Source organism: Amphiprion ocellaris, chromosome 9, assembly GCF_022539595.1.
Source record: "Amphiprion ocellaris isolate individual 3 ecotype Okinawa chromosome 9, ASM2253959v1, whole genome shotgun sequence".
NCBI classification, from domain to species: Eukaryota; Metazoa; Chordata; class Actinopteri; family Pomacentridae; genus Amphiprion; species Amphiprion ocellaris.
In genome coordinates, this window is record NC_072774.1 from 8,099,711 (window position 1) to 8,385,652 (window position 285,942).

Below are 285,942 nucleotides of genomic sequence, written 5' to 3' on the forward strand. Positions count from 1 at the left end.
TCACAGCATCACCCGTGTGATCCTTCACGTATCGATCAAGGGAAAGCAAGGACATTAATTCTTCATATGAACACTTTATCTATTATCGTTATATCTTTTTCCCCTCTGTCAGCACTGTGATGCTTGACTGGGTCCTTGCAAAGCCATTCAATTGTGCTGCCGCTCCAAACTGCTGACACAGCAAACTGCAGAATGAGAAAAGGTCCCCCATCTCTAGGTGGTGTTTCTCTTTCATGTGAGGTTGAGTCCCATCATTCCACTGTGCTCTTTTGTTCTTTTGACTTAACTGATTGGGGAGATGGCCCTCACAAAGAGTACATGTTGGATTTAATGAAATAACCAGTTCTCCTAACATCATTTTAAGATTATCAGGTTAGCAAAATAGATTTTCACCAACTGAGAAAGGACCTCATTTGACCACATTCTTGATTTTAACCTCCTCTGTGCTGCATGTTGCTTCCTTTGCGCACACTATTTCACTCTGGGAAGAAAGCGTTCCTTAGTGAGACAGAGCCAGGAGGACAAATCGAGCTTTAATGTGGTACCACTGACCCAGTTTCACAAGTAAATGAATTACAAAGTGAGAACGCCTAAAGCCACACTTGTTAGTGAGCTTGCTTTATTGCCGTCTTTAAACTAGGGACTACCATGACAACCACGGGAGCTCCTCTGTTACTGTAGGCCCGCAGCGCTGCAAAAGAATAAAAAAGTGATGAAACCAGAGACGACGTGAGGGACCTTGATGAAACTCTGTTGAGCTTGTTGCAGAATCCTACTCAAGCACTAAAATTTTACAGCTGCATGGTCTTAGCTGTTAGATATTTAACAACAGAAACAATGGCATTGTTGTGCGAAACTTCTGCATGACATCAAAAATACATACAAGCGAAATAGGGGACTTAACAGCATCCTCCCAAACATGGGGGCTGATATAAATAGGGTAAACTGTAATTTTACTTAAAAAGGGGATGTTGGGATGATGACAGCACAGAACCACTGCTGTTTCTAGACTCCCTGGGGACTTTTCTGACTGTCTGGACTGAAAACCACTGATCTCCTACACAATTAAAATATTTTTACCTGTTTTCTACACATGGATGACTGTTTGAGAAGTGACATAGCATTGACAGTTTGTAGCTAATGCTGTCTGATATAAGACATCAGCAGTAAATCCTTTTTTCTTTGAGGTAATAATGCTCCGTCTGTGTTGGAAACTAACTTTGTGGTCATGCAGATGCTTTTGCAGCATTGTAGCTTTTGAACTGTATTGTATTAGTGCTTCTGTTGGAAACACAAGGAGAAATATGGCAAGACTTGAATAATATATACATTAAGGTATTTCACATCTAGTAGTCATGGCTACTGCAACCTGATCTTGGCTGTCCTTGCTGATGGCAATCTAAGTGCTTATAGGCGAGTCTCTATACTTTGGAGATATCTTGGCAACACCTCTGTTTTACATTGGGACCAGCTGCCAATGTAAAATAATAAAGAGAGAGTCAATACTGCAATTCCAGTGGTCACCAGGGAATAGAAAGGTATGCATAGAATCACCAGTGAAATCTGATTTTAAAAAAAAGGTTTAAATAGTTGCCAAAAAAATATGTATTTAAAAGCATGCTTCCTCACAGGTTAAACTTCTACTATAGATTTACATAGTTTCACAACACTGTGCTTGAATCAGTGCAGCAACATGATTGGCTAGATGGTTTCACAGGTTCAGCTGTTTCAAAGTAGATGATTGGTTTTTGGAGGTAATGGTGGAACATGTTTCATACGACCAAGACCTTTGGTGAATTTCTATTCAGGATTCTTTAAGTGGTGAGTATCTCCATCATAATGATTATTTGGTAATTCACCTAAAATGATCTGTAGCTGCCAATAAAATCCAAAGAAGAGTTCTGACTGTAATGTTTGTTTGATCCATATGGTTTGAAGAAAGGGGCTGCAAACTGGAGACTGAAGTCATTAAAAATCTAATATACTGTTCAATTAATTTCCCACATGGACAGATGAGAACATGTAAATGTATTAAAACAATAGTAAGTGTTGCCAAGGTGTCTTCTTTTCAACATTGGCTTGTGAGAAATCATTAACTCTGTGCCCCCAAATGCATAGACTGTTTCTAAAAGATGTATGTAGCAACAGCACCCACTGGTTTCTGGACTACCGTTTTGAAGCCTCGAGTTTGACATTTTGCCGTTGCCGCGGAACCAGATACTACACACAGTTACATAGTAATGACCTTTTAATCACAATGTAGTCTTGCTTTAAACATACCTTACTTTATTATCTACTAGACTATGAATAGGCTCATTATTTACACAATGAACATCATGCTATATTCAAAGAGCCTTGAATCTAGAAATTGAGGCCACGAACTCATTAGGAAAATGTTAACAAATGTAGCAAATGAAGGGAGAAGTAGGGTTATTTTCTCATTGATTTCTGTACAATCTGACTTCTTTTTGCAATCAAAAGAGTCACCCTCTGCTGGCTGTTAGATAGAATGCAGGTTTAAGGCACATTCATGTTGGCTTCACTCTTCAGATCTGGAGTCTACATCCATCTTTTGTTTTTGAAGCTGACATACTTTTTGCTTGCTCTAAATTCTTTCAGTTTCCATTGTGTGTTCCTACTTCTACCCAGAGATAGAGCCATTTAACATGGGTTGAGTTAAAGCTGTGAAACCCTAATATGTTGCCTTTGGGATTTTTTTCAAATATTGTGGAGATACTGAAATAATGAAAGCTTGTTGTCTTGATGATTATTTCATAGTGCAGCTGCAATAGCGGTAGTTGCATTGTCTCTGCATGTTTGGGTCACCTTAGTTTACCACAGTTGAATTTAAATGCACTCAGCACATCGTTTTTCTGCCAATCTAAGAAGCTCACTCCATTGTCAAATTCATTAAGACTATGGGCCGTTGTAGAATACCTTTATTTTTGTCGTTTTTCTTGGACCGACACAACTTCTGCCAATGGGAGCCATTAAAAATTGTTCATTAGGGTTTTTGTTGTTGTTGTTGAGATTCACTTTTCCTTAATGTTTGTGTCCTGCAAATACATAAAAAAAGCAGGGTAAGACAAAAATGTAGCATGTAGCTTCAGCTTTCAGCTTAATGGGCTTCTTGCAGGCAGCCCTGCACAGAGCCTGCACAGATGAACAGGACAAGAATGAGCTACTGATTCATTCTCCAGCTGAAAATTTATCACGTCTGCAGTGGATTGTACTGCTTCCAGTAAAACAGCCTCCCACTCTGAGTTCAACAGTAACTCTTCTTGGCTAGTTGCCTTCACTAACCTGTCCACGGCTTCTGTACATTACCAAAGCAACTACACATTGGCACAGATTGCAATGGAAGCCTTACAACCTTAATTTAGTGTAACATGATGGCGGTTTGTAATGGTTGCAGAAGCTGGTGCTCATTACCATCATCATGGAATGGAAATTATGTACAAAATAAAGGTTTCCAATAGCCAAATAAACTCAAATGTACTGTTCTGCTGGAACTAATGGTGGTCATACTGGAAACCTGACTTGCATGGTGGCAATTTTGCAGATACCAGTCATATCTTGGCCTTCTGTTTATATTTCTGCACTGTATGATTATTCAGTTCTACTTGCATCATGGTGATATTGGACTTTGCAGATAATCTTGAGTGCTGACTGGATTTCAATTTTTTTCAATCCTGGATGCTTATCCCTCTTGAAAACTCCGGACTTTAGATGGCTGTTATGAAACATCACTCTTGTATGTTTTCATTATCTCTTCACGCTAATGCCCTTATTGTTATCCTCTAAATGATAGTCATATCATCATCAGCTACGTTAGGGTTGTGTCGTGTGTGTATTGTCTCATTTCTACTGGATAGCAGCTTGGTGATGAGCATTTAATGTGACATTGACCTCTTCTGGCCACCAAATGTCATTGCATTTGCATATAGCTGTTGTATTAGCCATGGTTGTGACATGTTTGTCCTCAACATGGAGCTGCACGATACTGGACAAAAACTGACATTGCAATGTTTCGTTTTTCTGTGATATGATAGAATACGGGGAATTTCAACAGATGACTGGAATAGCTATTTGGAAAAAGCTACTAGAATTGTGGTGGTGATTTTGCAGGGGAGCAGATCTCTAACAAAACTGTTTATAAAGCTGAAAAGAGCAGTTTAGAATCTCCCATATGGCATAACACTGGCAAAAGCATTCAGAAGAATGTTTCACTTTGGATGGCATTCAGATCTGGCTTTGCGCTCATTATACACAGCTCTGTAGTGCTGATTTAGACAATGAAATAAAGTAGTTCTGTTGTCTCGTGTAGTGGCAACAGATGCTGCCCTGTTTTTGGTCAGCATTCTCCTCTTATGTTAAATTTCCAGGAAGCGAGGAAGCTTAATTTTGCAACTAAATTCTTCTTTTTAGTGTTTTTATCTTGTTCTTTGCTCATTTTGCTGTGCACACGTGGGACTTGCATGTCAGTAAACTCCACATCTTGTAAAAATTCTATTTTTTTTTAGAGTCACTGTAACGAAGAATCCTTAAATCTGAGGAAATTATAACAGACAGACTTGTCATGGAGATATGTCATGGAAAACTAGAATTTGAGTGGATTTGCCTGATGTGAATGCTGAAACAATATATTGTGCAGTGATACCACAGTATTCATGTGGAAATGCTTTATATCTTTTTTTTACATATTCCCTCTTCGTCTTTCCCTTTTACAATTTTGTTGGTGCTACATCTTGATTCCGACTCATAATGAATTAACTCTGCATATGACAACCTGCTACAGCCCAAGCTATATAAGCTCTTAAGCAGTTGGACTGTCTGTTGAAGGTTTTTTTGAAGGATCCTGTTATCAAAATCTGGAGTAACTGCTTGGAAACTACATGGCAGGATTCTATAAATGCACATTGAATATGCAGACTCCATAAGGGACAGCTAGCGAACCATGTGGCTGTCCATTTCATTGGAATGAATCCAGTACTAATGTGAACTTGTCAAGGTTGAATTAGTGGCTTTATTTAAGTATCTGGCTATGACTGAATATGGCCAAATGCATTTTAAGTATCACTAATGACATTTTGCACTGTATTTATACACATGACTTTCAAATGAAACCCATCTCATGTAAGATGCAAGGCTCTTTATTTTGCATTACACATATTTATTTGTCTAATACTTGAGGCCAAAATTCCTCTTCAGTCTTCTTTATTATCATAAATATCAGTCTTAAAAATGAGGACAACATACAATATAGAAATTTCACAGGAAAATGATACAAATATATTGAGATGTGATGCTGGTTGTATGACAAAAGGTTCAACTTTGATGTTATTTCCACTGTACATAACTGAGATATGAAAACATACAGTAGTTGAGAGTAATTCCCAGGTTGTATTCAGTGTTTCTGTTCTTTGTTGAGGTAAGGTAATGTTTAGTTCATCAGAACTACAAAAGAATGAAGCAAAGTGTTAAACAACACTGCCAGTAGCGTAGATCAACATGTAGCTATCACTGATTTCAAACATGTCACAAAATAAAGATTGGTTTCCACTTGGATTTCTATAAAACTATTAATATCACTCTTTATATAGGAAAGTTTGTAAACTTTTTTAAGCTAACTACACAAGCAATAAGAATAAAATAGTTTGTATTAAAGTCTGACTAAAGTACATGACACGATGTGATGATATTTTCGTTGTTATAATCCATAAGCTATAAGGTTTACATGCATTAAAGAAAGGCAAATGTTTGCTTGATTCATCCACACAGAAACAAACCAGGGGAAGGAAATACTTTCACTTCTGTCCATTAAAAGGGGGGCTGCCTTTCAGATTTTTTTAATCAAACAATCTTACATCTAGTTCCCTTTATGTTCCTTTCTGGACATCCTGGAATATTTCCAAGTGGACGGATCAGTAACATCAATGCCACTTGTCAAAGCCTCATCTGTATGTGCATGTATCATCTGAGTGAAGGTTAGAAAAATCTCTCCATCCATCCACCCTCCTACCTAAAAAGCTATGTAAGTTGAAAATTATGCAGTGATTCTGCAGAGCTTGCAAAGGCATGTGCTGGTGCCTTAGCCATTACCTTTGTGTCCTGTTGCATCTAGATAAGGACATTTCCCCTGGAGGTATCATTGCTGCATTTATTGTAGCCACCTCAACTTACGTACATGAAGGGAGAGCTTGTCTCCCACTCTACTTCACCTGAGTTCTTGTTTGCTGCTGTAGGCTAGTGGCCCTGCAGGGAGAAAGCAACCGAGGTGGGGCAGGCACTTGCTGTGTTGTGCTGAAATGAATGGCTAAGTCAGGAGCAGAGTGTTGCAATAAGATTGCTGGAGGAACAGGAGGGAGACATTCATTTCAGAGGTGCAGAGTGGATTCAGTGCTGGTGAGCATCTCATGCATGGTTGTGGCAGTTGTATCTGCTCCTTATGTGTCGAGGCGGCGTTTTCTCTTGGCTTTATGTGCATAGAGAAAGTACATTGTGTGTCCAGTGGTGATGAATAACACAGAGATGATGACTAGGATGCCAAAGTGTTGCGGCTGTGGAGCGGAGATCACCATGATGAAGTGAAGCAGGTCCATCAGGTAATTCATGGAGCTCTGGACTCCATTAACCACTCCTCTCTCTGACTCACAGATGTTCTCCTGGAGCAGCTGGGTCACGGTCAGGTCGAAGGACCAAAGACCTAAAACACAGATGTCACAGGAGTTTAAGAGTTAACCTGGCCGTTTAATCAACCAGGACTTAAAACAAATGGTCATTCATTCATCTGGTTAAACTAGAATTGATGGGAACAGTTAACTAGAGCAAAGTGTGACTCCCTGGATGCAGACTGCAGTTATAAGCTTGCCATTTAAGTGACCTTTTCCTCCCCTGCTATCTACGCGTTACTATTTTCAAAATCCCTTTCACTACAGGAAACAACAACAACCTCTGGGCAGCAACCCATATGATGAACATTTCAAGTTTTGACAAAGGTACAGTAAAGCAGCCCTGCCTGCAAGTTTTCCATGTAAATGATTGCCTCTCGGCATGCAAGTATTGCACCAAAACAATTCCCTCTACTAATCTGAGTGAACGCTGTCAGTGTAGGCTCGTCTTAGGTCCACCCTTGTGATTGGTTTAAAGAAATACAAACATGCCAGAACTTTTTTTTTCATCATATGGCACAATGATAATGAGGTGTAGCCAGACCATTCTGCACAGCACTGTCTCAGCACTAGAGAATGGTCTGGCTATGAGTAATAGTCTGACTCACCAGAAGCAAGTATTCTACTATCTACAAGTAACCTTTAAAAAATCCATTTCATTACAGAGAACAACAACAACAAGCTCCAAGTAGCAACCTATATGCTCAAAATTTCAAGCTTTGCAGATGACGGGGATCGTGCAGTCCTGGTATGTTTGATTTCTTTAATGGAATATCCATTTTAATGACAGTGTTCACTGCACCACATGCAAACACTAAACCAAAACACTTCCTCTGGCACTATTTTGAGTGAACACGGTTAGTGTATTCTCTTCTTAGCCTTTCCCAAGATGATTGTGATTGTTTTAAAGATATATTAACATGCCAGAGCTTTTATCATACTAATGAGGTGCAGCCAGACCATTCTACATAGTGCTATGTCAACACTAGAGAATAGTCTGGTTATGCGAGACTAACTAGAGCCTCACTTTAACACTATTACTCGATACTAACATTGATTACCCTAAAAAAATTATTTAATAGTGCTATTGTAAGGCCCCCTGATAGCCAAATGGTTACCAAATGGTTAGGATGCATACTATAATGGATACTGAAATCTAAACTCTACTGTGGCCAATTATTGAGAGGATATAATGCCAAAATTGCTGTATTCATGAGTATTGAGCAGTGCTCTGGTAGATATGTTTAAAGCAGCTACATTTTTGAAATGGTCTTAAAAAGTGTTAAGGTCTCTTTGAATAACATAGTTAGAAATTTATTCTTAACAAACTATGCCACCCTAATGCAATGGTCAGGCTCTACAGCTGACAGTACCCCATAGTTTGTATATCAACACATGTATGATTTAGGCTTTAGTGTCCACTGAGTCTGTCTACTCACCAATGCGTGCTGTGATGACCCCCAAGAACAGCAGGATAATGGAGATGTAGGACTCTGGTGCTGTGCCAGACGGCACATTGTCAAAAAGCACAGTGTTGTTGGTCCAGTGGATGGAGGAGCGGTCGGGCAGCAGTGGCTGATTGCTGCCTCCCATCAGAGGATAAGTGTGTTTTTGCCTTTGGCCTGCCATCCCACCGAGCTCAGCAGAGGAATTGGAGGTAATGTAGGGCATCAGCAAGCTAAGATCCATAGGGCTGCCAGGGGCAAACACCGAGCACACACACAGCAGCAAGCAGCCCAAGTGGAGGCAGCTGGAGATGATGCCTGTGTTAACCAGGCCATAGGTCTTCCTGAGTCTGGTGAACATCACGGTGCCCATCAACCCTGTGATAGCTGATACGCCCATCAGCAGACTGAGGAGGGATCCGCTTATGCCCTGAGTGTAGGCATAGCCGGTGGTGATGCAATCGAATCCCAGGACTGTGGTGTAGAGGAAAGCCAGGCCCATTCCTGCCAGGAAGACAGGCTGGCGATAGTAGGCCCTCCAGCCGTCTTTACAGGTGCTCACCAGCCAGCGAAACCTCCGGAAACACAGTGGCAAATTGGTGATTTCTTTCAGGTGCGCTCCGGAGTTGCAGTTTCCCTCTGTCAGAGGCTGAGGTGGTGCAACACTGCTTTCCCCTAATGAGAAAGAGGAATGACATCCATCACTTCTGTTCATTAATTCCACAGACCGAATCCTCAGTTGGTTTTCTGCAGCCTGCCTGTTCCAAGTCATGTCAGACTGCACATCATCTGTCAGATACAGTCCTTCTGCACTAATCTACACAAGCTGTAAATGGAATGTCGACCATGTGGACTTTAAAATAACGTATGCTTTAGGGAAGCTTTAGGGCTTGATTTTTTCTATTTTGCTGGTAGTGCTTTTAATTTGATTGTCCAGCATTGTATATTGTAGTATTAATACTTGCAGCGCTTATTAATCCTAGTGCAAAAGATGGCTTCAGGCTAATTGCAGCATTTTAAAACTCAACAAATGCTTCTTATGTTGCCATATTATTTTGTGCAAATTCACCACGATAACTTTTAATCTACATGAAAATCTTTTGGTTCAAATCTCACCGTGTGATTATCCATAACCCACTGAAGCCTGACAGGTTTGAAAGGCATGTTATCTGTTTTAAAAATGACAAAATTGCATCATTTATTAGAGCCAACTGGATTTTCAACTTTCTGACAGTCAGACGTTTCTGATAGAAATGGATTAATTATTCATTTGAGATCAGCTGTTCCATTGGGAAAATTATATTTGTTCAAAAATCCTCAATTCTCTGGCATCATTTAAAATGTTTACAAAAATAAACCATTTGCACTAAACAGTTTCTATTACGCACACGCACACACACACACACACACACACACACACACACACACACACACACACACACAAAGGTTATGCTGTGTTCCTCAGCACTATTACAGAAAAAATACCAAAAGATTCTTGGGACTTTTTGACCCAACTGGGCTGAACTGCAGGCTGTATTAGACCACTTTGCCGCTAAAATCTAGACCATAAAATCTGACAAAACTCAGTCTGGATTTTTTGTACGTTAGACCACTCTGCTTCTAACCCCCTCATATTTGGGCTTAGTATGAAACTATATATTATCATATACTATATATATATAGGTAACACCTGCGGTCACTGAAAAAAATGCAAATTTTGTAAATTTTTTTTCATTTTTTCTAAAAAATTTAAAACAATTTAACTTTATTTTTTATGATTTATGGCATTATAACTGTGCCATATTGCTTAAAAGACATTTCTGACTTCTCTCTACTTCCAGCAATGGTTTTTCTGTTTTCATAAAGGTGCAGGACTTTATATTGCAGTGAAAAATGAACCCACAGTGAGTAAAAATCTGATAACAGCAGCAAAAGCTCAGAAACTGCTTGAGGTTCAGAAGGTTAATAATGCTTTCTGCTGAAACCTACCAGTAGCACTGAGCATCTGTTAGTGCACTGTATACAGATTCTTTACATTATTGCATAATTACCAGCTGTTAAATGTAGCAGCTGCTGTATATCTTCTCTGCCAACTATGTGCAAGAGTTGTTAGCATTTGACCTTACTGTTAAAATAACGGATTAAACACATTTTCTGTAAATGTCATAGCTTTCTAATGTAAAAATCTTGCCTTATACAGGACAGTGAGAAACTGTGAACAACAAACCTAGTGATCGGCCCATACCTTGTGACCTTCTCTCTATCCTCTGCAGGTACGTCTGATCCACGTCCACCACTGGGGGTTTGACTGACAGAGCAGGGACAATGCGATAAACCCGGGACAAGAAGAAGAACTCCACAATGAGGGACACCAGGTTCCAGCCCAGGATGAAGCCACAGCCAACTACATTGGAGGCCAGGGTCATGACCTGTCCCACTGCTAGTGGGGCCAGGATGTTAGTCACCTGATCTATCCGCCTCATGGTTGCATTCATTCCTTTTGTTTGGATCAAACGCACAAAGGTTAGTGTGTGTCCACTCTGGGACTTTAAGCAAAAGCACAGATGAATATAAATGTCTTGTATTTGCTGTAATTCAAGTATTTTTTCTTGCAGTCCTATGATAAACATCCTACCACCACATCGGCTAACAAAAACATATTATTATTCTAATGTTTAAAGAACCCTTCAAGGATATTTCTGATTTCACATAATGTTCCCATGAGGTTAAATGTTTATGTGGAACATTCAGAGGATATTCGGAAGATGATGTCAGTTTGTATGATAAAAAATGCTAAATGATTTTAAACCAATATTCAAAAAAATGTTTTCAAGATGTTGTCAAGGCCTCAGATGACAGAATGTTTGTTTTTTTTTTTTTTGTTTTTATAAAACATTCCTGTAATGTGACAGATTAACAAAAGTTTAACAGTTTGATTGCAATGTTCTGAAGATGTTTTTGGGTTGGAACATTCTTCCATAAAACATTCCCAAAATGTAACATGATAGCAAAGGAAGGGCGTTCCCAGTGCAACATTCGACAAATATTTTCAAACCTTTTTTGGATGAGAAGTTCATCCTGTCTTTAAAAAGAGCATTAGGCAACTGAAGGAAAAACTTTAGATGAAGTCATTACGAGAGATTTGGAGAATTTTCTCAGAACGTTTTTAGACCTAAAAAAAGTCCTCTATGTTCATTAACAGAGAGTGGATGTCCTCACCAGCCAGGTGACCTCTGTTGTAGCCTGTGATAACCACAATCCAGTCCCTCTGAATGGCGATGGTCAGTGCTGTGCTTGCAAGGTTTGCCACATCTGCCAGGACGATCACCACCGTATAACAAACCACCTTGTGTGAGTTTTGCGATGCAACATGTTACTATGACAGCACAGAGTAAGCCACGAACTCAGAAGCAGAGAGAAGCAGGGACACGTGACAGTAGGGAACCACAACAGCAGTAACTCCTCAGTGGGATAATGGTGATCAACATGGTACCAAGTCACGAAATGTGATTAGCATGTTTTAGCAAACCTGTAGTGTCTACTCACAGTAAGCCATCCATCCCAGATCTGTTCAATCCTTTGCTTATATGAGAACACCAACATGAGCACGATGCTACACACTGTCACTGAGATGTTCTGAATGAAAAGAGACGCATGTGCAACTAAAACAGAAGATGGAGAAAACAGTGTCAGACTTTAAGAAATACACTCCATATTCTATAAAAATGACTGCTAGCTGTGACAGATATGAGTCAGTGGCTGTGAACCTTGTGCCTTGAGTTCTGCTGGTTGAATCTAACTATGAGATCAGGGACCGATTTACACTTGAGACATCGAGTGAATGCAATTCACCACCTAGCGGGATAGGAAACCAGCAAATTTCTTGGCCCGAGGTTGAAATCCACTGATCTATATCGCTGCTCTGTGATGTCCTGCATGCTGAAATTTCCAAATGGGTGTGAAATTGTTGTGCATACCTTTATTCCTGGGATTGCGATCAACCCAGTCTCCAATCAAAGCTCCAAGCAGGAGCACTGACCCAGCCACTACCAGTCCAAACACTGCAGTCAGCAGCAGGTTGTGACCGTACAGCTCAATCAGGAACACAGAGATTGCAAAGTGCCACATGCGGTCGCCCTGATTAATACAAGACAGAAAGCCGTCACTATGTGCTGCTTTGAAAAGTGCTGCCAGCATGCTGTTACACAGTTTGCACTAAGCAGTCTACCTTGCTGTTTTTTTTAAAGTTTCGATGTCTTATCTGTTTCTTCAGAAAATGATTCTTACCCACATTGACAACGCTCCACTGACATAGATGAGAAACTTAGGACCCTTGAGGTAGATAAGAGCTGAACCTTACAAGGAAATGCATGAGAATCAAATAATAAGCACAAGTAATACATGCTGCTAACACATTTCAAAGCTTCCAGTTGGATTTAAAGTCGACTTCACCTGGTATACTCCTATTTTTATCAGCTCTTGCATCCCTGATATCATCAGACTCAAACTCGACCACGACCCCGCCACACTGGGAGGCATCTGCTCGCTGGGACATTGCCTGGAGAAGGGTTGAAGGTCAAAAAACAGTTGAACTTTGCTCATATATTCTGTGCTTAATCCATTGCTGTAGGTAACAGCATCATTTAGATGCTTTGGAAGACAGCTTAAGTTGTATTTCTGCTTTCTTCTGGGTGACCACAAGAATGTGAGGACCTCTTTAGAAATTACAGGTTATTAAAGCATTAACACACTGGAAAGTAATTCCCAAACCAAAAATCAGTGCAACAATATTGTAACAAGTTGTTAAATACACTTGTTTTTCTCTCCTACAGTTGCCCCCAACTTGAACTTGACCTTGAACTCAACAAATTATTGGTGCCTCTCTGGCATATTTGCAAGACTATATTATTAAGTGTGCCACATCTAATTTCCTTCACATCACTCACTCACAGCGGATTTTTTTCTTGAATTTAGAAGAACCATAAAAAATCAAGTCAGATTACCAAGCTGAGAGTTACAGGAAAACATATGCTGCTGTAGATATACTAAAACTGAAAATAGCATTAGGTAGTTGCCTTGCAAAGCTCTATAAATGCAGTCTGTCAGTAATTAAAGTGCTCATAGGTCAGTGCAGGGTCAGCAGTCACCTTGGTTCGGATGTTGCACTCAGTCCTCGCTGTTGTTCCTCGACGGTGTATCTTGTGCCATGTATCCTACATTGGGATGCTAGTCTTTCCTGAGAGCTGGAATTCAAGCTGTAGTAGTTTGAAAGGCTTAATAACATCACAGTGTTCAAGTGCACCATTGTATGAAAGTGCCAGAAAAGCAGAACAGGCAGAGAGGCAACAAAGGCAGCCAGCATATTCCAAAGCACGTGACCCTCTGGGGGACAATATCAGCGTCCACCCACACCACAAAAAGGACAACTGCGTAACGGACTCAAATGACTCAAAAATACACACATGCACACTTGGTCAGCGAGCACGCACACACACATACACACACACACACACACACACACACACACAAGCACAGTCTGACTACTCTCACACACCCACATGCACTGTTGATGTGCAAAAAAAAAAGTGACATAAAGGACACCTCATGCATCCAGTCTTTACATTTACATTTGCAGGTAACAGAAAGCAGATTAATATCAGGTAGCAAAAGCTGTGCTGAGGCAGATGTGATTGTCACTTACAGGATAATATTGATAAATTACTGTAATGAATACAGCTTTCCTTGCGTGGTGTTGCTTCTACAAATATCTTTATTAATGTGTTTTACTGAAAAATCAAAATTAATAATTTGCTTATCACAAACCATTCGGACAGGTTATCCATCACGCTCCACTTGTTTCCATTCAAAACATCAACACCGGAAATTAACTGTTGTCTTCTTTTAATCAAATAACAACACAAATGAGACATTCAGTTCCAGCCGGTGGTGATCGGTATTTTTCTCAGGGATATTGTCCTGCACTGATTTGATCCGGCTGACAGTGTCTGCATTTTTCATACCAGTATAAACACACTAAATTAAGACCAAATTAATGATTTCATTTAGGAAGTAACCGAAATTACAGCTGCAACTGCCAGAATGCTGTACTAGTGATACTGTAATTTATAATAAATGTCAGTTTAATACAAAAGATGGGGAAAACAATATTAAAACACCTGGTAAAACTTTTTTGTTTTCTCATGAATATACACAGTAAGAAGTTATTAAATGACAGCTGGCACCACTGGTGATCATGATCAGATAAAGCAGCTTAAAATTTCCATTTACAAGTCCCCACTGGAAACGTCATTTGCATATGGATTTGGATTGTGCCTCGTCTTGATGTAATTCTTCAAGAAGCATATGAATCTGTAGAGAGCCACAAGAGGGATGGAGATGACAGGAATGGCAGACAAAAGCCCACAGATAGCAACAACCCATCCAGGATAGGGCAAAACTTCAGCAAGGGGGAAATACACCTATGGAGGGTAATAAAATGGAAAGTCAATGTTTTGACTATGTGCCAGGTTTAATAGACTCTAGACAGGGATGTGAAAATATGGCTCTTACGTAATCTGGGTTCCAGGCGCTGTACGTTGGAGATTTCTCGGCCTGCATCACAACATAAGCCACAAAAACCACCAATAGCATGAGGGGGCTGATAAAACGCCATGTCGCCTGCCAGTAGATGTTCGGTCTCCGTCCTGTCATCCACTCAATGTCATCGTTAAACCTGCGGGCCAGTGGAAACACTTAGTGAAATATTAAACATATGCTGTATATTAGTGTATCGATGACATGAATTACAGTATCACCTGTTTATTCCATAGATGTACACCACAGTGATGATCTCAAAGAAGGCTACAATGAGCAGAGGCATGGAGCCTATGTAGTTGTTAAAAATCTCCAGCCAGTAGTTTCCAGAGCCCAATGTGAAGATGAGGGAGATGGTGAAGGCAGCGAGGCAGATTAAGCCTGTCAACACAGTACGGTAAATAAAGGAAGTGCTGATTGAAGGGATCAAATCACTGTAATGAATCTTCCACAAAAATAATTCATAAGCCCATCTGAAAGTAAAGTGTGCTGTGAGTATCCAGTGACAACATGGATTCTGGAGATGGAGATAGAACTACAGTCTTACTTTATTTTTTTGCTAGATATTGTTAGGAATTCCAAAGAGATCTCACTGTTTAATAGGCTAGTGTATGGTGATATAATCCTAAAACAAAGATCAGTAAACCACTAAAGTCTTGTACTTGTTGACCTTATAGTATTTGCAGTAAATATTGGTTTGAATTATGTTTTTGTGTTTGCTCTTTACTTGCTCTAAAGATAGTTTAACACAACGTTCTTTCTAAAATAAAACTGGTTTAAAAAGCAATAGAAAAGATCACTAATTTTGTAATTTTTTGTACCAAATTACAAACTAGTCTTGTCGATGTTATGATTGCAAATACTAAATGAAGTCACTGAATCTACCTGTGAAAATTTCCTTCGGCATCCAGGTTGGAATCAGGTGCAGGTCCATCAGAGGAGTCAGAACTCCCTGAAGATTCCCAAACATGGAGGACAGACCCAGGCAGAAGAGCATGATGAAGAAGAGCACCGCCCAGACCTGTGATCCCGGCATGTTTATCACAGCTTCAGTGAACACGATAAAGGCCAATCCGGTTCCTGAGGCGCTCTGAAGGTAGGATTCATGATTATAAACGCGAGATCAAAAAACATTATTTAGAAGACTCTTAAAAGTTGAAGTCATTTTAATGCACTGCACCTGTTCCAGGAAAGTATGTAGATCACAGGTCTTCAAATCGAGGCTTTCGACCTCTGATGGATCAGTTGCATTGAGTTGGTTAAACCAATCTTGATAGTTTTCAACCGTGATGTTTTCATCCCCAATGTTGAATGCATTTGTCAACTGTAATATGTTCCTAAAACCAGCAGGAAAGTAATCACTTAGTTAAAATTAATATGAAACACAATACTTATTAATAATATTAATAATTAACCAATTAAGTCCCACAAATAACAATGTAAAATGTTTGTTTTAATAATATTTTGTCTCATATTATGAATGTTTATACTGAAACAGTATATGACAGAGTCACAGCAATCACATTGCTTTTGTATCTAGAAACTTTAGGGTAAATATTCTCAATTTGCATATGTAAGTAATAAAAATGTACTGTGGGACACCAAAATCTCCTCAGTTCTACATACCAGTTTTGGCAGGTGTTGTAGTTTTCATTAGCTTTAAATCCAAGAATGGCAAAAATAGGAATTGATGCATATATTGACGTGAAACTGTTCACACATCCAACGATTAGGGCATCTCTCTCACAATTATTCCTGCAAGGATAAAATAATTTGTTATATTTTGTACATTATACAGTCTTCATTTCTTCATTAATGAAAAAAAGATCCAACTTTTCTCACTTCTGAGCATTATAGCTAGAAAAAGCAATAAGTCCCCCAAAGGCTAACGACAAGGAGAAGAAGATCTGAGTGGCTGCATCCAACCACACCTCAGGATTTTTCAAGGTGTCCCACTGTGATGAACATTATAGTTAGATGTTAGATTTTACTCATTAGGTCTGGTCATTAAATTATTTTAGTAAAAAAAAAAAAAAAAAGCTACCAACAGACTTACATTTGGAGTGAAGAGATAAACTAAGCCGTCAGCTGCTCCAGGCAGAGTCAAGGCTCTGATCAGGAAGATGGTCAAAACAAGATATGGGAAGGTGACAGTGGCGTAAATAGCCTGTTGAAAAAGTTTTGATGATGATAAAATGTTTCACATAGACAGAAAATGCAAATAGGTAGGAATGTGAAACTAGTTACACATTCTCTTCAAAGAGGCCATATGATGCACATTTACAAGTTCTGTGTTTTGTTTTAGCGGTACACAAGAAAATTTTTACATGCCTTTATGTTCAAAAACCACATTGCTGTTCTGTACATTCCTACAATTCTAACTGAAACCCTCTCTGTTTTAGCTACTGTGTCTGTAAGACCCTCCACCTGAATACCCGCCCTGCTCTGATTGGTCAGCTGATCCGACAAAAGCGAAGAAAGGTTGGTTTTATATCATAACCTCAGATCTATCAGTACAAGCAGATGTAGTTCTTGCAGTAGCAGCTCTTGTGAGGAAATAATGGTGGACTGTGAGGAAGCAGCTAGGCAGGTGATTTCATTGGTGTAGTGTCACATTGGAACAATGCTTTTCCACTTTTTTTTCTCCAATTGAGGAAATAGAGTATTTTCATTCTTCACTATCCGGTTGAAATTAACATTCATTTTTTAGGCAGTAGATGATCCAATCATCACTAATGCAAGATTTAAGGTGTGTTGATTGATTCACAGTCAGCTTAGGCATTGAGGAACATACAAGGAAACATTCCACCTTAAAAGTTGCTTATAGATGCTGCTTACATTGTGAATTCAATTTTAGTCATATATAGTTTTTTTCTGTAGTCTAGTAGAGACAAAAAAACAGAATTTTTTATTTTTTTATTTTTATTTTTTAGCTTTTGGAGCAACTACTAAGGGTAACAATGATACAATAAAACAATTTTAACCTTACTGTATGCCTCATTCACCGCATATAATGTAATGTAAATAAGAGTAAATCCATGTTGTGGTCCAAAGTCTGGTATTTGAATGAATACCCAACATGCAAATGCATTACATGATGATGTAAATAAGTAACAGAAGAAAGCCTGGAATTTAATGAGGCGTTGCAAGCAGTAGGTAAGTTACAGAAAAGGAACAAGCACCTCAAAAGTGGCCTTTTGGGCAGATGAAGAGGAGTGTTTTCTGTTGAATAGAATAATTTATTTTGGCTGGATTTTTAGCTTCAGAAGTCTGCAGACCTTTGGCATGCACAAAAAGCTGTACCACACTTAAGGAAAGGGAAAATACCCAAAAAGCATAACATGGGCCCTTTAACTTAAGCTTTGTCAGTGTGCAGATTGTTTCATCAGGGTGTTGTTAAGAGCACAAGGTCAAATAGGTTTTGACAGCTTTAAACAGTCTTGAGTTATTGTTATTTGATTAAGCAGTAAAAGCAAGCAAAGTTAATGTTCCATTCTTTTTCACCCTTCCCCATTATTGCCTTTCATGCAAATTTAACCAGAGTGCATGGGGTGAAAACATGTATCACATTCTTGATGTGCCCTACTTTAGCAGAACTTCCTGTCTGTTTGTTTTTGAGACATCGTATTTTTCTAGCTATTAAATTTATTTTTGTAACTTGCCGATGCATAAAAGTCTGCAGTGGGGGATGCACTTCTTACTTTCTACCTCAAATATCTAAGGCTGGTAAGGCAGCGATACTTCTACTTTGACTTTTAGATTTCATATTTGTATGTTTTTTTTAGCCCATGTGAACCCATATGAGGAAATTCAGTGTTGATGATACCAACAATTTGCAATTCATTGCCAGTGTCTGGGCCAAAGATTGTATATAAAATCTGCAAGTATTCATCATGACGTAGGCAGTTGCGCACAAAAGCATAACTTTTTTTTATCATCTATTTTCCAGTAAATCAAACAATAATTTACTAAATTAACACCATGCTGTATTCAAAAGTCTTGAAACTAACAACTGAGGCCATAAACTTATTGGGAACATGTTACATGAGGTAGCAAATGGAGCGAGAAGTAGGGTCATTTCTAATAAACTTGTCGTCCTTTTGCAAACAGAGGAGCCGCCACAGCTGTTCATTAGAAGAAATGCAGGTTTAAGTCATTTCTGTGACCCAGATGCTACCTTCATCTTTTACATGTAATCAGTTATCTGGGCTAAGTGATAACAGACCAGAAAATAAAATCATTTTTAGCATCGGATTGCACAAATGAATTACCTTTCCAATAGTCTCAATTCCACGAACGAAGCCAATGTACACGAAACACCAAGCAGATGCAAGACATAACACCAGCCACCACTCCAAGGATCCGCTGGTCTGGATGTTTGGCGTTATGTTCAGGGTCTCACGATACCAAAAGTAATTCACCGATGAGCTCTTCTCACATTCACTTATATAAGCTGCAGCAAGGACATTAATATCATGATTCACTGATGGGACTTTCTGTCTTTCTATTTTGGTTGTTATTCATAAATTATGTGACTATGATAAAAAAAATTTACCAGTATGATTCAGGTTTACTGGGCAGTCCCTCCAGGGAAGTGGATTCTGAAAGGAGTGGAAGAAGTACCAGAGGATCCAGGCCAAGATCATGTTGTAGAACATACCAACTAGGAAGGATACCATCATGGAAGCCACACCTGTGTAGACAAAGATTATAAAATGCATTAACGTCCAGATGTAGATGTTTACATGGTATTACCCTTTCTGGCTTTCTTGAATGAAGTTCATTGTTCCTAAACCCTCTTACCTACACCTCCCATGTATGGTGAGATTGAATTCCACACTCCAACACTTCCCAGACGGAGTCGCTGTCCGATGGCCAGTTCCATGTGCAGCAGAGGAAGTCCCTCCAGCACCAAGGCAATGAGGTAAGGAATCAGAAATGCACCTAGAATTGATCATAAATACCAAAATAACTGACAAGTAAACAAACACAGCTGGCGTCACCTTAAAAATAAACACTTTCATTGCCTTTTGAAGGTCATTAACTTACTGGGCGTTTTATTATCGCCAGGCAAGGCTTTGTCAACACTCACTCTGACCAAACACTAGACATAGTGGAACTGTTTTCGCTTGATATTTGACTAACACACTCTATATTGTGCATGGCACTGTATTAAGGAGTGAAAACTTGTCTCAGCTTTTAAACAGATCAAGTATCCATTATGTATGGTGAGTTTTCCAAGCAGGAATTGTCTTAAGTACATCAAGCACAACTATGAAAAAATTACAGAAGAAACAAAGAGTGCAGCAAATACTGATCACTTAAAGGCTGCTTAAATCATCAATGAGATTTATGTGACACATTATAATCCCTCTGTTCCAATATGTTACTAGATTGACGTAAACATACAAACTAAAATGATTAATGCAATGGTGGAAACATTTGTACTCGATTTGGATTTAATGCTTGGATACATTTTATTTTGTTTGGCTGTGTGAAAAAAAACTAAGCACCCATATCATCATTTATTTGCATGTTATCTATCTATATCATCTGTTCATAACAAATTATAAACCACATATTTTTTGGTCACACCTGACCAACGTTTTCAGTAATGTCATGTGTCTGTTGCATAAGCGGGTCAAAAATAGAGCTCTCAGGCCCTTGTTAGGAACAGGATACTTAAAATTTCTTAAAGGTTTGAGAAAAAATCCAGTTTGAACTTGTAGAATCGTTCAAAACAATTAAATAGGAAAATAATTGTGTTGACTGTCTTGTTTCTGCTATAATTAAGCTGTAACTCTTGCACTTCTCTTTGAGAGAGATGCAGCACAAATTTGGCCTCTTCATCAGTTGCAAAAGATTAACATTTACTACCAATGAGCAGAGCATTTCTTGTGTTCTCTGAGGTCATAAGAATCGTAGCAGTTGTTCCGCAACAGCTGTTCTCATTATTCTTTTTAATGTGGCCACTGTGAACTGAGTACAGACCTGAACTGACCTGCAAAACACAGGCAATCATTAACAAAGACATCACCCACAGCACACTGTCATACAGAAGGAAGTGAAAATAGTGACCATTGTAGTCAGCGTTTACAGTTTCACAATTTCATTTGTATGTTTCTGTGCAATACAAACCAGTAAATTTGTCACCCAAATGTTACGTTGATGTATATATGTATTTAGAGAGTGATGAGAGCCCCACCCCGTACCCCACCCCTTCAATTTCAAATTTATGACAAATGCTGATTGAAAGTGACACATAAGTTGCATTACTTCCAATATGATTATTCAGACTGAGGACCACATATAAAAATGGATCAAATCAGAATTGAAAAGATCAACAGTGTGCTGTTCACAGAGTTATGGAAAAGCAAGATCTTATTCACATATGAGCCAAAAACTAAATCTGATACGGGCCATTTTTATCTGCATCTTGATTGTAGCCTTAGGTGAAGAAGCAAGGAAAAGAAAGTTAAGGAAAAAAGAGATTCATTCAGACATGTTGACATTCACATATAAAGTTTTTAAAGTGTATGTGGAAGTGATGTTTAATACGTAATTACTCAAAAGTGGCGGCTGTATGCACTGAGATGTATTTGGCAGTAGGTTTTAAGTATTAATGAAGAGTCTTTGCAACGCTGATTTTGACAAGTTGCATCGTCAAAAAGTCACATTTCCTCATTTTCAGAAACATTAATGATTCTACCTTGGAAAATTAAGATGGTTGCATCACAAAAATCTAAGTAAAGTCATATTTGCATCATATCTGAAACCTTGTTTCACTCAGTCAGTCAGGAATAGGAATATATTAATAATATAGTTACCCTGGATAGGAGAGTTTTAGTTTAGATAAATCATTTTAAAGGATTGATTAGTGTAGTTCTTTAAATTAAATGAGTTAAAAGAGTTAAAAAAGGAAGAATTATGTTGCTATTTAAGTTCAGTTTTAACACTTTTTTTTAAAGGAAATACTGAAAACATTGGAAATCCCAAATGAAAAGCCAACTTCACCTTTTGTGTTTTACAAATGGCACTGTAAATGAAATCTTCTTACCTCCACCATAGGTTTGACACAAATATGGAAATCTCCACACATTTCCAAGTCCCACTGCAAAACCAATGCAGGTGAGCAGATATTGGACTTTATTGTCCCATTTTGGCCTTTCACTGATCTCTTTCTCCTCGCCATCCTCTTTCTCCATCATTTCTTTATCTCCTGCCATTTCGTTCTAATTTCTCTGGCAAGCACAAATCTTTTGGTCTAACTTGCATTCAGCATGAAGAGAAAAGGGAGGACCTGGCAACTTGTTTGTATCAGGAGACGAAGGGACGACGTTTGCTTTATCAGCCTCTTATTTCTTGTTGGCTCTTGAAGCTGTGGGAACGGTGTTTAATAAAAAGCCTTTGTCTAAAGCAGCGAGATATGATGTTGATAACAGAGGCAATAACAGTTGATTGTAACACGGCGCAGGGTGAATAAAGGAACCCAGGAAATAAAGCTGTGTTGGTGCACATGCATTTTTTATTTGTCACTTGATGTAGTTTACATTACAGTTATTGCCGCCGGCCGTTATTTTCATTTGCCAGTGAACACACTTGAAAAAAAAAAAAAACACGTAGTGTATAAAGTTCTTCATTAAATTTATACTCTCCATCATGTTCATACAAAATATTGCCAACTGCATGTATTATTCCTACCAGAAAAACAGAGAGCACAGAGTGAAGTTAAAAAGCGACTTTAAACCCAGAGGAAAACAGAGATAGATTGCTGAAGGATAGGTTTCCACAAGAATTTGTAATACTTGCATTTGGACTCCTAAATATAAATAAGAGAGAAGCTCAAACTGCTGCACATTGACTCATAGATAGATGTAGAAAAGCCTCTAATATGAATGATATATTCCAAAATTACACATAAGTTTTAATCAAAAGCTAATTTCTTTCTTACACACATATCAGCTAATAAGGTCCAGAGATCTACATATCAATTAAAATACATCAGTTCATCATTGATGCAAACAGGTGGCACAAGTTCATTTAAAGAGTAAACAAAAGGCTCAAAAGAGGAGGGGAGAGTAAATTTTCCCTACATCCATCTGTTGTCTCATTAGAGATAATATTAAATTACAAAAGTTGATCTATAGGATACCATGTATTTCATCATAATATGGAATACCTGTAAGCTTTATCACATCATATTCCTTTATTTTTCTTTTTTGAATTGCCACCTGGTATTTGGCCCAGATTGTGCATTTTCCATCCATAAATAAAGACATCTCTACCACAAATTGATGCATAAAAGGCACAAATTGATACATAAAAATTCACCAGAATGCAGGAAATGAAGTATTCCATGCTCAGAATTGTCTGGGAAGAGAATCCATTTACACCCGTGACAATGTGCATCTGATTTAATAAATATTTAATTCACTTCTGATCAAACGCTCTGTTGACACGTCACAACAGTGACCCCAGCTGGACAGATGCGTGTATCTTTACTACATGATTTCTCTCTTTGACATCACCTCGTCTCAGCCTGAGAATCTAATTACTTAATCACATGAAAATATTTAACTCCACTGAAACATCAACCTGAGAAATCTGTCATAGACTTAAACTGCGGTGTTCTAAAACATTTGATCAGTGGTGTTGGGCTGGAGATTTTCTGGGCTTATTGTTCATTTAAATTTGACTGTGATATAATTGCTAGATTTGATTTTTCCTCCTCTTTTTCTGTAGACATTTCCAGATAGCAGCGAAAGGTATAGCAAGACTGGGAATCCCAGCCAATATAAAGATGATCACATAGATCCAGTGCGGGTACAGCTTTACTTCCAGTGTTGGAAATTTCTCCTGCAAAGATGGGGAAAAATCCAGTAGTTTGAGTTTTTCATGGTACATAAAGCTCAATATACATGATTTTAGAGAGTGAATCTTAACATAAGTTTCTATTTACCAATTCAGGATCCCAGGCTTTGTAGAGGAGCTTTTCTGAAACTTTAGTGACCAAGTAAAACACCAAGATTAAAAACACTATGAGTGGGCTGATGACTCTCCATGATGCCTTCCAAAAGAAATTAGGTCTGTGTCCAATCATGAACTTTATGTCATTGTTGAATCTGGGAAGACAGGGACACACATATAGTGTTGTCAAGAGTGTACATAACAGAGCAAAATTCTCTTCATTGATATTAAGTGTATCTATAGGCATTCTGATGGACATTATTTATCATAGAAGTAGTTCAGATAAATTGTAAGTGACTGTAATCTAAAAATTAGCAACAGTGCACAACTTCTTTTATTATTATGCCACCATCATGCATGTTATAAATCATGACAAGATCTCTCTGCAAGGCTTAACAGACAGCAAAGAAATAAAATATAATGCATTTTAAATCACCTGTCTATCCCATATATGTAAACCACTGAGATCATCTCGCAGAATGCAACAACCAGCAGAGCGATGGATGCTCCATAGGTGTCAAAGAGTGAAAGCCAGTAGTTCCCTGAGCCGAGCACGAATATCAGACCCACCAGGCAGCAGAGTGCACATATTACACCTGAAGAAGAGGAAATAACTGATGAAATAGGGCTGTATGCTTACATTTATTTTCAAATTCATATATATTTTTTAACCACTTAACATCAGTCATAGGTTGCTAAGTGTGACAGATTCAGTTAAGGCTATCTAGTGCCACTGTGACTAAACTGCATGTGGCTTTGTTGGTAGAACTTGCAGCTGAGATGTTTTACAGTAGGTTCAATTAGATCAGCGATCTCGACTATTTGTAAGATTATTGTTTACTCTCAAATGTACTGTTCTTCTTCAATAAAAGTAAAATTACTGGAGATTTTCAAATCTGGCTCTTGCCTGGTGATGGAGACAAGGACTCATTTTATTTCAGAACTCTCCCAAGTGTCTCTTATCACCATTTTCTTGTTAATTTTGGCTCCACAATTTTACCGCTGTTTACTGACTAAACTTACGTAGGTTTTAGAAATAAAAAAATAACAATAATAACATAAACAGCCCAGTGTTTATGGCAATAACTATACGTGTTTAAAGTAAGTGTGTCTACCCTTGAAATTTTAACTGTGGTCCAAATATATGGCAACTTAATGTAACATTGCATCACGATTCATACTGCCAAATAAGCACACATGCCATTCGTTGCAGTAATTCTTGCTTTGGTTTGTTTTCCATTTCGACTGACAAACTGAAGAAACTTGACACCTTCTGACAACATAACAATCATAAATATCAGGTTTACCAAGTCTATATAAAGTTTGCAATTGCTCATTTTGCAGTGTTTTAAGAGCACCATTCAAATATTATTTGCTAAACTTTCTATCAATGTAACATGCTATTGTGAAGAAAGGGTTTGTAACATGAAATTCTAAGGTGATGCACTTTCTTTGAAAACCAGTAGAACCTTACTAAAGAACTGTGAAACCCAAAATGTATGTGGGGCCTAAAATAGGAGAGAAAGGAATTGTACATGATTAATGTATCCCTTTTCATCCAATGTAGCACCTGAATGCTGTTAGATTTTTGAAATTAGAGTAGGGATACAAACATTTGAATCCACCAATCAGGAAGAGGCTATACAAGACACCTGTTGGACTGTTCAGCCTATTTGTGTGGCTGCTGCTTCTGTTGTATCTGGAGTTTGATGTTACAGGTAGTCAAAGTGATCACTTGTGCACAAGTCAGCCTTTTTTATTGTCTCTGTAATGATTGCATTTTGTTGTAGCTTCAATTTGATACGTTTGATGAGCGTTGGATTATTGTGCCTTATATAACTCTTGTTTATTAACCGGTGTGCCTTTATTGCAGAAGTTTGGAATACTTCATATACATATACCAGTAGCTGTAACTTAGAGTATTATGCTGTAGTGGAAAAGCACTGAGTGTCTGGGGCCATGTGAACTTCTGTGTTTCAGAGATCAACAAGGGCAGTATCATGTTGAAGACTACACAACCTGGACCCGCCCAACAGTTCAGGGGAAGGGTTGCCTCCACCCTGAGGTGAGAAGGAGAACAAGGAGCGCAGTCACGAGCTGTGCATGAGTGGACACAGGATGAGATAGGAAGCCAATCAGAGGGAGAAGACACCAAAAAAGCTTGCATGATTTTGTGTAGTATATAAGTCTGGGTCAGGATGGAACTAGGCGTAGTCAGACTTCATGAACTGACAGTGTCTCTGTTGCTGTTAGGAAAGAAGTCTGGACCCAGAATTCTGTTCTGTTATAGTCAGTCTTCTATTGAATAAATATTCATAGTGAGATCTAATTATCTTGTCCTACTGCTTCATCCAGCGAACGTGCAAGAGCTATCTCACACATGGTCTATTTTGCTGGTAGATTGGGATCGAGCTCCAGCATGAGCCTGTTGATGTCCTACTCACTTTTTTAAGTTAACCTGTGTGTCAATACCCCAAACCCGAGGTAATTCTCCTGCAGTGGTTTTGCTTGGTAGTTTGCTGTGCTTGAGCTGTGATTCTTTTAATATCTAACCAACTGGATTGTCATTGTTTTTCTTTGTGATTCATTTCTCATTAGTTTTACCTCTTTTCCAGTGAAGAATGCTGCCATACCGTGGGAAAGCTGGGAACCACTGAAGTCTCTACATTGTATGCATGTAAGTGAAACACACTGGGACATGACTGTGGTTTGCACCGTTTTGTTTGATTTGAGGATTGCAGTGGCACCTTAAGGGTTTTATTTTTCCATTTACTAATTTCAATAATTTTAGAATGATCATTAATGCCTCTATATTTTTAAGACTTTCAGAATTTTCAAAACTCAAGAGTCCCCAAGGCAACAAAACTTTCAAGCACTATGAAATTTACTCACAAATGCTCAAAATTGTAGCACTGTAAAATCCTGTGAAAATACTTTAAGTCTTTCAGTAATGGAAAATGAAAGAATGCATGTGAGGTTACCAGTTATTGCTTCTTTTGGCAATGTCTTGGGGAAGACCTTGAGGTCTTGCACTGATACTAGAATTCCCTCAATGCTGCCGAACATAGAAGACAGGCCGAGACAGAAGAGCATTATGAAGAACAGGACAGACCATAATGGAGAGAGGGGCATCTTGGTGATGGCCTCAGTGAACACAATGAAGGCCAGACCAGTCCCTTCAACTCCCTATAGACCCAAACACAGCACAGAGTTGTAGTAAAACAAGAGGATATTTGAGAAAAAAAGTAATAATTCTGCTGTCTTGATCTGACAAACTTATTGAAATCTTACTTCACTGAGAAAAGTTGTCAAGTCGCAGGTTTTCAGATCGATCCCTTGAATAACCTCGGGGTGGGTTTCATTAAGGCGTTGAACAACCTGATTGTAGTGGTTGTCAGTGATGCTGCCCTCAGCCATGTCAAAGGCATTTAGTAATGCTAGGATGTTTCTGAAACCCAAAGTTCATGAGAGTAAAAAAGCTTTGATGTAAATGCATTCCTGTATGAGAAAGGTGTGATCAGATACAATACATAGTTGGACAAAAAGACATAATTGTACCCAGAAAGACAGTTGTCAAATCTCTCTGTTGCTCTGAAGCCAATGATGGTGTAAATGACGGTTGCAGCATAGACAGCCGTGAGGCCGTTGATGATGGAGATGATCACTGCATCCTGTTCACAGTTGTTACTAAAGGGGAAAAAATGAACTTTACCTTTGCTTACAGTACTGTCTCACTATTTTTTAAGTTAAATTGCACATTCTAAATGTAAATACCCAACTTACTGCACTGAGTTGTAGCTGGAGAAGGAAATGAGGCCACCAAAGAAGGAATAGAAAACCTGAGCACCAGCATCCAGCCATGTTGTTGGTTTGGCCAGCTCTGTTAACTGGAAGAATGCGTATAGTAGACGATTATGACTTAACTGGTTATTGTTATGCATGGGCTTTATAATACAGAAAAACAAATTAAAGCTAAAACCTGAACCATTAGCCCCTTACATTGAAGCTTTTCTATCCTGATGGAGATGATAAAAATACACTATGGCAGTTAGCAGTTACCAGATTTTGACCATTTCAATAACTATTGGAGATTTTTGGACTAACATGTTCAACTTCGTTTTCCATCATTATCATCAAAACACCAAAACAGAGAATATCTTCTGGAGAAATGATCCTCATTTCCTCCAGTAAAGTTCTCAGGACTTAGGTGCAATAAAACTGTTCTGGTGGAATGAGTTGGTCCAGCACCTTACAAAGGCACTTAATGTTTGTTTTTCCTTTCAGTTATTCACCTCTTTGTACCTCTTCAGATGGAATTATAATTACAGATTAAAAAATAGTTAGACATTTAGTACAAGATTAGATGTAATATATTAACTAAGCCATGTTAGCTTAAGTAAACCCAGTGTGATTGCTTAAATTTAAATTTTAAAATAGTGACTTACATCTGGTGTGAAGAGAAACTTAATTCCATTTAAAGAGCCCTTCAGGGTCAATCCTCTGATCAGAAATATAGTCAGCACCACATAGGGGAGGGTTGAAGTCACATACACAGCCTTGGAAAAAAACAGAATATTAACAGAATCATTGTTTAGATGAATGAAAATCTTCTTATTTACTGTGGTAAACACTGTGTTGTACCTTCCCGGTGGTCTCAATCCCACGAATTGTGCAGATATAGAGCACCGACCAGGCACAAATGTGACATAGCAAAATCCACCACTGCAGCCCACCGTCCTCTTCAATAGTTGGAGGTGTGTTCAGAGTTTTCCTGTACCAGAAATAATCCACCGGGGAGCTCCTCTCACACTCTGAGACAAATCCTGACAGAATTTACACTATGTGTCACTAAAAAAAGCTTCTAGCATCACTTTCTATCGTGGAGAAGTACATTACTGATTGTAGCACTACCTGTTAAACTGGCATCCATGGGACATTGGCTCCAAGGCAGTGGATCTTGAAATGAGTTGAAGAAGTACCACATAATCCAGGCGATGATGGTGTTGTAATAGAGGCTGACTGTCAGAGATATACACATGGATGCGATTCCTGCCAAGTGAAAGGTTTCATTTAATTTCCACTAGTTTGTTTTGTAAATATCGTGCAAACCTTTTTCTTACTGATGCCAGCTAAGTAAGGATGAATTTCAGACCACACTCCCATGCTGCCTGCTCTTAAACGCTGACCAATAGCAAACTCCAGATGGAGAAGCGGGATTCCCTCAAGGACCAGCAGGATGAGAAATGGTATCATAAATGCACCTGCAGAAAAACAACAGAATGGCTGTGGTGACGATTAATCTGAGAATTTTCTGTAACACTGAGGATTTTATAGACTGTAAAAATACAACAGGTTGTTGTTAATCATTCAGGAAACGTGAGCACACAGAGAGACAGTGGATGAGGCTGGGTTAATAATGCAGTGCATGCATGCCTCTACAGTAAGCACTTTACAAGAATCTGCTGTTCATCAGCAGGTATGAAATTCTTATCTCAACCTTGTCTATACAGCTAGATGTGCTTTAACCTGTCGTTTTAAAGGATATTGTTTAATATTTCATTGTTGGTGTTGTGACTCAGTCTGCCTGCTAAGGGCCAGTGACGGTCAGGCAGCTTTGTCAAACACATAGTCACAAATCAATTCTGGATCAAAACTTGGAGTCTTCAGAAAGTTTTCAAGAAAGAGTCTTCAAGCAGTCTTCAGAGTCTGATGCGAATAATGTTTGTTCAATACAGAGGCTGTAGGAACAAACATGAGCACAATCTTGAGATTTTAACTGTCTACACAAAGCATTACATCGTCTATTATACCTATGCAAATTCCTTTTAAACACACCTCTTCCGTTCTGGAAAGCCACAACCCATCCTCCTAAGATCCAATCAGGATGCCCATAAAGTGATCATATCAAAAGTTAGACCACCTCCTCTTTTTTATTTCTGCTAGGCTGGCATTATTTCTGCTTGGCTCAGCGTGCCTTAGGTTTCAACTCACGAGAGCAGATGAAGAGAGGGCATGAACTTCCTGTCTTATGCCTTATATGGGCTCCATAGGCTTCGGTCGGGTCGCTGGTTTCCACAGGATTATTCAGTGTACTCATAACTTGACATGCTAGATCTCCTAATCTTATCTTTGTCAGCTCTTAAATTTGATTCACACATCAGATTTGTTTAATTTTAACATTTGTTCAGTCATAAAATGGCACAACAATGGTTGCAATTTTGGTCATTAACTTCTTAACATGGACACAGATATAGACTATCATCACCACCTAGTGACCTCCAGGAAACAAATTAACAGCAAGCAGTATTGCATTAATTTTTATTTTGCTCCTCTCCATTTTTACTCACTGTGGCAATTTTTTTTACTGTAATATACAGTTTTGCACCTCTATAGAAACCATGGCTAGAAGTAGAGAGAACTGAAAAATGTCTTTTGTACAATATGGCACAGTTAGAGTGCTGTAAAGAAGCCATGTTTTCCAAAAACTGAAAAAAGGAATTAATATAAACAACATTTTGTGTCCACGTGTAATACTGTTGAAAAATGCAATATTACATGACATTTCTTCCTACTCCTCTGTATCCCAGTTTTTGAACCATGCTGCATTTATTTCATTGATCAGTCATGCTTAATTTTTCTCTTAGTCTGGTTTGTTCCTATATTCCAAGTCATATTATGTTCCATATCATGGTTTTAAGCTTAGATCAGATACATTTTTCAGAGTTAACCAAACATTTGACACATGCTTCATTCAAAGACCAGCTGAAGTTTGAAAATTTGATGACTTTTTCTGTTTTACAGTGTCTGGTCCTGAAAAATGGTGTAATTTGGGGGATTTTTTAAATACAGGATCAGATGCCTTTTGGTGTTCAGTTTGTTCAGGCAGCTGGTTTGCAAAAACATCATGTAAAACCTGAGCAACTGATTCACCATATAAATACGCTACCAGTCAAAAGTTTGGACACACCTACTCATTCAATGCTTGTTTTTTATTTGTGTTATTTTCTATATTGTAGATCAATGCTGAATATTTACCGTTTGATGCAAAACATCAGTCAAAAGTGACCCATATCCAGTGGAAAATGGGTATCTCCTGACTCACACTGCTTATCAAAGGATTAACACTTTTTGTTTACAACATAACTCCATATGTGTTCTTTCATAGTTTTGATGTCTTCAGTATTCATCTACAGTGTACAATATAATTAAATAAAAAACACCGAATAAGAAGGTGTATTCAAAATTTTGACTGGTCGTGTATAAACTATGTAAAAATTGAAAATATGCTTATGTAAAAAAAATGATATATTTCTAAAATATAGTCCTGTTAGCATTAGAAGGCAGAAAAATCTAATAGAGAACTTTTAAGTTATCACATAACTGATGATGGAAAAAGATAAATAAATTATTAGCACGGACGAATTGGAATAATCTCCTGTATTCTTCTAGTAGGGTTGGATTGGATATAATGAGATTTCAAGAAGCATTATTGAAAGCAGTCAAACGATGAATGTCTCACTTGCCTCCTCCGTGACTCTGACACAGATAAGGGAAACGCCACACGTTTCCAAGTCCCACACAAAAGCCCACACAGCTCAGCATGTACTGGGCCTTGTTGTCCCACTTTGGTCTGTCTCCAGCCTCGTCTTCTTCCAGCTTGTCCAGCTGCTGATGGGACAATATCCTGTCATCCAGGCCTGGGTTGGAAAGTCTCAGCTTCATGATCTATCAGACACTGTACTGTTGTGGTGATACAGTGGTTCACTGTAAAGCTCTGGAGTGTAAATCGCTGCTCGCACTGTGAGATCCCGTGTGCTGGGTGTCTGTAATAGATTGACTAGGCCGTGGTGTCAGAGAGCATCAATCGGAGGTGTGCAGCCTTTAAAGCTGCAGCTGAGCAAGAGCACAGTGAACTGGTCTTATCTGATGGGAACTGTCAGTGCACACAAGTCACTGTTCTTGTGGGACTTACTGGAGAAAAACTATTTTTATAGGATTCATTGTATGGTCTATCTTAAAATACAGAAAGCTATGTTCTCACTCGCTCTAAGTATTATGTAGCTTAGGGTTGGGCATCGAACCTGAGTGTTTGATGAAGAAATCATTTTGGCTTTATTGCAGAATCTCTTACAGTGTGAAATAATACCCAAAACAAAACGTAAAACCTGTTCCTCTACTTGTACAGATCATTTACAGGTTGGTTTAAAACTGTTTTTAACAAATGTCATGTCAACATGTTGAAGTTAATTGTTGACCTTGGAAAAAGCAGCAGAAGCTTCAACTCAGGATATCAGGAGGAATTTGCAAAAACTTTTACATTTTCAGGCATAATGTTTACTGATACATCACAGAATGAGGTTTTGATGAATACACCTGTAAACACTGCATCCAGTTACATGGTGCTGTGTTAGAATCTTTTAAACTACAAATGTTTTTTATTTTTTTTATTGTGTTCTCACAATATAGTTGTGAAAGTCAGGAATGTTAGTGTAAAAAGTGACAGTGAACCGAATAAAAAAACCCAGAACACTGTTTAGAAAAATCGCAAAATATTATTTAACTTTACCCTTTTGACATAAGAGAGGGCATTTTTACTTTTTTTTTTTTTTAACATTAAGTAAAATTATTTTTTATTAGATACGAAAATAGATTTTAAAAACTAGATTTTGGCATACATTACTGCCTTTGAATAAATGTTCCCACCCATAAAAATATAACTTAAAAATTCCCAAAAATCCAAATTGGGCATGTGCATGGATCACTTTGCGCACAGCTGTATCTACTCTCTAGTGTCTCTGTACGGTTTGTTTCTCAGCACTTGAGTTGTAACCAAAGATCATTGAACTGTTGCCCTTCACTTCCAGCATCAGTGCAGATAGTTTTGTGTGTTTTGCCCTCTGTCTGTAAATCACTTTGTAAACTCAGTTTTTTAAAGGTGCTACATGAATCAAGTTACTATAAATAGTCAAAAGTCATCTCTTACATCTCTAAAACAAAGTTTTACGGTCTTTTGTCACTTGTTTATATCATTTGTAGATATAAGAAACGTATTGCTCAAGTAGAAAATCACTGTAAATCAAAACTGGGCATGTGCATCGATCATTTTACGCACAACTGTATCTACTATCTACAGTCTCTGTGCCGCGTGTTTGTCAACACTTGAGTTGTAACCAAAACTCATTGAACCGTCACACTTCACTTCCAGCATCAGTGCAGATGCTTCCCTGTGTGTTTTCCTTTCCCCCCCACTGGAGGCCGCAGTCGCGCCTCTAATCCGAGCTGCGTCGGGCCGGCTGAGGTCTGGCTCCGGTGTCCCCTGGCAGAGTTTCTGCATGAGGAGGGAGCCCGCTTCCCATCGCTCTCACAGACCAGGCGCCAAGTGTAGCAGTGCCCCGTCCGCAGTCTGCCTCAGCACCTCAACAGCCCGCAATGCCCTTGGATACTGCCGCCCCTGCGCTCGCTTAGCCGCGCCTTCTCCGCCTTTTGGGTCTGCCGCTTCTGGACTGTTGTGCGCACTGTCCCGACTCATCCGCGCTGCGTGAAAACAAATGGAGAAGCTCCAAGGATAACAGGCTGCAGGATTGAGCTACTGCAGAAGACCTGCCGGTAGTTTGGCTGGCCGGAGGAGGAAGAGGGGTGGGAGGGCTGCGCTGTCTGTCTGTCAGAGGCTTTGGTGTCGCATCCACTATTTTGATGCTCTAAAGAAAACAACATCGCCTTTTTGCATGGATGCACCATGGCTACTTTTATATGCAGGGTGCAGTTCTTAGATGATACTGATCCATTTAACAGCACCAATTTCCCCGAACCCACCAGACCACCTCTGTACACTTTCCGGGAGGATATTCCTCTGATCAATCAGATTGCTGGAGTCCACAGGCTGCTGAAAGCTCCACAGAAGGTATGAAATGCACTTTTTAATGTCTCAGTGGTGTTTTTTTTTTTTTTTTAGACATGTTTGTTTTAAATAGGTAAAAGTTAGAACACACCTTAATTAATAATTACCTTGTTGATGGGGTAACCACCAACAAAACTAATGGACCAATGAGCAAGGGCTGGAGCATCAACATGTGTTTAAACAGTTATTGCGTGCACTATAACATTATGGGATATTTGGTTACTCCAGGTGACGTTGGGTTGAAACAGACACCCATTATTTGACTAAAGGGGGAAGGAATCAGTTAATGTTTACATCAACTGCCACTCTCAGTTCTATCTGATTTTCTAACTATTCGTTAACTAGACTGGAGGAGATATTTTTTCAAAATTTGGTTGAGTTTTGTGCCATTTATTTTGTGTAAGAGTGAAGACTCAAACTTTTTCTCAAAGGAAAAATCATTTGTGGAAAAGAGGGCATACTTTGCATTTGTGGCATCGTGAATGGGCACGCTTACGGTCATGCAGGAAACCACTACTGCTCCAATTAGAGGAGGTGGGGTCAAATGCTCAGTTGGTCAGTTCTTGAAGGATGGAAGAAGATTTGTTTCCCCCTACTTGGATTGATGAGATCTGTAGGTTTGGATTAGATCTCAATAGCTCTTCTGAATCAAACATGCTTTTATTGTTTCTGCATTTTGCTGTAAGTGCACTCTGTGTTTGGTCAACTTCATCACGTCAGTCTTTATTTATTCCCAGCTGTTTTACAGGGTTGTTTTGGTTGCAAAAGTTCCCAAGATCCACAATTTAAATGGCCCAAAATAACTGCTTGGTGCCTTTTTTGTACATTGGAATTGCCCAGTGACAAATAATGCAAACCTGACACCCGTTTACAGTTTTTTTCTTCTCTTCTGAAGGCCATATCTCTTGAGAAATGTCTGTCAGCCTTCTGATGAGACTGTATGCATCCAAACACATTTTCAGAAAGCCCCATGTCACTGACCTTTGAATTTAAACAAAGCAGCAGAGGCCACAGCAGCTGAGGTTGAGTCTTTTTATTGAGCATTTATCTCAGTCTGGCCGGGAAGTCGCGTAAATAGAAAGTTAATTTGGGCCTTCTTCATTCTGTCAGATGAGTGGTGCTCCGTCTTGTTTGAGTGGAGCTGGTAAGATAAGTCACAGCAGCCTCAGGATGCTGTGGATCACCACAAGCCTGGCTCTCATTCTGCAGCCCACTCAGTCTGACCAGCAGGACGGGACGGGGATGCTTTCCACTGTTCGAGAAAGGAAGGAGAGAGGGAGGATTAAAAACACAAACAAAGAGCTGATGCACAGTCAACTGGTTTGAGTTTAGCTGCAGGCCAGCTGGAGCGCAGAGAGGGAGCAGCGGGGCTTGATTAGTGAGGTTTGGTGGTTATTAAACAAAAACCAGTCAGGTGGATGACAACTCTATCGTCACCTTTGCGCGAGGGCTTCTCTAAATTCACACCCTCCAAAGTTTGAAGAGGTGACTCCAGTGTGACCCTGTGAATCCCTTCAAACAACAAACCTGTTGTCTCTGAGCTGCATCTCTCCAGCGGAGGTCAACCTGATATAAATAGTACGCTGCTAACACATGGTGCCGAGGGAGTCAGAACAGCAAGCATATGCTGTTTCTGGGCTGTTGCTGTCAGTTTCAGTCTGCAGTCTCAAGAGGGGGAAAATCTCTACATGCATGTGTGTGTGATTGTTGTTTATAGTGCGTGTTGGATTGGGTTGTGCATGAGATGGCACCTTGGCTTCGCTACTGTGCAGATTCAAACATCAATAAGAGAGAGAAATTTTAAACATCAAAGCCTTTTGTTAAGGTTTTTCTTTTATTTTTATAGCAACAAGAAGTCACACCATAAATAATTGTTGCGTAGCAAGAGCTTTGTCAGGGCAGCAGAACCACTTTGAAGTCAGTTTTCCACCCTGTGGCCTTTTGGAAAATGCCAAACCAACCATGTATCATAACTCAGTATGCAGCGTACTGTGGTACCGAAGTAGCACTGCTGAGTCTTCTCAAGGCTTTAATGGTAATTGAACATTCATTTGAAGACAGCTTGTGGTGAAAAAAGAACAAAATGCATCCACACAATGTGCATGTGGAGCATCTTATCTAAACTTTTCTGTTGCTTGTGTATATGGAAACTATGACTACCTGACTCAGCCTCTCAGTTTTCTAATGCATTGCAAGTGTGCATGCTGGTCAAAATCTGCTGGGTTTATTCCAAATATGCAGCTTTGCCAACGCAAATCAATAGATCAGTACTCCTTCATAGACTTTCTTCTTTCAGTGCTTTGTAGTTTGTGGCTCAGTGGCCTCGCATCAGAGAACGGACTCTCACTTTACTGATTCCAAATTTTTGGGACAGTTGTTTTTCTGCATTTTTTTCGTCCCATAATGAGAAGCTACGGTAAATGAGAAGTTATGCTAAATGCTGTAAAGTACAGGTTCCTCCTTCATGCCTGTCAAAGCTCCTTTGAATTCTTTTACACATTGTCATGCAGAGTTGAGGTTTTGCCGGTCTATGCGTTTTGGAGGGTTGTCTCAGCAGAGGACTCCTTTCAGAAGAATGCACCCGTGGACAGACTCATCCTCTGCATGCTTGACGGGAACTTAAGATTGCTGTTGTGGTTTCTCTTTCATGCATCAGGTGTGTTTTAATGTGTTTTAAATCTGGAGTACTAATGGCATCCTCGCCTTGATCAAACAAGAGGAATCAGTCAGCCACTTCAAAAGCTTTTCACTTGTTTGATAAAGTCCATTACAGCTAATGTTTGCACAGAACTATGTGCCAAACAGTGTTGTTATTGGGGTTATCATGAGTTTCAAAAATGCAAGTTTCACACAGCATTTGCTGTCTCACTCCAATTGTCTTCCCCTTGTGGAAGACAAAGACATTTGGAGTGAGATAGCAGTTTTAAATTGGAAATTGCATGGTGTTTATTTTTAGTCCTTTTTGCCTTAACTGCCTCCCTGGTCAGTGGACCACAGTATGGTGGTTGAAGGGAGAGGCCAGACCTCAGTGTGTGAGCAGAGCGCTTGTGGTTACATCTCTGGACTTGGCCATTGCAGGGCCACTGTGGGTTCACGTCCTGGGCAGGGGACAGCTAAAGAAGCCTCTGCTGCTGATAATCTGGTCGCACTATTCCTGGATTAAGGGGAATTGAAGTGTACCAACCTGGCCTGGTTATGCATTGCAATACCTGTAATTAGTAATCCAGGTCGATTATATAATGAGCACCTGAAGTGACACAGATTAGAGGACGAATGTGTGGATACATGGAAGAATAGATACACATGGGGATTGTTAATAGTATACTTGCGTAATTCACTTCGACTTTTCTGCTTGTGTTGCTTTTGGTCTGCTAGTCAAAACCTTGTGTGGGGAAATGCATTTCTTGCTTCCATGGTTGGCTAATTACTGGTTACAGCTGCAAATACAGCCCAATGTTTTGTCTATTTCAGGTTGTGATACAGAGTAAAAATCTGAAAGAGAACAAACCTTTTTTCCCCTTTGTTTTTCCAATCTGTACATTTAAGTAGTAAAAGTATAATTAAATCTACATTGAGTTAAATACTAGTGTCTTACTGATGCTGGATTTTTTGGGGGCTGAGACACATTTTTAAGGAGTAAACATCAGATATCCTTTTTATATATGTATGCTGTGTATGTACATACATACATGCAATGCGTTAGAGTAATATTGCAAAGGAAAAATGTTGTTGATCATTGTTTAACTCCACAGCAGTGTATTTCAGAAACTAGTAAGCAACTTACTGTGAACACACCACTTGACGCCACACCACTGTCTGCTCAGTTTTGATATGAACTCATACACTGTATATGTTGATTGAAAAACACTCTGTGATGTCACCCATGCATTTCTTCAGTTTTAAAGCTTAGTGTGGTGGCTTCAGCCATTGTCATCTTGTAGTGCCAGACTGCTTCTAGCTCCCAGATATGCCAGAAGTGAGGTGAAAAGGATGGAGCTGGGGTGGGCCTTACAAACGTCCTGTGACAGTCCCAACCTGTCACTCAACCACACCCCTTCATCATAAATACTCAAGAGTGTATAGGATAAAATACAAAAATGTAAAAATTCACCTCTTGTGCAGTTGTCACGAATGGCGACATTAGCTATGGAGACCAAAATGGTTTTTTTGTACCAGGCTCTAAACATATTTATTTCTGTTGTTAAATTGGATATTTTAACATGTGGGTCGATGGAGATAGACTCACTTTTGAAGCCAGCCTCTAGTGGCCATTCGAGGAACTGTAAATTGTGACATTTTTTTTCTTTGTTGGCTTTATTTTTCAGCATTAGTGTTTTCCACGTGTGCACACTCTGCTACATGTGCTGCAGACAGTACTGAGAGTGTTGTAAAGAATAGCTGCTTCCTAGACAAATTATGTAATGACACCATTTGTCAACTTGAACATCCCTTTCTACTTTAATACTCTTTAAAAACACTTTTTATATTGCTTCAGACCATAAACCATATGCACCAATTCTGATCGATCAATATATGTGACAGTTCAATATTGGCCTATAGTTTTAGCCAATCAATGTATCAGTTGGGCTTTAGTATATACTACATAAATAAAGAACTGAACTCTGAAAATATATCAGATTATAACAGATTTTAGTTTTTTTAGCTGGTGGCATTTATGCTTGGGGTATAATTTTTATAATGTAATGTTGGTTCCAGATATAGTTAAACTGACAATAAATCGACTAACTGTGACTAACACCAAAGATACAATCAAGTAAAGGCAGATAAATCGACACTGGGGGTAACTATTTCCTGACTTACAAGCATGCAGTGCAGATTTTGTGATTCAAACATTAGTGAGACTAATCTTTTTTTGGGAAAAATCCAGACATTCAATAAAATTTTCCTGGGATAGTGCGGGGGTTATGTAGGGCCCAGCCACTGGTCAGAATATATGATTTAGTGTGTCTTCTCCTTCATGCTACATTTCATATTACTGTCCCACATTTCGTTTCAAAAGCATGTCAGTCCATAGGCATTAAAATAGTGGGCTTTACTTGGTCCCTCATGCCTGGATTTCCTGTGAGTCCATGTAATCTGGAGAATCACTTGTTTCTCTCCCGACTATGCACAGTATATATGTGCTTGTCTTCCCTGTTACTGTCTACCTATCTTCCTTTCTCGCTCTATCTGCCTTTTTCTATCTCTGTGTGCATAAAACTCGCAACCGTTCTAGGATTTCCTCTGCAGATTTGGTGTAGCATCGGCCTTGTGCTTCGCCTCGTCTCTGGTGTCCTCTCAAAGAAGATGATGTTCAGCCCTATTATCTCTTCGGCTTTTGTATTAACTGTAATCTTTTGGTTTACCGAGCATGGAAAACAACGCAGAGAGACGAAAAGAAGCTAGAGGGGGAGTGCGAGTTATCCTAACCATCCACATGTTTTGTTTCAGTTCTCAAATATGACACAGTCCTTGAGTGCAGTAATCCAAACAGAGTGGCTGGACAGATTAAAGTCATGATGTCTTTCCCAGCGTTCTTCCTTCACGTTTAATTACGTTACTGTCGTTATGTGGAAGGAAATTGAACTGCATCAGACCTGGCAATAGCTGGTTTGATTTAAAAAACACATGGTTTTGCATGTTACATATATGTTTACATGTGTTGCTCATTAGGAGGGGAAATCTTGCTGGGCTGCCTGTGTGGGGATGTGTAAGTAGAGTAGTATTTATGCAAGTGGATCATAGTCCTTGCTACTTTATAAAGCCTCGGAGGGCTGACATGAGAAGACAGATTCATTGAGTTCAGTGTATTTGTACCGTATGTTGTTGGTTGAGATACTCCAAGCGTTGATGGAGCAAAGCAGTGCCATTCTCCACTGTGTTTGCCCTTTTCTTAATGGTATTTGTTTTCTTGTCCTCTTCCTGGCTCTCAGAGCCGCTGCTCCATGGAGCTGACAGACTTGGAATATAAATAGGTTAATATCTCCAATTTGGAGGTCAACCAGACAAGTGAACAGACACCCTCATTCTTCATCTCCTTGACCACAGTCAGGTGATGACAACATTCAGGACCAGACAAATCATACCTCCTCTCCAAAATCATCTCGTGTGATGATAGTTTATCAGACGGGGAGAGCAGAGATAAGAGGCACCAGACTGCCAAGATGCTCCAAATGCGCATGACTTCTCTGCAACCTTGTGCAGCTTGTCATTGTAGAGCACTGACAGGAGCTGATAAAAGAAGTTTCTTTGGTCCACTACAGACTAGACAGAAACTTGGAATGCACTGAACATTTGGCCATTGACCCATAAAAATAAGATATGATTTATGGAACATGTTTTTCATCTACAAAACCAAAAAGGCATCCATATTTAGAAGTAGTGATTTAAAGAGCGAAAGTGTCCAATCAGTGGAATTACAATGCACCATAGAACTGAGGAAGATAATTGATCTTGTGTACAATTAAAGACTAACATTTTAGATTTACTGTATTACAAATACAGGCCCCATAGTGGGATCTCAATGCAACAGATTTAAATCTTTTATTTTTTCAATACTTCTCATGTCCACCCTTATTTTCAATGACACACTCAATCCACCTTGGCATGGAGAATACTGTCGAGATGCTCTGCTATTCTTTAGAGACATTTTATTTCCAGCTGCTCGTTGCTGGAAGGGTTGTTTTGCACTACCCTTGTCCTTAAACTACCCAAACGGTGTTCTGTTGGATTCAAGTCAGACGACTTACTTGGCCAGGTCGCAGCTTTCATTTTTTTTTCTTCTTTACAAACTCTTGTGTAATTTTGTGCTTTGGATGGTTATCATGCTGGAATATTCCTCTTCTGCCAAGTTTCTGCAGACTGGGAGTCATCTTGTCGGCCAGTAATTTGGTATATATCGACAGACGTTCTCGGTACATGTACAAATGTTATCTCCCCAACACGTTTTGCACTAATAGCACGTTAAAGCATCACACACCCACATCCGTGCTTCACTGTCGGGACTATGCATTCACTGTGGTTGTCCTAGCTAGGTTCACACCAAACATGCTAGATCTCATCTGAGCTCAACAAATTTATTATGGTCTCATTTGACCAAAGAATGTGCTCTCAATATTCATAAGGTTTCTTTTCACCTTATTTAGCAAAGTTTCGTCTTACAGCTTTGTGCTGAAGAGCAAGCAAGGGTTCTTTTTCTTGGATACATACGTATATTTACTTTTGTTGCATTGAATTTCTGCTTTTGGCCATGTATTTTCAATAAATTGTTCCTAAAGTGTCTGTTTTGAATTGTTTATAAGACAAAATACTGTACTTGTCAAGTTAGAAATAACACATTTATTGAAAGGTGATGCAATCTGAAATCATTCAACATTTATGTGATTTCGCACAGGGGCCTAGTCACTTCTGCTGTATACTGTAATTTCCGTGTGGTTAGAAACATTTAAATAACTGTATACTGTGCTTGAAGCAAAGGCACAGTCATTTTTCTGCCTCACAGAAACCGGAGTTCAGTCTCTCTGGATGTCAGTGCCAATTGTTCAGCCGACATGTGGTTTCTGATCTGATCAGACTGGAGTGGAATTTAGTTGAGGAGCCCACAAATGGATTTCCAGCATCAAATGCTCATAAATGTCTCACATTTATGTTACTGTTAAGCATTATTTATAAATACATTCAGTGACCGTGTTTTCTTCTGTTTAGGCTGATGACTGCGCCCTTCAGCTGTCCCATAATGGAAGCTACTTGGACCTGGAGTCTACCCTGGCAGAGCAGAGAGATGAACTGGAGGGATTTCAGGAAGATGGAGGGTAAGATAACAATCACCTCTGTCTCTCTCGTAGCTTTTCCTTCACTATCGCCAAGCTTCAAAAGCCGCGCAAAAAATGCATGTACAGAACAAGATTAAAACAAATCTGTTCCTGCACTGAAGTTAAAAACTGAAACTCATGCTGTTATAAAAAAGTTGCTCATGTATTCCTTGCACTTCAAAAGGTGCAGCTGGGAGTGTTGCCAGTGCAGCTCAGGCTGAAAACACAGAAGGGACTGGCACTGCCTATCAGGTGGATACAGTAATGTGCATCGCTTGCCAGGCTCTTGATTGTCCAGGAATAGATTGTTCATGCTGCTGTGGTCAAATTAGCTGTCATCCACCAGAAATAAAAATGAGTGATTTAAGAGTAAGTGACCTAAGAGTTTTTGATTACAACAATCTGGCTTTTAAAAACACCCCAACTATTTCTCTGCTTTTACAGTCAGTCATAATCAGTACAATATGATTACTGTTTGCTGAGAAAGAGACTTCAAAATTCAGGCAAGATAAGAGGGAACAGATACAGTATTTAAATCCTTGGCTGTGGAGATACATATTAATATCCTACTTGCTATATTCCTTTGCCTAATTTGATACTATTATAGCGATTTAAATAGTAATGATACCTATTTGGCTCCAGGATGAATTAGTGAAATAATCCCTTTTTCTGGGCCTCAGCTTGTTGAGCTTTGCTGCCCAAAAGCTCGTCTCAGGAAGGAGTTGGATCTGTTGAAGAACTGAGGGGACAGGCGTTACACCACCTGAGGCTTTCTAAAGTTTCAAACATCTTTGAGCAGAGGATTTTAAAGGAAAAAGTCTGTCTTGGGCCATTTTAGGTCAGACACACAAGAACTGCCACTTTGGAACCGCTGTTAGGGCTGTTTTGGGCGGAGAAACCCAAGCGTACGTACCCAGAAAAAACTCCTATATGGGGCTCTATCTTGTGTGGTAAGCTCTGAGAAGACAATGCTTATTGGTTAAATTCGTAAAGGACAGGTGCCATTTTTCTGCCCTCGCTATATGGTTGTTGAGTTGCAGTCTTCTTGCTGTATAGACGAACATAACAAACCCACCATCATTCTATTCCTGGTGTCCTCATAGAACTGGAGCCATATCCAATAACTGCTATTTATTCTTGTTTTTGGCGCACACAGAGTTAACGTTGCCATCAAAGCTGTCAGATCCTACACTGCAGTTGAGACTGAAAACCCGAATGGGCTGATTTTCAATAAATATGTGCATCCACTTACACTTGCAAGAGTTCCTGCAATAATCCACGTATAGACTCAGTTGGTTGAATGGTCATACTCTTTCCTGCTTCGCAGTAATTTCACCATAAGTGTAGTTGAGGAATTGTTAACTTCAACGCCAGCTTGACCCTCTACGTTTCAGTCTCTATTGTTTGAAGTTGATGAAAAAACTCAACACATAGAATAGAAACGCCAACAGCAGCTAGCGTTTTGGAGGTGTGATTGAAGAATATAAAGTATAAATGCTTACAGTGAACTAGAAGTAGATACGTTAAAGTATAAGTTGGCCTCAAATATCTCACACTTTATGTGGCATTCATCCACTCCTGTCTTTGGCCTCTTTGGTTGAATGGCAGAAATGATGCAATCTAAACCATTTGTGTTATCGACATGTCTACTGAGAAATCACCCTCATCTCTATTGAACGCTACTTTGGTGTTCTCATTAGAACACTGAGGAAACTACATCTGTTCTCTCTCCACCAACACAGCTCTCAGCTAATAATTTAGCTGTATTGTTTCCCTGTAATATGTAACTAGATGACACTTTGCCTTGACATAACCTGTGGATCTACATGAAGAAAAGAAAGGTTTAAATTTGTTGGTATAATTTCAGTTTCATACACTTTCCTTGGCCATTGCCTTTATTGACTCCATATGTATTTTCCTGTACTCTGGAGTGTGTTGATATATCATTCATGTACCGCCCTCTTTAGATGATCACAAACCAAAGGTTGGCATAAGAGTTCCTGGTCAGCTGGACCACAAACATGTATGGATTTATTTGTCTAACTTGGAATTCATAAGCTGCTCTCTGGCTTGGTGTTTCTATTGGACGTTGCGAGTGCTGTCCTTTCCCGGTTCCAGCTGAAATTGTTAAGAGCTTATGGGAGGCTATTGAGAGCTGTGAGGTTAAAGTGGTCCACTTCTTCTCTCGTCAAAGACCGAGCCTGCCAGGGCCCGTGTCGTGCCAGCTGGCAGAGACAGGTATGGATGTGTGTCATTAAACCCACACAGTGTTGTCTGAGGAGGCTGGGGGTGAAGGTGGTTAGCCAATTATTTTGTAAAAATAGGGCAGTTCTGCTCTCTGGCTTTTTATGGTGCTGATGTGCCCAGGATTACATCCCCCACTGCTCAGTGTTGTTGATTTGATGATTATTGAGCTAATAAAAGGTCTGATGAGGCATTTCACCTTTACTTGTTCCATTTTATTTTTGTTTTCACTCCCTTTTTACTGCAAGCGATCTGTCAACAGCAGCGAGAGCTCCAAGACTTACAGAAAATAGCTGATTTGAGTGTTGATCTCAGGGTACCAACTCCAAGCAAATCCCTGCTTTCATTCTGCTTTCACTACTCCTGCTTTGAACTAAGTCACCTAACTTTTTTTTTTTGGAAAGTAACATATTCACGTGCAGCCCAAGTTCCTGAACTCTCCTGATCACTGGTAATTGAATCCATGTGTAATTGATATTAATGACAGGTTACATTCCTGCGGCGCCTGTGTCATACCTAGTGTCTTTACAATCAGATTAAAGTATGATCCTGTGACAGAGTGCTGCAGAGCCAGGAGATATCCATGTCACAGGAGCTTAAGGGCCATAATCACTTCCACACCGTGTTATGAAGCTCGGCTATGAGAGATTGCGACTCGTAAATCCCCATGTCCCATCACTGACGCTGCCTCGCTTCAGGTTGTAAACTGACCATGAGGCCGAGACACGTGCTCAGACGTATCTGCACAGTTTTAGGTAGTCGTAGTGTCATTGCGATGATAGATTGATGCATATATTTCCTGCATTCAAAGCCCTGAGCTGAGGTGGAGTTTGGGTGACATTTTTGGGATTGGACGGCTTTAAGACATTTACAGTATTTGTATGGATTATATGGACTGAAGAGCTGGTTTTGATGTTTTTGTGAAAATGTTTTTTGATGGGCAGATGATTAGTATAGTCCTCAAGGACATATTCCCTTGGCTTTAGAAGATAACATGAAGTGTTATTGACTGCATAAATGATTCGGCATGTGATTTTCTTATTGAGCCTTTTGTCTTTATAGCAATTCACTGCCCTGCTCCATATAATTTATATTAGAAAGCCAGCAATTTTATGCTGAAAATGCTCTTCCTAGTTTTATTGAGTGTTTTAGATGTGTTTGACAACCATTTAGAAGTCGGGCATATTAAAAATCCAACATGGTCTTGCTCTGTAGGCCTCAACTATTCCGAGCTTCTCATCATATCCTTTCATCTCTCTTAGGGCAGCTCTGCTTTCATTATTTTCATTTTTTTCTGACCCACTTGGACATTGTTTCGTAGACGCTCACAGCAGCACACAAGATTTTCATTTGAAGAGGGAAAAAAGTGCATTTGAGAAGAACCAGAGGAATTGTCAAACACAGTACAAGTTAAAACTTCATGGAGGGAAATCAAACACCAGTTGTCCCCTCTGTGTTTGCAGTTAAAGGGTATTATTAACAGAACGGAGCGGATTGGTGATTGTTTGGTGTTTATGTGTGTGTGGTTGTGAATGTTTGACCTGGTCAGCGGTTAGTTAAACAGCTCTTTCTGCAAGAAATGACCTTGTATACAATCTGAGCCTCATTCTTGAGCCTCTTTACCCGACCTGGCTGACTGAGGCGCTGGAGGTCCCTCCATCGACGCCGTTGCTTTCCAGCTAGGGTGTCCAAGAAAGTGCTGAGTCAGTGGGGCCTTCTTGTCTGGCATTAATTGGTCTTCGAAGGGAAGTACTGGCTTTACTGTATCCCAAGTATGTGTATTCACTTTCTGTGGGTACACATTTTGTGTTGTTTTATAAACAGGGCCAGTAATGCCTCTGTTAGATAAAGCCAGAGAGCACGGAGCTGGCAGGTGTCCACTGGTCCAGTTGTTGCTGCTCTGGGTTTGAGGATTAAGGCAGCGCTTTATGAGGGCGCTGCACAACACGGCAGCGAGGGTGATGAACAGAAAAGAAAATAATGTCGGCATGTAATTGCCAGGTACATTTTTGTTAAGTTTGTCCAGCTGTAGCCTTTGATACGCAAAGTGATGATGATGGATATCAGATTTATGCTACTGACAAAAGTTCCACTGCGCCCTTCTTTTGTTAACGTACAGTCGTAATGAAAATGTTCGTATGTTTTCATTTAATGTTTTATAACGCAGTCTACTTTTGACCATTTGCCTTCAGTAATGGTGAGGAAGTTTGACGTGAGTAGGAGGTAATTGTTGAAGGTCTTGGTCGTGTTCATTCATTTCATGACGTTGTTGAAATGGTCGCCGGCAGCATTTCCAGCACCAAAACAAATGAACACAACTATTTGCATCAGTCTTTGTGAGTAATGACAACTTTTAATCAAGGTAGGGGAATTGGCTTTTTCATTATCACCCACTCAATGATTGGTAGCATAAACACAAGGTTTAAGTCGATTCCTTATAAAAATTAAGTTGTTCCAATTAGTATTTCCATGTTATTTAAAAGTTTTTTTTTAATGTTATGTACTTAATTGTGGTAATTAGGCCATTTCCATAGAGGTCACTTAAAACCAAACGACTTCTCAATAAGGGAGGCCTATTGACTGCTTGTAAAAATTCACACATTTTGGTTTAGCAACTTACTTAAATGGCTTCACATAGAATTTGATGGTTCCTGGTTACTTGAATAAGAAAAAACTGAATCAAGCTTTTCCTCATCCATAGATTTGTAAAATGAAGCTTTAACATTCTTAAACATAACCAGCCTCAGCTACCTGATGTAGTATAACATATTCCATCCACCATATTAGCATGCGTAGCCTAACCTCCATACATAAGTTCAGTACTGGTCATATCAGAATTAAAATATTCCTAAGTTAATTGCTTTAGAGGAATTTATTTGTAAGACAATATGCTCACCTTGACATGTCCTTTGTGTCATTTTTGTTCAGCTTACGGTACTGCAGTCTTAAATTATCCAGATATGTTAAATAATACAGGAGGGGACTTGAACTAAAAGAAATTTCAAAAGTGTCAAGTCAATTTCATTAAGTTGCCTCAACTTGAATTAAGTTTCAAATCAACTAAAGCAGAAATTTGTTTGCATTGCACAGAATTTTAAATCAACATTATTATTGCAACTCAACCATCAAAAAACTGTTTGCAGATGGAAAGACTGCAACCTTACATTTAATGAAGTCATGGTAATAGGTCTCTTGAAATATTTTTTTGAGTGCATCAGGTGTTTTTTTTTTTTACCCATATTTTGAAATTTTGCTCTAAAAATGTTAATGGAAAGTGTAAATTTTTTAAGACATTACCCAATTTCCCAAATGTTCTTAGGCTCACTTCAGGTGGTTTTTGACTTATTGCCTTATAAAGAATGATGGAAACACTTTTGTCGAATAAATTCTGACATTTAACCCACATGACCAAATCTTTTGCTGTCTTTGCCTGCAGACAACTCGAACCATTGCTGATACCAATAATTTAAAACACTTCATAATGACTGTTCTTAGTTTTTCTCTTGTAAAATGCAAAACAACTGATTCCATCTGAACCTTCTGAAGACAATATGCAGCCTTTACATAAGTTCCCTTCAAATTTGCTTGATAATTACATGGAAACATGACTACAGTTATTCAAAATGTGTCAGCAAGTATTAGAGAAACATGATGAATCATGTTTAATTTGACCAGTGGCTTAGGTTCATTATACAGTCCCACCACCACTGGAGGAAACCAGAACATTCTGGCACAGAGGAGGACCAAAGAACTTAGTGCACTGACTTGTAGTCAATTTGTTATTGGGCTGACATACCTTATACTTATGATTATTTCTAACTTTGGACTCCACCCGTTACAGGCCTGCAGCACTGTCTGTGGGAGTGACCAATTTTCATGTTTAATTGGTGAGCGGGGTCTGAAAACCTCACTTATATTCCATGCACGTTTGTTTAATTTGATAATGAGCACGTTGGCCTGCGTAGCCTCAGGTCTCGGTTAAGCACAGGGATACTATTGCAGCTCAGCGGAGAGAAAGCAGACGTTCGTGACAAAATGGCTCTAGTTACCCATTTGCCCTCAACAGCATCACAGGGGATTAACTTCCCGTTCGGCTTCTCATCTCGCCAGCGAAGGTCCATGTTGACAGATGTTGCTCCTGTGTCGCCTCTGCTTGTTGCTGGATATTATATTTGATAAACAGTGAGCGTAAACAGACTTCCCCCTGCCATGTAATCTCCCCGTGTGCATATCAACGCCGTCTCCAGCTGACAGGAAAGATGTCAGTATGTCTGTCTGGGTGTGTGTGGTGCAGTTGTGCAGTTGTTGGCCTTTCTGTGCTGATAGGCTTTTTCTTTTTCTGTCAGACCCACTCCTGCATGATGGTCGCTCACAGGGACGGTCCACTGCAGGCCGGTACTGCGCCTGTCGGAACAATCGCGCAACCTTTGTGCAGGCGGCATAAAAGCCCATTTGTCAATGAACCAGATTAGAAAGGAGGGGGTGTTTTGCAACTCTACCTGCTGTGCTCTTGTCTACATTTGTGTCTGCTGGGTTTGTTTGTATGTTTCTTTAGGTGCTTGGGAGGTTAATGATACAATCTGTGATCCAAAAGGGTCAGCAAACCACCCACAACATAGGATTGGAATGAGCCAAATTATAGCGTCCAACTCTAAAGTAAAGAAAATGTCTTAACTTTTTGAAAAATGAAAGTATTTAAATGTAACCCATTTAAAAAGTGGGCTTGAAGGTGCCGCAAACAAAGTAGGGGAACTGGAAAGTATTGAGTGATGTACTAATGCAGTATTGGATTTGTCGACAAAGATGAATCTACATTAAAGCCAGCTTTATGCTTCAAAATACCAAATTTTACAGGCTTCAGTTCTTATAAACACATTAGAAACTGAGCTTCTAAGCAGGCAAATTGTCTTTTGTAGGACTACAAAGTGCACCGCTCTCACATTCGCTTTCACCGACTGAATAGAATCAGGCTGCATTGTTGTCGTCTTTGTTTTCGGTTGTCATTCAGACATTGTAAGCAGTTGACAGGATGGTGATAGGGTCTTGGCATATCTCCATTAACACAGAAGGCGGAGCTGACCTCTGAGTTGCTCCCATCCTTCATTTTCACCTATGAAGACCTGTTCAAGCCGCAAATGTCAAAGGATTTAAGTAACACCGAACGGAATAACTTACAGAAGAAGAATTCACTTTGAAGATCATTTTGCACCTTTGAACAGTAGCTACTCAGTTTTATTGTCATGTCAGCACTTGCTTATATCTGGCCTATTGGTGTTTGCTTTAGATGAAGAAAATCATTCAATTCTTTTTCTGTCTTGGCACAGCTGTGTTTGCGTATCACCCCTATACACAAGAAAAAGGACATATACCAATCATCCAAAATATTAAAATCATTTGTTTGTTGTTATTTAGGCTCCCCTTGTGTATCCTTTGGGTCCTGTGGATTGAGTCTGAGCTTAGGCTGCTCAAATGGCTTGAGATAAAGGGAGTTTAAAGTGTTGGTCAACACCTTGAACTCTTGGTCAAGTTCCTCGAGCCATTTAGAGTCATTTTTGTGGTTTGCTGGGGTGCATTGTCTTGCCATCTGGGTTGCTATTGTATGAAGTGTGTATTTGGTCTGCAACTATGTATAGGTGGGTAATAGGGATGAACATCCAGCTATCATTGGGGTTGCGGTTGGGCTGAAGCCTATCCCAGCTGACTTAGGGTGAAGGAAGGGGACAACCTGGACAGATCACCAGTCTATCACAGGGCTACAAATACAGACAAACAGACTAACAATCACACTCGCATTTGCACCTACGGACAATTTAGAGTTACCAATTAACCTGAGCATGTTTTTGGACTGTGGGAGGAAGCTGGCATACCCGGAGTTCATCGAAATTTTATGAAAATTGCAAGTGTAATATGCAATTATATGCAAATGTACTATTATATATGAAGCATGTGATGACCTTGGTTACAATGGTTATTCTTCAGATGTAAGGGAACATACTTGTTTGGTGCAGATTGCAGCAAAAGTCTCACATCATCATTTTTCAATTTGTTTTAGGGGGAAAGAAATACAAAAATGACCGCTACTGCTGAAATTTTGAGCAATATCTGTCACAATAATTGCATTACAATTTTTGCATGCCATTTAGCTGTACTAGGTAGTGCAAGTGAAAGTGTTGACCCAATGTGTCCCAGCAAAACACTGCATTGTAAGGAGGTCATCAGTGTCATTCACTTCATTTGGCTTTAATGATGTGGCTAAACAGTGCATAGCCCCTACAAATGTAAATAATAATGATAATGGTACTAATTTTCTTCTAACATGCTGCTTTCTGTCTATTTTTCTTCCCAGGAGAGGCAAGAAACACAGCATTGTTCTACGAACACAGCTTTCAGTCAGAGTTCACGCCTGCATCGGTGAGTAATAAACTGTCTTCTGCTCTGAACTGCACATTCATCACTTCTCAGTCTGTGATGGTCAATTTGTATTCCTGAGTCTGTATCAGAAGTGAGGTAAGAGCTTTAATCAGCTCTGTCACCAGTGGATTGTTTCATTTAGGTGCTTGTTAAACTTGCACAGTGGCAGTTTGCGGGAAATAACCAAGAATCTTAATTTGAGTGACAATTAGCAGCATTTCAGCAACACGCTGAGAAAAAACGCTGATGTTGGGCGAAGACTGAAAGGATTTTATGTTTTCAGAGTTACTGTGTTCTGTCACTTTGTTTAATTGGGCCTCCTGGTGTCTTTGAGTAATGTGAGGGAACTAGCACAAAGAGCTGAGTGAAAACATATGCATCCACATGGCGTGAGCGTGCAGACATACAAGCGCGCCTCAGAAGTTGGCTTTTGATTAAACCAAGGATGCCTTCGCTTTTACTGACTGCAATGTGCTCCGTCAGATTATGGTTTAAGTAATTAGGCTCGCTTTTTCTGGAAAGATGCAACTGAAAAGTAGGTGTTATCAGATTTGCTGCCTTGTTTAAAGCGCCTTTATTAGTGCAAGAAATTAATACACAAGCTTTTAAAATGCTATTAAGCAGTAGGGGTTGTTAGCAGCAGAACGTGGAGCAGATATTCTCTCATAAAGACAAACACACACTCGGTCCCTCCTACAGGCTTCAAGTGCAAAAATAACCCAAAGTCTGCAAAGGCTATTAAGCTGTAAATTGTCAGATTTTGAATTTGGTTGTTTTTCTCCGGCGCAAGTAGAAGTAAACCGAAGGCACAGACATTTTTCATTTGAATGAGGTCAGTATGATCCGAGAGCTATCTTTGATTCTCTGGTTATTTATCGTACGTACTGACATGTAGTGGAAAAGTTTGGAATCTCCAGTGGATCTTTTTGCTCACATTGTTCTGTCCTGACAGCTCATTAAACTACTGGTGAGACACACGAGAAATGAGAAAGACAGCTTCTGCTTGAACCTGCTGAGGTCAAGTTTTCACATGCGGATGATTCCTCTTTGATGCTTTTGACACCATAATTATGTAATTGATATAGTAAACCTATCATATATTAGATTAGACATTACCAAATTCCTATTGTTAATAATATTGCTGGGCGATGCTCCCCGATTGTATAACAGCGTATCACCAAAACACATTTCTAGTAAGTGCCTGATGTAACGGGTCACGTGTTTAGCGTGGCTGTACTTGTGACTTTTTGGCTGAACGCTACCCTGAACTGGCTTTACCTTATTCTCTCCTCCTGTTGGTGCTTGGCTCGGCTTAACGGAGCCTGGGGAGCAACAGACAGACTTGCCGCTCCTCTCTAAGTGGATGATGACCCTCTTTCTCTCTAAGTTGACAGCCACCTGTTGCCCTTCTCTAGTCTCCCTCGGTGACTGTCTGTGTGGCTGGCTGATTTATTTTCCTCGAGCTGAGGTGGTCACTGTTCCTCTAACTTGCGCAGACATTTGAGCCTAATTTTATCTGACTAGTGGGCTTACCTCGTAGCCCCACGAGCGCAGAATTACTGGGTGATTTTCCTGCTCCGCATACGAGATAATTCGTTAGACGTATGGCGCGGTTTTCTTTAGGTCATGCGTTTGCTCTGCATTTGGAGCATTTCTCTAAGTCCAAAGTGACTGTCAGTGACCTCGCTGGCCTTACTCTTCTGTCTTTGTACAAAGAGAGTTGGTTGTTATGTATTAAATAAAACCTCCCCTCTTCTACAAAGTGTACATCAGAATGGCTCACATTGATTTTCTGAAACTCTGGTAATCTTTTTTATTCTAAGTGTCTCCCTACTTAAGACTGTGTGGTGGATTAGCACACACACGCTGTTAAGATATTTTGTTTATCCCAGTGGCCCCCTCCCTGAACATGAGTGATGAGCTGGTTACAACTGTGTGTATCGTAATCTGTGTCATTTAGCACTATTTTGTGGAAAACCCCATCGCGTGTATTTCAAGTTTAATTAAGTAGTACATCTCTTTGTTTATGTTGTTTGGTTTTTTTGGTTTTCTCCAGATTTACACATCACAGAGCCAGATTTCTGTGTGTACGTGTGTCATGAACCACAGCAGGACCTAATCCAGGCTGCCTTAATCATAGTCATTAGTGCACACATACATATGTCTCTGCAGAGACGAGGCAGAAATCTGTGCAGCAAAGAGGAGGAAGGAAATGTCTCACACAAAGAGCTAATGATTTATTAAACTGCTTTTTACCGATCCTGCTCTGGCACAGTGATTGGTTGTAATCACAAAGTGAATGAGTCCAGCCTCTTTGTGTACCAAAAGTATCCGCCTGGAAATGCAAAGTGTTTTATCTAAATGTGGGTTAATTATCTTGACCTGTTTTATAACCACTGACCTTCAGTGCAAATTAAGCCCTGATGGCATGTACTTGCATTTAAGGTGTTCAGGTGGCTGTTTTGTTTTGACTGGTTTCCATTATGAGCCTTTCTGAAGCTCAAAGGCCAAAGTCAATGCTTCCAGATAATATACGTATAAGGTTTGAAAATGTAATAGACATTGCACGGGAGGAGATCTTTGCCAGTGCAGAGCTCCAGAGTGTGACCATTTTGATGACAAAAATGTGCAAATAAAAAGAAGTTCATTGGTCGTATCGGGGCGTATGACATTTTGCAAGTCTGTCTGTGTCTCGCCCACCAGGTTCAACATTCAAGATTTTTATTTGCCATTTGTGCTCAAACAGACAGTCGTGGCACATTGGAGTTCTGGTACAGGGCTCTCTTGGAGAGGAGTTACAAACAAAAAACAAAACAAAAAAAAAAACAACACACCAGTCAAAATAGGAAGTACCCAATCAAAAGAGGAAGTACAAAAATTTCCAAAACAAAATACTCTATGAGAGTAGTAAAAGATGAAAGACAAAAATCTGATAAATAAATCTGAATGCTACAAGGAATTAGTAATGTACTGACAATTGTCCAGGAATATGTAGGGGATATTGCACATGCATCACGTCATATTGCACGAGAGGTGGCTTGAGGTAGGTGAAATTGCTGGGTTTTCTTTTTAAATCAGCGCTTCAACATTTTTCGTTGCACTTCTGCCCTAGTAGAGTCCCTGTAGTAACAGAGTGGGGACTAGAGGCTTCTCTGTGCAATGCTGCCTAATAGCATCTACAAATACATGTGAAGTGTTTATGGAAAAATGAAAAATTGAAGTGTTTGCTTATGTATGTGAGGTGTTTATGGAACATCTATAAATTGCGATGTTTACCGATGCATATGAGGCATTTCAGGAACGTGTAAATTGTAGCTTCAAACAACAACTGAAGTTGCACTCTCGTCTACATTCTAAACTACATAAGTCTTTGTATGTAAATCGGCTACACCAAAGCATGTACAACCACAAATAGATTCTCAGTGGTTTTGAAACTCTTATATATTATTCGGTGGGCAACATTTTGTATTGCATTTATTTTGAATACTGCAGCTAAAGCATGCCTTGGGACAGTACTTTTGCTGTTGGAGCACCAGTGTGCTGAACAGAACAGTTGAGAATGCACAATGTGACAAGAAAGTGAATTTATCTGCACCTATATCCCTGTTCACGGTCATTTACAAAGTGTGTTGAGACATTACCAATGTGTCTGGAAACTGACAAATAATCTAACACTTAAAAGGCACTCAATTGATGTGCTGGTGTGTCTAACTAAAGTTAGAAACCAGTGTAAAAAGCTAGTCTGGGGCCTTGTTCTGTATGCATGCAAAGTATTACTTACTGTGAACATTAGTTCTTGAAGAAGAACAAAAAAAAAAAAAAAAAAAAAACCTTTGTGTTTTTGCCATTAGATAACCAGCAGTGCTGATCTTTTGTTTGTATTTGTACGACCACAACAACATCTTGGGATTTAGAAAACAAACACAACTTATCCGTCTTTGCGTGTTAACACTGGCCGCAGCCTGTTTAAATTGCCGGGCTGTTATTGTTGTCGGTGGACTAGATGTGGTATCGAGGTCCTGATTAAAGCAGTCTTGTGCTTATTTTGGTATTGTCTGCAAGTACAGTAGGTCCTCTTCTTATGCGCAGTTTTGTTTCTGAAGCTGCTGGAGTTTGCCGTGATGTGACGGTATGGAGAGGCTGCAGACAGACTGACTGTCGTCGCAGGATGTTTAAATGGGGAGTTAGGAATTAACGAATGTCACATGTGTTCTGTAATCATAAGCGTTTTTTTTTTTCTCAGAAGCTGCTCTTCTGGCAATTAATGACATTTATGCAATGCTTATTTGATGTGGTAAATATGTCATCTGCTATCTAGAAAATTCTCTTCTATCTCCAGAAAATGATGCGTTCAAAGTCACATATGTGCATGTCATTCTATATGGAGCCATCTGTACATGTAAGATTAGTGTGGGTGGTGCAAACTTTTTATTTATTTGTTGGCAAGTGCTTATTATTCCCACAGGTGAAAATCATAAGCGGGAATTTGTCGGTATTCCCCTTTAAGAGCAGGTTCATCTGTCGGCACGCTGATCCCAGCCGAGGAGTGACAGCTGTAATCAGAGGCGACACATTCTCAGTGGATTATCTGCCTTGTCTTTTACAACTTCTTATAATCCGGGCTCATGGCTATGATTCATTGTGACCGCTGTTGACTTGTGTTTCTCTTTCATGCTATAATTTTGTCAGATTGGTAGTTTTGATCTTCAGGTTGACAACTGCAAACTCTGTGGTTGTTCAAATGGAAGAGCAGTGAATTCTGCTGCAATTATGCCTCTGTGGACCATGTTGGAAGATTCAGAGCGACAAACAAACAGCGTAACTGCATGGAAACATACGCTGTTAAAGTGTGGGCTTTTCAGTGTTTATGTATCTGATTACTGCATTATTATGTGTGAGGGTGTGGATGTGCGGGATGTCAGCACCAGATAAGATCAGCTGCGGGTGATCGTGGTGTTCCCGACCACAGTGCCTGTCTTTTCCACGCACTCTGCCAGATCTCTCCTAAGCCATCTGCACTTTTGTCCAAACACATAAAAGCAATTCCAGCAGTTAACCTGCCCATTAAAAAGCTTGAGATCACCTTGAAATGTCTTTCTTTCATTTTACGAAGAGCCAAAGGATTTAATTACGCCTAAGGTTATAGGTTGTATCCAGCTCTCTGCAGTGGTGAAGATTATTTTTAGAAAATCAGAACTTATTCTGCTTTTTTTTTTACTTTATTTTCCATTAACCCTCAGAACCTTAAGCGGTTTCTGGACAGTTTTGACCACTGTCGCATTTTCACTCACTGTGGGCTCATTTTCCACTGAACTGTGAAGTCCTGCAGCACAACAATGGCTAGAATTCTAAAAGTGAGAACTCAGCCTTGCCTTTTGTGCAGTGTAACTGTTAAAATGCTGTAAATCACAAAAAGAGAAAACTCAAAAGTTGCATTTATTCAATTATTTATCCCACGAAAATATTTTTTAAAAGGAACAGACATGTATAATATGTATCCAATACTGAAATTATTGGCAGTTCTGCAACTTACCTACTTACATTTTGAAATCTGTTTTTCCATACTTGTCTTTCCATCCTGTTTAAACACAGCTTGCAGTTCACCTGAAAAGTCCTGAAATTTTTTTCTCGTGACTGTTGGACGCAGCTGAGTCACTGAAGCCCTCCTGGTTGTGCCAACATGTGTAGAATTTTTTTTATTTTTTTTTTAATTGAGTCTGATAATGGTTTATTTTTGGCAGATTTATAAATGAGACATAGAATAAAATGATTTTGATGAAATATAATGATCTTAAGCTTGCATTTGGTTACATTTCCTGATGAAATAGCACATTTAAAGTGGAAATTCCAATTATTCTGTCTGATTTCATAGATTCTGGCTTTGATAAATGATATAAATTTGGTGTTTTGTTTATTTTTTTAAAGAAAATGTGACTTTAAATCTGATTTATTGGGGTTTAGAGGGTTTATCTGTATTGTAGCTCTGTCACGATGCACCTTTGGATTGTCAGAGTGTGCGCATAGAGAACATCCTCAGACTTGCACCAGACATTGGAGTCACATTAAAGCAATAAAATCAAATATCCAGTCACGGCTTGTGTGACTGGGTAGTGCCAAACCAGAGGGGAATAGTTAAAAACATGTATATCACATGGCACCCATGAAGCACAGAGGGAGATCAAATGGCCTGGACTCTCATCTCTTCAACTTGCCTCAAAGAGACCCTCAAAATAGGATCATGGGCTTCGAGTCACCCTGGGAGGCCAACCTAAACAACGCTCCGCCAAAGAAGAGAAATCTCAGGCAGCGAACAAGAGAGGATGAGTTTCGCTCTTCACATCGCAGCTGACAGCAGAACTAGACCATCAGAAGGTTCATGGTATCCCTCCACCTACACTTTAGCTCACTCTGCTATTTTATATACTTTCTGTTTGGCCATGAGCCCAACAACCACATGCAGAGAGATAACAACACAGCTTGGGTTAGTGTGTCATTTATGTGCAGCAGTGCAGCGATGTATGTTTTCCTTCAGTTTCACTACTAAAGCACAACTTTCTTCCTTTTTTTTTTGGTGGATTACACCTAATGTCTGGCTCTTTTGCAGATTTGCTTCACATACTGTACAAAGTGGGAGAACATTAATTCCTATAAGCACCCTCGTAGGCTCGCACACACTCATCCAGAGGCATGCACACATTAAGAAGCCATCTGTTTCCAGTTGGAAGGCCCCTCAGCGCTGCTCCTCACCCATCCAGAAAAGAAGAACGCTGTTTTCATCCATGAGGGGAGCTTTTTTGTTTTTTTTCTTGCTGTGTTTACAGGACTGAGGCAGAAGGGCGAGCGTGCCGCCTGACCAGCAGACAATATACCCCTGTGGATTACAAGGGATGCCTCATTATAGAGTTTCAATGCAGTAAATTATCTCCCATCCCTTTTATTCCTCTGATTTCACTTCTAAAGACGAGCCAAGCCCTTGTCAGAAAATCAGATGACAGATAGGTCAGAATTGGTATAACTAATACCAGAATGTAGTTTTTCAAAGCGGCACATTGTGACGTATGAGCGAAGAGTCATGCGAACTAAACGGCTCTGGGTTTTCCCGCCGCAGTGAGACCGGAGCAGGCCTGGTTGAAGTGGACAGGTGTGTAACCTCAGCAACCACACACTCCAAACAGCTGACTGCTGGCAGGAAGGAACATTTGGAATGAATCTGAGTTTGTTTTTTTTCCCTTTTGCATAAACCAGTATTTGTTTGTTGTCTGCGCAGAGGTGTTTACTTATTCTTTCACAGGCGTCTGTAGTGGTTTACAGCTGAGGTTTGTGGTGCCTTTGCTTGTGTTTGCCGTTTTTGTGTGTCCTCAGCAGATGCAGGACAAAAAAACAGCAGATGGAGGAAACACATAGTTACTGGGCATTTATCTGGATGAATTTACTGACATGACTAAGTTGACTGTTTTTTTTTTTTAAGTTTTTTTTTGGCCTTTTATTGGGTAGGCATAGTGAGAGACAGACAGGAAACGGGGGAGAAGACATGCAGCAAAAGGTCGCGAGCGGGAATCGAACCCGGGCCACTGTGCCAGAGACCATCTCCTGTACATGGGTCACCCTGCTTAGCCCGCTGAGCTATACGGACACCCTGAGTTCACTGTTTTAATTGAACTCATTTGCTCTAATTGAGCCCATATATACTACCGTTCGAAAGTTTGGGGTCTTAGAAATATCCTTATTTTTGAAAAAAAAAAGTATTTTTTTCAATGAAGGTAACATTAAATTAGTCCGAAATCCAGTGTAGACATTGTTAATATGGTAAATGACTATTCTAGCTGGAAACAGCTGATTTTTAATGGAATATCTACATAGTTGTACAGAGGCCCATTTCCAGCAACCATCACTCCTGGGGTCTAATGCTACATTGTGTTAGCTAATGGCGTTGAAAGCCTAGAAAACCCTTGTGCAATTATGTCAGCACATAAATAAGTGTGACTTCATTTTCATTTTATGGAAAGCATGAAATTGTATGGGTGACCCCAAACTTTTGAACAGTACTGTAGTTATTTTCTTGGTTAATCGATGAATTGGTATATAAAGTCAGCAAATGTTGAAAAATGCCCCCTACAATTTTAACAATTTCATAAAGGTCAGATTACATGTTTTTGTCTCACTGACAGTCCAGACATATTCAGCTGCTATATTCAGAAGAGGAGCAAATCCTCACATGCTTGGCAGTTTTTGCCCCGAAACTGGCTTAACCTTCTGAGCCCCAAATCCCACTGGCAGCTTTGAAAGGCATGTTTTCTGTAAGAAAGTGCCAAAATTACACCATTTATCAGAGCCAGAAGAACACAAAGAGTCATCTTGATTTCCAACTTTCTGAATGTTCTTTCTCTGTTCATCTATGGTGTGCTGTTTTGTAAAAAAACAAAAAAAACAAAAACATGAAATCTAAGCTTAAAATTGACATATTCAATCAAAATTACTTAATTATGCATGTCTTATTTAAGTAATCGTCAAAAATAAATTGTTTGCATTATACCGCTTCTAAAAAAACTAAAATTCGAAACAACCATGAAGCCATCAGTAGCTACAAACAGTCGTGACAAAAATTTAGGAACTTTTTTGCTGAACTTGGATAAACTGCAGGCTGTGTTTACACTGAGCAGATTGGAGGCAAGCATGGAAACAATCAAAAACATGACTAATTAAATATTTACAGTATGTAGAACCACGATTTATTCCCAGTATTGGTAACATTTAGCAAAAATGCTCTTTGTGTTGACTTCAGGTTTTTAATTTTTTTGGTAAAATAATCAAAAAAAAAATTAAATTTTTGTTTTTTGTAATTTCTGGTTTTGTGACTGTACCAAAGTGCACAAAAGACATGTTTAAAGTCCTTCTACTGCTAGCCAGAGTTGTACTGTTTATACAGAGGTCGAAAACTTTATATTATAGTGAAAAATTAGCCCACATTAAGTAAAAATATGACAGGAGCCAAAAATGGCCAAACTGCATAGTGTTCAGAGGTTTCAACTGGTAAACAGCTATCAAAATAGATAAATTTGCACTTTTCTGTTAATCTAATACTATATTTTTTCAAAAATGTGAACTAATTTAGCCTGTTACTGTACCTTTTTGCCCGCTACACTGAAAAATGTCTTTTTTAATGCCCCGTATGCTCTACCAAATGGGCCTCTATATAGTATGTCTGCACATGACACCATATATCATCTATCTCTGCACTTTTAGCAGAGTTTCAGACTGCTTAATTTATCATCTTTGTCATATTTGAGATTTGAGTTTGGGGTAATGGTTATACTATATGGGCAGGAAGACTCTGAGTGCCAGAATTGACGAGAAAAAAAACCTGACCTTTAACTGAGTACCCCACTGGCCCTCAGCCAGAGCCTAGTGTGCCATGGAATTCATCTCACATCCTCCCTCACATGTCATGCTGGCTCCTTTTCTTTCCCTCGGCTTTGATGTCAACTTCTTTGTAAGGAAACGTCTCTTTCCCCTCGCTGCATCTATCAGGAGAATATGAGAAATGCTGAAGAGAAGCGAAACACTTAAGGTTTCCTCTGTTTGTCGTTACAGTAACTGTCACTCATCTGGTGTTGTATGAATCAGGCTTGTTTTTTCTTCTCTCACCTTGGATCAAGTCGTGTTGCCACAGCTGGCTAGCTCTGAATCATTTACCATTGCCGTTTTGCTTTGAAGGGGGATTTATTGGATTTTCGTCACATTTCATGTGCTGAGATTGATTTAGGCTTTAAGCTGACATCAGCTGGGAAAATAAAGATTGATACGACTTGTTTAGGAATGAGTTTAGAGGGACATGACAGTCGTTTTTGCACAGAAAATGACCGCACACAAAAGGCCACTCATGAAACTGGTTCAGATTTATTGTTCTAGTGTGGGGAGAACGGAACAGTTGTAAATATTTGAGTGTCATATACTTTCAAAATTCTGCCCAAGATGTCTGAATCTAGAGCTGCTGTGATTAGTCGATCGATGCTGAACATTTTTAACTGACATGTTTCTTTCTTTTTAACTTTAAGTTCATTATAACATTTTTCACTATATCTACATTGTTGCACCATAACATCAGCTGATTTGATTTTGGCAGTCTTAAAGGTCTGACTCGGTTCAGTGTAAAAGATTCCAAAACCCAAATATTTGAAAGACTGAAAGGGCTTTAAATGTAAATCATAGAACAAAAAGCTAGTTTGTATTTTGTGGTGAGTTTTGGTGAAATGAAATAGCAGCATTAGCACACGAGAAAAAAACCTGGTCACCAATGTTCCCTCTAGTTTTTCCTGAGTCTGAGCAAACACACAAACTCCCTGAGCGTCCCTTGGACCACTGTGAGCAACATCAGACGTGTGCACTGTGGTCACACCAGCATCACATCCATTCAAGTTACATGGTTCATTAAAAGAATCAAATTACAGCATTTACATTTCTGTTAAAACACTTTGTCAGCAGGAGCCAGTTGAAGGCTGCAGTGATTTTAGTGACACTACAATGTATAAGAGGGAAGTTATTGAATATTTGTCTCTCTTTACTGTCGCAGCGGTTTTGCAAATTACAGACGGACCCTGTTCACTCCATAGACACCAATGTTATTCCTGTAGCTTGAAAGACAGCTACTTTTGATAAAACTGGGCTTGTAGCACATTGTCTGCCTTGTAACAATGGGAAAGAGGCATCGTTTATGTTTTGACAACCTATATCTAATGAGTTATTGATGCTGGAAGTCTGAATCTGTGAATATCTTTCCAACTTTACTGAACTTGGGGCCACTACCACCTAAGGAGTGATATATTTAATTTTGAAAAAAGCATTTAGCCATACTTAAAGCTTTAAGTGCTTTATTAACACGGAACTAAAAATTTTGTATTGTTTTATTATCACAGGTTCTGTCTGAAAAGAGGTGGCATCATTTTAAACAGTGAAATCAAACTAATAAAATGTAATGACCAACCAGTGAGCAATACTGGATTCTGCAAAAACATAACTTTAAAAAAAAAAAAAAAAAAAAACAACAACTAAATCTTATCTTAATACAGTTAATGTGTTAACTTATTTATGTGTGTATGCATGTATTTATTGATTTATTTAGTACTGTTAACATATCAGAGTTCTGAGTGAATTTTTCTTAAGATAGGCAAAGGCCATTTATTGATTACATATAGGCTGTTAAATGTTTATTAAAAACCAAAAAGCATTTTAAAAAAACAACTTAGGTATTTATTGAGTCACTAAAATACTGTAGAGTACAGACCACATCAGCATGATTATAAGCATCCTCTGGTAAATGAACAACCAGATACTGATGTCTCTCACCATATGGACTTCAGGAGATGACTGGGGGATGATAAACTGTGACCTACTGGTTGGGTTCTCTCTGTTCTCATGTTTCTTACATGTTTGTCCCCTGACAGCCGGGTTGTAATGTTTTCTGAGCAACACACCATACTATGACGTTTTTACAATGATGGTTCTACTATGAAGCCAGTTTGACATGTTCAGGTGTTCTTTGTGTGAAAACTCAGAGATTTCAGGGATCAGAAGGTGGTTTTCAACTTTCTTTGTTAACTTTCTGCTTCAACTTTAAACTAAATTTCCTTCACTAACCCAGCCCTCTGGACTTCCAGGAAGCTGTGTTCCTATTGGCTGTCCAGGTGGCTGCTTGGTGTTATCAGGAACACCTGAGCAGCTCAGTGTCTTCCTGCTTTATTTAGCTGCAGACAAACATTTCCTCTGCTTCTCTTCACCAGTGAACCGGGTTTGGCTCCGTTGCTTCAGTTTGTTCTTTAGGCGTTGGCTTGCAGCTTCCAGCAGTAAAATCATCTTTAATGTGTTTCTTGGTGTGTTTTAGGGCTTTGTACTGGATAGTTGTCTTGGTAAAGGTGGTTCTTTAGCCACAGTTAGCACATGGTGCTAATGTGTGCAGTGATTAGTGGATTTGGTGCAGCTGAGTTGTGTCTTTATCTTGGCTGTAGTGAGTCTTCAGAGGTTTCTGGTCAGACACATTCTGTATTCTTGTTTGTGAACCAACGTTGGTTGTCCAGAAGGTAAGAGTTCCTGTCCTGATTGTCTGTTCTCAGAGGTTCTCTGGTAGGCTGCAGGAGACTTTAGCATTTGGGTTGTGCTAGTTTGGTTTTTGTAAGGTTTCATTTGGACGACTATCTTGAGGCCCCTCCATGTGGTTTAGTGAGGTTTTCTGGAACAGTTCAACAAAGCAACCTGCAGCAGAAGAGACTCTGAGAGTTTTTAGGAAGTTCTGGAGACCAGACTTTAGAGCAGCAGAAACATTTGTCAGCAGTTTGAGCAGGAGAAGGTGATCTTCAGAGTAGAAATGAGACAGAAACCTTCTTGACCCGTGTGGTGAGGTCCTGTACCAAGAGTTTGAGCAGGTTGTGAAGAGTCTGTAGTTCTTTGGTCTGAAAGCACAAGAAGAGTCGACTCATTAAAGGAGAAAACAGGAGATATTGTTGGTTCTTCTGTTGCTCTGCAGTTTCCTTACACTGAATATCAAGTTTATATTTTAAATGATTTCCCATGTGAGCCCAAGAAGACTTCAATAAACTCCCTCCATCCCCTGGACACAACATATTTTATTACCATGTTGAATCATTTTTTTGAAATGTTTTTGAGTTTTAATCATAGCTTTAGCATAGTTTTTTCTCTTTGCTTGTTTAGTTTTGTCATCTGTGTAAAAGGTGCTAAACAAATAAAGTTGAATTGATAAACTGAATAATTGACTAACTCATGATTGTGACAACAGAAGTATTTTCATTGTGATTTAAGGGTTTAATTCATTTTTAAGGTTAAAGGTAAGGTTAAACATTAAATACAATTAAATTATATTAAACAGACAAAATATTGAATTAGATAATTCAACAAGATACAATACATGTCATTATGAAATTAAACAAAATTTTTAAAATACAAATATTAAAAACTACAGATAAAATATTTTCCATAATTAAACATTTAAAAAATACAATTCAACAAGAAGAATATTAAACATTTTAAAAAATGCGAAACATTTAATTAGAATATTACACCTTTAAAAAGACAAAACATTTAATTAAAAAATGTAATGTTTAATTAGAAAATTACATCTTAGAGACAATAAAACTTCAAATAGGAATTAAACAGAAAATACAATGAAGCATTTAAAAAGAAGATGAAACATTAAAAGGTGGTAAAACATTTACAAAGAAAAACCTTATCAAAGATTTAATCCAAAAATTAAACATTGGGAAAGAAAAAGGAATTTTTCAAACAAGCCAATAAAACATTTGAAAAAACAACAATTAAACATTAAAAAGACAAAACATTTCAAAATCAAATCAGACATCAGAAAAGAATAAAAGGTGAGAAAAGAGAAAAACTAAACATTTAAGAAGAATCAAACTAAAGACAAAACATTTGAAAAGACACCAGTTAAACTTTAGAAGATCAAATTAAACAGAAGAGACAATAAAAGGATGAAAAAGAGCAAAACATCAAGTTGTTTCTTCAAACATTTCCTCTTTCTATGTTCTTGGTTTGATTGTGGACAGATTTACTAAGAACTCATTTCAGAAAACTGCTTTCCAGATAAAGTCTACTAGTAGTTGAAGGCATCGATCAAACTAATGTTACCTTCTGATCTCCACAAACTTTACTGCTCAGTGAAGAGAATCAAAGTTTGTTAAGGATTTCTAAAAAACCCACAGGTGAAGGTCTGAGAAGAACTCAGATGGATGGTCTAAATGTGAAATCAAGACTCATGGTCACAAGTTTTAAGGCTTCTATTAACCAGAAAGTTCAAACTAACAGAGAAGTACTGAGAAACTTTTAAAACTTCAGTCCTCAGAGTGTCTGAAGGTTCAAACTAACAGAGAAGTACTGAGAAACTTTTAAAACTTCAGTCCTCAGACTGTCTGAAGGTTCAAACTAACAGAGAAGTACTCAGGAACTTAGAGGATTTCAGTCCTTGGACTGTCTAAAGGTTCAAACTAACAGAGAACTACTCAGGAACTTAGAGGATTTCAGTCCTTGGACTGTCTGAAGGTTCAAACTAACAGAGAACTACTCAGGAACTTACAAGATTTCAGTCCTCAGACTGTCTGAAGGTTCAAACTAACAGAGAACTACTGTGGGACTTAGAAAATTTCAGCCCTCAGACTGTGTGAAAGCTCAGGTCCTGAGGACTCGGGAGGTCTGGAGGCTTTGGAAAGTCTTGGAACTGAGGGTTCCACCCTCCAGCACACAGGCTGAAGTCCAACCTCCTGAGAAAAACGGTCGAGTCGAGACTCGAGTTAAAAAAAAAATCGAAAACGACAAAAAATAGATGATAAATGCGCAAAAAAAAGAAGAATTTGTATCTGAGCGAGTAGCTCAGGGGGATAAGAGGAGAGACTACAGAGCGGAGGGTCGCAGGTTCAAGACCCACCACCGGCATTTTTCTTTCTTTGTCTTTGTCAGAATTTTGAGAAAACTTAAGACGTGTCTGGTCTTGAACCAGCGACCTGCAGCTCCATAGGCAAATCCTTAACTCACTGAGCTACAGATCAGATAAAAAGAAATAAATTCGTCGTCCCTTTGGCATCGTAGTTCCTGCAGTGACCACATGGGTGGAGCCAAGGCGGAGTCTGGGTGGAGTCAGGGCGGAGAGTAGGCGGGGAGGTGGGTGGCGGCCTCCCCCCTCTACTCCCCCACCTCCCTCCACCACCCACCACACCTTCCCCCGCCCGACGAGTTTTTCGAGTCTCCACGAGTTCCTCGAGTCTCGACAGGTTTTCCCGAGTTTCTGGAGTTTCCACCAGGTCGGAGGCAGAACAAGTTGTCATGAAGAGGTGTTGAAGTCGGCCAGGATGGACTGACTTTTTACAGCGACTAGAAGGAAGACCACTAGAAGAGCAGGTCTTTGACCACCATCCATAAAATCCATGGAGTCGGCTCCAGAGAAATGAAGGGAGGTTAACTTTTATCAACCTCCATCCACATGTTCAACTTCATATCTTTACTTGGACATTTTTAGCACCACAAACCTTTAGTGTCACACTTTATTATCATTTATTAGGACTTTAATGGAATCCACCAGCAGATTTACTTTTTGTTGACAAACTTTATTCTTATCGTCGTGGGACTGCAGTATTTAAAACTGTTCCTTCTATCTGACCTCATGTTTATTAGTTTTAGTGGAGAAAGTTATTTTAATTGTCGATTAATCTCTTAAAAACCAAATAATAAATTGGGTTAGTCAAGAGCTTTAAATTTCTTACTTTGTTATATTTTAAGTATGACAAAAAAAAATAAAAATAAAGCGTCTTGAGACAATTTGACCTGTAACTGGTGTTATATAAATAAAATAGAATTTAAATTGTATGTATCTTGTAATGTTGGAGTAATTCAGCCATATATGCTGGAAAACACATTTTCTTTGTCCATTAATCTGTTGATTGTTTTCTCCAGTAATTCATTTCTTGTTTTGGTTTATAAAATGTCAAACCCAAATATATTCAGTTTACTGTCATAAAAACCAAAAAGATTTACATTCATGATGCAGGAACCAGGCAGTTTTTCACTTTTTATCTTAGTTTAGTCAGAAAGATAGTTGATAATGTGTGAATTGTTGCAGCTCGTGAGCCGTAGAAGGTTTTAATCTTTGGGGCAGAGTGTCAAAAAACATTGAGAAACCAACATCAACAAAGCACTCAACAAAGATTTGAACATCATTAAAGGGAAATCCAACTTTTGCATGACAGTGTCTAATTAAAGGACATTTATTTCCAACGTAAATGTGTGATATTCATCCTCTGGAGCTTTCTCTTCACATCGTCTTCCACCTGGACTGGCTTGGTCGGGAGCATGTGCAACAAACATTTGAAAAACTGCACTTTAACATCAATGAATGACACTGAAGTTTAATCTCCACATAAATGAGACTGAGTCTGGATGTGCTGCTCTGTCATTAACTCTTAAGTTTAGGGAAAGTTCAAACAAAAGAGGACAGTTCAGAGAAGACTTGAGAATGAGCTTATTTTGAACAAACATCTCAGACTTTCTGAGCTTCAGCACCTCTAGCAAGATATTTTAACAAGTAACTCAAGAGATCCAGAAGCTGGAGAGAGTTAGCTTTAGCTGAGCCAAAGAACATGTGGGATGCTAACCTAGCAAACATTTCAGACTTTTCTCTGTGAATTCAGAGAAATACTTTACTATTTAATGACAGAGCTACACATCTTAACTCAGTCTCATTAAAACAGACTCTAATTCAGTGTCATCCATCCATATTAAAGTGCAGTTACCCAAAATGTTTGTTGCATGAGCTCCAACAAAACCTGTCCAGGTAGAAGGCCACTTTGACAAACAGGAAGTGGAAGATTCCAAGCAGATTTATAGAAGGGGAAACCGGACTGTACTAAGTGTGGTCGAGTATAGAGGGGTGTTTTGTGGGTTTTTAAGGCGGATAATGATTATTAGTGAGACATTTGGAGTAGATATTAATTTGCAGTAAATGAAAGTATTTAAAATCTTGAGTTAAACTTAGAAGAACACAAACTAACAGAAAACTTTGTTGATACGTTTTTGTTTTGTTTACAGATGTTAAGTTAAAGGAGTTTTATTCGTTACGTATAACCAATCAAATCACTCCAGAAGACAGAGCGACCACAGGTAGATAAAGGTTCAGAGCCAAAGTAGCACCATTTTTAAATGTATTTATTACTGTAAATCAGTAAAAAATAAAATACTGATAATCAGTAAATCAGTCAGCCCACAATTACTACAATTCTACAATGTATGCCTCTTTCCTTTGACTTGTTATTTGTACAATATACAATGTATATGATGGCGTTGTTTCATACCAAAGGCTATACTATGACGTTTTCTAAGAGACATACAATGCTACTCTGGTTGTTCTGGCTGCTGCACTCTTCCTCTGTTGTTTTCTGGATTGTACTCAGCTGCATGCCTTCGTCCACCCGGCCTCCGTTGACTCGTCCCGCCTGCCGTCTCTGGAGCTGAAGCTGGATTGGAACAGACCAAAGTACAGTCCAATCACGATGCCAGCTGCCTCTCAAAAGGCTCCTCCATCTGGCAGGTGGCAGCACTTCTTCTGAGGGGAAGCTGAGCTGGCCCAGCAGAACTTTGGAGATGTGGTCCAGTGGTTGATGGATGTGTGGGGAGATAGAGAGGGACCTTTGAACTGTTCAGAAAGGAAAACAGGGAACCCATTGGTAGTTTTAGTTTAGGGTGCTACTGCAGTGTGTTTTTGGGCTTGAAGAGGGGAACAGGAAGAGTTTTTTTTTTCCTATTGATTATCTTTTACTTTGTTCCTGGTTGGAATGCCCATCAATGTCAACATGAAGTTCACTTTTAGTTCTGTTTATTTATTTTTATTTTACTAACACTCATTTGTTTTTAACCCCCTCACATGTTGTGTTGTAAACTTACTCTTTCAAATAAATTCTCGTCTAACCCTCTGGAAACCAGTGTTTGGACTGTTTTTGTGTTGCTCCTCACCTACTGACAGCTGTGGACTAAAGGCTATACTCTGACGTTTTTAGAGCGACATGCTATACTATGATGTTTGTTGGGCGACACGCTATACTATAGACTTCTTTAACTGACATATTACTGACGTTTTTTTTGTTTTAGTTTTTTTTGTTTTTTTTAGCAACATATAAGAATTCGAACAGTTTTAAAAGTTACTATACTTTTACTTGTGCAATGAAATTATTATTCTATGGCATTTTTTAGATGACATATTATACTCTGATGTTTTCTTGAATTACATACTATTTTGACAATATACTGCACTATGACATTTTTTGAACCACATATCATACATGACAATTTTAGGCAACATCCTATCATTTTGCACTTTTTGAACCACATAATAATCTATGTTTTGTTTTTTTTTTCTTGCCAACATGCTGTACTATGAACTACAGGCCATACTATGTCATTCTTGAGTAAAGTATACCATACTTTGACATTTTCTGAACTACATCCTATACTATGGCGTTATACACAGAGTGCTTTGGTTACATGTTGATTTATAATCTAGATTTTTTTCTGTTTTGTTTTTTGACGGGATTACCACAGACCTGACCGTGAACACCGTCGACACCCACCTGAGGGAGACGCTGTCTAAGATCTCAAGGCTGCTTGGTCATGGTCTTTCTGGCACGTAGTCTTCCAAGATGAGCCGGGAAGTTAAACACTGATGGAATAACACCAGGTCTAAGCCGACAAACTTCCAATTCCTCCTCAACCCATAGTCTCTGGGAAACCTACATGGAGTAAGAAAAGTAGACAGAGAAGTAATTAAGTCTGTACATAACATATTAAAAAGAAATCATGCTAATAAATTAAGTACAAAGAACCAAATTCGCCAATATACTGGAGACCAGAGCTATTTAATTTGATAAGTATAACCTTGTTTAGTAACATTTCAATTATTTGAGAGCAGTCCTAAAGAACTGCCTGTAATCCCAATCATAAAATGGGTTTGGAGGAAGAACATAGATGGTAATCTGGATATACATGAGTTAGGCTTTATAACTACTGTACTATTACAAATGCTGATACTACTTCTACGACTCTAACAGCTGTTTATACTACTACTGCTTGTACTTTTAGTATTACTACTACTGCTTGTACAACTATACTACAGCTACTATTAATCGTCCGGTATTTGGTTGTCAAGCTGCTAGCTCGCCTTAGCGTTTTGCTAGTGGCTAACTAGTTAGCTCTCATAGACTGGAAACTCTCAACAAGATTTCATAATGAAAACAGAGCCAAAAACTATTCTTACCTATGAAAAGTCATTCCAAGTTTCCTTGTCTCAGTCGTACGACGTAGTGTGTAATTGTATGCAGCACAGTGAGCCGGCATACTTGTTGTTTCCGATTTCACGCCGTCTACATCAACGGAATGCACAAACTTTGCCCCCACTAGCTTAGCCTCGCTGTAGCACGCAGCTCAAAGGGGCGTGTCCTATCTGCTCATTCACATCTATGAGAACAACGTAGCTGCACATAAGGACGCCTGTCAATGACGTTGATTAGCTGCGTAAATACCATTATATACAGTCTGTGGTAAATACGTATGTGAATCGTATCATTGGCTGCAGCAGCCAGTCACCGGTCACTCACTGACTCACACTGAAAAATAGCACAGAATGAATTGTTACGTGTTTATTTTATTTACAATTTAGGTTGGATTTTTTTTTTGTGCGCGCAGATTTTGTGTGCGCGGAGACCGTGTCAGCAGTGCGCAATTGCGCACGCGCGCAGCTTAGAGGGAACAGTGCTGGTCACTTAACGTGTTTACTTCTCTTCTGTTCCCTGTGCTCACTTATACTGGATTATAATACATTCCCAAAAAAGCTGTTCTCTTTTGCTTATTTATCTGTTTCTGTAGTCAGGCAATGAAACAAGTATCAAAGAGAGACTGAAATGTGGCATATTGACTACATGTTAAACAACAGTGACTTCCAAATCTGATTTTATTGCATAGTTTTTTCCTGACAAAGTCACTGTACACACACACAAGCTGAAGACGACTGTGCTGTGAATAAGCGTGTATTTTCAAAAGATTTGAAGCTGCTGCCAAAGTTAAACAAAAATATACATAATAAGGACAAAAAAGAGTTGATTTAGCTGCTTTGAACTTGTCAGACATCCACCGTGTCGATTTTGTGCTTTGTTTAATATACAGTTGGATTTTTTTGCATCAGGGTTTAATAGAAACTTGGATTTTTGTCATAGCTGCACTACTGATTTAATTAATAAGCCCTCTTTTTAAATTTTTTTGGTCATGTTTCCAATTCAATCCTTCAGTTTCCCACTTTAATTTGAAACATTTTGTTTGCATCTCATATTGTACAGTGACATACAGTTTGTCAGAATTAAACTAACTTTAATGAAATTGTCACTTTGGTTTTTGAAGAAAAATTGTTTAGAATTATCTATAAAACAGAGTTTTTACGTTGTATTTAGCAGGCATTGTCCCTGTGATACTTGTATCTTCTTTTACCTCATAGTGCCTCTGCATAACCCTGACTTGTCAGCTTCTTAAACCCTGTGATGATCTAGGCAGAGGAACTTCACACATTCCATGTTTCTCTTTTAAAATGCAAACAGTAGCCATTTCATTTCATAGCGTAAGGGAGATTAACAATGTCCTTTTTTATCTCTCCATGACTCCTCACTGCGCTGTAGCTCTGGAACACCTGCAGCTTTCAGTGTTTCACCTTGTGTTGTGGTAACTGGCTGCAGGCCAACAGAAACTTCAGGCATATTCATCCCGAGTTATTTGGCAACAGCAGAAAGTATGTGGCGTTCTGTGGTGATGTGTTTATGCTCTGAAAGCTGTCCACTCATCTTCTGGTTCACAACAGCACAGCCACCCAGAGTGCAACTACGATCCACAGCTGTGGAATGACTCTGGATATTGTAGACCATATATTGATCCACTGTAAATATTAGCTGTCAGGTATCGGTTTCCCTTTATCATCTTCAAACATGTTCAAGGCCAAGTAACAACTGCAGTTGTTATTTTTAGAGCTGATGTAAGCTCAAGTGCAGGCCAAAGGAGGGATAAGTTATATTTGTATTGTAGAGTCTCTAATGAAACATAATATCCCTTTTCAGCGTGAAGCCCACAACAAGTCGTTTTCTGTTCAGTTTACACTGAACAAAGCAGGGAGGAAGGGAGTCAGGAGTGCTGTAAAATGTAAAAAATCTACAATGCAGTCACAGCATTCACAATGTAATTTGATACAAATAAAGCAGGAGCAAGAAGGTAAAGTTCCTCCCCAGGCATTGCTTTCGCCAATAAAAACTAATTGCAGATTTAGAAGGATTCTCTATTAAAATGATCACATCATGCCTTAAAATGGCTTAGATAGCTGGCATTATTGATCAATTAGTTGTCAACTGTTACATCAATGTATTAAGTCACTATCCAACCTGACCTGACCTGACCATGTCTGTTGTATCAGTGGCTTTACAAAGTCATGCCTTCCTCAATGTGACAGTCAAGCTTTTGATGGTGTCTCATTATAATGCTTCATTATGTTTTTAATCTATTGGAAGTATAATGCAAAATCATAATTTCAGTTGGCAAAATCGCCCTTGTTGGTCTGCCATACCCTGCTACTCGATGGGATTGGTTGCTGAAGTTTGTTACATAGGAAACCCTGGCTGTCTGAATTCCTGTTATTAAGATTGTTATCTGCAGTTTCAAGCCAGAAATGTCCATCCATTATGTTTTTCCTCATGATATGTCTTCTAGTATATAAAAATCCCCTACAGGCATGTTAACAAGGTAAAAATCTTGGTTTTCACCACAGGGGATCTTTAATAAATAAAGATTTTACAAATATTTCTCTTATCTAAAGAATCACTGAAGAGGATCTCATCAAGAGTATGGGTATTCAACCATGTTTTATCAAGCTTGAAGTAACTGCAGCTTTCTCACTTGGCCTTTGGTTAAGGCCACAACTGAAGCTGAAACACTCGGCATTCTCACTTCCATTCCACAAGTGCGAGAGTGCAGTTGAAATAAAGAGCTCAAGCACCAGGAGAATCTCCTTTTGCCGGCCCACCCATAGCTCTCAAGGGGACCACTCAGACTGGCCTTAGCATGAGAAGACTGGACAACCTTTGTTACATTCTTCAAAAGCAGAAGAAAAGAACCGTAGATAACAAAAAAAAGGAGAGAAAGGCCTCAATGCCTTGTGTGAATTTGAGCCAAAAGCCTGCTTAATCGGTTCAGGCATGTTGGGCAGTTGGGATCTGAACTGCAGGTTACAAGAGGATTCAAAGTGTCTGTCTGAAAGATGAGAAGGTGTGACTCAGAAAAGCTAGTAAGAACAATGGAGCTTGGGAAATTTGCAACTGAAGAGAATTCTTGAATTTAACAATAAATTGTCAAATTTTGTGGCCAAAAAAATCTGCTCTAATTACATTTGAACAAACCGCTTACCCAATCTGCCTCTGTGGTGAGAGTAAAAGAAACATTGTATGCTTTTGCTTAGTCTGGGGTATAAAGAGGAGTGAAAATCTCGATTGGTATAAACCATAAGTGATGCCTCCTGAAGCTGTGAGGAAAGCGAGCCATGTTTACATCATTGTTGTGGTTAAAGCTGTGTAAAGTTAAGTCTCGTCTTTCAGCAGATATGTCAGACTTTGTTGTGATCCATTCAGATCTATTCACATGCGTTGCATGGTGGTTTTCTCAGTGGTCACTTAAGGATCATTGAACACACAAAGCGCTAAAATGTTTTGCTTAGATGTCTTGTTTATAAGATAAAAGCTTGAATATAAGCCTTTAATCTCTTTGTTTGGAAATGTGAAAAATGTTTGAATCTCTCCCAGTGTCTGGACCTCAGAATTTAATGACATCAGTGACTGCTTGTTCTCTGCTTGTTCTTTTTATGAATGCCTTTTGTATTAGAGAGGTTCAACACAAAGCTAAGGGAGGTCGTGTAGGGTTTCATTCAGAAATTGCTGCTCCCAGACGTACAACATAGAGAGAGTGGACACAAAATACTGACATTTGTTTGTTAAACACAATACATAGCATTATCCTCATTTAGAGTATGCCTCAATCAACAGCTTTCTGGCACATACTCATTGAAAACACACAAGTTATGTATAAAAGCATGCATGAAAATGGCTTTAACGTTAAAGTATCAAATTACTAACGCGACTACCGTGCATGGTCAACTCAAATTGAATGTCAACTAATGGTCCAGAAGCTCCTAAAGAGCTCTGACACTCACCACTTCTGCTTTAAAAATTGCACCAGGCAAGTAACTTTTTTCCCGCTCGGCCAGATAATCTGTCTCCAATTCTGTTGCATTTTGGCAGAACAGTGTTCACAAGTTGAAGCTCAGTGAGAGACGGGCGGGTAGCAAGATTTAAGGTCAGCACACAAAGTCAAAACATAAAGCAACACAGCTGAAGAATGTACCAGTGGAACGAAAGGGAAGATCTGTTTCTTTTATTTTATTTCTGTATCCAGTTTACATAAAACGAAAGGATCAGTATCAAATCCAGAATATTTGCTGGCAAACATCAAACATGATGCTCATATAACCACCATCATATCATTGTAGGAATGGGCAACATTATGTAACTCTGCAAAGGCTCCAGCAAATATTTCACTTGTGCTCTGCAGATATTTTTCAGTCAATTAAAATACAATCAGTACGGTTGTATTCTCAAGTATGCGAAGGTTGGACTGACATAAATTCCATTATCACAGGGTGTACATGAGGTTCTGTGTGGATATCTGTGTACCTGTGTGACAGTCATTTTTTTGATGTAATCTCGTGGTAATGCTCCATCTGGTGCACTTCATGATTTCAGTCATTTGAGTTTAAGTTGGATTTGCTGTGCAAAGAGTGCAGCAACTGCACATCTTATGTGTCATCACGAACCACATATTAGCCCCAGACTCCCTCCTAACTTTCCACTCCTGCAGCTGAGCAAAGACTACTGTGGCAGGCAGCAGGAGCAGCTCTGTTGGACTGGAGTCATGAATGAAGAAAAATATGGTTTCTTCTGTTTATCTGTTTTCTGCTCTAGATACATCAGATCTCTAGGATGACTACATATCTCAAAACTGAGGGTAAAATGACTTTTGTCATCAATTGCATTGTGTGAATGATAAGCACTGCAAAACAGCTAAAACCTGCAGTGTTTGATTTATACAATTAAAGTTGCAGCTGTTTTTGTCTACATTTACCGCAAATAAACCAGCAAAGCCTCTGTCACTGAAATGTTATCATTGCATGATTGTACACAAAATGTTACTTTTTCATACCTATTTAGGCTTTATGCTATGCTCGCAAATAACTGATGGCTCATTAGACATGTCAACTTCAGAAAAATGTCCTGTTCCCATTGTTGCATAGGGGATGGTGTGCTCCATCTAGCCCAGAATTTACTAGCACTCACAGAGCTTTCTCTGACTTATCGCCAAAAGCCTGCATATGCTAGTCTCCACACACACCTGCTTACTTTGACAACTGCTGTCTGCTCCACTTTTTCGTCCCACAAACACTTTCATCTCATTCTGATCAGGCCAGCGAAATTCCAGCCACATGAGTGACTAATAAAAATGTTTATAGTGCTTGGAAGCTATTTGATTCCAATCCCACATTTACTGCAAATGGTCACATTTAAAGCTCAAACATTACGTTTAGAAGAAAGCATAGCAGACTTAGTCTCATGTGTTTTGCACTAGACTGACTTTTCTGACAGCTTTTTCATTGTTTGTCATTTTTCAAGGAGAAGATGCGAATAATTTGACACTTTCACACGTTTCAACTTGTGAAATGACAGAATTGTCTGCTTTGTCTTGTGTCATAGTAACTGAATATCTCTAGGTTTTGGACTTTTTTCAGGCAGAACAAAACAAAAAAAGACATTCCTGTGGAGTCTGCAAAGTTGTAATTAGCATATGTTATGGAAAATAGTATTTAGATGCAGGCCTACAGTAGACAACACCTGAGCGAGTTTACAAAACCTTAAACACAAGTGATTTGATTGTTAGTACGTGTTCAGTTCAATTCTGTTTTATGAATAGAGCACCAATTTACAACATACGCCATCTCAGTACACTTCATACACTACAGTTAGGACTTCACAATATCATATTATACAAAAAACCCCCAGCAAGTCTAAACAATTCCCTCTGAGAAAGCTTTGTGGTGACAGTGGGAAGAAAAAAGCTTGCTTTTCGCAGCAAGAAACCTCCGACAGAACCAGACTTTGGAAGGGCAGCCGTCTGCCTTGACCAGTTGGGGTTAGGGTGAAAGACAAAATGATAGCAGAGAGAAATGAACAATTTCTAAGAGAAGAATAGGCACTGGGGAGGTGGGTTAAACCAGTAACCACAGATCAGAAATGTGCAGCTCCAGAGCCAGACATACCTGCAGACAGGACACAAAGTACAGGAGAGAAAAGACACAATGTAACGTGACATGTAATTGCTGAACAAATGTTCAGTGCCTATTAAGGGGGTGTTTTGTAAGATAGCATGTTAACAAAAAAGTCCTGTGTTGAATGTTATCAGTACATTAAAAGGCCGTTATCACTGGATAATATTTCTGTATAAGTGGGTCAGTAGGGACTTCCTCCTCCTTGTATCACCTCATTTAATGGCAGGGAAGCCATGATTTTGCACTCACAGAGTACCAAAACATGACACAAAATGTCATGCAGGAGACTAGAGTTTGAGTCCCATCTCTGGCTGGCCAGATTTATGATTTTATTATTTTTTTATTTTTGACTTTTGTTTTCACCTGCTGTTGGTCATTCAGTGTTTATTTGCATTTTCATTTGGTTTTTGGTTAGGTTTAGGTACTTGAACTGCTTTGTTAGATTCAGAAAAGGGTTTGGTTTATTTAAAAACAAACAACCAGTCATCACATTAACCAGTATGATGACTTTATTAGGCCTGCTTTCTGTTCATCAGTGATCAGAATGGATGGTAATGTGCCTACAGGGCTTGCTAGAAGGTTCCTACTGGCCCAGATAAATGGAAATGATATGCAGTGATTTAATGGGCAATATCAGTGAAAAGAATTACACTGCAGTAATTTATTTTTTCTTCTCATAGCTTCATGGTATTGTTTACTAGTCTGTGTACAGTCTCCCGTTTCGACATCCTCCTCAGAACAAATGTAACACTTTTCTATTTCTGGACGCTTTCCCAGATGACACTAACTGTAATTCATTGTCACACCTGTCTTTTGCCCCACCTGGATGTCTGAACGTAACAAGGGATTAATGTACATCTAGTCTCAAGATTTTTCAGCTGTAGCCCAGTCAGCTGTTTCAGGCTGCAGACATGCCTAGACTACCTAAAGTGACACAAGAGGAGACCCCCGCCCCGCCATGTGTTGTCATCCGAGACCTTTGTGTCTCAGCATTTAGAGGAAGTGTTTAACCCCAACCTGCCAACCAGCCATGTGTTTCTGCCGAGGCTTGTTCTGAGATTGACACTCTCATTTCGCTTTACTGGAACATATACGACTGCTATCTTCTTCAGACTTGGCATACAATGAAAAGAATTATATTGAAGAAAAAAAGTTTGGCTACATGTTGCTATTGTGACATGAATACGTAGACTAAAGACCAATGGGTATGTATTTGTCAGGGTTGATACCAGTTATTAGTAATCAAGAATACAAATAGTGGATATTTACAGCAAAAATGACACAAATCAACAAAACAAAACTGCTTGGAAATGTTTAATTTAAAAAGAACATTTCAATGTTTACTTTTTAGTACTAATAGGCTATTGTATGTGATGCATAACCAATCAGATAAGAGCGCAGTGGTGACTACACCTTTTAAATTAGTTTATTTGATAAGATATTAGTTTTAAAAATATTGCTACGGATAATTTGAAAAATTAGATAAACTGATATTCAGTTGACTGCTGACATATGGACAAAAGGGTGTAATTTGAACACAGGTTTGATTAGATAAAGAAACATGAAGGAATTGAGGTCGCTTGCACAAGAAAAACAAGCATAAAAGACTATTTGAACTCTATTCAGTGGTTGTCTTACAAGATGGACATGCCACATTGTTCTGATTTCCCTGACAAGCTATGGGTAGATCTCCGTCTTCTGACAGCAGAGAATCAGGATCAACTGGGGTTAACCCCGTCTAACCCCGTGGGCCACCTGTAGACCCCCACTCCACAGCTCGGCCGGATTATCCCACACCCTCCTACACATTAGCGGCACACATATTAAGGGTCGTGGAGGCCATTTCTGTCTCTATTTCTCTCTCACACACACAGTTTCCCCCTTCTCTCCCTTTCTTTGATGCCTGTTGTAGGGTGCTGATCGTGTAAATGCTATAGGATGAAAGGGCTGGTTTGGCACAGGCCTATGTGACCTCTATAGTTCCAGCTATGGGAGCTGGCTGCACCCCTTTTTGTTTGGGTTGACGCTTGAGGGAAGCTGTGGCCCCAGAGGTCAGCCGGCGGGGGTAGGCTGACTGACTAGAGGACCACCTCCTGTCACCATGAAGTGATTTATGTAGAAAAGACACAATCCCAGCTCCTGTAAGCTGCACTGAGCGCTGAAGCCGTAACACCATTTCAGTCCGCCTTCCCCCGTGGTGTTTAGTAGCGCAAAGTTGGAAAGAAAATATTTTAAAGAGACCGTTTGGCTTGACTTGTATTGACTTCCTTCCAAGACATTACCTTGTGGACATACTGTAGATACCTGCTCCCCCCAGAGAGAGTCTGTTAGGTAATGGTAATGTTTGGTGAAGGCAAAACTTTCAGCCATTTCTTTAGGTGGTTTTTTTTTTTTTTTTTGTTCGCTGGCACACAGGAGAAAGAGGTTAAGTGGAATTCAGTCTCATGTATTTCTTCCTGTGGAAAGTTCCCGAATAGGAGAAATGATTTTTCATTCCCAGTCTGGGACATTTCACATATGTCAGGTTTTTTATGGCTTAATTTTGCATTAATCTGCTGCCCCATATTTTCTGCGCAAAACCGCTTTTCGTGCCCCCCGTTTCTAAATCGAGAAAGATGGTTTTAGAGGGAGAGAAAAAGACTTGGAGGAATGTTCCCCTACTAAGACGTCATGTGGTGTATGACTGTGCACACCGCCAGGCTGGGCTTTCCAGGCCCTCGCTCAGGGACAAGTCCTTTCCTGGAAATCTCAATTTACCGCTGAATAATAGAAAGGGACAATATATCACAGACATATACATCTACATGAAACAGGGAGTTAATAGAGCACAGGAGCTATTACTGAAGAGTTAGAGTAAGGTCAGGAAATTCACTTATAAATGCACTTGATTTGTTTGACTTTTTTGTACTTGATGACATCCTTTATTATTCTATCTTTGGTATCGTGTTATCAAACCGGCCGAGCCTCATGTGTCTGGTTCTTTATCCTCCGAGTGTGTTTAAAGCACACACTCTTCTCACACTGTCGGTCCCTGTTTCTCTCATCTGTAGTTACTGACTATAAACCTTGAAGGCATATCAGATGGTACGGCGCAATGCATCTTAGGAGATGTGCCTGCTCCTTTTTGGTCTGTTCCCCATCAGGCAGTTTGCCTCGGCGGGGCCTCAGTCTGCCCGTGAGTGGAAATCTTTGGCCCGTGTTATCTTTGGAAAGTGTCGAGTCCACAGAAACCCGGGAGCATGGAGTCCAGTGTCAGCTAGACGTCCTGGGCTCAGTATTACTAAGGAAAGATGGGGAAATTATGCTGCACCAGAATGAAGATGAGTTGAAGAAGACTGGAGAAAATAAAACTCCATTAATGAAGTATCAAAGGACTGTCTGTCCAATTGGAGAAGTGTTTTTTTCCCCTTTAGAACAACACAATAAACAGCCATGTTTGAGATGAAGTGACATGATGAGCTGTCTGATATTGAGAGCAACAAAATGGTCCAAGATCGGACGTTGCTTTTAGCTGACACAGCTGGGGGGTTTACAGTCATGAAAAAGCTGAGGGAATGTGGGACAAAGAAGTCCATATGTGTACTAGACTGTAGTGTAACCCAAGTCCTGTAGTGAGGAGGGCCTCATCCACTTAATGCAGGAATCCATCTCATTCTGTCTGTCTATATTGCTGTGATTTTTTTTTCCCTTCATAATGACCTCCCAGAGCCAGCAGGGGATTGGATGGCCTCCTATACGTTCTGCATGTTGTGGTGGGGCATGACAAATTAGCACCCTACTGAAATGCTGAATTTCTATGGATGTTTGTCTCATCAAAACAGCATGGCCATTTCCTGACTTGGCAAACAGAAGGTTCTTGTATAATGGAACATTCATAAGACTTTGAGGCAGGGACAGTTTCTCATCAGATCAACTGTTTTTCTGTTGAGTGCATTTCATTAGTGTTATACAGTTGTATACTTTTCAAACAGCTGCTCATGCAGCCTATTTGGAACTACATCAGAGTATGCCTGATAATTAAATAAACCACATTACACTGTGTATTACAGTATATTTTATGTTTTACTCTCAAGTGACTGGTATCAGTTTCTACCTCAGGCACTGCAAACCTTAGTATGTTTTTGTGATGTTAATGTTCTTTATCTTCATTGTTATATACGAGGTGCAATCAAGAAGTTTGAACCGTATCTGATTCAAATTTGGACACCATTCCTTTTAAAGTAACCATCTTGTTCAATGATACAATTTTGAAACACTCCCTGGAAGTTCAGGTCTGTATGCTGGATTTTGTCAAACTCCTCAAAAAACACTTGAATTGTTGGACACCTCAGGATGCGACAGTAGAAATGGGTGTTGACAGTGATCCTGAAGGACAAGTTCATGGTGCACAACCCTGTGAATGTCAACTGAAACAGCAAGCATGCTCTCAGTTGTTACTGACCTGATGCACCTTTTTTTAGTGACTCTTACACTATGAAGACTCCTGTTGGGTTGGTGTGATCCTCAGCATGAAGGTTGGATCAGTTTGAAATAGAATTTGATGTTTGCTCTGTGTGTAAGTTTGAGCTCCACGGTGAAATCAAAAATGTGCAACTGCCAATAGGAGCTTTTGAGAACACTTCAAATGTGGCAGGAGCACTAGAAGTGGGGCATCACTGCACAGACTAATACTTAGGTGAAGTGTCTGAACTTCTTGATCGCACCTCATTTTCTCTTAAATGTTTTCCTGTCATATAACTACAGATTCACAACTGTAGAAAAATACAGCACCTTTGCTATCTATTGTTTACAGTCGAAGTATTGTTTCTAGTAATCATTACCATTCATTTTGTGATCAATAAAATGGCAATTTCAATTTGATCAAAACCTGGAAGGTATTGGGCTCAGCTAACTTGTGTTTTATTGATCCATTTGAAAGACAGCCCTGAATCTATTTCTAGCATCAAATTCTAATGCGGCAAAGGTTTCCCTTTTTCCTGGAGGAATTATTTGAAATGGTAGACGCAAGCAATTAAATGTGACTATTATTCGTATCATCACCAGATTAAGCACTCACTGTGTCACTTGATCTGCTTGCATGACTAAAATATCGCATCAGCTGTGCTCATAATACAGTAGATATTCAGATAAAGACCGGTAGTGAAAGAGTGACCTGAATATTAACAGAGAGGGGCTTTGTCGCTTGTTATTTGCCTTTCAGAGAAGAGCTGAGCATCAGTAGGGGGATATTGCTGTTTAGGGACTTCACCACATGTCATGTACCACATAGGCCGTTCCAACCTGCTGTATTTTTATCTCAGGGTTTTACACGTGTTTTTATTTAGCGTAACCCCTCGTCTGGTTTAGATGCTGAGCTGGTGACTCATTAAGAGTGTTTGGAATGGTGCTAATTTATTTTTTGATCTAACCCACATATATTCTAGGTGTAGACAGGTCTCGCTTTCCTCTTGCATACATAAAGCATGCTCCAGCTGTATCAGCTCTCTGCAGCTGATCAGTTTAGCTGCTTGCTCTATGTTTAGCGAGTCATTTGGCCAATAATAGGTCGGGGAGAGATGTGCAATCCAAAGCATAATATATGAAATTTTACACAGATACAGGTGGGAATATATGCTTAGAAATTTTCTTTGACCTCATATTAACACAAGCAAAAAGTCTGTCTCTTCAGTCATTCCCAGTATTACGTAACATAGCATCAGGCTCCAGTATTACCTTAGCTAGGAGAGTAGTGCAAAGTTGCTTACACTGCTGTTCGTGCTGTGAGCGAGGCAGTGTTTTCTCAGGATCCGAATGTGCTAAGCTCCCACCACCCATTAACTTGTGACATGAGGGGAAACCAGGTTGATGGCTTTTGCAGGATGTCTGAGGAATTTGTGTCCAACTCAGTAAAGCTCAGAAAAAGAGAAGAGGAGGACAAAGTGGTGAAGACACAAGTTAATTTTGCATTATGTCTACATATGGCAAATTGGTAGACAGTGCATCTCAAACTCTTGATTTTGTTTCACTTTGTTGCTCACTTAGCCTATCCAAAGGATTTTTGTTTTGTTTTTTTTTACCAGGATAATTGAGAAAATATGGTTCTTTCTCCAATACATGTTTTGATAGTTTTCTGGATTGATACCTCACAAAAATACCCCTACTAATATGTATTACCTAAGATGGACTGAGACCATTTTCAGTCTCTCTAACAGCTTCCATTCCCCAAAGAATGCTGTAATACAAATACTGAGGAGATTTGACCGTGAAGGTGTTGGAATTCCTCCTGGTGTTTTGTAAAACTGCACTCAAATTTGGTGAGCGTGGAGGCTTTGTCATCTCTTAACGTACAGACGGAACAATGCATCAAAAGGTGCACCTGGTCCTGTAAAAACGCTTGATATTTCTTGGCGGTTACACTGCTATGCAGCGCTAACTTTTAGGTCTAATGCCTGGCATGAGATGTCTACAGATCCACCGTGTAGGGAAAAGGGTGAAAACTTCTCACACTATATTACTTTTTCCAGCATTCTGGGGTGCCAGATTGTACGTCATAGCATGTTAACCTTGGACACAGGCCTAGAGTCAGTGATTTTCAAATTGCAGTACAGCTGTAAATATCATCTTTGTGAAGTTGATGATATTTTTTTGTTTGGAAACTGCAAATTGTAGGCTACTGTGTATTTTTAAGCAGCTATCCTATTAAATTTTCGTCTTCACCTCTTTAACTGAGACTGTTTGGCTCATGATGTCAGTATTTATTTTTTTTTAAGAACATTCTTCTCTCCACATTAAATAACCTGGGAAGTTCGCTGTCTGATGTAAATTTTGGACGCATGTCTTGGGGTTTCGTTAAATTGCTTTGAAAATCTGACAAATTAAAACAGCGATTGTCAGTCCTCTTATTCGCAACACTGGTAATTAGTACTCGACATGTGACTACGTTTTGTACTTATTACTGTAATTGTTACTAAACTGTAATTTAGTTACTTCAAGGGTAGCATGCTTTAATTATGGTAATTTAAGTTTTGTGTACCTCCTTCGTAAGGCCATCACCTTGACAACGACAGAAACACAAGGTAAAAGTGAACATGTCATCACCAAATAGTGTATGAAGTCCACCGCTGGGCCAGACGCTCACAAATATGCCACTTTAATTTGACCTGCAGTTTTAGCGCTGCGGTGATTTGGACTTGCGATGCACAGATGGACAGATGTGGATGTATAAATGGAATGAAAGTAATTCCCCTCCCACCCCTGCATTTCACTTTAGCAACAAAACAATGCAACAACAGAAAAATATGGGTCAGCAGAATCAGATGATTATGTCCCACGGCTCATATTTTTATAAGAGACCTTTATCTTGCTTTAGTCATATGAACGAATGCAGCTGTTTGGAAAAGTAAGCTGTGTCCACAGGGGAGATAATGGGACACAAACCTTAAATCCACACCCTGCATTGCTACTAAAAATCAGATTTCAAATATGTTAGTGCTAAAATATTCAAAATCAGCAAATATATATGACTGATTTTCTTAGATTTTAGGTGGCAAGGATACTCTAAAGCTTCACACTGTGAGATGCAAAAGCATTTTTGGCAACTTGTTCAGACTCCACCAACTGTGTCCACACAAAGTGAATTCACATGTCCATTTGCTTGGCTCCATGGGAGTTTATTGCTCTTGTTGGGGTTTTGAGGATGCCAGTAAGATGTAATGAATATGATGACAGTTTTTTTCTTTTCTTCTCTTTTTTTTTTTTTAAGCTTGTTTTATTGTTTCTTTGTTCTACTGTTGTGGTCACAAAATACTGGGGTGGACATATTTGGAATGTTTCCATCCACTGAAGAATACTGTCATTCTCTCTTGATCTCTGTTGGATGTTCTTTTAAAACAATATACTCTGGTCAAACAAGTACATCTCTCAATTCTGTAATAATTTTAGTCATAGTTTCCCTGTCATTGTCTAATTTTCTGATGTTTTGCAACACTTGTGTTCAAACCAGTGTGACAGGACAGACAAATAGACTGGACTTTTTGACTCTCTCCCACTTTAGAACATGTGACCCTAATCTTGTGTCAGATTCACATTGGGTTGAATAGAATGCATCATTATATTGATTTATATGTTTACAATTTGCAAATGTTCAAGCAACGCCAGACAGTTATTGGTATCCACAGGATAACTTTGTGATCAAAAGTGCATTACAGTTGGGCTTAGATACATAAATAATGAACTTTTAGTGGATATAATGCTTGTCAGATAAGTTCAAGTCATGTAGAAATTTCTGAATAACTCCAAATTCACAGCTGAGTGCTTACCTTTGCTTACAATTGGAAGCTTCTTGGGATTAGTGTTAAGTAGCTTCGGGGGTTGTCTGAGTGGTGCCGCCTTCTGTAGAGTTTGCTTGTTTTATTTGTGTGAATATGATCTAGGAGCAAAAATATGGGTCAGATGAATGACATGCTGTGAACAGTAACAGGCATCATTGTGGGTGTAACCGGCCCTGGGTGGTTAAATGATAAGCAATATCTACTGGCAGTAGACTCCTAACCAATAGCAAGAAAACTGTCTGGAAGTTTCACTTAAATGCAGTGCTGTGAAAGTACATAACAAAAAGGCAGTGTTTCATGAACAAACCTGTTATTGCTACTCCATTGCTGGCTTGCATGGCTTGCCTACAGGTCTCCCAAGGTATGCTAGTCCATGATCACGACAGGCTTTATGGTCAAAAAACACAAACTCTGCATCCCCCTGCCACCTTTGCCTAATCAATGTACACCCGGCAGCCTGCTCCAAGGGCTGACGGATTTGGCATTGGATTGGCGGTTCTCCATCCAGTGATACCTTGTCCTGGCCAGTCACTCAGACCCTGAACCAAAACATGATTTGGCGTCTTTGCCCTAGTCGCAGTCTTTGCACTTCCAGATTTTACTTTGCTCTATTTAATGTGTATCAAGGTGAGGTCATTCTTTCATTTGTGTCTGTTTTGCATTGTTAACATTACCTGTGCACCTTCTAAAACAAGTAAAAGTTGCTCCATTCAACGTTAGATGGTTAAATTCAATAGGTCATTAATAATGATTGAGAATTATTGATTTTGACTGAAATTAGACTTTTTACTGTGATAATTTTTTTTAGCTATATGCTAAGTTTAAGTCTGTCTTTGTTCATAATGTACTAATAACCTGTCCTGGTTGTTTTACTGTGGCTCACACGTACATGGTTCAAGCTCACTTGCATTAGATGAGCAAATTTCCATAGAAGTACATGAACATAGGTTCAACAAAGATAATTTGAGTAAAAATACTCTTTGTTAGTTAATTCTACCAAAGCTTGCAGATGTATCCTCCTGTATCAGTAAACAGAGGAGCAGGTGGCAGCTGGCAAGTGAAGCGTTGAAGATCCAGGATAGAAAGGAAAGAAAATTCTCCTGCATCAGCTCTCTGCTTGACAGTTTAAGCAAACGGTGGAGGACTCAGTCTCACCTTGCTGTCAGAAAGACTGATCAGATCACCTCAAACTTCACTGAACACTTCCATCTTAGCTTGTCTACACTACATCGACCACACTTTATTCCGACTTGTGTTTTCAGTATTACGTCCTTTCAAAAACAGCATTTGTAATTGTCAAATGGTCATTTTCTGCCACTTGCTGCACATTGGATATGAAAAGTTCGCTAAATACATATACAAGACTAAGGCACAAACACAGACAAGTTAAGGGAAAATTTCCCCCCTAAATATGCTAATTACAGTTGAGGGTTTGTTGGCTGGTGTGACAGAGCGGCCCACAGTGGCTCTGTGAACCAGGCCTGCAGCTGTCACACGCATCACACACATGCAGACTTCACTTTTCTCCGCTGTGTTCCCCACTGATGTGGCCCAGTCAGCCCAGAGACAAATGGGCCCAGACATGGAAGACATTAAGAGCAGCTAAAAACAACATGCTAAGTACAGACTTGCTCTCCCGCAATGCAAACATAAAGTGTTCGCTCTGCTGCAGTCGTACATATTTTGACATGGACAGCAGGGGAGACAGTTGGCTTTATATTTATGTAAGCACTTCTTTGAGGGGGAAGTCTAAGATGCTCAGACTGTTCTTCTGTTCTGCTTCAAGTAGCTGTGTTAACATTAGGATAAAAGGGACAAGAAAACAACAACAAATTATCCGGGCCAAGGGTTAACTGTGGAGATATGAGTGGCTGTTCAATGCACACGATGTTAGAATTAAAGTTTTAATTCAGCACATGCTCCACAGTCTTCCTGTATATTGCAAATATGGAAAGAGTCAGAATGAGTCTTTGAAGACCCAGCAGTCAAAGGGAATGCCCTTGGCTCTTCTCCAGTTTCAGATCAAATTTTAAGTCTGTGACCTTTGTAAATACGGCTATTCTTAACACCTGAATTGTTTCTAAATTAAAAGAGACCAGTCTGCTGACATGATGTTGACTCAGTGGGCTGCAGAACACATTTTGCAGGTATTAGATTAACTAGATGGTGCATCAAATCAAAAAAAGTAAACCTGCCTAAGCAAAGTCCTGACAGTCTCTGGATTTAACATTTGTGGACATTTCTCCTGAGGAAATGCCCTCACTGTCTGAAGCAGTCAAAGCTGCTTCAGACAGTGCTTTATAATGTTGAGAATAAGGTGTGGAGGGCAAGAGCTCAGTAGCATGGCCAGGTTTTCCCCCTGTGGATCCTCAACCATACTGTATTTTCTTAAAATTTTGGTCATACACCTGTCTGAGTGACTGCACTGCAATACCTCAGTGGGCTCTAGAGGCTTCTCTGTGCTCAGCTACCCCAAAGCATCTACAGATGCATTTGAGGCTTTTATGGAACTTTTGGAAATTGTAGCATCTCCCAATAACTGTGTTGCATTTAGGGAACTTTATGACATTCTGGCATCTACCAATGCACCAGAGGCTTTTAGGAAACATCAGGTCATTGTAGCATCAGTCTGTTTGTATATGAGGTGTTTAGGGGACAACTGTACAGTGTAGCTTCAAAAAAAGAAGCTAGGTTGCACTTTTCCTCTTTCACTTGCTTGAATCTACAATCACATTGGTCACATTGCACCACCCACCATCACAAATACATTCTCAAGCCTGTTGAAAACACTAAGACGTGATAAAATGGTCCACATTTTCCATGATTTTGCCTTTGTAGCATCAAAGCTTCAAATTGAAATGTTAAAAGATCTTGTCCGGTGTAATAACAGGTATGGGGCCGGCAGACTTGCCACCCTACCTGCAGCATTTCAGTGTCACACCATGAAAAACCAAAGCAGTGAGGATTCAAAAGTTGACATTTATCAATCCTTGTAGCCAAAGGAGAGTTATCTTTTACTACCTTTAAGTCTCAGATCATCCCCATGGGAAAAATGGGTTAATCACCAACTACCAGTATACATACCAAGTACCATAAATACCAATGTATTAACTATTTAATGTGTAACAGACAAAAAATGGGAAACTTTAAGTATCCCATGCGGGGGAAGAGGGATGGTGAAACATTGTTGGTAGACCAGTGCAACAAGTGTAAAAAGTTAGCATAGAACTCTCCAACATGAGTAAAACTGAGTTGGTAATAAAGTCATAACACCACAGCAATGAGTCCTTGAAACCAAAAATATTGGATTCAGAAATCTTTCAGGTCTGTTTGTAAGTATGTCAAGCACAAATAGATATAGTATTGTATAGTATGCAACTTCTTTTCACTGGTAATTGTGGTATATACTTGTACTGTTGTCTGAAATTAGAACAGCAATAATAGAACAAAAAAACCTTAATCCTCCCCGCCCCATGATTTAACATATCAGCAACAGTCCACTAAAAGGAAACCAAATGAAATAGTGCAGCCTTTAGCCCGACACTGTAAACAAACATGTCTGTTTCTCCCTCTGGATGCCATTAAGAGTTTTTCGGTGTTTGTTTTAGTCATTGAGCAAAATGTGTTCCTTCTTCCTCTTCGGACTTCAATAGTATGCAAATCATAGCGTTCATTCACAAGCTGCCATTGTTCTCAGTCCAAACACAGCTTGTGTTTGTAAGTCTGTAATTGTGTGGTATATTCTGCTCTGCTTATCTAACCTTTCCTCTTTCTAATCATGTAATATTTACAGTGTTGAGAAGTTACATTGTCTGCTGGTTAAATGCTATGGCTTTTTACGAAGTGCAAAGGCCGTTTTGAGGCCTTTATGGAATCCAGCTGGTCTGGTCCGGCATTTCCAAAGTCCTGAATTTATCTGAACCAGATCAGAGCATCGTCCACTCAGACACCCACTGCAGCCTTGGGAACAGCGAAGTTTTCATTTTTTTTTAAATAACATAGACACATTTGTAGAGATTAAATACTGGGATCATGAAGTTGTTTTCATTCCAGTATCTATTGTACTGTCTGATACTACATGGTGGAGGAGGGTCCTAGAATCAGCAATAAAAAGTATGTCAGATCTCCTGAACTGTGAAATTTGATGTAAGTCTGTGAAATTACAACATCCATTAAGCCTGCGATCAAGCAGCTGTGAATGTGAAAATGTAACCACGGACAATGTGATCCCAGCTCCACCTACAGTGCAGTGAAGCGCCTTAACTCTCCTCAGCAGGTGTGGTCGAATACTGGAGCCTCATCGCAGCTCAACAATGAGCTCCTACTGTTCATTGTTGTCACAAAGTACTACTCTCTGAATGTGGATCGAACCTATTTTCAGAACCACGGTTTATAAAAATAGATGTGCATTCCTGCGGTGCATGACACTTTCAGTCTATACAAAAAAACACGCTGCCAAAGAAAGGTTAGACACTGAGAAAAGCTTTGGGTGTCAAGTGCATCCATTTACACACATCTAACTCCACTATGAAATGCAGCGTAAAGCGTAGATGTGTTAATACGAGTACCTTTTCTGTCAAGTTCTTCCTTTTCTTCTGCTGCAGCGCTCAGGAGCTTTTTGCTGCGATTGAGTCTAACCACTACCAGGTGTGCTTGAAAAAGTTTTGGTGAAACTGGCACAGAGTCAAGACAGGGTGGAAGCTAGAGGGGGGTGAGATGGAGGAGGTAGGGGGCATGGAGTTGCTTAATGTGAAGACATCAAACGGGCCTGAATCTGGTACCAGAGTTGTTAGGCTAAGGTGTCTGAACTTGTTACAGTGTGATCGTGCAGAGCCTGCTGAAATCTCGTCTGATGCAGACCCAGAAACCCCCCCTCCAAACACTGCCTTATTGCATGTTTTCTTTGCCTCTTTTAGGAGGTGGAGGGTAGATGAAACAGGCATATATGTGGGTCATGCGAAGTCAGAAATATTATTTTCGAGATTTTGGCTCTAAAATCTGGCTGATTTTATGGGTAGATTGTGGTCGATGAAGATGAAAGACAAATGAGGTGAGTTCTGAGATTTATGAGCCGTCATGGCCTCTGTACAACAAGCCCAGTGGGGCCAAAATATAATCTCCCAACTGTGAGGCATAAGACAGCGGGGTGGTACACCCGCAGCTTCATGCAAACCATACCTCAAAGGTATGTGTGGTCGTGTATTGTGTAAGAGAATCCAAAAGCAGGCAGTCTTTCTTGGTTATCCCGATTATTTCTTTGCTAAACAGTTGTTGTTAAAGGGGAAACATGATAGCAGAGTGGCTGGGCACAAACCGCATGGGTGCCAAAGCCCTCAGGAAGTGAGTCGATGGTTCGATTCCTGGCTGGTCCAGACTTTTATTGCATGTTGTTCTGGGAAGAATCTTGCCTCTATGTTGAACAATACTCAGCCGCCTGTTTGGGGAATTTGGAGACTTATGGTGTAGCTCAAAAAGTATCTTGAACACAATCTTAGACTTAAGTGGCTGAACGATATGCAAAAGAAAATCAGATCAGGCCATTGTTTTGACAGATATCGTGATTGCAATGTGAATCACGAGTGGGCATGGTCATGTTTGCATTTCTTTTCCACTGAAACGAAGATAAAAAATGACTAAGTGATTTTTGCTGCAGCTTGCACCAAATGAGTGTGTTTCCCTACACCTGGACAATCAGATTTTCAGGCCAGGACATCCCTATAGCATAACTAGCTTAATTTATAATGCTGTGGTGTGACACATTTTACCTTTGTCAACTTGATTTGGATAAAATATATAAGAAATTATTTCTAGCTTGCACTGAGAAAATAAGAGTCAAGGTTATAGGGTAAGAATGCATCCTGTGAAACATATGTACTCAATGTAGACAACAGTGCACTTACTCTGTGACACACCAATATTAACAACGACCTTGGGCTTTGGGGACATGAGAATTGCATACCGAAACCACAAGGTCATCATGCTTACTGAAATTATGGGAGGCCTTTTCTTCATTTTTTGTCTCCATGGATTTGATGCAGTCATGCGTAAGTCTCACCCCCTACTGTGCAGGGAGCAAAGTCGTTCTCTTTTTTTTTTTTTTTTTTGTCCTCTGGCTTTATTACACCAGCCTCTAGTCTGGTTGGGATACTTAAACCTGTTAACTATACCTCTCATGCAAACATAGTAAAGCTTGCTATAAAAAAACATTAGACAGAGACCTCTAGGGGTTAGGATGGTAAAGACACCCACAGATGACGCATCAAAGGTGCCTTTTAAAGTATGCAGATGCTTTAAAAGGTAGAATAAATCTCCTTTGCAGTTTCTGTTAAGGGTTTCTTTTTATTTGCTATAACACGTTTAGTTCCCAGTCCCATATGTCAATACTTTTCCTTTTAAAGACTGCCAGGAATCTCTTATCTCTGCCATCTTGGAGGACACAAAACACCTAGTCATTGCGTGCAAACACACACGTATACAAGTAAAGGTCCAGTTTTATTGGGAGATAATGAGGATTTGGCACCACTAGACAAAGTACACTAAAAAAATAAAATAAAAAATGTATTTCAGAGAGTGTCAGTAGTATGATCAAGTCTGTTTTACCTATTAGTGTTGGAATCTAATGGTTCATTAATTGGGAAATAAGTTGCAGCAAAGCCGGGCCACTCAAATCTTGGTCTTGTCTTGTTTGACAATGTCAAATTCGTACAATTAGTAGCAGATTAGGGTAATCTGGCATTAATCTTTGGGTATCTCTCCCACTTTTAAAACAACAGGAGGTGCCGTATATCCACCCAATCCTTTTACTTCAAAATAAATGTTATGAAGACTCTTATCCTTTGGCATGTTGTTCCTCCCTAAATAAAGTGAGTGTTTGGCTGTGCACACCTCCAGTCATCCTCATACCAAGAATATCTTTACATTACTTTAAGGTATGTGTTGTTGACATTGTTTTTTATAGCTCTGGATCACAATCTTGGCTGTATCTCTCCCTTTTTCTTCCCCTCTCTGCACGCTCTGTGATATGATGGCTGGCTTTGGCTAAATAAGGTAAGAGAACACTTCACATTCTTTCTTGCCAAAAGGCGGCTGATCCTCTGTAGTGCTGCGAGCCAGAACGCCTTTTTATCCTATCAGAAATTGAGGGTGCTTTAGTAGTGCCAGCCAATCTCTCTCCACCTTGACACTGTCATGCTATGGAGATGCATGACTGGCTCCTAATGGTGGTTTTCCAGAAATCTCTTGAATGTGATTTATATTGCTAGGGCATGTTTGCTGAAAGCCAGGTATGTCTCACTTCAAAGTGGGCAGCACTTGTTGGTAAAGTTCTCCAATCTCATTTTCATTGAAGCAGTATTTTTCCCCCTCTGTCTCTTGGTTTTGACTCGATCAGCACAACCGGCTTCTTTGCAGTTTTTCGGTTTGTGTTTTGCTTTTCTAAATAAGAAAAAATATATATTTGTAAATTGTAAATATTCAAAGCGAACTATTTTTCATCAACATTACTACAAAGTGAAGCCAGCAATGCAGGTTAATTAAGGTTCTGTGTGGTGGAAGGGCCTTATTTTGCTCCGTGTTTGAGCAGTGCTTTTTGGAAAGTGTAGTAGGTGCCCTCTCATGTGACAGATAAATGATGAGGAAGAGGCCCAGCACATTGCTAAAAAATGTAGGCGAGGAGCCCACCGCAGTATACTGGACCATCTCTTGTTGATTTTTGCTGGGTAAAGTGAGATCACATAGGGCACTCATGCAGCATCCATCAGTGGGGTATTTTGCATTTTATCTCAAATTTGCAGAGTCCTTCTGTATCTCATTTCATCGTAATGTGGATTAATGTCTGCAGGGTGGACTCGTGTGCCAGAGTTTGATGGATTTGAGCTGCAGTTTCCTTTTTTTTTGCCCTGAGACAAGCCTGGTGTGGTACAGTGATCTAGGGCCACTGTATCACCATATTTATTCAGACCGGTCCAAACATGTCAGAGGTGCTATGAGGCCCGTTGACCCTAGAGAAAAATAACAATTGACCCTCCCCAACAAGGTGAACATTTGAAATATTGCTGAATGTTTTGTAGCACTCTAAAATGTGCCTCTGATAGCATTAGAGCTTTATATTGCAGAGCTATATCACTAAATCAAACTACATAAACGCTACATTATTTACATGCCAACAATGCATGTTGAGAAAAAGTGCAACAGATGGCCAGCAAAAAGACCTTTAATCTAAGTCCACGAGAACAAAAAAGCAAAGGAAAAATCATTTATCATGCCACCAGGCCGTCGTTCATCGTACTTATTTGGCTTACCAGGCAAATATTTAATCCATAACCGCCAGCGCTAACATGAGTGGGAAATTTCTAATGTGATCCACGAGGAGTAGAACAGCGAACACATCAATCATTTGGCACTGTCGAGTAGGATTTTGAAGTGAAAAGCGGTCCGACGTGTTGATTGTGAATTTGTTCCAGTTGGGCAAACAGGTTGGCCCCAGAGGACAAAACAGGTCTTTGAGTCCTTTGACTGCCTATGCCAAGCATGGATTATATTCATTTCAGTGACACTTGAAAATAAAGCAGTATCAATCCAAACAAAACACCTTCTTGACAACAGAGATAATTAACGGTTCAGCATGAAGCTGATTCATCGGAGCCCAGTTTTGCACAAACAGTTTGGATTTGACTGTAATTACGACTCATTTTTAAAACTCAAAATGTCTGATTTGACTGGCACACACAACATGCCTCTGTAATTAGAGTATGCTTTTCAAATAAGTCCTTTGTATCTGGTCTCTGGGTGTTAGTAATAGTGCTGACTTGACCCTTTCCCTATGCTCTAGCACCTGTCAGCAGTCAGATCACACTTCACACCCAGCTTGGCATTGCAAAGCCGGTGCCAAGGTGCAACAATCTGACATGACAGGGCACTCATGCAAGGCCAGGATAGTCATGGTAGCTATTTGTAATCCCTTCAGAATATCATATGTGCACCGTTTATGTCCAGCGTTTTCATAAAGCTCTTTTCTCGTCACACATCCTCCATGGATTCATTAGAAATCCTTTTACTGTGAAGACTTTGAAGGCCTAGATCCAAAAGGGGAAGATTACACACACTGTAAGAACAATCTCATGCATTAGCGTGCTTGATGATTGCACTGTAGCTGGTGTGGTTGCGGATATAGATGAAAGGTAATGGCATGAACCTCACACAGCCAAGAAATGTGTCGTATTTGGAGCTTGGTATTTCTGTTGTTTCTGTCTGGGTAACTGTCAGAAGTGTCAACAACTTGAGTTTTCTCTCATACTTACATTAATTCTTTAAAACATGGAGCCCTGCTTTTCTCAGTCAAGGCTTTTTTAAAATTTAGTAGTCAAAAAATTAAGCTCCAATGTGATTTCAGATGCAGCAAATATGTCTAAGTTTATTTTGGCATGATTGGTGCAACACATTTTATTTTCTGTGAGGTATTTATATATTAGTTTTAGTCGCTGTTTTGTGGAAACCATATATCTCAAAAAAAGGTCCGTTCAGGTCATCTCATAAAGGCAGCACTTTTATCAGCTATTTATTCAGTAGGTTTTTAGATCATTTATTTGACATAATAGGTAGGAAAAAGTTGGCAAATTGTAAATCCGTCCATTCATCCATCCATCGATCCATTTTATTCTCCAGTGTCAGGTTGTGGTGGCAGCAGGCTAAATGGGGCATTCCAGACATCCCTACACCCAGCAACCTTTTTTAGTTCCTCCTGGGGGATCTCAAGGTGTTCCCTGACAAGATGAGATATGTAATCCCTCCAGTGAATTTTGGGTTTAGCCCAGGTTCTCTTTCTAGGTCTAGTGCCCGGAAAACTTCCATAAGAAGCCACACAGGAATCAGATCTCTCTGATCAGATACCCAGACCACCTGAGATTGCTGCTCTAATCTCTCAAGGCCAGTATTATACTTTCTACAGTCTGTGAGAATGCAAGAGTGCACAAACGTCCACATGACGCAGATTTTGTCCTCTGAGTTAACTGTGGTGGACTAGAAATGTAATATACTAGCAACAACTTAGCAACCATGGTGTTAATCAAGGGTTAATGCTGATGTGCTTGTGTCCACGTTTCCATTCTTTCACTACCCAGAGCTCATGTCGATTGGTGCGAGTTAGATCGACCAGTAAATCGACAGTTTCAGCTGCCAGCTCAGTTCATTCTTCATCACAACAGAAAAATACAATTCCCATGTTGCTGCTGATGGTGCACCCTTCTGTCTGTCCTTCTCATGCTGCGTTTTCTTGGCACATATGAACAAGTGCCCAAGACACTTAAAACCCCTTTGCTTGGACAGCAGCTTAGCCATAACTCAGAGGAAGACATTTACGGTTTCTAAACTAAAACCCAAGAAGACACTTTTACGTTGAATGTGCCTTTCTGTATTTTTTTGTGTTCTTGCATTGTGTATAGTAAGTTAATCCATAGGCTTTAATCACTGCAGGTTTAGAAAAAACCTGCTGCAGTATATTTTCCAGATCTGGAAGAAACATGGGTTTATGAATCAAGCTAATTCCTGGGTAGGTTTTCTGAGGCACACACAAGGAAGAATCGGGGTTGGCAATGAAATCACAATGTGAGGGATAACCTCCTTAACAGTATTCATTTTTGACAGTTTGGTCAATGTTTTTGCAGTACTTCTGTCACTGAAATAGTAAACGCTCTTTTAAGATGCATTTTTAGATTGAATTTTTTTGCACAAAGTTACTTTTGTAATGTTGAATGCATTTTTTTTAAATTAAGTTTCGATCCCCAATTCTTCCCAACAGTTGTTGTCTTCGACTTTCCGTAGTCTTATTCAGCATTAACACAAAACCCTGCAATAAAACAAAATGAGGTAAAGATATACCGTTTGCTTCATGTTTCCACCAGGTGAGACACAACATACTGACAGCAGAATTAGCAGAAAACACTCCCTCAAAATGACAATGAATCTCATCAAACCCCAGTAATGTTGCAAATATTCACTAAAGACGTCTTCATTGCGACAGAAAATTACAGTTCCCATGTTACTGCTGATGCTGCACCCATCTGTCTGTCCATCTCATGCTGCATTTTCTTGTCACTCATGAACAAGATCCCAAGATAATTAAAACCCCTTTTGCTTGGGCAACAACTTAGCCCCAACCCAGAGGAAGACAGCTACGGTTTCTAGCAGACAGCTATGAACTCAACCTTGACAGTGCTGACTCTTGGAAGTAAAGGAAAACTTATTTGTTTAATTTAACAAAAAATAGTTTGGAGATGCAAATTTTTCCCTGCATAGAGGCGCATAATACATTTTAAAGATCAAATTCCTCTCTCTTTCCTGTCAAACGTTTGAGTTTCCATCTGTCTCTGACTAGTGGAAGTCATTACTCAGAGTCATTAGGACTGGAAACAACACTGATGACAAGGAGCTGCTGTCATTAGACTGGATGTCAAGTTAACCAGATTGTGTCTATACCCAAGCTGCTGACAGACAGGTGCGAGAAATCCTCCTCGTCCTCACTGAGAAGACAAGAGGAACCACATTTCGCCCTGGCAGGAATAGAGAAGAAAGAAAAGGAATTGGAGGGAAACCGCAATGGATCCCGTTTGTGCAGAAACCAGGTGCTTTGACATCTCCTTTCCATTAAGTTCAGTCAGTCATGGGGTGGCCAGTATGGAAATGAGATGGTGTACTGTGACACATGTGTTTGCCTGCACATCGCTTCGCTTCCTATTCCTAGAGCAGGGTCTGAAATAGATGTGGTCTCAGCACAACTGTGTTTATTGGACAGAGTTTGCACTGGTGTATTTCCCCACGTGTCAGGTTGTTAAGAATAGGAGGGAGCAGAGAAAGTCAGGGGCGGCGAGGCCAAGAGGAAGAGGGGAGTAAAGTAGGTTAGGGGAGAGTCACTGAGGTCATTGCTGAGAATATTTTCCAACTTGACTTTTGGAAGAAAAGAAAAAACTTCTTAAATTTTCATTTAATTGCACTACATGAAATGAAACGTTTTTGATTTTAAGGATCATAAAGTCTAAATTGAGAAAAGCACTTGGCTTTGTGGACCTGTCTTTTATGGATAAAAAGATAAAAATCCCAAGATAAAAAAAAGAACTACAGCATATGTGCACACATGCGATAGAAGGAGAATATATGGACTGAGATTTTAAATGTTACTCTTTTAGCATCTGGTCCTGCATCTATATGCACATTTTACTGCAGTAAGAAAAGCTGTTTGGCTGCAGCAGCTGCCAAGCAACACATGGGGAACGGCCTTGATCCAACTTCCTTCCAACTTTCTACACAGAGATCATTAGAGGAACATTCAGTCACAGAAATCATGCTAATGAACAGCTACACTGTCATTGTCGGTTAGCGTAACTTTAGGGTAACTTATTTTAACTGTTCCACAGCCTGGCCTTGTCACCAGCCCCTAAGCAGGCTCTCCAATTGTTGATCCCCTAGTTTATATCTGTGTCAGGCTTTTGTCTGGTCTCCTGAATGGATGCATGTTTTTCCTCTGCTCTCCGCTCCACTACATATCTGTGTCAGTGGTGGTGAGTGAGGGAAACCCTGCTGAGGAGGTGAAAGGGTGGGCTACAAAAAAAAGAGGGCAGAAAAGGGGGGTATTTACTAGGGGGTGTTGTGAGGGTCACTCCACCTGGTAGCTAAGGAATGATTCATTAAACAGGCAGGCACTAATGAAAGATTTGTCTGTCCACACATTGGCCTTGCTGTCATGTCTCTCTCCTCGTCTGGAATTCTGCAGATTCCATCCTCACTTTCCTCCTCTGTTTCTCTTTGACAGCGTCGGATAGTATCTTGATGGGTAGTTAGCATACAGTTTATTGAAGAGACTTACCCAGAGACAATTAGCCTGCCTTTAAGTGCTCTGAAGAATAATGAAAGGGTATATATATATTGGGCTAAACAGTGGTATTTTTTTTGCTTCAAGCTAGACAAACGCCACTGCCGCCTTCCAGAAGAATTACTGTGACTGATGAAAATATAAACTTTCACTCAAAGCCTTATGTAAACACATCAATAAACACAACAATCCAATTTCCCCATTTCCATTGAGGGACAATGAGTGCCGTTGAGTTTCGAGGGCCAGGTTTTGTGTTTATTGGAACTTGGCTGTGGTATGCCTTGGTATCAGATGCCTCCGTCAGGATCGAGTGTCGCAGCCCAGAAACCTGATCTCCCTCCTGCTCCCTTGAGACTGTAGGTACTGTGCCCTTTGCACAATGTGCATAGGAAGCCCAGGTACAACGTCTGTGAAGAATGAATTAGCGTGGTTTATTTAACACTGACATTAACGTCCCTAAAAGAACACATCTCCAGACTCCAAACATAATTCATTGTGGACCTGTTTTTTGAATAAACTTTTTATATAGCAATTGGCTTTCCACTGCAGGAAAGTGGGACAAGTGCAAGTTTACGTGTTGAAATGTTTACAAGATTGTAGGACTTGGCAATATGTATCTTTTTCTTTAATCATTTGAATTTTTTTTTTTTAAATTAAAGACAAAGGCTTATTTGTTAATTTGAATTTAACCACAAAAAAGGATTGACCTCACACTTGATATGTGTTAAATTATAAAAAGAAACAAGTTATACCTGGAGATGTAGGGAGGACAACCAGAGGGAAGCTGCCATACCGCGTTGAGCTTATTGTTCAGAGTGGCTGGTCAGTACTGGATATCACTGGATGGGGATCCCACACCAGGCTCCGTGTACACCCCGACGTCAAGCCGTCAGTGCTCAGAACAGACTGCCGGGAAGTGCATCACTTAGGGCAGGTGGACGCAGGGTTGTGAGGGATTTTAGACCACAAAGCCCATCCCATAGGACAAACACAGGTCCTTGTGGGTCCCCAGGATCCACTAGTGGAGGTCTGCAGTTGGGGAAGGGAGTGACGCTCTGGCTCATATGGTAGAACAGGTTGTCCACTAATCACGAGGTTGACGAGCTGATCTGAAGCCTAACTGCCAAAGTGTCCTTGGGCAAGACACGTTGCTCTTGATGGAGCATGTGTGTGAATGGGTGAATAAGAAACATTGTAAAGCACTTTGACTACCGCAATGCTAGAAGAGTGCTATATAAGTGCAGCCCTTTACCATTCACAAGACGCTTGTCTTAGGAGACCAGCACAGAAGCCAACAGAGAACATTGGAGATATTAAAGGACATGATAGACAGTGCATGAGCCAGTGAGGGAACATGCTTGGCATTTATTCATACAAACTTTCCATTCTTATTGGCAGTTTGCATCTGATGCATTGAAGTTAAATTATGGAAGATTCTATCAAACATTTTTAAAATTCTGTTGGCAAGATGTCTATTGTTGCTATTGTTTTATCACCAAGGCCTACAGGAATAGCCCCCGAAATCAGGTGTTTTAGCCTTCCTGTTTATCACTAAGTTGTAGGATCCAACAGCTTTGATTGTGACGCCAGCGACAAAAATTCTATGAGAATGTCAGAAGAAAGGAGACTGCTACTTGACGAGGACATCGAGAGAGCAGATAAAATGGTGCATGCTGTCCTCTTTAAATTTAATCAGTCAACATCATCGTAGAGTTCAAAACATCAGGCAGTAAAAGAGGTTCTAAAGGCATGGTTCTTGTGATGAGAACATGAGCAAAGGTTCAAGCTGCCCTAAAACAGCCCACAAGTTCCTGCAGTGGAAAACAGCCTATTGACAGCAAACCATAAACAAGAACAGCACACATTCGACTTCCAGTCCTGCACTGCATGTCAGCTCTTTTCTCGGCAGTAGATTAAGCCCATACTTATAGGATAGTTTGATGATTTTGATTTTGTTCCATGCCTAACCCGTTTGGCTGCTCATAGACTTTCACACCCCGTGGGTCCATGCCTGCCTTCCTGTGAGGCTCGCTGCCAGTGACACAGGCTTCTTCAGTCTGTGTGGCCCGACTTGGTTTTCTCTAATCAAAACCATCATCTCCATATGTCTTCTATCACAACTTCCAAAGCATTTGAATAAACTCCGGGAAACAGGAACAAATTAATTAATGTCTTTACTCCTCTGCACACTTTGTAAACTGCCAGTGTGTTCAGATTCGTACACCGCCACAAAAGCGCAGACATTTTCCATTTCATTTTCTTGATCCACTGTTCGGTTGCACTCAAAATCCAAACATGTTGAAATTGATTTGATTTTTACCTGCATTCTTCCTTAATGAATTCCACCTGAGTGCTATAATCTGCTTTTATTGACCCATCATTCACCTTATGTTTTCGTTCAGAGGGAAGTGGATAAAAAAAAAGAAGAGAGAAACAACCCCAGTGCACAAAGTAGCACATGCTGGGAGGTCTTCCACCTTAATTACTTGTGTTTTCTCTTCATAAATGTTGGAACACAAGGGTTCCCTTACAGAGCGAGAAAGGAAAAAATGAGTAGGAAGCGGTGTTGATGTTGTTGTTCTGTTGTCTGTCGTGACTGCAGAGGGCCATTACTGTAAACTCAAGGGTTTCTCATGAAAATACCAGGGGATAAACATGAAAGATGGGTCTCTTTATGCTTATACATGACAGGCAGTGATGTGGCAATTCTGGCACACATGAGACCGTGCTCTCCCAGATGGCTACAGTTTGTCTGACCTCAGCTTTCACCTCTCACAGAGTCTGTGGCCTTTACTGACCAGTGGAACCGGCTCCTAGCTCTCTGGGACGAGGCTAAATCCGGACTTGGGCAGGGCACTGTCTTGTGACTGAGAATCCAGCTTTGACCAGACCAGAATTTTGAAGCACAAACTGACCTTTACTCCTGCAAGACTGCACATAAGCACAGCACATCTTCTGGCATTTGGATATTAGAGATCATAGCTTATTAGTTGCTTATCTTTACCAGGATACTCCTATGTATACAGACAAATTTCCTTTTTCTTACTACCATGCACATTAACTCTAGAAAGGTATTTCACCATGCTGAATATATCTTCCAATTTTCAGATTTTTCCAGCATCTGGCGGTTTCTTTTTGGTGATTTTTTTAAATGAAACATGTAATATGAAGTGATTTCGGTGATGACTTTAAGCTTAGATATCCCAACAAAACTGTCATCACAAGTTATTACTTCAAGGACCATCAGAGGTTTGGGGATTGTTTTGGTAGTTGTCTGCTGCTTAGAAACACTGCTACAACACCGCTGCTTCTTTCACTCCTGCTGTGCATTTAGGTTTTGTCAGCCCCACATTCAACCCAGAATTTACTGAATCTGAACTTTCCTCTAGAGAGGGAACTTTATTGTCATCACCCCCCATTATTTTCTATTTAAAGCCTCCTCCGCTATGCTTGAGTCAGAGAAAACTGGTTTATTGGAGGTATCATGACTTTTAGTGAAGCTTAAACTCTAACCAGGTGCTTTTCTGCTCCCTACCTCCACTCAAACGCAATGTTTTTTGTTTTTACTGATGTCAACTTCGTAATTGTAACCACAATTGCAACACAGAACACATAAAATCTGGCGGAGGAAGTGGATGACGACAGACTGATGACCTTGCATACTGATGACCTACTTTAGTTGAAAATAAGTATTTTGTTGTCGTGGGTGTTGCAGACAGTGATGAAAAAAGATTTCCAGCTTGTTCAGGGTAAAATTTTCTATACACATACCATTACAATGCTAAGAATCCTCCTCCTCAAATTCTAGTCTGACACATCCACTCCTGAAAGCAAACATAGTTTAATTTACACCAGTGTTTGCGGGGTTGTCCTGCCCAGTGGGGTCTTTGTGGCTTTCCTGGCTGCGCGTTGGATGTGGTTTATGTGTTCCGCCTGCTGCACGATGCATGAGCAGTGGTAGTCATCCCTCTCATTTTATAGCACTTTCTGGAAATAATGACATGTGAACACATGAGTAAAACTGAACATGTTAGAGGTTACTACTGTAGACGGAAAATGAGCGACGTTAATGGCTTTGTTGGCAAACAAATCTGTTCGCTGTCCAGCAATAAGTGGTGGGGACTGGTTTTAAGTTGAGATTGGCGTACGGAGATAAATACAAAAAGTGACCCATGGCTCATACAAAACAGAGTTACAGGAATGTGCTGGCACTGACAGAGAATCAGAGGAGGTTTGAAGGAGCACAGGACAGATTGGCTTTTTTTAAAGTTGTCTTCTCAGCAGTAGCATGACTTTCTATGAAGTCCTGGCCTGTCTGAATATATCAGCCCACCACAGCAGTTTTTTTGTTTCTCTACTCGTCTGCTTCGGATAGTTGAGCGCATTCCTGGTGATTATAGAAGTTCCGCCATTACTTTTATGATTGTCATAATTACGAATCCATTACAACCCTGTAGCTATTTCAGCTGAGAAAATGTGACTGTGTGTTGCAATTTAAGAGAGGAAAACAGCTGCCCTCTGCCGTAAATCCAAGTGAGGCATCAAAGAAAAACTTTCACTCCATTGAGTCATTTCACTGTCAGGTGCTTGTCAGTAAAACCCTAAGGTGAGTGTTAAAAGGACAGAAAGAATGTGTTGCTTGTCCTCAGATGCACTCATACATTGTTGTAATTTTATGGTTGTCTTGTTTTGCGGTGCATGGAGTAATACGCAACAGAATCGGATTTAGTACAAACACCAGTTGACATTGATTTGATGCGTTAAAATCTCCCACCATGGACTAGATCTTCCAAAGCCTGAAAATGGATTGACAAGGAGGTGCAGAAGTCTAGCTTTCAACCTGAACTGCAATATGCTGAAAGGTTGCTATTAAATTTTTGCTCAATGGTGACCAAAAATAATGTCTACCTCAGCTTTATTCTACAGGTCAGGAAATGCAAAGGCTACTTGGTTGCTGTAATTTGTTTGTGTTGTCATTGTAGCTGTCCTGTAGCTAAAATGAAATCAAAATTGAAAAGGGCATCTCAGGGAATAGTTTGGAATAGTTTGTTGTCAGATAACCAACAGCCACTTTGAATGAATAGGTAAAATCAAATTCACTCAACAAACATTATTTCATGTCCTGAGATTGCTGATTTTAAATAAGTCATATGACATAAATAGCTTTTACAGGTTATAGCACATGATATGAACTTCTTCAGTGGTGCAGAATATCAGCCACAGAGTCACAGTTAAGCTGTTGTAGCACGTTCAACTCAACTTCAGACTGAGATTTCCGGACAGTAGGCATTAAGTCCCACTTTACAAGCTAAACTCCCACAATACTCACTGTTTGCATACATAGAACATCTTGCAGTACAAGTGACCACCTCATTGGGTCGCTACAGTGCTAAACAGTGAGAGGTTCCCCCTGGTGGCATAACCAGGCACTACAGCTAATGTGCAGTACATTTTCAGACATGGAAGTCCTTTATCGTGTGCTGTATTGGTTAAAATGTTTTTATTCTATTAAATTCATAAACGCAGTTAAGCTTCAGTAAAAGGCGAAAGGCAATTGTGCCCAGTAGAGCTGCAATGATTATTTTATTTATGCTTTTTTTTTTTTCTTTAAAAGAAAAAGAGTCAAAACTCTCTGTTTTCTAGTTCCTTTGTTCCTGTAAACAAAACAAGACAATGAAGATGCTATCTCAGGCTTTGGGAAACACTGATTGGCATTTTTCACAATTTTCTGACATTTGGTAGACCTGACAGCTAATCCATGATTCAAGTAAATTAATCGATAGATTAAACGACAGTGAAAATAATTTTGTTGTAGCCCAAGTGTCCACACTACATCTTCCTTTGTTCTTTTAGTACTACAATTACTTTGACCCAATAACAAATCATTGGCAAGTGTAGTGACCTACAGACTTTGAAGTTTCAGGTTGGTTCAGGTTTTATGTGGACTTGAGTTGAGTTGAGGCTCACAAACATTTCCTGTGAATAAATGAAATCCCAGGTTCTTGCCTGAATGGGGGAAAATGCAGAGGGCCCAAACTTTTGAGTGCATATCTGTGCCAAATGGTATGGAACTAATCTCCACTGAGCTATTTCTCATTAGAGATGGGCCTCTGGGAGGTGCATCGGTGTGTGGACCGCGGACAGGGACAGCGAAGGAACTGTCTGTTCCTGCAGAGGGGCTTCATTTAGTGTTGGGTAGGAATAACTTTCTGACAGTTTTATTGCCGTCTAAACTACAGGGCTAAGTAGATGAGCACAAGCCCTTTGAGCAAATTGCCGTAGAGCTATGCGTGGAAGAATTTCTCTGCCTTACTAATGCTGATCGACACATACAACATCCCGCTGGGATTTATTCAAGCCCAGTGCTGATGCATCACTGTTGTAATGCTGTGCTGTGATCTGGACAGAACATCGCCGGCTGTTCAGCAGTACTGGGTGTAATTCATCTGTTGACTGATTAACGTTCAGTGTCCATGTGTAAGTGCAGTTAAGACTAAAGCGCAGTGATTCAGGAAGACCACAAATCAAACGTGCTTTGTATGGTAAAGGTGTGATGAGTAACCCAGAGCTATCTCCCTCTGTCCTTCCGCTCCACTGATCAGAGAGTTTGTCTGTTTATAGATTGCGAATCTAAACTCTGAGTCATCTCCCTGAGATACAAGGCAATGGATGTGACTCTACCTTGACCTGCAGAGGAGAGAGCAGCAGTTACAAGCTAGTAGTTAAAAAAGCATTGGTACTTCTTTTACGTGACGTGGACTCAACCGCAGACTTAATGGCAAAATGAGTGGCAAAAAGCTCAAGCTATTATTATCTATATGGTGCGATTTTGTTTTGATACATTTTACAGCCATAAAACTGTGCCCCTAATGATATGTAATTATTATAAAAGGCTCCCTCTGGTGAATATCTCGAGTTTTTTCTACCCTCTTGACATGTCTATATGGTGTTTTTTATATGCTGGAAGGCATATCATGAGCAATAAAAGAAGACAGCACCATGGTTGAGCTCCTTGAAAGGGCATGCAAATCAGTGTTCAGGTCAAAAACATGGCTTCAGATTTCCAGTAACACAACTTGCTATTGTGTAGGATAGAGTAGTTTTACAGTGTTTGAGTGGAATTATAGGTGAGTTGGTATGCCCAGACTGCAGCAAGTGGGGAGGAATGAGTGAAAAGACATGAAGGCATTGTTTTTATTGAATGAAATTCTGAATATGTGTCACTGATACAACAAGATGAGTTTTTAGAGGTTTGATCAATGGTTTAATTGCTTATTTATATATCCCTATTATACACAACAACAGGAGTTTTCCTGGTTTAAAATGCATCTGTGTGTGGTGACTATGCACAACAATAACAAAAATCTTCATTTTGTATATGTGGATTAAATTACAATCAACAAAACTGATCACCAAAATGTTATTGCCATTTTTATTTTTAATTTTTAGCTTTTTGTTTCCTTTGGTGTTGGCTGAAACCTCTTTAGAGAAGGCCCAAAATTCATGTATGCAGGAAAAGACCCTCCACAGTGACGGCAGTGTTTTTAAAGAAGTAAATAAAACAAAGATACAACTACAGAACTACATCAGCTTTGAGAAAAGATCTAAAATATTATGCCGATTTGGCAACCCTGACTTGTTTAGGCTGGAGTTCCACTCCTGGAGCGTCCAAACTGAAAAGACCCAGTCGCATTTCCTTCCTGTTATTTATAAAGACATAAATTGCCAACATCACACAGCTTCCCCTCTTAATACCTCTGGAATTGTAGCTATTTATTGCTTGTGGATGTTGTTGCCAGACACTTGCTCGGGACTCTTCCGTAAAAGACCAATACGAACCTACCCATCAGGCATCAGAGCCATGTATGGCGTTGAATGCACAAAACATTTCAGGCTCAACTCTGCTCTACTCATACCAAATACCATCAAAGGCATAAATTAGAGACAAGACATTTTCTTAAGAAATTAAAGTCCGCCGGGACTGGATTGTTAGGTGTATGATTTCAGTGTACGGCGTCATCAAGTGGGAGTATTTTAACCACTGGTCGTCTTCTTTACAACTGCATATCCAGTTTCATGTCTGTCTGTAGAAGAGTCCATTACACCACGAATATAAAGTGTGTAGAGTAACAGCAGACAATCTTTTCCTATAATAACGTGTCCTGGAACATGGCAGCAAGTTTCAAACAAGGAATGCAATTTAAACCAAAGCTTGATTTATATTTACCACTTTCGAAACACATGTACCAATTGAGGTATATCTGTAATTTATTTAATTTCCATATAAACTATTTGTTTGCATGTTTTCTCAGTTCAGTTAGATTATATGATGTTGCATGTTTGTTGACTCTGTGGGCATGCTAGCTGTCACTGCGTGTGAACTTTTACGTGTGTTGTGAAAATGTTGTGTGTCACCAAAAAGCCACCCAGAGACTTCAGACGTCGACTGCTCGCTCTGTCTGGTCCAGAGTCTCGAAGTGGCCTTTGTGTGCCCACAGAACTGGCAGGCAAAACACACACCCTGTTTCTGTCTCAGTTCGTCAGCTGAAGGGATTTACTCTCCAGCTGAGGAGGCCAACAACAACAACACTGAATAGGAGCCTCTCGCTCTGTATCCCACGTGTATACAGTCATCAGTGTGTGTTTCGCACACAGTTGATTCAGAGGCAACTGTTTGTAAAGCCTTGGAGCTTGTGAGCATAAGGATGCATTCAAGACAGTATATACAATGTACAACAAATGTGCAATTTCACTTAAATGCCAAATGATTCAAAACAATTGCATTATTTCTAAGTTAAACAGTTGAGCACAGATTTTATTTGTTATACTAAGAATACAGGCCCCACAGTGGGAACCTTTGATGACAGATTCAGTCCTTCTCAGTATAGAGCACACTAAATTTCTGATTTATGACAGGGGTTCTGCCGTTCCTCAGAGACAGTTTTTTCCAGCTGCACTATGCCGATGGGATTGTGTTGCTCTACCTTTCTCTTTAAAATACTCAAAAGCTATTCTACAGGATTCAAGTCAGATATAATACTCATGGTTTCCCCTTTTTTTTCTTCTTCAGAAACTAGTTTGATTTTGGCAGTGTGCTTTTGATTGTTATCACGCTGAAATGTTCCTCTTCTGCCAGGCTTCTGCAGAGTAGAGGTTATCTTTTCAGTCAGTATTCTGGTATATATACAGGCATGCATGATACCATCTGTAAATTCCATCTCCCCAACACTTTTTGCACTTATGTAGCCTCATAAAATCACACTACCAACTCTGTGCTTCACTGTTGGGACTATGCATTTACTGTGGTAGTCCCAGTCAGATTCACACCAAAAATGCAGGACCCCATCTGTGCTGAACAAATTCTACTTGGTCTTATCTGATCAAAAGATGTGCTCTCGATATTCATCAGGCTTCTTTGAATATTCTTTAGCAAAACTTTCATCTTGTGCATTTTTGCTACACAGCAAGTATTGGTATTTTTCTTGAACACCATCTATAGCGATTGATGATATGCAATGTCCACACACTCTGATTTCCATTTATAAACCCTGTGCCAGGTCCGAAGCACTTGCCTATCTGTTTTTCAGAGCTAGATTGCCCAAGTAGTTCACTGTACATGGCATCATTTTAGGAGGACAGCTACTGCAGCACTGATTAGTGGTACTATGGCTTGTTCTATACTCTCTGACTACTGCTACAAATGTGTTTCTGTTGATTTTGTAGGTGGTCTCCAGTCTTCTTGTGTCAATTTCCATCTTTGTGTCACAAACATATTTTTTCAATTCCTCTGGGATTTCTTTTCCATTTAGAACAATGATGCAGACATGCAGGTAGACACAGAACATAGGTGAAAAACTAAGAAGGTTCTGGTGTTCACAGCTCATTTTATAATCATGTTCATGCAATTAGGCTTTCAGTATTGTCTTTGATGTATTTTTTCAGTGTTCATACGGCTCTATGACTCTGCTGGAGATATGAACTTGGTTAATTTGACATTTAAATGATATTGCATGATTATATTCACTTCTGTTGTGCACTGTAAATATGTTGAGTCTGCTCATTTTTTTTCTCACGGTTTCATGTTTGGGAATGTGCTCATGTCTTTGTGTAAGGGGTGTGTGTGTGTGTGTGTGTGTGTGTGAGAAGAGAAACAATTTGCCTTCTTGTGTACATGCCAATCTTCTGTTAGATCTTTGATGACTAAAACATACCACCATGCCTTCAAGCTAGAAAGTATCCGTCAAAAACTGGAGAAAGTGTCATTGCAAATCGCAGTGGATCAAAGGAAAAAGGCTGTGAAAGTGAGTCCTGAACCGCACTGCCCTGTTCTGCATTGTACTGTCCTGTGCTGCTGTGTTGCTGTATCTGCAGCAGCACAGGCAGGTTTTGCTGAGTCAGAGAGAGTTCACACAGCAGTGATGAGTGAGCGACCAGGTTTGCGCTCAACGCTGCCACTCCCTGGCAGACTGTACAGACTGCACACACGGGGTGAAGGACTGTTGCAGGAAATGTATGCCTTCATCATGAGCATGTGTCATCCATCATTCCTCTCCTTTACTACTCTGCTGAGATTCCATAGCTGATTAATGCGTGCATTGTTTCTCGGACGTCGTGGTGGCATTGTTGGCTTTCTACCATAACTTGGTATTATGCGAACTACAGATTAGGCTTTGTTAGCAGGAAACATCCTCTGTCCCTTAACTCTCCACAGATGTCCACAGAAGTTGCTCTGACTTTTCTTTTGCTCTCACTCTTCCTCTTGTAGGGTAGTTTTCATATTTAGCCACTTGGGGTACTTGCTTTAAAATGACATGTGCATGATGCAGACACAAGGAAGTGATTTTACTAGACATTTGGTAACATCATATATGATGCAAGTCATACACTAAACGCATGTTATTTTCAAGAGAAGTCATCCCGAAACTTTAGTAACATCAGATACCACATGTGTCAATGTAAGCTGATTTATTTTTTCCACTCACTCCTGTTCTCTTTCCTTACAGAAAAACTCTACAACTCAACAGGACGGGAGCTTCGGAGAGCCCTCTTTTCCCTCAAGCAGATTTTTCAGGTAATTATTTATCGATTTTCGCACATGCTGGCCTTTGAAGAAGGTCTCTCTTAAACTGTAATGTGCTTTGTGATCTTATAATGATGTGTCCCTTTGCCTTGCTTTTTTTTCTGGGCTGTGAGTGTGCAGAAACATGCAAGAAAACTATGTGTCGCGTGCACACGTTCAACCGTGCATAGTCCCACTCGGACACAGCAGTGTTTTCCTGAGGCAGACTTGTGCTGCTGAGAGTCTGCCTTCGTGGCAGCTGTGCAGTGTTCGGGTCTGGTCATACTTCACACACTGGGCCGGGCTAGCGGGCAGTCGGTCGCAGAGGGGGAGGGTTAACTGACAGTTAAATGGAAAAGAGAGCAGCAGACACTGATGCAGGCCCAGAACACATTAGAATACCCCACTTTTTACACCATGAACGGCTCTGTAAAGTGTCAGTTATAGAGAATATGGCTTGATATCAGTATGGATATTTCACTACTGTAGTGCAAGACTTCCAGAACTCCTGTTCATTTTGTTTAGTTCACTCCTGTATGTTTAGACTCATTGCCAAGTAGCTGGAGTCTCCATCACAGATCTATGGTAAAGATGTTCTGGAAGCACTTAGACTTCCTCCTGGGAGAGAAGAAGCCCTGACCACCCCACGGTGTTTATTACTGCCTTCCTTCCCATCCCATCTGAACAGTAGAGTGTATCAGAAAATAGTAAATCCTGCAGAAAGCTCTCATGCTCGGCCTTAAATTACAGAGTCAGCGACAGGTGTGAGAGACGCAGGTGGTTTTGTCATCAAGGGCGGAATGTGGGGTGAAGCTGAAGCAACGGGACTCCAGTTGAACAAGCTGCAGATGGACTGTGCTGTTCGTTGCGTTTTGCAGCGGCATTGAATATGACAAATATAAGATGGGTTTTGTTCAGCTGAGGATCTTGTAGAAGGGAGTTGTAAAGAAATTGGAGGATGTTCCCTTTACAGCTAATTGTTTCTTATGTCTTTATAATATAGTAAAGTGTAACAGGTGTTGTTTAGCAAAATTAAAGAACAACCAATATTTCCCTCTGTGTGCAAAAGACATAAATGCATTCATGTCCATTCAGAATTTTAATATACAGTGAATTTGTCCAAAAAGTGTCTTTTTGGATGAAAATGTCATAAAAAAAATGGCAAAAGAAAATAAGACATTGCATTACAGATATTAATGTATTAATGTAAAATAATGTTATTTTTGCTGGATTGATGTTTTTTTCTACCCTGATACTAAAAATGCCATGTCTGAAATTGTTCATACCCAATGAAACTGTCACCAGTGGAGCTTCTTTACCATTTAAAATGGTTCTGGTATTTTCTGCCATGTGCTTAAACGTTCTCATACACTATAAATGGATCACAGCTGGTGCAATAGTTCTCTATCAGTAACTAGTCAAATGGGAGTCATTGCTAAAACCAAAGAGCTGAGAAAGACTTGCACATTGCGGCTGCTCACAAGATGGGAGAAGACTGTAAAGTCATATCCAAGCGTTTTTTTTTTTTTTTTTGAAGTGCCAGTGGCCACAGTGCAAAGCTTCATCAGAAAGTACAAGGAGTTCCACATAATGAAAAAATCTCACATGGTACCATAGGAAGCCAAAAGTGACCTCTGCAACGGCAAGAATGATAGTGTAGTGGTAGAGGATCACCACCAAAAGCAACCCTAATCAACTGGACTAATTCTCGAGCCAACCACCTAAGCAGACAATGAACAAGGCTGGTCTCAATGGACGTCAACCAAGGAGGACTCCACTTCTCCAAGACAGACATAGATGGACTCACCTGGACAGAGAAGAAAGCTTTTGGTCATCAGTTCTGTGGTCGAACGAGATGAATATGCAGCTATTTGCTGACAGGGATATGGTTTCCATTTGGTATAAGAAAAGAGAAGAATTAAACCCCAAGAACAGCATTCCTAAAGTTAAACATGGGGGGAATGTGATGCCTTGGGGGTGTTTTTTCAGCTTATGAGCCTAGTAAGCCTTTACAGTCAATGGCATTGTGAGAAGAGAGGACGACATTAAGATTCTACAGTCTGCAGAAGAACTTTGGATAACGGAAAAGGATTAATAATATCACCCCTTTGGAGCGGCCCAGTCAGAATCCAAACCTGAATCCCATAGAGAATCTGTGAAAGAACTGAAGACCAGAGTGATGGAGAGAAACCTATTCTTCTACAGTAAAATCACTATAAATCAAAATATGACATTAATATGAATAATTTGGGGCTCGACTCCATATATTTTGCTCATAGGAAGACTACGTTTTTGGTGCTTTCTGCAACTGATTTGATTATTTATCACATAAAGCTTCATTAAATAGTGGAAAGAGTTGTGTAAGCTATTCCACAGCTGGTTCCAGATTATTATTTCTCAGCATGATATGTAGCGTTCATGCACCCAAAGGTTTAAGCAAGAAGCCAAACAAAATGTCTAATTTAAATAAAAAAAATAAGCACAGTGGAGTCTTTGGCTCTGTATGATATGTATATATATATATATATATATATATATAGATAGATAGATAGATAGATAGATAGATAGATAGATAGATAGATAGATAGATAGATAGATAGATAGATAGATAGATAGATAGATAGATAGATAGATAGATAGATAGATAGAGATATATATATATATATATACCCATATTAACGACTTGTAATAGAATTTGAATGCTTTCCTCTTTCCAGGATGACAAGGACCTGGTGCATGAGTTTGTGGTGGCCGAAGGGCTGACGTGTTTGATAAAAGTGGGAGCTGAAGCCGACCAGAACTACCAGAACTACATCCTCAGGGGTACGTGAGCTGCAGAACAGCACCGCTTTGCGCCAATAAGCCGACAGCATTCTTTCCTCATTCCACAATTTACAACACGAGGATGTTATTAATCAATCGTGTAACACTTTTCTTTCCATGAACCTATCTACGGCCACATGTGTTTATATAAACTATGTAAATTAATGATTCTGCTTGATGACCTCCTCACACTCACACACTTAAAGCTTATAAACAAACTCAAATGTGTGCCACGGTTAATGTGGAAGCTGGGCCAAGTTTAGCAGCTGCTTAATTTATCTGTCCCATGTCGGAGAGGTGAAGGATCATGTGTGTTGGGGTTGAAGAAGGGCAAGGGCTGCATGTTTCTGGGGATATCAGAGGTCACTAGCATTTAACAGCCTGCTGTGAGAGGGCAGGTCACTCATGCTTAAGCATCTAATAAAAGTTCTGGCAGGATGTTACAAATCATAAAACTAATTTCCTCTTCTCTTTATTTCTTTTTTTTTGTCGATTTTATTATCCTCTCTGTGTTCCCTCATAGTTTGTTGCACTTCTCTAGATTAAATTGAGCTACAACATCAAAGCTTTATCTGGTTTACTACGTATTATACGCATCATAAATGCTGGCACAAAAGTAAAACGCTTGAAACCAACTTTATGGATTTTAATTCAAAAGTCCAACTGCGTAGGTCAAACACCTCTCTTGGTTTCTTCATCTACTCTCTGAACTCCAAGCAGTTTTTTTTTCCACTCCTGTCACATTTTTAATCACCGTGGGCTCATTTTTCAGAGCATTTTAAAGTCCTGCACCTCTGTGGAAACAACACAACAGTGAATAGAGGAAGAGTGGGCATAAAAATGTCTTCAATTATAATGGCATAAATCATAAAAAAGAAAAATTGAGCTTCTTTGATTTTTAATTTTACAACAACTGAAAAACCTGGAATCAACATATTTTTCCTTATGTCCACAGTTGTCACCAATTCTGGGGGGGAAAGGTGATTCTACATAGTATAAATATTGTTGTTTCCATCTGAAAACACAGCCTGCAGTTCAACCGACTTCAGCTGAAAAGTCCCCAAATTTATGTGACGTAACTGTTGGTCACAGCCAAGTCACTAATGGCTTCAATACTGTACCAAGGAGTGCAATTTATTTTCTTTTTATTTGATCTGATTACTGTAAACCATACAGTCTCAGTGCATTATTAAATAAAGCATGTAGACGAAATTGGTTGTGATGAAATATCTTGATTTTTAGATTTGACTCGGTTGTTTTTGTCCTAGAAAAGTAAAAGTTCAACATCATTACTTCAAACTCATGATTTTGGATCCAAAGTTACAGACTTCAGTGTAAAACTTCTTTTGTGTAATTCTGAAGCTTCTCTTCATCTTTTTTCTTGCTAACATACTGAAGTCACAGTGTAGTTGACCCTTGTAATTTTGTTGCACATTTCAAATAGATGCTACCCGACATGTTTATTCATTCGATGCATCACGTTCCCAAAATGCTTCCTCGGTAATTTCCCAACCTGCTCATGGTTGACCTTTTGTATTCCTGGAAAAAAAAAAAAATCAAAGTGTAAAGGGCGGATGTCTGTGACAAAGTCCTGATGATGCCCCCTGGACAGGTTATAAACATGCATGGACTACCTCCGCACGCTCGGATCTGACTGAAATGCTTCATCTAAACTTGGTCTGGTCTCTGACTCAGACAGATAAATCACGAGGGTTAAATAGCCACAACATGACAGAGGAGAAGAACAACTGGCTTTTTTGGAATCTTCAGAGCTGACCACATGCAAGAGCTGTTAGTGTCATTCCGCCGTGAGCGATGAGACCACTTCTCATATCTGTTCACTCCTACTCACTGTGCCATCCCCTCTTTTTTTCTCTCCCCTTCACACTCTAGAGAATTCAGATAAAACATGTGTGTCAGTGCATTTCTGAAGGGCTCTTTTTATTCTTTCATGTGCTAATTTATTGCTTCATCTTTGCAGACTTCAATTTCCACCCCCGAACTCCTCCTCCTTTCACCCCTCCACGTATCTCTCTGCAATCACCATGAGAATCTAAAACCAAACTACCGCTCTCCCAAAAGCCCCTTTCACCCATTTCAACTCCTGACCTAATTTTCTCCTGACCAGCTGAGGAAATGTGGAGCGTAGTAGATCACCCTCCCTCGTGAGCCATGTGTTGGAGAACGCAAGCCGAGCATGTGCTGGAACGCAGATGCACAGGTCAGAAATGTATCTGGCTGTTTTACTGTTGATCACTTCCAAGAGGAGCTATGTCACGAGGAATCCCGAGAGGGGAGTAAATTAGTTGCCTGAAATTTTCACACACAGAGAGAGAAAAAGAGGAACAGAGACGGAAAGCGAACCCACTGTGGTAATTGTTTGGTATCAAACACTGATCACTTCTAATGTGGGTTTTTCTTTTTTTTTCCTTCTTTTTTTATGCGGTAATGTCTTTCAAGTTGAGCCCATAATAAAAAAAGTAGGAGGAATGCAGCCTTGAACCCATCTGTCTGGTGTGCATTAAAAATCTCCCGACAAAACAATCTCTTTCATGAATAAAAATCAATCTTTTGTGCAGTCACACGTGCACACCAGTCTCCATGCGTTCTGCAACAACAGGTTCCCAGCTTTAGCTCGGTGGAACATAGCCTTCATTGTAAATGGTTGTTCAGGCTGCTCTCTTAGCAATCTACACCATCTCACACTCATTTTTTTTCCCCCTTCTCAAAGCCGTGGAGGTGTCTGTGGCCAGTTAGAGCTCCCTCAGAGATGTAGGTAGTTTTTGGGTCTGCCTGGTTGGGGTTTCGTTTGGTCCCCCTTTGTGGCCCCTCACACCTGGCTCAGAGAGCTTCCAGACCTGGGCTTAGCTCCTTAGAGACCTGCGCTTTTTTTTTATTTTGCTTTTTTTTCGCCCCAGGGGAAAGCTTGTACACCTTTATCACCCCATCAGAGGAAAAGGGTGTGAGGTCACATTTTCAGAGGTGCCTATGCCATCTGGTCCTTCTGTAAACCTCACAGCTAGCTGCAAACACACAGGAGCCAAAAGGCTGATGAAGAATTCATTAGAACCATCCGTTCCTCGTGCACAGCAGAATATCTCTGCTCATTTATAATCTCTATGAAATCATAAGTCTTTCAATGATGAAGTGATAATCTCAGGGAAAACTCAGAATGTATGTTTCCATAGTTAAGAATGTTGTCTCCTTGTCACGGCGTGGGGGTGAACCCGAGCAGAGAGCACACAGACGAGGGACTGAGGCAAGAACAAAGGTGGATTTTATTTAACAAAACAAAGGGGAGTGCTGGACGGGGTGGGAAACCTGGTGACTAGAATAACTGAACTAAAGGGGAGGTTGGGGGGGTGACTGTACCAGGAACCGGCGGCCCGGTTGGCGTTCTCCGTGGGGTGGGTCGGCGGTGGAGAGCCTCGTTCCAGGGGGGTGACAGGCGGGGTGTTTTCCGGAGCCGAGGGGGGCACACGGCAGGCAGAGACCCTCCACGACGAGCAGGGGATCCAGGAGCAGGAAGCAGGTCCAAGGTGAGGGAGGCAGGGGGAAGGTCTGGTCAGGGCTGGATCTAGAGTGCAGGAGATAGGAGGACAGAACAGGTGGAACCGGGCAGCTGGGTCAGTGGAGCTAGGCAAGAGAAACAGGGTTTAGTCAAGGTAAAGCTTTTCAATGGAAAAATCTCAGTAAAGGTGAAGGCTAGACGACTGACTGCGTGAGCAGAGTTTACCATCTGGCAAGGTGTGGAGTGTGAGGCCGGCTTTTATGGTGGAGATGATCATCAGGTGCTGCACCGCAGCTGTCCGGAGTTCCGTTAATGAGTGATTGGTGATGAGCAGCAGCTGGACAGAGCATCTCTGCTGAGCTGCAGCAGGAAGGTGGAGAGAGGAATAGGAGTGAGGAGGGGGAGGATGAGGGAGGTCAGGTGGGGGCTGAAGCTGGGACAGAGGAGGGAGCCCTGACACTCCCAGGGTTTTAAAGTGTTAGTTCTCTTTGAAAATATACTGAAAACCATTTATCTTTACATTTTTAGCTGCTTTCAAAGGCTTTGGCTCGACAGCTGAAACGTGAAAAATGGATGCTGCCTTTTCTTTGAGTCAAAATATTTTATCACAGATAAAGAAAACTGTTTTTCTGTTTTGTTTAACATATGCATAAAGGAGAAAAACCTGTAGCTGGAATATGTCACAATGAAATTAATCTAGTTAATAATTATGTCAAACACTGCATTTAGTGTTTGCAACAGCTTCAAATGGATTTGTGCTATTTTGATATATTAAGTATATAAACGTTTTCCTCATTTACATAGCCTTAGCCCTTATGTGTCCTCAATACTTGTCAGCAAGACATATCATTTAAGTGTTACAGACAAATAGAAGCAACAAATCACTGTAGAATTAAATAAATGATTAAGGAAAGGGAAGACAAAAAATCTTAAAGTCTTATTAATACCATATCTTACATGTCTTCTAGAAAAAAACATTACTGATTGCCATTGAGAGTAGAATTTAATAATAATAATAATAATAAATTTTATTTATAAAGCGCTTTTCCAAAAGCTCAAAGACGCTGTACATAAAATACAATAAGATAGAACAAAACAGATAATTAAAATCAGTAGATAGTAAACAAGTTCAAGATAAAATACAGAATCACTTAAGGAAAGCAGATCTAAAAAGGTGAGTCTTTAAAAGGGATTTAAATGTGGTGAGGTTGGTGCAGTCACGGAGGGCATGGGGGAGTGAGTTCCAGAGAGTGGGGGCGGCAATGGCGAAGGCTCTGTCCCCCCAATGTCGCCGGCTGGTCCTGTGCGGGATGGAAAGGAGGTTTGTGTGGGAGGAACGGAGATTCCTGGGGGGGGTGTAGGGGAGGAGCAAATCGGTAAGGTAAGAGGGGGCTAGATTATGGATGGACTTGAAGGTGAGGAGAAGCAGTTTGTACTGGATGCGGTGTGAAATGGGGAGCCAATGGAGGTTCCGCAGGACGGGTGTGATATGGTCGTGAGAACAGGTTCGGGTGAGGAGTCGGGCAGCAGAGTTTTGAATGAGTTGAAGTTTATTGAGAACTTTGGAGGTGGAGCCGAAGAGAACGCTATTGCAGTAGTCAAGGCGGGAAGTGACGAAGGCATGAATGAGGGTTTCAGCGGCTGAGAAGGAGAGGAAGGGGCGGAGACGGGCGACGTTGCGGAGATGGAAATAGGCAGTTTTGGTGATCTGATTAATGTGGGGTTCAAAAGTGAGGTTGCTGTCAAATATCACACCGAGGTTGCGGATGTGAGCAGAAGGAGATAGGGTGGTGTTATCAATGGTAATGGGGGGGGTGGGGAAATGGTGTGAGTGATTTAGGTCCAATAAGGATGAGATCAGTCTTGTCACAGTTTAGCAGGAGAAAATTTTTCCTCATCCAGGATTTAATGTCGGCCAGGCAGCTGGAGAGAGAGGGGAGGGTGGTGGTGGCGGTGGTGTTGGTGGAGATGTAGAGTTGGATATCATCGGCGTAGCAATGGAAGTGTAGGTTGTGGCGGCGGATGATGTTGCCGAGGGGGAGGAGGTACAGGATAAAGAGGAGGGGGCCAAGTACTGATCCTTGAGGGACACCATGGGACAGGGGGGCGGTGGGTGATGTGCAGTTGTTGACCTTGATGAATTGTTGTCGATTAGTGAGATATGATGTGAACCAGGTGAGGGCGGTGCCGGTGATGTTAATGGAGGATTGAAGGCGGGACAGGAGGATGGAGTGATTGATTGTGTCAAATGCTGCAGAGAGGTCGAGAAGAATGAGGATGGTGACTTGTCCAGAGTCTGAGGAGAGGAGGAGATCATTGGTGACCTTGAGGAGAGCAGTTTCAGTGCTGTGATGAGAGCGGAATCCGGATTGAAAGGTTTCATACAGGTTGTTGGAGGTGAGGTGAGTTTTCAACTGGGCAGCGACGACACGTTCTAATGTTTTGGATATGAAGGGGAGATTGGAGATGGGCCGGAAGTTGTGAGGGGAGGTTGGATCCAAACCAGGTTTTTTGAGGATGGGGGAGACAGAGGCGAGCTTGAGGGGTGAGGGGACACAGCCAGTACTGAGGGAAGTGTTGATGATGTTAGAGATGAGGGGGGCGATAACAGGGAGGCAGTTTTTGAGGAGGGCAGTGGGGATGGGGTCCAGGCAGGATGTGGAGTTTTTAGTTCCAGTGATGAATTTGGGCAGGTCCAGGGGGGAAACGGGCGAGAAGTGGGCCAGGGGGGGAAAGTTCAGAGGGTTTGGTGGAGGAGAGGGGGGATCAAGTGAAGTGGGAGAGGTGACAAGGCTGCTGTGGATGGAGATGATTTTGTTATGAAAAAAAGAGAGGAACAGGTTGCATTTGTCAGTGGTGAACGAGTTTGAGACGGTGTCCGGGGGGGCAAGGAGTTTATTGACAGTTGAGAAGAGGGATTTGGGGTTGTTGGAGCTGGTATTGATCAGGTCAGAGTAGAAAGTGGACCGTGCAGATTTCAGGGCGTCTTTGTATTGTTGGAGGAAGTCGGAGTAGGCTTGGCGGTGAACCGTCAGGTTTGTTTTCTTGACAAGACGTTCTAGCTGTCGTTTATGGGCTTTCATGAGGTGGAGTTCAGGGGTGTACCATGGAGCAGAGTGGGAGAAAGTAACTAATTTGGATTTGAGGGGAGCAAGCTGATCAAGACAGGAAGAGAGAGTATGATTGTAGTGGTTGATGAGGTCAGTGGGGTTATTGATTGACGGGGGAGGGGAGACGGACAATGCAGTGGTCAGTGAGGCGGAGAATACAGAGGGGGAGAGTGATCTGGTGTTTCTAAAAAAGATTGTCCGTTTTTCCTTGGGCAGGGGGGTGGGGAGGCTGATGTCCATAGTTATTGCTAGGTGGTCAGAGATGGAGAGATGACAGCTGGAGATATTTAGGACTGTAAGACCAGAGGAGCAAACCAGATCGAGGATGTGTCCATGGTTGTGGGTGGGGAAATTGACATGCTGGGTGAGGTTGAGTGATTGTAGGAGATCTAGGAAGTCAGAGGCAGATTTACTGTGAAGGTTGTCCATGTGAAAGTTGAAGTCACCAAGGATGAGGACTGACGGAGATGTAGCTAATAGCTGGGTGGCAAAGTGGGAAAAGTCAGGGAGAAATGAGGGGTTTGGTTTAGGTGGGCGGTAAATGATAGCAGTGACCATTGGGGTGGGACCGGGTGATTTAAAAACAAGGTGTTCAAAGGAGGGGGAGGCAGGGATGGAAAGTGGGATGGTTGTGAAGACCTGTTTGTGGATGACTGCGATGCCGCCTCCTCGACCTTCTGGGCGGGGTGAGTTGAGGTACGTGTATCCGGAGGGGGTGGCTTGGTTGAGTGGGTAGAAGTCCAGTGGTTTGTGCCATGTTTCGGTTAGACAGAGGAAGTCCAGTTTATTGTCCAGGATGAATAATTGTAGAGTGGGGCCTTTGCTGGTGACGGAGCGGGTGTTGAAGAGGGCAAAGTTCAGGTGAAGTGTGGATGTGTGATTAGGGGAGGGCTTCTGGGGACAAGGCTGTGAGGTCCGTGGAAGTGGGCGAAGGTTAGCAAAATGGCAGTTTCTGAGGGAGGGCTGCCGAGGTTGTCTGAAGCTGATGATGGTGGGGATTTGGCAGCTTGTTGAATTCTGGTACTGCGGGGGTGACGGGCAAGGGGAGCCAGAGGGGGGAGGCAGTGGGTGTGCTGGAGGGGAAGATGGGGGGAGTTCCAGGTGGGGACAGAGGGGGGCGCTGTAGCTGGGAGGCGGTTCAGTGAAGCGTGAAGAAGAGATGGATGTAAACACTGGCACTAGTCAGTCTGAAGTGTGGACGGTGTATTGGATATTTGAGATTAAAAGTGATCTGCCGGACCTGTTTGGATGGATGCCATCACTGTTAAAATATTCTGGCCTGTTCCAGAAACAGTTAAAATTGTCAATAAAGTTAATTCTGCTGGCACGGCAGAACGAGCTAATCCAGGTGTTCAGGCTGAGCAGTCTGCTGAAGCGCTCAGAGTTGTTGTTTACCGTTGGTAGGGGCCCGCTAATAAAAATAGACTTTCCGCAGTCTTTCAGTAAGTCCGTCAGATTTTGAAAATCACGTTTTGTCTGCTCAGACTGGGGGCGCGCTGTGTCGTTGCAGCCGACGTGAAGGATAATGCGGTGTACAGAGGAGGGGAGTGAGCGGAGAACGGAAGGAATTTTAACAGCGATGTCTGCAGCTGTAGCACCGGGGAATGACAGTGTGATAGCGTTAAAGAACCTGATGCCTCTCATGATACTGTCGCCAATGATGAGCGTAGAGGGGGCGAAGAGTGGGGCAAGTGGTGGACGGGAGGTTGTGAACTTACGGGAGAGGTGGCGTGGAGGGCTTCCGGCTGAGGCTGCGTCGGGGCTGGTGTGCAGAGGAGCCGCTGCGGGTGCCAGCTGTCCCTGTGGCTCGGTGTCGGTAAGGGTGGAGGTGATGGTGGAGCGATGGAAACGCGGCGATGAGGAGTCTACAAACTCGGGTTGTAGACAGCTGCCATGATGGTCCAAGTCTTTGCCGACGGACCCGGCGGAGTGGCGGCGAACCGCGTCCCGCAGCAGACGTCGTCGGGAGGTTGCGGAGGATATCCGGGTTTGGGACCGCTGGGTTTGTTGCTCTCCGGAGGAGGACCGAGTGCTGCCGGTCGCCCGCGGAGGGGAGACCCTGCCGGTGGAGCCAGGCTGAGCCCGGGGGCCACCGCACGTTTGCGCGGAGGTGGTCTTTGCGCCGGCGTCCAGCGGCGACCGGGAAGTAGCCGCCCCCGATGAGGAGGCCGGCCGATCCGCAGCGTTGGACGTCGGGGGGTCCAGAGCCTTTGGCGGTCCGTCGTCTGTTCGGATGGGAGCCGCAGAGGCTCCGGCAGCTGGCAGGTTGGAGGAAGAGGAGGCGTCGCCGCCGATCAGCCTCGCCGCCGGGTTGGCGGGCCGGGGCTTGGCCGGTAGGGACAGAGCCGCAAAGCTGATGAGATTTGGTCGGGCCGGGGAGACGGTGTGGTCGTTGCGGCTGCTTTTGCCACGAATGACGACCTCGGACCAGGATGGATGTCGGTTCGGGGTTGAACAGGACGAGGGCCGGGGGCTGACGGGGACCCACGGGAGGGTGTCATGGAGGGAGGACTGGACTGAAGCGAGGTAGCGGGACTGCTTGCAGGCGACGTTCATGTAGGAGGTGAGTATATCTGATTTGATTTTTAGCTCCTCAGTTAGACGACGGATGTCAGCCTTCAGGCGGATGATGGTTGTGTTGGCTGCATCTAGTTCAGAGGTGTGGGGGGGGGCAGACAAGGAAGTGGTGTCCGGTGAAGAGTCCCTGGCTGTGTCCGCCATGTCCCTGGCTTCCGAAAACTAAACAGTGAACTAGGATTGTTACTGTGGTGCTATAAAGCCCTTATCTGCTGCTGTTTGCATCCAAACACTGTAACACTGTAACACACCGACGTGTTGAGCCACCGCAGCTAGTTAGCCGCTGCTGATAGCACTGTCCGTTAGCAGTTAGCTGCGGTTAGCCTCTGACCGGCGAAGTCTGAAAGTTCTTTACAAGGTGGTTTACGCTCAAAGTCTTTTCATCAGAAGGTGTAGCTTTGTACAAAAATAAAAATCTGTCAAAAGTCTGTCACGGCAGGACAAGGAGTTTGTCTCGCTGCGACTAATAATAATGTGGGAGCGGGAGCCCGACAAAACACGTCCTTCAGTCAGCCGTCATCACGTGACTCTAGAATTTAGTTTTAGGAATGATAGGTCTTTGAGATCCATGCAGGTGGAGGCAGTGATTTCCATTAAATCATTAATTAAAGGTGGAGTCCGTAGCCATGTTTTTATATCGAGTTTTATATGCATTTTGTAGTAACAGAAATTGAAACTGCCAATTGAAAAACGCTTCCACATTTTTACCAAAAACAAGTTTATACTCACCTGAGGTGATTTTTGACTTTTTTCATAAAGAATTAATGCACATAATGTGGAATGGAAACACTTCTTTCGAATAGATTCTAATGTAGCTTCTCTCATTACACTGCATCCAGCGCTAACAATGGACTTTCTTGCTTTTTATGCTCTCACTTAATGTCGATGAAAAGCTTGAAAACAAAGGAAGCGGTGCAGAAGTCTAATTTCTTCCATGAACATTTAAATTGCAACAAGCTGAATGGTTATTTTGGAATTTTCCCCAATGGCGTCACCAAAATACTGCATACCCCAGCTTTAAAGACTTACTTGGATAACAGTGAAGTCTTTTTGTAACATGTTTGCATTCTCATATGATGTTTTTTTATATGCTGGATGATGTCTAATAAACAAAAGCAGTCAACACCATTGCTGAGAATTTCCACCTTAAAACTGCACTAATTCTACTTCCACAGTGGGGCAGGACAATTAACTGAAAGGTTATTATGGAATTTTTGCCCAATGGCGCCAACAAAATACTGCCTACATCACCTTTAAGTCATACAATTCAACCTTAGTAGAGGTTTAAGAATTAAACTACATGTATTGGAGACTCTCATTTAAAGTAAAGTACTGCTGATACATCAGGCACACACTCGGCAAAATATAGACTTTTTTGGAATTGTGTGCCCCCTAAATTTGCTTTTGTGCCATTTGCTTTTACAAGACTTTCTGTTCCATTTATGTATAACCTACCAAATAACACGGGTTGACATAGAAACACACCACTGTTGACAGCACTGTAAGTGCTTCCACAGCCCCTAAAATAAAAGCAGCTTGTGCTAAAAGGTCAGAGAAGTTCCAGCAGTAAGCTCAAACTTTTTCATTGTGGTAAGAGAGCGATCCCCATGGTACTAATTATCATGAGCAAAACAGGGAGATGAGTTGGAAGAACAAATCACAAGGTTTCCTCCTGGATCTCCGTTCCAGTTGCAGAATTCATAATAAGAGCACTAACAAAAGCAGCGACCGTGTTTAATTGGTAACTGTAAAAAATGGGAGCGTCAGACGGAGAGAGCAGATTAAAGACAAACCAATTACAGTCGACTTGAAGCAATTATTCTCCGCTTTGAAATGTCCACTGTTGACATTCCTCGCCATAAGCCATGTTTTTAGCTACACTTTCCCTGTGTGCGCTTCTTAAAGGCCGTGCCATTTCTGTCTGCACACTACTGTTGGCACAACACTTGCCATCTCTAAGCCACGGTGGAAAGAAATTGGAAGTGAAGCTTTAGTTTTTGATCTGTTTTTTTTTTATACACCTTTCAGGTACATTTTTGGAAAACACTAAACACTGCATGGATTATCTTCATAGCCAGAGGGCCATATCTCACCACACGCTGTATTATGATACACAGGTTTACGTGCCATAACTTGCAAATTTATGTTTTTTAACAGATACGCAGTAGGACTTGTTGTGAACAGTCGAGAAGTATTGCTGTACGGAATAAGTCATGCCTGTATTTCATTTTTCTGCTTTTATCTCACCTTCTCTCTTGTGTGTCTCTCTCCTGCTACCGTTTTAAGATCTCCTGCTTTTAATGACACGGCTGTTATAATGCCATAAGTTGAAGCACCTTGACTTCCCCATTTCCAGAGGGAAGTGCTCAGACGGCCTCAGTGGGGAAAAGGGAGATGTGTTCTAGTCAAGTGTTTCATTGCCTCTTAAACTGTCTGGGACCTGGAACATTGCTCCCAATGCAGCGCTCAGTGCAGCTTTTAGTGTCACACAGCAGTAACTTTAGAGGGCAGCACAAAGCTGCAAGTGCACCTGAAACACAAGACCCTTTTGTTGGAACTGTTTTCAGTCCTTGTGGCGTTTTCTGGCTGTAAAGGCATTAAGTTTTATCTGTGTGCAGATCAGCAGGACGGAGAGTCAAGTGACACATCTGTGCAGTGGTTTTCATCTGTGTACCATCATGAGGGTGTGTGATCCAAAGACAACAGTGAACAATTTTCACATATTCACTCCTACTTTGTAGCTGTAGCAGCTGCTGTGGGGATCGGTTGGATTAAAATCCTGCAAACTCCTTTTTGAGAAGAACCGCTGTAGGAATAGTTAAAGTCTATATAGTTTAACTGGCTGAACAAAAAAAACAACCAGTGTGTTTGAAAGAAAAAATTCAAAAATATCCAAAATTCTGTATTTCTCAGAGCTAGAAACTGAAAAAACTGCGACGAATCTGTGAATTTTCCTCTTTCCAAAAGTCCTTAAACATATCATGTGTGACATGTGGTTACTTTAGGGACGAGTCTATGCTTAAAATTGTGATATTTCATCAAACTCACCTTATTCTCCATGTCTCACTACACACTTCAAGCTTTTGCAGTAACCAGATATTGTATAAAATAAAAAAGCAAAAAAAAAAAGAAAAGGAAATAAACTCTGCACTCCTCAGCGCAACCGTGAAGCTATAAATGACTCACCTGCGACAAATAGCGACTTGATAAAAAATCAGGGACTTTTAAGCTAAACTGGGCTGAACTGCAGGCTGTGTACACAAAACATAACCATGCTTCTAGCAATGATTGTGTTGTTCGCAAAGAAGAGCAGGACTTTGTATTGCAGTGAAAAAATCTTTAATAATCAGTCACAAAGTCCGTATAGTTTCATAAGGACAGCCTGCTGCATATCAAAATAAACAGTAGAACTGTCCAGTGATATATTTTTCTCTTTGCACCAATGAATGATCTGGTTTCGAAACATGTCTGTGAACATTTTAGTGAAAAAGTTAACAGAATTTAGTTTCATCATACACTAAGCACATTTTTTCCCAAACTGTAAATCACACAGTGTCCCATCATCACGGTTCTGATATAACCAGATTCTGTACTACTTCACCAACGCAATTATGAAAAGTTAGCTTTACTGCCAGCATTTTAGATTAAGATACATGTGAAAACTGGTAATACAAAAAAAGCTGCATCTGTTATGAAATGATGGAAGATCTGGATAGTGTAGACTTTTGGAAGTAAAGAAAGATACAGCTTGTATATGGCTAGCGTTTAAAATTACCAAAATAAAAGCCTAAATTTAAAGGTAGCAAAATGACCCTTAAAATAGCTCAGGGCTCTAAGGGTTAATTTAGATTCTGGACCATTGTTGTGACTATTGTGCTGAGCTCAGAGTGAAAAAGCAGCCATGGTTGGGTTAACAGCAGCACTGGAAGCTCCTCTTGGAAACAGTGTGTATTGTGTTGTCTGGCTGTGTTACAGGTCGTCTGCTCTGGAGAGGGAGACCTTTACGATGGCCCGTCGTCTGGATAAACATTTCCACTCTGTCTGTGCTGAGCCGTGTGACTTCGGTATCAATACGCAGTGCGGTTCTGCTTATTACTGGTGTAATCGCTTCCTTGTTTTTGTGATCGTGCAGGTTTAGGAGGAGATAAGGCGGTGCTTTGTTAATTCCTCCAGGATAAAGGGGAATATGAGAGGGGAAACACAGGAACTGCTGACACACATATGTGTTTGGAGGGACAAGGAGCTCTCCAGGAATGCCCCCGTCGTACCAACAGAAACTTGAACTCCTGGTTTGTAATGAGATCCCTCGGGAACACGAGCATGTTTTCCACCCAGTCTCCTGAAAGTTTCTGAACCAGCCACCGCTGCTGGCCCTTTGTGCACATTTTTTCAATCTGAAAAACACTCACTCACGATACCTGCTCTTTGTGGTGACATGGATTCAATTAGTCACATTTTAATGCAGGTTGTGATCTAGAGGTTGCAGTTTTAAGGTTGTTTCTTCGTGTTACCCACCAAAAACTGCATGTAAGGTTTTGTCTTCTTGAGGACAACCTGTGATATTTTCATACATAATGTGGCTTTTGTACCTGTCTAAGACTTTCCTCTTTAAGATAAATTCATTTGGTCAGAGGAAATTTAGGAAATGAGCATTAGGCATGGTTTCAGCCAACAACCTTCCAACTCTCAGGCAACATTTTGCTTTTCTGCTTCCAGCATGGCCTCTCTTTGTAGATTAAATCACCAGCTTTCAGACATCAACCCCATAGACTGCTTCATACTCACTTCAAAAAAGCAACACAACCTGTCATTTTAACATCCTTCACCAGCACAAACGCAACCTGTTGTCATGTTTTCAGTTAAACTTCAAGCCAAATATGTCCCACTCGCTCTGTGTCGGACCCCTCCGGCCCTCACATGAGCAGACAGCCTGCATCTGAACCCAATTCAACCCCACCTGCCTGACCTATATTCCGCCTCCCCTTGTTCTTCGCCCTACATCTGTAGAAGTTTTTAACCTAAGCAAACACACGGGCAGTGGAATTACAACCCTTGTCCCGGAGCCTGTTTTACTGTAACAGAATTCAGTACACAAGCCAATTATGCTTTAAGAATGTTTGATTTGGTTCATTTCTCGAGCTCTTATTTTATCATCTCTGACCTTGCCGTCTAAGATACATAAACTATCATTTGGAAAAAAAATAAATCTTTTGCAGTAATGTAGCACTCAGGGCAAATAGGCTGAAATCCTCGACATTTTAGAGGTGGGGGGTTTTACGAGCGATTTTTCTTTTTTTTTTTGTAAGCTGACTGTTTTTTGGGACTGAATTCAGTGTGTGACTGGCCAGAAGCAGAGCGAATCACACCACCGCTCTCTTAAGAGCACTAAGAATTTACCGCAGCTCATCTTTCAGCTCGCTTTACAAGTGGGTGGATGTCATGGAGCAGCTTTTATGCCAAAGTCTTTCCCACTTGGATGGGATGCAAAAACCTCATCTGCTGGACATCATCCAGTTCTTCATTGTTCTCGAGTAGTTTTCCCAAATTTCTTTAGCACCTCTTCTAGAAGAAGTAGAGAAAATGTCGCATATTTTAGCCTTTTTATTCTCCTCATATTATTGTAGTCCACTCAGCTGTGCCCGACTCAGCACTGCAGAGCCTGTGGAGCTTGCTCAGCCAAATACCGAAGAGCCTCCCCTGCCTTACTTCATGCTGTTGTTCCATTAGGTGCGTTTGTTTGTCTACGGGGAATTCGTTTGGGCTCCGGCCCCACAGTAAATTGTGTCGAATGCTGGCAGACATGTATCCAGGTCTGAAAATGGAAGCATCCCCCTGTTGTTTTACTGTACGGGGCTCAATGTAAGTCTGGCAGTCGGCTCAGTGGCTGGAATAGTTCTGGCAGAGGCAGTTTGTCTGGCTCTAATGGTCTGGGTGATTAGCTGACTAGCAAATAGAACAGAACCCATGAACATGTCTTAATCCAGTTCATATACAGTAATAGCTGACTAATAAACTTGTCTTTTTATGGCAGACAGACTCTAAATCAGGACCCCGCTAGGAGGCATGGATGCAGTAATGAGAAATGTCAGTAGCAAAAAGAAAATCAGTCAGCTTTTAGCCTAATCATTAAATACGGTTTCATTACTTTTTCTTACTGACACTAAATTCTGCAAAATAAAACTGGTATGAGGACAGCTACATTTTTAGTCATGCTAGCAGATTGACTGAGCTGGAGGAGAGAAGTTGATCAGTCTCGTGTCACTGTTACCATGGCTGTACATATTTAAACCACAGACTGGTAGATCGGGTATAACCTCTATTTGTCATGAATGACATTGTTCATATTGTTACAAATCAATGTTTGCTGGGAAATCTTGGGTTCTGGCCTTTATGTGGATGTTACTATGACCTTCACAGTATTAGACAAGTGGCCACTAAGTGTACACAGTGCATCTGTAGCATTTATTTGGAGTATAAGTCCAATTTTTGCTCACCTTTTACTGATGTGTTTCTTCTAAGGGGGATAGCTGTATCTTTTTGTACTAAGCTGGTAGTGTTCATGGGGGATTTAGTGCTTTTTTTTTGCTGTAAACAGTGCTGATGAGAGCGAACCAAAACCGTGAAGTAGCAAGTCGTTAAAAAGGAGAGTTTAAAAAGACACCATAAAGGTCCTTAGAGCGAAAAGGAACCAAGACTTTTTCCATGGGTTCATCACTACAAATGACCCTTTTCACGAACAAATAGTCATGCAGTCCACCGTTAATATAAAACTACTGATTATAGCCACTTTAAATATTTACTTAACTGAGGTAGGGAAGGATGTGGGCAGAATCTACTGTATATTTAACATTATGTTACATGAAAAACACATGTCTTAGAGTAAATGTTTGATGAAAATATGTTATTGATGACTCATTATCAGTAATGATCGCCAGTATAGAGAACATGAAACAAAGTGAGTCCACAGGTGAGTCTGGGTCACTTTCCAGAAACCAGTGTGAACACTAAAATAAACGTTTGAGATTTTTATAATTTACTAAAAATATAGTGACATAATGGAGCAAGAATGTACATAAAAAGTCTTTGCCAGACCTTGCAGTGAAACACAGCCAGCTCATGTGGGTAAAGGGAGGCACACTTCAGCGCTGTGAGTGCAGCTTCTGGCTAATGCAGAGCATAACAAGATAAGAGGGCTCTAAGTTGCGCTATTCAGGGATGGAGATTTGGCTCCATCCCAGAGTCGTGGTAAAATAAATGTTGTGCGCTGACAGACAGTTTGGCTGACCCAGTTTAGATAAATTCCAAAATGTAAATGAAACCAAAGGGGGCAAGATTGGTAAGTGAGAGGCGTGGGGAGAATGGACAGGTTTGTAGAAAGTAGCTGATTTCTCGCATCTTTGTCGATGAGCTTTTTTTTTTTTAAACATCCACATATGAGTCAGCTGGCCGGCGTTGGTGCTACCTCCCAGACCTCAGAGTGCTTCTCACCTCCGTAGTGGTCACGGAGCAGCCCTTCCTGCACATTCCTGGGGCTGTGGAAGATAATTGCTGTGGTTTATGAGAGGGAGAGGCCCTGAAGAAACACTTCCACCAGACCTGAGTTGTTTAAGTTCTCTGAGAATTCTCGTTCAGACTGAAGGAATCGGGGTCTGTCTCCTCCGGTCTGTAGGTCTGTGGTTCCCCTTCTGCAGCTTTACATCAATCAAATGCTACTATTCGCTCTTAAGGCCGGTGGGTGTTACATATTGAAAGAAATTGAGTGTGAGAGTGCTGTGCAGATGGCAGGCTGCTCATTGAACACTTCCAAGTTTCTTTTTTAAGCTAAATCTTTCCTCCTTGACTATCCTCCCCCCCCATAATGGCGAGCATCTAAATTCTAATCACAGAGCTTTGAGGGCAGCTCATTGTCTGCCAGCATCTTATTACGTGATATACATGCAAAGGGACCCGGCGATGTTATTGTTGTACTTTCTGTGAGGTATTGTAAAGCTGCTCATGATTATTTAAATGGAGGCCCACATTTTTGGCTCCAGATCAGTGCAGACTCTGGACTCACATGCTCCTCTTATTAACCCTCTTCCAAACTTATTGATGACTATCTGTTGGAGAGTTTAAAAATAAATCCAGAGTTCAGGACCCCGAGTCTTGGCTATTCACAAATGTAAAACAGTGGGAAAGTATTCCACAGTTTAACCCTCTGAAACATAGAACTTCTTATTTAAAAAAGGCATGTTGTCTTGTACAGAAATCACCAGAATTACTACATTTTTAGCTTAAAATCATAATGTTTCATCAAAATGACTTCATTCTCCATGTTTCATGTAAACATTTGCAAAAAAAAAATGCTCCATTGGCACTAACCATTTTCTTTAAAAATCTAAAAATTCTGCGCTTCTTGGTGCAACTGTGAAGCCATGAATCACTCAGCTGCAACCAAGAGTCACATAGCAAAAATTCAGGGACCTTTTAGCTAAACTCGGCTGAACTGCAACCTATGCTCACTCAGCAGATAAGAGAAAAGTATGGAAATAAATAATCAGATGATGAGATTCAGTAAAAGCTAAAAATTCCGGTGCAACAGTGAAGCCTTTAGTGACTCAGCTTTCAAGTTGTGTGACAAAAATTCTGAAGTAGGTTGAGCTGTAGACTGTGTTTTCACAGGAGACAAACATGGAAACAAATGATAAATGTAAGTAGAAAAATATCTATATTATGTAAAGTCACAATGTTTTCAAATTTTGGTGCTTGGAAAAATGTTCTTTTTTGCAATTTTTGTAAAATAAATAATCCAAAAAAATGAACTTTTATTTTGGTTTTGGAATGATTTATGGCATTATAACTGTGTCATTCTACACAGAAGATGTTTTAATTTCCTACATCTTCTAGCCATGCTTTTACTGTTTCCATAGAGGTACAGGACTTTATATTGCAGTGAAAAATGAGCCCACGGTGTGTAAAAATGAGCCAACAATGGCCAGAAACTGTGTTCTTAGTTTTAATGATTTCATCACACTTTTAAAGCAAACTGCAACACACAAGTAACTTAATTTTTTAGAGGCAGTTCATGACTAAGTTAATCAAAATGCACCTAAAATAGCTTCATTTGCAGTCCACATAGGTGATCATAGTGAGAATAAGTAGATCTTTCCTTCAAACCGTTTCAAACCAGACTGACGGCTGCCCATAATGAAAGGAAATTAAATTTTTTAAAAAAACGTTACGGTATCATTTTACCTAACTGTTAAGTACGTGTGGTTTCTGTTCCTTTAAGTGGAATTGTACATAAGTGGCCACTGGTAGTGAATAACTTCATGAAGCAGCACTTTCAATGACTGTGAGAAGAAAAGGTAATGATTGCGTGGTTTCCGGTGCGGTGCATAACTGAGTATCATTGCTGTTTCTTAACTTCTCGCTGGATTAAATTCACATATGATAGAGACATCCTGATTTGGAGTTCTGTATCGGTACAGTTTTTGAAAGAATGCCTTGTGATAACACGTCACATTGATCTAAAAGTCATTTAATTTTGCGGGAAGGTGATAACGTCTCGTCTGTCAGCAGCTGAACATTCATGTTGTGTAATGACACTTTTAAAAAAGCCTCATTAAGGCCATCTATTTTGGTCTGTTTTCAGTGGGCATTCCTTAAAAGCGCGTTGCACAGGTGCACACAAGAGATAAAAGTGTGCAGTGATGATATTGCAGGTCCAATTTGAAACCAAGCATCGTTACTCATCCAGCTAAACTTGCAGCTGTTTGTGGAGCGAATTACTGTAATGCGTTATTTCAGACGTGCTAGTCGCTCTTTATTCCCAGCAGCACGCTCCAGGAATCCATTGTGGGCTCATTAAACCAGCTGTACATCATGTCAGTACTGCTGTCTCCCGTCTGTCTGCAGTCGTCCCGCACAAAGTAATGCAGTTGCTGCTGGGTGGCATTTGGAAGGAGTTAATCATGTTTTCGTAACATTCTGTTGTGGCCTGCTGTCCGTGCTGCTGACTGCTGTGACACACGGCCTCAGAGCTCGCAGCAGGAAAGGACTGTTAGGAATGCTTCTGGCCTGACATGTTGTGAGTAATTAACCCTGATTGATAAAAGATGAACTGTCGCTGCAGCAGCAAACACACACTCCTGCGTCCGCATGCACGAATCGCGTACACGCAGCAGCTGCACCTGGGAATTTTGGCTTATCTACAGCATATTCACGATTTTCATGCCCCTAGAGAGGCGGAGAGGGAAAATGTATGACAGAAACCGCAGGCTCTCATCACAACATGTCATAAGAAACGCAGCAACAAGAGATTAAGTGGTTTTCTACTGAGGAGAATCTAATAAGTCTGTTTATTGAGTTGTCAGTTTCTTAGCTTTTTACTGTTTCAAAGCACCGAGTCTAATACATCTCTAAACTTGATCATGTTTGAGAAAAGCAGGAATTCAGTTCAATTTCATTTCATTTATGTAGCACCAATTCACAACATGTGTCCTGTCACAGCACTTCTAATAGTAAGGTGATGACCTTACAAATTTTAAACAGAGAAATCTAAACAAATCCAAAGTTTGTCATGACTTTTTCAGAAAATTATCTAATGTTTGAAACCCCAAAACTGTAACTTCTGCCAAAAAAATAGTCAAACAAGCGTTCCAGAAATGTTCCAGAGTTCCCATGTTCTCCTACTTCAGCTCTTTCCCTCATGTCAGCTAATGTATCATCCAAAGCTGCTGTACGTTATGACTTATTCAGAACATTCTCTTATGTGATAACAGCAACAGGAGATTAGATGGTTTTCAATTAAAGAGAATCTAATAAGTCTGTTTATTGAGTTGTCTGGTCTTCTACTAATATATCTCTGAGCTTGATCACATTTGAGAAAAACGGGAATATTACGACTTATTCAGAAAATTCTCTAATGCATTACCCCCAAAAACTGTATGTTCTGCCAAAAAACATTCAAACTGGTCCTCCAACAATGTTTTTTTTTTTCATTTTTCCCTGCTCTTTCCTTCGTGTCAGCTAATGTATCATCCAAAGTTGCTGTACATTATGACTTATTCAGAAAATTCTCTTGTGTATTCAGACGACAACAAGAGATTTGATGGTTCTCGATTAAGTGGAATTCAGTATTCACTGAGCTGTCAGTCCTGAGCTTGATCATGTTTGAGAAAAACAGGAATGTCATGACCTTTTCAGAAAATTATTTTAAGTATTACCCCCTAAAACTATAACTTTCACTAAAAAATAAATAAATAAAACATCTCTGAACTTGATCACATTTGAGAAAAGCAGGAATATTATGATTTATTCGGAAAATCCTCCCCCAAAACCGTAACTTCCACCAAAAAAAAAATAGTCAGACAGGCGTTCCAGAAATGTTTCAAAGAGTTCACATGTTCTCCTGCTTCAGCTCTTTTCCTCGTGTCAGCTAATGTATCATCCAAAGTTTGCTGCGGGTTCAAACTGAGCTCATCTTGTTGTGGTTCTTCTGGATGAAAGCATCGACTTCCTGAGTGTGGACAGCCGCTGAGACTCTGTTCTTATAAAAAGACTGCATATTTAAATGGTGCTTTTGTCTATTGCACTGCTGTCCTGTCATCCCCCAACCCTTCTCCAAACCTCCTTCTTTAACAGAAGCCCTACACTTTTACTGCCCCCCATTGGGATCCCTTGGCTCTTATTATGTTCTTACTTATGTATCCTGTTACAGATAGAAGTCATGTCAGCATCCAGCAAGGCGGATATTTCCACTACTCGGTCGTGTCCACTGGCTTGAAGCATGAGTGGACAAGTTTAGATCTTCACTTGTTGTGATTTTAAAAAATGTTTATCTCCCCTTTGAGTGTGTCTTTCTTGATTTAATCACTGTAATCAGTGGAATATCATTGTGCCCTTTCGCTAACGGTACAATGAGTTGGTGCATTTGTGGTTGTGAGTGTGTGTTACAGAAAAACAAATGTGATTTTGCACATTTTTTGGTCACAAAAGTATGAAAACAAGGCACGGTCCACAGTTATATAGTGTGGGCTGAAGTCTCTTCCAGAAGCAGTAAATGTAGATATTTCAAACATTCCTCATATAGACAGACTAAGCTGGTTTCTCATAGCTAATTATTAAAATAATAAACCTTGTTTGTGTTGCATTTTTCTTAGCGATGTTGCTTAACAAGAAGAAAAGAGGATTATCTCTTAATCTTCTGACCATAGTGCAACTCACCTGCATTGCATGGTAAAGGTTCCTCTGAGATTTGAAGTTTCCAACACACAGACAAAAACATTCAGACCAAGCCTTTACTTTTTTAAATTGAGCAAGACAAATATGACGGATTGTTTAAAGAGGAAAGACAAAAACACCAACTGTAATTGCAGAAGATTAACCAAACTGCATCTCTTTCTTTTGTCTTCCTCTCTCTGTCTCTGCAGCTCTTGGTCAGATAATGCTGTACGTGGACGGGATGAACGGCCTCATATCTCACAATGAAACAGTCCAGTGGCTTTACACGCTGGTCGGATCCAAGGTAAAGAACGTGCACGTTAGTAGATATAGATAAACTGTAGAATGAACCCAGCGGTCCCATCTGGGCTCTGACTAAAATCATGTACTGCTTTGTCAACATGGAAGCAGCAACCATCCTGTCATTGTGGTCACCTCGGCCCTCTGGTGGCCACATGGCTTCATGTGCAGCAGATTTCCAGCAGATGAAGGAACCGTGCTGCCTCTCTTCTCTTTCCCCACTGTTTTATGGTCTTACAAATTACTCTAATGCTTTCCTGTGTAAATACTGATGCAATAATTGGCATGTGCCTTATTTTGTTTTAATCAGTTCCTTGTCCTCCTGATTTTTCATGGCGAGTTTCCATTTTCATAACAATCATTTTGACTATGATCGTTCTGGTGTTGCTTGTCCAGTCTTAGTGCTGATGTGGCAGATGCTCATGTGTTAAATTAAATTTGAAGCACCCCTGAAACTGTGTTGATTTTTTTCAATCTCAGCCATGTATTATTCATTTTACGCCTCTCTCTGCTCGTTGTTTTCTCTCTCTTTTGACATTTTGTAATGATGTAAATTGCTGCAAACTTTAGGTTGGCTTTAGTTGTATTTATATAGTTACAGTATTTAACATTACGTGGATCCTTAGTGCACATGCGACTGAAAATCTCTTAGTTGCAACAAAATGTTTTCAGTGGTTCCTTCAATAATTTAGCAGGTCTGTCTAAGTGTCTCTCCCAGGCAAATAAAATCACTTGCTTTATGGTAAATCTGACAGTAGAGCACCTTATTTTTTGTTTTCAAACTAGTTTTTGATCACACGCCTGTCTAAGGTGGGTGCACTGAAGTACATAAGTTGAGACTGGAGGCTTCTCAGTGCAGAGCCACCTAGTAGCATCTACTGTGAGGCTGTGTTTCTGCAACAGTCATCAATTGTAGCATTTGGAGATGCATGCAAAATGTTTAAGGAACTCTAGTAAACTGTAACATTTGCCGATGCATGTGAGTTTTTTAGGAAACATCTGTAAAAAGTAGAAATTTCTACAATTTGTGAGGCATTTCAGGAACATTGGCAGATTGTAGATAAAGAAAACAACCTGGGTTACATTTTCCTCTACAGTCTAAACTACATAAGTCTCTGCATGCACATCAGCCATCTCAATCTGTGGGGAACACTGAAGTATGATTAAAAATGGCCAGCATTATACATTGCATTTTTTTCATGCCTGAAGTGGAGTGCTTCCACTGTAACATTAAAAAAGCACAATGTCTCAAAGAAACTGAGTGACCATCCTGATGAAAAGAGTGGAATAAATGTACAAATCATTTATCTGCACCTTCATTCCTGTTGACCATAACTTATGTAATGTGTTTAGAAATTATCTAATATATCTAATTATAGGTGGATGAAAAGGTATATGGATAAAAATATACTATGTCTTGCCAAAGGTGCACTGAAAAGTTGTGAAAAGTCAGTTTGAAACCATGCATTACCTAGTTATTATGTTGTGCAAATTCTCAAAAATCTCACCCTTGTGGTGTTTGTTTATTGCCTGCCTGTTGAACAGTTTGTACCCATCAGCTGTCAATGTCACACAGCCCCCTTATCAAACCTCTCAACACTGTTCAGACAGGAAAAAGCTTTTACAAAATGATGCCATTAAACACGAAGAATTAAAAGAGCTCGCACGTGCTCTTCATTTTAGTCTGCAAACATTGGAAATTCACAGTTGAAATGTGTGCTATGTGCTTGAGGGCTGCTGTTTTTCTATATTTTCTGTTTCAACTGTGCTCTTCTCTTTGTGCAGTTTCGTCTGGTAGTGAAGACGTCCCTAAAGCTGCTGCTGGTGTTTGTCGAGTACACCGAATGTAACGCTGCCCTGCTCATAAAGGCTGTGAGCGTCGTGGATGCCAAAAGAGGTGAGAGCTCACGTGAACTAACTGAAAGGATTAAAAAACAGCTACAGAACACAGTACATGTGGTGCTATTTTACAGATTTTCCCTACACAGTGTCCTCATATCAGCTTTAATTCTCTGCGGTTCAGTGTAACCTGAGCGGCAAAAGAAAAAGGAGTCGGATCAGTTGTCGTGACTCGCTACATAACCGTTGCAAGGCTTATTGGGAGAGACTGTGACTCCTGCCTGCTGTGGTTTTCAGTTACCTGCCGTCCTAAAAGCTCAACATTGTACCGTGGCGTACAGCAGGGGGTTGGTCATCCGTGCGGAGGGGTCAGGTATCCCTCTGTCTCAGCTCTGTCTTATCCCATCACTCTCTGCCGTTACGTAAGAAGACTGAACATGATCCTCTGGTCTCCTGATGAGAAGGAGATGGACTTGAGCTCACGGCTGAGGTGCGATCGAGTCGACCCCTGCGATGTTTTTCCACTGCCACTTCTCTAGAGGAACACTGCTATGACTGCAGTTCTGCTGCTGGAGCCACAAGATGACATAACAGTTTTTTTTTGTTTTGTTTTTTATCCCTGCACAGCGAACAAGCTGAGTCAGGGTTTTATGCTGTAAGATGTGCAGATGGATTAGCTCAAATTCTGTTGCTGTTCGGTCCCCATGCAAACCTTGAAACACAGGCACCTATATGCAGCAGTTTGTCTTGTTATGCACAGTGTGTTGCATTGCTTTTTGGTGACGCAGGTACAAAACTGTGGTCAAATGTCATGGAGATCCTGGATGAGAAGGATGGAGTGGATACAGAGCTGCTGGTGTTTGCGATGACACTCATCAATAAGGTCAGTGAATAATATTTAATGAATAGTTTACACATTATTGCTGCATAAACTTACAGTGTGGCATTTCTGACACCATTTAGGCACTGTGTTAATCCCTCATCAGCATCTGAATAACTTATCTAGATAAGGAGGAAACCATTAATTTGAGATGGAAATGCTCTCAGCAGAGCAGCATTGTTTCCAAAATGTGATCAAGTCAGTTAAACCACTTCCTCAGGTAGATTGAATCAGGTGCAGATTCAATCTGTTTAGTATGATTGCATTTGTGCCAAAGTGCTACTTAAATGAAATAGTAGTTGCTGTCTGATAGTGGGGAAGTGACTGCAGCAAATTACAACGGCAAGAGTTTTAATTACAAGTAGTAATGAAGTGTAGAGTATGCAATGCACCATATTCTTGGCGTTTCACGGTGGAAATCGAAAAATTGATTTAAATACAGACAATAAAATATATTTTAATACTGATTTAGGTTGTATATATGGCTACAGATTACACGTAAATGCAAAGTTTAGTCCTTAAAACTCCATAGCTGCATTTTGCATCCAAATTCACATACTTTCTTCTCAGTTTAATCACTCTGGAAGTATTTATTACAGTGAGGGGTAAATATGTTATTGATACTGTATTATATTAAATAAAACTGCACTTTTGACCTTTGTGTGACAGTGTCACAGAGAAAAAAACAGATTTAAAATTTACATCAAAATTAATCATAGATACAACAATCCATCTCCACAACCGGAAAAAAAAACATTTGCAAGTTGACTCCTGTATGTGAACACTTGAGTGAAAAAAACAATGATAGTGGTTATTTCTGTTAGGCACTAAGCACATATTTTTTCTCTGATGTCAAAGTCAGACAGTATTCCACCATTATGGTTCTGATATTGTTAGATTCCAGACAACCTCAGCAACACAATTATGAGAATATATATCTTCTGCCGGCATTTTATATTGAGATATATGTGAAACTTCATAATTACATAATACAGAATATTGTTTTTCATTGATATAATGGCTAATGTTAAACATTTGCAAGTATCATCATCCCAAGATGGAAGATCTGGATACACAAGACTAAACTAAAAACGAGACACAGCATGTAGCTTAACAGTAAAGGCACTGAAATTCCCCAGAAAATATTCTATTTTCAGAAGTGTTTTCTTACTCACGCTTTGTTTCTGTTTCCTTTCTGTCGTGCAAAATTCTAAAACACACAGAAGCAAGGCAATAAAAGCCTCTAATTGTGTGTAATTGTGTGTCTCAGACTCTGGCAGGCCTCCCAGACCAGGACTCCTACTATGACATGGTGGACTGTCTGGAGGAACAGGGCATCGAAGGCATGGCCCAGAGACACCTGAGCAGGAAAGGCACCGACCTGGACCTCGTAGAGCAGATCAACATGTACGAGGTGAGGAAGCAGACACTGCACCAACCATTATCCATCCATCCATCCATCCATTATCTATACACCGCTTAATCCTCACTAGGGTCGCGGGGTGGGGGGCTGGAGTCTATCCCAGCTGACTCAGGTGAAGGCAGGGGACACCCTAGACAGGTCACCAGTCTGTCACAGGGCCACATACAAAGACAAACAATCACTCTCACATTCACACCTACAGGCAATTTAGAATGATCAATTAACCTCAGCATATTTTTGGACTGTGGGAGGAAGCCGGAGAACCCGGAGAGAACCCACGCATGCACAGGGAGAACATGCAAACTCCATGCAGAAAGATCCCGGGAAAGCCGGGACGCGAACCAGGCTGCAAGGCAGAAGTGCTAACCACTACTCCACTGTGCAGCCCACCAACCATTATCACATGTCAATTAAAGTCAAGCAGCCAAAATGCTACAGTATTCAGATTTCATTAGAGTTTATGTGATGCTTCTTTGGCCCAGATGACTCTACGCCATGAGGACGGGGACGATGAAACCCCGTTGCCCCCGAGCGGCCGAAAGGACCGCAGACGGGCCAGCGTCGGCGGCACCAACGAGCGCCGAGGCCTGGAGAGAAGACGCAGCCGCAGACATTCGCTTCAAAACAGCAGAGGCCACGCTTCGGCCCCGGCGTCGCCCAGCAGCTCCCACACGACCGGCTTCCTGCCCTTCGGTGGCCAACGAGTCGAAGACATCAGTGAAAGGTGAGGCAAAGGGAGCTGAGGAGTGTGGAAGATAATCAAGAGGAGAAGCTTTATCCGTGCGTCCATTTCAGCTTGAACTTACTCTGCTCCTGGTGTTTTAAAAGGTTCAGCCAGGAGGGTTTTGTTTTCATCTTGTATATTTTAAAGCCTGAGAGATATCTGCAAGTAAAGAAGGAATCACAAATTATTCCCGGGCCCATGGAGTATTACTGTGTTTCACAGGAAACAGCCAACAGACTGCAAGTGTGTCTTATATTTCAGGCTTGGAGAGATGCTTCTACTATATCCTGAGCCAAGGCAGAGAATTTAATTATATAGTAATTTAAAGAATGGCAAATAAGAGAGTGCTGCTGCTGCAAAGTGACATTTAAATTAATTTTCCCACTGACAAAGACAATCTCCTGCCACTCATGGAAATAGGAAGCTTCTGTAAGCACATGATATGAGCTATCTGTCAAACTTCCTCCAGTAAGAGTGTGCTGACCTTAAACTCCACAGTGCCACATGTTTTATGTAATTTTGTGACTACACATACTCAGACAGACCACAAAGCAAAAATACATTGTCACTTAATTACACAGTAGCTCAAATTAGACCTTATAAAAGCCCTAATCAGCCACTTCCTTATGATGAGAATTATATTATCCCTTTTTTCCACTTTTTTTAAGACAGATCATACACTAGAAACTGGAAATTATTTGTTGCTTTGCTTTCTGTCATTAAAAAAATCACCACTGATTACTGGGCCATGTAATCCAATCCCCTATCATTATTAATAAGCTTCCTTTAAGTATCCCTATCTACTAATATCCCTGGTAGCACTCAGATCTTCAGGTTTGCTTAAATTCAGTCCAGCAGGTCATTTGATACCAGACTAGCTTCTTCCAGTCCACCACAGGAAATTTAAGCTGCCTTTGAAGATCACAATTTTTCCATATTGTTAATGAAATCCAGACAAACCGGGGGGCGGGGGGGAGATCCGGACAGAAAACCGGCCACAGATTCATGTATGATCACTTCAACCACACCAGATGTCTCCCACAGCAGCACCACGGCTTGTTGTAATAAATCTTCTTCACCTCGTGGGGAGATGTTTAAGATTCATATGTTATTTTTGTATTGTGGAAGTTGAATGTAATCGTTGCATGTACATATCCATTTCTACTGTTTTGTAGTGTAACTACTAACCATCTCTTTCAGTGCTTGTCTGTGTCTGATGCTTCTTTTTTTTTTTGACAAGCATGTCTTTGGTGTTTCTCTGCTGCTCCATCCTTTTCTCTTGTGTGTTCATGTTGTCTTTGTTGAATTTCTCTTCCCTCTCACCTGCCTACATCCTCCCTTTCCTCCTTTCAACCCCTCCTCTCACCATAGAGAAGAGGAAGAGCAAGAAGACGAGGAGGAGGAGGAGGAGGAGGAGGAGGAGGAGGAGGAGGAGGAGGAGGAGGAGGAGGAGGAGGAGGAGGGGGAGGAGGAGGATGATGAGGAGGACGAGGAAGAGGCAGATGATGAAAGTCATCCAATCACTGAGTCCTCTAGACAGGGCACTCACAGGTATTTTAGGCCAACTGGTTTGCCCCGAACGTGATCCTGTTTTCTTTTTTTTTTTCCCCCTTCCACAGTATCTCCCCCTTTTGAAAGTGTGATTATTTCCTTCTCTGGACTCCTCCTCTCTTGTATTTTGTCATCCTAGTGTGGCTCCAGCTGTAGCAGATACTCCTAACATGTGTTTGAACTTAAAGTGTATGGCCAACATCCTCCCTAAAGCCAGTGAGGGCCAGAGAGAGTATCTCAGCGTCCAGACCAGGACATCTTCTCCTGTGTCCGTCGCACCTAAAAAGAGGGCCTTTAGACCTTGGTGTGTTCCTCCCAGCCACCTTTATGTGTCTTCCCTGTTGCTCTGAGTACAGCACTGAGCTCTGCACACCCTCAGTCTACCCCGAAACCTCACCCTCTTTTTTTCCTCTCCTTCCTCCCCTGACTTGAACCAGATCTGGGTATATTTTTTTGAACTCCCAGGTTGTCTACTTATATTCCATCCAGGCCACCTCAGTGTCTCCATCACTGGTGTCTGTGTCTCTATGTAGCTCACTTTACCTTCAGCAGCCATTATAGGAGCACAAGCACAAATAGTACTGCTCAAATTTTAAATAATTCCTAGATTGTTCCCCTAAATTAGCTTCCTCTCTATCTTATTCATCTTTTACAAGTGTTTTCTTGAGCATAGTGGCTAAAAATGCCTTTATTTCCAGATTAGATGTCATTTGTGTTTCATCTCTCACCTCTGAAGGCATGTTTTACCAGAAAAAGTTCAGCCATGTAAGATATAGTTACTTCCTCAGTTGCTGGAAAGAATTTTTTGCGGATTTTTGCTCCTCATCTGTCTTTCATTGTGGCTCTGCACCACAGTTAATCCGAGACAAGTCAATAAATTAATTCAAAGCGTTAAGGAATTCAAAGTATTAGCGTGAGTCACAGTCACTGTCTCTTTGTTGGTAATGTTTTGCAAAGATTTGTAGCAATAGAAACGGCATAAATCTGAATTTGCACAGGAGTTCCATAATGCCAACCGAAATGAGGATGTGATTCCCTGTTTTATTGGTACTTGGCAATAAAAAATGATCCAGTAAAAGCTTGCAAACAGTTTTATTTGTCTGTTATTACAGTAGTCAGAGAGATGTTGTTTTGTCCCTGTCTTGTTCTGTCGTCTCGTGGTCTTGCGGCCCTCTTAACTCCTGCTGCCGTCTCACTGTCTTGTGTGCGTGTGACTAACAGTTAATTATTTCATCTCTGGAGTGTCTGACTTGACTTTCTTTCTCACTTTCATCTTCAGTCTGACAGATACTCCTCCACCTCCTTCACCTTACACAGCTAGAAAGCCCTGCTGGGCTGAAAGGTAAGACCAGGAGTCAGCAGGTTAAGTGTTACAATAGTGTGCAGGGACAGAATATATTGTGGTTCTGAGGTGACTTAAAACACATAATGTACATAAAACAGCTGCAGCTGAATACTGGCAGAACACTGCTTAAAGGTCCCATATTGTGCCTGTGTTTGGTAAATTATTAAAAGTCTTACAAGTGAAAGAATGTCAGAGCTGGTTAAATGTACCATTACCTGTTTTAGCCCTGTTCTAAATGGGCTGTTTTGAGCCACTGCTGTCCACGCCCCCTTCAGGAAGAAGACTCTCTCTGCGTTTGCTCCGTTAGTCAACAACACAATATTTGACACTGACATGAATCCATGTTTGACAGATACACATTCTGCTGCTTCTAACCTACTGTCTGAGTGATCATTTTGCAAATTCACAACACAGCTGTTGTTTTTAACTCGTGTGTTTGTGAGTTTATTAGACAAGGTTGTGGTCATATAAACAGTGTTATAGCAGCGCAGAGCATCAGATTGGATGTGAGTGCTGGCTAACATGTAGGCTGCGTTTCAGTCACTACTTCATGCTTGTACTATTGCTTGACAACAGAAACAGACAACATTGGGTACTTGGCTGTATGAAAATGCAGTGTATATGAGCACAGAGAGCAGGAGAGAAGCGAAGGGCTGACATGACTGAAGTTAGGTTGCAATGAGGTACAAAAGACAACATGAAAACACAGTAACCTACCCAGTCATTGTTTATAGGTTTCACGGCCAATGCATTAACTGTGGCTGTACAATCAAAGCTAATGGTAATGTTAGCCACATTAGCCACACAACATGCTAACACTGTAGATTTTTCTATTGATGTGGTGGCATTGCCATCAAAAATACAAGTAGACTGCTAGATCTTTAGTTCTTCATATGCTGGCAGCATATGAGGACTCGTGTTCACTGTTGCAGCAAACATCAGGACATTTTGCGTGCTTTGCTGAGACATTTTAGAGTTAGTAGAAGAAACTCTTACTGAATCTGCGAGATTGCAAAGTAGCTGCTGATTCAGACTGGCTCGCCTCAAAAGCAGCAGTCTGGATTATGCAAATGTTTAGCTCCACAACTCCTCTTTGTGAAATTCTTACTGCCTTGTAAAGCTGGGGTTCTATCTAGCTGAAGGGGGGCAGCAGTAAGTGTCTCGCAGCTTTTATTTTACTACACCAAGTTATAAGACATACAAAACGCAATAAAAACAGATTTTCACCATATGGGACCTTTAATGTTTCCATTGCCTGATTCTGTCATCTGTGCAAACAAATTTTACTGTTGTGCAGTTGCTCTGGGGAAAAAAAATGAGTTGCCATTGTACTCAACACAGTAAGAAAGGAGTAGGTTGAGCGCAAAAATGAGTTTATGCACTCACAGACATGGATGAGCAACACACTGGCGTTAGAAAACACAGTCCTTAAGAGAGCTCTTCTTTATTCAGTGCTATCATAGCTCGTTCTCAACTGTCCAGCAGCATGATCACAGATACTTGAAGTGATGTCCATCCATCTCTTTGTCTTTCACTGTCTTACAGTTAGAATAAAATGTATTTAAAGAAAGCGAAGCCTTTATTGTTCTCTACTTTTAACAGAATGAGTACTAATGGCACCCCATGCCCTGGCAAGAACCAGACTCCTTCATCACCCATCCATCGCTTCAGCAGTTCAGCAGCCTCCACACCAGACTCCAAACCTGACAGGTGAACTTCTCCGCAATTAAAGCAGAACGTTTGTGACTACACTTACAATAATAAAAGTAGAGCTCATATTTGAACAAATGTGCAGAGGCCTAAAACATGTAAACCCGTCACTCAAATTTGCTCTTTATCTTTTATTCTTTTGCTTGCAGACCTGCTTTAGGCGGCTTGCTGACTTTATCGTACCGACAGCATCAGGAGTCTCTGGCCGCCGAGAGGGAGAGGAGACGCCTGGAAAGAGAAGAACGTCTGCAGAGAATCGAGAGAGAAGAGAGGAACCGCTTTAAGTTAGTCTCCCCTTACCAGTCAAAACACCAAGCATGACTTCATATCACAGAGGTTACACAATGACTTTACTCTGTCCCATCGGCAGCTGTACAGACACTAAAGACATGTCAGCTCGTGTTAGAAACAGGTGGCTTGACTCAGTGGAGATATTCACAAATCTCCCATGAGTCTGAGAAAAATTGGGCTTTCTTTATGAGGATCATTAGACACACTCAATTTTGTGGCAGGAGGACTCTCCAAAAGCACATTTTATGATGCTCTGTTTGCAGTCTTTGCACTAACCATATCAATTTCAGTAAAGCAAATCTAAAATTCTAAATAAAAGCTTTATCCGTAAAATGAATATAGGTCCCAAATTGTCCTTTATTCATGCTCTTCTGGCTCTGTTTCTGTCTTTTCTGTCTCAGTCGAGATTATGTTGACAAGAGGGAAGAAGCAAGACAAGCCAGAGAGGAGAGGTGAGTTTGCTTTGTTTCAAGACTTTCCATGGGTTCACAATAACGCTGCAGTTGTGAGGATGTAAAATTAACAGCAGATGTAAAGAGAGTTGCACCCTGCCTCAGGCTGAATTATAGGTGTCGGGGCCCTTCTGGGCCTGCTTGCCATTAAGACGTCCCAAAGGTTAACAGGACAAGTGTGTAATTGTCTTTTGCCATGCATGTGTCTCAGTTATCTCCCTCTGAGTGTGTCTGTGTGTGAGCAGTATAATTTATAGCTCATTCTTATGTCCTGACCTCTCTCACCCCTGTGAACTTGAACATGCACCTTATAGAATTCTTAAGGATAAGTGAACTGAGAGCTGTAGTTGCTGAAAAAAATGTTCTGTGCACTTTGGCAGCTTAAGCAAAATGGGGACATCATTTGTCAGCATTTGAGTCTCCGAGTAATGGGATTATAGCTCCATTTTCCATAATTACTTTGGAATGGCTATTATTCACTGACAGAACTTTTGATCATTGTTATATGAGGCCCTCATACCTCAGAAATGTCAGGTTTTCAAAAGACAGAGTTTTTGAATTCATTGGTTTCTTTGAGAGCCTATTATAGCATGAGGATTATATACACTTAGGCTTGAATTTCACCCTCTGAACTCCGAGCCAGTTTCTGGGTGTTTTCTGCTCATGTCACATTTTTAGTCACTGTGGGCTCATTTTTTTTTTTTTTTTTTGAACAAAAATGTTAAATCCTGCACCTCTATGGAAGCAACCATAACATGAATCATAAAAAAGCAACAAAACGAAAGTTTAATTACCTAAATTTTTTATTTCACAAAATAAAAATAAAAAAAAATGAAGGGCCTACAGGTGTCATCAATATGGAAAAACAATAAAAGCTCCACATGTTATAGATGGGCTACTTCACTAGGCCAGTTTACTTGTTTTTTTTTTAACATGCTAGGTGTTTTTCACTCTACTCTACACATCAGCTCTTGACAGATGTTTCACCATGATGAATGTATCTTCCTACAACTTGCTCCTTTTTAACCTGGTTTTGAGCCATGCTGCATTTATTTTATTGATCTAGTATGTTATATTTCCCTCTCAATCTGTCTTGTTGTCTCATCTCTGCTCTGTGTGAACACAGCCTGCAGTTCATCTGAAAAGTCTGTTTGTCACAACTGTTGGTCACAGCTGAGTCAGTCATGACTTCTCGGTTGCGCTGAGGAGTTTTTTAATTGTTTCTGGTGAATTTTTAAATGCGGCATGTAGAATAAAGGGTGAATAATCCAATTTTTGAGCTTAGATTTGGGGTTTTTTTGTGATTGAACTGCACATCAATCGGAAAGTGGAAAAAAACCTGATGATTTTTGCTCCTTTCACCGTTTCCGGTTTTGATAAATGGTGTGATTTTGAGGATTTTTTTTCAACATGAAACTTTGGATTTCAATGAGTTTAGTAATGAAGAAACTCATTTATTCATTCAGCTAAACAATGCTATTTTTATATCATTACATATATATGTATTTGTCTCCTTATAACACAGCTATCAACAGGCCAAGAAACATTGCAAACAGTTTTTACCTTTTAGCACAGATAATAGCAAATCTAACCACAGCATGAAGAGATCTGAAAGCACACATTTTGTTCTTGCAGGTACAAAGCTGTGGAGCGTCTGGCTGCAGAGGAGTTTGAGCGCGAGCGGCCTAGAGTGCCGACAAGAGGGCGGACGGAGATCACTTTGTGTTTGAGTCCAAACCCCGCCAGCCGCTCGGCATCTCGCTGTGCCACACCTTCATCCATTATCTCACAGGAAGACACCGTCACCACTGCACACCAAATGCTGGGTAAACAGCACAACCATTTATTTATCATTACTGGCTGTCAGTTCACCTGTTCCATACATTACACACTAACATTTCATGGGCGATTGCTGAGCTGAAATAAGATTCAGATGCACTTTTGTTGAAAGGGGCTACTGAGAATAACATATCAAAATGTAAAAGTGAAATTGAAAAGGGAAATTGCAGTATATGAGTATTTTCACTGTGTGCAAAGGGTAGAAGAAGGTGAGGGTGTGTATAGAAAAAGGTAAAATTTTCCAAGATACATTTCTTTCAATGGTACAATAGTTTATTTTTCTAAAGCAAAATTATTCAATGACTTGAAATTGAAGTAGAACAAGACTGAAACTAAAGTTTTTTTCCTTTAGAAGTTGTAAAGTACCGTCATGTAAGTCATGTTCAAGTTACTATATTAGTACCTACAGGTAGATCTGACGAGTGGTGTAGGTGAGTTGTCCATCTTGACACATTTTACAACCCAGTACAGAAAATATGCAGTATATTTCATAGCATGTAAGATTCTTGTCTAAAATTAATATACTTTACTCTTAAATTACTGTTTCTATATCCCCTATGAATGTTGCTACAACTTGTCCATCTTAAATGTTTTGTTCTGAATCTTGGGATGATGAAACCTCTAGAAAAAAGAAGCTGAAACTCACTTTGCAAAAGCTCTATTATATTGGTCAAACTGTGACTCGCCAATCACATATCTAGACCATTTAACAATTTGATTCACTAAAGATAGGTAGCCAAACCAAGACACCGAAGAAAAAGGGCAGATTGATAAAATAAAAGCATGATTTGAAAAAGGGTGGAAATTGGACAGTTTTTTTTTTTAAAAACAAGACACAGACACTGATAGCCCATTTTGCACACAGCTTCACAATTTGCTTCAAAATTCCTTTCTGAGTTGATAACTGTTCCATTGCATACATTCCAGAGTCTGACCCTTAATGGATGTGAACAAGATCTGATGATTGATTTCGTAAATACAGTCTGGAAATGTCAGTGTCGGTGCAATTAAGGATATCTCAGGAAGCAATTTCAGGCCGTTCCAATTTAAAACAATGGATGATATAAAGGCATATAACTCAAGTATTTCAAGTAACATTTTTTTCCACATCATTTTGATTTCTCTTCTAGGAAAAGAACCCATCTCAGAGCCAAACCTTGACCCAAAGACCACAACCAAAAGTCCAGCACCAGATTTAATAGTAGCAGAACCTTCTCCCACACTCTCCTCCGAACCAGACAAACAGCAATCCGAGACAGAGTCACTCGCAGAGATGGAGGACGTTGCAGAAACTCAGTCTGAAAAGAATGTAACTACGGAGTCGGGGTCAGATGATCAGTCAGGAAAGGAGAAAGAAGAGACGCAAGAGGAGGAGGAGGAGGAGAAGGGTGAGGAACAGGAACAGGGTATGGAGGAGGTAGCGGGAGAAGAAGAAGAAGTGGAGGTAGTTGAAGTAGCAAAGGTGATAGAGACGGGTGTAGAGGCGGAAGTGGACGTAGAGTTGGAGGAGGAGAAGCCGACAGAAAGGGATGTAGAAGACAGTGTACTGTTGAGTGAGAAGGAGAGACAGAACGAGGAAGTGAATGAAAAAGACAACTGCTCAGCATCCAGCATCTCGTCAACCAGTAGCACTCTGGAGAGGGAGGAGCGGGAGGAGAAGCTCACCAATGAAATCGAAGCAGGTATAACTGACACTCTCAAATAGTCATTCTGCACTTTAACAACTTGTCTTGATGCTGCAACACTGACACTGTCAATGTTATTTACATCTGGTGAACAGTTGTAGCTCATGGGCCCTGCTACTCTGCTTTTCTTCATTGCTGCACCGACCACTTTAAAGCCGTTGCTGCTATTGTACATTATGCAATATTGTACATAGGTTTTATTCTAATTAATGAGAAATACAGTCTAGACATTGTTCATGTGGTAAATGACTATTCTAGCTGGAAACTTCTGATTTTTAATGGAATAGCTACATAGAGGTACAGAGGCCCATTTTCAGAAATCACTCCTGTGTTCTAATGGTTCATTGTGTTAGCTAATGGTGTTGAAAGGCTAATTGATGATTAGAAAACCCTCGTGCAGTTATGTTGAATAAAACTGTGAGTTTTCATGGAAAACATGAAATTGCCTGGGTGACCCCAAACTTCTGAGTGGTAGTGTATTTTTTTTTTTTTTTTTTTAATCTCACGCTACGAACTGAGACCTGGGAATCTGTGTTTCATTCTTGTCATGTCATGTGGTTAGAAAGACAATTAAAGTTGAGTGTGACTCTAATTAATTCACTTATTTTGCTAATCAACTGTGCAGATTCCTTCTAGAGTTAATCTTGTTTCTGCATCAACAGGCCAATGGAGTCAGTGCATTAAAGAAGCAGATGTGAACGACCAGTGCAACAAGATTCTCAACAGCAAGCGCTTCATGCTGGACATGCTCTATGCCCAGAAGAAAACCGCCGAGGATGATGGGAACGTAGGCGAATCGGAGAAGGAGAATTGTAAATGTGAGAAGGAGACGGAGGTCAGTGACTCTGTGGCCAGTTTGGCCAGCAGGATCTCCACACTAGAGGCTCACCGACAGGCCAGAGAAGACAATGTGAAAAAGATGGAGGTGGGACATCTGGACAACCAGGGCAGCGTCCGAGCAGTGGCGGAGAAGTTTGGAGATTTGGTCAAAGGCTTGACATCTCCACCCGAGGCAGAGTCCTCTAAAGAGCAGCAGCAGACGGACAAATCATCAACCCCCGCCCCGTCAGCTGCACCCCCCAAGAAAGAGTCGGATCATATCTGGGATCAGCTGATGGCTTCCCCCAGAGAGCTGCGGATCAAAGAGATGGACTTCACCGACCTGAGGGACGAGGACGACTTGGACATTTTAGACATGGACAATGTGACAAAGTCGGGCGACCGGATACCACCACTTCCTCCTGCCCTGCCGCCGCCCCCGCCTCTGTTCGGATGCCCCCCACCTCCTCCCATTCTCGGCAAAATGATGCCCCCTCCTCCACCGTTCATGGCCCCCATCCCTCCGCCCTCCCCTCAGCTGAGTCGAGGGGAGGCGCCTCTCTTCCAGAAGAAGAAGAAGACCATCCGTCTGTTCTGGAACGAGGTGCGTCCTGTGGACTGGCAGTGTAAGAGTCATAAATTCTGTAAGGAGTCCCTGTGGTCCAAACTGGAGCCAATTAAACTGGACACATCCAAGCTGGAGCAGCTGTTTGAGTCCAAGTCCAAGGAGCTGCCTGTCACCAAGGTAACCTACTGTTACAACAGACACGCAGCACTAATAGACAGCATGCTTTTGGAGGGAATTTCTCAATGCTTGTTTCAGTTTCCTTCCCATAGCTCTGGATTTCCAGCTCTCTGGCACTCTGTTTGAAAAGATAATTTTGTGAGCTTAGCGCGGCCAAACTACTGTCACCCTCAGTGTCTCATATGAATCAGGAAGTACTGGGTGCAAACAACTCTTTAAATTAGGTGAACCCTTCCTGATGCTTGAAGAATAATATTACAGAGCAACATATAGCCCACCTTAAAATAGAAAAAACAAAACTTTGGAGAGTCAAAATAGCTCACTAGCACCTAATTCTATCCACTGATTTGTAGTTTCTTTCATGCTTCTAAAAGTAGAACTATATGTGGATGACCCCATGATAGCTTGAAGTGCAGATACTGTAGTTGTGACATTTTCTCAGAAAATTACCATAACAGCTAACAGCCTTTACATTATGGCAATCCTTATGCCAAAAGAAAAAAAAAAGCTCTTTTATGCTCACTCAAGGAACAAAACGTTTTATTTAAATTACCCCTCAAAAACCTGGCATTTTCTACTACTGTCATATTTTGATGACATTCCTTTTAAAACCACTGTTGGATTTTGAGGTTTAAAGAATCAACAGCTTGGATTTTTTTTTTTTTTATGGTGTCACACTTTTTGCCACACTTGCAGTAATGATCTCACATTTCAGTCCCTTAATTCATCCAACCATTTGTTTTAATTTGTAATGAGCAGTACAATTTTGCGGTTAATCAGCAAATTTGAAAAATGGTTGGCTGTCCTGAGTGTTTTTATACTCATTTTTTAACCATTAAAAACTGCCTCTGTCAGTTAAATAGTCTCACATGCTGGTGGTGTTTTGTATCCCACAGAAAGCAGCTGTTGACGGCAAACGACAAGAGATCATAGTCCTGGATTCAAAGCGCAGCAACGCTATAAACATCGGCCTGACTGTCTTGCCTCCTCCCCGCACAATCAAGACGGCCATTCTCAACTTTGATGAGTATGCACTAAACAAAGAAGGCATTGAGGTAAGATCTGTCTTAAAATGTGTATATCTAAATTCCTGTTTCCTTCTTACCCATCAGATCAAACTCATTCAGGCTCGTTTTGTCCAACATTGACATGGTTTTCTTGAATTAGATTGGCCTATAACACCAAAATACACTGGTGGATTTCATCAAACAAGAGAAATATAGATGGAGTTGCCTATAATGTTCACATATGATGTGATTTTCTGGCTGCACGATTGTGACTTTTGGGCTGTTTTCATTGTAATTAATCCCAGTCAAGATTAAAGGTTATCTTCCACTCATCTTAAAAGCCATATGATAGACATTTGAAGGACTTCACATCAGAAGATAATAGTATATGTCGCATTCCTATGGTGTTATATAACTTATAGTTTCGAGAACTTCTCCTTGAGTTTATTCTCAGCAGACAGCAGTTTTCCTCTCCACCTTTTGTGTCTGAAGGTATTTCCAGCCAGACAACGAAAGGGAGGTTGAAAGTTCACGTGTCACACAAATTTGTGGGAGAGCTGGAAACAACTGGGATAAACAGAGCACGAAATGTCCGAGTCAATTTGTCTCCACTCTCTTCTCGGTGATTTACTGCTCGACATATTATGTAGAAAATGTTACACGGGCAGGAAAAACTTTTGATATGTTTGATGAATGATCCTGTAAGCCTGTTTTTTTCTCTCCTTCTCTTCTCTCTGCCTTCCTATAGAAAATCCTCACAATGATTCCCACGGAGGAGGAGAAGCAGAGGATCCAGGAGGCTCAGCTGGTCAACCCTGACGTCCCCCTGGGCAGCGCTGAGCAGTTCCTCCTCACCCTCTCCTCCATCACCGAGCTGTCGGCTCGCCTGCAGCTGTGGGCATTCAAGATGGACTATGAGCTGATTGAGAAGGTCGGACACAATGCTGTTCAGCCTAATCACATGCAGACATATACCACTTTGCTGCTTTTTAGTTTCTATACAATACTTATGCTGTTGTGTGCATTAAAGAAACACTGATATTTTGGGAACTTGTACTCTCTGCCACAAGTCAGATAAGAAGATTCAAAGTACTCTCTCATCTATATGATAATTACGAAGCTGCGGAAAGCTTCAATCAGATTCCCGCACACTCTCTAACTTTATTTATTCATAACTTTTCAGTGCTAGGCCTTCACTCGGTAAATGGTTTGTTCCAAAAAGAAGCGATCTTAAACAGGGAGTGGCTGCAAAGTGATCACATTCTCCACTTACAATAAGAAAGTATGAGTCAAAATACATAATTCTTGAGAAACAGTTTTCAATAACCTACAGGAAGTTAGAAAACACTGTATACAGGAAAGAAATTACAAATATACCCCAAATTTGTTGACACATACAGATGAAATACAATGAAGTAAAAGACCCCAAGGGTTAACTGCACTTCCAAAAAACATACACTTAATCCCTGCAGGAGCCATATGTGAATGAACCTGAAGGATACATTTACATGACAAGTGAAAAAACCTTCATAATATATGCAACAAGGTCTTAAAATTTCAGTTTATTCACAATACATGCTTATCTTGAAATTGATACATAAATTTACTTTTACTCTGTCAGGAGTCCCTATAAATAGATCCCACAGGTCTCCAGAGGCAATTCCAAAGAGAAAACTTTTAACATAGCGTATAGGAAAGATTAACATCAATAATAAATTACCTCAATAATACATTTACTTAAGATCTCTCCCAATATAATATATGAACACAATCAACATTAAGGCCTCCGTGAAGGTTTTTCATCAGAACAAACCATTTACCTGATGAAGACTGAGCACTTACACAGCATAAATAAATATATTTTTGCAAGTTCGAGTGCAGAAGTCTGTTTGAAACTTTGTGAGATGCTTGTCCCACTCCTTGTCTTATGAAATAGATGCACAAAGTTGAATATATCAGACACTAGAGGACCAATAAGCTCTATGCAAGTTTTTTTTTCATTTATGCATATTTTTTAGGATCTGTGTATATCCCTCTCAGAGGTATTAACAGTTAAAAGTTGAGCTTCTTCACTGCACTTTCTTTCAGGAAGTGGCAGAGCCTCTGCAGGACCTGAAGGAAGGAATGGACCAGTTAGAGAAAAACAAAACACTCAGATACATCTTGACCACATTGCTGGCCATCGGCAACTTCCTCAACGGCTCTAATGTTAGTAATCCTGAAGACATATATGACTTGAAAGTTTGTCTTTTTTTCACTATTTCTCTTTCTGTGTCCATGTTTGAATGAGCACCCTGGTAGCTGTATCCTAAAAATCACAACAGAAGTCTTATCAGGCTGGACCGAGTAGAATTTCTGAATAAATTGAACATGGCGCAAGGCTGAACTGCATGTTGTCCTATTAGCAGATAGGTATGCACATTCAGCCAACCCCATTTGGCTTTTTCCACATTTCTGCACCAATACTGGTCCCAAAATAGAGGGCAAAAGATAGTTTGCTGCCAGAATTTTTAAAAAAGACAACACTTTCTCATTCACTTTGCTTACAATATGACATCTATTACAAACTGAAATGTTCATCAAAATAAAAATGTTTGTGCGATAAAGACAGAACAGGTCAGATTCATGACACTCACCACTAATAAATGTTATCCGGGTTTTGACAAAAAGGAGTTGAGGTTAAGTTTGTTGCTTCCGGCTGTTTGTAGGAGTCTTTCCTCTGAGTTCATTAAATAGATACAGCATCCAACAACAGAGGATCCATATGCGTGTCTCCAAAGAGAGTGTCACACATTTGCTTTTACACAGCTCCATTATATACATATAATTCTATATTATCCTGACGAGGAGGAGTGACACAGTAAACTGTTTTAAGCTGCAGTTAAATCATTTGTTACATAACATACTGAAGTCAAGTCCTGAGCTCCATCGCAGCTGTCAGGATATTTTTGTTTTACCGTTTGTAACGTAGTAGTGAGATTATCATCACACATGGGAAGAATTTTCACTGTTTAGGAAATCAAAAATAAACCAGGCTGTAAGTTATTTAATAGTTTGATAAGCTTGTTTTGATTCAGTATTTACTTTTTTAGTGCAATATTGGGCATTATTTAATTGATGTACTGTCCAGTCTTGCATGTGTAACAAACATGGTTCTTGTATCATGAGTGTGTCTGAATGATTCTGTGAGGAACATCAACGTTAAAGTGACCTATATCTAAATGACAGAATGCCAACACTTTAATACACTGATATAGCAGCGATGTTCCGTATCATATGTCTGGAAAGGGATTTATTAATTTCTTCCCATACTCCTCTTCCCTCCATTCCCCTGACAACATATCACATTGGCAAGGATAACAGTGGACTCTTGTGTGTAAAAGAATGTGCAGCAGACACGGTCCTTCTACAGTACAACCTCTGCCTCTGTCTGTCCAAGAGGGGAAAAAAACGAGGGCGCTTGTGCGATTTCTGGCAGTTTGTTTTTGTCTGTGTGAACTTGCATCTGCGTCTCTGATAGTTGTCCTTTGTCACGGGGGTTTTCTGCGTTTCCGTTGCCTTGCGTGTGCCGCAGTGCGTCTGCATCTGTGCACAGAGCGTACATGTAAGTGAACCTTTGGGATATGAAAGCCAAACGTAAAAGGGAAACATAAGTCATCAACATCAAAACAAGTAGTTCCCGTAAATAATGTCCGTATTTGTATTTGTGCAGTAAGCCATTTAATACTGGCAAAAGAACAAGGGAGATCCATTTAGGATTATGTCTTTCATGATAAATTCTGGCTGTTTTAGAATGGCTGCGGTGAGTACAATAATCGGTCGGGCCTGAAGTAGATTGTGGTTTCTGATAATCACAGTCTAATGAATCTACATATCTACTAGGCCCACTCCATTGAGCCCCTTTTTCTGACTGCGCCAAAAAGGAAATTCACGGCAATTTGGTCCTCGAGTAGAGGCTTTTGAGTTTTAATTTTAGACAGTTGTTTCCGTCCCACGTTCTGAGTGTGTTTCCTATGTTTTTGTCTCCAGGCTAAAGGCTTTGAGCTGAGCTACTTGGAGAAAGTCCCGGAGGTGAAGGACACGGTTCACAAGCAGTCCCTGCTGCACCATGCGTGCTCCATCGTGGTCGAGAAGTTTCCAGACAGTACTGACCTCTACTCGGAGATCGGAGCCATTACCCGTCTGACCAAGGTTACCCTTTAGAAAAACTCATTAAATGTTTCCACAGTTTGTTTTTAGTAGATAAAACCATATCGGCTACAGAATCCTCAGCAGACTGATCAGCTCTGTCTATGATTTTGTCATCAGGTGGACTTTGACCAGCTACAAGACAATCTGGCACAGATGGAGCGAAGGTGTAAAGCATCATGGGATCACCTCAAGGTCATTGCGAAACATGAGATGAAGCCAGCGTTGAAACAAAAAATGTCTGACTTCCTCAAAGACTGTGCAGAGAGAATTATTATCCTCAAGATTGTACATCGAAGAATTATCAACAGGTACGTTCCTTTGTGGATCATAACTTGTGCGTAAAAGATAAGAATATGGATAAGGATAAGGATACACTTTATTGATCCCACAGTGGGGAAAGTTCACCGTTAGATGGATGTAGTCTCAGTGATGTCACCCGGTGGATTGTGGACTGCTGCTTTGCAGCCTCAAGTTTGGCATTTGGCCGTCACCGTGTTCTCACTATGTACTGCATTATTGTAGCAACCTGTCAATCATAAAGTAGTCCCACCCTATATAGTCTGCTTTACTCTCAGTGTCACCATAATTTATTAAAATACACCAAGTTATATTTAAAAGTCTTAAAATTAGCTGTTAAGACCACAAGCTCATTAGGAAAATGGCTACTGAGGTAGCAGATCAAGTGAGAATTAGGGTTATTTTCTCATAGATTTCTATACAATTGGACTACTTTTTGCAACATGGAGTCGCCCCCAGCTGGATGTTAGAAAGAATGCAGATTTTAATCACTTCCATGTTGCCTTCACATTTTAGACCTGGAGGCTACATCTGCCTTTTTGTGTGCAGTCAGTGGTGTGGATTCATTCATTACATGCTGGACTACACTACAATTTTCTTGCATTTTGTCAGATTTTATATATATTTGGTCACTAGTAGACCTGTTCTCTTGCATGTTCAAACTTTAGTTTCAACCAAAGGACCTTTGTGCAGTGATGGGATATTTCTCCAACATCTGCAGGTTTCATGCCTTTCTGCTGTTCCTGGGCCATCCGGTATATGCCGTACGTGAGGTCAGCATACATCGCTTTAGCAAGATCCTGAGTGAATTTGCCCTGGAGTATCGCACAACAAGAGAGCGTGTGCTACAGCAAAAACAGAAGAGGGCCAACCACCGAGAGAGGAACAAGACCAGGGGAAAAATGATAACAGATGTAAGTGGTCTTCAACAGCCACAGATATACTTTCTCCATTTCCTCATCCTCATCTTTGTTTAGCTTGTATTTTCTCAATTCTGTGGAACGATATTAACAATCCCTCGACACAGGTTACATCCTTAATCTGGTTAACGCGCCCAATGTGGCCGTTTTCTGACAGACTGGCTTGCGTTTGTAATGACGTCAGCTCAGTTCGTCGGTATTCACATGTATAGGTTACTGTAACAACAATCAGTGAGCTGTTTTTAGTGTATCCCATTCTGTAGCTACAGCAGGCTAAGAAAGGCCAGAGCAAACACCTCACTGCATGATTAAAATCCCTTGAATCCTCGAGAGTCAGCTGCTCGGAGAAGACTCCACAGCGAGCCCTGGCAGGGGCCCCTCTCTCTTCAAAGGGACCCTAATTCAATCACTATGTGAAAATTCAAACCTTTGGATGTCCCTGAAGGAGAAATAACAAGAGCTACACCTCAGCCACACGCCTATAGAGATGTTCAGACTAATATGCTGTTGTTTTTCCACAGCTGGTATCTGCAGTGTTTCTGTTATGCTATGGCAAAGTACTAATGTTGATGTTTGAAGGAACAGTTTGACATTTTATGAAATGTCTTTATTTGCATTCTTATTGAGAGTTAGATGGCAAGATTGCTACCTTTTTTGTTAAGAATGTTACTAAAACAGGCCACCAGTTAACTTACCATGACGTGTGAAAGCAGATTGAAAGTGGTTAAAATCTGAATAACGCCACACAAAACTACAAATAATTTTTCGTACAGATCGATGCAAAGTTTATAGTGGCACAGATGGGTCTGATTACTTTGAAATCTTGTCAGTTACCAAATATAATTTTCATGAAATTTTGTATTTAGCAAACCTGATCCATAGAAATACAAAATTAATGTAATCTAATCTAGATACTTTTGGTTTACTTCAAAATCAAACATTGAAAATTTCACACCCTAGACAGCCACATTATTTTGAGTTCTGCAATAAGTCTAACCCTCTGAATCCCAACCAGTTTCTCAACCAGTTTCTCATATATATATATATATATATATATATATATATATATATATATATATATATATATATGTATATGTGACATGACTGTTGCTTGCAGCTGAGCCAACCCTGACTTTTTGATTGTGCCTAATAAAGCAGAATTTTTTTTTTGCTTTTTACAAGATCTGGTTAAAGTAAACGATTTCTTTTTGGTGAATTTTACGCCCAGATTTGGTTCATTTGTCCAATGAAAAGGATGATTAGTCCTTGATGATTAGTTCAAAGACTGTCAGAAAGTTGAAAATCGAACTATTCTTTCTGTCTTTATGGTTTCTTGCTGATAAGTGGTGTATTTTTGGTGATTTTTTTCAAGACGGTATGCCTTTTAAACCCACCAGCGGGTTGGGTGGTTCAAAGAGTTTAATATCTCAAAACATTTTCAATACAAATACAGAGCATTTTGCACATTTAGAAGTTACAGTTGGTCAAATCAAATTACCCTTACAATACTGGCACAAAGCACATGTGTACTGTGTGTATACTACTGCTACAGTATAATGCCACACTTTTCCACATGTAATCTTGGTTGATTCTAGGTACTTAGCATTTGTAGTCTGGTTGTGTAATCCCAGTTACATGTAGTACACAACGATGGTGTTGGACAAATATTTTTTTACCTGCAGACAGAACACTAAGTCAAGTAGCTGCTGTGTCCAACTTCAAACTTTTACATAGACAAGGGCTGCAACTAACGATTATTGTCTGTTAATCTGTCAGTTTACAGTTTGCTGTCACGGAGGAAGAAAAGAAAACTGAAATTATGAAAATTTAAGAAGCAGGAATCAAAGAAGTTTAACTTTCTTTAAAAGATTCCTCAAATTGATTAATCAACTATCAAAAAAGTTGGCGATCAAAGTATCAAGGTTTTCATGTAACTGTTGAGCTAAAAGCAAAAAAACATACTTGATGAAAAGCTGAAAAAATCCTTTAATGTTTACAATGCAAATCATGGACTACACACCTATGGAGTTTTTCCTATTTTTATTTCTATTTATAGAGTGAGGATGACGATGACAGTGAGGTAGGGGACGACTTTGTGTGCAGACAAGTGCATGTGTGAACTTTGTGTTGTGACTAACAGTCAATCGGAACACGCTGTTGCAACTTTGAACAGTACCTGGTGTGATTATGACAATTAACAAAGGGGCAGTCATTAGTGAGACTGACACATGAATGAGGACGCTGGACGGTGATAACACGTAGAGAGAAAGATGTGGCTGCATGATGCTGGCCGGAGTGCTGAGTGACTTGGAGGAATCACAGAGACTTCCTGGTTGAAAATAAAGAACCTCACACCTCTTGGCATGTCTGCATTGTTGCAAGAAACAGTCCTTGGGAGAAAGGGAATTTTGAAATGACTAACTGTTCTTATTTTAGCCTGGAAAGTGCTGTGTCACTCGTAAAGCTGTTTAAAAAAGCACCAGAGCATGGAGTTGAGTTTCACCGTATCCTGCTGACATGTTCTGTAATCCTGTTACTGTTTTCCCCCCCGTAGAGTGGTAAATTTGGCGGCACCTCATCGGACGCACAGGAGAGCCAGCCTCAGGGGATCCAGTACGCCGAAGATGTAGCAGAACATGAGAACATGAAGGCCGTGCTAAAAAGCAGCCTGCAGGGCGGAGAGAGCGGGACGTCCACGGTGCCGGGCCTTCGTACTCGCACCAGAGCCAGCAGTACCAGAGGTCCGTCCCATAAACGTTATACTATTACAGCCCCACAAGGCTTTTTATATTTATATCATCATCTGTTTACTATACTGAGATCTGCATTCCTCTGTGCCCATAACTGCTCACTGAAGTAATCCAACCTTTAAACTATCCTGGATTGTTTAGCCACTACTAGATGAAGCGCTATGAAATTCTGCACATTTGTTGCCCCCATAGGATAAATTATAGGTATTTTGGTGATCATGTGACCCTTTTTCTAACACCAAAGTTTGAACGTATTCGTTGACATTCATGGTGCCAGATAATGCATCTATAAATGTCACAATGCCTTCAATGTCACCTCCAATGAGGAGAGGCCTGGAATCTCATTGGCCACCACGGTGACCACCTCATTTCTGATAAATAATTGGTCAGTGAAAGTCTGATCACCAAGTAAAATGCAACTGCTTTCTCCCGGTGCAAGTGAAAGCAGCATTAGATGACGTAACAGTTTCCACCTTAAACCCTTGCCGACTTACCTGGCTTCACCTGATAAGTGATTTAGCTCGAAATGGTATAAATAGGAACGGGACAACACTTTGCAACATCCCTATCGCATTACCTTGCTGACACCAAAACGGGTTTCATCCTGTTTCTTTCTACTTTGTACTTTACAAAAAAGTACGCATAGTCCTGGTTATGAATCACCAATTAGTTATGCATTTCTACTAACACGTTAACTTTTGGTCTAGTAACAGCATACAGGTGTCTAGTGCATACAGGTGTCACAATGCAAGAGAGCATCATGTTCTTGACAATTTAGCAGTAGGACATCCTTAAGCTCCTGTGCACTTAAAGGAAACGCACTTCAAAGGTCAGGCCTGTTTGTAGAAGCAGCCACTCAACTGTGCAGCTCATCTATTACAGACTGAAATGTCAGGCAGAGTGTGCCAGATTAATGGCTCACCAGTAATGAATCTGATCCTGGTTGCAAGAAAAGTGTTGCCTCTTGACTGCACAGTCAGAAGGACACTTTATTAGTAATGTATAGGTATTAATCTTCCCCAGCAGGTCCTACCGGAAAGACATCCACAAGACGTCTACTAGACGTCTACTTTGCTTCACTTCAGACTTCACTTTGAAAGTCTGATCTGTTTGTGTCATATTGATTTTTGTTTTTTTAATCAGGGTGACTTTTCTCTTCCAGTCTCACTGCAGAATATTCGCAGCAATGACTTTATTATGAATCTGGATGCATTACATGAACGTGACTTCCCTAATTGTGAAACCAAAATATGGCAATAGGTAGAGTGAGGTAACACTGAAAACATATTTTGTTGTGCCATAAGTTGCTGTTTTTTGATACATTTTATCACACGTGGACAGAATATTGAGTGTCGAAATCATAAATTAACTGTGGACCTCTTGCTTATAGGTGAACTTTTTCTGCTCAGATGCACTACAGCAACCTAAACAGCCTAAATGTACTGATACTAGTGTCAATGCACATGAGATAATTAGCATTGTTAACTGTAAAATAAGAAACCCAAGTGTGCAGTTCCTTTAGTCTCAATAGATTCCAACAGCAAAAAAGAATTCCTGATATTCCCATCTGGCCTCCCCTATGAAACATATCTGGAGTTGCCACTGAAAGCCTCTTAATGAGGTCACCATTTCAATTTTGTTTATCACTAAGAATTAGCCTATTAGTTTTAGCCCACAGAGCAAGTAGCACAGCTGTTAACTCAAGTCATGTTTTCTTAAACCTGCCCCACTATGCAATACATCTTGTTTTCTTGTCCACTCTGACCCTGTTGCTTCAGGGCGTGTTGCCCCGTGGTGTCCTGCCAGTGACGACCCAGTGAACTGCACAGATGACACGGCTGATGAGATCATGGAGAGGATTGTGAGGTCAGCCACTCAGGGGCCCAGCCAGCGGGCGCAACCTCGAGAGAGGAGGCGATCCCGAGTCAACCGAAAATCACGTGAGTCCTGTGTCAAGCACCGACAAGTGTCCTAACAGCAGAATGTCATCAGCTGCGTGTCCGAGCTTCAAAATAATGCTTTTATTCAACATCATTCTCTTGTTATTCCTCAGTGAGAAGGACACTGAAGAACGGTTTGACCACCGAGGAGGCGAACGCTCTCGGTTTGTCCAGCGGTTCGGAGATGCAGGTGTGAGCTCTTCCCGAATCCCGCTGGACACTAAGACATCTGGAAGCCCTTTCACTGCCCCCATCATCCCCTGATGCCTCCATCCTACTCCACTCCGGCTTGACACTACAATCCCCCCCTCCCGGCTTTGATGAGTTGATCTCATCTTTATGAGTTTGATTTACACGGGCTTGACTCAAGCTCTCCCTGCAGCGAGAGGATAAACACGATTTTACTCGTGAACTGATGGGCAGAGAGAGCAGAAACGGCATTCAAACCACTAAGCTTCACTGTTGCTGGATAAACACCGATGATCTGCACTCGCTCGGCTTAATCGCAATCATCCTCCGAACGTGATGTTGCACACAAACACCCGTAAAAGTGTATTTTTTTAAAGGCTGAGGGCATCGAGACGGTTGGCAGTGCTTCAATCTCTGTGGCCTTGATTGAATCCAGAGGGATAGCAGCACGGTACAGACACCCTTGAATAAGTGTTTAACGTGACTGAAAGACATTTCATCTATTGAATAGATGGCTTTTGTGCAGAGGGTTATTCTCTTATATACTACTGTGGTAGTTTTGTGTTTCATTTTTGCTCAAGAAGGTGCTCAAGTAAGGAACAATTGCACTGGATGTAAAAGTTGGGTATCAATGGAATGTGAGATCCTCGACACTGATGAACCACTCTGACATCTGAATCTGAAATTATACTCAACCAGCAATTCAACAGTAGCACAGTTTTTAAATGTCCGATCAAAGCCGACAGATTCAACGCAGATGTGCATGAGTTTGTTTCACGGATAAGAAGGAACTTATCACAGTGCGAACATTTTTTAGCGATTAAAACAGAGACGGAATGTTGGTTTATGGACGGTTCAGTTGCTGTGACTGGTGATGCTACTAGTTTCAGGCTAACGCTGTGTCATGCAAACATTTTTAGCTTAAACAAATGTAGACAAGCTGCATTATGTGATCTATTCCCACTTTTCGGACTGAAGGCGAGCGCAGCAGGTGCAAGAGAGCAATCTTCGTAGAGTTATGTCGTTTTATTTTGTAGAAACTATGAGCTGCACATTTCAGAGTGCCTTTCAGAGACAGTTATTTATTCAGACGTTTTCAGGGACGTATAATCATGAAAATGTTGCTACAGATGTGCGGTCTGTGAGGGGGGGTGAGGAGACTATTAGATCATTCATGAGCTGTGATTTCTTTTTAACCAGTGTTTTTAATCTTGTCTAGGCAAAAAAAAAAAAAGTTTCCTCCATGTTAGGTCTCTTGGATCAGATAGATTGTTATGAAAATAGCTTTAACGTATTTATGACAACTTGGGGATTGGCTATGCACATTAGCTGCATCCTGTTGCCTTACTGTAGAATATGGGCATGCTTAGTTCCGCTCCAGTCGTGATGTAGATAAAAAAATTTTTTAAAAAATACAGTTATGCTTAAAATCATTCATACCCAGGCGAAATTGTTGCTTTTTACTGATTTTTTTATTTGACCAACAGGTTTCTTATGGCTGGAAAGAGATGTAAAGTCTAAAATTGAACTATTTCTGTCCTGAAATGACATTTTCTCAGTAATCAACTGCAGTGCCACATCCCTGTGTCCAAACAATTCAATTTTCGTGTCATCCGACCACAGAACTGATGACCAAAAGGTTTCTTCTTTGTGCAGGTGAGCTTTTGCAAGGGCTAGGTAAGGTTTTGGAGAAGTTTAGTCTTCTTTCATCAGTGTCCATGGAGACCAGCCTTGTTTAGTGGCTGTTTGAGTGGCTGCTTTGAGTATTTATCGGTACGGTCTTGGTAATAATCACTGGATTTGAATTAGCTTAGCCACTTTTAGTGTCCTACCAGCCCTTTGAGATTTTTCATATTGTGGAACTCCTACTCTTGCTGTTTATTTAATCCGTAAAAATTAGTATGAACATCCACTTTCAAAATTTAGAATTGTTTGACCCCTAAGTTGAATGTTCTTAAACATGGCAGAAATCCCCAGGATCATTGAGAATGGGATGTAAGCTGCATTTTCTTAAATTTTGTGAAAATTTCAAAGGGTAACATCCATTTTGGACATGCAAAAATGTAACAAAGATTCCTAAAAACATATCATCAACATCACTAGTAGTGACTTGCCATTTTTTGTTGCTCGTTTATGTCATTTCCAGCCACAAGAAACCTATTGGATCCACAAAAATTAACTAAAAAAGTCCAAATTCGGCAAGGTCATGGCTACGTTTGGGCTAAACTATAGGTAAAATGTTAGAATTCAAAATAGTCTGTAGTTCAACTGGCTTCACTAAAGATCTCGGTTTGTCATTTGCAGGACACGTGGGGTATTTCCTCATTTTGTAACTGTGAATGCAAACATCAGGGAAAAAGTTAAATTCGTAGTGGTTATATACGTGCACATACACTCTCCATAGTTTACTGATTTTAAACCCTGCATTGAAGTGAATACGAAGGAGCCCACCGTTCAACTTTTTCGATTATATAGGTCTGTCTTTGAATTAATAATGAGTTAGATGTGCTATTAATCGACTTGGAATGGCCTTGACTGGATTTATAACATGTTCAGATTTTAACATGGCTTGCAGCTTGCAAGGTAAACCTACCCACTCGCTAAATCTCACTGTGATGGAAACAGAGCCATTGAGAGCAAAGATTTTAGCACATCATGTCAAAGCTACATTAAATCACACCAGCACTACATTTTGTTTTGTTATGAATTTACTGGAAACTATTCAGCACCTTAGACTCAATGTGTAGCATGCCACCACCTAGTAGAACTGAAGTTACAGGAGGAAGAGCTCATTGTGTTTTCCGGATTGTACTGATTTTTTCATAAAGTTCAAAGCGACGTAGGGGAATGCTGTAAAACGATGTACATGTCATGACAATGTCTCTATGTTCTTCTGTTTTTATTTTTTTGCTCCATGTGTAGAATAGTGTATTATAGACTAAAAGCAGTGTTATTCTAAATATAATTTAAGAAAACCAAGCCATGCATGGTTTAAAAAAAGAGTGTCACTTCTGCTTGATACAAAGGGAGGTTCACTTTGGTTCTCAGAGCTGTAGGGCTTACGTTACAAAAGCTTTTTCACTTCAGACTGTCACGACAACAAAAGCAGTGAAACGCGCATTGATCAAATTTACCAGCTACTCCTGTGGAAACTCTTAGAAGCCTTTGATTTCATTGCACTCAACGTTTTCTTCTTCTTAATTTAACCCATCACACATTGCTGCCTGTGCCATAACATCACTGTGGACACAAAGTGCTATACAAACCACGGATTCTACTGCGTCTACAGTGGGTACGGAAAGTATTCAGACCCCTTTAAATTTTTCACTCTGTTTCATTGCAGCCATTTGCTAAAATCAAAAAAGTTCATTTTATTTCTCATTAATGTACACTCAGCACCCTATCTTGACAGAAAAAAACAGAAATGTAGAAATTTTTACAAATTTATTAAAAAAGAAAAACTGAAATATCACACGGTGGACAGCCATTTTCAGATCTCTCCAGAGATGCTCAATTGGGTTTAGGTCAGGGCTCTGGCTGGGCCAGTTAAGAATGGTCACAGAGTTGTTCCGAAGCCACTCCTTTGTTATTTTAGCTGTGTGCTTAGGGTCATTGTCTTGTTGGAAGGTGAACCTTCGGCCCAGTCTGAGGTCCAGAGCACTCTGGAAGAGGTTTTCTTCCAGGATATCTCTGTACTTGACCGCATTCATCTTTCCTTCAATTGCAACCAGTCGTCCTGTCCCTGCAGCTGAAAAACACCCCCATAGCATGAAGCTGCCACCACCATGTTTCACTGTTGGGATGGTATTGGGCAGGTGATGAGCAGTGCCTGGTTTTCTCCACACATACTGCTTAGAATTAAGGCCAAAAAGTTCAATCTTGGTCTCATCAGACCAGAGAATCTTATTTCTCATAGTCTGGGAGTCCTTCATGTGTTTTTTGGCAAACTCTATGCGGGCTTTCATATGTCTTGCACTGAGGAGAGGCTTCCGTCGGGCCACTCTGCCATAAAGGCCTGACTGGTGGAGGGCTGCAGTGATAGTTGACTTTGTGGAACTTTCTCCCATCTCCCTGCTGCATCTCTGGAGCTCAGCCACGGTGATCTTTGGGTTCTTCTTTACCTCTCTCACCAAGGCTCTTCTCCCACGATTGCTCAGTTTGGCTGGACGGCCAGGTCTAGGAAGAGTTCTGGTCGTCCCAAACTTCTTCCATTTAAGGATTATGGAGGCCACTGTGCTCTTAGGAACCTTGAGTGCTGCAGAAATTCTTTTGTAACCTTGGCCAGATCTGTGCCTTGCCACAATTCTGTCTCTGAGCTCTTTGGGCAGTTCCTTCGACCTCATGATTCTCATTTGCTCTGACATGCACTGTGAGCTGTAAGGTCTTATATAGACAGGTGTGTGCCTTTCCTAATCAAGTCCAATCAGTTTAATTAAACACGGCTGGACTCCAATGAAGAAGTAGAACCATCTCAAGGAGGATCAGAAGAAATGGACCGCAGGTGAGTTAAATATGAGTGTCACAGTAAAGGGTCTGAATACTTATGACTGTGTGATATTTCAGTTTTTCTTTAATAAATTTGCAAAAAATTCTACATTTCTGTTTCTTTCTGTCAAGATAGGGTGCTGAGTGTATATTAATGAGAAATAAAATGAACTTTTTTGATTTTAGCAAATGGCTGCAATGAAACAGAGTGAAAAATTTAAAGGGGTCTGAATACTTTCTGTACCCACTGTATGCCCACAGCAAAAGCTATGTAACAACCACAATAAAAAGGCTCATTAAAACATCCTTTTGACTATTTTTTAAATCATCTTTAATTGTGCTGGTTTGCCCAAAAGTGACCTTTTTCTTCCAGGGGAAAACATAGCAATAAATCACATGTTGCACTTTTAGGCAAGAAAAAGCAAGAAAAAAAACTTAAGCCTCTTTATTTATTTTTTTAGTCCACGCAACCCATGCTTCAAGTCACTTTATGTTCAAGAGCATACAGAAACAAGTTCACCAGTACAGCTCATCTGATGTTTACCATCATACAGACCTCATTTGATCTCGTTTAAAATTCCTATATGTCCACAGGTGTTATGGATCTAAATGCAATTATGGTTTGCTTTTTAATAAATTGCAGACGTTACAATGAACAAGACAGCTACCTAAAGAAGAGGGAAAGGTAGGAAATACAATTGAGCATCCAAAAAAAAAATAAAGCACAAAAAAAAAAAAAAGCTGAAACAGTCTCAGCAAATCCAGTGCAACCCAAGACATGTTCTGCTTTATACTAGCTGAAAACTAAAAAACAAGGGCACATATTAAGAATTATATAATTTGTATTTCCTGATCATAATTCAAATTTATCAATGTACATTTTCCCTGAACAATTACTTTTGCACAGTACCTTAGAATTGTATAGATAAATTACAAAATGGAGTATTCCCTTTCCACCGCCAGAAATGATTTACTTTGTAAAACCCCTGAATAACTGACAAGCTTATGTAGTTTACATTTTATATTGCTACATTTTAAAACAAAGATTAACACGAGGAATTTTTTTTTCGTTTTTGCATATATTCTTAGGTTCGTGGTTCGATGCATTTCCTGCACCGATAAGGTCAAATTATCACTGAAATAGCACCAAAAGACAAACGCCCTGACCGTTTAGAGGCCAGGAGTTTGTTAAAAGTATGTTTTAGAAATAGTACATAGCAAGTGTGCAGTGCAGTCTAATCATTAACCACAAAGTGATTAGATTTTTTTTTTAAATGGCAAAGAAGTAAACAACACTAACTCTATATACGAGACACATAAAGCTGATCCGCAATCAACACAGACAAGTTGGGCTTGATGGTTTCAATCACTGACTTGTCTTCTATCAGGGTCACTGGTAGGATTTTATCATCTGCAGTAGATACAAGTCAACTCTGAGCTGTCGGGACACAGTACCCAGCGACCGTTTGGTACAAACTTTTAGATCTGACTTGAATTCAAATTTATAAAAAGACTACATCCTTAATGCATACTCATAATTCAGGTTGCCCTTCTTTTTTTAAAAAACAACAGGCTTTAGGGATCAGTTCAGTTGGAGAAACAACTGAATCTTAATGTCTGAGGTGTCTTAAAAAGTTCATATAAAAAATTTTACCCAAATTATAGCTCCTGTGAGGGAAATATGTAAATGTTTACATTTTTAAAAATACTTTTGTCTTACCATAGTTACTCATGAAGTTATCTCAACATATAGCACCAGCTTGTAGATCATGCCAAGCCTCAGGTTTGGTCTAAAGAGCAAATCTGTGCCGCACTAAAGAAGTGTAACGTAGACAGCAATGAGACAAACTGACAAATCTTCAAAGAACTTAAAGTGCCACTCCAGTCCCACGCCCGCTTCCCAGACTTCAGCTATCTAAACCACAGTACGCGTTTCCTATCTAAGACAACTGATGGGGAGCCTCAAGCATTTCCATGAGGAAAGTGTCAATAGGCGTGTCACCGATCAGCTTGAAGAAGAAGAGATGCTCCAAGCACTTCAAGCCAATGGATCGCAGTGCTGGCAGTCGAAGGAGGAGCTTAGCGAACCTGCACGGAACAAAGACCGTATCACTTCACTTGACAAGATAAACAACAGACCCAACGAGACTATGCTGAGCTTGTCATAGCTGAGGGCCTTTACCTTCCCTGCTGCTCTGGATATTTCTGTTTGCAGTAGGCTTCCAATGATGCATAGACCTTTTCTCTAAGGAGCTCCACCTCACTGGTGTTGGAGAGCCCTTTAGCATCTGCAGGACAAATACGGAAAATATTTTTGTTTGAGGACCGACACCAAACAACAAAGTATACTCTCCAATCCAAATGTTTCGTTGTTCTTGCGGTGTCAAGTACCTGGGTTGAACAGGACGATGGCTCGGAGGCAACCCAACTCTGTTTTGTCCATTTGCATATCTCTCATTTTATTGACAAGCTCAGTAAGAACCCTAAGTCACGACAAAAAAAAAAAAATATTCAGTGTAAAATACAAAGAAATCAAAGGAATGTACACTATTTTACTTAAAGACACTCATTAATATTGCAAAAGTATAAAAGTACCTGTCAAATATGGCGCCGACTTCTGCACTCTGCACACTCTCCCTGCAATCAATAAAAACTGTCATACTAGACACCACACATACAGTATGTAAAACATTACACAAGTCATTCAAGTTACATGCAACTGACACTTGAGTATGCTTTTTTCCCCCTATTTGTAGATGTACCTATCAAAAATGGCTCCAACTCCTGCACTGTGTGCGCCTTCACGTTGCAGCTCAGAAGCCAGAAGAACTCCATCCTTCAGAGGAATGGAGCGATGGGAGAACGAGGCAATCAGGAGCTCATTCCACCCTGACGAATGAAACACATTTACACAGTGGTGTGAAATGATAGCAGTGAAAAATATTTGTGCTTTAGTACAAAATAAAATCACAGTGAAGTAGCAACGCAAAAACATTGTTTGGCTCTCGACTGTGACTGTAAACCATCCCCAAGAGCCTGATACATCAGGTTACATGCCTACTGTTGCAGCTGTTTCCTGGCTGCCTACCAGTTCCCTTTGAGATTTACTTCCACTGGGTTATGACTCTGTGCCTCAGTGCGAGTCAATGACTCAGTACAACACACTATTACAAACTATTTGTTATTGCTAGTTGACCTTTTGGGCAAAAAAGCCCAGTGGGACATCCCCAAACAACAGTGACTACAGCACAATGTTTTCAAAAGCCTTGGCTTTCAAAGTACAACTTGCAAAAGAACTGTAAAAGATTTCCTGCTTAAGTCATTTTCAACCATCATCTCGGTGAATTAGGAATTCTCACATATTTTAACTTCCACAGTGTTTTGCAGCTAGTTTCGGTGCAAGGTTTAAACAGGAAAAGACAGGCTAACAGCCTTTTTTGACTGCTGTCAAATTAGTTTTCACTAGAATAAAAAAAACACTTCCTTGTGTTCTAACTTGGAAGCACATGTAAATGTAGGTTATGTACTAAAATATGCAAAAAATACTGAAAACCTAAATAAGTGGCACAGGGTTACTTTATCAGGAGCCTTCTCTGGAACATTGAAGCATTCATAATGTGCCTCTGATAAAAATGCAAAGTTATAACCTTGATAAGATGTCAATCTCGTGTAAATAACAGATGTTCTGTGTGTTGACTTTGAAAACACAGTTCCGTTCAGATCATTTTGTTCATACCTGCACGCAGAAGAATGACCTGATCATCAAGGGGCAACTCAGAGAAATGAGGGATTCTCTTTGCCCACTCCACCAAGGCAAACAGCTGCTTGTCTGCAGTCTGACAGATGTTGGTAACAGCATCATGGGGCTGAAACCAGAACAAGACAACATGGTGATTTCCTAATGAGCCATGAAAAAGAAATGCTTACAAGGATTTTAGTAAATTTGTACTTGGAATCACATTTTATTTGCAGCACTATCAGCTTGGCACCCAAACTGATAGTGCTGGCATGAAGAACAAATCATCTATTGATTCCGACGTTCCATCCACTCACCGAGTTTCCTGCAGAGCCTCCGTCAGAGTGAAGCTCGGTCTTCTGCTCCACAGCTGTTTCTGCTTCGAGGATCTTCTCTACAGGCATCTCGTCATTCACTCCGACACTGAACTCCAGCTCTCCTTCACGCTCTCGGTTCCTCTGGCGCTCCTCCTGAACCGCTGCATTGCACAAAAACATACAGAAGCAGAAGAATTAAGAATCTCAGGAAAAGAAAATGCAAAGTGAGTTCAGGATTAATATCATGTAAAATGCTCTGTCTTTTTGCAGGGTTGCTGCATTCAGAAAATCGTATTCTGATTCTGTGCCGTCCTGACAAAAATTTAATGTTGTCTATAACAGGAATGTTGGACTGACAATGTTTTATAGCAAGTTCCACAAGCTTTGATTTACAGTGGGGAAAAAAAAGAAAACGTGAACCCTTTGGAATTGTCTGCATTTGCGTATTAGCATGTACCGAAGTTATTGTTAGCTGGTAGAATCACGACTCTTAATCGACTCGGGATAATTAAGATAACTGTCCCCCTGCTGAAGCTATGTCAACTCTGGTTTATGCAGCAGAGTAATGACGCTAAATATCAATGTAAATCTGCTACGGAACACTTTAAAACTTCGTTGGAGTCCGACAGCATTAGCATGGGTATCTCCGTCTTTGGCATTTTGTCTTCTGCTTACAAACACGGGCGAAGGGAAGTGTGACGTCAGAGTTGGTAGGTCTGCGTGATACAGCCAGCCAACTGGCCAATTAAAAGTAACGACCCCAGAGGTCACCAATGCTTTACCGTCACCGATAAGCTACTCAGTGGCGGTTGCAGCGGTGACGGGGGGCCAGGAGGTATTCCAAGTATTCGGCTCTCAAAATTAATATTCAGATACCACCACAACGACCGAATATTCGGATATTCGGGTCCAGCCCTAAAAATTACATCACATTTTATGACCAATTAATCCAGAAAAATGGGTTATTTTTAAGGGTTCACGCATACTTTTTGCCACTGTATACTCAGGGTTCGGACAGTTGATTATGAAACTTCATTTTACACTTCAATTTTGATTACTGTACTTTTTCGACTACACTGTACATTCAAAATAGCACATTTAACATTACACAAGCCTGACAAATTTACTTTCATTAACAAGAAGTGCAGTTGCAGGTTAAAGTAACATGCATTCATTTGTTATTAAAGGTATTGAGGTACCTTACATGCACAACAATTAAACATTACACGGTTAAAGACAGAATCACAATGCATCTAAAAATCTACCCCCCACCCCAATCCCTAGAGAAATAACAACATTTCTCCAGAGAACTGCTGTCCACAAAAAACACCATGGGAACAACTGTGTAAGCTACAGACCAGTATGTTAAGTTTGTTAAAAACTTAACAGCAGTGAAAAGGTTCTACACTGTCTAAAGCAACTCCAATGGAGATCCTAAAGAGGTATAAGCAACAGAAGCTGTTGTCTAATCCACAAAACTATCCCAACATATTCTGACCTAGTTTACTAACACTGATCATTGAAATATCGGCACCCTGACGAAACTGCAGCCACTGGACACTGACATTTAAAGGTGATTAACTGGCTATGAAACAGAGCATACACATTCTATCTGCCCCAACCAGCAACCAAAAATAGAGCTGCTTGGATCTAGCGAAGAGGCATCACCACTCATACGACATATACCGTATGCTGTATGCTGTAAATGTGAACTAGTGGCCTTTGCTAAACAGCGATCCTTCACATTCTTTCCTGCTTCAATGCCGATCCCCTCCAGATCAGATTTTACATGCATTTACACACACTCAGCAAAGAACTGCAGCTGTCAGACGGCTTCATTTTTATAAAGCAGTCTATCATTACAAGGCAGTATGCTGCTCTGTCTACTTCAGTCCTGGGTCCATTTTCACACAGAAATTTCTTCAACTTTGCATTTCTAACACAACAGGCCAAGTCTCTGAGTAGCATTAAAGTACAGTATCTTTAAGATTTTCATGTCATACTCATCCATCCCTCATCCCTTCCATCTTCTTTTATCCACTTTACATGTTTGATCACTATTGAAAGATGGAGAAAGGGTAGAATAGGAAAAAAAATGAAGGGGAGAGATGGAGAGGGGTTAGTAACATAAACCAGCCCCAATACATCCATCTCTACCCCTTTCACTAATTTAATCTCACATCCTCTCTCACCTGGGTTAGAAATACTCTACGAATCCAAAATTACTCAAACTATTTGAATGGTTGGCATAATTTATTATTTCTACAAATCGAATTTACTGCTAATGTTTAAGTAATTCTGAAAACATACCATAACTCCTGGTTAGAGAAAATTCCAATTTACATTACCCTTGTATAACTGCATGTACGACAACTCGCAACAAAACATGTTCGTAAACCTTTATTGTCATACAGGCTCTTAACATGAAGAAAATATTCAAATATGATGCTTCTCTTTGCATACCTTCCCTCTTCATACCCATGGCTAGGCACTTCTGGTAGCGGCAGTACTGGCAGCGATTGCGCTGGCGCTTGTCGACCAGGCACTCTTTGTTATCCCTGCAAGTGTAGCTCAGGTCTTTGCGCACAGTTCGTTTAAAGAAACCCTTGCAACCCTCGCAGCTGTACACTCCGTAGTGTTTGCCTGTAAAACACAGAAATGAATAAACTGAACGCTAGGGGCCAGTAGGGATATCAAAACAAAGTGAATGCAGCAGTCTGTGATGCACTGTGTGTTTTTATGAGTCTTAATAAGAGATTCATCCTGTGAAAATGGTGACGAAACACAAGAAAAAACATCTGACAGAAAGATATTATCCACACTCAAACTGGTATGACATGAAACAGTCTGTAGCCAACGGTTCACGTTGGCTAACCCTGTTCTTAGCACATTCACTCACCAGAGGAGCGGTCTCCGCAGATGACACACAGACGTTTCTGAGACAGCATTATTCCAGGGCTGTGAGCTGGCATGGGCCTCAGGCCAAACGGAGGTTTGACATCTTCTGAGCTGCTGATTGAGTGCATCCCTGATATGGGTGCTGAAGAAGAGATCTAGATACACAGTGCAACCGAATAAAACAACTGTATAACATTGTAATGTTGAGTAATTAAATGAAGTCACTGCAGAGACTTTGTATTGGTTTGACGAACTACAGATAATGTTTTTGTATACTTTGCCTTGCGGTAAGAAGGGTTATCCACCTTTTATTGACCAGTATTGTACATATTGTTAAAAAAGCGGGAAAAGCAGAACTGTAATCTTTATGACAGATATTGCAATTTGATTTGGGATATTTCTTTTTTTAACGTCGAGCTTCAGTTCAACATTCACTGTGTAACAGATTTAAGATATGCCATTTCAACATAAGACATTTTCATATGTGACAATCACAGAAGGAGCACGGGATGAAATTCCAACACAACAATTTAAACCCTCTGTCAGACATTTAGTTTAACATACAATCCGGACTGTTTCCTTTACAATTTGCTAATTACATTTTTTTCAAAATGCCATTTTGATGTGAAATCAAGTTATATCTCAGACTTACTGCAGTGTACCCAAACAAACCAACTAACAAATCAGGCACACCATGACATCGATACATGCATTCTAGGGGCTATTGGTTACCTGGCTGTTGCTGATAGGTCCAAAGCCCAGAGAGGGTGAGACCACTGGAGAGTTGAGAGAGGGACTGATGACTGAAAAAGGAGAACCCAAGATGTTGGTGGGGCTGTTGGAGGCTGAGCTGTTAGGCTGCTGTGAGGACATGGCGTGAAAGCAACCTGCTGGAGAGAATGATGTCCCGTCTGAAGGATATCAATCTGTTGGGGACAGAAAGGGATATTATTAGCTGTGCAACATACACGGGCCTTTGCTATAAAACACCTTAACTGTGTTTTGCAAATACAGCTGAAGCAATAATAGAATAACACAATGTCAATTTCTTATTAATTACTGTTACTACTTATTACTGTAATAACGTAAGGATAGCCTCCTTTTAAATCGTTTATGAATTGTTAGTACAAAACACGTGAAGATCTCACATTGTGCAAACCAATTAACGGAGAAAACAACAGTTGTAGCCCTTTAGGTACAATTCACAGTGAGATCGACTATTCGGGTCATGCAAAAAACAAAAATCATTAACCTGATGCGTAATACTTGTGCAAATGATCAAAATTCGGTGCTATTTGATGGACGGATATGATGCCGAACACATTGTGTAATGAATCCGCTACACTTAAATGCAAATCCATGATTTTTTCGTCCCAATTAAGCTGATAAAAATAGCAAAAAACATATATATAGTTTCACACGGAACTATACGTTACGACGCAGTAATACCTGTTTACATTATTCAGTGTTTATTGTTGGCATCGCAGTTACATTTCACGTTTGCTAAAGATACGCATTAACGTTACGCCGTAAAGAACAGTATTAAGTGAATACTGCACGGCAAATACACGTAAATATTATTAGTTTTCATTAGTATTTTCAGTAGTTAACATTAACAAAATATATTACTGACCACAACATGCAAAAGAATGACCTATGTTAGCTTTTACCGATAGCCAGCTAGCTGCAAATCCATAAAAGCTCGAGAGCCGAGCTAAGCAACACAAGCTAACATTAGCTTTGGTTGCCAGACGTCTGACTGATGCATAATTTTTTAAAAAGCTGCGTAAAGCTAGAATATATCTCCGTTTAGCATCTTAAAACGTGTAAGCTTTAAAAGTCGAGACCCATCGACTCACTTAAATAAATCCACCCGACGAGAGCAATGTTTTCCTGCTGGCTAAGATTAGCTCGTTAGCTTAAACGGCGGTTAACTTAGCTAGTGTAGCTAGCGTTAGCGTGATGCAAGAAAAAAACTGTTGACAAAATAGCTCATGGTCGTTTGAAGGTTGGATTTACTTACCAGACACACCTTCGAATCATTGTTGGAAACCAGTCTTCTATGTCTGTCGGGATCTAGACGAGCTGTAGACAGCAGGCCGACAGTCAGATCTAGTTTACTTCAGTTTGACGCTGTTGTTGTTTACAGGCCATGATGGCTCAGTGCCACTACCCACTTGAGCCAAAATGTTTCATGGGACCACCCATAACAACTCTGTCATATGACACCCCTGCAGCAGAGTTGTGCTTCATTTACCATTTAGTCGGATCAAAATTAAAGTCACGGTTGGTGTTTATTAAATTAGCAAAATAATTGAATATTTGCATGAATTACACCCACCTCCCCCATCATATATTGCTCTTAAACTGAATAAATGACCTTCAGAAAGCATCTACACAGCAACGAAGGACATATATATATATATATATATATATATATATATATATATATATATATATATATATATATATATATATATATATATATACACTGTCACACACTTGAGGCAGTAGTAAATTAAACACTGAAGAAAACACTTAAGAAAACACCATTGTACGGTTTCCTTTTTTTTCTTCTGTTTTTGTACTGCCACACCTACAAGAGGAGCTGGAATGCTTTTGCCTTTGACAGGAGGGCTGTATAAAGTATTGCACAACTTGTTCTTGCTCTAGTAATTTTTCTGCAGTAATATTTTCCACTATCCAAAAATATGTAACACAGTGTTCTGTTTTGAAAGCTATCTTTGCTCTCTGTTTTTCCTTCACTCTGAGGAATGACTTAAGAGGTGTTCATTTCTGGCAGTACTTTTCAAATCCTTGGATGCAGATTGCTCTTGCAGCATTTTGCAGCACAGAGTTTAAAAAAAAAAAAAACAGTATGTCACTGGAAACTCCAGTTCAGTGAACATGTGTTTCATGAAACTTTGTCCTGCTTTTAGCTACAATCCCTTGACAGCTTTTGTGTTATTTCAGTCAGAACAGACACGCTCATCTGCATTCTTGACTAGCCTCGTTATTAATGGAGTAGATTTCACGGACTCATTCTCATTGTAACCTGAAATTAAGATTGTCATTGTATTTTATAGATTTATAGAGTTATCCAACTGTAAAGGCAGGTGTAAGAATTTTCTTATCTTTTCATCTCAGCCAGCAGCGAGTAAACTACCCACCATAGAGTTTGTGCAAGTGGAAAAAAAAAACTAGAAAAACTGCTTGACCTGTAAGTTGTTCTGGAGGAGGTGTCTGTTAACAAGCCAAGTGGCATTCTTTGTACAAACACTGACCTGCTCAAAGCCACAGCAGCAACTGGCTGTAACACAACATTCTGATATAGAATAGTGAACAGTATCATATTTGTTAGGTTTTTTTATACTTATTGTTTACCATCGCCACGACCAAAAACAGACTCGTCATCATGAGAAGGGCTTCAACGCTGACTTTTATTTCAGGTTTGTACACGTTTTTTCAGTCCTGTATTCTGCTTTCCTGATCTCACATGTATCATTATATACAGGCTGTAGGATGTAATGTATGTGCAATTTGTGCAGATATCAAGGTTTTAAAAATACATACTAGTGGTATAATAAAGCTAAATATTACACAAGAATGTCTTTGTTATTACTGTTCTGATGTGACTGAATACACTGCCTGTCATTCCACAGTGTTTTGCTCCTTCGCACTGGGATCTTCCGACTTTCATCTCATTAATCTTAAAAAGTCCTATGAAGAAGCAAAGAGTTATTGTAGAGAGAGAAACACAGACTTAGCAACAATTCACAACTCAACAGATATGAACAGTCTGATCAGTTTAGTTTCAAATTCGACTCCTAGAGCCTGGATAGGACTGGAGATTGGACATGTTAGGAAGTGGCACTGGTCTCGGCCTAATCAAAAAACTGACTTTTTAAACTGGAAAGTGGGAGAACCAAAGGACAAAGCTGAGGATGCATGCGCAGCAATGGATCCAGATGGCAAGTGGTTTGAAGATGACTGTGGAACTAGAAGAAGCTTTGTTTGTCATGGTAAGTAAATTGGCGACATTGCAGATTTTCAGTATGTTTAAATGCAGTTTGTGTTTAAAAACCTTTGGTCTTACAGGTGGTGCCAGCGGTCCAATCTTTGTTGCCGAGACAAAATCATGGAGGGACGCGCAGAGTCACTGCAGGGGCTTGTCATCTGATCTGGTTAGCATACAATCAGCAGAAGAGAATAGGGCAGTGCATAATGTGTCTGCATCGCAAAATGTGTCAATAGGCCTCTTCAAAGACCCTTGGAAATGGTCGGATGGGAGTAACTCATCATTCCGCTTCTGGAGACGCAATCAGCCCAATTACAACGAGGGTCAGGATTGTGTTGTTGCTGTATTTACAGCTGAAGGCCGGTGGAATGATGTGAAATGCAGTGGAAAACGCAATTTCATTTGTCGTGGGGGTAAGTTGGTGTTCAGTATGTACATGTTTTTCTGTCAGCAAAGTAGAATTTAAGCTATATTTCATTCCTTCGTAATCTTACATGAGACATAACAGAGTTACATCTACCAGAGTCTTATTTTTATTTTTTTCACAGCACTGAAATCAATCCCAGCAGCAACCACCACTCAAAACAGTACACAGGGGCCCAGTACAACAAATCAACAGCCAACAAATTCGAGTCAAGGAGTCACGGTAACATTTAATTTCACCGTTACCACTAACAATCAATTGAACACTACTGATGTTACGACCACAGCTTCAACCACTGCCAGTGTATCGACAACACTAAACACCACAGAATCAGTGTCGCATGGCTCAGGCACTGAGCTCAACACCGCAACTACAGAAACAACAGCACAGCCACCCCCAGAGACTACTGTGAATGCAACCACATTAGCAGCACCGAATGGAACATCAGCCCAGAACACAACACAGTCCTCAACTCCAAGTTTGCATCCGGGTATGTTTAAAATATCACATACTTTTTATGTTCATTTCCTTGCATAAAAATTCTGGGTTTATATGCTGTGTCTCTTTCTGTTGTCTTCCTAAAGAAACCCTGATACTAATCCAGGAAAACATGACCTGGCTTGAAGCCATGAGTTACTGCAGAGAGCATCATATTGACCTGGTCCATATCACCACCGAAGACATTCAGCACAAAGTGGAAGAAAAGGCAAAGAACGCCACAACAGGCCACGTTTGGTTGGGTCTACGCTACACTTGTAACTTTAAATTTTGGTTCTGGACCAAGTCGACTTTGGGCTGTTACCAGAACTGGGTAGAAGGAGAGGGACCAAATGTGGAATATGAATGTGGTGTCAGTGGCGCCATTGAGGCCACTGGGAGGCAGCAGTGGGTAGGCTTGAATGAGGCAGAAAAACTGAACTTCATCTGCTACACATGTGCTGGATAAGAATGGCAGGCCAGTGACACTTGAGATGACAAAGACATTGGAAGGTTTCATCGTGTGTGTGAAAACATAATGTAAAAAATTAAGTATGTGTATTTGTAGTGCTTGATCCAACATGCAGAAGCCATGTTTTTTGTCATTTCTAACATCAAACCAGTTAAGTTTCATTAACATCATGGTTGTTTTCACGCTAACGCATGGCATCATATTTCTTCCTTTGTTGGAATACAGCTGCCTTCTCTATTGTCGAGACTGAATTTCATTGAGTATGAAAACATTATGTGGCGTGTAGGCGTGCACATTCACAGACATGGGAAGCGAGAGTAATGTGAGAAAATTGATCTGCTCTGTGCTTTTCACTCGGGGGTTACTATTTGCATATTGACCCCCTGGACTCAGGGCCCCCAAGATTGTCCTTTTTTTAGACCACCGTGCCCGGTTCGGGCCCCAGTGCAGACTGCCTGCTGCCCCCGCTGACCTGACCTTCACTAGCAGCCACAGACACAGCTAACAGACCCTCACCTTCCTGTCTGCACACTTGAGGTGCATGGAGCATCTAAAAGCCATTAGAGAGAAGACATTATGAAGCATTTTTAATATTGGAAACTGTATCTATACAACAATCTGTCAAGTATTTGTCTCAATAAGTTGTTTCAAGTAATAATTACTGACATTTTATCAGAGCTTGTATATGTCTGCTGGTTTTACTTTCATCACAATACATTTTTCAGAACTTTTTTAAATAAAATAATTCCTCCATATACATGTAAGAAGAGTGTTTAATTGTCAGTTGGCACATCCTAGAGACAAAGCAGTATCAGATCAGATTGGTTTATTTGTCATATGCAGGTTAATGCACAGTCAACTATGCAATAAAATGTTTTGGACAAGAACAACCAGTCAACTCACTATTCACAACATTAGAAAAACTAAAAACACTGGAGAAACAATAGGCGCAAAATATTACCAAAAGTATCAAAATAGGAAAATAACCATTAAGATAGAAATTTGTCTATATACTTGTGCTGAGTCCAGAGCTAAAAATAAGAATGCAAACCCTTAGACGGTCTGAAGTGTGTGTGCATGATTTGTGTGTGACAGATATGAAATTAGTCCATTTGTTTTAGCAGTTTAAATTGACTTTAGGAGCCTGACAGCCTTGTGGTAAAAGCTATCTTTAAAAAAAAAAAAATGATGCTAAAGTAGTGTGACAAATAATAAAACACAGGATTTCTATTGTGCTCAGTGCTTTTGGTTACATTGCAACTGTTTTACCTGATTTTATTTTATCTACCTTATCGGTGATGAAATTATTGTTCACAGAGATTATTCTATGTGTCTGTAATCTTGATGGCACTGGAAATGAGGGAAACCTCAGTGTCCTTTCGAGAATAAATAAAGGTTTGAATGAATGAATGAATGAATCATTTGTAGCAAGAAGGAAATGGTGATACTGGTTGTATGCTAAAATTTCCACAAACTGATGATAAAATTAAATGTGTAAGTTTTTAAGTCACCTTTTATACTTTAAAAAATACTCTAAGCTCTTTATCACTGATAATATCATACAGTGCACAAACTTGGATGGACAGGTGGAGGAAAGAGTGGAAAAATGTCAACAAAATGGATGATGACATTCTTCTATTGCTGTTCTGTGTAATATTTTTCTTTATCAATTATCAAAATTTTAAAAAATCTGTTATGAAGTTAAAAAAACAAACAGATTTCAAATATGAAATCATTCTAGTGTGGACAAAAATATAATACAAAAAATAATAGAATACAATAGAGTAGTATTCTTAACCAAAATGCTAAAACATAGCATAAAAACACATTGATTCTTATACGGGTCATTTCTGACCCACTTATGGAAGAGTGTAGGGCCCAATCAGTCGTGCATCTAAGGGTTAAAAACTTCATATAGTCAGTGAAAACCAGTAAGAGCAGCTTGCTGCATTTTGATAGCAGTTTTTGCATACCCAATGAGGGTCTTGTCAACTTGTCAATTACTACGGGCCATTACACGAGTGTGTCATAGCTTAGTTTCCCCCCCGAATGGGCATCGGTCAGTGAGCCTCCCATCAGTTCAATGTTAATGTCCCATTGGCTCCAGTCAGTCAGCCTCTCGGACTCCCCCCTCCCCTCCTTTTCTCACCCTCATCTCCTCTTGTGTGCTGTCCAGCTGGCTCTGACCTCTGACCCCTTCACCCTCACTCCTGACCCCTGGCAACATTCCCACGCCACACCCTTTTGTGTACTTCTCTGCACGCTCACCCAGTGGTCACTCCCTCTGAATTTTTAGAGATTACGGAGCAACATAATTCATTTCCAGGGATCAGTGTAATGCAGCCTCCTTTCGGCCTAATCCCAATTCAAGTGTGAGATGCTATAAAACTGGAACCTGTATGTTCATTAAAGTATGCAGCACAGTTTTCCCACCAAATGTCATCCTTTAAATAATAATCCAATGCATAGTTATTGTGACACACATTAAAAATCGTACAGATTATGTTTCAGAATTTAAAATGTCAAATGCACCAATTAAACAATGCATTCTGAGCAATGCAAAGAAACATTTAGCTAAAATTAACCCACAACTAGGCGTCAAAACACACTTTTTGGATTATAATTCTGTGTGATCATTTCTGAAGTTGAAATTGTAGAAATAAACGGTTTAAAACTTCTCATCCCCACTACCTGCCATGCGCACTTCTGCCTTTCCTCCCTCTCCTTTTCTTCTCTGAGTGTGCACCCCTCCGTAGATCCCTCCCTTCTGTCACTTTCACAGTTAATTGTAGAAAAGGAGATTTTCTCCATTGAAGCCCAGTCTCTTAGGTAACCCCACTCCTGCATGAAATGAGATGGATAGCGGGGAAGAGATAGAGCGGGGGGACATGGACAGGCAAACTGAACAGGCGGCGGTTGAGGATGGATGCAGAGGAGAGCGGACTTCAGAGCATTTAGAAGAAAGGTTAGAAAGATAGAATAAGAGTTTAATATTACATATGCATAGGGTCATATGATTAATAGCTGCTTCTCTGGGACTATAATCAGTGTATTATTGATGGTGCACTATGTAAGTATTGAAATAGTTTTCCACTTTTCAGTCTATGTTAATGTGCTAGTTTATATATACAAAAACGTAGAAATTCATTACTTTTTCGAACACTTTCAACAAGCAGCAGCTGCTTGATAGAAAGCTTTAACATTTTCATACATTTTATGATATTTCAGCACTTGTTTTAACTCTTCTGATATCTTACCAAACCTTCCATCCATTGCAGGATTTAATTGCAGGACTAAAGGATGCTACTGCAGCTCATCGCGATTTTGCAAGAGAGTCTGGTGCTGATTGTCCAAACGCAATTCTTGCTATACTTCTCCATATCCAGGAGTTGTGGATGGACATCATGCCCCCAACTCTCACTTGCTCCCTCTTAAATCTCACTCCAGTAATACAGAGATCAACACGGGAATGAAGTGAAAGTTATGTGTGCTCAGAAGCAGCTGCAGTTTAATAGTTGGAAGGAGGTTTGGACTCTGCAGAGCCGGATTTACAGCTATTTGTTGGAGTTTATGAAGAATGACAAATGCAAGGGAATGAAAAGAGTGATAAACTGTGTGAGGTGTTTTTAACTGAACTTTTAATTCATTAATTGTTTTAAATTCTGTGCTTCGTGGAGGCAGGACTCTGGTATTTTTTACTGTGTGAAGGCCCAAATGTGTTTCTCTGGGACTGCAGCAGTGAAAGGACATTTTTCAATTCCCTGTAAATTTTTGTAAGCTGTTCCATTTGTTTCAGGTGATATTAACCGGCAGAAACAAATGGACCACTTCTTAAAGGAAACACATGGATTTGTTTTGGGGTGTTAAATTTAAACAAATTCAACTTGAATCTGTCACCGAGGAGCGTAAAATTATTCCTGGATGAGGAGACGATGTGGCACAGGCAGGGCCTCATGACACACTAAGGCTCAATGTTCCCTCTAATTTTTCATGAGTCTGAGCAAACACACAAACTCCCTGAGCGTCCCTTGGACCACTGTGAGCAACATCAGACGTGTGCACTGTGGTCACACCAGCATCACATCCATTCAAGTTACATGGTTCATTAAAAGAATCAAATTACAGCATTTACATTTCTGTTAAAACACTTTGTCAACAGGAGCCAGTTGAAGGCTGCAGTGATTTTAGTGACACTACAATGTATAAGAGTGAAGTTATTGAATATTTGTCTCTCTTTACTGTTGCAGCGGTTTTGCAAATTGCAGACGGACCCTGTTCACTCCATAGACACCAATGTTATTCCTGTAGCTTGAAAGACAGCTACTTTTGATAAAACTGGGCTTGTAGCACATTGTCTCCCTTGCAACAATGGGAAAGAGGCCCCGTTTATGTTTTGACAACCTATATCTAATGAGTTATTGATGCTGGAAGTCCGAATCTGTGAATATCTTTCCAACTTTACTGAACTTGGGGTCACTACCACCTAAGGAGTGATATATTTAATTTTGAAAAAAGCATTTAGCCATACTTAAAGCTTTAAGTGCTTCATTAACACGGAACTAAAAATGTTGTATTGTTTTATTATCACAGGTTCTGTCTGAAAAGAGGTGGCATCATTTTAAACAGTGAAATCAAACTAACAAAATGTAATGACCAACCAGTGAGCAATACTGGATTCTGCAAAAACATAAACAACTTTTTTTTAAATCTAAATCTTAACGCAGTTAATGTATTAACTTATTTATGTGTGTATGCATGTATTTATTGATTTATTTAGTACTGTTAACATATCAGAGTTCTGAGTGAATTTTTCTTAAGATACGCAAAGGCCATTTATTGATTACATATAGGCTGTTAAATGTTTATTAAAAACTAAAAAGCATTTTTAAAAAACAACTTAGGCATTTATTGAGTCACTAAAATACTGTAGAGTACAGACCACATCAGCATGATTATAAGCATCCTCTGGTAAATGAACAACCAGATACTGATGTCTCTCACCATATGGACTTCAGGAGATGACTGGGGGATGATAAACTGTGACCTACTGGTTGGGTTCTCTCTGTTCTCATGTTTCTTACATGTTTGTCCCCTGACAGCCGGGTCCTAATGTTTTTTGAGCAACACACCATACTATGACGTTTTTACAATGATGGTTCTACTATGAAACCAGTTTGACATGTTCAGGTGTTCTTTGTGTGAAAACTCAGAGATTTCAGGTATCAGAAGGTGGTTTTCAACTTTCTTTGTTAACTTTCTGCTTCAACTTTAAACTAAATTTCCTTCACTAACCCAGCCCTCTGGACTTCCAGTAAGCTGTGTTCCTATTGGCTGTCCAGGTGGCTGCTTGGTGTTATCAGGAACACCTGAGCAGCTTGGTGTTATCAGGAACACCTGAGCAGCTCAGTGTCTTCCTGCTTCATGTGGCTGCAGACAAACATTTCCTCTGATTTTCTTCACCACACAACCGGGTTTGGCTCCATTCCTTTAGTTTGTTCTTTAGGCGTTGGCTTGCAGCTTCCAGCAGTAAAATCGTCCTTAATGTGTTTCTTGGTGTGTTTTAGGGCTTTGTACTTGATAGTTGTCTTGGTAAAGGTGGTTCTTTAGCCACAGTTAGCACATGGTGCTAGTGTGTGCAGTGATTAGTGGATTTGGTACAGCTGAGTTGTGTCTTTATCTTGGCTGTAGTGAGTCTTCAGAGGTTTCTGGTCAGACACATTCTGTATTCTTGTTTGAGAACCAGCGTTGGTTGTCCAGAAGATAAGAGTTCCTGTCCTGATTCTCTGTTCTCAGAGGTTCTCTGGTAGGCTGCAGGAGACTTTAGCATTTGGGTTGTGCTAGTTTGGTTTTTGTATGGTTTCATTTGGACGACTATCTTGAGGCCCCTCCATGTGGTTTAGTGAGGTTTTCTGGAACAGTTCTACAAAGCAACCTGCAGCAGAAGAGACTTTGAGAGTTTTTAGGAAGTTCTGGAGACCAGACTTTAGAGCAGCAGAAACATTTGTCAGCAGTTTGAGCAGGAGCAGGTGAGCTTCAGAGTAGAAATGAGACGGAAACCTTCTTGACCCGTGTGGTGAGGTCCTGTACCAAGAGTTTGAGCAGGTTGTGAAGAGTCTGTAGTTCTTTGGTCTGAAAGCACAAGAAGAGTCGACTCATTAAAGGAGAAAACAGGAGATATTGTTGGTTCTTCTGTTGCTCTGCAGTTTCCTTACACTGAATATCAAGTTTATATTTTAAATGATTTACCATGTGAGCCCAAGAAGACTTCAATAAACTCCCCCCATCCCCTGGACACATATTTTATTACCATGTTAAATCTTTTTTTTGAAATGTTTTTGAGTTTTAATCATAGCTTTAGCATAATTTTTTTCTCTTTGCTTGTTTAGTTTTGTCATCTGTGTAAAATGTGCTAAACAAATAAAGTTGAATTGATAAACTGAATAATTGACTAACTCATGATTGTGACAACAGATGTGTTTTCATTGTGATTTAAGGGTTTATTTCATTTTTAAGGTTGGGGTTAAAATCTTGACAGAAAAAGAAGATTAAAGAAATAAACTACATAACAAAAAGCAATTAAATTGAAGGAAAAAAATAATATAATAAAACTTTTAAAAAGTTTTATTATTAAAAAGATTTAAGAAATTTACGATATAATTTTCTAATTAAAGGTTTAATAATCTAATTAAATGTTTTGTCTTTTTAAAGGTTTAATAATCCAATTAAATGTTTTGCATTTTTTAAAAGGTTTAATATTCTTCTTGTTGAATTGTATTTTTTAAATGTTTAATTCTGGAAAATATTTTATCTGTAATTTTGAATATTTGTATTTTAAAAATTTTGTTTCATTTCATAATGACATGTATTGTATCTTGTTGAATTATCTCATTCCATATTTTTGTCTGTTTAATAGAGTTAAACATTAAATTACATTAAATTATATGTACATATACCACCTTTTAATGTTTAGTTTTCTTTTTAAATGCTTCATTGTATTTTCTGTTTAATTCCTATTTGAAGTTTTATTGTCTTTACGATGTAATTTTCTAATTAAACATTTAATTTTGTAATTAAATGTTTTGTCTTTTTAAAGGTTTAATAATCTAATTAAATGTTTTGTCTTTTTAAAGGTTTAATAATCTAATTAAATGTTTTGTCTTTTTAAAGGTTTAATAATCCAATTAAATGTTTTGCATTTTTTAAAAGGTTTAATATTCTTCTTGTTGAATTGTATTTTTTAAATGTTTAATTCTGGAAAATATTTTATCTGTAATTTTGAATATTTGTATTTTAAAAATTTTGTTTCATTTCATAATGACATGTATTGTATCTTGTTGAATTATCTCATTCCATATTTTTGTCTGTTTAATAGAGTTAAACATTAAATTACATTAAATTATATTAAACAGACAAAATATGGAATGAGATAATTCAACAAGATACAATACATGTCATTATGAAATGAAACAAAATTTTTAAAATACAAATATTCAAAATTACAGATAAAATATTTTCCAGAATTAAACATTTAAAAAATACAATTCAACAAGAAGAATATTAAACCTTTTAAAAAATGCAAAACATTTAATTGGATTATTAAACCTTTAAAAAGACAAAACATGGGCACTCGTATAGCTCAACGGGTTAAGCAGGTGACCCATGTACAGAGGCTGGTCCCTGACACAGTGTCCCGGGTTCGATTCCCGCTTACGGCCCTTTGCTGCATGTCTTCCCCAACTCTTCTCCCCCGTTTCCTGTCTGTCTCTCACTACACCTATCCAATAAAAAGCTGAAAAAGGCCCAAAAAAAAGGCAAAATATTTAATTAAAAAATTAAATGTTTAATTAGAAAATTACATCTTAAAGACAATAAAACGTCAAATAGGAATTACACTTTTAAAAAGAAAATTAAACAGTAAAAGGTGGTAAAACATTTAAAAAGAAAAACCTTAAAGATTTAATCGAAACATTAAATATTGGGAAAGAAAAAGAAACTCGAACAAGCCGATAAAACATTTGAAAAAACAATTAAACATTAAAAAGACAAAACATTTGGAAATCAAATCAGACATTAGAAAAGAATAAAAGGTGAAGAAAGAGCAAAACCAAACGTTTAAGAAGAATCAAACTAAAGACGAAACATTTCAAAAGACACCAGTTAGACTTTAGAAGATCAAATTAAACAGAAGAGACATTAAAGGATGAAAAAGAGCAAAAACAGATAGAGGTCTCAAAGCGTTGTCTAGTCTGAAATGAAAACATCAAGTTGTTTCTTCAAACATTTCCTCTTTCTATGTCCTTGGTTTGATCGTGGACAGATTTACTAAGAACTCATTTCAGAAAACTGCTTTCCAGATAAAGTCTACTAGTAGTTGAAGGCATCGATCAAACTAATGTTACCTTCTGATCTCCATAAACTTTACTGCTCAGTGAAGACAATCAAAGTTTGTTCAGGATTTCTAAAAAACCCACAGGTGAAGGTCTGAGAAGAACTCAGATGGATGGTCTAAATGTAAAATCAAGACTCATGGTCACAAGTTTTAAGGCTTCTGTTAACCAGAAAGTTCAAACTTACAGAGAAGTACTGAGAAACTTTTAAGATTTCAGTCCTCAGACTGTCTGAAGGTTCAAACTAACAGAGAACTACTCAAGAACTTAGAAGATATCAGTCCTTGGACTGTCTGGAAGTTCAATCTAACAGAGAACTACTGTGGGACTTAGAAAATTTCAGCCCTCAGACTGTGTGAAAGCTCAGGTCCTGAGGACTCGGGAGGTGTGGAGGCTTGGAAAGTCTTGGAACTGAGGGTTCCACCCTCCAGCACAAAGGCTGAAGTCCAACCTCCTGAGAAAAACGGTCGAGTCGAGACTCGAGTTAAAAAAAACTCGAAAATGGCAAAAAAAACTGTTTAACTGTTGTTGGACTGAATGAGTTTGTTTCACAATGTTTACCCATCTCCTCAGCCAGATTTCCCCCATATCATGTGATTTACAAGAAATCAAGTGTCTTCTATTTGATTTGGGGAGGGACGGTGTGTGTGTGTGTGTGTGTGTGTGTGTGTGTGTGTGTGTGTGTGTGTGTGTGTGTGTGTGTGTGTGTGTGTGTGTGTGTTGGGGGGGGTGTTCCATGAAATCTCACACTTTTATTCATGTCCTAACATAAATGCACAAGGGTTTTCTAATCATCAATTACCTTTTCAACACGATTAGCTAACACAATGTACCATAAGAGGACGGGAGTGATGATTGCTGGAAATGTTCCTCTGTACTCCTATGTAGATATTCCATTTTAAATTTCTTTTAAATTTTTCAGTCATTTCCAGCTAGGATAGTCGTTTACCACATTAACAATGTCTAGACTGTATTTCTGATTATGATTTAATGTTATCTTCATTAAAAAAATGCTTTTCTTTCAAAAATAAGGATTTTTCGAAGTGACCTCAAACTTTTAAACGGTAGTGTGAATATATATGTGTGTGTGTGTGTGTGTGTGTGTGTGTGTGCGTGAAAATGTCCGTGTAAAAACTTAAATTGCCATCTATATGTCTAATTTTGAATGTCATGATGTGTCATGTCAACTGTCTTTTTGTCATTAGGCTGTTTATGTAGAAAAATAAAGCTTCAGACATCATCTCTCTCTTTGTCATTACTGTTCCAGACTGTGGTGGCTTAGTACACAGTTTGGTAGCTTTTTAAATCTGATTCAGTACACAGTTAGGTCACTTATGAAAGGACCCAAGATAAGGATTACATCACAAGTAAACAGAGCTTTAGAAAGACTTTATTATATGCTAAAAAAGCAACTTCAGTAAGTTTTACTGATATTTATTAAAAACATGACTGACTAAAGCGAAGAATATGTTTGCATGCAGATAAAGCTAAGCCGTAATTTGCAAATAGGTCATTGCTGTTTGTTTTGTTTCAGCAGGACTCCTTCCAAATCGAAAAACACCAGATTTCTTGGAAATCACATGGCCTTGGGGAAATTTGGCAAACCTGCAGTAACCAATGAGGGGATAGTTACACATTGTGAAACTGAAACAGACACATTCAGTGCAAGATCAGTTTATCCAAAGCCTGTGTCAGAGCAGGTAAGGAAACAGAAGCTGCACAATGGGAAACCACATTTTTTTAATCCTGCTCTTGATCTTGAACCTGGATCAATCAGCAGGCGACAGGTAAACGCAGAAATAACTGCTTGTATCTGCATTGTGTAGTGCTGTAGTAGATGCATGCTTTTTTATAGTTAATGCACACAGGGAAAAATATGCATTTTGTCTATTAAGATTTGATATCGCCATGAATTAAGTAAGCTATAAATACATTCATTACAAGTGTGCTATTTTTTTGTAATGCAATGAGACAAGATATGTGCAGTGTTGCAGATGCTGTACGATTCTCGTCTCACCTTTATGTGCAGTTTCTTCATCTCCGCCCCGAATGTGTTTCACGTGGGTGTTAAAGAGAAAGCGTTTGTCCAGATGGGACGACCTCATCTCAATAATCTTGTTACTCTGCACCTGGAGCATGAGAGTACTGGTACTGTTGTGTCTGAGAGTAAAACAGTTCTCTGTACTCATGAAGGGGAGATCAAAACAGTTGAGCTCATGGTATGACAAACGTCACACAAAAAGCAGAAGATTTTGAACACGGCAACTGTAGTGTCCTTAATCCTAACTTCTGGTATGCATCTCTACAGATAAACAGGGAAACTTGGTCGAGAATTCCACCCCGTGCTGATGGCCGTCCGTATGTCTTGCTGGTGGCAAGTAGCACCACCCTCACCCCCAGGAAGACAACCAGGGTCCTGGTATCAAAACATAAGGGATATATCTTCATTCAGACTAATCAGCCGATCTATAACCCATCACAGACAGGTGAGTAAACAAAAATGTAGAACAATGTAAAATATTTCTACCCTGTTAACTGTGAATATTTAAAAAGCCATTTCATGCTGATTTTCTCTCTTTTAGTGAGATACCGGGTATTCACGCTTGACCACACAATGAGGCCCCATGAAGCAGTGTTTCAGATATCAGTGGTTGTGAGTAGATACATTTTCTTTAGGAAGAAAAGAGGTTATTAAAAAATTTACACAAAGATTTTCATATCGTGATTCATGCTTTCATCTTTTCATGACAGAATGCTGTTGGAAACAAAATAATGAAGTCTCTTAGGACTGCAAAAGAGGGAATATTCCAAAACTCATTCCCCATACCTAGTGTCTCCAAGTATGTTAAAAACAGATTTGCAATAAACTGTGCCTAACATAACCTCCCAAGCAACTCTGACACGTATGCTTTGTTTGTAAAGGATGGGTACATGGAAAATTACAGCACACTATGAAGGTGATGAAGAAAATGTTGCTTCCCGAGAGTTCAAAATCCAAAAATTTGGTAAGTTTTGATCTGCTTTAAAGCTACAGTATGCAATGTATCCCAGAGGTATTTTTTGTTACATTTTGTAAAATTCTAAAATAACATGTTAACTGTTTCACACCCTAGTTTTACCAAGTTTTGATGTGGACATCACAATGGAGCAGCGCTATATTTTGCTGGATGATGATAAAGTTAACTTCACCATCTCAGCAAGGTAAATGTTCATGAATTTACGATTACTCTGCTGCCCAACTTTCCTCTTAAAGCTGCACTGATCAGGAGAACTAAAAACTTAAGGTAATAGCTTACAAAGTCTTTTTTTTTCATATATACCATGGTTTGAACTACTGCTAACAAAGTTGTATGTTGAATGGTTATGCTAATGTGCTAATATGTTAACAATTAGCATTAGCTACTTGTATATTCATAGGAGCATAAAGCCAAGCTTTGTGGTCCTGTGGACTATTTCCCTGTGGATATGACCAGGCTTTCTCTGAAATGTTAATGTTATGGCACTAAACTTAACCAGCACATTTAACCAAAATAACCAAAGCTAAATCCAAGCCCCAGCCATGGTGGAAGGCAGTGTGGTAAGCTGATTTTTAGCCTGAGACCTTCTGGGATTGTCTCCTACTCAGTGAAAAGTACCAATGGAAATGGGTAACCCCAATTGGAGATGTCCAATTTTCAAATCATACCCAGTAGTTAGATTCACCATTAATCATAGATTGAGTATACAAGATGAACATAACCTCCGTAAGGTCACCCATCAAGCCTTGAGTGTCAAATCTGTCTGTCTTGGATGTGATGAGGGAGGTATAGACCTGACTGAGAACACTACACATGCACAAATGATGTAACCACACCCTAAAGCATACCCTTTATTGACAATTTTACCACAAAAAAACCAAACATATTTTATTAAATGAAACCCAAGTTGTACTGAAAGAGACTCAAAACTAGCAATTGAGACCATAAACTCATTATTGTTTTCTCTAGGTATTCACACGGTGAGATAGTCAAGGGGGCTTACCACTGCCAATTTGGAGTCGTTACAAAACATACAGCCAGTGGTGAAAAAGTGGTGCCGGACATCATCAAGGGACTGGAGGTGGCTGGTTCGGTAAGAAACACATTAACTATCCAAAACTTGTAGTAAAGCTCACTTCACACTGTGGGAACACAGTGCATATATATTACGTATCATTTATTTATTTTGAAAACCAATAATTCATGCCATTTGTTGTAGATTCAGGATGGGATTGCAACAGTTTCTCTTCGGGTAGAGGATATAACTTCAAAACTCAAAAACAAATCGCTGGCTGACTTGCAGAAAAATGGAGAAAAACTCTACGTGGGAGTGTTTGTCACCAACATTCAAAGTAAAGGACACACTGTCGCTCTAAAAACTATTGTTGAAGTCAGAAAACTACCAGAAGGGACAAAATCTGAATTCATATTGGTTAATATTTAACTGAAATATTTTCTTCTTCTTAAATACTTTTTGACTTACTGTGCTATATCGATAGAATGTTTGGTTATATGTGTAAAAGACTGGCTTTTATATAGCAGTATGTGCTCTTTACAGTAACATATATTTTAGCAAACTTTGGTATTACAAGGTCAGACAGCTCATTTCTTTTCCTTGATATACATCTCTCAGACACTACAGATGCTGCAATATCACAATGAAAGAGAAATGTTGTAGAAATCCAGCCGTTTGATTTAAATATGCACTATTTCTTCTAAACTTCAAGGGTTTTATTGTCACAAATTTCACAATAGAGTGTAAGAGCAGTGAAAAAGCAGAAAATCTAAAATTTTTTTAAGAAACACAGCTCTATTAAAACTTATATAGAAATGTGTTATACACAAAAATCCCATAAAGTACCATATTGTCACTACAAAGATAATATAACAGAATATTTCTGATATTCCAACTAAATATAACAATATAGCTCAACATTAAAAAAGCAATCTGGAGTGTGGCATATAATTCTGTGATATGTAGAATTGTGGGTCTTAATTTCAACTTGATAATTTTATTTTACAACTCTTACATTCTATTGTGTAATGTATGACAATAAGACTCCTGTGTTTTAGAACAGACTGCGTACAACATGAGTCAAACTGCCTGGTTTCAACACTTTTCCCATTAAATATCCCATTGCAGCATCCGCTCTGTATTTGTGAGAGTTGAAGAAGAATAGAAAAGACTATAAATATTATGATGATTTTTCATTTTGGCTGCTATTACTGTGTGCATCATTGCTCTTTTTTTGGTCTAGGTGGTGAAATCCAAGAGGCAGAAGTTTACCTTCCTATCATTACCCACAAATACACCATAGATCTTTCACGAACTCGCTCTAATTTTTTCCCGGGTTACCCAGTGGATGTTGTGGTACGTCTAAAACTAACAAATGGGTTCATATTTATTGACGTTACTGTGATGATATTTAGTGAAATACTGTGGAGTTTTGTTTTTTTTGCTATCATAGGTACGCATGCGTCACCCAGATGGCTCCCCAGCGGCTGGTGTTCCTGTAACTATTGCAAAGGAAGCATCCACTAAGGAATCTTGGCAGGGCACCACTGATCAGGACGGGGCAGCGTTTTCCACCTTTAATACTGATAGAGCGGCTGCGATTACGGTTGATGTTAGTATCCATACATTCAGTTAAAAGTGTCATCAGATTTGTTTTGGTCTAACTGTTTCCACCTCTGGCTCCAATAGGTTTCTGCAAATGGCCTGACACAGAGGAAGATAATTAAACCTGCTTCATCTCCAAGTAACAGCTTTCTTTACATGACTTTCACCAGCAAGAAGTACTCTGTGAATGATGCACTCACAGTAACATACAACTCAATCAACGGCCCAACAACTGGATATATATACTACATGGTGAGGAATATCGGACTGAATACAGCGCATCATGTTTTGAGAATAAAGAACAACATTTTATCATTATAATAATGTTTAATCATCCATATTGCAGGTCTTAAGTCGTGGGGTCATAATCGAAGGGGGTTCTGTCAGACTCGGTATATTAGCCCAACAAAAACTGTTGATTACTCCAGCTATGGTTCCATCTTTCCGTCTGATTGGCTACTATCACAGCACCCGTGGTGCCATCATTGCTGACTCTATTTGGGTCGATGTCAGGGAAGAATGTGAGATAAAGGTCAAGGTGAGTAAACAGAGCAGATAGGAGTGCAGCCTGGGCTGAGGTAAACAAACAGAACTTTAACTCTGTTGATTGTATGTTTGCTTGAATTAATAAATTCTTTATAAGTAGACCACTTTTTGAATTGCTTGTTACACTATAAATTGACTTTATGTTGGGGTTAGGGTTATGATTAGGGTGAGAGGGTCAGGGGTTAGCACTGCAGTCGAAGCTTGTGTATTTAGATTTGTTTTGATTGTAATGTAGCAATTGAATTAACTCCGACATTGGACAAAAAATGTCTCTCATATCTTAACCTTAATTTAGGTTGAACAAACAAAATCATTTCAACCTGGAAAACTGACCGAGCTGGAATTTGATCTCCATGGTCAGAGCGCCAGAGTGGCTCTGCTGGCTGTAGATAAGGCCATCTACGCCCTCAATGCTGACAATAAACTCACACCCCAACAGGTTACACTTCTACACACTCCTTTCATCCTTGCATTCTTTAAGAAATCAATGTTCTGTATACATTATAAATAATACAATAGTGAGTCCAAACTTTTGTTCTCACTTTTCAGGTGTTTTCCACTATGGGATCAGCTGACCTTGGTTGTTCGTACAATGGAGGATCTGACAGAGAATCAGTGCTAGAAGATGCTGGCCTGTCTGCTGTATCCAGATCCTCGTCAGTGTGGAGAAAGAGTATGACAAAACTTAAATTTTTTCATTTAATCTTGTGTTTTGTCCTTTGAATCATTTTAAATCGAAACTGTAGCTGTCACTCTAGCTGTGAGGAGAAAGCAAAAGAAAGAAATTCCCTACCTCTAAAATCATTTTACTGGCACCAATAACCATCCAATACTAATATTTTTTTTTCTGTTGCACCTCTTTTGCAGATTTTGGCTGTAACTCACAAGCTCCTCGACAAAGACGTGCTGTGGACCTTCAACAAGAAATGCAGGCTTTACGTAAGAACATTCTGCCATTACAACTTTGAGATTCTTCTTGTGAAATGATGCCAATAAACTGAATATTTTTATAAATTTTTTTTGTCACTTTCAGAATCAGACTTTCCAGATCCGGATACAAAAGAATGCTGTGCTCAAGGATTTTCTCTCATCCCCATGAGACGAACATGTCAGGAAAGAGTGAGAAGGATTCTCTTGGTGAAGTCAAATCAGACTTGTGCTGATGCATTTCTAAAATGCTGCGTTGAAGCAGAGCGTCTGAGACAAAAAAAGATACTAGAAGACTTGCAGAAAGGAATGGGCCGAAGTGAGATAAACACTTTACACATTTACCTGAGTAGCATTTGTGGCTTTAATATTCGGCTTAACACAGAAACTTTTTCCCTTTTCATTTATTTTAATGTTTAGCTGCAACCACTGTGGAAATTGAACAGTTCTTCTTGGAACCTCAGTATATTCGACGATATTTCCCTGAAAGCTTTGCATTCACAGATTTTAATGTAAATGGCAAAGGAAGGTAAGATGTGGAGAGTGAACTTTAGATTTTTTTTCTTACCAATGTGATGCAATTGCCAAAAGTTATATTAATGCACAATACATTTGTCAGTGCGTCTTGCTTCTATTATTTCACACTTTTACACTGTTATGTGTAAATTCAGCTGGTTACCTTACGTCTCCGGTATTAGCTATAAATACACAATAAATAGCATTTGTAAGATTAATTTGATCAAAAAATCACTTTATATTAATTGAAAACTCTCCTAGGTATTCTTATACGCTACCTGATTCCATCACCACATGGGAGTTTCAAGTCATCACTTTATCTTCAGCTTCTGGTAATATTTATTAGCCACTTCACAAATGCATTTTTGATATTTGAATCAAGAGTGTCTTATTAATAACTGCATGCCACTCCGTGTTACCCTCAGGTTTCTGTGTAGTGAAGCCATATGAGGTCAGAGCATTTAAGAAGACATTTGTCTCTCTGAGACTGCCTTATTCAGTCAGAAGATATGAGCAACTGGCTGTTTCTCCTGTCATTTACAACTATGGCGATAAGCCACTGCAGGTAGACAGAACTTAATGTTAAGTGGCACTGAAAACAGCAACAACCAACTGTGCAAAAAAATGAATTCTTACTGTTGTGATTCCTCCATGTGTGTATAGGTGGCAGTGCATATGGCACAAACTGAAGGGCTTTGCTCCCCCGGGTCAGCCACCACGACCTCTTTTGTTAACATTACAGTGGCGAAACAGTCCTCTCAGTTTGTCACTTTCTCTGCTGTCCCCATGGTAACCGGCTCGATACCCATCAAAATACGTCTGTATGATATGGAGGAGGATTTGGGAATAGATGCAATTGAAAAGAAACTGAATGTGCTGGTGAGTGACAAAAGGCATTATTTTATCTATCTGCAAAACAGATGCAACAAAGCCAAGATACACACAGTAAGTTGGTTCTCTGTCATCTCATGTTGTAGACGGAAGGAATGGAACAGAGAGTAGGAGGAACCACATTGATTAAATTAGATGGTGAGTGGTTTTTGTATTTCTCACTGATGCTTGTTTTGACTGTTGTAATTCTTCAACATTTTTCTCTGTCATGGCAGGGAGTGGAACAAAGACTATGATTATTGATGGAAGTCTACCAGGTGACACAGTCCCTGAGTCCAGCTCCAATGTATTTGTTTCAGTGGAAGGTAGGAGGTGCTGTTACACACAGAAAGACAACTCATACTCCTTTGTGAATGATGGATGTCTTACATTTTCAGTGTTCTCACCTGACAGGGGACGGATTTGACAATTCATATGCGAGGAACCTTCTTTCTCTTGAGAAGGTTTCTAAGCTGCTCCGCAAACCTGGTGGATGCTTAGAACAGACAATGAGTAGTCTGACCCCTACAGTTATAGCCCTACGCTACCTTGACCTCAGTGATCAATGGATTGACCTGCCTACTGGTAAAAGAGATCAGGTTCTTCGTGAACTTGAACAAGGTAGGAACACATCACATGGTTGATTGCATCTTAATCATTTGATGACGACGTTTATAATTCTTACTTTTTATGCTCTGAGTGACCTAGAAAATTAATTAAGGATATCGATCTTTGTTATTAACTATTAAGCATCCACAAGATTAAAAAACATTTGTGCATGTGTGGATGTACATGAAGAAAACATCCTGGAAACAGAGTATCTCAATGAATGTATGATAGTGAACAAAAGCTGCCAGTACTTGTAAAGACTATATGTATCACGATAGTCTTGAGTTTGCAGTGATTCTTATAACTCCAAAATTTCTATCATGAAACCCACCATGCACCTTTGTTCTTTTTTTTTAGTTTTATTTTAGCTCTTCTGAAAATGAGAAAATCTATTGGGTCAAAAATATACATAGAGCAATGAAAGGCCTTTTCTTTATATACGTCATCAAAACAAGCTTCAGTGGAGCCTTCGGGTGTTGCTTCAACAGAAAAGACTTCTTTCTTGCATGGCAGCTTCATAGCGATGTAAAACACACTTGACTGTGGACACTGACTCATGTATTCCAACAGCTTTCGATTTATTGCAGACCTGCTTTTTGGTGATTCTTGACCATCCCAACAAATCCTTAAAACAATTATTGTGCTGATGGCTTTGGGATCTGTAGCTGCTTTGAAACACTTTTGAGTGTCTTTCCTGACTTCTTCAAGTAAATCATTTGCTTTTTCAGATCATTGCTGACTTCAGACTTTCCCATTGTAGTATTTGTAGCTGAGTCTGATGAGTGTATCAGATGGGCCCCGATTAAATTGCCTCAGATGAATCAACAGCTAATCACTCACAAGAAGTTAAGAGGCCATGCCACTAAAAAAAAAAAACCTCATTAACGCAGGTTTGTACGTCACCAAAACTGATCCAAATTGCTATGAGTATATTTTTAAGCCAGCAGATTTTTCCATATTTCCTTAGACAGAAGTCTGCACTGCCATTTCCTCTAGAATGGGCAGATTGTTAAAGTCCTTGCCCCAGTGCTTTATACTAGACAACGGCAAGCAGTAATATTGGAGTAACTCCGCCATGCAACCAGAGATCAATTCTGAAGAAGAATAATGATACAGAAAGCCTCTTCCTGGAATTTGACAAGATTAGTTCCTTATGTTTGTTCTGTACAAATCCCTAGAAGTCTGAATATGTCTTTCAGAGACATCTGCACACCACAGTGTGGACTGTGTATTTTGTTTATTATGTGTATTTCAGGACATAAACTTTCATATCTGGAACTGCGCCAGTCGTTACCTGTAAAAGAACACCCATTTAAAAACAACTTCATGTGGCAGAATAGTGGGTTGTGTTTGAAATCACTCCCTATTTATGTAGTGCACCGCATTTTACTGTTGGTCATTTTAGTGTGTGCGCATGTGTGAAGTGTCTAAATGTGTCCACTTTAGAGTGCCCTAAAATTATACAGACAGCACAGCTATAGACATTTTGTTTAAACACAGTGAAGTTTTTTTTTTGTTAGGTTACTTGAGGATTTTAGGATTTCGAAAGAGAGAGATACCTGGATATACTGGAGTCTGGCCTACAGTAGAGTCCAGTAATTGGTAAGTAGTTGTTTTATATTACCTAATGTATCAGTGTTTGTGTGGTAACTTCCAATATCTCACAAGAATTTTTTTTTTTTTTTAGTTTGTAGCAAATTATTAATCAAACTTCTCCTTTCACTCATCTCACTTGTATTCTTTCTCTTGGCCACAGGTTGAGTGCCTTTTTGGTGAAAGTGTTATCGATGGGGGCGCAGCGTCAGACAGCAGCTCTTGGACAACAGGGTCGGAGGTTTACAGATGCACCACAGGAACAAATCCGGCATTCAGTCAGACACTTGCTCTCTGTACAGAAAGCTGATGGGTCATTCACTGACCCGGCACCTGTATTGCACAGAGGAATCCTGGTAACGTCTCTTAAAAGTTGAAACATAGTATGAGAACACATATGTGACGACAGCATTAAGTAATATAACAAACTGAAAAGCAGTGATTTGAATGCAGTATTGTCTCTGTGTGTTTATTGTAGACAGGAAAAGACAAACATGTATCCATGACTGCATTCGTAACTATTGCCCTGCACTGGTCCCTTGAATTTGTGCCAGCTGAAGATCTGAGTAATGTGGTAAGATACTAATAATAAAAAACAAAACATAATGTACTGCAAACCTCATGTGACAATGTGCAACAGCTGCTCAATCAACTGTCATGCAATTTTGTACTGACATTTATGTTTAATCCTAATGATTTTATTTAGAATGTTCGTCAAAAGTTTGATTTATGACAAAATATCTGCTAAACTAATGACGTTCCCATTAGCCTCTATTGTACTTTGTGCTAGTTGGCAAACTTTGGCATTGCTAACATGAATAAGATGAAGAATAAACAGTAAACATGATACCTGCCCAACTTCAACATGTTGGCATGTTAGTGTTAACATTAACATTTAGCTTCAAACACTGCCCCGTGTTGCCTTAGAAGAGTCTGACTGAGTGAGACTTGTTAATGTGTGCAATTTCTTTTTTTTTTTTTTATTTTATTCACTATCAGTGGAAGAGGCAAGTGTTTCTATATGACATTTGATTATCCCAAAACCCTCGTAAGCGATTTCAATATTTGTAAGCGAATTCACCTTTACCAATGGCAACATCATAACATTACATTACTATTTGTGGATACTGTTTTGTGCAGTAGTATCATGTATATGCACTTGTTGTTTACCTGCACATGTTCTGAAATTAATGCCATATTTTTGCTTTTCTGCATCGCCTCTCCAGCAAGCAAGTATATCAAGAGGGACAACTTATCTCCAATCACATCTGGAGGAGCTTAAGCATTCCTTCGCTATTGCCATTACAGCCTATTGTCTCTCAGTTTGCCTGCCAGAAGAAGCAGATCGCTCACGTGCATGGACAAAACTTCAAGCAAAGGTTACCGAAGGCAAGTCCTACTCAACCAAATAAGAGCAGGCGATATAGATATAATCTTTTATTGCTACATAATGCTTTCTGGATAAAATTATTTGCTGGAAAGGTTTTCACCAAATCCACAGAATCTACAGCACAATGATACAACTCAGTATTGTCATAAATCGGTCCTGCTCGTTGATTTGCACCTTTAAAGTGATGACTAGCTATCTCTGTGGTCAAAATCTTGTTTACTTATTGTGGTTTTTCATTATCAGCGGAGAATGGTTGTTATCTGTGGACAGAGAATCCCAGCCGTCAGAATCAAAAGGTGGCCAATGCAATCACAATAGAGACGACAGCCTATGCCCTCCTAGCTGCAGTGCAACTTGGGAATATTACGTGGGCAGACAAAATAGCCTGCTGGTTAACCACCCAAGAAAACAATTATGGAGGCTACAGATCATCACAGGTGATGATAGGTTGCTTAAACCCAAAGAATTATTGCCTTTGGTTGTTGGTTGATCTTACACTACACATTAAGCCTCAGAGTATAGATGTTAAACATGGTGCTAATGGTTTGTTACCACACCCAGGATACCGTCATGGTACTGGAAGCCCTCGCAGAATATGAGCTAAAGAGGCACGCCAGACCTGAAGCAAAAATTGAAGCAGAGTTCACTGTCCCGGGAAGGAGAGACATTGTAACGCTTACCCTGGAAAATGGGAAAGAGAAGGTGGAAACAGACCTGAAGGTATCAGAGATCAGTCCCATCAATGCACTTAAAGGCACACACATCAATATTTGATCTAATTTTTGAAACACTCCTCGTTTGTCCTAGAAATTTGTAGGCAAAAACATTCAAGTGCAGTTCAAAGGAAAAGGAGACGCCAAGTTTAAAGTAAGTTTCGTTCACTTCTGTATTTTGTATATCATAAATGAAATTCATTATTTACAGCAAATCACCAATCTCCTTGGCAGGTTGAGAAGGCTTTCCATTTAATGGAACCCAAGGATGATTGTGCCGAAATGTCTATCAGTGTCACAGTGGAGGGGAAAGTGAAGTACACTGGTGAGCTTTTTTATGGGATAACCAATCACAACCGCTGATAAAAACTACACAGTTACATTAACCTGTCTTTCTAGATAAGATCTTAGAAAATTATGACTACTATGGCGATGATGATGCTGCTGAGGAGGAAGGGTCACGGGTGCCACGATCAGCGATTGAGTGGTTTGACGCTCGCACCCGAACCACGAGAGATCTTGATAACAACCTAAAATCAGACAATGTTGTCACCTACAAAGTCTGCGTCAGGTTCGTTGAGTGAGATTCACTTTACATTTGTTCTTAATGAGACAAACAATTCCTGATCAACTTGTATTTTTCATTGTTTTCATGACCACAGACCAATTGGCAATCTTACAGGAATGGCCATTGCCGACATCACTTTACTCAGTGGATTTATGGCTAGCACTAAAGACCTGGACAAGGTTAGTAGTTCTCCTGACTTTGTCTTAGTTGGGACAGACACAAAACTCTCCCAGTAAAGTCATCAATAGATTTAGAGGAAAGACTTGTGCTGTGCTGAAAATGACATGAAAACACGAAAGGTCTGACCCAGTAAATTGCTGTCATGATTCAGTTGCTGTCAGATTGATGGAAAGGAGTGCATGTGTGAAGGGGGTTTATGTTCAGGACACTGAGGATCTCAGAAACATCTCAAACTGGAGCCCACATTGGAGAAAAAACATTTCCAGAAGCATCTTCCAATTCTATTCCTTTACATCATACCTTTGTTGGCAAAGCAGAACTCACAGGAAGGACCTTCTCAACTATCCTTATTTCTGCAATACAAGCTCATTTCCCATCTCTCCACAGCTAACGCAGCTAGAACAATACATTGCTCATTATGAAGTCTCCTATGGAAAAGTGCTGCTTTATTTTAATAAGGTAAGTCTAATGAATTCAAGTGATACATCAAAACTGCACAATACTGAAAGATTTTTTTCTCCTTCTCAAGATCTATGAAGGAAATGAATGTATTGAGTTTGATGCTGAACAAACAGTGCCAGTTGGCCTCCTCCAGCCTGCTCCAGCCGTCTTCTATGATTATTATGAACCAAGTAAGCTTTTACTTTTCGCACTATCTGCAGTTTTCCACCAGGATAGACCTAACATCTCTGTTTAATGGCAATTTGTGCTTCTGTTGCAGACAGAAAATGTACTGTGTTCTACTCTGCCCCACAAAGAAGCAAGATGATTTCCAAACTGTGTTCAGGGGATGTGTGTCAGTGTGCAGAGAGTAAGCCATTCCTCTAAGACTATGTCTACAATAAGTCATCTAACTTTAAACCAAGTCATTTTGCAGTTATTATGAGGACCTCTGTGTATGATGGAACACCTGAACAACTAAATCTCATCTTCTTTGCCACCCGTTTGCTTGCAAACTGCAAAAATGCAAAATCACTGCTAAAATCTGTTAAGAAGTCGGACAGACAGTCTATCGGACCAGATCATTATTTTATTGTTGCGATTTTGTCTGATGAAATCATCATAAATGCAGGATCACAGCCGTGCTTTATGTTCGGTGACGTTTAAAAACTTCGACTGTCCCAGTTCCTCCACTGAGTTACTGCACAACACGTGTTGAGTTTCCTTCTGCTTTCTGTGGTTGACTATAGATACAGTTTTTTAATGCAACTGAATTCACAATTCCAATGTTTTTCAGTTTGTGCTGTCAGACAACTGGATGTACTCACATTTAAAATGACCAGTCATAAAAAAAAGTCAGAAACTTAAGCCTGGATGAGAATCAAACAGCACAGACACGTAGTTGCTATTATACTACTTCTGCAGGTTGCAGGGGTTGGCTACAGTTAGGACTGTATTGTGCACTATAAGTCTCTCTATTTTTGTATCTCTACATATTCCATGCTTTTACATCACATAGACTCCTGTGTACTTGTGGATGTGGAAAGCGTAAAACCGTGACTGTATTCCCTTAACAACAGCTGCAGACACAACAGATGCATAGTTGACATTGTCATACTACCTACTTGAAGGACTCTGTTCCATACATGTGCAGCAGGGTGTACCTACATATTCCAAACATACACACTACTACTAATTGCCCTTGTTGTGTAGTTGCTGCACAAATATGACAAATAAGTTTTGGGCTGCACACAGACATCTGCAGAGAAATCTTCAAGTGCTCTCTTATGGACTTGGTAAAATAACTATATTCATGTCATGGGGACTGGAGTGGACCTTTGCACACTTTTGCTCTGCAGAGACAACAGCACCCTCTGTGGCCACAAGTTGTAATTACAAGATTCTTGTGCATTACATTCTGCCAGGCTCTAAGTTCACCTTTGAGGGGTGCTGGAACCCAGCCTATTAGATGCTTATGCAGCAAACAAAACAAAATCTTCTCAGTACAAACCTGGAGTTTTACTGTCCACAGCAACAGGCATGCTAGCGTTACAAGAGCCTCAGTAGATTTCAATCTATCACTCATTCATATACATTTAAACTATTGAATCGCAGTCAGAAGCAGCAACGAAAGAAAGCTATAATTCCCACTAAAACTTGCAAATTCAACAGAGTTTCTCAGCATATAGTAGAAGCCAGCGTTAAAGACAGTTTTGAAACGGCTACAAAATGTCTGAATCACACCCAACCACAGCTAAGTGCCAAGTTAACGTAACATCAATTGCTTTACTGGAATTGTTGCACACAGCCCCACACTACTCCACTTGCGTAATAATTTTGGGGAAGCTTCATGTTTGAAACTTAAAAACGGTGTTTTCACAAACTGAATTTGTTAAATGTGAAGAGGTAGTGGGAAATGCTTTGTCCTTCAGGTTTGTGCAAATAATTAAAATCTCCATATGTCCATCTTTTCTTTAGGACCCTGTTATAAACTACAACACACGTTCAAATCACAAGGAAATGCAAGGGTCATAAAGAAGGACCGTGCACAACATGCTTGCTTCTTCCCTACAGTAGATTACGGTCAGTACTGTACACAGAATCATGTTTTGAAATCCTAACTTGTCTATGAATGTCTCAAATCCCATCCTTTCTATACTGACATTGTAACACGATGTTGCAGTCGAAATGCTCAAATGGATGTTGTTGATTTTTCTTGTGTTTCAGCGTACATAGTTGAAGTCCTCAGTGTTTCTGAGACGAGTAACTTTGAGCTGTACAAAACGAAAATAGTTGATGTCCTCAGATCAAGTAAGGAAACTAACAGCAGGCCTGAGCAGATTCTATAACACTGACCCACTACCAAGATGCTTCATCAAATCACGGACTAACAGACTGAAACAGCTTCTATCCCAGAGTCATGAGAGAACTGAACTCTGCCAAACACTAACTGTCTGGACCTGAGTGCGTACTAGCAGTTTAACTCAATTTAATCCACTCATTGTTAATTTACTCACTGTTAAATTAACAAAATCTAAAAAAAATCTACACCTCTGCACATGCTAACTTGTGTACCTTGTAAACTATGCATGTTTGCATACAACTGCACCTTCTATGTATTTTTTTTTAAACTACTTTCACCCATACTTTTTTGTATATGATCAACAATGTGCAATATCAGTTACATTACTGCTTTAATGGTTGTAAATGTACTAAATAAGCTATATTTAAAAGAAAAAGCTATCCCACATTTTCATACATAAGCCTGCACATATAATTTTTCCTACTAGACGACTACTTTCACATTTGCGCATTTCTAATTGCATGTTTAAAAATCTTCTCAATGGCATGAATGCACTGACAGGATTGCTGCTTAATCGCATTATTCTATTCTGTTCTTCAATGCTTGTGTTTATGCATGTGAGACTTTCCATCAATGTAATGGCCATCATCTATCTTCTAGATGGAGATGTGCATGTGAGTGAGAATTCCATTCGGGTGTTTGTTAAGAGGCTTCAGTGCAAAGGACAGTTAGACCCTGGAAAAATGTACCTGATCATGGGCAAAGATGGCACCACAAATGACTCGACTGGCTCGTAAGTATATTGGGTGACATTTCACAGTGAATGAGTCTCCCTCTGTTCACTCCCTCCTTTCTTTTTGCAGGATGCAGTATCTATTGGAATCCAACACCTGGGTTGAGAAAAAGCCATTGCCAGAAGATTGTAAGAAATCTGTCCACAGAAGTGCTTGTGCTGGTTTTAATGCATTTATAACCGAGTACAAGATGGATGGCTGCAGACAGTGAAGCAAATATGATTAATTCAGGATAAAGGGAGCTTTTATTCATATAGTTTGTTATATTTTACCTCTATATCAAAGTGTATATATGCTGTTACAATTAAACATTTAAAGTAGCAGTGTGTGAACATCTATCCATTACAGGCCGTAAACATTATCTAGACCTAAATCAGACAAAAGCTGTGTAAGAGATTCTTGTTCTTGTTATTTTCTTATTCATTTTTTCTACTTAATAACTGTAATAGATGTAATGTAATTGTATTCTTTACTTTTTAATTTGCTAACCTCTCACTTTTTCAACTACACCATCCTTGATGCTTTGACGTCATTGTTAACCTGATATTCACGACAATAAATCATTTTGAATTTGAATTTGAAATTTTTTAAACTGACTGTTGGAACTCGTCTTTTGAGAAATACAAATTTGTTGATCTACAGATGAAGCTGTTATTTAGTTCATCACCTTATAGTGGTACAAGGAAGTGAAGGCTTTTTACCCTAAACCTCAATAGCTAAAGTTCTCAAGTTCTGAGTTATTTTTTAAAATTCAACAGAGACTCATGTCCACATAAGCTGTGCTTGTGACATCCTTTGCTGCCATCATCCTTATTTTACTTCCCATGGACCCATCATTGCAAAATTTCCAGAGAAAGGATTAGGGTTAACTTTAATTCTAACCCTGACCCTACAGAGAACGGAGAAACCACAAGCATCTTTCTTGCGAATCATGGCCAGTCATTGGCATTGCTTCACACTCACTCGCAACAGTTTCTCAACACATACTAAGAAAGTGTTACTTAACAGTTGTAAAGAATAAGGAACTAACTTAAAATTAGAGGAAGAAGAGTTTTGCATTGTGTCACAGTATTTTATGGATTACATTCTGTTATAACCTGTTGGCTTTTGCACTGTGGGCAGAAGAACCAAAAACAGATTATTTGCCTACCTCTTTCCTTAAGACTGAAAAATCTGTTAGTTTTATTTCTGACTGGTAGAAGTTTGAAATTGTTTTAAGTTGTGTGAAGACTTTAATCAAAATGAATGAGTATTCATTTGTTAAATGGAATATTTATTATAAGTGAAATTCTCCAATTTTTTGTGCTGAGGTAGGAAGGGGGGAGATTTTCCCAAACTAATGTCACAACAGTGTGAGTGTGTTTGCAAAGGGATGTATGTGATGGTTGGTCTGGTGGTGATGCCGTTTGCTGGAGGAATTTTATAGACTTTTGTGGAGTTTTACAGTTCACCTGGAAGGACATTCGTTGAGTGATACACAGATATGATTTGATATAATGTAGAGCTATTAAATGAGCATGCTGACTAGGAAGGAGTCTGTATATTGTGTTGTTGTTTGAGGCTGCCTTTATTTGATTTTGCAAGTGTTTCTCTGCAGTAATATTTGATTTTTGGATTTTCAGTGTATTGATTTGAGACAAATGTTCTGCCTCACTACTATTCGTTCAATTATTCCAGAGAGTTGGAGGAAGTATCTGAACTGTAAATGTCGGTTGACACAGTGTTTGAGAACTGACATCTCAATACCCTCAGAACCGGGTACATGATTTTAAAAAAAAAACAAAACTTGTAAAATGTGGCAATCTTTGTAAGACATTGACTATATGACAAATCTGACATGAGACTGTTGCTCAATGAAGTCTATATGATAATCGTAGGCTGTCCATGTTGAATAACTGAAAAAGGTATAAAAACCCATTGCCTGGGGGCTCGATGCCATTTTGACTAGAGAATCCTGCACTGACAAGAGACAGCGTCATCACACAGAATCTACAGAGTTGTGAGTAGAACATTTAGTATAAATAAGGAAGCAAAGAAGTACATTTTGATTGTTGAACAAGTATTCTATTTCTGTATTTATAACATTTGAATTCATAATTGTTTTTCTCTGCATCAGTATTGCTGAAAACTACTTTAAGCATCTTCAAACATTAAATAAACAACATTATCTGCATTTGAAGTATTTTGTTTTTCTAATTTCATTAGATCTTTTCTAAGGGTTTCTTAAATGCCAGTAGCTTCTATTCAGTAATGTAAAAGATACAGATTGTGTGCTGAAGTCAGGTCCACAGATGGAGGCAGCTGGTCTAGACTCTTAAAGTAACATGTTCTAGCAGCTAAAAAGTTTTAGCCCTTAAAACATATATCCAGCAGCTGTCGCCTCAAATTAACTGTGAAATGTTTATTATTTTTCTCCCTATTTCATATCAAAAAGTAGAAATGGCTGAAATAGCTCATTTTCTGTAATTAAAGAAGAACGAACATACATGCATGCACCAAAATTTCTGTTTCAATTTACAGTGTCTGGTTGAAATTCAACATCTGTGAAACAATACTTGACACAACTAGTTGTGAAACTACGAGGTCCAGCCTGATGGTGTCAGGAAAGCATGATTTTTACAACAGCCAAAAGTCCTTATTTCAATGTTTTAGACCTCATATTTAAAAATGGGTTTCATTGTTTATCTTGTTACAATTATAATCTCTCCTCTGTGTGAGCCCACAGATGCTGTATGTGGATATGTTATATATTACACATTTGCTTTATCTGTAATTACTGCTTAATGAGTAATGACATGTGTATTGTTGCAGTAATTGAGATCTGTTCATATATTTTTCTTCTTAGGGTAACAAAGCACTACCACTCCAAAAATGGCACTAATTGAGGAAGCAATTGAACTCACTGAAGAATTCCTTGAAGGTGCTTCAGAGGAAGCTGAAGGACTGTCAGAAGAAATACAAGAGGAAATAGAAGCTGGAGTGGCTGAAGCCAGCAGTGAGGTTGCAGAGTTCTCCAAAGATGCTGATGCTTTGAAATCCTTTCTTGAGTTTGCCGCAACAAACATACCAAAGGTAGCAGCATTTGTCGGAAAAAATCTTGCAATTGGTGTTATCTTTTGGGGAGTAAATGTGCTTCTGAGCAAATTATTCCCCCATCCAAGTTCAGACAAGAGTAAGAAACGTGCTGCCGTTAAGGCACTCATCACTGTGATCAAGACTGAAACTGACTTGGGAAAGAAGACCTTGGAGTGGATGAAGGAGCACAAAGATGACCACATTACCCTGGGTGGGATTGATGTGCCACTGGAATCGGTTATTTCAAAATATATCACACCAATATCTGAGGTATGTCCAGCACAACTACACGCTGTTTGCAGTCAAACAAATACCATATTTGGTAAATAGCATAAATTGGAACTAAAAGGCAAGTAAAGTCAATAAATAAATAATAAAAAATGTAAAAAAAAACCAAAAAAAAAAACCAGGGAGCTATCAAATGTCAACCAAAAATCAAAAAGGCAACAAAAGCACAGGCACAAACTAAAGCAAGAGGTGAAGTAACACAACAGGGTTTGAAAAACTAAATGCACAAACCAGAAGTCAACGAGAAGCACAAGAAGACTAACTGGCAAAGACAGAGAGGAAGACAAAACTATAAAAACACACAAATGGATGATTCAGGAGAGAAAGTTGAAACTAATGAGTGGGTATATCAAAAAGGAGGGAAAACACACAAAGGGAGCAGTTAAAACAAGTACAGGCACAGTGATGGAGAATTTTGAAATGAAACGGGAAACAAACCACAACCAAAAATCATGATACATTTGAGTATTACATCAAACTGCAGCAAAGCCATTTAGAGCCTGTGTTAATTCTTATATATTGGAATTGAAAACGTTAGTTTTGGGTGTCAGCCGTATATCCTGTAAAACATTTGAAAATCAGTGATAGGTCAGACATTTGGCTAGAAAAAATAACTACTTATCGTGGTTGGTTGTAAAAAAAATAACTGTAAATATTCAATGCTGAATTTAACCTAATGACTTTGATGGATAATTGTAATGGATACATAGCTTATCTTATCTTATCTTATCTTATCTTATCTTATCTTATCTTATCTTATCTTATCTTATCTTATCTTATCTTATCTTATCTTAACTTATCTTATCTTATCTTATCTTATCTTGTCTTATCATATCTTAGATTAGATTAGATTAGATTAATAAATATTTGTGTGTTTTCTATTTTGATGTTTTAGGCTGTTGACAAAACCTTCAACATAGCAACAAACCTGCAGTACAAGTTGGATGGAAAAGTTCAGTGCAATATCCCAACTGGAGAAGACATGAGAGAATTCCTTGCAACTGGTGATGCATTTCACAAAGGCTTCAATGACCTGGTTGCCTTCATCTCTGAAAATGTGCAGATGATTGAACAGCTGGCAACCTTTCCAGTGAAACAGGCAGACATCGACCTTCTTACAACTCAGCTGAAAGATGCCAAGGACTTACCTTTGTGGTAAAGAAATGAGATACCTTGATTTGTGATTACAAGACACAAAAGTCAGGTTGGTTTTCCCCATAGTCTAGCAATGACTGCAGTATTTGGTGTCTGGTTTCTGAGTGGTAAAAAATTTGGTGCCAAGATTTAAGGTCAGGAAAGTTTTCAATGTTGCAGACCTGAGTAGATATATAGTGGTTAACTCTTGCAGTCATCTTTTATTCTTCTCTTTGACCATGTTTTTCCTCTTCTTTCATAATTTACATCACATATGTCTGTATGGGAAGCTTGCTCTGTAGAACTATGGATTTGAGGAGGCAGAGCTATGTTATGATATAATATCACAATGTGTATAAACACTGCTGCATGTGTTAACTGATACCACGTTAATCAGTTTTACAGTAATGTGTGAATCGTTGCTTTTGTTTTATATTATCAAATGTGCATATATTTTTTACTGTTATAATTTTTCCAACTTAAATACTATGTATATGGTTATCCTGATGACTATTAGTGTTGATATTCTGGCTGGGTTGTTGGTTGTCTGCGTGTTCAACATGCTGCTGTAACAAGCCATTTCCTGTAAAGGATCAATAAAGTATTTCTCTATTCTATTCAAATGAACACTTCAATCACTCTCTGGTCTGGTTGGTCTCACTTCATGCATCCTCCTAAAAGAAGCATCTCTCATTTCAGATTAAGTAAACTGCAAATGTTTAATAACGAGATAGAAACAGATAACTCATGTGAAGAATTAACACTTAAACATGTCATTAAAATATACCAATGAAGCTATAAACAGATAGTGAGCAACAACAGGGTCGGAATGCCTGTCCCAGAAATAAAACTAAAAGGAGAGGAGAAAACAGACAATGGTGAACAGCAAAGTGAAATTATAAATCTTTCACAGATATCCTGAGGCCTGATGAAACAGGATTTGATGTCATTGAAGTAACTTCAGGTTTAACTCTGGGTTTTCAGGACTACAACAGCGGTTCTTCCTCATTAATATTAGCTAAGAGGGAGCTGGATTGCACATAGGACTCTTTATAACTCTGTGGTATTTTACTCTGCTTTGACACTTGGGTTTTTAACGTGTTCATTTATTTTTCCCCTGTGTTTTGGTTCAGCACAACTCCCCTCTAGAAAGCCTTGAATCTTCGTTTGGACTCACAAGCTACATACTGTGACACTAACGCAATGAAAGCATTACTAACAGTAACTATCAAGGACCAACACTTCTATAAACTTGCCATGAGCAGTAGTTCCAGCCACTCAACTTTAACATTTTTGCAACAAGTCATTGGAGAAATACCAACCCGTCTAACAACAGATGTGGCTGTAAATCAGTCTTGTAGAGTTAAGATTTTGGAAGGACATGAGAACAGCTCTTGCAAATTTTTGCAAAGCCTGCACTGGCAAAGACTTGTTTGGTGACGCTAACCCACGACCACTGCAAGGTATGTGGTATGGGTGGCATTTAATGTGACTGCACCTCCTGTGAACATGCCAGCTGAGAGATACTGGGTAGGAAGAGGGTATGGGGGGGCACTGGAATGGGGCATTAAAAATACTAGTAGAAAGATTCAGAGGGGCAGAATTTGGACAAATGGCTGACAAAGTATGAGGTAGGACCAAGAAAGAGGGAAGTATCTCAACAGCTAGGCTGATATCACATAGTTGCTCCATCAAATCTATGTTGTAATAGTAGGCTGTCCATGCTGAGAGAATGAACAATATATAAACCCTTGGTTTTAGAGGAGACTTCAGTTGCCTGGGTACTCCATAGCATTTTGACCAGAGAATCCTCCTCTTGAGAGACAACTTCATCACACAGAATCTACAGAGTTGTGAGTAGAGCTTTTAATATAAACATTTAACATGTAGAAGAACTAAAAAAAAAGGGAAGGAATACATTTTGATTGTTGAATAAATATTACATTTCTGCATTAAGAACATTTGATATCGTGTTTGATTCTCTCTCTACAGTATTGCTAAAAAGTGCTTTCAGCTCCTGCAAATGTTAAATAAAGTACATTATCTGCATTTCAAGTTTTTTTTTGAGTGTCATTAGATCTAATCTAAGGGTTTTTTAAGTGCCAGTAGCTTCTCTTCAGCAAGGCAAAAGAGACAAATTATGCACTAAAATGAACTGTAAATTGCCAAAAATTTCCCGAATATATACATATGTATATAATATCTTTATCCTTAATAATGTGTCTTCAATGTTTATGAACAAGGACTGAAGTCTCTGTCATCTGAAATGCATATAAAGCACCAGTAAAGGAAAACATTCATCATATATTGTAGAAACTAAGAAAAAAATTTTTTCACTTAATGTTAAAATAAATGAATACAAATGTTATAATGGCCTATTTCAGGGCATTAGTATGAAGTCATCAATAATATTTTTAGCTGCCTAAATCTACTACCACTGCTCTAAATAGTGCTCTGTGAAGTGCTTGTAATCTATTCTGAGTTATAAAGATATTGTGGTGGTTTAAGGTGCCTTATTATTAATAGTGCTCATGATAGTTAGCAGTATATGTTACAGTAATTAGGTACCTTCTAATAGTACACATTCATGCTTTTTGTGAGGATTTGGAATGCTGCACACATTGTAATCTTAATGTTTAAATTGGAGCAGACCCAAGGCAGACAAATGCTAATAGTAAATTATTACCTTTTTTGAATCAATGAAAACAATTAGCAAGCTATTTATTTAAGATCCAAAAGCAATTTGGGACTAAACAGTGGCTAATTTTGTAAAACTAACAAGACCATGCTGATGGTGACGCAAAAGAAAGATCTTTGAAACATTTAAAAGTCCTTAAGTCGTGGGTCCACTGCTCATATTTAAAAATGGGTATTAATTGTCTTGTCATGGTTATGAACTTTACAATTATGAAGTGCTGTATGTTGGTATATTGAGAGTTTGTTTTATCTGTAATAACTGCTTAATGAGTCACTACATGTGCACTGCTGTGGTCATTATTATCTGTTCAAATATTTGTCTTCTCAGAGTAACAGAGTCCTACCATTCCAAACAATGGAAACTGAAATGGGAGATTAGATTAGATTAGATTAGATTAGATTAGATTAGATTAGATTAGATTAGATTAGATTAGATTAGATTAATAAATATTTGTGTGTTTTCTATTTTGATGTTTTAGGCTGTTGACAAAATCTTCAACATTGCAACAAACCTGCAGTACAAGTTGGATGGAAAAGTTCAGTTCAATATCCCAACTGGAGAAGACATGAGAGAATTCCTTACAACTGGTGATGCATTTCATAAAGGCTTCAGTGACCTGGTTGTCTTCATCTCTGAAAATGTGCAGATGATTAAACATCTGGCAACCTTTCCAGTGAAACAGGCAGACATCGACCTTCTTACAACTCAGCTGAAAGATGCCAAGGACTTACCTTTGTGGTAAAGAAATTAGATACCTTGATTTGTGATTACAAGACACAAAAGTCAGGTTGGTTTTCTCCATAGTCTAGCAATGACTGCAGTATTTGGTGTCTCGTTTCTGAGTGGTAAAAAATTTTGTGCCAAGATTTAAGGTGAGGAAAGTTTTCAATGTTGCAGACCTGAGTAGATATATAGTGGTTAACTCTTGCAGCCATCTTTTATTCTTCTCTTTGACCATGTTTTTCTTCTTCTTACATAATTTACATTTCACACTCTAAGATCTAAATCTGTAAAATAAATTACATGCAGGTACCTGCTCTAAACTCTTTTACTAACAGCATTCAGTGTAGGAAAGTGCTTAAAGAATTAAAAATCTTTTTTTTTTAAATCCTCCAAAATGATGGAGCTGTAGGAGATATTGGTTAATTACAGTTAATGAGGTGTTGGGTTATATTGCAGGTATGATTCTGTGAGCAGTATGTCTGCATGGGAAGCTTGCTGTCTAGATTTATGGATTTGAGCAGACAGAGCTTTGTTATGATATAATGTCACAATGTGTACTAACACTGCAGCACGTGTTTACTGATACCATGGTAATCAATTTTACAGTAACATGTTAATCGTTGCTTTTGCTTTATATTATCAAATAAACACTTTAATCATTCTGTGGTCTAAGTGTTCTCATTTCATGCATCAACCTAAAAGAAACGTCTCTTATGTCAGATTAAGTAAACTGCAAATGTTTAGCAAAGAGGTAGAAACAGATAAACAATGTGAAGAATTAATGCTTAAACATTTCATTCAAATATAACAAAGGAGCTAAAAGCAGATGGTGTGCAATAACAGAGTGGACATGCCTGTCCCAGAAATAAAGCTAAAAGGAAAGGAGAAAACAGACAATTGCTCACAGCAGAGTGACTGCAGAAAGGAATATTACAATTCTTTCATAGAAATCCTGAGGTCTGATGAAACAGGATTTGATGTCATTGAAGTAATTTCAGGTTTAACTTTGGGTTTTCAGGACTGCAACGGTGGTCCTTTCTTACCTCGGATGGTTATATTTGAGATAAAAGATCAAAGCATAATGATACACCACTGTTTGACCAATCAGTTGTCTTGGAAGATAACATTCCTTGAAGAAGCAAACTTTAAATCAGTTTGAAGTCATTTTGCTGTTATTATGAAGACGTCTGCATATGATAAAAACAAACAAACAGAAAGAAAAACCTGAACAACATAAAAGCTACTAAATCTCATCTTATTTGCCACTTTTTTTGTTTTTACACTTACAGCAAAAGTGCAAAATCACTGCTAAAATCTGCTGAGGACTTGGACAGTTAATCTGTCCAGATCATTAATTTATGGTCGGAATATTGTCTGACAAAATCGCCATGAAGGCAGGATCACTGACTACCACTGAATGAAGCTGCAGTTACTGTATCGCACACTGTAGGGATCCCGTTGCCACAGAACTCAGCATGGATTAGCTGGTGTTGCAGAAATTGTATGTTCTTATGTTTGGTCCTGATTTGTTGCCCAGTCCGTTTATATGCTGGTACCGCAGCTGAGAGAACACAGATTAGAAAATTGATTATTATCATGGGGTTCACTTGGAGAATATCTATTTGAAAATTTGGTTTGTTGGTTTGCAGTCTATTGACTTTAACTGAATGTTCTTCCTCATTAATATTAGCTAAGAGGGAGCTGGATTGCACATAGGACTCTTTATAACTCTGTGGTATTTTACTCTGCTTTGACACTTGGGTTTTTAACGTGTTCATTTATTTTTCCCCTGTGTTTTGGTTCAGCACAACTCCCCTCTAGAAAGCCCTGAATCTTCGTTTGGACTCACAAGCTACATACTGTGACACTAACGCAATGAAAGCATTACTAACAGTAACTATCAAGGACCAACACTTCTATAAACTTGCCATGAGCAGTAGTTCCAGCCACTCAACTTTAACATTTTTGCAACAAGTCATTGGAGAAATACCAACCCGTCTAACAACAGATGTGGCTGTAAATCAGTCTTGTAGAGTTAAGATTTTGGAAGGACATGAGAACAGCTCTTGCAAATTTTTGCAAAGCCTGCACTGGCAAAGACTTGTTTGGTGACGCTAACCCACGACCACTGCAAGGTATGTGGTATGGGTGGCATTTAATGTGACTGCACCTCTGTGTGAACATGCCAGCTGAGAGATACTGGGTAGGAAGAGGGTATGGGGGGGCACTGGAATGGGGCATTAAAAATACTAGTAGAAAGATTCAGAGGGGCAGAATTTGGACAGATGGCTGACAAAGTATGAGATAGGGCCAAGAAAAAGGGGAGTATCTCAACAGCTAGGCTGATATCACATAGTTGCTCCATCAAATCTGTCGTAATAGTAGGCTGTCCACGCTGAGAGAATGAACAATATATAAACCCTTGGTTTTAGAGGAGACTTCAGTTGCCTGGGTACTCCATAGCATTTTGACCAGAGAATCCTCCTCTTGAGAGACAACTTCATCACACAGAATCTACAGAGTTGTGAGTAGAGCTTTTAATATAAACATTTAACATGTAGAAGAACTAAAAAAAAAGGGAAGGAATACATTTTGATTGTTGAATAAATATTACATTTCTGCATTAAGAACATTTGATTTCGTATTTGCTTCTCTCTTAATCAGTATTGCTAAAAAGTGCTTTCAGCTCCTGCAAATGTTAAATAAAGTACATTATCTGCATTTCAAGTTTTTTTTTGAGTGTCATTAGATCTAATCTAAGGGTTTTTTAAGTGCCAGTAGCTTCTCTTCAGCAATGCAAAATATACAAATTATGCACTAAAATGAACTGTAAATTGCCAAAAATTTCCCGAATATATACATATGTATATAATATCTTTATCCTTAATAATGTGTCTTCAATGTTTATGAACAAGGACTGAAGTCTCTGTCATCTGAAATGCATATAAAGCACCAGTAAAGGAAAACATTCATCATATATTGTAGAAACTAAGAAAAAAATTTTTTCACTTAATGTTAAAATAAATGAATACAAATGTTATAATGGCCTATTTCAGGGCATTAGTATGAAGTCATCAATAATATTTTTAGCTGCCTAAATCTACTACCACTGCTCTAAATAGTGCTCTGTGAAGTGCTTGTAATCTATTCTGAGTTATGAAAGATATTGTGGTGGTTTAAGGTGCCTTATTATTTATAGTGCTCATGATAGTTAGCAGTATATGTTACAGTAATTAGGTACCTTCTAATAGTACATATTCATGCTTTTTGTGAGGATTTGGAATGCTGCACACATTGTAATCTTAATGTTTAAATTGGAGCAGACCCAAGGCAGACAAATGCTAATAGTAAATTATTACCTTTTTTGAATCAATGAAAAAAATTAGCAAGCTATTTATTTAAGATCCAAAAGCAATTTGGGACTAAACAGTGGCTATTTTTGTAAAACTAACAAGACCATGCTGATGGTGACGCAAAAGAAAGATCTTTGAAACATTTAAAAGTCCTTAAGTCGTGGGTCCACTGCTCATATTTAAAAATGGGTATTAATTGTCTTGTCATGGTTATGAACTTTACAATTATGAAGTGCTGTATGTTGGTATATTGAGAGTTTGTTTTATCTGTAATAACTGCTTAATGAGTCACTACATGTGCACTGCTGTGGTCATTATTATCTGTTCAAATATTTGTCTTCTCAGAGTAACAGAGTCCTACCATTCCAAACAATGGAAACTGAAATGGGAGAAATGGATAACATGATTGACGATGCTGAAGACACTATAGATAGTGTTGAAAGAGACACTGAAGATTTAACAGAAGAAGAAAGACAAGAACTAAAAGAAGAATCGGCTGAAAACCGCAGAAAGGTTAAAGTGCTCTCCAGAATTCGAGAGTCTTTCAGAATCCTCGCTGAGCTGACCAAAACATACCTACCGAAGGTAGCACTGTTTATTGGGCAAAATGTAGCTATGGGTGTTATCTTGTGGGGAGTAACTAAGCTCCTCAACAAAATATCCCGCAAAGACCCCCAACAAAGTTCAGATGTGAAAAAGAAGGTTGCTGCCATTAAGGCACTCATCACTGTGATCAAGACTCAACAGGATTTAGGTCAGAAGACCTTTGAGTGGATGAAGGAGCACAAAGATGAAGTAATTACCCTGGATGGGATTGAGGTGCCACTGGAATCGGTTATTTCAAAATATATCACACCCATATCTGAGGTATGTCCAGCACAACTACACACTGTGTGCAGTCAAACAGATAGCAGTTTTTTTAAACGTTGCTATTCAGGTTGAATTTAAGCATGATTTAATTGTAATTCTTGCAGATGTGAGGCTATGCTGCTAAGAACCGAGCCACTGTGCATCCACCCACTGTAATTATCAATTCTCTGCTGATCTGATTGCTGATATTTTTTAAACATTTTTTGTTTTATGTCTTAGTCTGTTGACGCAGTCTTCAAGATAGCACAAAAGCTGAAGGACAAGTTGGATGGAGAAGTTCAGTTCAATATCCCAACTGGAGAAGACATGAGAGAATTCCTTACAGCTGGTGATGCATTTCTCAAAGGCTACAGTGACCTGGTCGCCTTCATCCCCACAGAAGTACAGAAGATTGAACAGCTGGCAACCTTTCCAGTGAAACAGGCAGACATCGACCTTCTTACAACTCAGCTGAAAGATGCCAAGGACTTACCTTTGTGGTAAAGAAATGAGATACCTTGATTTGTGATTACAAGACGCAAAAGTCAGGTTGGTTTTCTCCATAGTCTAGCAATGACTGCAGTATTTGGTGTCTGGTTTCTGAGTGGTAAAAAATTTGGTGCCAAGATTTAATGTCAGGAAAGTTTTCAATGTTGCAGACCTGAGTAGATATATAGTGGTTAACTCTTGCAGCCATCTTTTATTCTTCTCTTTGACCATGTTTTTCCTCTTCTTACATAATTTACATTTCACACTCTAAGATCTAAATCTGTAAAATAAATTACATGCAGGTACCTGCTCTAAACTCTTTTACTAACAGCATTCAGTGTAAGAAAGTGCTTAAAGAATTAAAAATCTTTTTTTTTTAAATGCTCCAAAATGATGGAGCTGTAGGAGATATTGGTTAATTACAGTTAATGAGGTGTTGGGTTATATTGCAGGTATGATTCTGTGAGCAGTATGTCTGCATGGGAAGCTTGCACTCTAGATTTATGGATTTGAGCAGATAGAGCTTTGTTATGATATAATATCACAATGTGTACTAACACTGCAGCACGTGTTTACTGATACCATGGTAATCAATTTTACAGTAACATGTTAATCGTTGCTTTTGCTTTATATTATCAAATAAACACTTTAATCATTCTGTGGTCTAAGTGTTCTCATTTCATGCATCAACCTAAAAGAAACGTCTCTTATGTCAGATTAAGTAAACTGCAAACGTTTAGCAAAGAGGTAGAAACAGATAAACAATGTGAAGAATTAATGCTTAAACATTTCATTCAAATATAACAAAGGAGCTAAAAGCAGATGGTGTGCAATAACAGAGTGGACATGCCTGTCCCAGAAATAAAGCTAAAAGGAAAGGAGAAAACAGACAATTGCTCACAGCAGAGTGACTGCAGAAAGGAATATTACAATTCTTTCATAGAAATCCTGAGGTCTGATGAAACAGGATTTGATGTCATTGAAGTAATTTCAGGTTTAACTTTGGGTTTTCAGGACTGCAACGGTGGTCCTTTCTTACCTCGGATGGTTATATTTGAGATAAAAGATCAAAGCATAATGATACACCACTGTTTGACCAATCAGTTGTCTTGGAAGATAACATTCCTTGAAGAAGCAAACTTTAAATCAGTTTGAAGTCATTTTGCTGTTATTATGAAGACGTCTGCATATGATAAAAACAAACAAACAGAAAGAAAAACCTGAACAACATAAAAGCTACTAAATCTCATCTTATTTGCCACTTTTTTTGTTTTTACACTTACAGCAAAAGTGCAAAATCACTGCTAAAATCTGCTGAGGACTTGGACAGTTAATCTGTCCAGATCATTAATTTATGGTCGGAATATTGTCTGACAAAATCGCCATGAAGGCAGGATCACTGACTACCACTGAATGAAGCTGCAGTTACTGTATCGCACACTGTAGGGATCCCGTTGCCACAGAACTCAGCATGGATTAGCTGGTGTTGCAGAAATTGTATGTTCTTATGTTTGGTCCTGATTTGTTGCCCAGTCCGTTTATATGCTGGTACCGCAGCTGAGAGAACACAGATTAGAAAATTGATTATTATCATGGGGTTCACTTGGAGAATATCTATTTGAAAATTTGGTTTGTTGGTTTGCAGTCTATTGACTTTAACTGAATGTTCTTCCTCATTAATATTAGCTATGAGGGAGCTGGATTGCACATAGGACTCTTTATAACTCTGTGGTATTTTACTCTGCTTTGACACTTGGGTTTTTAACGTGTTCATTTATTTTTCCCCTGTGTTTTGGTTCAGCACAACTCCCCTCTAGAAAGCCCTGAATCTTCGTTTGGACTCACAAGCTACATACTGTGACACTAATGCAATGAAAGCATTACTAACAGTAACTATCAAGGACCAACACTTCTATAAACTTGCCATGAGCAGTAGTTCCAGCCACTCAACTTTAACATTTTTGCAACAAGTCATTGGAGAAATACCAACCCGTCTAACAACAGATGTGGCTGTAAATCAGTCTTGTAGAGTTAAGATTTTGGAAGGACATGAGAACAGCTCTTGCAAATTTTTGCAAAGCCTGCACTGGCAAAGACTTGTTTGGTCATGCTAACCCACGACCACTGCAAGGTATGTGGTATGGGTGGCATTTAATGTGACTGCACCTCTGTGTGAACATGCCAGCTGAGAGATACTGGGTAGGAAGAGGGTATGGGGGGGGCACTGGAATGGGGCATTAAAAATACTAGTAGAAAGATTCAGAGGGGCAGAATTTGGACAAATGGCTGACAAAGTATGAGGTAGGGCCAAGAAAGAGGGAAGTATCTGAACAGCTAATGCCAGTTTTAGCAGTTTGCAAGGACTGACAAGTCTGCACACCCTGAGCACTGTGTACATACCTCAGGAAAACTTGGCAATCTTTGGAAGACAGTCATGATGCTACATGATGAGGCTGATATCACATAGTTGCTCCATCAAATCTATGTTGTAATAGTAGGCTGTCCATGCTGAGAGAATGAACAATATATAAACCCTTGGTTTTAGAGGAGACTTCAGTTGCCTGGGTACTCCATAGCATTTTGACCAGAGAATCCTCCTCTTGAGAGACAATTTCATCGCACAGAATCTACAGACTTGTGAGTAGAGCTTTTAATATAAACATTTAACATGTACAAGAAATAAAAAAAGGGAAGGAATACATTTTGATTGTTGAATAAATATTACATTTCTGCAATAAGAACATTTGATTTCGTATTTGCTTCTCTCTTAATCAGTATTGCTAAAAAGTGCTTTTAGTTCCTGCAAATATTAAATGAAGTACATTATCTGCATTTCAAGTGAAGTTTTTTTGAGTTTCATTAGATCTAATCTAAGGGTTTTTTAAGTGACAGCTTCTCTTCAGTAAGGCAACAGAGACAGATTATGCACTAAATTGAACTGTAAATTGCCAAAAATGTCCTGAATATATACATATGTATATAATATCTTTATCCTTAATAATGTGTGTTTAATCTTTATGAACAAGGACTGAAGTCTCTGTCATCTGAAATGCATATAAAGCACCAGTAAAGGAAAACATTCATCATATATTGTAGAAACTAAGAAAAAAATGATTTCACTTAATGTTAAAATAAATGAATACAAATGTTATAATGGCCTATTTCAGGGCATTAGTATGAAGTCATCAATAATATTTTTAGCTGCCTAAATCTACTACCACTGCTCTAAATAGTGCTCTGTGAAGTGCTTGTAATCTATTCTGAGTTATAAAAGATATTGTGGTGGTTTAAGGTGCCTTATTATTAATAGTGCTCATGATAGTTAGCAGTATATGTTACAGTAATTAGGTACCTTCTAATAGTACACATACATGCTTTTTGTGAGGATTTGGAATGCTGCACACATTGTAATCTTAATATTTAAATTGGAGCAGACCCAAGGCAGACAAATGTTAATAGTAAATTATTACCTTTTTTGAATCAATGAAAACAATTAGCAAGCTCTTTATTTAAGATCCAAAAGCAGTTTGGGACTAAACAGTGGCTAATTTTGTAAAACTAACAAGACCATGCTGATGGTGACGCAAAAGAAAGATTTTTGAAACATTTAAAAGTCCTTAAGTCGTGGGTCCACTGCTCATATTTAAAAATGGGTATTAATTGTCTTGTTATGGTTATGAACTTTACAATTATGAAGTGTTGGTATATTGAGAGTTTGTTTAATCTATAATAACTGCTTAATGAGTCACTACATGTGCACTGCTGTGGTCATTATTATCTGTTCAAATATTTGTCTTCTCAGAGTAACAGAGTCCTACCATTCCAAACAATGGCAGAAGCTGACATAGAAATGGATAACATGGCTAAAGATACTGAAGACACTATAGATGACATTGAAAAAGACACTGAAGATTTATCAGAAGAAGAAAGAAGCAAAATGGAAAAGAAAGCAGCTAAAGCCCGCAGAGATGTTCAAGAGTTCTCCAGAGTTCGAGAGTTTTTAAAACCCCTCGCTGACATGGCCAAAACATACCTACCGAAGGTAGCAATGTTTATTGGGCAAAATATAGCTATGGGTGTTATCTTGTGGGGAGTAAATAAGGTCCTCAACAAAACATCCCACCAAGACCCCCAAAAAAGTTCAGATGTGAAAAAGAAGGTTGCTGCCATTAATGCACTCATCACTGTGATCAAGACTCAAGGGGATTTAGGTAAGAAGACCTTCGAGTGGATGAAGGAGCACAAAGATGAAGTAATTACCTTGGATGAGACTGATGTGCCACTGGAATCGGTGATTTCAAAATATATCACACCCATATCTGAGGTATGTCCAGCACAACTACACACTGTGTGAGGTGAAACAGATAGCAATTTTTTTTAAACGTTGCTATTCAGGTTGAATTTAAACATGATTTAATTGTAATTCTTGCAGATGTGAGGCTATGCTGCTAAGAACCGAGCCACTGTGCATCCACCCACTGTAATTATCAATTCTCTGCTGATCTGATTGCTGATATTTTTAAACATTTTTGTTTTATGTCTTAGTCTGTTGATGCAGCCTTCAAGATAGCACAAAAGCTGAAGTACAAGTTGGATGGAGAAGTTCAGTTCAATATCCCGACTGGAGAAGACATGAGAGAATTCCTTACAGCTGGTGATGCATTTCTCAAAGGCTACAGTGACCTGGTTGCCTTCATCCCCACAAAGGTGCAGAAGATTGAACAGCTGGCAACCTTTCCAGTGAAACAGGCAGACATCGACCTTCTTACAACTCAGCTGAAAGATGCCAAGCACTTACCTTTGTGGTAAAGAAATGAGATACCTTGATTTGTGATTACAAGACACAAAAGTCAGGTTGGTTTTCTCCATAGTCTAGCAATGACTGCAGTATTTGGTGTCTGGTTTCTGAGTGGTAAAAAATTTGGTGCCAAGATTTAATGTCAGGAAAGTTTTCAATGTTGCAGACCTGAGTAGATATATAGTGGTTAACTCTTGCAGCCATCTTTTATTCTTCTCTTTGACCATGTTTTTCCTCTTCTTACATAATTTACATTTCACACTCTAAGATCTAAATCTGTAAAATAAATTACATGCAGGTACCTGCTCTAAACTCTTTTACTAACAGCATTCAGTGTAAGAAAGTGCTTAAAGAATTAAAAATCTTTTTTTTTTAAATGCTCCAAAATGATGGAGCTGTAGGAGATATTGGTTAATTACAGTTAATGAGGTGTTGGGTTATATTGCAGGTATGATTCTGTGAGCAGTATGTCTGCATGGGAAGCTTGCTCTCTAGATTTATGGATTTGAGCAGATAGAGCTTTGTTATGATATAATATCACAATGTGTACTAACACTGCAGCACGTGTTTACTGATACCATGATAATCAATTTTACAGTAACATGTTAATCGTTGCTTTTGCTTTATATTATCAAATAAACACTTTAATCACTCTGTGGTCTAAGTGGTCTCATTTCATGCATCAACCTAAAAGAAACGTCTCTTATGTCAGATTAAGTAAACTGCAAATGTTTAGCAAAGAGGTAGAAACAGATAAACAATGTGAAGAATTAATGCTTAAACATTTCATTCAAATATAACAAAGGAGCTAAAAGCAGATGGTGTGCAATAACAGAGTGGACATGCCTGTCCCAGAAATAAAGCTAAAAGGAAAGGAGAAAACAGACAATTGCTCACAGCAGAGTGACTGCAGAAAGGAATATTACAATTCTTTCATAGAAATCCTGAGGTCTGATGAAACAGGATTTGATGTCATTGAAGTAATTTCAGGTTTAACTTTGGGTTTTCAGGACTGCAACGGTGGTCCTTTCTTACCTCGGATGGTTATATTTGAGATAAAAGATCAAAGCATAATGAAACACCACTGTTTGACCAATCAGTTGTCTTGGAAGATAACAGTCCTTGAAGAAGCAAACTTTAAATCAGTTTGAAGTCATTTTGCTGTTATTATGAAGACGTCTGCATATGATAAAAACAAACAAACAGAAAGAAAAACCTGAACAACATAAAAGCTACTAAATCTCATCTTATTTGCCACTTTTTTTGTTTTTACACTTACAGCAAAAGTGCAAAATCACTGCTAAAATCTGCTGAGGACTTGGACAGTTAATCTGTCCAGATCATTAATTTATGGTCGGAATATTGTCTGACAAAATCGCCATGAAGGCAGGATCACTGACTACCACTGAATGAAGCTGCAGTTACTGTATCGCACACTGTAGGGATCCCGTTGCCACAGAACTCAGCATGGATTAGCTGGTGTTGCAGAAATTGTATGTTCTTATGTTTGGTCCTGATTTGTTGCCCAGTCCGTTTATATGCTGGTACCGCAGCTGAGAGAACACAGATTAGAAAATTGATTATTATCATGGGGTTCACTTGGAGAATATCTATTTGAAAATTTGGTTTGTTGGTTTGCAGTCTATTGACTTTAACTGAATGTTCTTCCTCATTAATATTAGCTAAGAGGGAGCTGGATTGCACATAGGACTCTTTATAACTCTGTGGTATTTTACTCTGCTTTGACACTTGGGTTTTTAACGTGTTCATTTATTTTTCCCCTGTGTTTTGGTTCAGCACAACTCCCCTCTAGAAAGCCCTGAATCTTCGTTTGGACTCACAAGCTACATACTGTGACACTAACGCAATGAAAGCATTACTAACAGTAACTATCAAGGACCAACACTTCTATAAACTTGCCATGAGCAGTAGTTCCAGCCACTCAACTTTAACATTTTTGCAACAAGTCATTGGAGAAATACCAACCCGTCTAACAACAGATGTGGCTGTAAATCAGTCTTGTAGAGTTAAGATTTTGGAAGGACATGAGAACAGCTCTTGCAAATTTTTGCAAAGCCTGCACTGGCAAAGACTTGTTTGGTGACGCTAACCCACGACCACTGCAAGGTATGTGGTATGGGTGGCATTTAATGTGACTGCACCTCTGTGTGAACATGCCAGCTGAGAGATACTGGGTAGGAAGAGGGTATGGGGGGGCACTGGAATGGGGCATTAAAAATACTAGTAGAAAGATTCAGAGGGGCAGAATTTGGACAGATGGCTGACAAAGTATGAGATAGGGCCAAGAAAAAGGGGAGTATCTCAACAGCTAGGCTGATATCACATAGTTGCTCCATCAAATCTGTCGTAATAGTAGGCTGTCCACGCTGAGAGAATGAACAATATATAAACCCTTGGTTTTAGAGGAGACTTCAGTTGCCTGGGTACTCCATAGCATTTTGACCAGAGAATCCTCCTCTTGAGAGACAACTTCATCACACAGAATCTACAGAGTTGTGAGTAGAGCTTTTAATATAAACATTTAACATGTAGAAGAACTAAAAAAAAAGGGAAGGAATACATTTTGATTGTTGAATAAATATTACATTTCTGCATTAAGAACATTTGATTTCGTATTTGCTTCTCTCTTAATCAGTATTGCTAAAAAGTGCTTTCAGCTCCTGCAAATGTTAAATAAAGTACATTATCTGCATTTCAAGTTTTTTTTTGAGTGTCATTAGATCTAATCTAAGGGTTTTTTAAGTGCCAGTAGCTTCTCTTCAGCAATGCAAAATATACAAATTATGCACTAAAATGAACTGTAAATTGCCAAAAATTTCCCGAATATATACATATGTATATAATATCTTTATCCTTTATAATGTGTCTTCAATGTTTATGAACAAGGACTGAAGTCTCTGTCATCTGAAATGCATATAGCACTAAAGCACCAGTAAAGGAAAACATTCATCATATATTGTAGAAACTAAGAAAAAAATTATTTCACTTAATGTTAAAATAAATGAATACAAATGTTATAATGGCCTATTTCAGGGCATTAGTATGAAGTCATCAATAATATTTTTAGCTGCCTAAATCTACTACCACTGCTCTAAATAGTGCTCTGTGAAGTGCTTGTAATCTATTCTGAGTTATAAAAGATATTGTGGTGGTTTAAGGTGCCTTATTATTTATAGTGCTCATGATAGTTAGCAGTATATGTTACAGTAATTAGGTACCTTCTAATAGTACACATTCATGCTTTTTGTGAGGATTTGGAATGCTGCACACATTGTAATCTTAATGTTTAAATTGGAGCAGACCCAAGGCAGACAAATGCTAATAGTAAATTATTACCTTTTTTGAATCAATGAAAACAATTAGCAAGCTATTTATTTAAGATCCAAAAGCAATTTGGGACTAAACAGTGGCTAATTTTGTAAAACTAACAAGACCATGCTGATGGTGACGCAAAAGAAAGATCTTTGAAACATTTAAAAGTCCTTAAGTCGTGGGTCCACAGCTCATATTTAAAAATGGGTATTAATTGTCTTGTCATGGTTATGAACTTTACAATTATGAAGTGCTGTATGTTGGTATATTGAGAGTTTGTTTTATCTGTAATAACTGCTTAATGAGTCACTACATGTGCACTGCTGTGGTCATTATTATCTGTTCAAATATTTGTCTTCTCAGGTTAACAGAGTCCTACCATTCCAAACAATGGAAACTGAAATGGGAGAAATGGATAACATGATTGACGATGCTGAAGACACTATAGATAGTGTTGAAAGAGACACTGAAGATTTAACAGAAGAAGAAAGACAAGAACTAAAAGAAGAATCGGCTGAAAACCGCAGAAAGGTTAAAGTGCTCTCCAGAATTCGAGAGTCTTTCAGAATCCTCGCTGAGCTGACCAAAACATACCTACCGAAGGTAGCACTGTTTATTGGGCAAAATGTAGCTATGGGTGTTATCTTGTGGGGAGTAACTAAGCTCCTCAACAAAATATCCCGCAAAGACCCCCAACAAAGTTCAGATGTGAAAAAGAAGGTTGCTGCCATTAAGGCACTCATCACTGTGATCAAGACTCAACAGGATTTAGGTCAGAAGACCTTTGAGTGGATGAAGGAGCACAAAGATGAAGTAATTACCCTGGATGGGATTGAGGTGCCACTGGAATCGGTTATTTCAAAATATATCACACCCATATCTGAGGTATGTCCAGCACAACTACACACTGTGTGCAGTCAAACAGATAGCAGTTTTTTTAAACGTTGCTATTCAGGTTGAATTTAAGCATGATTTAATTGTAATTCTTGCAGATGTGAGGCTATGCTGCTAAGAACCGAGCCACTGTGCATCCACCCACTGTAATTATCAATTCTCTGCTGATCTGATTGCTGATATTTTTTAAACATTTTTTGTTTTATGTCTTAGTCTGTTGACGCAGTCTTCAAGATAGCACAAAAGCTGAAGGACAAGTTGGATGGAGAAGTTCAGTTCAATATCCCAACTGGAGAAGACATGAGAGAATTCCTTACAGCTGGTGATGCATTTCTCAAAGGCTACAGTGACCTGGTCGCCTTCATCCCCACAGAAGTACAGAAGATTGAACAGCTGGCAACCTTTCCAGTGAAACAGGCAGACATCGACCTTCTTACAACTCAGCTGAAAGATGCCAAGGACTTACCTTTGTGGTAAAGAAATGAGATACCTTGATTTGTGATTACAAGACGCAAAAGTCAGGTTGGTTTTCTCCATAGTCTAGCAATGACTGCAGTATTTGGTGTCTGGTTTCTGAGTGGTAAAAAATTTGGTGCCAAGATTTAATGTCAGGAAAGTTTTCAATGTTGCAGACCTGAGTAGATATATAGTGGTTAACTCTTGCAGCCATCTTTTATTCTTCTCTTTGACCATGTTTTTCCTCTTCTTACATAATTTACATTTCACACTCTAAGATCTAAATCTGTAAAATAAATTACATGCAGGTACCTGCTCTAAACTCTTTTACTAACAGCATTCAGTGTAAGAAAGTGCTTAAAGAATTAAAAATCTTTTTTTTTTAAATGCTCCAAAATGATGGAGCTGTAGGAGATATTGGTTAATTACAGTTAATGAGGTGTTGGGTTATATTGCAGGTATGATTCTGTGAGCAGTATGTCTGCATGGGAAGCTTGCTCTCTAGATTTATGGATTTGAGCAGATAGAGCTTTGTTATGATATAATATCACAATGTGTACTAACACTGCAGCACGTGTTTACTGATACCATGGTAATCAATTTTACAGTAACATGTTAATCGTTGCTTTTGCTTTATATTATCAAATAAACACTTTAATCATTCTGTGGTCTAAGTGTTCTCATTTCATGCATCAACCTAAAAGAAACGTCTCTTATGTCAGATTAAGTAAACTGCAAACGTTTAGCAAAGAGGTAGAAACAGATAAACAATGTGAAGAATTAATGCTTAAACATTTCATTCAAATATAACAAAGGAGCTAAAAGCAGATGGTGTGCAATAACAGAGTGGACATGCCTGTCCCAGAAATAAAGCTAAAAGGAAAGGAGAAAACAGACAATTGCTCACAGCAGAGTGACTGCAGAAAGGAATATTACAATTCTTTCATAGAAATCCTGAGGTCTGATGAAACAGGATTTGATGTCATTGAAGTAATTTCAGGTTTAACTTTGGGTTTTCAGGACTGCAACGGTGGTCCTTTCTTACCTCGGATGGTTATATTTGAGATAAAAGATCAAAGCATAATGAAACACCACTGTTTGACCAATCAGTTGTCTTGGAAGATAACATTCCTTGAAGAAGCAAACTTTAAATCAGTTTGAAGTCATTTTGCTGTTATTATGAAGACGTCTGCATATGATAAAAACAAACAAACAGAAAGAAAAACCTGAACAACATAAAAGCTACTAAATCTCATCTTATTTGCCACTTTTTTTGTTTTTACACTTACAGCAAAAGTGCAAAATCACTGCTAAAATCTGCTGAGGACTTGGACAGTTAATCTGTCCAGATCATTAATTTATGGTCGGAATATTGTCTGACAAAATCGCCATGAAGGCAGGATCACTGACTACCACTGAATGAAGCTGCAGTTACTGTATCGCACACTGTAGGGATCCCGTTGCCACAGAACTCAGCATGGATTAGCTGGTGTTGCAGAAATTGTATGTTCTTATGTTTGGTCCTGATTTGTTGCCCAGTCCGTTTATATGCTGGTACCGCAGCTGAGAGAACACAGATTAGAAAATTGATTATTATCATGGGGTTCACTTGGAGAATATCTATTTGAAAATTTGGTTTGTTGGTTTGCAGTCTATTGACTTTAACTGAATGTTCTTCCTCATTAATATTAGCTATGAGGGAGCTGGATTGCACATAGGACTCTTTATAACTCTGTGGTATTTTACTCTGCTTTGACACTTGGGTTTTTAACGTGTTCATTTATTTTTCCCCTGTGTTTTGGTTCAGCACAACTCCCCTCTAGAAAGCCCTGAATCTTCGTTTGGACTCACAAGCTACATACTGTGACACTAATGCAATGAAAGCATTACTAACAGTAACTATCAAGGACCAACACTTCTATAAACTTGCCATGAGCAGTAGTTCCAGCCACTCAACTTTAACATTTTTGCAACAAGTCATTGGAGAAATACCAACCCGTCTAACAACAGATGTGGCTGTAAATCAGTCTTGTAGAGTTAAGATTTTGGAAGGACATGAGAACAGCTCTTGCAAATTTTTGCAAAGCCTGCACTGGCAAAGACTTGTTTGGTCATGCTAACCCACGACCACTGCAAGGTATGTGGTATGGGTGGCATTTAATGTGACTGCACCTCTGTGTGAACATGCCAGCTGAGAGATACTGGGTAGGAAGAGGGTATGGGGGGGGCACTGGAATGGGGCATTAAAAATACTAGTAGAAAGATTCAGAGGGGCAGAATTTGGACAAATGGCTGACAAAGTATGAGGTAGGGCCAAGAAAGAGGGAAGTATCTGAACAGCTAATGCCAGTTTTAGCAGTTTGCAAGGACTGACAAGTCTGCACACCCTGAGCACTGTGTACATACCTCAGGAAAACTTGGCAATCTTTGGAAGACAGTCATGATGCTACATGATGAGGCTGATATCACATAGTTGCTCCATCAAATCTATGTTGTAATAGTAGGCTGTCCATGCTGAGAGAATGAACAATATATAAACCCTTGGTTTTAGAGGAGACTTCAGTTGCCTGGGTACTCCATAGCATTTTGACCAGAGAATCCTCCTCTTGAGAGACAATTTCATCGCACAGAATCTACAGACTTGTGAGTAGAGCTTTTAATATAAACATTTAACATGTACAAGAAATAAAAAAAGGGAAGGAATACATTTTGATTGTTGAATAAATATTACATTTCTGCAATAAGAACATTTGATTTCGTATTTGCTTCTCTCTTAATCAGTATTGCTAAAAAGTGCTTTTAGTTCCTGCAAATATTAAATGAAGTACATTATCTGCATTTCAAGTGAAGTTTTTTTGAGTTTCATTAGATCTAATCTAAGGGTTTTTTAAGTGACAGCTTCTCTTCAGTAAGGCAACAGAGACAGATTATGCACTAAATTGAACTGTAAATTGCCAAAAATGTCCTGAATATATACATATGTATATAATATCTTTATCCTTAATAATGTGTGTTTAATCTTTATGAACAAGGACTGAAGTCTCTGTCATCTGAAATGCATATAAAGCACCAGTAAAGGAAAACATTCATCATATATTGTAGAAACTAAGAAAAAAATGATTTCACTTAATGTTAAAATAAATGAATACAAATGTTATAATGGCCTATTTCAGGGCATTAGTATGAAGTCATCAATAATATTTTTAGCTGCCTAAATCTACTACCACTGCTCTAAATAGTGCTCTGTGAAGTGCTTGTAATCTATTCTGAGTTATAAAAGATATTGTGGTGGTTTAAGGTGCCTTATTATTAATAGTGCTCATGATAGTTAGCAGTATATGTTACAGTAATTAGGTACCTTCTAATAGTACACATACATGCTTTTTGTGAGGATTTGGAATGCTGCACACATTGTAATCTTAATATTTAAATTGGAGCAGACCCAAGGCAGACAAATGTTAATAGTAAATTATTACCTTTTTTGAATCAATGAAAACAATTAGCAAGCTCTTTATTTAAGATCCAAAAGCAGTTTGGGACTAAACAGTGGCTAATTTTGTAAAACTAACAAGACCATGCTGATGGTGACGCAAAAGAAAGATTTTTGAAACATTTAAAAGTCCTTAAGTCGTGGGTCCACTGCTCATATTTAAAAATGGGTATTAATTGTCTTGTTATGGTTATGAACTTTACAATTATGAAGTGTTGGTATATTGAGAGTTTGTTTAATCTATAATAACTGCTTAATGAGTCACTACATGTGCACTGCTGTGGTCATTATTATCTGTTCAAATATTTGTCTTCTCAGAGTAACAGAGTCCTACCATTCCAAACAATGGCAGAAGCTGACATAGAAATGGATAACATGGCTAAAGATACTGAAGACACTATAGATGACATTGAAAAAGACACTGAAGATTTATCAGAAGAAGAAAGAAGCAAAATGGAAAAGAAAGCAGCTAAAGCCCGCAGAGATGTTCAAGAGTTCTCCAGAGTTCGAGAGTTTTTAAAACCCCTCGCTGACATGGCCAAAACATACCTACCGAAGGTAGCAATGTTTATTGGGCAAAATATAGCTATGGGTGTTATCTTGTGGGGAGTAAATAAGGTCCTCAACAAAACATCCCACCAAGACCCCCAAAAAAGTTCAGATGTGAAAAAGAAGGTTGCTGCCATTAATGCACTCATCACTGTGATCAAGACTCAAGGGGATTTAGGTAAGAAGACCTTCGAGTGGATGAAGGAGCACAAAGATGAAGTAATTACCTTGGATGAGACTGATGTGCCACTGGAATCGGTGATTTCAAAATATATCACACCCATATCTGAGGTATGTCCAGCACAACTACACACTGTGTGAGGTGAAACAGATAGCAATTTTTTTTAAACGTTGCTATTCAGGTTGAATTTAAACATGATTTAATTGTAATTCTTGCAGATGTGAGGCTATGCTGCTAAGAACCGAGCCACTGTGCATCCACCCACTGTAATTATCAATTCTCTGCTGATCTGATTGCTGATATTTTTAAACATTTTTGTTTTATGTCTTAGTCTGTTGATGCAGCCTTCAAGATAGCACAAAAGCTGAAGTACAAGTTGGATGGAGAAGTTCAGTTCAATATCCCGACTGGAGAAGACATGAGAGAATTCCTTACAGCTGGTGATGCATTTCTCAAAGGCTACAGTGACCTGGTTGCCTTCATCCCCACAAAGGTGCAGAAGATTGAACAGCTGGCAACCTTTCCAGTGAAACAGGCAGACATCGACCTTCTTACAACTCAGCTGAAAGATGCCAAGCACTTACCTTTGTGGTAAAGAAATGAGATACCTTGATTTGTGATTACAAGACACAAAAGTCAGGTTGGTTTTCTCCATAGTCTAGCAATGACTGCAGTATTTGGTGTCTGGTTTCTGAGTGGTAAAAAATTTGGTGCCAAGATTTAATGTCAGGAAAGTTTTCAATGTTGCAGACCTGAGTAGATATATAGTGGTTAACTCTTGCAGCCATCTTTTATTCTTCTCTTTGACCATGTTTTTCCTCTTCTTACATAATTTACATTTCACACTCTAAGATCTAAATCTGTAAAATAAATTACATGCAGGTACCTGCTCTAAACTCTTTTACTAACAGCATTCAGTGTAAGAAAGTGCTTAAAGAATTAAAAATCTTTTTTTTTTAAATGCTCCAAAATGATGGAGCTGTAGGAGATATTGGTTAATTACAGTTAATGAGGTGTTGGGTTATATTGCAGGTATGATTCTGTGAGCAGTATGTCTGCATGGGAAGCTTGCTCTCTAGATTTATGGATTTGAGCAGATAGAGCTTTGTTATGATATAATATCACAATGTGTACTAACACTGCAGCACGTGTTTACTGATACCATGATAATCAATTTTACAGTAACATGTTAATCGTTGCTTTTGCTTTATATTATCAAATAAACACTTTAATCACTCTGTGGTCTAAGTGGTCTCATTTCATGCATCAACCTAAAAGAAACGTCTCTTATGTCAGATTAAGTAAACTGCAAATGTTTAGCAAAGAGGTAGAAACAGATAAACAATGTGAAGAATTAATGCTTAAACATTTCATTCAAATATAACAAAGGAGCTAAAAGCAGATGGTGTGCAATAACAGAGTGGACATGCCTGTCCCAGAAATAAAGCTAAAAGGAAAGGAGAAAACAGACAATTGCTCACAGCAGAGTGACTGCAGAAAGGAATATTACAATTCTTTCATAGAAATCCTGAGGTCTGATGAAACAGGATTTGATGTCATTGAAGTAATTTCAGGTTTAATTTTGGGTTTTCAGGACTGCAACGGTGGTCCTTTCTTACCTCGGATGGTTATATTTGAGATAAAAGATCAAAGCATAATGAAACACCACTGTTTGACCAATCAGTTGTCTTGGAAGATAACATTCCTTGAAGAAGCAAACTTTAAATCAGTTTGAAGTCATTTTGCTGTTATTATGAAGACGTCTGCATATGATAAAAACAAACAAACAGAAAGAAAAACCTGAACAACATAAAAGCTACTAAATCTCATCTTATTTGCCACTTTTTTTGTTTTTACACTTACAGCAAAAGTGCAAAATCACTGCTAAAATCTGCTGAGGACTTGGACAGTTAATCTGTCCAGATCATTAATTTATGGTCGGAATATTGTCTGACAAAATCGCCATGAAGGCAGGATCACTGACTACCACTGAATGAAGCTGCAGTTACTGTATCGCACACTGTAGGGATCCCGTTGCCACAGAACTCAGCATGGATTAGCTGGTGTTGCAGAAATTGTATGTTCTTATGTTTGGTCCTGATTTGTTGCCCAGTCCGTTTATATGCTGGTACCGCAGCTGAGAGAACACAGATTAGAAAATTGATTATTATCATGGGGTTCACTTGGAGAATATCTATTTGAAACTTTGGTTTGTTGGTTTGCAGTCTATTGACTTTAACTGAATGTTCTTCCTCATTAATATTAGCTATGAGGGAGCTGGATTGCACATAGGACTCTTTATAACTCTGTGGTATTTTACTCTGCTTTGACACTTGGGTTTTTAACGTGTTCATTTATTTTTCCCCTGTGTTTTGGTTCAGCACAACTCCCCTCTAGAAAGCCCTGAATCTTCGTTTGGACTCACAAGCTACATACTGTGACACTAACGCAATGAAAGCATTACTAACAGTAACTATCAAGGACCAACACTTCTATAAACTTGCCATGAGCAGTAGTTCCAGCCACTCAACTTTAACATTTTTGCAACAAGTCATTGGAGAAATACCAACCCGTCTAACAACAGATGTGGCTGTAAATCAGTCTTGTAGAGTTAAGATTTTGGAAGGACATGAGAACAGCTCTTGCAAATTTTTGCAAAGCCTGCACTGGCAAAGACTTGTTTGGTCATGCTAACCCACGACCACTGCAAGGTATGTGGTATGGGTGGCATTTAATGTGACTGCACCTCTGTGTGAACATGCCAGCTGAGAGATACTGGGTAGGAAGAGGGTATGGGGGGGGCACTGGAATGGGGCATTAAAAATACTAGTAGAAAGATTCAGAGGGGCAGAATTTGGACAAATGGCTGACAAAGTATGAGGTAGGGCCAAGAAAGAGGGAAGTATCTGAACAGCTAATGCCAGTTTTAGCAGTTTGCAAGGACTGACAAGTCTGCACACCCTGAGCACTGTGTACATACCTCAGGAAAACTTGGCAATCTTTGGAAGACAGTCATGATACTACATGATGAGGCTGATATCACATAGTTGCTCCATCAAATCTATGTTGTAATAGTAGGCTGTCCATGCTGAGTGAATGAACAATATATAAACCCTTGGTTTTAGAGGAGACTTCAGTTGCCTGGGTACTCCATAGCATTTTGACCAGAGAATCCTCCTCTTGAATTTGATAAGAGACAACTTCATCACACAGAATCTACAGACTTGTGAGTAGAGCTTTTAATATAAATAAGGAAGCAAAGGAGTAAAGTTTGATTTATGCTTGATTGGTGTTTCTGAATTTAGAACATCTGAATACTTATTTATTTTTCTGTGAATCAGTATTGCTGACAATTGCTTAGAGCATCTTCAAATATTAAACAAAGTACATTATCTGCATTTCAAGCAACGCTTTTTCCTAATTTTGTTAGATCTAATCTAAGGGTTTCTTAAATGCCAGTAGCTTCTCTTCAGTAATGTAAAAGATGCAGATTGTGTGCTGAAGTCAGGTTCACAGATGGAGGTGGTTGGTCTAGATTCTTAACATAACATTTTCCAGCACATAAAGAGTTTTAGACCCTAAAACATATATGCAACAGCTGCCACTTCAAATTGACTGTGAAATATTTATTGTTTTTCTCCCTATATTTCAATGAGACCTTCCTGTTAAACTTCACCAAATGATAACTAACGCACAGCAACCAGAAGTAGAATGGCCAAAATAACAAACTTTCCCTAACCAAAGAAGAATGAATGTATGTCCATGCATGAACATTTTGCTGTGAAATTTTGAAAGTTGCAATAAATACACACATTTCATAGATTTTTTTTATCCACATGGTTTCTGTGCAATACCTCAGACGTTAAAAAAGTACATTGAGATGCAGTACGATTGTACACTGTAACAAATGCTCCAGTAAAATTAAAAATAACCATTTACAGTGGTCTTAGCTGCCTAAATCTATGTATCATAATACATGTTTTGTTCAATTCACACCATTATTTTTTACAGTATCCTGATGTTGCCAGTCAAACTTGCTTTTGGCTCCTAAGCAGCTTCAGATTTTACTGCATTTAATCGTATTTTGTAAAGACAGTAAACTACTGTTAGAATTTGGATGTATTTTACAGAAATGTATTAGTGTGTTTGTTTCATGAAATCTCACAGCATATCAAACTAAATGTATCCTCTGTTGGCGTGCATCAGTGTGTGTAAAATAAATTTTCTGGCTATCAAGATTACAACAATTTCACTGACATAATCTATTCTTAGTTGTGAAAAACGCCAGGCCCAAAGCAGACAAATGCCATTACTAAATTGAAAACAATTAGCAAACTACTGATTGGAGAACCAAAAGTAGTTTGAGAAGAAACAGACTTTGGTTGAAATGTTGAATGTTGTTTCAACTTTCTTGAAACAATGCTTGATACAACTAGTTGTGAAACTACCAGGTCCAGCCTGATGGTGACAGTAAGGCATGATTTTTGCAACAGCCAAAATTCCTTAATTCAATGTTTTAGACCTCATATTTAAAAAATGGGTTTCATTGTTTAGCTTGCTACAATTATGGATTCCCCCCAGCGTGAACCCACAGATGCTGTATGTGGATATGTTATATGTTACATATTTGCTTCATCTGTAATTACTGCTTAATAAGTAATTGTTGCAGTGTTTGATATCTGTTCAAATATTTGTCTTCTCAGGGTAACCAAGTCCTACCATTCCGAAAATGGCAGAAATTGAGGAAATAATTGAAGGTGTTGAAGAATCCATTGAAGGTGCTTCAGAAGAAGCTGAAGGAGCGTCAGAAGAAATACAAGAGGAAGTAGGAGCTGAAGTGGCTGAAGCCAGCAGCGAGGTTGCAGAGTTCTCCGAAGTTGTTGGGATGTTAAAAACCTTCGCTAACTGTGCCAAAACAAACATACTGAAGATAGCAAAATTTATCTTGGAATATGGAGCTATTGGTGCTATTCTTTGGGGAGTAAATGTGGGTCTCAACAAATTAATCATCAAAGATCCCCAACAAAGTTCAGATGTGAAGAAGAAACGTACTGCCATTAAGGCACTCACCACCGTGATCAAGACTGAAACTGACTTGGGTAAGAAGACCTTGGAGTGGATGAAGGATCATCAAGATGACCAAATTACCCTGGCTGGGTTTGATGTGCCACTGGAATCGGTTATTGCGAAATATATCACACCAATATCTGAGGTATATGTCTGGCACAGCTGCACACTGTGTGCAGTCAAACAGATACCATGATTTTTTTACTTTGCTATTCAGTTAGGAGTAGCCAAATATGGAAAGACATAACTGAAGTTTGATTTGTGTTCATATTTTGTTTATTACAAAAGCTGGTACAAAAAGACAAGTGAAGTCAATCAATCAAAAAAAAAAAAAGAAAAAAAAACAGGTAGCTGGCCAAAAATCCAAAATGCAACAGGTAACTAACACAACAGGGTTAAAAAAAACAACAACAAACAATCTAAATGCACAAACCACAACCAACAAAAGGGAAACAAACAAAACAAAACCATGGCCAGTGAAGATGAGGTATGCAAACAGACTGACTGGCAAAAACAGGGGTAAAGACAAGAGTATACACAAATGGTGGATTCAGGAGACACGGTAACACCACAGGTGAACAGGTACATGTGTGTGTCTAATCAATCAAGTATTTATTTTTTCTTTTCTATTTTGATGTTTTAGGCTGTTGATAGAGCCTTCGATATAGCAAAAAGCCTGCAAGAAAAGTTGGATGGAAAAGTTCAGCACAAAGTCCCAACTGGAGAAGACATGAGAGAAATCCTTACAACTGGTGATGCATTTCACAAAGGCTTCAATGACCTGGTCGCCTTCATCTCTAAAAATGTGCAGAAGATTGAACAGCTGGCAACCTTTCCAGTGAAACAGGCAGACATCGACCTTCTTACAACTCAGCTGAAAGATGCCAAGGACTTACCTTTGTGGTAAAGAGATGAGATACCTTGATTTGTATACAAGACACAAATCTCAGAAGATTGGTTTTCTCCATATGATTTGAGGTCCAGCAATGACTACAGTCTTTGGTCTGTGGTTTCTGATTTGTAAAATAAAAAATTGTGCCAAGATTTAAGGACGGGGAAGTTTTCAGAGTTGCAGACCTGTGTTTAAAGTAGATATATAGTGGTTAACTCATGTAGCCTTCTTTTATTCTTCTCTTCAACAGTTTTTTCCCGTATTTGTTCATAATTTACATTACACACTCTAAGAAATAAATCTGTAAAATAAATTACATGCAGCTACCTGCTCAAAACAGTTTTACAACTGTCGGTGTAAGAAAGTGCATTGTTTATTTTAAAATGCAGGTTTTCAATCTCCTTTGCAAAAAAATAAAAAATAAATGAAAATCCCCCCAAATTATGGAGCTGTAGGAGATATTGGTTAATTACAGCTAATGAGGTGTTGGTTTAGACTGCAGGTATGATTCTGTGAGCAGTATGTCTGCATGGGAAGCTGGCTCTCTCACACCTGAGCTATGTTATGATATGTTATGGTAATGTATATTATTGACACTGCAGCGTGTGTTTACTAATGTCATGTTACTCAGCTTTATATTAATGTCCAAATTTTTGCTTTTGAAGCTTTGGAAAGGGAATAAAAAGGTTTTGGGTCTGGATGCATATTATCACTGATGTGGTGTCTGATGTATTATTAAACACTGCAACTGCTCTTTGGTCCAGCTGGTCACATTTCATACATCCACCTACAAGAAACATCTCTTGTGTTAGATTAAGTTAACTGCAAATAATTAAGAAAGAAGTACAAACAGATAAAACTCTTTGTTTCAACATTTCTTTGAAATGTACCAGAGGGGCTATGAACAGGTGTTGTACATTGACGGTCGGCCTGCCTGTCCCAGAAATATAACAATGGATGGAGCAAACAAACAACAGTGACTGCAGACGGGACGTTTGCCTTCATAATTCTCATATATACTTTCCAAGGTGACAACCAGCTTCGAATGACCTCTTTACCCAACTGACAAAAAGACATCTTGGTTATGTTGAACTTGCTTTGTAGTACAGAGGGCTGTACTATAACCTGGTCCAGAGCAGGTTATGTTCAGAGTTTTGGATTTAATCTGGCTGTAAAAAAGCGTCTCCCTTGAACCAAATAATTTCCTATCAATTCTCTGAGTGATACAGATTCTCAGCTGAGAATATATGTTACATTTGCACACCTGCTGAGCTGTATGTTACTAATAACACTGAATGAAGCTGGGCAGTTACAGTATTGCACAGTGTAATGTTGTTGCGTTGCCATAGAACCCATCATGCATTCAGCTGGTTCATGCAGGAATCGCATAAATATGTTTTCATGTTTGGTCCTGATTTGCTGTCGAAGTCATGCACATGTTGGTTCTCCAACTGAAAGAATCCAGATTAGAAAACTGATTCATCTACTTGTATTTGTTCCAGAGAATACCCAGCTAGTAACATTAAGTTAACTTGACCAAAACTTGAAACGATATTCTGCATTACGGGACAGTGTCAGATCAAACTTCACTCTGGTACAATATGACTAGAATAGAATAGAATACAATAGAACAGAATAGTATAGAATAGAGTAGAATAGAATAGAATAGAATAGAATAGAATAGAATAGAATAGAATAGAATAGAATAGAACAGAATAGAACAGAATAGAACAGAACAGAATAGAATAGAATAGAATAGAATAGAATAGAATAGAATAGAATAGAATAGAATAGAATAGAATAGAATAGAATAGAATAGAATAGAATAGCTTTATTGTCATCATACATGGGGACATGACGAAAATATAAGTACCTGCCACTGGGCGGTGTATTGAAACAAGCTAAATTAACAACAATAGATAAGAAAATCGAATGTACATATAATCATATCTATACTAAGAATTCCAACATATGCAAAAGAGGCAAGATATATGTTCAAATGTATGAAATTTAAACTTTAACAGCTACAATGTGCAACTGTCACATGAGAAAATACGCTGATCAGTAAAATTACTATAAAAACACTCAATTAGCAGTTAAGTATTGGGGCAAACATAACGCATCTACAAGTAAACTAACAACAAAAAGCGCAAAACAGCAGTTTGTCTGTTTACTCGCATGAATAATAATAAACAAACCCATAATATATCTTTTTACCAAACACAAATCAAATGAAAAAAGTAATATTTAAATCAAATAAAACTGGTCCACCCCTTAAAGTGGCAGTTACTTGGTGTGGTCTGATTGACAGCTCTGACATAAAAGCCTAGCGCTTCTCTGAAGCCATCTTTTGTCTGAAGCCACTCAGATGAGTGCAGTCGCAGAAGACCGGATACCCCAGCAAAGGTCAAACAAAGAAACTCTTAGTACAAGTTAATATAACCCTGAACATGCAAAGGTTCACAAAATGTGCGAGCTACAAATAGAACTTAAGTACTTCAAGAAAATCTAAATAAACTGAGCATGTCTTCGGAAATGATAAATTATGTGTTGCCATTTGTGTTTTTGTATGTGCAATATGAGTGCAAAGTGTTTCAGCGTAAACTAAAGTGGCTTCTGGGGTCACTGGTAGTGAAGGCCAAATGAAGTTTGCTGTAGTGTTGAAGCTTGTTTCGAAAAAGGGTTCATTAGTGGAGGCTTTTCAATAAGCTCCACTTTGGCGGCATCTGGTGGCCATAAGTATGAAGAGCAGCTTGAATCTCCAACTTGAAAAGAACTGCTCCATTATGGTTGCCCACTCTACAGAGCTGAGTTGACAACTTCTGTTTAATATCATGTGACAATCCTGTCTGATATCGGGCTTTGGGTGAAAAAATAATGTTATGTTTATTTGATTCATAATTTTGATGAACAAACCTTCCTTGTTTAAACATGTGTCATGGTGTGTTCTCCCTTTATGACTTCTTGAAATGTGTAAACATAATACATAAACATTAGATATAATAAAGTATAAGACAATCTTATAATTGCTTGGGAGCATGCGTGTGGTATGAGTTCCCTGCCTTATGTAATTAATTAATCAGTGGACAGGTACGTTTATATATAATATTATATTGTAACTTTTATATATAGTGTATTATGTTTTGTTTTGTTGTTTTGTTTTGTTTTTTTTACCTGGGCTTAGAAGTGCTTATGAACTGGGCAGTAAAAATGCTCATGAACTAGTAAAATAACCACATTAAAGCATATAAGGTTATTTTATTTGTTTTTTATTTAGGGGGAGGATTTGTTCTACAGTGAGAGAGCTGAGTATATTTCTCTTCTTGGAGATAGTTTCTCCTGCCTGAGAGAAAATCCTCTCACGTGTAAATGAAGAAGCTGGAGTGCACAGAAACAGCATTGCAAGTTGACACAGGTGCAGATAAACTGTTTTTCTAGTTGCCCAGAAGTGGAGTGGATCCTCTGTCCGAGGAGTTAAAGAATCCGTCATGTACCTTTGGACTTCCACTGTGGCATCTGCGGTGGCATTCCTCACCTGGCTCTCCACCACATCTAAAACAATCACCTAAAAAAATGAACAAATTAAATTGCTGCACAGTTTTTAAAATAACATTTCAAAACATTTTTGTTACAATAAATTTTAAATCAAATTGAAGACTTTTTAAAGACATTTAATGATATGCATCTTTTTAAGTGGAGGAGGATGGGGCAGCAGGGATGGGTGTAATTTGGTCTGTGTCTTCTCCAATAATAGTGGCACATTCTGGGATGAGACATTTCACTGCAGCTTCAGCATTGGTCTGGCTGCAGAAGCCCACAGCCTTAAATCTGGAGCAGTGAAGCAATGATCATTACACTAATAGTCTCATGGAGAGGCAAACACTCACTTTACATCCTTGTAAGGTTGATACGCAGCTGGAGGGCCTTCTTGTCTTGATCTTAGGCTTGTTTTCTAGTGATTGTGAGTGAGTGAGTGACTGCAGCATGCAGACGAGTAGAATTATTTTGGACCGCGACACTCTTCTCTTTGGAAAGTTCAGTGGTGGTCATGTAAAATGGAGAAAGCGACCCCAGACATTCTTTAACTGTGTGGTGCTCCTCAGCAGCAATGGGGGTGAGATCCTTCCTCATTGAGAGCAGGGCAGCACCAACTGGCTCTCTCTCCTAATACAAGCTCTGCAGCATCCTGCATGTGCTGTTCAAGGGCAACAAGGGCTATTTGTTTGATACAAACTTCCTGAATAACTAATTGCACAGACCACCTTTTAATACTACTACTACTACTACCACTACTACTACTAACAATAACAATAATAATAATAATAATAATAATAATAATAATAATAATAATAATAATAATAATAATAATAATAATAATAATAATAATAATAATAATAATAATAATAATAATGTGCAATAATGCAGATGTTTTTGATTAAAAAAGAACAGAAACATAATTTTTTAGAAGGAGCTCCATGGTGACTAGTGCTATTCTTAGAGGTACTCAGGTCCCCGTGGCTACCGTGTTGGTTACTTCCAGTACAGAGTTATTAATATAATATGCTGACTAAAAAATAATACACTTTATTGTGTTGCTGTTATATGCTGACTCTGCTTCATTTAATTTTTCATTGAATATTTGGTTTGTTGGGGCATGGATTTTCTCTGGGTTCTCTGGCTTCCTCCCGCAGTTCAAAACCATGCTCAGGTTAATTGGTAATTCTACAAGGTAGTCTGCGAGGAGGATTGGGATTTGTGTTCTATTTGCAAAAGAAATTATATGTACAAAAGTCAGTACTTTTCCCATACACAAGCTTTCTTATCAAGATTACTTCTAAATGCTGACATTTCTTTATAAAGCTTATGAATGCACTAATCCCTTTTGTAGAAGTGTACTGTTTACCTAGGGTGTTTTGTTTTATTTGGGCTCAGTGGTGCATGATAAAAATATATTTGTCATTGTATCTGGGTGCAGCAGATTCCACAGAATAAGGAGCAGCTGGATGCAGGCATTCATACACTGTGAATAGCAAACTTTGAGAGTTTCAACAAATAAATTTAGCTCTTTGTCAGGCTTTGCTTACAGTCGCAAGATCCACAAATGGTGCATGTTTGTGATATATTTTCAATTGCCGTGGACGCCAATGACAAATCACTGGGGGTCTGGCACCAGGACATTGGCAATGGATCCTTTGGGTACTCTGTATTGTGCAGTGGGACCTCTGGGAATCAAACTTGCTCCACTGCATCCTCTTGATGTTTGATCAGAATGGGGTCTAGGAAGTTTGGAGGTCAAATCAACATTTTGGGCGATTGTCATGTTTCCTGAGATGTTCCTGATTGTTTGATATCTTTGCAATGTGATGGGGTGCATTTTCCAGCAGGGGTAGGCCAGTAACAGTTGGGATCTCTATTTGCATGAAGGACTGTGCTTGTTCTGGGACAACATATATTTACGTGTCTAAGTTTCATCAACATGGAAGCCAAAATCCAAGGTTTTCAAGCAAACACCACATAATACCAATATGAACATTGATATTCACTCCACCTGTCAGTGGTCATAATGTTGTTGCTGATCGATGTACATTATGCACGTTAAGAAATAAATCTGTAATATAGCAGTCAATGTACTGGAAGCTCATAACCACAACTTTGTTCCAGAATTCTTCAAAAACAGAAACTTTCCATGATGCCCTGTCTTTGGCACAGATGGCATTGTTGCTCCGCCTGCTGTCATTCCATCAAGTCTACTTGGTAATTGTAGGCTGTCCATGTTGAAAGAATGAAAATGACATAAAAACCCTTGGTTTTAGAGGATTCTTCAGTTGCCTGCGTACTCGATCCCATTTTGACCAGAGAATCCTCCTGCTGAATTGACAAGAGACAACTTCATCACACAGAACTTAAAGAGTTTGTGAGTAGAACTTTTAATATAAATAAGGAAGCAAAGGAGTAAAGTTTGGTTGTGGTTTGATTGATGTTTCTGCATCTAGAACATCTGAATACTTATTTTTCTCTGAATCACTATTGCTGAAAATTGCTTGGAGCATCTTCAAATATTAAATAAAGTTAAGTTTTTTTCTAGTTTCATTTAATCTAATCTAAGGGTTTCTTTAATGCCAATATTGTCTTCAGCAATGTAAAAGATACAGATTGTGTGTTCAAGCCAGGTTCACAGATGGAGGTGGTTGGTCCAGACTCTTAACGTAGCATTTTCTAGCGCCTGGAGAGTTTTAGCCCCAAAACATATATTCAGCAGCTGCCACCTCAAACTGACTGAGAAATATTCATTGTTTTTCTCCCTATTAATTTCATATCAAAAAGTAGAATGGCGGAAACAGCTCGCTTTTTCTAATTAAAGAAGAATGAATGTACATGCATGCACCAAATTTTGTACTGAAATTTTTAAAACTGCAGTACACAGAATACAATTTAATTAAAAAACTTGTTTTTTTAAACCACATGGTTTCTGTACAATACCTCAGTTGTTAAAAAGTACTTTGAGATGCGCTACTATGGCACGCTGTCACAAGTGTTCCTGTAAAATTAAAGAAATAACATTTTTTTGACTAAATCTATGTATTATAACAATGTTTTGTTCAATTCACACCATTCATTTTTACAGTAACCCCATGATGCCAGTCATCTTCATTTTTGGCTCATAAAAAGCATCAGATTTTACTGTATTCAATCATATTTTGTAAAGAGAGTAAACTATTGTATTAGTGTTGGTGTTGTTGTTGTTGTTACAATATTTGGCTGTTTGTTTCATGAAACCTTTCAGAATGCCAAACCGAATTTATACTGTGTCAGTTAATTTTCCAGGTAACTACAAGAGCAGTAGATTTCAACTGTTTCAATGATACAGTTATTTGGATCTAATAATCAGAGCAGACCCAAGGCAGGCAAATGCCATTAGTAAATGTTTACCTTTTATCAGTTAATGAAAATGAGTGACACTATTTATTGGAGAACCAAAAGTAGTTTGGAAAGAAGCAGTGTCTGGTTGAAATAATACTTGACACAGTTAGTTGTGAAATTACCAACCTGATGGGGGCAGTAAAGCATGATTTTTACAACAGCCAAAAGTCCTTAATTCAATGTTTTAGACCTCATATTTCAAAATGGATTTTATCATTTATCTTGTTACAATTATAATCTCTCCTCTGTGTGAGCCCACAGATGCTGGATATGTGGATATGTTATATATTACACATTTGCTTTATCTGTAATTACTGCTTAATGAGTAATGACATGTGTATTGTTGCAGTAATTGAGATCTGTTCATATATTTTTCTTCTTAGGGTAACAAAGCACTACCACTCCAAAAATGGCACTAATTGAGGAGGCAATTGAACTCACTGAAGAATTCTTTGGAGATGCTGAAGAGGAAGCTGAAGGACTGTCAGAAGACGTACAAGAGGAAATGAAAGCTGAAGTGGCTGAAGCCAGCAGTGAGGTTGCAGAGTTCTCCAAAGTTGCTGATGCTTTGAAATCCTTTCTTGAGTTTGCCGCAACAAACATACCAAAGGTAGCAGCATTTGTCGGAAAAACTATTGAAATGGGTGTTATCTTGTGGGGAGTAAATGTGCTTCTGACGAAATTATTCCCCCATCCAAGTTCAGACAAGAGTAAGAAACGTACTGCTATTAAGGCACTCACCACTGTGATCAAGACTGAGACTGTCTTGGGACAGAAGACCTTGGAGTGGATGAAGGAGCACAGAGATGACCACATTACCCTGGGTGAGATTGATGTGCCACTGGAATCAGTTATTGCAAAATATATCACACCAATATCTGAGGTATGTCCAGCACAACTACACGCTGTTTGCAGTCAAACAAATACCATATTTGGTAAACAGCATAAATTGGTACAAAAAGGCAAGTAAAGTCAATAAATAGGTTAAAAAATAAAAAGTAAAAAAATAAAAACAGGGAGCAGGCAAACGTCAACCAAAAATCAAAAAGGCAACAAAAACACAGGATCAAACTAAAGCAAGAATTGGAGTAACTCAACAGGTTTCAAAAAAGTCAAAGTCAAGACAAGAAGCACAAGAAGACTAACTGACAACGACAGAGGGAAAGACAAAACTATAAAAACACAAATGGATGCTTCAGGAGAGAAAGTTGAAATTAACGAAGGGGGACATCAAAAAGGAGGGAAAACACACAAAGGGACCCGTTAAAAGAAGTACAGACACACAGTGATGGAGAATTTTGAAATGAAACGGGAAACAACTGACCTTTTAAATCCTTCTTATGCTCCTATCATTCTTTATATATTATCTTATGCATTTTTACTCTTTTAACTTCTAACCTCTTTGGCTTTTTATTCTATCTGATACTATCTGAACTCCGATATTTCCTCAGGGGTCCTCCACACTGGGTGCTGTATCTGGTCTGCTGCTGGGGGTGCTGTCCACGGGTCCCTTTGGCCCAGCTGGTTGCGGGGCTCCCCACCTCGGTGTGGGGGTCCCCCTGTCTGTCGGGGTCGAGGGGAGGTCCGGGTGCCGGTGCCCCCAGTGGTCATGGCCTGCGATTCCTCCCAGTGTGGACGGCCCCAATGGAGGCGTTTTCCACAATTGTTGGTACCATGCCATGTCTCCCTACTGTCAGTGGTGATGGTGCGTACACGTGTGTGTGTAAGTACGTGTGGGCGTGCCAATGTGTGTGTGTGTGTGTGTGTGTGTGTGTGTGCATGTGCAGTTGTGTGCATATATGTATATATGGAGGGAGGGAAGGATGGGTTTCCTTGTTTTTAATGTTTTTAAATGTTGTAAAGCACATTGTGTTGCATTTTAACTGTATGAAAAGTGCTATATAAATAAAATTGGATTAATTGATTGATTGATTGATTGATTGATTGAACAAACCAAAACCAAAAATCATGATACATTTGAGCATTGCATCAAGCTGCAGCAAAGACAATTAGAGCCTGTGTTATGTCTTATGTATTAGAATTGAAAAGTTTATTTGGGTGCCAGCCATATATCCTGTAAAGCATATGAAAATCAGTGATAGGGTCAGACTTTTGGCTGGAAATTTGACCGGAAAAATTAACTACTAATTGTGGTTGTTTGTAAAAAATGAAAATATTCAATGCTGAATTTAACTTAATGACCTTGATGGATGATTGTAATGGATACATATATTATATTATATTATATTATATTATATTATATTATATTATATTATATTATATTATATTATATTATATTATATTATATTATATTATATTATATTATATTATAATATATTATATTATATTATATTATATTATATTATATTATATTATATTATATTATATTATATTATATTATATTATATTATATTTATTCATAATTGTTTGTTTATTTGTTTTCTATTTTGATGTTTTAGGCTGTTGACGAAACCTTCAAGATCGCAAAAAACCTGCAGTACAAGTTGGATGGAAAAGTTCAGTTCAAAATCCCAACTGGAGAAGACATGAGAGAAATCCTTACAACTGGTGATGCATTTCTCAAAGGATTCAATGACCTGGTTGTCTTCATCTCTGAAAATGTGCAGAAGATTGAACAGCTGGCAACCTTTCCAGTGAAACAGGCAGACATCGACCTTCTTACAACTCAGCTGAAAGATGCCAAGGACTTACCTTTGTGGTAAAGAGATGAGATACTTGAATTTGTGCTTCAGAAAGGTTGGTTTTCTCCATATGATTATAAGTCTAGCAATGACTGCAGTAGTTGATCTCTGGTTTCTAATTGGTAAAAAAATGTAGTGTCAATCTTTAAGGTCAGGAAAGTTTTCAATGTTGCAGACCTGTGTTTAAAGTAGATATATAGTGATTAACTCTTGCAGTCATCTTATTCTCCAACCATTTTTTCCCTCTTCATTCATAATTTACATTTCACACACTAATATCTAAATCTGTAAAATAAATTACATGCAGCTACCTACTCTAAACTCTTTTACTAACAGCATTCAGTGTAAGAAAGTGCTTTTTTCTTTTTTAAAATCCCCGAAAATGATGGAGCTGTAGGAGATATTGGTTAATTACAGTTAATGAGGTGTTGGGTTATACTGCTGTCTGGAGTTATGGATTTGAGGAGGCAGAGCTATGTTATGATATAATATCACAATGTGTATAAACACTGCAGCATGTGTTAACCGATACCATGTTAATCAGTTTTACAGTAATGTGTGAATCGTTGTTTTTGCTTTATATTATCAAATAAACACTTTAATCATTCTGTGGTCTAAGTGTTCTCATTTCATGCATCCACCTAAAAGAAGCGTCTCTTATGTCAGATTAAGTAAACTGCAAATGTTGAACAAAGAGCTCAAAATGAATAAACAATGTGAAGAATTAACGCTTAAAAATGCCATTAAAATATACCAAAGGAGCTATGTGTGCATTAACAGGGTTGGCATGCCTGTCCCAGAAATAAAACTGAAAGGAGAGGAGAAAACAGACAATGGTGAACAGCAGAGTGAAATTACAAACCTTTCACAGAACAAATCTCTTTGTTTCAACATTTCTTTGAAATGTACCAAAGGGGCTATGAACAGGTGTTGTACATTGACAGTCGGCCTGCCTGTCCCAGAAATACATCAAAGGACTGGAGAAAACAAACAGCAGTGACTGCAGAAGGGATGTTTGTCTTCATAATTCTCATATATACTTTCCAGGGTGATAACCAGCTTCCAATGACCTCTTATTCAAACTAACAAAAAGACACCTTGGACATGCTGGACTTGCTTTGTAGTACAGAGGGCTGTACTTTCAGTGCGTTCAGAGTTTTGGATTTAATCCGAGTGTAAAAAGTGTTTCCCTTGAACCAAATCATTTCCTGGTGATTCTCTGAGTGTTCCTCATGTACAGCTCCCTGCGGGCAACCAGGGTCCATGCAGGGCCACCATGTTGGCTACCTCCGGTATAGAGTTATTAATATAACACACATGCACTAAATATTAAAATATTTGGCTGCAAGACTAAAATATGCATCAGTCTCATACAATGTTGACACCTCTTTTGTGGAGTTAAACGATGGGAACAAATGCAGACAAAAAAAAGGAGAAAAAAAAGAAAAAATATATATATAACACACTGATTAGAAAACACCATACCATATTGTGTTGCTGTTGTATGCTGGCTTTATTTCATTTTACATTTTCATTGACTATTTGGTTTGTTGGTTTGCAGTGTATTGATTTTAACTGAATGTTCTTCCTCAGTAATTTTAAATGGGGGATGGAGGGAGCTGAACTGTACAGTGGACTCTTTTTAACTCTGATATTTTATTCTACTCTTAGACTTGGGTTTTTAACACATGTTAAAGTTTTCTTTTACCCTGTGTTTTGGATCAGCACAGCTCCCCAGTAGAAACCAGTCAGTCACAACCTACACTTGTAACACTTAATGCAATGAAACATTGACAACAGCAACTATCAAGGACCAACACTTCTATAAACTGGTCATGAGCAGTAGTTCCAACCACTCAACCTCATCATTTAAGGAACTAGTCACTGGAACATGGCTTTTAAGAAATACCAACTTGTCAAACCACAGATGTGGTTGTAAATTAGTCTTGTAGAGTAAAGGTGCTGCAAGGACATGAGAATAATCTTGCACTGTTTGCACTTCAAAATCTTTCCACGGTCTCCGACACGGTCATGGCCAACCCAGCACTAAAGAACAAACTGCATTCAAACACTTGTATTAGAAACTCTGAACTGGAGTATATTTTGATTCAGTTGTGTTTAGCAGAAAAATTTACAACTGAATCTGATTTTTAAAAAAAAGAGGTCCAGATCTTGGTGACCTCATAGTAAACCAGCATCTATTTACATTGGGTTAATAAAGCACCTTTTTACTTCAAAAAGTGAAGTAAACATATAAGCAGGTTGGTTGGTTATGCTATGATTAATAAATCATATATCAGAGAGATAATTTTTTACTCTGAGCATCAGCAGTTAACAACTCAAGCTCTGGAAGACGGAAGTTATTTTTTAATAATCAACAGATTTACATGCCAATGCTTGAAGTGTGCTGCCAACATCCTTATTTTACTTGGCACATATCCATCAGTGTAAAATTTCCTTAAAAACTTTGATGAGTTTACTACCTAGTCTGAAACTGAGAGGTCTGACAACAACCTGTTACGAAACAAACACAGAAACCAGAAGTGTCTCTCTTGAATAACAAGTCCGTGGAAAACCACTGTCAGATGTCTGAAAATGTTTTAAGTTATTTTACGGCTTCAGTCAAGACAAATAAGTATTCATTTATTCATGTATGATGATGATACTAGATAAATCACAGATTATGTGTGATTAGGTAAGAAAGGAGATTAATCCATCTATTGATTCTCTATACAAACTTTATCCTCCGTAGGATATTTATCCCAGCTGATTTAGGGTGAAGGCAGGGTACACTATGGACAGCTCGCCTTTCAGTGGCATTGCCAATACAGCAAGACAAATAACCGAGCACACTCACATTCACACCGGCAAACAATTAAGAATCACCAGTTCACCTCAGAATGTCTTTGGACTGTGGGAGGAAGCCGGAGAACTCGATAAAGATCCACACATGTACACTGAGAACAAGTAAAAATCTGCACAGAAAGACTTCGGGCCAAGGTTCGATTTTCTAGATTGCAGAGCCAGCTACTGCACCACTGTGCTGCCCCAGGAAAGGAGATGCTTTTCTCAAAATAGTGACACAGTCTGACTGTCAGTTTGGTTGTAAAGTGCTGTACGTGATCACTGGGCCGGTGGTGACGCTGTCTGGTGGAGGGATTTTATAGACTTTTGTGGGGTTCTAGAACTCACTTTGAGGGACATTTGGTGATTGATGCAGAGCACTCTATAGCATTCCTAGACCAGCATTTGATACAGTATAGAGTTACTAATACAATATGCTAACTAGAAAACACTATACTATATTGTGTTGCTGCTATATGCTGGCATTGTTTATTGTAAGCATCTATAGTGAATAACTAAGATAAGATAAAGTTGTATTTTTTTAATAATAATTCAGAGACATATGCCAATGAAGATGTGCATGCAACATCCTATGCTGCCCACGTCCTTATTTTACTTGGCATGTATCCATCATTGTTTAAAAAGGTATGTGGTCTGGGTGGCGTTTCATGTGGCTGCCCCTTCATGGGTACATGCTAACTGAGATACTTGGCAGGGAGAAGGTAAGGCCCGACCACTGGTATGGGGAAGTAAAAGTAGTAAACGTTGGGACAGATGCCTTAGAAAATGTGAGGTAGTGCCAAGGAAAGGGGTAGTATCTGAACTGGAAATGTCAGTTGAACCAGTTTGTGACAACTGGGAAATCTCAACATCCTGCAACCTGAGTTCCCCAGAAAAATGTATCTTTGTCATGAGACCACATGACAGATTGTTATCGCATTGTTGCTCCACCCACTGCCATTCCATCGAATCTATGTGGTAATCGTAGGCTGTCCGTGTTGAAAGACTGAAAGTATTATAAAAACCCCTTCGTTTTAGAGGATTCTTCAGTTGCCTGGGTACTCGATACCATTTTGACCAGAGAATCCTCCTCTTGAATTGACAAGAGACAGCTTCATCACACAGAATCTACAGAGCTGTGAGTACAACTTTTAGTATATATAAGGAAGCAAAAGAGTAAATTTTGATTGTTTAATTGGTGTTTCTGTATTTACAACATCTGAATTCGTATTTATTTTTCTCTGAATCGGTATTGCTGAAAATTGCTTGAAGCATCTCCAAATATTAGATAAACAACATTATCTGCATTGAAAGTATTTTTTTTTCTAATTCTTTTTTTTTTCAATGCCAGTAGCTTCTCTTCAGTAACATAAAAGATTCAGATTGTGTGTTAGAGCTAGGTCCACAGATGGAGGTGGTCTAGACTCTTAAAACAACATTTTCTAGCAGCTAAAAAGTTTTAGCCCTTAAAACATATATCCAACAGCTGCCACCTCAAATTGCCTGTGAATTGTTTACCCCTCTATATTTCAATGAGACTTTCCTGTTAAACTTCACCAAATGATAACTAGGGCACAGCAACCAAAAGTTGAATGGCCAAAATAACTTTTTTTCCCTAACTAAAGAAGAGTGGATGTACATGTATGCACCAACATTTTATTGGGAAGTTTTTAAAAATTGCAGTAAATACACAATTTAATTTCAATATTTTTTGGAAACCACATGGTTTCTATACAGTAACTCAGAATTTAAAAATATGTTGAGATGCAGTTGAGATGTTCACTGTAACAAATGTTCCGGTAAAATGAAAAGAGTTATTTACAATATTCTCAGCTGCCTAAATCTGTGTTTCGTAATACATGTTTAGCTCAGTTCACACCAGTATTTTTTCACGCTGAAAGACTGAAAAGTATAATTTCAACTTTCTTGAAACAATACTTGACGCAATCAGTTGTGAAACTACCAGGTCCAGCCTGATGGTGGCAGTAAAGCATGATTTTTGCAACAGCCAAAAGTCCTTAATTCAGTGTTGTACAGCTCATATTTTAAAATGGATATTATTGTTCATATTATTACAATTATAAACTCTCCCCTGCATAAACCCACAGATGCTGTATGTGGATATGTTATATGTTACATATTTGCTTCATCTGTAATTACTGCTTAATAAGTAATTGTTGCAGTGTTTGATATCTGTTCAAATATTTGTCTTCTCAGGGTAACCAAGTCCTACCATTCTGAAAATGGCAGAAATTGAGGAAATAATTGAAGGTGTTGAAGAATCCATTGAAGGTGCTTCAGAAGAAGCTGAAGGAGCGTCAGAAGAAATACAAGAGGAAGTAGAAGCTGAAGTGGCTGAAGCCAGCAGCGAGGTTGCAGAGTTCTCCAAAGTTGCTGAGACTTTAAAAACCTTCGCTAACGATGCCAAAGCATATATATGGAAAATAGTAAAATTTCTCTTGAAAAATGGAACTATTGGTGTTATTCTTTGGGGAGTAAATGTGGGTCTCAACAAATTAATCATCAAAGATCCCCAACAAAGTTCAGATGTGAAGAAGAAACGTACTGCCATTAAGGCACTCACCACCGTGATCAAGACTGAAACTGACTTGGGTAAGAAGACCTTGGAGTGGATGAAAGAGCATCAAGATGACCAAATTACCCTGGCTGGGTTTGATGTGCCACTGGAATCGGTTATTGCAAAATATATCACACCAATATCTGAGGTATGTCTGGCACAGCTGCACACTGTGTGCAGTCAAGCAAATACTGTATTTTGTTTATTACAAAAGTTGGTACAAAAGGCAAGTAAAGTCAATCAAAAAAAAAAAAAAAAAACAGGTAGCTGGTCAAAAAATCCAAAAGGCAACAGGTAACTAACACAACAGGGTTAAAAAATGCACAAACCACAACCAAAGAAAAGGGAAACAAACAAAACAAAACCATGGCCAGTGAAGATGAGGTATGCAAACAGACTGACTGGCAAAAACAGGGGTAAAGACAAGAGTATACACAAATGGTGGATTCAGGCGACACGGTAACACCACAGGTGAAACCAGTTCAGTGACCTGGTTGCTTTTATCTCCAAATATATGCGGAAGATTAAACAGCTTGCAACCAGTGAAGGTTGATGTCGAAAAAGGAGGAAAACTACACAAAGGGAGGAAGTAAAGCAACTACAGACACCCAAGGATGGAAATTTATTAAAATAAAACAGGAAACAAACTGCAACAAAAACCATGGCAAATTTGGATATTGCACCAAACTGTGACAAAGCAAATTAAATCTATGCTACGTGTTTAATCAATCAATTGTTTATTCTTTTTGGTTTTTATTTTGATGTTTTAGGCTGTTGATAGAGCCTTTGATATAGCAAAAAACCTGCAGGCCAAGTTGGACGGAAAAGTTCAGTACCAAATCCCAACTGGAGAAGACATGAGAGAAATCCTTACAGCTGGTGATGCATTTCACAAAGGCTTCAATGACCTGGTCGCCTTCATCTCTGAAAATGTGCAGAAGATTGAACAGCTGGCAACCTTTCCAGTGAAACAGGCAGACATTGACCTTCTTACAACTCAGCTGAAAGCTGCCAAGGACTTACCTTTGTGGTAAAGAGATGAGATACCTTGATTTGTGCTTACAAGAGAAAAGAGTCAGAAAGGTTGGTTTTCAGTTTTGTATCTCTGGTTTCTGATTGGTAAAAAAAAATAAAAAATTGTGCCAAACTTCAAGGACAGGGGAGTTTTAAATGTTTCAGACCTGTGTTTAAAACAGATATATAGTAATTAACTCTTGCAGCCATCCTTTATTCTTCTCTTCAATTCTCTTTTCCTCTTCACGCATAATTTACGTTACACATGGCAAAAATCTGTAAAATAACTGTAAATGTGCTGGAAACCTATTGCCAGGGCTTTGTTTCATAATGATAGAATTAAAACTTTTTTATTATCAATGTGTCCACAATAAAAAGTAGACATTTTCTGTTTTTTATTGGTAAATCTATGTCCATATCGAGATAGAGATAATGATAGTGATAGAGATAGCGTTAGCGATCGCTAAATACAGCTATGGATTAGAACAGGCAGAGCTGTATAATGATATATTATTGTCATGTGTTATAACACTGCAGCACGTGTTAACTCATGTCATGTTAATCAGTTTTATGTTCATGTGTTCATTTTTGCTTTTAAAGCTTTGGAAAGGGAATAAAAATGTTTTGGAAGTGGGTCTATATTATCACTGCTGTGGTGCTTGATGTATCATAAATAAACACTGCAGTTGCTCTCTTGTCTTGCTGGTCTCTTTTCATGCATCCGCCTAGAAGAAGTGTCTCTTGTGTCAGATTAAGTAAACTGCAAATAATTAAGAAAGAAGCAGAAACTCTTGAAGAATTAACACTTCTTTGTTTAAACATTTCATTCAAGTTTATCTAAAATAGATGTTCAAACACAGCCTCATGTTCCAGAAACAAAACTAAAAGGAGAGCAGAAGATGAACATGGTGAACTGGATAGTGATTGCAGAAGGGAAATTAGTCTTCTGAAGTCTATAATATTATTGTTTTGTGGGGTTTTTTTTGTTCTTCATTGAAAGTTAGCTTTCCAGTTTTCTGTCTTTTTTTCTTCATGTCTTTACCAATAGTGTGATTCAGTTAGGTTTGATTTAGCCTTCCTGTTGAATACATTTATTTTTTTATGTTTTTTTTTTTCTTTTACAGCCAGCAAAGGACTTGAGAGGGGTCTCTGTACTGAACGCTCAAAGTTCCCCCCTGCATTCCTGTTGAACATCTGCAAGCTGAGGAAAAAGGGGGAGTGGTTTCGACAGCATGAATCTGATTCACTCAGTCCTATTGGTGTTACGCAGTGACAAGATTGGGATCAATCATCCCCTCAAAGTTCTCTGAAAGTGAGAGTTAAATAGTCTCCTCTCAAGGTGCTCTGTAGAGATTCTATAATTCAAAAACTTAATGCAGAGAGAGGTAATGGGAGAAAAAAAAGGGGGAGTGAAGGGGGACCGTGGGCAAAGAGGCTGGGAACAAGCAAAGGCTTATGTGCTTATATTATTCTAATCTCTGAGGCCAGGTCCAATGTAAGCAACACAGGGGTACTGAGCATCACTTCAATCACAGCGAGATCAATGCCCGCACTGTTACAGCCCCACCATTAGACATTTCATTAAATCTGAATCAATAAAGGGTAAATAAATACGCAGGCTTCAGCATCGCATCTTTTCATCTCAAGACTACTTTGGTGTGCCATTAGCAGCCAACGGCACATCTGAAGTATTTTTACAGTAGACTCTTCAAAGTAATCGATGGCTCTTCATCACTAAGCAAACTCTGATTAAATCAAGAGCAGTCACAGCAGCAGAAGTGGCTGCAAGTTTGACAGGAGCAGTATATTATGCATTTTCATTTGACTGGTTGACAGATGAGTTAAATTCTCAGCCTGTTTGTGTATTTCAGCAAAATATTCTCACAGTGAAGACAGCTTGTCAGCAGTGGTTGAAGGATAGATTTATTTTTGGTAGATCTATGTATTGCCATACGGGATTTGCTGTAAATACACATATTCCTTGAGTACGTGTTGACCTACTCTGACATACTAAATGTGCTTGAGCAGCATTTGTGACCTGTTTGGGGAAATGAGGAAATATGCTCGTATGATCAGGTGTATTTTCTTAGGTGCGCATTAGCCTTTAGCAGTCGAAGGTGGTGGGTGTCCAGCCATTTTTTCCAAAAGGCCAAGACAGGGTCAGCGGTTTGAGGGTGGTCCACGGTGCAGAAAGGAGTGAAGGCGGAGCTGTTGCTGAAGGCAGCCACCAGACGGAGTGGGACCACCCACTTGGGGACGCACAATCAGTTTTTGTTTGTCACCTGAATATTAAGGTGACTTGGTCATTATCAATGTCAATTTGTACAGCCACTTTTCACAGATGATATTTTTACATTTTATAGGAAAAAAAGCATAAATAGTGAAAATGAATGCTGGCTGAGTTCCGTTCAACTGTTTCAGTTTCAGGGTCTTGTATGTGATTTTTGATTGACGCTGCTTTGTTAGGTCCTGTGTATTTCTGACAGTGACGAGTCAAAAGATTCAGCCTCAAAGATATTAACGAATTTCAGTACAACATGTGGCACATTTCCCCTCCACATATCACTTGCAAATTAAACTTTTAAACCTCCAGATTCAGACTTCATCAGATCAATAAATGCCGAATGTCAGGTCACATCATTTCCACACGTGGACATTAAATGAGGTGATAATGGAGCATCAGTGACCCTCTGAATCCCAAAGCCCACCTACAAATTTGCAAGAGCAAAATTACACCATTTATCATATCCAGGAACTACAAAAACTGAAAGAATCATCAGAATTTCCCCTGTCCAAGCTCTTAGAGTTGCTCATCTATGATCAAGAATCAATGAAGAATCTTTATTGTCATTGTGTTTCCACACAGCGACATTTCAATTGGTGACTCCTAGCTATTGATAAAAAGAAAAAATAGAAAACGACACACTATATACAAATATCATGTGCTTTTCTGTCAGGAAAATTAAGCAAATCTAAATTGCAATCATAATATTTTGTCAGAGTCACTTTACTCAGAGTCTCTCATTTAGGAAAAAAATTAAAAATCTGCAATTTCTGAAAAAAATCTCTGCCACCACAAAGTCATGAGTGAGTTGGCTGCAACCAAAAGTAATATAACAAACATTCAGGGGCTATGTGTTCACAAATAGCAGAGAGGAGACAAGTATGGAAACATTATTTTATTGTATTTTTTTACACTGACAAATCAGTAAAGAAAGGATGGTTTTACCTGGTAGAACCATCCTTTCTTTACTGCTTTGTCGGTGTAAAAAAAAAAACAAACAAAAAAAACCATTATCCTAGAATAACAAACGACAAAATTAACATAATACAACAAGTATGGAAACAATTTCAAAATGTAAGCAGTTCAATATATTTTGTATGTGAAGTTCTATTTTATTTACAGTGTTGGTAACATCTGTTGGCACGTAAAAATATTTTAAAAAAATATTAGTGCAAATGCATGATGTAATGTAAGATGAAATGTTGACGAAAATGTAATTTTTGTTTTTTTTTCTTTTGTATTTATGTCTACAGGAAAAAACAAAACAAAAAAAAAAAACAACAAAAAACCCCCCACATTTTGCACTTTTCTCTACTCCTACTCAAAAGACAAAGCACAAAAAATTTGGCTAGAGTGAGTAAAAATGCAACAGGAGCAAAAACGCCAAGAACTGCTTGGGGTTCAGAAGGTTAAATGGGGGGAAAATGGCCTACTGAGATTAGTAGAAGGTGCCTGTACATATAATGGTATGATGACATCTTACTTGCATGTATGAACAGATGCATGTGTCATAATAAAGGGATGTGCATGTGTTTTTATATAAGGGTGCTCATTCTGCCCAGAACCAGTCAGTGGTACAACTGTGTGTATTTGTGTGATATTTACAGTCCAGCTTGGCAATAGATGCTTGTACATATGTGTAGAATAGGTTTGCACACATTATGTCACTGTACTTACTCTTGTTGTTGTCTCTGTTTTTAATTATGTGTTTGCATGTGATTAAATATTTATGAACCACGTGTAAAACAGCAGATGGTAACCCGAAGTTGGATGCTCTTTGTCTTCAGTCGTCACTTTATGCATCCAGTATGTCTCGCTTTGCAGCATTTCTTCTCTAATCGCATTCAAAAACTGAAATATATTAGCCACCACGTTTACCCCCTTCTAGAACCAAGCAGCTTCTTTGCTGTACAGCTTCATGATCCAACACCTAAAGGCCTGGAATAGCCAATGTACATACAGTATTATCATTTCTTTAAAAATACTATCTGCTACATTGCAATGTTGCAACAGAGTATACTTGTGTTTCAGTATCAGAACATGATGTACCTGCCAGGAAAAACTTGCTACTTCAACATGTTTAACTAAAATATCTATTGGTAAATAAATGTTTTACTGTGTGGCTCTCGCTTACCGGCACTGCAACATATATAGATTGAACAGATGTAACAGTAACGGGATGTGAGAAAGCAGTTTCTTTAGCATGCACTGTGGTTTTGTTTGATTACAGTGCTAATAAAACAACACAGTCAGTGTATCGTGCAGCATCTTTCATTCTAAAAAGCTGCAATGATACAAATTGTTGTTTTTTTGCTCTCCTGTAAAAGCAGGAGAATGTCACTTGCATGCCCTGTTTGCTCTCAGCCCACTTGATATACTTGTCTTCATGTGGTTTACAAAAGGTGGGATGGTGGGTGGCCGTTTGGTCAGCGATGCAGCGCTTTCACAGAGCATTCCTTAAATCTGGTGGATACTTGGTCACTTACATAACTCCCACGTAGTTACATCTCATTACCTTCGACAAGCAGCCGATTCATATAGCGAGAGGTTCCTGTGCCCCAGAGTCAGCGCTGAATACCTACAGTGTTGTGCCATGTATTCCAGCTGAATCATGATTCTCAGACCAGCGCTTAATTCGAACAAAGACTGTGTGTGGATGGCAGCAGGTAAATTACACAACAGTTGACAGTGAAAGTGTCATGAGCTTTGCAAAGCTGAAACATGCAGGCTATTCTTATTGTGCAGTGCATGGAAGGAAGAATGAAGTAAATGACCCTATTAGTCCCTTAAATAGACCTGCAAAATGTATGTTTCTTCATGTCACAGAAATCAAGATGGTACCTATTTCTGTTTGATACACGAATCTGTGCAAAAATGACACTCCTTTTGTAAGTCCAATACAAATATTTTCCATAGTGGTTGAGAAAGTGGGACCACTGGGTGTGGTAGAAGGGGCGCAGAGTGGGGTGAGGTGTGTGAGGGGAGGGGGGTGTCTTTAAGTAGGAGCAGACTTTATCACTCTCCTCCTTTCTAGTGATGGTCCTTTCTCTCACCTCCTTCCTCCCAGATCACATCCAACGAGTCTATGTTGAGCTTTTCCAATCGGATGGAGGGAGAAATGCAAAGACAGAGATAAACACCAACAACTCAATCATTATTCTGGTAAGTTCCATTTGTTTTTTTCTCATCTGATTATGATAAAAGAGTGATATCTGTAGATATTCTTTCTCCTCTTAATGCTGTTGTGGATCATAACATTCTCTTTGAGTTCTGAATGAGTGGAAAAGTTGTTTAAGACCTTCCTTTAGTTACACTAAAAAAAATAAAATAAATTCAGAACTGTTGTGTTGTACCTTCTACAATTCCCTTAATTTGTCTGAATTCTAGTGATTTTTCAGTCTAGCACTATTAATGTTGTGATTGCACGTTAACTGCTATTTCACAAGTAAAGAGTACCTTTTAATTCAGCCAATAGTGCAGCCCATTAGTCTATTAATCCATGCATGCCAATGCAGCATTTAAAATTTGGCCTGCCGTGCACCAAAGCATTATATAGTGTTTATCTGTTCTATGGGTTATTTGATTTTCTGCAGATTTAAAGCCGAGAGGCTGGACATATTTCTTTTCGTGGTTTTATGAGTTGTGAGTGTAGGGGATTATGTAACCATCTGTATAGTGAAAGACATACAGTGTGCCTCAGTTCTGTACAGTGAAGCTCTGTTACCTCTCTGCATACTCTCTGGATTTTCCCGCTCAGGTCACCTTCTTCCTTCCTGTCCAGAAAATCCACTGATTTAGATTTTACTTGGTTTGGCAAGCTGTTGAATTGTGGTTGATTGGAACACTGCTGCATTTCTGAACTTTCTATTTGCTCAGTCTACACTTAAACACCCTAATTAGCATTTTTTTATTAACATTTTGTTTAGATGCATAGTATATTGGTGTATCATGCACAACGCACAATGATTCCCTGGTAGAAGTGGAATGAAAACAGGGTTATATAAAAGAAAGAGGAATGTGTAGTATGATGAGAGGTTTTCATTTTACCCTTTAATTGTGCCCACAGTAAATGATTCTTCTAAATATAACTTAGATGTCAGATCACAGCACATAACTTACAGACAAATGATTATGACTGAAATATTTTCAAAAGAAATTTCAAAATTCATGAAAAAATGGGAAAATGTACTGCCAAAGATGGCTAAGGCCCTTTCCTAGAGCATGGCACAAAGCTTAAAAGCATGAATGGCAGCTCTGTGAAAATGAAGCTGACCAGTGCTGAAAAAGAGCATGTATACTCAGTAGGGACCTACTTGGTGACACAAAAAAGTTCTAAATTGACTTGGCATAACATTCCTTGCAATAAACTCAGTCATAATTCATATCTTTGACTTCTTTCATTTCTAGGAGAGACCTGGCAAAGCCCCCCCTAGCAACTGGTCCCAGACGTATAGAGCAAGGAGTTCATAGTTTTACAGTAGCATACGTAAAGATCCTCCCAACGCAACACCAACTCTGGCCACAGCTGCTGGCTGAAAATGCTGTTTACTGTAGGACTTCTCCTCCTTCTCACCCCATTTCCCTCCTTTCAAACCACGACCAATGAGAAGAGAGAAACCACAGGAAGCGACGTGACCAAACCCAATGCCGTTTTCACCCTTTCAAAACCAAAAACCACTGCAGCCCCTGCCAAACAGACGGTCCACTCCACCCTGAAGCCAAACACAGTCAATCAGACAGTTGTACCCACTCTCGGAACCAACCAAAAACCTCCAGCTGTCGGTGCTACGGCAAAAGCCTCCAGTGGCACCATCACCAACAAAGACAAGCACATAGTCTCAGTCAACCAGACTGTTCTAGCTAAGTCACCCTCAGCTAGCGATGTAAAGGCTAGCAAAGACAAGCCTGCCCACACTGGAGCTGCTCAGTCAGCATCCACCAAGTCTGCCTCAGCTAGTGGTGCTAAACCCACCAAAGACAAACTCCAACCTTCTGTCAATCAGACCGTTTCAATAAAATCTCCTTCAACCAGCAACGGGAAGACTGCCAAAGACAAGCCTGCCCCCACCGTAGTTCAAAATGTTCAGTCAACATCCAGTAAGCCTGCTCCTACCAGTAGCACTAAAACCACCAAAAACAAGCCCACAGCCTCCGTCAATCAAACTGTTGTTGCTAAATCCCCGCCGACTAGTGAAGTGAAGTCCAAAGACAGGCCTGCCCTTACAAAAGTTCAAACTGTTCTGCTAACACCAGCAAAGGCTGCTACAGTTGCAGATAAAGATAAGGTCACGGCCTCTGCCAATCAGACCACTTCAATCAAGGCTCCCAGCACCACCACCAAAGAGAAACCTGCCCCTTCACAGCCTATCAAGGTGGTCATCAGTGAGGGATGTGACTCAAGTAACACCAAGGAACAGGAGCTGAAGCTGAAGCCTGGCGCTCCTCTGGTGATGACGCATAAGATCAGCTTGATGCCTGGTGGATGCACTGGTGGATGTGAGGCTGAGATGGCGGCACTGAAAGGACGAGTGGCCCGACTGGAAAAAGAGATGTCATCGCTAAAAGAAAAATGTATAATTTTCTTCCTATTGTATTTGATATGTCTCATTATAGATCTGATTTCATGACTCTGGTTCTTTTTGTTGCTGCCCAGGTCCCTGTTCGGTAAACTGTCCAAATGACTGTAGCGGCAATGGGGATTGTGAGAAGGGGAAATGTGTCTGCCAACAGGGGTTCACAGGTGTAGACTGCAGTAGGTGTACACAAGGAGCAGAGTGTAATAAAAGTGAGTGTGCTGTTATAAGACAATGGTGTTTTCTTTGGCCGTTGACTGACTCTCAACTTCTACTCTCCAATTACAGAAACTGCCAAAGGGAAGATCAAGGTAACAGTGGAGACAGTAACCCTGCAGGTGAACCAAGACAGGGGAAATGCACAGGAGAGAACCACCAAGGCAGAGCACACACTTTTCCAAAAGAAAGAGCAGAAGAAGGGGTCTGAAACCAAAGAGAGTGACACTAAACCCAAAGTGGCCACTACTGCGAAAACAGGTGTTAAAACGCAAGCCAAACAGGAAACTTCTGTCAAGAAAATAACTATTAAAGGTTCTTCAAGTTCCACAAAGACCAGTCGCCCAACTGTTGGTCAAGCTCTCCTGAAACATGAGGGACGAAAGCAAGAGGAGGCTCGTAAGGGCAAGACAACAGTCCTGGCCTCTAAAAAAGTCCTCGTTAGGGAAGGAACTGCCAGCAAAACCCATACTAAATCTGACCAACTGAAAGACGAGCCTCTAACTAACATGACACAAAGTAATGTGAAGAAAATTAATGGCACAAGTAAAATTGTGACCATTTTCTCCAAGGTCACTGGGACAAACAAAACCAGAACAGGCAAGGAATCTCTGGAGCAATCCACACTAGCTGAGAAGAATATTACACAGTCATCTGGACAAAAACAAATTAAGACAGTTAAAGTAGACACTATAAATGTACAAACTGTTGACAACAGAAAAACTGATGCTGGTAAGGCTGGAAAAGGGAAACTTACACAGAAGAGTCAGTACATAGTGAATACAACCATCGTGGCAACATCAGACGAGGCAAACAAGAACAAAACAACCATCCACGGCTCTGGGATGAGCACCAGGAGGACTGGAGGGACTGGATTAGGATCTGTGAAGGCTGTGAACGTCTCTTCATACAGCTTCACCATCACTTGGTCAGCACCACAAGGAATGTTCAAGAACTTCACTGTGATCAGACGAGAGCCACGGACAGATGGTGATGAAGAGGAACACGAAGAGTTTGAGGAGGAAGTTCTTGAAGGAGACAAGATCTCTGCAGCTAAGAATACCACTGAAGTTCTGGTACAAAGTGAAAGCACCAATATGACAACTAAAGGTGTTGGATCGAGAGGCAGAGCTGAAACCAAAAGGATCTCTATGGTGGTCCCCGGCAGCGTACGTTCTATGGAGTTCAGTAATCTTCGGGCAAACACCCGTTATGTCCTGCATATATACGGCACTGCAGCAGAAAGGAGATCAAAGATTCACAGAGTAACTGCAATCACAGGTAATTTACAGTAGTGACATTTTTATGTACAACCAACAGGGACACAATAAATACTAGGCACAATAAATATCCTATATATTCAATGAAAATCTCCATGTTTCCCTTGTTAGGTCCTGAGCCTGCAACAGAGATGATTTTCAGCAATGTAACAGAGTCTTCTTTCGCTGTTTCCTGGTCCAAACCAAAGACCATGTTCACCGGCATCAGGGTCGTGTACACCAATATTATCACAGGTATGTCAAAGACAAGTTAAATACATCTCAGAATTATCATACAAATAAGTATGTGAAAGTATTTAATTGTGATGCTTGTGATCATCCTGTCAGGGGAGAGCCACTTTGTGACGGTGGACTCTCAGCAGTCTCATGTTGTTCTGTCCAACTTATCTGCCGGATCTTCTTACATAATCACTGTAACTGCTACACTTGGCCGCGCCCAGAGTGACGGTCTCACATCCATCATCACCACAGGTACACTGATAGATACCGTTTTGTCCAGCTTCTTGCTTTCTTTTTATTTAGTTTTTTTTAAACTTTACTTGTAAATTAATGTGTGTGGATTTTCTCTTTGCTGCAGTACCTGCCCCTCCAACGCATCTTCAGGTTGTCAGTGTGACAGACACCAGAGCTTTACTGCAATGGACACCCAGTCTGGGGAAAGTAGACCGATTCATCATCAGCTATGAGTCCTCCAAGAGTGAGTGTGGCTACATGACCCTAATGACCTAATGGCTAAGCTAGGTATTGCTAACAGTCTCCTTGTTGCCACAGCTCCTAATGTGACAGTGACCGTGATGCTGTCAGGAAACTCAGTGGAGCACCAGCTCAGGGGCCTGCAAAGAGGCACCCTGTACATGGTCAAGGTGTTGAGCCAGAAGGACAGTCTCCAGAGCATGGCCATCGCAACTACATTTACGACTGCAAATGGTGAGTAAAGTGGAAAAAATAAGGTAAAGTCAGGACTTCTTACAAGCTCAAAAGAAATGCAGATTTATGTTGAGCAGTACACAGCATCAGCAGAGTATTAAGTGAGTAAACTTCTTGTCTCTCGTAGTGGTCAAAGCCAGCGAGGTGGGCCCTCGCTCTGCAGTGATAGCCTGGAGATCCACTGTCGTTTATCACAGCTACAGAGTGATCTATCAGGTGGCAGGAGAGGACACAAAGGTGGGTTTTTATGCCTCATTGTTGGTGCATAATGCCACAAAGAGAGTACCAACATTTACAGAATTGCAATCCATCTGTGTATGTATCAGGAGGTGATCCTGGAACCCACCCTCACAGAGTACAGACTCACAGGGCTGCTGCCCATGTCACGCTACATTGTTGTGGTACAAGGAGAGAGAGATGGACAATACACGTCTGTTGTCACCACAGAATTTATCACAGGTAATGCGTTTTGTGTGATGTCTCAATAATACCGGTTATGATAATCCTAAATGCCTCAGCAGAAGGCAAATGGATTTCACTTTCTTTGGTTCTTGAAGATGTCTGCACTGTGAACTTTCTTCAGGAACCAAAAAGAGAAGTTCAGTTGCCTTCTATTGAAGCTTATGATCATTTTAAATAATGCAATACCTGCTAAATTACTATGATTTTACCTCATTATTACACCAACCAACAATTTTCCTTCATCTCTTAGGAAAATTGCGTTTCCCTTACCCCACTGAGTGCTCTCAGGAGCTGCTGAATGGAGCTCTGCAGTCAGGAGAGGTGGACATCTACCCACAAGGAAAAGAGGGTCGAGTCGTGAGAGTCTACTGTGACATGGAGACAGATGGAGGTGGCTGGACAGTAAGTCATATTGCTGAAATAAACTTTGAAGTGGACAAATGACAAAATGAGTTTAGACAGCCACATGTGTTTTTTGTAGGTGTTCCAGAGGAGGATGAATGGAAAAACTGATTTCTACAGAACCTGGAGTGAATACAGTGCTGGATTTGGAAACCTGAGTGAAGAATTCTGGCTTGGTACGAATAGAGAAAGATCTTATTACCATCACTGCATCTGAATCAAAATAGCTTTTAGCAAATCTACCTAAACCACACATTTCCTTCCTACTCCTGCCCAGGAAATGAGCTCCTGCACAACCTGACCAGTGTCGGCCCAGTGAGTTTGAGAGTGGATATGCGATCTGGAAACGATACCGGTTACGCTCACTACCCCATCTTCTCCGTCGATTCAGAGGAGAGGCAGTATACTCTCACAGTGTCTGGCTACACAGGAACAGCAGGTACCGACTTGGAACTGAATATTCTCAAACACATTCAGTACAAACCTATCAATTTTGCTCATAATGTCAATGCATTCCTCTGTCAGGTGACTCTATGAAGTACCACAACGGGCGCCCATTCTCAACCCGAGACAAGGACCCCGATCCTCTGGGGATCCACTGCGCCAGGGCCTACATGGGCGGCTGGTGGTACAAGAACTGCTACAAGACCAACCTCAACGGACTTTATGGCACCAACAGCAATAATCAGGTAATCTCTACTGAACAACCCACAGCCTCAACTTCTGTGATGCAGCACACTGAATATCACTGACTTTCTGTGTCATTTCTGATATAGGGAATCGTCTGGATAGACTGGAAAGGCAAAGACTCCTCCATTCCCTTCACTGAGATGAAGTTCAGACCCTCAAGGTTCTCCCCTGCAACTCACGGCTAAAGATCAGTGTGCGTGAGCTCTTCAACCAGAAAACCTTACATCTGACAGAGAATATGAGAAATCCAGACGACAGTGGATCTCAACACTCTCTTTCCAATTGGAATTGCATATAGTGATTTTGATAGCTACAATGGCAGCTATCAGTGCATTTGATTCAATGTGCAAGATTTTTTTCTGACCTGTTTTTAGAGGAAATATAACATCAACACGGAGAAATGTTTAATTGTAACTTTTGTATACAGTTCTGCCTGTTTCCATTGATTTCAACACAGTTTTGTTTTGATTCTAACACCCTCTTGTGCACCAACATGGTATGCCACCCCACTACTACTGTAATTAAATATGCACTGCCTCACTCCATTGGAATAAATGTGGCTAATGTGGGTCTGAAGAGTCTTTTTTGTTCTGTTTTATAACAAAACTAACTTGTTTCAGAAAAGTTTGTCAATTTCTCTTACTCCTGCTCCACAAGATAAAGAAACACCAGCATGACTTATTGTCATGTCAATGTAATGTGTTATCATACCCTTCAGTCCCGTCCATGCTTATCAAGCTGTCACTTGTTACATGTGTTTCTTTCATCTCATCCTGTGATATGCTGGCCTAAAAACATTTAGTCACCCTTGACTTTAGTGAAAACGTCAGTGTTATATCAACCAGATTGGCTGTGAGATTCATGACGCGCCTATAAGAGAGAAGAGCAGTATGCTGACCAGCTTTCTGAAGTGCAGCGAGAAGACACAAAATGGTGATCGAAGTATCAGTGGCCACTTTGGTAGCTGTGTTCCTTGTTGGCATCCTGTTCATGCTGATTTGGATTTCGGGTCAGAGAGACTCATATGTACTGGAAAATGACAAGGGAACTAATTCTGCGGGTAAGTATCTATTTATTGTTTTAATATTAAAAGCTAAGTTTTGCTGGCTGTATGGATACCTACTATCATTCAAGTAATATTTATCATTCATAAACATTCTCTTTCTATCTTACCTTTGTCTTTTCTAACTCTGTTCAGGAGCAGAATCTCGACTTCTGCAGTATTTCTATCAGTTTCTTCCTCGCTCTTCACCTTGCTCCCTCCCAGGCCCCACCAGCCTCTTTCTTGTAGGTAATATGATGGAGCTGACGCACGATCATCTACCAATTCACCTGACCAATCTGGCACAACGCTATGGAAGCATTTACCGCCTTCAGTGCGGAAACACAAGTAATCACCTATTTGTGGATCTGATATAATTTTGTTACATCAATTGCTGATATGACAATGACACGTTTCATTGGTCACCATACCAAAACTTTGCACTGTGTTCTTTTCAGCCATGGTGGTGCTCAATAGTAGTAAAGTCATAAGAGAAGCTTTGGTGAAGAAATGGTCTGATTTTGCTGGGAGACCAATTTCATACACAGGTAAAAAGAAGAAAAGCTCAGGTTCTTTGTGTTTCTTTGGCATCCATACTTATAGTGTGTTCTTGCAACGTCTCCTTCTCTAATCAGGTAATATTGTGTCTGGAGGGGGTCACGCCATCTCTCTGGGGGACTACAATGAAGAGTGGAGGGCACATCGCCGCCTTGTCCACAGCGCTCTACAGCGCTGCTGCCAAAAATCTTTACACGATGTAATCGAGAGACAGGCAATGCATCTGCGAAAGGTACAGAAAAACAAGGAACAAATTATTCACCAGGAGACGAGAAAAAAAGAAATAACATCAGCTGAGAACCAAAGACACAAGCTAAATGTTGGGGTATTTCCGAAGTGATCCCATTAACAGATAAAGGTTTGTTCACTGTTTAGGTTTTGATGGACTATCGAGGCAGTGCTGTGGATCTCTCAGAGGATTTCACAGTAGCAGCCAGTAATGTCATCACCACTTTGGCTTTTGGAAAAGAAGTGAGTATCTGTTCTCTGAGCACTAGAGAATGATGGAAAAATCTACATCAGTGAACAGTTGTGGCAGACCAGTGCAGAACAGAAAATCATTGTATTCCACATGGTCATTTTTGTTGGTCACACACTCTTATCATCAATACTGCAATGTAGATGTACATAGGAACTCACACATAGGATAATCAGCTTGTTTATGTAACTCTGAACTGATTCAAAATCTGGAAAGTTTAGTTTTTTTGGGTGATTATAAAGCACAAACAATAACTGCACATAAGATACTTGTATCAAGAGTGTCCTTGTTTGGCTCAGGACATCAGCCTAGTTGAGACATCAGATTGTGTCCATCCAGTTTCTTTCTTTTGGCCGCAGGTTCTGGTTCAGTCTTGCATTATTCAACAGTTTACATGACTTGTTTCCAGAGATTTTCAAAATCTAATCCCTGCAGTCTTTAAGAGTCTATACAAGAATTTCAGCTCTGCAACTAAACCTAAATCATGCACACTTTAACTAATACCGTCTACGCATTTTTTTAGTGACAATATACCAAATCTTTGAATTGCTCCTAAATCAGTGTGAAAATTTTCTGGTGGGTCAGACCTACTTGGTTGTATGTGGTTAGATGGGGATGGCTGTGATGTTAAAATGCTGTTTTATGGGAACAACAGCTGTAGACAAATGATTCCACAAGCAAAAATAGTAGCTACTGGATGTTTCTGCAGTTTCTATGAGTAAATGTGCAGCCTTTTAACTCTTGGGTGTGTGGCGTGTTGGTCGCCCCTGAATCAGTGCTTGGTTCATTATTCATGTTGGAACTGGAGGTCACTGCTTCTGTTGGACATTTCAGAAGGTCATCATAATGCCAAATGGATTTCATAATGTTGTATTTTGTTAGCAAACGGCAAATTTCAATTTTTTGTGTTTTCTAGTATGACAAAAGTTCTTCAGAGCTGCAGCAGCTGCACAGCTGTCTGAATGAGATTGTCGCTCTGTGGGGCTCCTCTTGGATTTCTGCTCTGGACTCCTTCCCACTGCTCAGGGTCAGTAATTATTCACCATCCTGACTGGGTAATAACTGCTAACATGTTTTGAATGGGAATTCACACTTGATGTCATTTGTTGTCTCAAAGAAATTACCCAATCCTGTGTTTGACCGTCTTCTGAAAGAGGTGGCCAGGAGAGATGAAATTATAAGAAGACACCTTAACAACTACAAGGTTAGTATACACAAATGGAAAGAAATAGGAGATTTAAAAATATGTCTTGATTTTAGAAGAAAGACCACAGACAGATCTATTTATGCTAAAATGATCAAGTCACAGGTAAAAAAAAATAGAAGATTTGGTGAGATTTTGTGAGTCAGCGACATCCAAATATCAAAATCACACAAATAAACCAGAGAAACACATCATAGACCCTCTTCAAATCATTTTTGTGTTTGTATTTATTCAGAATAGTTCATGAATCATAGAACTGTAGTTTCTTGTTATTTTCATTTCTTATCAGCTTTTGCTGTGTTATTTGTGCAGTCACAAGACCAAAAAAATGAGGACGCCATCACAGAATCTCTCCTCCAGGGCATTGAAAAACATGAAAATGAAGGGGTACGTACATACAGAAAACAGCAGGGGAGATTAATACTGACATTGTAAATTAGCAACCTTTAAATTCTAAATTTTGTCACAATACAATACGGTATTTTTTTTTTTAATATGATGTCCCAGTACTTTTACAAAAATGTAATGCCGAATCAAATTTAATACAACAACAGAATTTAAAATTTTTTATTAGATGTCTTCTTGTCTCCAGCTCCTCACAGATGTTCATGTTCACATGGCCACTGTGGACCTTCTCATCGGGGGAACAGAAACCACTGCAGCCTGGCTGAACTGGACTGTGGCCTTCCTCATGCACAGACCAGAGGCATTGCAATTTTTTTATTTGCACAACACACCATTTACAAACCCTGAACTTTACCTCAATGTCTCTCTGTTCTCTTATTTAAACCTTCAGGTGCAGACCAGAGTGCATGAGGAGCTGTGCACAGTACTAGAAGGACGATACCCCAAATACAGTGACAGACACAGACTTCCTGTTCTGTGCTCCCTGATCAGTGAGGTGCTCAGACTCAGACCAGTCGCTCCATTGGCGGTGCCACATAGAGCCATCAGAGACAGCAGGTCAGCTGAGCTACAAAAAACAGTGCAAACGAAGGTTAGATCTGCAGACTGGGAGTCATCTAGTTAGTCAGTGCTTCAGTATTTCCACAGCCATCTATAAAAATCATCTTCCCAACACCTTTTGCACTCATGCAGCCCCACATAACCACACTGTCACCTCTGTACTTTATTGTTCGGACCATTCATTCACTGTGGTACTAATGGTCAGATTCACACCAAGCATGCTGAACTCCATCTGAGCCAAACAAATTTATCTTGGTCTCATCTGACCAAAGAATGCACTCCCACACTCGCAGTAACCTTTAGGCTTCTGGTCATGTTCTTTCATAGAGTTTTGCAGTTTTATGTCAAACAGCAAGCCTTGATTTTTTTTTTCTTGGACAGTATGCATAGAGGGTGATGTGATGCAACGTTCGTCACACTTTCTGATATACCAGAGAAACTCTGATTTCTATTGACAAACCCCTGTGCCGAGTGTACAGAATTTTGTCTTTTTTTCAACTTGTTTTTACCTAGATTATGCAGTTAATGCGCTGTCTGTGGCGTCATTTTAGGAGGATGTCCACTGCAACTCTGATTAGTGGTACCATAGCTCGTTTTAACTCCTCATTAGTGCTGCAACTGTGTTTTGACAGATTTGTTCCTGTAGAGGGCGATGTAATGCAATGTTCTTCACACTTTCTGATATGCTGTAGAAACCCTTATTTCTATTGACAACCCCTATGCCAATTCTACAGAATTTTGTGGGTTTTGGACCTAGATTTGCCATTAGTGCGCTGTCTGTGGTGTCATTTTAGGAGGACATCCATTGCAGCTCTGATTAGTGGTGCTGTAGTTTGCTCAAATATGTTCTTTAGTTCATCACAAGTCTTCTAGCATCTTTTTCCATTGTTGTAGAGTCTCATGATACAGATTTTTCAGCTCCTCTGGTAGTTTTTCTTTCCATGTGAAGACCATGATGCAAGCATGCAGATAGAAACTGCCCGTAGCTCCAAAACTGAGAAAGTTCACAGAACATTTTAGAACCACGTTCATACAATTTGGAATCATTTGACACTGAAGTGGTATTGCACAGGCATGTTTTTATTTTTGTTGTGTGTATATAGTATACATGAGTATACATGGCGATCAGATAAAGCTGTACATTAACCTGAAACACAATATATTACATTTTTACACAAAATCGACTTCTTTGGATGGACAGATTTTTTTTCATTCTTCTTGGTATTCTTTGAAAAATATTACTTGATAACACTGTTTAATTTTCCATAAATTAATGCTTAGTATTGCAGGGTATTTCATCCCTAAGAACACAGTCATCATTCCTAATCTTTTTGGAGCTCACCACGATCCTGCAGTTTGGTCCGACCCATACAGCTTCAAACCAGGTAACGGCTCCAAGTGCTGGGTGAAGTGCATTCCTTTCACTTGGCTCAGCAGATTTCAAATAAAGCAGCTACTCTCTCCTTCTCTTTCAGAGCGTTTTCTGGAGGGAGGAGGAGGCTCCAGCCGGGCTCTGATCCCTTTCGGAGGGGGCGCTCGGCTCTGCCTGGGAGAATCTGTTGCCAAAATGGAGCTCTTTCTGTTCACCGCTTACTTGCTGAGAGATTTCCAGTTCGTCCCTGCTGAGAGCAAAGCCTCGCTGCCTGACCTGAGAGGAGTTGCAAGTGTTGTGCTCAAGGTCAAGTCCTATAAAGTTGTAGCACGTCCGAGACCGGTGACTAATCCAAGAGATACAGTGGCTTGATTACATGCTGTGTATCAAATAATATAGAAAAGTATGACATGTATATGATAATAATTGCAGAACCTTGCATGCATACTCGGCTTCACTATCTTTCTGTTTGATGCATCGTGATTAAAATGGTCACACTCATTGTCTACACCCATACACTTGTTTCTTCTGTGGAAATGCAAAAGCAAACCGACTTGTTATTCTTTGATAATGAAAAGTGGAATTTGGCCTCAGTGATCATATTTTTGTAGAGTAATTTGTCATTTATGTAGAGCTGCATGTGAGTCAAATCTGAATCAGCCTTTGTCTGGTGTGTCCAGCTTACTGTAACTGAAATCACTCATTTTGCAAGGAGAGGAATGTCTTTCATTAGGTGCAACAACACCACCTAGTGGGAAAATACTGAAAATTCTACAGTCAGTGAAAGAACTCCTCAACACTCTATTACAGCAGGTATATTGTACAAGCGTTTCAATTCTCTCTATTAATAAATGTCAAATGATAGATATCAGTGAATATAGAAGTTGTGTTTACTGAAATATCTGACAAACAGTATTAATTTTACACATAACAGATAGTACACATGAAGTATTCGTTTGTATAGTGGCCACAATTTTGTATAGAAGTATCAGAGGTGAGAATATAAATATAGTTGTTTGTTTTTCTGTCTCTTCGCTCTGCATGCTGTTACAATCATTTGGTGTGAAAACTGCCATATATATAAATTTTGACTGGCAAGTATGGGTTTCTGTCGTGGGCTGGTCTTAAACTAAAAATGAGGTGCCTCGTGTCATTTCCTGAAAATGACTTTTTGGAAAACTTCTGCTGTCAGGCGATTTAGCAATAAGCAAGAGGACACTGTTTGAGAGAAGGATGAGTTCCCTTTCATTGTTAGGACTCTGTCTCATTTCTCTCACACTGGCAGCAGCTGCACTTCATTCAAATGGTAATTATGAAAACATGCACCACATATAATGATACCTGTTCAAACCTGTTCAATATTTATTTTTTTTAATCAGTTATGGTAAGTAACTGTTAGAGTATACTTCTTTTTCTGTAATATTATTGCAACTGGATGCTAGCTTATATAATTGCAAGCTTAAAAAAACTAACATTAGTGTATGGTGTGAAAAAATAAGTGAATTGAGCATTAAATTCCGGCCTTGACGCAGGATTAACATCCGCTCATGCCTGTGCGGGTGCTAATTTTTCAATTTTGTTATGAATACATCTTTAGAATATCATACAAGAAAATTAAATTGATTTTTAAAATATTCTTCAACAGATTACTTGCTGATGGTTGCCTTACAAGGAGATAGTGTTGCTTTGCCATGTGGTATACCCTCCATTACATCCTGCTCTTCAATTAACTGGAACAGTGGTGGAAATTTTGCATCAGTTACTGAGGTGGTGAAGTCTGGAAGAGTGATCAACCACAGATATGGGCTGCTGAGGGACTGCTCTCTGGAGATTACTCACCTGGAGCTCAACGATGCCCGACTCTATTCCTGTGATGATGGAACACTCAATTCAAGTGTTTCACTTCAGGTTCTTGAAGGTACGTGGTCCTGCATACTCCTTCAGATGATTTCTACTGGTTTCATGTGTAAATTATGGACAAAACTGAGTGATATTTTATTTTATTACTCACAAACAAGATTTAAAACATGTCTAAGATGATTTTTAAAATCTAAATGAGATACACTGCTGTGGACACCATGCATCAGCTGTTTAAATGCACATTAAGGCAAAATACTGCAGGTAAATATGGTAAAAACTTTAGCTGAAAGACATCACTATCCGATTTCTCCAGTCGTTTACTTACGCTAAGACAAATACTTTTTTGCATTACAAGTTTAATAGAAATTTATAATTTGCAAATATGGCATCATCTCGTTAAAAGTGTACAAATTTGCATAAACTTCCAGAACAACAATCTAAACATGGGATAGAGTCAGTGTAGAAAATGTTGTTTAAATTTGTTTTAACATATTACAAAGATGAAAAGTGAATTTTATTAATCCATAAATTAGAAAACATTGTCAACAGCCAGAAAAAAGAACATTTTACAATGCTTTTAATGTTCTTAGAAAGAAAAAAGTTTTATAAAATGTTTATTTATTCATTTATTTGTATTGTTTTTTACTCAGCCCTCTGTAAAATTCCTTAAATAAAGAATACACAATACATACAGGGATAGATCTGAAAAGTTTTGTGTATGTGAGCGCTACTGAAATGGACATTTGTGGCTAGTATGAAAAAAAAAATATTATAAAATTCTATACATTTTCAATGGAAAACACTAGCAATATGTTAACTAAAAAATATCACCATTAAAACCTCCCTAGTTATTACTTACATTTGTCAACATACACAGTGATTCATTTTTTGTAAATATATGTAATCAAACAATAATTGTATCACAATATTATTCAACTAAAATTCTTGACTAAATGAACACTGATGACAGAATATAACCACTGATGCATACATTTATGTTTTTACTCATAGAAAAAACCAAAAGCATATATGGAATAAACTTTAATCAAACTATTCCCTACACTAGTTTATCAGATGATGTTTTTGGACCTCTGTGTTTTTATTAGAATAAATGTTTTAATCAATATTACCATGATGCACTGTTTCAGCTTAACAAGTAAGTGATCATATAGCAGCGCTGGGAGGGTTTGGTAACTTGTTTTTTGCTGGTTCAGAGTAATTATTCAAATAATGTTTCAACACTTAATGGAAATGTCACAATAGTCTTGTTTGTTGTCATTCCCCAGTTACTGAAGGCCCAACTTCTGCAGAGGACACGATGGAGCTTCAGTGTTTCCTCAATATATTTATAGGATATGTGGCCTGCCACAACAGCACTGGGATACGTATCGAGTGGAGAAATGAGGATGGCACACCAATAAAAGGAAACAGGTTTACATATGAAAACCCATCTGCCTGCTTCTCTAAACTGATCATGAAGAAAAAACTGACAGACCACTACAGGAAATGGAAATGCCAACTAAGTCAGAGTGGTGTGGTTAAAGCTGCCATCAGCTACACAACAGCAGTAAAAGGTACTGAACTACAGTTACACTAAATGAAAGATTATCGTGTGCAAAGTGTAACCCCTGCTCCCTTTCCCCCAGATGGTATGGAGGAAGTGTTCACTGCAGTAGGTGAGTCAGTGTCACTCAAATGTAGCAACACTTCCTCTCTTGGTTTGGGAGGCAACACACAGTGGGCGATGTGTGAAAAGCAGCCGGCACATGACATCTCACCTGATAACTTCCAAGCCAAAGTGAAAAAAGACTCAACACTGGTTATCAGTAAAGTCAGTGCTGCACATGCTGGAGACTACCTGTGTTCAGAGTCTACCGGTCAGCAGAGGGCGCTCAGAAAATACAGGCTGCACACCCTCGATGGTAAGTGTGAAAAAGCAGAAACACAACCTCAACTGGCAGATTATTAAAAATGCTTCCTTGTCTTTACAGTTACTGCAGAGTCTGGAACAGGCGGAGATAATCTCACATTGACTTGTGTGCTCACCTGCGCTACAGAATGTGAAAAAGACTTCAATTTAACTTTTTCTGGGGGTGTCCAAAAAGGCTGGCAGAGCGGGTTAATGAATGTCAACAACACCTTTATAAAGAAGCTGTTTCTCTCAGATTGGTCACATGAAATAAGCTGCTCTGTGCATCGTGAAGGAGCTCTGATGGCATCCAAAAAGTGGCACTCCGTTAGCTGTAAGTTTATTTTGTTGCTGCCTTTTATCTGATGAATTTACACGCTTGTTTCTGAGGGGAAATTATAATAACTGAATGTCCAGCAGCTTTGCAAAGCCCTGCATGGATAGTCCTCCCACTAGGCCTCCTGATGTGTGCAGCTGCTGCAGGACTCTACATGTACATGAAGAGGAAGCACAACACGGATGCAGGTAGTGAATCTGGTTAGAAATCATGCATTAAACCTGCAGCTACTGTAAGATTTGATAGCCTATTGCCAGATGAACTGATTGTTCCTTCCTCTCCGTGTGCAGTAAATGAACAGTCAAGTATTGCAATGGTAAGAGGAAACACTTTCAAGTGCCAAAAATAAGTTTTGCTTGACTCGTGTCCTAACATCAGTATTCTCCTTCACAGACTCATGTTTATGAAGTCATCCAGGATGAGGAGCTACAACAGCAAAGACACTTTAAAAGAGAAGCAGCCGCTATGACTGACAGTTTCTATGATTTATTACAGGCTGTAAACTATAATGAAACAACATCAAGTGCTTTGTATTTGAGTTGATAAGTCATTTTAATCATCAGTGCGTTGAAAAATAAACACCATTTAAACACCAACATCTGAAAGAGGATTCTTCCTTGTAACTGACAGAAACAGAAATCATGGTTTATGACTTGTTTGTCGTGATTATGCATTATATTTAATGGAAAAATTAAAGGAAAAACCAACAAAAAGTGTCTTAGTAAAGTGTCAGGCCACCATGTGTTGCTAAAGCAGACTTAATGGAACTTGAAGCCTCTGGAACTCTGCATTACAGTGCAGATATCACAGTTTAAATTGAAGATATCTGCAGATAAATTATTGATATCTGTGATGAGAAACTCCATACACAACAATAATAAAAGTGATATAATTTGCCCTTGGAGAAATCTTATCGTGGCTGTCTGAAATGTCCTTTTAACTAGGAAGACCTGAATTATTAAATGTCACATTTTGACTTGTCGTAATTCCAGTTCAAGATAGGTACAATACCTCCAGACTTAGCTTAAGACATCTAAAAGGGATGATCTAGGTTACAGATGCAATGCATAATCAATTAGTTATCAACTATTAAATTAATTGTCAATTGATATATAATTTTTAGTCATTTTTTTAAATAAAAAATGCTTTTTAAATTAGAATATTTTCTGGTTTCTTTACTCCTCTATGACAGTGAACTGAAAATCTTTGCGGTGTGGACAAAACATGGCATTTTACATCGATTATTATGACTTAATTATGATTTTATGACCTTTCGTGCCCCATGGATGCAGGCATTGATTGCTCACATCAGGATTGATTTGTTCCATCTTTGGATGAAAGTGATTGTTTTTATTGATTAGCAATGCGTCGTTCTTCTAAGGGTACAAGTGGACCCCAACCATGCCAGAAAAATGCCCTCCACAGTATAACATAGTCACTGGATCTCGTCACTCTAGAGGTCAAGGATTCAAGATCTTCCTTTAATTTATATATACATTACTGTTAAAAAGTTTAGGGTCACTTACAAATGACCTTATTTTTTGAAAGAAAAGCATTTTTTTCAATGAAGATAACATTAAATAAATCAGAAATACAGTGTAGACATTGTTAATGTGGTAAATAACTATTCTAGCTGGAAACAGCTGATTTTTAATGGAATATCTCCATAGGAGTACAGAGGAACATTTCCAGCAACCATCACTCCTGTGTTCTAATGCTACATTGTGTTAGCTAATGGTGTTGAAGGCTAATTGATGATTAGAAAAGCCTTGTGCGATTATGTTGGCACATGAGTAAAAGTGTGAGTTTGAAATTGTCTGGGTAACCCCAAACTTTTGAATGGTAGTGTATATATATTTTTTGAAAGATTACATCGTAAGCACGTCTCCATTTAACTGGAATGATACAGGTGATTAGATATTTTGATCCAAACAAGATAAGAAGCAAGAGGCTGCATATTACAGATTTATATATAATGCAAGAATGTTCTGGATTAGAAGAAATGCATCTTCTTTTTCTTCGGCGGTCTGGAAATGACTAATAATGGACTGCAATAAAGGAGAGAAAAACAGCTTATTTAATAGGATAAGGATTAAAATATAATTCCATGGGGACAGTTATGGTAATGCTTACAAGTGAACATGCTTTCATCCTGACGTTGGTATAAACTGTTGGGTTGCATGCTTGCAGGTTCTGTGAGATTCAGAAATTAATTCTCAGTGATGTGTTGAACAGAGCAGGGTGTGCTAAAGATAGGAATGATGAACTCACCTTGTGAACCTGAGAAATCCACACACTCGTAGGCACTCACAGAGTCTGTAAGAGAACATGGAACTGTAATAACACTTCTGGGTTAGTCTATAATGCATGAAAGCGCTTAAAGACAGATCAAACCTGCAGTGTGATCTCGATACGTGATACTCTGGTTCTTAGATCTGCGGTACATGAATAATCCAATCAGCGATGCAATTATGATGATCCCCAAAACAACCGATGCCACGAGTGCAATCAAAGCTCCACTGCTCTTCTCAGTCCTGTTTGTCGATGCAACACCTCTGACTGTCACTATGAAGGCAGACAGGAGACAGATTTAAGCAACCTAAACTCCACAATTAAATGGAGATTATTGATGCAATGCATAAAAGACTAGAAACAAACAGACCTTCCTGAGCTGTTGTTATAATAAGCGGAACTGTTGTAGCCACAAAAACAGTTCTCACTTCTGTAGAGAAATTTAAAAAAAGGCACATAAGAGTTACACGATTTGTTGATAATGATGAAACCAAATGTGGTAGTTTAAAATCTGACCTTGGACCAGCAGATTGGTGACCAAGCAGCGCTGAGTTTGCCCCAGCATGTGACTGCATCTGTACCAGCCGCTGTCGCTAGTGGTCACAGACTGGCTAACCAGGGACGTGCCGTTGACTTGAAACCTTTTAGAGTTGACAGAAACATGTTTGTTTCCTTTCAGCATCATCCAGGAGACATTTTGCCGCCCTGATGTGACGTTCAATGGGCAGTTGAGCCGAACAGATGTGCCGGGTGCTGCGGTCACCGGTGGAAGGGCTTTACAGTCTGAAAGATCACATGATGCATGAGAAGGGTTGATTTGCAACAAAAACAGATAAATAAATGAATACATCTTCTTACCTTTCACTTTTAAAGATATGTTTTTGCTCAGAACGATGCCCCATCCCTGCCAGATCTCACAACTGTACAGTCCTTCGTCTGATTTTTGTAGCTTTGACAGATAAAGTCCCCCTTTTCCACCTCCATCAGCTTCCCATTTCATACGTTTTGCATTTTGGCGTTTCTGCGGCCACATAAAAATGACCTCCATCCGGCTGGTGTTTGTGACATACTTTTTCCACTGGACTCTGTAGGTGCTCTTTGGATCCATCACGTTTGGATTTAAACATGAGAGAACTATGTCACCTTCCTGATGCCCAGACACAGTCTCAGTACCTGGTGAGGCAGCTTTAAAAACATGAAAATTTATAGACACACAATGTAAGAAAAACTGTCTGTTTGGTGGTTTAGAGTGCTTACAGTAAAGCGTTCAGTGACAGAAGAGAATTGCACTTAATTCAGCATCTATGGCACATAATGACAACTGATTTGCATTCCTTATCAGATTGTTAAAGTTCTAATCACAGAGCTACAACTGCAATTATACTGCATGCACATTTTGTCTAATGACTTCTGTAAAGTACATACATTATGATTTTTATCTGAAAAAGAAATGATCTACTCACCTCTGCATTCTGATACGACTATTAAGAGAAATAATAGGAGAGGCTGAAAACAAAATCGTGCCATTTTCTGTGAAATGCAGCGACCAAACAGAGAATACATCATTTTCCTTTTGACATTTCGATTTTCTCCACCTATTCTCAGTTCCTTTAGTTCCACAAGAGTGTCAACTTGAAACTAACTGCAAAAGTCACATTTTCTGTTGACCTGATTATGTGACCAACAGTGACGCTGTGGGGCGAGAAACAAACACTGCACCAATTTGACCACAAAAGCATATCTGAGTTATTTATTGAGCTCACATCTAGGTTTGGGTGGGTAAATAGGTCTCTCAGTACATCTCCGGAATAATAAAAGTCTAATATGGTCTCATAAATGCATTATTTTTGCAGGCTAATGTGTGTTTAAAAGACAAACTTCTCCCTGCTACCTCGACCTTCCTTCCTTCGCAGCTTAAATTTTAAATAGGGATCATTGTCATTCATTGACTATTTTCTCGATTAATCGGTTACTTGTTTGGTCAAAAAATGGTGAAAAAGCATCCATAAATGTCTTGTTTTATCCACAACCCAAGGATATTGAGTTTACTGTCATAAAGGTGGAAAGAAACCAGAAATTATGCCAATTTTGGAAGCTGGAATCAGACATTTTACACTTTATTTTTTAACAAAATGTCTCAAGACAAAGGTATTACATTTACTATCATAGAGGAGAGAAAAAAACAGAAATTATTCAGATTTATTAAGCTGGAATCAGAGATTTTAGACTTTAATTCTTAACAAAATGTCTCAACCCAAAGATTTTCTGTTTACTGTCATGGAGGAGAGAACAAACGAAAAATTATTCAAGTTTATTAAGCTAGAATAAAAGATTTTAGACTTTAATTCTTTACAAAGTGTCTCAAACAGATTGTCAAAATGGTCCCTGAACAATTTAATCATTGACAACTAATCTAATATTGTTACTGCTTTAATTTTAACTATTGAAGATACATGTACTGTATGTTTTGTGTTTTTTAAAATATGAATGATCCTAATTTGGACATTACATGTCAGACATCCTGTATGAAAACGTCTCTTACTGAGCAATGCAACATTGGCATTTTTCTGTCTGGTGAAATTCAGAAGACTAAGTGTGATTTTTTTCTTTGCATCATCTCAGTTGACCTTAAATATAACAGAGGAAGCTCCCCGGTGCTAAATGAAACTTTGTCGTTCAACTTCCTCTTGTGGCTCCATTTACAGAAACAGCGTCAAAACTTTCAGCGTCGGTCTCACTTATTCCGCTCACAGAAATGGAAGGCAGTGCTCAAGGTTAGTTGTGTTAAAACTCATTTAAAACAATGTATTGTGCGTGTTTTTTTGGTGTATAATTTCTGTGAATGCGTTGTTGTTGTTGTCCCACAGGAGGTAAAGCTTTTGGTCTCCTAAAGTCTCATCAGGAGGAAAAACTGAACTCTATCAATGAGGTGAGCTGAGTTGATTATTGATATCTTGTTGATATTCATCTGGTTACGATTAAAATAAGTTTTCTTCGCAGTGGGGATGCACATGAAAACACGATACCTGTGTTACACTGATAACAATATGTGAGATTTTTTGATTTTGATCATTTATTTGTCACATTCTCAGGCTTTTCTCACAGACCCCCAGTATGCAGAAGAGGAAGACCTGGCTTCAAAACTTGAAATGTTTAAACGTGAGTGCTCAAGGGCAATAAATTGTTTCATTACTTTATGTGCAGTCGTAAATTATGGAATTTATGATTATATTTCTTTGTATTACAGAGAAATACATGGAGTTTGATCTTAACGACAAAGGAGAAATAGGTAAAACTGTGTCTCTCTTACCGTCTTAAAGTATTTTTAGTCACAGTGAGCAGCTTTTGCTTTCTGTTGAGACTCATGACAAGATATCTTCACATTTTATACACAAATGCACTTTTTAAAGTGTGTTTCCTTTCTGTGAACTATTAATTTTCCAGATATAATGGGATTAAAACGGATGCTGGAGAAACTTGGACTGGCCAAGACTCACTTAGAGCTGAAAAAGATGATGGCAGAGGTTGTTGGGGGTGCATCTAAGGACACTATCAGCTACCATGATTTCCTGAATATGATGTTGGGGAAAAGAAATGCAATTCTAAAGCTGTGAGTATGACTTGCTCTATAGGTGGAGACTCTGGTGCTCAATTTCTGAGAAGCTGCTGGTTATGCTGAAAGCCTTAAGCCTAAGTTTAGCTCACCAAATTAGAAAAACGGTACCAAAAACAGCTAACAATAGCTTAAAACATTACAAAGAAATATCCCAGATCTCCAACTACTATGTCAACATTTGTCAAAAGTTCAAAATGATGTCTCATAAAGTAGCTAATGGGATTTACTTCCTTTTAGGATCTTGATGTTTGAAGGGATGGGAAAGGAGCAAGAGCAGAAAGAAGTTGGACCACCTCGTCGCAAAACCTTTTCAGATCTGCCCTGAAAAATCTCTCCATCCCAGCTGAAAATGTTGTTTTTCAGATTTAAAAATCACCTAAATGCTTTGAAATTTGTGTTGGGGAAAAAATAAAACTGTGCAATATTCATGAAGTAACTGAATCAATATAAAATGCGTCTTGCTTCAGTTTCTAACAGTCAAATAATATTAGATCTACATGGGAGTAGCTATGATCATGTGTAACAATTATATCCTAGCACTGTAGAACATCATCGTATTTTATATAAGTTTGCCAACATTCTACCACCTGAGAATCAACATATTTAAGCGAGATGTGCACGATAAAACAATCAGAGATCCTGTTATTAGAAGTTTGTTGGTGGATCATTAAAGGTAAAAGTGAAAGAAAAATGTGTTGTGTTCCAGTTCTTGCTAAAACGGGGTTTTAAGTCAATCCAAATTGCTGCACATCACTAGAAAACAATGCTATGCCAACCTACAGGTAAACACCATATATAATACAAATTGGATTAGAGAACAGAAGATGAAAAATATATATGATACTTACGTAAGAGTGGAAGTGAAAACAACAAAAGACTGTAAATGTGATATATTTAGTCTGAGTTTTCAGGAAAGAAATTCTTAGATGTTTTCATACATGTGTTGCTTTTTGCTCTTCAGTAAACTGGGTGATTTCACTTCAGTCCTCTGATAAAAAACTGACAACTTAAGGAGCAATTTATCAAATTTATTTTTGTGAATTACAAAAAGTTGCGCCTAGAATGATGAAATTAATCAGATGTTCCAGAGCACCATTAGGATTACCACTGTAACAGATAATATCTTTAAGATTTGAACTAGTAGATAAAGTTCACAAATGTGAGATCAGTCCTCACATTCAAGAAACAGATGTGAAATTGCTTCCATATTGTGGTTTCAAAGGGTACAATACATATTAATGTCTATAAATTACTTAATACAACAGTAGGCATTGGATATTTTATGTAAAATAGTAAAAACATTTCTTTAGCCTTGTTTAAATAAAGTATTTCTGAAGTAAAAGACAACGGATGACACAGAAGGCCAGAACATTTATTGTGAAAGCACAATGGAACATTTGAAGCATTTTGTTGTGGATATTAGAGGACAACAAAAGTACATTGCACGTACATTTTTTGTACATATTGTGTACACAGAATGCTGAAAGCAATCAGATATTCAGGAGTGCCACTTGGATACTATAGCAAACAATAATATCTTAAAGGTTAAAGGACAAAACAGAGTTGGGAGATTCAAAAAAGTGAGATCTGATCACATTTATTTTGGGACGTTTCACATTTAAAGAAAAGATGACAAAATGTTTCTGTGTAATGTTTACAATAAGTACAAGAGATTTTAAAAATGGAGATACAGAGAAATACCAATAAATCTGGCCACATAACAGTTATAGGGGAATGTTTTCTGAAAGATTTGTACTTCTTTAACTTTATTTGATTACTAGAATAGAATACTTAAAAGGTAAATGTTATGTTTACACTCCCAGAAAAAACTCTAAGAACAATTTTATTCTGTCTTTGGAAAGTTATATGATGATAGTTATTATGGTGCATTATAGCCATTAATTCAGTTCCATCCAACATTAGTAAATTCAGTGTAATATTATTCACGTCATAATTTAAGTGGCTTTTCACGACGTGAATAAATGAACTCAGAATAACTGAGGAATGTAATTGTCTATTTGGAACGTCCGCACTGGGCCCTTTATTTTGAAATTTCCGGATGACCCGGATGCATTTGTGAACAGGAAGAGGACAAACCGGCGGAGCTAAGAAGTTTGTGTTCACTAACACTCAGACGGGTGAGTGAAAACGACTTTATCAGTCTTACACACGCAGGCGAAAACACTTTTTGTTACTATAGATTGTCGCTGAAATAATTAATTTACGCTGTCTGTAATGGAGGCTACGTGTTAGCACGAACGCTAGCTAGCAAGCTAATCAGGAGCTAACGTAGCTAGCAGCTTAGAGAGGCAAACTCCACGTAAATTAACACTAATGTGTAATACAAACACATTTTTCAGATGTGTCCGATTTAGTTTGCTAGACATACGGTGGAATTAAAATATTAAATTCGGGGTTTTTTTGTAAGGTTCAGCTGACTAGCATAGTTAGCTCGTTCTCAGTCTTTTAGCTCTGTTTTTAGCCAGCCTGTGCAAAATAGTTCACTGCATCTGTGTTGGTTTGTCAGCAGGATGAGCAGCTCAGAGGAGGTGTCCTGGATATCCTGGTTCTGTGGACTCCGAGGGAATGAGTTCTTCTGTGAGGTTAGCCTTATTGTCTGTTTCACTCTTAAATTGAGATGTGAGAAACTGACCCAGACTACTAATTTTCAATGCTTAAATTGCACCACAACGTGCCTTTCATAGATCTTCCTTTGCTTGGTGACGGTGTTCCAGTTTAACTGGTGATCAGGTTAACTGGCGATAGTTTCCGTCTCCAGATGTTTCGTCCGCAGATTCGTCACGATCAGACCTGGATTTACGTGAAATAAAGATACCAGATAAAGAAGACCTCGCCGAAAAACGTCGGCATCACTACTTAATAAAGTCTGTATCCATGTAAATATCATCTACAGACAGTAAAAATAAATGTGCGGGCCGAAATAAAAAACACGTATTTTTCAAGTAGGTGAGAGGATTCGAAACCACGTAATCCAGCGATAAAATTACGAGACCACCGTTTTACTCATTGTGCTACCGATCAGCTCTGCAAGCATTTCGCTTCATCCATATAGATCACTGCCATCCTGTCAGGTGTTTCACACCTGGTGATTGTTCAGGAAACACGCCCATGTCAACTGGGGATAGTCACAACTTAACACAGGCTTCCTGGTTAAGAATGAGTTCAGCTCGAAGTTCTGCTCTGGATCTGTTCCACTGAACTCACAAACTAACACACAACACAGCAGTGGACGTACTTCTATGTTGTGGGTTTTCTTGGTGAGACAATAAATAGTTGTCTGACTCGTTCTTAACCAGGCAGCCTGTGTTAAATTGTGACTATCCCCAGCTGACATGGGCGTGATTCCTGAACAATCACCAGGTGTTAAACACCTGTCAGGATGGCAGTGATCTATGTGGATGAAGCGGGATGCTTGCAGAGCTGATCGGTAGCACAGTGAGTAAAACGGTGGTCTTGTAATTGTATTGCTGAATTACGTGGTTTCGAATCACCTCACCATACTTGAAAAATACGTGTTTTTTATTTCGGCCCACACATTTCTTTTTACTGTCTGTAGATGATATTTACATGGATACAGACTTTATTAAGTAGTGATGCTGACGTTTTTCGGCGACGTCTTCTTTATCTGGTATCTTTATTTCACGTAAATCCAGGTCTGATCGTGACGAATCTGCGGACGAAACATCTGGAGACGGCAACTATCGCCAGTTAACCTGATCACCAGTTAAACTGGAACAACGGGATACACCACACATAATATCCAGAATGTATAACAGTTTATTCTCCAAGACTATTGCTTTGCACCTTACAGTCATCCACAGTCACTGAGATATTTTACATAATTTATTGCTACCTTGCATGTAGAACTGCAGTAAATATTTGATTTAATGAATGAGTTGTACATTTTCAATCAATTAGCTTCCAATTAATGATATATGATACATTTGTTTGGTTTATCAGCCTCACTGTATACATTTACATATACATCAGAGTCAGGGTTTACACATGTAGTGTCACAAATAATGCAGCCCTCCTTGTGTGATGGTCATACCCTTTTTTTTATTTGTTCATTTAAGCTGCTCATATATGTGGATTTACAGCTTTTGTCTGTTTTACATTGCTGTAAATTAGATATTTTTGTTGTTGCCAGTTGCTTGGTCTAAGACCTATTTCTATAATTGTTCAATATTGTGGTATGTGGCATTTGAAGATGTCACCATCGACCCTGTACAATTAGAAAAAAAGCAATTGATTGACCAAACAATTAGGATAGACAGACATTTTATTAGATTTACAGCATAGTCACCTGGCATTTCATCACAACAAGCAAGTCCCAAGTGGACATTCTCATACAGATATCCATACTGCGCATCTTGGAACAAGTTAGGATGATCAGACTAGCTAGACATCCTACTTATAGTTACATTCATTACTCCTCTAAAGACTTGATGTATTGAGCAACACATGATAATTTAAATATGTATTTAGTCAAGTGGAGCAATATCCTCAATCTGATGGTAGTGGTTCAAATACAGAGGCATCAGGGAGGTTCTTGTCACTCACAGTGTAGTTTACCTGGTTTATTATCTCTCCCTGTAGATAGATTTTATACTTTCCTAGCATCTTACTGGCCCTTGTTACAGTTTTTTCTTACCATCTTTTTCTGTGCTTCCTTAGCTTTGCCAAAAGAGCAGGTGATGCACAAGGTCAGAATGCTCGATTAAAGCATAGTAGAACACTTGACGCATTTTGTTCTGGACATTAAAGGATAGAAAAAGTTGTTGTCAGTCCACAGATCCTCTGCAAGTGTATGGTCAAGCACAATGCCAAGGTACTAGCAATTTGTAACAAGCTGTATTGGCTCCCCATTAATAAATGTAATTTTAGAGGATTGCGCCTTTCCTAAAGTCAGTGGACATTTTCATTGTTTTAGTGGTGTTGCAAGAAATAGTATATAAGATAAGCTATAATGGTGGTGATAACACATACCAGAGGAAAGCCTGTGCAAGTGATAGTTTTGTCAGAAAGTGATAGAAGAACCTGCTCGAATGTACAGCTAAGGAAAAAAACAGTCCCAGTCCATTTCAAATGACAAGTTTTTAGCCAGTATATTCACTTAAATAACTGGATAAAAAGTCAGAATCAGATAAGATCAGACTGAAAATCCTCAAGTAAAATCTTGGCTTGAGTTTTTGGTTTCTTAAGGTGAGCAGGTGAAGAATGCATCTTCCACTCACCTAGAGGCTTGATAGGCAAATAACAGAGGTCTAGGAGGTGCTGTATTTGTAATACAAGGTACCTCTTCATGAGATGGATTTTGTGACCATAGATGTCAGTGTAATTTGTAAGAAGTCATTGGCACCTATGAGTCTGGGAATTTTGGGCATGGAAACAATATGCATGTTTGCCACAGGTTTAGGAGGACCTTGTAAAGATTACAAAATAACTGTATTGTCAGTAAACACTGCTGCTTACTGGTCAGCACAGTATTTCCAAACTCTTTAACCCATGCTTTTCTGTTAGTTACAATTTCTGAAAGGCTAGAAAACTTCTGATTCTTTGATGAAAAGATTAGAGGAAAAAGTAGAGTGAATGCAGTGGGAGCCTTAGCCACTTTTAAAGTGACAAAAGTAGGCGTTGCGCTGGTTTGCTGTCTTCCCGATCCCTCGTTGCCTTATAAGACGAGAGAAGGTTTCCCCTTGACATTATGTCAAACATTGGTCATGGTTTTAATTACCTATTATGCCTGTCTGGGATAATCCTCTATCTTTTGTTTGTAGCTGTATCTAACTGTACAAGTCTGTTAGTCTGGCCCTGTATATCTTCTTGCTGTAAAGAGCTCCATTTTTATTCATAAAATCACAAATGAATGCACTTTTGCATAGCTTTTAGAATGTCTCACAGTGATTTACGTGAGTACATAGCTGGAGATATCTGTCTTTTTCAAGTTAGTACTAATGTGTGCTATTTGGTCATCATACAGTAAAACTTGTAGGTAAGATCCGTCTGCTACAGACACTTCCTTCGGCCGTTTGCCACTAATCTTTTCCACCAAAGCACATGCGACCTTCTTCCTTAAACAACACTCCAGGAGACATGTGAAAGGAAAAGCATTTAAAATAAAAATACCAGGATTTATGCGGTTGATGTTGGCATCGGTGTCTAACACACTGGTTTGTTTGATTCATTCACGCAATCCATTTCTAATTTTAACTCCTTACTTTCTTCACTGGCAGCATCTAACTAATCCTGTTAAGCTCTTGTGTAATGCTCCCACTTCAGTGTGCTGTAGCAATGTGCTGCTACAACAGTAACAAACACCATTAATGGCTATTGATTATCTTCTGCTGCTGTGTTGTAGGTTGACGAAGACTACATCCAGGACAAGTTTAACCTGACAGGTTTGAATGAGCAGGTGCCTCACTATCGCCAGGCTCTGGACATGATCCTCGACCTTGAGCCAGGTGAGGTTTTCAAGTAGTAGGAAGTAGCAATTCCCACGTTAAATCAATCAGCGACTGTGGTTTAACTTTCTCATTCGCTTTTATTTTCCAGATGAGGAACTTGAAGATAACCCGAACCAGAGTGACCTGATCGAGCAGGCAGCAGAGATGCTTTATGGGCTCATACATGCAAGATACATCCTCACAAACAGAGGCATTGCACAAATGGTAGGCTGTTACTTAATAATTTCAGTATCTTACGAGCATCGTGACGAGATCATCAAAGCTGATTTCTACATTTTTTGTTCTCCTTAGCTGGAAAAGTATCAGCAAGGTGATTTTGGCTATTGCCCCAGAGTCTATTGTGAGAATCAGCCAATGCTTCCTATTGGTAAGTCTGACTTTTCCTAACCTTCACATTGAGCCACTTCTCCCAAACTGAAAACCTTTGACCTTCGGCATGAAGAAACCCTGACTGATTGCTTTTATCCTGCATGTAGGTTTGTCAGACATCCCAGGAGAAGCAATGGTGAAGCTGTATTGCCCAAAGTGCATGGATGTGTACACCCCTAAATCGTCCAGACACCACCACACAGATGGAGCTTATTTTGGTACAGGGTTCCCTCACATGCTGTTCATGGTGCACCCAGAGTACCGTCCAAAGCGACCAGCCAACCAGTTCGTGCCAAGGTATTTATTGTTTGACTTTAATTTACTTCACTGGTGTGTTTTAAAGGTCCCATATTGTGTCCATTTTCAGCAAATGAATGCATGTCTCACATGTACCTCAAGTGTGTGTTTTTCAGTTCAAAATACTACAAAGATGATTTATTGTACCATGTCTGTGTAGCACCTGGTTTTAGCCCTGTTCTAACTGGGTTGTTGCAGTGTCTGTAATTTTACGTGATGCCATTAGCCACGTTAACCACACATGCCAACATTCAGGATTTTCTTTTTGTTAAGAGGCCATTGCCATCAATTATAATTATAATCCAGTGGATCTTCAGTTCTTCAGATGCTGGGAGTGCATAGAGACTCTTGTGTTAACTCTTGTAGCCAGAAGCAGAACATTTTGTGGACTTTGCTCGTGGCAGCTCTAGAAAGTAATATAAACTTGGTGGACTGTGAGGCAGCTGCTCAGATCTGAGTGTCTCAACTCAGAAGTAACTGGCAGCGAAGAGGCAGGATTATACAAAGTTTTAGCTGAACAACTGATGGTTTGTCAGTTTCCACACAGACTATGGATGAAGTTCTTACTGGCTAGTAAAGCTGTGAGGCCATCTAGTTGAGCAGAGGCTGGACGAATGCCAGTCGGAAGCATATTTTCACAGCTTTTGCTTTACACCTCCAAGTTATGACACTGAAAACAAAATAAAAATCTATTTCCACCATATAGGATGTTCAGTGACCAGGGCCAAATTTGCCTTAGACCTCAGAGGGACTGGGTACTAACATAACATTTTTTTTTTTTAACATTTTAGTATTTATCTACAAGTAAATGTTTGAAAATTGTAAATTTATATAGTAATTTGACCCATTTAGACTGCTTTTCTGTCTGTACTAAATGTGAAACTCGACTATTTCACTGGAACTATAAATTTTAAACAATAGCAATGCCATTAGACTTAAACTATTTTTTTGTCCAGAAAGTGATTTCTTTTTCTTTTTCAGGCTGTATGGTTTCAAAATTCACCCAATGGCTTATCAACTCCAACTTCAGGCTGCGTCAAGTTTCAAGAGCCCGGTCAAGACAATCCGCTAGAACTCCTCGACGAACTCGGTGAACTCAGAGACTTTATTGGTGACGACTTATTTGAAGCAAAGGATTATATATTCCAAATAAATGCCTGTACAGCTCTTCAGACCCACCTCTGTGTTCAGATCCAGCCGCTTCCCCTCATTTAGAGAACAACAGGTTAGTTTATTCTATATTAAACATGTTATTATTCCTCCTTCCTCAGCCTTAACTGATGTGCAGTCTATCTTTTCACATTTTACGGTTGTTTCTCTTGATAGAAAAGTGACTTTAACTCCGTGATACTGAAGGGTGTGCTTTGTGGTTTAATTGCAGGCGATTGAATGTAAATCTTGTTACCAGCCGTCAGACAGATTTTGCCTTATCGGTGATAGTTGAGATTTATGACAGTTGAATTGTATTAAATCATGTTTAGGTGTGCTGAGGAGCAGATGCTGGAATGTACTAAGATTATGTTCTGCCAATGTGTAAATAGGATCAGGTGCTATTTCCAAGAACCGATAAATACCAAATTGGAAGTAGAAAGTAAGAACTTATCTTAAAAATGGACCTATGCTCGATTTTAATCTTATTGCTTAGTTTTCTTTGAATTCAGTGGCTGTGCTTGATTGTGTAGACAACTATTTTCCTGATGGCTATGTATTTGTAGTTTCATGGTATTAAAACGTAGATAAATTTGGCTTTTCTTTCTCCTTTAAGAGAGTTTGGTGTTGACATGCAGCGACTTCCACTATAGAACAAATGAATGGCATTAAATATTTATTTCTTACCAAGATTTTATTATTTTTTTTATGTTGTGTGCTTCACAAACTGACAGCCCGACAAAATGCAAAATAATGCATATTTTATTTTTTTCATAAAAAGACAGGGATAAGTCACAAAGCAACAATATTTTCCATCGTCTAAACACTATCTTTTCTTAAGGTGAAATTCTACTTTTTTTTCCATCCAGGAAAGATTGCGGTCAATGTAGCTACAATACCAATGGCTTCTTTTTGGGTGAGCAAAAAAGAGTTTGCTAACAAACATGCTATCTAAAAGGGGATTCATAAACTTTCTTCTCTATGAAAAAGTACAAGAAAACAGCGAGTGAGAAGAGCAAACTACTTCGACTATGTGGTAAAAAGGCTTTACAAACTTGGTTGATAATGAATGCAATATTTAACATCGTGACATCTCTAATGGAAGCCTGGAAGCCAGCTTGTGTCGAAACATCACAGTACATCAAATCACATGAAACAGTTCCTACTTTACAAATAAATTACTGTATGGTAG

The 285,942-nt window shown here is 39.3% G+C and overlaps 19 protein-coding genes across 38 annotated transcripts in view; 13 read left to right on the forward strand and 6 right to left on the reverse strand.

Moving 5' to 3' along the window:
- Positions 1-5,120: 5,120 nt before the first annotated feature.
- On the reverse strand, positions 5,121-13,407 carry si:ch211-254p10.2 (solute carrier family 40 member 1). The gene is made up of 9 exons (XM_023299446.3): positions 13,264-13,407; positions 12,569-12,674; positions 12,404-12,471; positions 12,094-12,253; positions 11,663-11,778; positions 11,336-11,462; positions 10,362-10,613; positions 8,111-8,791; positions 5,121-6,706 (listed from the first exon to the last, which is right to left on the reverse strand). The coding sequence occupies exons 2-9, from the start codon at positions 12,669-12,671 to the stop codon at positions 6,447-6,449; spliced, it is 1,767 nt and encodes a 588-aa protein (XP_023155214.1). The 5' UTR covers positions 12,672-12,674; positions 13,264-13,407; the 3' UTR covers positions 5,121-6,446.
- Positions 13,408-13,868: 461 nt separating this feature from the next.
- LOC111588869 (sodium-dependent neutral amino acid transporter B(0)AT1-like) lies at positions 13,869-22,049 on the reverse strand. Its single transcript, XM_023299458.3, has 12 exons — positions 21,768-22,049; positions 19,514-19,654; positions 19,266-19,403; positions 18,982-19,163; positions 16,767-16,877; positions 16,553-16,665; positions 16,337-16,465; positions 15,891-16,047; positions 15,596-15,800; positions 14,932-15,091; positions 14,687-14,849; positions 13,869-14,595 (listed from the first exon to the last, which is right to left on the reverse strand). Exons 1-12 carry the CDS (start codon positions 21,934-21,936, stop codon positions 14,401-14,403), a joined length of 1,863 nt encoding a protein of 620 aa, XP_023155226.1. The 5' UTR covers positions 21,937-22,049; the 3' UTR covers positions 13,869-14,400.
- A 275-nt stretch (positions 22,050-22,324) lies between these two features.
- Positions 22,325-31,631, reverse strand: slc6a19b (solute carrier family 6 member 19b). The gene is made up of 12 exons (XM_023299457.3): positions 31,201-31,631; positions 28,798-28,938; positions 28,589-28,726; positions 28,319-28,500; positions 28,123-28,233; positions 27,461-27,564; positions 27,236-27,364; positions 26,969-27,125; positions 26,659-26,863; positions 24,114-24,273; positions 23,670-23,832; positions 22,325-23,566 (listed from the first exon to the last, which is right to left on the reverse strand). The coding sequence occupies exons 1-12, from the start codon at positions 31,397-31,399 to the stop codon at positions 23,420-23,422; spliced, it is 1,836 nt and encodes a 611-aa protein (XP_023155225.2). The 5' UTR covers positions 31,400-31,631; the 3' UTR covers positions 22,325-23,419.
- A 1,393-nt stretch (positions 31,632-33,024) lies between these two features.
- fhod3b (formin homology 2 domain containing 3b) lies at positions 33,025-163,576 on the forward strand. Of its 4 annotated transcripts, XM_023299403.3 has the most exons (29): positions 33,025-33,578; positions 41,280-41,386; positions 49,977-50,041; positions 107,174-107,241; positions 109,947-110,052; positions 131,664-131,758; positions 133,540-133,651; positions 134,382-134,476; positions 135,744-135,887; positions 136,379-136,620; position 136,738; positions 138,074-138,171; positions 138,311-138,475; positions 139,451-139,513; positions 141,119-141,226; positions 141,376-141,510; positions 141,919-141,969; positions 143,605-143,795; positions 144,939-145,490; positions 146,156-147,057; positions 147,954-148,112; positions 148,813-148,995; positions 150,153-150,272; positions 152,094-152,255; positions 152,373-152,563; positions 153,274-153,466; positions 156,027-156,213; positions 158,001-158,162; positions 158,276-163,576. In XM_023299403.3, the coding sequence occupies exons 1-29, from the start codon at positions 33,414-33,416 to the stop codon at positions 158,356-158,358; spliced, it is 4,905 nt and encodes a 1,634-aa protein (XP_023155171.2). In that variant the 5' UTR covers positions 33,025-33,413; the 3' UTR covers positions 158,359-163,576. The 4 variants fall into 4 exon arrangements, with proteins under 4 accessions (XP_023155171.2, XP_023155167.2, XP_023155168.2 ...); XM_023299399.3 differs by lacking the exons at position 136,738; positions 138,074-138,171; positions 138,311-138,475 and adding an exon at positions 155,529-155,552 and having other exon boundaries at positions 33,026-33,578; XM_023299400.3 differs by lacking the exons at position 136,738; positions 138,074-138,171; positions 138,311-138,475 and having other exon boundaries at positions 33,026-33,578.
- Positions 163,267-171,971, reverse strand: rxrbb (retinoid x receptor, beta b). 4 transcript variants are annotated; one of them, XM_023299384.3, is made up of 12 exons: positions 171,820-171,971; positions 170,520-170,713; positions 169,789-169,942; positions 169,353-169,532; positions 168,893-168,946; positions 166,890-167,050; positions 166,573-166,702; positions 165,599-165,725; positions 165,432-165,473; positions 165,228-165,319; positions 165,019-165,124; positions 163,267-164,924 (listed from the first exon to the last, which is right to left on the reverse strand). In XM_023299384.3, the coding sequence occupies exons 2-12, from the start codon at positions 170,658-170,660 to the stop codon at positions 164,777-164,779; spliced, it is 1,335 nt and encodes a 444-aa protein (XP_023155152.1). In that variant the 5' UTR covers positions 170,661-170,713; positions 171,820-171,971; the 3' UTR covers positions 163,267-164,776. The 4 variants fall into 4 exon arrangements, with proteins under 4 accessions (XP_023155152.1, XP_023155151.1, XP_023155153.1 ...); XM_023299383.3 differs by having other exon boundaries at positions 171,811-171,971; XM_023299385.3 differs by lacking the exon at positions 171,820-171,971 and adding an exon at positions 171,647-171,788.
- Positions 171,972-172,943: 972 nt separating this feature from the next.
- LOC111588824 (macrophage mannose receptor 1) lies at positions 172,944-175,933 on the forward strand. The gene is made up of 5 exons (XM_055013983.1): positions 172,944-173,236; positions 173,450-173,809; positions 173,886-174,218; positions 174,354-174,719; positions 174,814-175,933. Exons 1-5 carry the CDS (start codon positions 173,203-173,205, stop codon positions 175,173-175,175), a joined length of 1,455 nt encoding a protein of 484 aa, XP_054869958.1. The 5' UTR covers positions 172,944-173,202; the 3' UTR covers positions 175,176-175,933.
- Positions 175,934-185,215: 9,282 nt separating this feature from the next.
- On the forward strand, positions 185,216-209,231 carry c4b (complement 4B (Chido blood group)). The gene is made up of 43 exons (XM_023299422.3): positions 185,216-185,352; positions 185,595-185,784; positions 185,874-186,051; positions 186,148-186,218; positions 186,317-186,405; positions 186,488-186,570; positions 186,679-186,766; positions 187,552-187,675; positions 187,802-187,934; positions 188,841-188,953; positions 189,051-189,209; positions 189,287-189,454; positions 189,549-189,740; positions 190,044-190,187; positions 190,298-190,421; positions 190,616-190,687; positions 190,782-190,994; positions 191,096-191,204; positions 191,453-191,523; positions 191,617-191,756; positions 191,855-192,070; positions 192,169-192,220; positions 192,298-192,387; positions 192,476-192,682; positions 194,191-194,272; positions 194,427-194,619; positions 194,742-194,837; positions 195,490-195,652; positions 195,897-196,090; positions 196,215-196,373; positions 196,461-196,520; positions 196,601-196,691; positions 196,766-196,937; positions 197,029-197,113; positions 197,502-197,573; positions 197,644-197,746; positions 197,836-197,925; positions 199,533-199,637; positions 199,782-199,865; positions 200,518-200,650; positions 200,721-202,650; positions 203,497-203,996; positions 208,325-209,231. The coding sequence occupies exons 1-41, from the start codon at positions 185,288-185,290 to the stop codon at positions 200,860-200,862; spliced, it is 5,115 nt and encodes a 1,704-aa protein (XP_023155190.2). The 5' UTR covers positions 185,216-185,287; the 3' UTR covers positions 200,863-202,650; positions 203,497-203,996; positions 208,325-209,231.
- Positions 209,232-215,739: 6,508 nt separating this feature from the next.
- On the forward strand, positions 215,740-218,712 carry LOC129347274 (uncharacterized). Its single transcript, XM_055013899.1, has 3 exons — positions 215,740-215,897; positions 217,063-217,584; positions 217,806-218,712. The coding sequence occupies exons 2-3, from the start codon at positions 217,090-217,092 to the stop codon at positions 218,067-218,069; spliced, it is 759 nt and encodes a 252-aa protein (XP_054869874.1). The 5' UTR covers positions 215,740-215,897; positions 217,063-217,089; the 3' UTR covers positions 218,070-218,712.
- A 6,514-nt stretch (positions 218,713-225,226) lies between these two features.
- On the forward strand, positions 225,227-228,199 carry LOC111588840 (uncharacterized). Its single transcript, XM_023299415.3, has 3 exons — positions 225,227-225,384; positions 226,550-227,071; positions 227,293-228,199. Exons 2-3 carry the CDS (start codon positions 226,577-226,579, stop codon positions 227,554-227,556), a joined length of 759 nt encoding a protein of 252 aa, XP_023155183.1. The 5' UTR covers positions 225,227-225,384; positions 226,550-226,576; the 3' UTR covers positions 227,557-228,199.
- A 1,681-nt stretch (positions 228,200-229,880) lies between these two features.
- Positions 229,881-233,636, forward strand: LOC111588863 (uncharacterized). The gene is made up of 3 exons (XM_023299450.3): positions 229,881-230,187; positions 231,665-232,173; positions 232,672-233,636. Exons 2-3 carry the CDS (start codon positions 231,691-231,693, stop codon positions 232,933-232,935), a joined length of 747 nt encoding a protein of 248 aa, XP_023155218.2. The 5' UTR covers positions 229,881-230,187; positions 231,665-231,690; the 3' UTR covers positions 232,936-233,636.
- A 5,059-nt stretch (positions 233,637-238,695) lies between these two features.
- LOC111588867 (uncharacterized) lies at positions 238,696-243,151 on the forward strand. Its single transcript, XM_055013807.1, has 3 exons — positions 238,696-238,834; positions 240,225-240,724; positions 242,301-243,151. Exons 2-3 carry the CDS (start codon positions 240,251-240,253, stop codon positions 242,562-242,564), a joined length of 738 nt encoding a protein of 245 aa, XP_054869782.1. The 5' UTR covers positions 238,696-238,834; positions 240,225-240,250; the 3' UTR covers positions 242,565-243,151.
- Positions 243,152-246,365: 3,214 nt separating this feature from the next.
- On the forward strand, positions 246,366-249,676 carry LOC111588856 (uncharacterized). Its single transcript, XM_023299443.3, has 3 exons — positions 246,366-246,525; positions 247,605-248,113; positions 248,736-249,676. Exons 2-3 carry the CDS (start codon positions 247,631-247,633, stop codon positions 248,997-248,999), a joined length of 747 nt encoding a protein of 248 aa, XP_023155211.2. The 5' UTR covers positions 246,366-246,525; positions 247,605-247,630; the 3' UTR covers positions 249,000-249,676.
- Positions 249,677-254,266: 4,590 nt separating this feature from the next.
- tnxba (tenascin XBa) lies at positions 254,267-261,383 on the forward strand. The gene is made up of 15 exons (XM_035943466.2): positions 254,267-254,425; positions 255,671-256,834; positions 256,917-257,048; positions 257,125-258,333; positions 258,444-258,566; positions 258,660-258,803; positions 258,910-259,029; positions 259,104-259,259; positions 259,387-259,496; positions 259,586-259,718; positions 259,972-260,123; positions 260,203-260,299; positions 260,401-260,562; positions 260,649-260,812; positions 260,900-261,383. The coding sequence occupies exons 2-15, from the start codon at positions 255,802-255,804 to the stop codon at positions 260,996-260,998; spliced, it is 3,834 nt and encodes a 1,277-aa protein (XP_035799359.2). The 5' UTR covers positions 254,267-254,425; positions 255,671-255,801; the 3' UTR covers positions 260,999-261,383.
- Positions 261,384-261,698: 315 nt separating this feature from the next.
- On the forward strand, positions 261,699-267,534 carry LOC111588846 (steroid 21-hydroxylase). The gene is made up of 12 exons (XM_023299428.3): positions 261,699-261,873; positions 262,012-262,203; positions 262,314-262,403; positions 262,491-262,645; positions 262,789-262,884; positions 263,808-263,918; positions 264,009-264,095; positions 264,408-264,482; positions 264,688-264,801; positions 264,892-265,058; positions 266,343-266,446; positions 266,537-267,534. Exons 1-12 carry the CDS (start codon positions 261,744-261,746, stop codon positions 266,803-266,805), a joined length of 1,590 nt encoding a protein of 529 aa, XP_023155196.2. The 5' UTR covers positions 261,699-261,743; the 3' UTR covers positions 266,806-267,534.
- Positions 267,535-267,542: 8 nt separating this feature from the next.
- LOC129349682 (uncharacterized) lies at positions 267,543-271,135 on the forward strand. Of its 2 annotated transcripts, none has more exons than XM_055013734.1 (8): positions 267,543-267,739; positions 268,079-268,351; positions 269,580-269,867; positions 269,940-270,215; positions 270,285-270,536; positions 270,620-270,727; positions 270,830-270,855; positions 270,933-271,135. In XM_055013734.1, exons 1-8 carry the CDS (start codon positions 267,667-267,669, stop codon positions 271,080-271,082), a joined length of 1,446 nt encoding a protein of 481 aa, XP_054869709.1. In that variant the 5' UTR covers positions 267,543-267,666; the 3' UTR covers positions 271,083-271,135. The 2 variants fall into 2 exon arrangements, with proteins under 2 accessions (XP_054869709.1, XP_054869710.1); XM_055013735.1 differs by having other exon boundaries at positions 270,623-270,727.
- A 128-nt stretch (positions 271,136-271,263) lies between these two features.
- Positions 271,264-274,430, reverse strand: LOC111588828 (uncharacterized). Of its 2 annotated transcripts, XM_035943474.2 has the most exons (8): positions 274,295-274,430; positions 273,690-274,016; positions 273,348-273,614; positions 273,202-273,261; positions 272,934-273,104; positions 272,811-272,855; positions 272,673-272,732; positions 271,264-272,587 (listed from the first exon to the last, which is right to left on the reverse strand). In XM_035943474.2, exons 1-8 carry the CDS (start codon positions 274,395-274,397, stop codon positions 272,577-272,579), a joined length of 1,044 nt encoding a protein of 347 aa, XP_035799367.2. In that variant the 5' UTR covers positions 274,398-274,430; the 3' UTR covers positions 271,264-272,576. The 2 variants fall into 2 exon arrangements, with proteins under 2 accessions (XP_035799367.2, XP_035799368.2); XM_035943475.2 differs by lacking the exon at positions 272,673-272,732.
- A 1,072-nt stretch (positions 274,431-275,502) lies between these two features.
- Positions 275,503-276,883, forward strand: LOC111588850 (allograft inflammatory factor 1-like). The gene is made up of 6 exons (XM_023299434.3): positions 275,503-275,605; positions 275,699-275,760; positions 275,924-275,990; positions 276,079-276,120; positions 276,276-276,441; positions 276,685-276,883. The coding sequence occupies exons 1-6, from the start codon at positions 275,587-275,589 to the stop codon at positions 276,770-276,772; spliced, it is 444 nt and encodes a 147-aa protein (XP_023155202.2). The 5' UTR covers positions 275,503-275,586; the 3' UTR covers positions 276,773-276,883.
- A 1,619-nt stretch (positions 276,884-278,502) lies between these two features.
- On the forward strand, positions 278,503-285,346 carry LOC111588843 (casein kinase II subunit beta). 2 transcript variants are annotated; one of them, XM_023299424.3, is made up of 7 exons: positions 278,503-278,585; positions 278,978-279,050; positions 282,830-282,932; positions 283,024-283,139; positions 283,227-283,302; positions 283,412-283,601; positions 284,583-285,346. In XM_023299424.3, exons 2-7 carry the CDS (start codon positions 278,979-278,981, stop codon positions 284,671-284,673), a joined length of 648 nt encoding a protein of 215 aa, XP_023155192.1. In that variant the 5' UTR covers positions 278,503-278,585; position 278,978; the 3' UTR covers positions 284,674-285,346. The 2 variants fall into 2 exon arrangements, with proteins under 2 accessions (XP_023155192.1, XP_023155191.1); XM_023299423.3 differs by having other exon boundaries at positions 278,505-278,585; positions 278,975-279,050.
- A 148-nt stretch (positions 285,347-285,494) lies between these two features.
- The window catches only part of LOC111577053 (uncharacterized), a 39,051-nt gene continuing 38,603 nt past the window's right edge, over positions 285,495-285,942 (reverse strand). For all 11 annotated transcript variants that reach the window (XM_055013921.1, XM_055013927.1, XM_055013926.1 and 8 more), the window contains one exon: positions 285,495-285,942. This exon is cut by the window's right edge and continues 1,308 nt beyond it. The gene's annotated coding sequence lies outside the window, so the exon portion shown is untranslated.

Bases quoted from the DNA above. Each gene is read 5' to 3' on its own strand.
- fhod3b (XM_023299403.3), top strand. From the start codon at position 33,414: ATGGCTACTTTTATATGCAGGGTGCAGTTCTTAGATGATACTGATCCA. The intron at 131,759-133,539 runs GTAAAGAACGTG...CTCTTTGTGCAG, and splicing joins ACACGCTGGTCGGATCCAAG to TTTCGTCTGGTAGTGAAGAC. The intron at 141,970-143,604 runs GTGAGTTTGCTT...TTGTTCTTGCAG, and splicing joins AGACAAGCCAGAGAGGAGAG to GTACAAAGCTGTGGAGCGTC.
- rxrbb (XM_023299384.3), bottom strand. From the start codon at position 170,660: ATGTCCTCACAGCAGCCTAACAGCTCAGCCTCCAACAGCCCCACCAAC. The intron at 169,533-169,788 runs GTGAGTGAATGT...TGTGTTTTACAG, and splicing joins CTGCGGAGACCGCTCCTCTG to GCAAACACTACGGAGTGTAC. The intron at 165,474-165,598 runs GTACATCTACAA...TATTGATTGCAG, and splicing joins GTTGGAGCCATTTTTGATAG to GGAGAGTGTGCAGAGTGCAG.
- tnxba (XM_035943466.2), top strand. From the start codon at position 255,802: ATGCTGTTTACTGTAGGACTTCTCCTCCTTCTCACCCCATTTCCCTCC. The intron at 256,835-256,916 runs GTATAATTTTCT...GTTGCTGCCCAG, and splicing joins GTCATCGCTAAAAGAAAAAT to GTCCCTGTTCGGTAAACTGT. The intron at 259,030-259,103 runs GTGAGTGTGGCT...TTGTTGCCACAG, and splicing joins CAGCTATGAGTCCTCCAAGA to CTCCTAATGTGACAGTGACC.
- LOC111588840 (XM_023299415.3), top strand. From the start codon at position 226,577: ATGGCAGAAGCTGACATAGAAATGGATAACATGGCTAAAGATACTGAA. The intron at 227,072-227,292 runs GTATGTCCAGCA...TTTATGTCTTAG, and splicing joins ATATCACACCCATATCTGAG to TCTGTTGATGCAGCCTTCAA.
- LOC111588863 (XM_023299450.3), top strand. From the start codon at position 231,691: ATGGCAGAAATTGAGGAAATAATTGAAGGTGTTGAAGAATCCATTGAA. The intron at 232,174-232,671 runs GTATATGTCTGG...TTGATGTTTTAG, and splicing joins ATATCACACCAATATCTGAG to GCTGTTGATAGAGCCTTCGA.
- LOC111588824 (XM_055013983.1), top strand. From the start codon at position 173,203: ATGAGAAGGGCTTCAACGCTGACTTTTATTTCAG. The intron at 173,237-173,449 runs GTTTGTACACGT...GTCATTCCACAG, and splicing joins AACGCTGACTTTTATTTCAG to TGTTTTGCTCCTTCGCACTG. The intron at 173,810-173,885 runs GTAAGTAAATTG...TTGGTCTTACAG, and splicing joins AAGAAGCTTTGTTTGTCATG to GTGGTGCCAGCGGTCCAATC.
- LOC111588843 (XM_023299424.3), top strand. From the start codon at position 278,979: ATGAGCAGCTCAGAGGAGGTGTCCTGGATATCCTGGTTCTGTGGACTC. The intron at 279,051-282,829 runs GTTAGCCTTATT...GCTGTGTTGTAG, and splicing joins GGAATGAGTTCTTCTGTGAG to GTTGACGAAGACTACATCCA. The intron at 283,602-284,582 runs GTATTTATTGTT...TTTCTTTTTCAG, and splicing joins GCCAACCAGTTCGTGCCAAG to GCTGTATGGTTTCAAAATTC.
- LOC111588846 (XM_023299428.3), top strand. From the start codon at position 261,744: ATGGTGATCGAAGTATCAGTGGCCACTTTGGTAGCTGTGTTCCTTGTT. The intron at 262,646-262,788 runs GTACAGAAAAAC...TTCACTGTTTAG, and splicing joins AGGCAATGCATCTGCGAAAG to GTTTTGATGGACTATCGAGG. The intron at 266,447-266,536 runs GTAACGGCTCCA...CTTCTCTTTCAG, and splicing joins CCCATACAGCTTCAAACCAG to AGCGTTTTCTGGAGGGAGGA.
- LOC111588856 (XM_023299443.3), top strand. From the start codon at position 247,631: ATGGCAGAAATTGAGGAAATAATTGAAGGTGTTGAAGAATCCATTGAA. The intron at 248,114-248,735 runs GTATGTCTGGCA...TTGATGTTTTAG, and splicing joins ATATCACACCAATATCTGAG to GCTGTTGATAGAGCCTTTGA.
- LOC111588869 (XM_023299458.3), bottom strand. From the start codon at position 21,936: ATGGCAGGAGATAAAGAAATGATGGAGAAAGAGGATGGCGAGGAGAAA. The intron at 19,655-21,767 runs GTAAGAAGATTT...GATCAATTCTAG, and splicing joins GTGTCAAACCTATGGTGGAG to GTGCATTTCTGATTCCTTAC. The intron at 15,801-15,890 runs GTGCAGTGCATT...TCCTACCTTCAG, and splicing joins TACATACTTTCCTGGAACAG to AGCGCCTCAGGAACCGGATT.
- si:ch211-254p10.2 (XM_023299446.3), bottom strand. From the start codon at position 12,671: ATGTCCCAGCGAGCAGATGCCTCCCAGTGTGGCGGGGTCGTGGTCGAG. The intron at 12,472-12,568 runs GTGAAGTCGACT...TTTCCTTGTAAG, and splicing joins TAAAAATAGGAGTATACCAG to GTTCAGCTCTTATCTACCTC. The intron at 11,779-12,093 runs GTATGCACAACA...CTTCTGTTTTAG, and splicing joins TCGCAATCCCAGGAATAAAG to TTGCACATGCGTCTCTTTTC.
- LOC129347274 (XM_055013899.1), top strand. From the start codon at position 217,090: ATGGCAGAAGCTGACATAGAAATGGATAACATGGCTAAAGATACTGAA. The intron at 217,585-217,805 runs GTATGTCCAGCA...TTTATGTCTTAG, and splicing joins ATATCACACCCATATCTGAG to TCTGTTGATGCAGCCTTCAA.
- c4b (XM_023299422.3), top strand. From the start codon at position 185,288: ATGGGAAACCACATTTTTTTAATCCTGCTCTTGATCTTGAACCTGGAT. The intron at 188,954-189,050 runs GTACGTCTAAAA...TTGCTATCATAG, and splicing joins GTTACCCAGTGGATGTTGTG to GTACGCATGCGTCACCCAGA. The intron at 191,757-191,854 runs GTAGACAGAACT...ATGTGTGTATAG, and splicing joins ATGGCGATAAGCCACTGCAG to GTGGCAGTGCATATGGCACA.
- LOC129349682 (XM_055013734.1), top strand. From the start codon at position 267,667: ATGAGTTCCCTTTCATTGTTAGGACTCTGTCTCATTTCTCTCACACTG. The intron at 269,868-269,939 runs GTACTGAACTAC...CCTTTCCCCCAG, and splicing joins CTACACAACAGCAGTAAAAG to ATGGTATGGAGGAAGTGTTC. The intron at 270,216-270,284 runs GTAAGTGTGAAA...TTGTCTTTACAG, and splicing joins CAGGCTGCACACCCTCGATG to TTACTGCAGAGTCTGGAACA.
- LOC111588828 (XM_035943474.2), bottom strand. From the start codon at position 274,397: ATGATGTATTCTCTGTTTGGTCGCTGCATTTCACAGAAAATGGCACGA. The intron at 274,017-274,294 runs GTGAGTAGATCA...ATGTTTTTAAAG, and splicing joins AGTCGTATCAGAATGCAGAG to CTGCCTCACCAGGTACTGAG. The intron at 273,615-273,689 runs GTAAGAAGATGT...GTGATCTTTCAG, and splicing joins CATATCTTTAAAAGTGAAAG to ACTGTAAAGCCCTTCCACCG.
- LOC111588867 (XM_055013807.1), top strand. From the start codon at position 240,251: ATGGCACTAATTGAGGAGGCAATTGAACTCACTGAAGAATTCTTTGGA. The intron at 240,725-242,300 runs GTATGTCCAGCA...TTGATGTTTTAG, and splicing joins ATATCACACCAATATCTGAG to GCTGTTGACGAAACCTTCAA.
- slc6a19b (XM_023299457.3), bottom strand. From the start codon at position 31,399: ATGAAGCTGAGACTTTCCAACCCAGGCCTGGATGACAGGATATTGTCC. The intron at 27,365-27,460 runs GTAAGTTGGGTA...TTTCCCCTTTAG, and splicing joins TCCAGCTACAACTCAGTGCA to TAACAACTGTGAACAGGATG. The intron at 26,864-26,968 runs GTAAGATTTCAA...TTGGGTCTATAG, and splicing joins TGACAACTTTTCTCAGTGAA to GGAGTTGAAGGGACTGGTCT.
- LOC111588850 (XM_023299434.3), top strand. The intron at 275,991-276,078 runs GTGAGTGCTCAA...TTTGTATTACAG, and splicing joins AAAACTTGAAATGTTTAAAC to AGAAATACATGGAGTTTGAT. The intron at 276,442-276,684 runs GTGAGTATGACT...ACTTCCTTTTAG, and splicing joins AGAAATGCAATTCTAAAGCT to GATCTTGATGTTTGAAGGGA.